We start from the raw sequence: 288,358 nt of genomic DNA, 5'->3' as shown, positions 1-288,358 counted from the left end.
TGAGACGGACGTCCCATTGGGCACAAAAGGTGGAGAGGGCTGTGGAGCAATAGGCTGGGGCATTATCCGTTTTTATTTGGCTCGGGCGACCCATAACAGCAAAACAGGCTAGCAAATGGTGAATAACTTTGGGAGTGGCTTCCCCACGCTTTGGCGCCCAGGTTTGCTACCCCCGATCCCCCACAACTCTTTAGAAGGAACTGTTGGCCAACTGACCGGCCACTCCGGATCACGAATCACCGATACGTCAGCTCCAGTGTCCACCAGCCCTGTAAAAGGAACATTATTTAAGAGAAGTGTTAACTGAGGTTTCGAGGGGCAGACTGACATTGTTAGAGCAACAAGTGGAGAGGACGTGTTGTGAGACGGCAACTGAGACAGCGTTGATCCAAAGCCGCCTCCGCCCCGGGCTTGATCCTCTGCGGCTGGCACCTGATAGGGGACTAAAATCAATTGTGCAATTGACCGTCCACACGGGAACGACTGCGGAAGATGGGTCCACACCTGAACCTTAATAACGCCGGTGTAATCGGCGTCAATGACCCCTGGGATGACAAAAAACCCCTGTTTCCCAGCATGTGAGCGAGGGAGAACCAGACCCACAAATCCAGCAGGGAGAGGTCCTGTCACCTGTGTAGGTATGGCGCAAACCTCCCCCGGCAACCGAATATCAGTGTCCTCCTGCATAATCAAATCAAGCCCTGCACTTCCGGCAGTCGCCGCCCTCTAGGAGTCTATGGATTTTAAGGCAGAGGAACAGTTTTCTGAGTGGGAAACACCCCCGTTTGGCCCTGGGTTCGGGGGGGACCTGTCATGTGGTTTCCCGACCCGCTACGACACTGATTAGCCCAGTGATAGCCCTTCCAACACTTGGGGCACTTCTTTGAGGGGCGAGTGTGCGCCGTCGAGGAGCGGCACTCCCACTGAAAGTGACCCTCCTTACCACAGCGGTAACAACGCTTCCCCTCCTTTCTGCTTTTTCGCAGGGCGGCAGCCAGAACTCCAGCTTTATGTGCTTGGGTTCCGAAGTTTTGGCACGCCCGCAGCGTGTCTGACAGCTCTAGAATTCCAGAGGCTTGTGCCGCCTGGAGAGCACGGTGGCAATCCTCGTTCGCATTTTCAACCGCCATTTTTAACAGGATCTCCTGAGCTGCCGCAGAGCTATCCACCTGTCGGAGGATAGCCTCCTGCAATCTGTTGGTAAAATCCATAAAGGACTCTGATGCACCCTGACGGATACTGGCAAAACTTTTAGTAGGCCTGCCTGAATCCGGGACCTTCCGGAAGGCATGCTGAGCGCAGGTGGAAATAATGGGGAAGACAGCCTGAGGGAGTTGAGACTGCATCTGAACGGTAGCAAACTGGCCCTCCCTGCCAAGTGCTCATAAAGACACCTTGCTCTCTATATACCTGGGCTTGGCGTTCTGCCATCTGCCGATACTCACTAAGCTAAATAACATACTGACTGGGTGTCAGCATCATGCGCAACAGCGCTTTCCAGTCTTCAGAGACCAGGGTGTACCCAGTACCGAGCCCTTCAATGAGACCACGTACATACGTGCTAGTCAGGCCGAACTCGCGAATCGCTTTCTTTACCTCTCGGATCACCGAGTAAGGGAAACTGACCCAGTTTGCAAGCTGGTTGCCCTGGCCATCATCCTGCCAGGTCACGGACAAACTGAGACCAGATCAGCCAGCTCCTCTGCTGTAAGATCTGAGCGAGTCTTCGCTTTGTGAACCATTTGTTGCACCAGCGAAAGCCCCTGAGCAGACGCGGATGACCCCCCCGGGGGGCCCCGGAGCATGGGGCCCCACGGGGGGAAGGGGATCACACACCAGCTCCAGTGGGGAAGACAGGGGAGGCGGTAGTAATTGAGGCACTGGGGGCGAAGCAGGGGGAGGGATGGCTGCAGGAGCAGACGGGGGTGGCGAGATCAGCAGCCCCTCTATTGGCGTGGGAGAGGGTCTTTCCGAGGCGACACACTGTATTGCATCGCGGCTGAGGTGCCAGGCATGTAAAGCCTGCACGGGCGCCAGAGGCTCTTTGTGCAATGTCTGGCCCAACCGCTCCCAGTCCGCTAGCTTAAGGATTCCGGCCTCAGGGTACCACGGGCATTGGGCACTCACCTCCTGTAGCAGGAGAGTGAGTTCTTGAGTGGGGCAGTCATGCTGAGCCTTACGCAGCAAATACTGTAGCTCACAGCGGTGTTGCACTTGCAAAGCAGAGAGGGAGCTTCCCATACTTACCACAATGAAAAATACTCACCGGGATCCGCGAAGCAGATGAGTGACACGTCTGAAACCCTTGCCGGGCGAGGTGAGTGCTGAGGGCCCCACGTTTGGGCACCAGTTGTTGCTGTTCAAATACAAGACAGGACAAGGCTTTAAGCAAGCAAGCAGGCTGGTCTGCTGATGGGCTGCTGCCTGTCAGCTTTCCACCCTCTCTTTTATTTCTCTCCCCCCTGCGCATTACATACTCCACCCGCAAAAGGAAACAACAAAGGAAATAATATGACTTTGATTAATATTCTTATTGACCAGCCTCTATCTACTACAGTTCTTGTTCTCAGGCCTTGAGCCCAGTCCAAGGAAGCTTCCCATGGTTCATGTCCTCTGGGCGACTTCCCATGGTCCATGTCCTTGGAAGGAGCAGTGTGAGCACGGCTCCTACACAACATTCAGGGTGTTCCCTGAATGTTTTCAGGTGCATGAACCCTGCATGAACCCTTCACAAACAAACTCACTCACCCCAAGATTAGTATTTGTACATTGTTTGTTCAGTGGGGAATCACCTTCTCTCCCTCTCAAACTCCCATCTGCGGTCCCCTGATTTGGACAAATAGGGAGGAACTGGTTGAGATTTGGAAAGAAGAAGGCAGTTTAGGTGAAAGTGATCATGAAATGGCAAAGTTCATGATTCTAAGGCAGGGGTGGGCAAGCTTTTTGGCCTGAGGGCCACATCGGGGTTGCGAAACTGTATGGAGGGCCAGGTAGGGAAGGCTGTGCTTCCCCAAACAGCCTGGCCCCTGCCCCCTATCCACCCCCTCCCACTTCTCTCCCCCTGACTGCCCCCCTCAGAACCTCCAACCCATCCAACCACCCCTTCCCCTTGTCCCCTAACCACCCCCCAGGACCCCACCCCCATCCAACCCCTCCCCACTCCCTGTTCCCTGACTGCCCTGACCCCTATCCACACCCCCACCCCCTGACAGCCCCCCCATGACTCCCACCCCCTATCCAACTGCCCTCTGCTCCTCGTCCCATGACTGCCCCCTCCCAGGGCCCTCTGTCCCTAACTTCCCCCCAGGATCCCACCCCCTTATCCAACCCTCCCTGCTCCCTGTCCCCTGATTGCCCAGACCCCTATCCACACCCCCGCCCCCTGACAGGCTCTCCAGGACTCCCACTCCCAACCCTCCCTGTTCCCCATCCCCTGACTGCCCCTGCAGAACCTCTGCCCCATCCAACTTCCCCCTGCTCCCTGACTGCCCCCTGGAATCCCACGCCCCCTTACCATGCTGCTCAGAGCAGCAGGAGCTTGCAGCCATGCTGCCCAGCTGGAGCCAGCTGCGCTCTCTGCGCTGCCTGGTAGGAGCGGAGGGCCAGAGCACTGCCTGCATGGCTGCAGGGGAGGGGGGGAAAGCAGAGGAGGGGCTGGGGTCTAGCCTCCCCGGCTAGTAGCTCAGGGGCCAGCCAGGATGGTCCACGGGCCGGATGTGGCTCGCTGGCCGTAGTTTGCCCACCTCTGTTCTAAGGAATGGTAGGAGGGAAAATACAACTCTAAAGATAATGGATTTCAAGAAGGCAGACTTTAGCAAACTCAGGGAGTTGGTAGGTAAGATCCCATGGAAAGCAAGTCTGAGGGGGAAAAACAGTTTAAGAGAGTTAGCAGTTTTTCAGAGAGACATTATTAAGGGGCATAAAAGCAAACTATCCCAATGCGTAGGAAAGATAGGAACTATGGCAAGAGACCACCCTGGCTTAACCAGGAGATCGTCAGTGATCTGAAACTCAAAAAAGAGTAGACAAAAAGTAGAAACAAGCTCAAATTACAAAGGATGAATATAAACAAATAACACAATTATGTAGGGTCAAAATTAGAAAGGCCAAGGCACAAAATGAGATTAAACTAGCTAGAGACATAAAGGGTAACAAGAAAACATTCTACAAATAGATTGGAAGCAAGAGGAACATCAAGGACAGAGTAGGCCCATTACTCAAAGGTGTGTAGGGGGGAACAATAATAGAAAATGTATAAATGGCCAAATTGCTAATGACATTTCGGTTTCAGTTTTCACCAAAAAGGTTAGTAGCGATACGACATCTACCTTCATAGATGCCAGTGAAAATGAGGTAGGATCAAAAGAGGCTAAAATAGGGAAAGCACAAGTTAAAAATTTGAAGACATCTAACTTGTCTAAGTAGTCACATGGGCCTGAAGAATGCATCCTAGAATATTCAGAGATTTACTGAGGAGACATCAGAGTCATTAGCAATTATCTTCAAAATGTCATGGAAGATGGGGGAGTGTCCAGAGGACAGGAAAAGGGCAAACATAGCACCAATCAATAAAAAACGGAATAAGAACAACCCAGGGAATTACAGACTGTCAAGGTTCCTTCCCCACTCTGAACTCTGGGGTACAGATGTGGGGACCCGTATGAAAGACCCCTAAGCTTATTTCTACCAACTTAGGTTAAAAACTTCCCCAAGGCACAAATTTTTTTTCCCTTGGAGTAGGGTATACTGCCACCACCAAGCACTTTAAACAAAGAACCAGGGAAAAGGACCACTTGAAATTCCTTTCCCCCCAGCTATCCCCCCAAGCCCTTACACCCCCTTTCCTGGGGAGGCTTGAGAATAAACAAGTTGAGCACAGACCAGCTTGGGTTTCTTAGGACCCTAAGAACCCAATCAGATTCTTAAAAAACAGAACTTTATTACAAGAACAAAACAAAGATAAAAGAAACACTCTGTAAGATTAGCGTGGAAGATAATCTCACAGGCAGTCAGATTCAAAACACAGAGAATCCCTCTAGGCAAAACCTTAAGTTACAAAAAGACACAAAACCAGGAATATACATTCCCTCCAGCACAGCGAATTTACAAGCCAAAACAAAGAAAACCTAATGCATTTTCTAGCTAGATTACTTACTAACTTTACAGGAGTTGGAGGGCTTGCATCCTTGCTCTATTCCGGCAAAGGTATACACACTGACAGACAAAAGCCTTTTTCCCCCCTTCAGATTTGAAAGTATCTTGTCCCCTCATTGGTCATTTTGGGTCAGGTGCCATCGAGGTTACCTTAGCTTCTTAACGCTTTACAGGTGAAAGGATTTTGCCTCTGGCCAGGAGGGATTTTATAGCACTGTATACAGAAAGGTGGTTACCTGTCCCTTTATATTTATGACAGAGACTAGTCATCTTAACCTCAGTGCCTATAAAGATAATGGAGCAAATAATTAAGCAATCAATTTGTAAACACATAGAAGATAATAAGGTGATAAATAACAGTCAGCATGGATTTGTCAAGGACAAATCATGGCAAACCAGCCTGATAGCTTTCTTTGACAGGGTAACAAGCCTTGAGGACGGGATGGGAGGAATAGTAGATGTGGTATATATTGACTTTAGCTAGGCTTTTGATACTCTCTCACATGACCTTCTCATAAAAAAACCTAGAGAAATACAACCAAGAAGGAGCTACTATAAGATGGGTGCAAAACTGGCTTGAAAACCATTCCCAGAGTAGTTAGTAGTAGTTCAAAGTCATGCTGGAAGGGCATAACGAATGGAGTCTTGCAGGGATCAGGTCTGGTTGTGTTCAATATCTTCATCAATGATTTAAATAATGGCATAGAGATACACTTATAAAGTTTTTGAACAATACCAAGCTGAGAGGGGTTGCACGTGCTTTGGAGAATAGGATTAAAATTCAAAATGATCTGGACAAATTGGAGAAATGGTCTGAAGTAAATAGGATGAAATTCAATATGGACAAATGCAAAGTACTCAGTTTAGGAAGGAACAATCAGTTACACACAAACAAAATGGGAAATGACTGTCTAGGAAGAAGTACTGCAGAAATGGATTTGATGGTCATGATGGATCACAAGCTAAATATGAGTGAACAGTATAACACTGTTGCAAAAAAAGCAAACATCATTCTGAGATGTATTAGCAGGAGTGTTGTAAGCAAGAGAGGAGAAGTAATTCTTCCGCTTTACTCCGTGCTGCTTTGGCCTCAACTGGAGTATTGTGGCCAGTTCTGGGCTCCACATTTCAGGAAAGATGTGGCCAAATAGGAGAAAATCCAGAGAAGAGCAACAAAAAATGATTAAATGTCTAGAAAAGGTGACCTAGGAGGGAAGATTGAAAAAATTGTGTTTGTTTAGTCTGGAAAAGAAAAGTCTGAGAGGGAAAATGATAGCAGTTTTCAAATACATAAAAGGTTACAAGGAGGAGGGAGAAAAATTATTCTCCTTGACCTTGGATGATAGGACAAGAAGCAATGGGCTTAAATTTCAGCAAGAATGGTTTAGGATGGACATTAGGAAAAATTTCCTAACTGTTAGAGTGGTTAAGCACTGGAACAAATTGCCTAGGGAGACTGTGGAATCTGCATCACTGGAGATTTTTAAGAGCAGATTAGATAAACACCTTTCAGGGATGGTCTAGATAATACTTAGTCCTGCCTTGAGTGCAGGGGACTGGACTAGATGACCTTTTGCAAGTCCTACAATTCTATGATTCTATGCTGATTTATATCAGTAGAGGATTCAGCTACAAAAATGGAAAGAAATTATTTACAAGGGGACATAATTATGAGTAATAAAGTGAAAAGGAAAAAGGGAAATTTAATATCAGAGAATAATGGTAGAAACTGTTAAATAGTTGAAAAGTCTCCCAAGAGAACCAGTGGAAACCCCATTGCTAGGGACCATGGAAACTAGCACAAACAAATCATTAGAAGATGCATTGTACAGAATAAACCTGCATTGACAGAGAGGGATGGAGTGGAGGTTAACGATAATCTAGGCATGGCCTAATATCTAAACAAATACTTTGCCTCAGTCTTTAATGAGGCTAATGAGGAGCTTAGGGATAATGGTAGGACGACAAATGGGAATGAGGATATGGAGGTAGATATTACCACATCCAAGGTAGAAGCTAAACGTGAACAGCTTAATGGGACTAAATTGGGGGACCCAGACAATCTTCATCCAAGAATATTAAAGGAACTGGCACATGAAGTTGCAAGCCCATAAGCGAAAATGTTTAATGAATCTGTATGGACTGGAGAATTGCTAACATAGTTCCTATTTTTAAGAAAAGAGAAAAAAAGTGATCCAGGTAACTACAGGCCAGTTAGTTTGACATCTGTAGTATGCAAGGTCTTGGAAAAAAATTTGAAGGAGAAAGTAGTTAAGGACATTGAGGTTAATGGTAATTGGGACAAAATACAACATGGTTTTAGAAAAGGTAGATCGTGTCAAACCAACCTGATCTCCTTCTTTGAGAAGGTAACAGATTTTTTAGACAAAGGAAACACAGTGGATCTAATTTACCTTGATTTCAGTAAGGCATTTGGTACAGTTCCACATGGGAAATCATTAGCTAAATTGGAAAAGATGGGAACAATATGAAAATTGAAAGGTGGATAAGGAACTGGTTAAAGGGGAGACTACAACGGGTCACACTGAAAGGTGAACTGTCAGACTGGAAGGAGGTTACTAGTGGAGTTCCTCAGGGATCGGTTTTGGGACCAATCTTATTTAATCTTTTTATTACTGACCTTGGCACAAAAAGTGGGAATGTGCTAATAAAGTTTGCGGATGACACAAAGATGGGAGGTATTGCCAATACAGAGAAGGACTGGGATATCATATGGGAAGATCTGGATGACCTTGTAAACTGGAGTAATAGTAATAGTATGAAATTTAATAGTGAAAAGTGCAAGGTCATGCATTTAGGGATTAATAACAAACTGGGGATGCATCACTTGGAAGTAACAGAGGAGGAGAAGGACCTCGGAGTATTGGTTGATCACAGGATGACTATGAGCCACCAATGTGATATGGCCGTGAAAAAAGCTAATGAGGTCTTGGGATGCATCAGGAGAGGTATTTCCAGTAGAGATAAGGAGGTGTTAATACCGTTATACAAGGCACTGGTGAGACCTCATCTGGAATATTGTGTGCAGTTCTGGTCTCCCATGTTTAAGAAAGATGAATTCAAACTGGAACAGGTACAGAGAAGGGCTACTAGGATGATTCAAGGAATGAAAAACCTGTCTTATGAAAGGAGACTCAAAGAGCTCGGCTTGTTTAGCCTAACTAAAAGAAGGCTGAGAGGAGATATGATTGCTCTCTATAAATATATCAGAAGGATAAATACCACGGAGGAAGATGAATTATTTAAGCTCAGTACCAATGTGGACACAAGCACAAATGGATATAAACTGGCCATCAGAAAGTTTAGACTTGAAATTAGATGAAGGTTTCTAACCATCAGAGGCATGAAGTTCTGGAACAGCCTTCCAAAGGAAGCAGTGGGGGCAAAAGACATATCTGGCTTCAAGACTAAGCTTGATAAATTTATGGAAGGGATGATATGATGGGATAGATCTTCAACTATTAACGGTAGGTATGCCCAATGGCCTGTGATGGGATGTTAGATGGGGTGGGATCTGAGTTACTACAGAGAATTCTTTCCTGGGTGTCTGACTGGTGAGTCTTGCCCACATGCTCAGGGTCTAGCTGATTGCCATATCTGGGGTCAGGAAGGAATTTTCCTCCAGGGCAGATTGGCAGAGGCCCTGGGGGGTTTTCGCCTTCCTCTGTAGTGTGGGGCATGGGTCACTTGTTGGAGGATTCTCTCCACCTCAAAGTCTTTAAACCATGATTTGAGGACTTCAATAGCTCAGACATATGTTAGGGGTTTGTTAGAGGAGTGGGTGGGTGAGATTCTGTGGCCTGCATTGTGCAGGTCAGACTAGACGATAATAATGGGCCCTTCTGACCTTAAAGTCTATGATTCCATGATTCTATGATCATCTAAAATATCTCTGTGTGCTTAATTTTTAGGATTATGAGATTCAGTTAGAAGAGTATTTTTAGGCTGTAAAATAAAAACACTGCATAAATGTTGCTTACTTGATGCCTATTTTATATTTCAAAATGTAAATACCACAGGAAATGTGCTCTGGCATTTACACAAACAATAATAGATGGTCATTTAAAATGTTATTTCGTAAAGCACTGTGCTGTTATTAAGTGCTATGTACCAGCATGCAACTTTCACCAGAATAGCAGGGCTAGTTTCTTGTACCCTGACATGCATTGGAAGGAGCATACTTTGAGACTAAGGCCCTGTCTACACTACACAGTTTTGTCGGCAAATGCCTTTGCCAACAAAACAGGGAAGGTATACACACTAGAAAGCTACTTTTGGTAGCAAAACTCTACTGTTTTGCCAACAAAATAAAACCACCTTGACGAGAGGCATAAACCTTTTTGCAGCAAAGTTAAAGTGACAAAGTGTCAATGTACACGCTGCCATTTGTTATGTCGACATAACCGGCCTCCCACAGTATCCCACAATGCTCACTGCTCTGTTCACTGTTTTGAACTTAACAGCCCTACATCTAGCAACTCAAGCATGTGGCCCTCCCCTTTCAAAGCTCTGGGAAACTTTCATATGGAGCTGCTGAGAATGCTTCTCCAGGCAGCTGAGGCTGTGGGAGAATTCGGAGGGAATCAGAACCATTAATGTGGAATGTTGCTCTTCCCGGCAGGCAGACAGAGCCAGCTGCTGCTGTGCCGGTGGGGTGGGTGGAGAGACTGCTCAAGCTGCTGCCTGAACTTAAAGAGACAGCATGTTGACACAGTCTCCCACAACACACACACTTCTCCAATACACACACTGTTTCTGTCTCTCCCCCCACACACACTCTCCCTGTCACACACTCTCCCCCCTGCACTCCCACTTCAGTTGAAAAGCAACTGGCAATCTAGAATGATGTGATTGAGAAACCTGCATCATGTGACGCTGCACCTGCCCCATGAGGCATTGCAAACCCTTGCCAAAGCATCCTGTGGCCAATTGCATAGTGGGATAGCTACCCACCGTGCCCTGCTTTCTGTGTCAATGCAAGAGCTGCTAGTGCGGATGCACTCTGCCCACACAAGGAGTATAGTGTGGACATGCAACAGTGGCTTAATTAAAGTGGCATAACTTTTGTCGACAAAACTCTGTAGTTCAGACATAGCAAACATAGCAACCATGACTATGCTGTCTATTCCTATGTGCTGTCTATTCCTACAGTCAAATACTTATATTTTACTTGTATTCTGGTAGGTAGCTGGAGTCTACATGCATAGTCTGTCTTCAAACATTTGCAATCCAGAAGACAAGCAATATACAAAAGCTAGGGAAAAGACTCACGCTAAATATATGTATACTTGTATTTACACTTCTGTACAATGGATAGTGTACATTACATACATTATTACATGGTATGCATTTTAAAAATACATGAACTGTAATTGAGTACCGTTCCTTCCCTCCCTTAGTAGCTGATCAGTTTCTTGTAGGTGTCATAGAAGGGGATCTTACACAGGGATTCAAAGGAGGAGTGAGTAGTGGCTTTACCTGTCAATTCAGGAGGGTGCTCCATGCATAGAAGATCAGATGGAAGAAGGTGCAAAGACAGTTGTAGTCAAAGGTAGCATTGTTGACAGAGCAGAAGGAGGGTGCCCTGAGCTGAGAGGATAAGTAGGGAGAAGAACTGGAGAGGCCTTAATGGTCAGGACAAGAAGCCTGAATTTTATACTGTACAGTAGTAAAGGAGGAATCAGTGGAGGGATTTAGAACAGGTATGGCATGGTCAAAATGTCATTAAATTTATCTTAGCAGCTGTGTTTTGAATGGCAATGTAGATGTTAAAGAAACCAGAGCAGTGATGCATGGCAACAACAAAGAAGATGAGCGCCTTAACAAGTCTTCCTTGTGTACACAGGAAGCAATGGTCTTTTTTTAAAGGCCACTTAGTCATGCCTGAAAAAACTATTAATTGCTCACAGATCATTTCTGTTGTTTGCCGTGGCTGTTGGGTTTCAGTTGTATTAATAATTAAATAAAAACTGTGTTAAGATAACTGCAAGGTTGCAAAGTCAAGTTCTCAAAAAGTTAGGAAATCCCAGAGTTAAGATTGCGCATGCAGTTTAACTCTCTCCTTTCTGCATATACATTATGATAGAGTTTTTAATTACATGACTGCATACTATTTTTCCCAGAGGATCCTGCTTTCTAGATTGAAAGTCTTCAAGAATTAAGAATAAACAAAACAATCTTTCTCTGGAAACGGATGAGTTACCATAACATTTGGGGCCAGATTGTGACTCAGTCTTCCCCTGCTGACACTGACCAACAGGTACTCGTATGAGTATCCCCTTTGACGTCAGTATTGTGAGTAAGGAGCTCTGAGCTCTAAGCTCGTTGAGGCAGGGACTTATTTTGTATGTTTGTAGAGTTCTTCATACAAAGGGGCCCAACCAGGCTGTGGCACTTACATGCTACCACCCTATAACTGTTAAATAGTAATAGTAGCCTCTAGGAATTATTACCACTGTCTACAGAAGCGAGGGTGACCAGATGTCCCAATTTTATAGGGACAGTCCTGATATTTGGGGCTTTTTCTTATATAGGCACCTACTACCCCCCACCCCCATACTATACATTTACAAAGTCTATGGAATAGTTCAAAGTCTGTGTTCTAAATGATAATTTGATCAATAGGAAAACAGGCTGTCACTGCTTCTCCTTAGAAGAAAACTTCTGCCTGTTCTTTGCTTGCCAAGTATTCTGGTTTTTATCAGTTTTTCCTGATTTGTTTTAAAAAAGCACTGTAAATTTAAAATGAAATTAACGTGCATGTTAAAAAAACATAAAAAACCTTCAGCTTCACTGAAAATAATTAGACATTTCAAAATACAGCTTGTCTTCCATAAAGGAGCATTGGCACTGTCATAAATATAAAGGGAAGGGTAAACCCCTTTGAAATCCCTCCTGGCCAGGAGAAAGCTCCTCTCACCTGTAAAGGGTTAAGAAGCTAAAGGTAACCTCGCTGGCACCTGACCAAAATGACCAATGAGGAGACAAGATACTTTCAAAAGCTGGGAGGAGGGAGAGAAACAAAGGGTCTGTGGGTCTGTCTATATGCTGGTCTTTGTCGGGGATAGACCAGGAATGGAGTCTTAGAACTTTTAGTAAGTAATCTAGCTAGGTACGTGTTAGATTATGATTTCTTTAAATGGCTGAGAAAAGAATTGTGCTGAATAGAATAACTATTTCTGTCTGTGTATCTTTTTTGTAACTTAAGGTTTTGCCTAGAGGGGTTCTCTATGTTTTTGAATCTAATTACCCTGTAAGATATCTACCATCCTGATTTTACAGGGGGGATTTCTTCATTTCTATTTACTTCTATTTTTATTAAAAGTCTTCTTGTAAGAAACTGAATGCTTTTTCATTGTTCTCAGATCCAAGGGTTTGGGTCTGTGGTCACCTATGCAAATTGGTGAGGCTTTTTATCCAACATTTCCCAGGAAAGGGGGGGTGCAAGTGTTGGGAGGATTGTTCATTGTTCTTAAGATCCAAGGGTCTGGGTCTGTAGTCACCTAGGCAAAGTGGTGAGGCTTTTTACCAAACCTTGTCCAGGAAGTGGGGTGCAAGGTTTTGGGAAGTATTTTGGGGGGAAGGACGCGTCCAAACAGCTCTTCCCCAGTAACCAGTATTAGTTTGGTGGTGGTAGCGGCCAGTCCAAGGACAACGGGTGGAATATTTTGTACCTTGGGGAAGTTTTGACCTAAGCTGGTAAAGATAAGCTTAGGAGGTTTTTCATGCAGGTCCCCACATCTGTACTCTAGAGTTCAGAGTGGGGGAGGAACCTTGACAGGCACTTAAGAGGAATAGGCAATTCTAACAATGCCAGCTATGAGCTGGATTCACTGAAAAGTGTAGATTTACAAATAAGTGGCTAACAAATAAGTCCCCAACTGTTGTCTCTCCCTTCTTATATAACTGCCATACGGTAGCCCGGCTGGACCACCAACCTGTGGCAGGCTGCAGCACGATAGGTATATCTGCCTCAGTTTCCCTTCTTCATAGTCCCCCGAAATAGTCAAAGAGTCTGAGTACAAACAGTTTATTACAAAATAAAGTCCCCCTGCACATAAACCATAAGAAATAAGTCCCAATGTCAAGTCCCATAGCAATAGTCCAGCACGGCCCCAGCATCCCTTGCTACATCCAGGCTCTTCAGCCTTCAGACATCTCCAGCTATGGTCCCCTGGCTCTGGAAGGACAGCTGTGTAGCCCTTCTACTAGCTTCCGAACTCTCATCCCTTTCTCACCTCCCAGCATTGGCTTTGGCTTCTGAAAATCATCAGATTAACCTCTCCACTAGCTTCCTGATAACTCCGTCCTCTTTCCATGAAGCGCCTGTGGAAAAATTTCTGTTCTTGGCAGCTTTTCTCAGAGACCTCCTCTAGTCTGTGGCAGCCCTATCTCACCAGAGATGGGGAGGTCGCTATGCTCCAGGTCTTAGTCTCACTTTCATTTTCATCCACCCCAGCTCTCTGTCTCTCAATGACTCTATCCTATTCACACGCTCCCTGATCTTTTATAGTCGAAAGACACATGCTGCCCCGCATCACCCTCTTAATTGGCCAGATCAGAGCAGCTTTCCTGCACAGGAGGTCTTGACCTGCTTCATTTACTGTGGCTAGCCACCTTGTGAATACTCTGTCTCACCAAGCTCTCCATCAATTTTCAAATCTCATCTGAAAACACTATGAAGATGCAATACAAAAAAAGGTCCCAAATCTTGCCCCTCTTGAAGTCAGTAGCAGCAGGAGTAGGCCCTAAAATTGTATTGTGTTTATCTACCTTGAAATGCAGTGCTCAACTGTGAACAACCTTACGCGCTCATGCAGGGGATCAGCGTGCACCCTTACTTCCCTGCCTGGGTTACTCATGTTGCCAACCGGTGCATAGAGAGGAGAGCAGCCTCTGTTAAAGGGCTGCTGCTCCCCTTTCCACACAGGTGAGGAGCAAATTAAGATCAGGTCAACTCAAATGGAGAAGTGAGCTGTGTGCAGACAAAATAAGAAAAAAGTAAGGGAGAAGTAGGGACCAAAATATGACTCAGAGTAACTCCCTGCTAATTAAATGCACAAGTGGTGGTTACAAAATCTCTATGGCAATGATCCCACAAACATTTGTGCACTTGCATAACTTTACTTACATGAATCGTCTGACTCCAGGGGCACTACTTATGTTAGTACAATTGTGCAGATATTTGTGTTCTTAGGGACCATGATTTGTACAAAACTGACACTTTAAATTTCTTACCTGTGAAGTTGCAGGGTTCTCATAACAGAATGGCATTTGTAAACATTCAGAAAATGACAAGTCCTCATCACAATTCCAGCCCCATATCTGGTAAGCTAAACTCTTCACCACTAGCACTTGTTCTCCAGATTCAGCCCATTCTTCTTCTCCATAATTACACAGCTTTTCTGGGGGAACCTAGCAATATTATTATTTCCGTAAGGATAAGGCATAGATTGAAAAATTGAAATAGTTTTGGAAACTCCAAAATAATTCACTGACATTGACTGCGTTGTGAGAATAATATATCCTCTTGTAAAGGTATCTGACAGAACCCTGGAAAAAGCATATGGAAGAAACCAGTTGTTAGCTCAGGCAAGGCCCCCATGCCTCAATTGAATACTGACAAATACATAGCTGGACTCAGTTTGGCTCACCTGTGTGTTAATATGGTTAAAATAGGTTTTAGAATTATAAGAATATATTTAGTGTTTAAACTGTATGGAATATTTGTAAATTACTGCATTCTTTAATCTCACTTATAACATTTGTATTCCATAGTACAAAGTTATATTTGAGTATTTGCATTGCAAACCTGTGTAATTGTGTTAACTAGTATGAAATGCTAGTCTCCAACAGAAAGTGTTCAGAAAAGCCCATCAACACCAGATGGACTACAGTGGAACGTTAAAGAGGACAAAAGACTTTGTTGTTTATTCTCCCCACAAGTTGTTTACGCCCTGCCCATCAAGATGTCTTGCTAGTGAATTCGTTTAATCTGCTGAGTTTGCAGCTCAAAGCAGAAGTGGGGAAGGGAATAAAAAAACATTAAAAAGATGGAACTAAATCTTTATACTTCTTGGACGCGGGTAGGGGAGGGGGAAGCAAGCATTACTAGTCATAAGTAAAAGATCTCCAGTGCTTAACCTGGATTAGCCCTAATGGACATAAAGAGCTTGATTATCACAACACTTCTATTATTTTTAGAAATTTAAGATTAGACCTCATTTGTGTGTATATATGTTTACCTGATTTAGTTATGTAAATAACTCTCATTTCTTTTATTCTTTTTATTTTATTTTATTTTATTCTAGTTTTATTCCTATTTTTCCTTTATTAGTTTCCTATTTTTAGACAGTTTATTATCAGATTGGCTACAAGCATTATCTTTGCTGTGAGAGCTGAAGTGCAATTGACCTAGGAGAAATGACTGGTCCTTTGAGACTGGGAGTAATCTGAATATTGCTGTGATCCGTGGTGTAAGAGATCATCTATCACAAAAGGTAAGATTACCAGTGTGGCAAAATAGATTAGATTTCCCAAGGGGACAATCTGTGACTCCATGTTTAGGCTGTTATAGTGCCTGAGGAGTTTAGACTTGATAATTGGTTGGTGAAATCAAAGTATAGAACTCACAACCAATCGGGGGTATGTTCCTGGGCCCTTACAGTCTGCCCTGAGGTTGGTACTCATTCTCTGGAGTCACTGCAGGACAGTTTGACGGGACGGTTGAAAGTTTATAGATTTTATGCTTCATAAAAATATACAACATGACAACATTGGTTCTTTTGTGCTTTTAGGATTAGTAGATTTTTATATTTTATTCATAGCATGTCCAAATGTGGTAGGCACTGACAACCAAATTTAAAAAATAAAAATAAAAGGTTGACACGGTTCCAGCTAGAAATTGCTTATCATCAAATTTTAGATGTGATGCAGTGGGAGTAACCAACAGTAGGGGCATAGGTTAAAGAGAGACCAAGAGCTACTGTAATAAGAACTGTAATAAGAACATTTATACTGTAGTGTGACAAGCTGTAACAAGGGACAGGCAATATGTATTCTTTATCAGTAGTAATTAAATGCAAATATTATGAAACAGCTCTTATATTTTGTTTGCATAGCCAAAACCAGTTGTCAAGTTCAAGACTGTTAAATATGCAAAATCTTTAAAGTACATATTTTAAACAAGTCCTTGCAAAACCTCTGATAAAGAAGTCACTCAACTTGCCTAGCCCTCTGGACATCATGTAATTGGCTAAACTGAACAAGATGATGTTATTCATAGGGGACCAAATGTTGCAAGATTTTGTTTCTACATTTGAAGCTGAGCTCAGTATTTGCTTGCTGTATGTTTTTAATACTGGATTTCTGCTAGTAGTTATATACTGCCAAAGTTTTGCACAAAACGGATGGTGGAGAAAAGTAATCCACTGCAAATGTCAGGTTTAACAGACAGTTTCCCAGCCCAGGGAATTTGAAGTGTCTTTTTATGGTGCCTTGAATAAGGAGCATATTATAGATACTTCTTTAAAATAGATTTTTAAATTGAAATGCCTATGTGACATTAGTGATTAATAAAGCAAGGGACCAGTAGCACTAGTTTGACTAAAGCATAATATGAGCAGGCACAATGCAAGTTTACCCACATAGATTTGTCAAAGCACCAGAGTCTCAATCTGACCTGCAGTAGGCGTGCTCATTCTAGTATTGGAGGCAGAAGGTGAATTGAGCCAATTTAGGAGATGGTTTTGTGATGCAGACTCATCTTGGGACTAAGATGAGAACCTCAGACGCAGTGACTGGTTAAAGATGAAAAGCTACTTCTTAGCGGAGAAGTTCATCTGTGTATTGTCAATAAGCCACAGGAGCATTCCACTTATGTAGATATTGAAATATATGATTGTGAGGGATTTTAGGGCATTTCTAGTTCCACAACTCGTATACAACGTAAGTCAGATCACATTTAATTTTGCTTAGGATGAAGAAAAATACCATGGCAAAAATATCAAATGTTAGTGTAGCAAATAATGAAAAGGCCTCTTTATTATTTATATAGTTCATAAAGACAGGTTTCAGAGTAACAGCCGTGTTAGTCTGTATTCGCAAAAAGAAAAGGAGTACTTGTGGCACCTTAGAGACTAACCAATTTATTTGAGCATGAGCTTTCGTGAGCTACAGCTCACTTCATCGGATGCATGCCGTGGAAACTGCAGCAGACTTTATTTATACACAGAGAATATGAAAAAATACCTCCTCCCACCCCACTGTCCTGCTGGTAATAGCTTATCTAAAGTGATCATCAGGTTGGGCCATTTCCAGCACAAATCCAGGTTTTCTCACCCTGCACACCCCCCACAAATTCACTCTCCTGCTGGTGATAGCCCATAAAAGTTCATAAAAGTGCACTTTAGAGAAATATAAAGAGTTTACAACCTAAGAAAGAATTGCAATTAAATTTAAAAAATTCTTGCAATTTAAATCTGAAAAAGGGGTTTGGGGAGGTATCTACAGTATGTTTCCTAAGCACTCATCAATTGACACTTTCCACTCCTCTTCCTCAGTCCCTGTCCCTCGCACACACCTGGATTTCCCGTATTTTGCTTCACTTTTTTTCTTTTAAGTGTTCTTTGAAATACATGGTAATAGCAGCTTCTCTACACAGCTCTCCCAAAGTACCTCATTCCTAATGTGTTCACTTCATACTGTTCTGGTGCTGGCTCAGTCCTGAGCATAGACTCATCTTTAGTTGTGCCCAGTGGTGTGGCTCTTTTGGGCGGGAGGTGCATAAATGGAAACTAGGATGAGAATCTTTTTCACTTGTCATATAAATCAGAATGGGATCCTGGGGCTGTCTGAGATGAAAGGTTAACTCACGGAACTACAGTGCTACCTAACCATCTACATAGGTGATCTAGCCATACTTGGGGCGGATTGTTCTGTGTGGCACCATCATGCCTTTAAGGGGCAGCCCTTCACTGGATGCTAGAGTTTCACCACCCAGTCAAGAGCTTTGGAATACCTTGTGAAGCTCCCGGGCACACAGGAGAGTGCACCTGCTGCTGTACCCTTATATAAAGTGTTGAATACCACATCACCCCACATTCTGGTTATGCTCCACCATGGAGTGGTGAAATTAATCCACAGTCCCACCTCCACCCTGCCCACTTTGGGATTCTGCGTACCCATGGGAGAGCTTGGTGGAGTAGCACATGTATTCCCAGAAGAGGGGACTGTCGTTATGCCTTGCCCTTATACGGGCTGCATAAGGTTGGGAAGACTCCTTGTGCCCTTCCTCCTGTCCCCACTGCACCCAGCCCATTTTTCATGCCTGAGAACTATTATGTATGATGTGCCTTTTCTGTCACTGCTGTCATTCTTGTATATCCAGTACTGTCTGGCAAATCAATTTCTAACTAAAATTGACTAGAAAGTAAATTAGGGCTTCTATTTACTTTAAGCAATGAATATCCAAAATGCTAAGCATCATTGCTATGCTTGACATGCTGAAACCAGCCTAGCTTTAGCCCAAAGAAGAGCCCACCACATAATCTGCTTGTGGTCTCTAGACAAAAGAGACAGATCAAAACATAGGTAAGAAGGGGCTACTCATATTGGAAATATAAAAATAACTGCCTCTAAGCTGGTTCAAAATCCATTCAGGGCACGGGAGGTCTGAACATGTTCCCTGTTTTCTTCCTAGTAGAATTGCTTCCTATTTTTTAAATGTTTGATGTAAGAGAAAAGTTGCAGATGTTCAGTGAATTACATTTTCTGTCTATCAATCGGGTTTACAAAAAGAGAGAATAAATTTACTCTTCTATTTTAACATGGGCATACCTTAGCACACTCGCCCATCTTTTAGTCACACATCACTGATTAAACCTCTTCCCTCACAGAAAAAGTCTAAAGATACCTGATCTTTGATTCCATTCAGTCTCAATTTTCCCCTTTTTATTAGGTTTTTTCAAGTATTTTGTATTGAATTTTACATATTTAAAGACCTAAAATATCTTTACACAGACAGTGAAATATTGAGATTCTATATAGTTTAAATAATTCATTAAACGTATTCTCCTGGAAGTGAAATTAAAGAATTGCTATGGGCATCTGAAAAGCACTTTTTTATTGTTTTTGTAAAAGATGCTTTGCCATTTCACTGGTAGCCTCTTACCAGTTAAGAGTCCAGTCCTGCATTCCAAGTGTGTTTGAAGTACAGAGGTCATGGGTCCAAAATGTCTTGGTGATTTCCAAGTTCTGGTCTCTGTGGAGACTAAAGTTCATATACAGAAGTAAAGAGAATATGTTCAATGAAAAGTCTTTATCTGGTATCAGCTGAAGCCTGATCAACCTGAATTCATGAAGATTCCTTGACAAAATATACATTGAAAATACTGATAGTACATAAAAATACACAAACAATGGCTTCTTAAAGGATTGTGCCCTGGTTTCTAAAAATGACTATCCATAATGAGAACCACAAACATGTTATGAAAGAGTGAATTAATCCATTGGTTTTAATTAGGAACCACTGTAAAGGATTGTAAAATGTCACAAAATACAACTAATCTGCTAAATATGTATTTCAGTGCATCCAGTAGATTAAGTTATTTAAAATCCACAGTGTGTCTCAACTTGTTATATTGAATTTGCTTTCAGTGCGGCACATAAAATGTATAATTTTTATTGTAAAATTGAGGTGCAAATACTTTAAATTTTAAAATATGGGCAATTCATCCACACAGATGTCTTTAATGCTGAAACTTATTAAAAAGATTGTGGCTTTGAATGTAACAGTATTTAAGGAGTCTGCCATTAGTGTGCACACATAAATCCTGGTTCTGTTAATAAGAGTTTAAAAAGAAAATTTCTGGGTAATGAGAATATGCTTTGCATAGTATTAAAAGCATGAAGGCAAAAGCACAGACATTTTAAAAGAGACAAGGTGGATGAGGTAATATGTATGACAGAAGTTGGTCCAATAAAAGATATTTCCTCATCCATCTTGTCTCTCTAATATCCTGGGACGAGCACAGCTTCAACAACACTGCAAAAAAGACTTCAAAGCTTCTAACAGGTTTTATAGTAACCTGGAATGTGCTTTGCAGACTGTCTTCCTGTTTTTTATTGCCTTTGACTGAATTTTCTTAATGATGCTGGAGGGACCAACAGCCTTGGAGAGAGATGTTCTATATTATCAGATACATCTCTGCAAGTAGCTTGCACTTGTTGATGTCAGTGTTCCTCATCTCTGCCTTGGAATGACACTATCGGGGAATGAGAATGTAGTACCTGTTCCATAGCCACTGAGAACTGCTCTACACATAACACGTAGGTCAATGTAATTATGCCGCTGAGGGGTGAGATAAGTTCCAAGAGAACTAGATCAAACCTCTCTAACGAGCTATTAAACCCATGTCAGCACAATGCACATGAACAGTTAGCCCACAACAGGCACAATCTAGTGCAGGGTAGATTCACACTCCAGCTTGCTATGGCCTAAGTGTCCATTTAGGCAAGCTAAGGGCTTGTCTACACTTGAAATGCCACTCTAGCGCTTCAGTGTAGACACTATCTACTCTGATGAAAGGGGTTCTCCCACTGGCAAAGACAATCTACCTCCTTGAGTGGTGGTAGTTAGGCCAATGAAAGAATTCTTCTGTTGACCTAGCACTGTCTACATGGGGACTTAGGTTGGTTTAACCAAGTCGCTCAGTGGTGTGGATTTTTCATACACCTGAGCAACGTAGCTGGGTCAATCTAAGTTTTTAGTGTAGAACAGCCCTCAGTTCAGTGGGTCTTTCTCTCTTATCACTACAGTGGAGGTCTGACAGATCTCAAAAAGTAGTTGTCAATAGGGAATCATTATCAAATGGAGATATTTCTAGTGTGGTTCTGCCAGGATTGGTTCTATGCCAGATACTGTTCAAAGTTTTATCAATCATCTGGAAGCCAATGTAAAATTGCTTCTGATCAGATTTGTGAATGACACAAAGATTAGCAGAATGAGAAGGAATGGTGGGGGCAGGGCAGTTACACAGAATGATTTGTTAACCAAGGCCCATTCAAACAAAATATGTTTTAATATAGCCAAATGCAAAGGTATATACCTAGGAACAAAGAACACCAGCCATACATACAGAATGAGGGACTGTATCCTGGAATGCAAAGGATTTAGAGGTCAGAGTGAACAAACAACTAAACATGAGCTCCCAGCGCAATGCTGTGGCAAAAATGGCTAGTGCAACCCTTGGACGTATAAACAGGGGAATAGTGAGTAGTGGCAGGGAGGTGATTTTACCTCTGTGTACAGCACTGGTGAGACCAATGCTGGAATACTGCCTCCATTTCTGGTGTCCACATTTTAAAAAGGATATAGAAAAATTGGAGACTGTGTGGAGAAGAGCCAGCAAAATGATTCAAGGATTGGAAAAAATGTCTTATAGTGAGATTTAAGGAGCTCAATCTGGTTAGTTTATCAAAAAGATTAAGAGGTGATTTGATTATGATGTATAAATTCTATGGTATAAAAATTTTGAGTACTAAAGGACTTTTTAACCGTGAGATGAGAGGCCTAACAAGAATCAATGACTGGAAATTAGTGCCAGACAAATTCAAATTAGAAATAAGGCACACATTTTTAACAGTGAGGGTGCTTCATAAGAAGCAGCAAAATAGAGCCAAGCCTGAGTGAGAGATCTAATTTTTCCATAACAATGTCCAAATTAACGAGTGCCTTCCCCCACCCCCTCCCCTCATTGAGTAATACCAGATATCCTTATACATTTTATCTAAGTAGATTTTTTTAACACAATAGCAGGATATGTAATCACACTTCCAAATTCTGAACATATTTGCTCACTTTGATATAATCACAAGTGAATTTAAAGGAAAATTCCACAACCTCAGTACTTTCTGTTCTTTTAAATGAGCCCCCAAACAGATGTTCCTATATATTGCCAAGGGAGTCTTTTGCTCCCATGTTTTGATCAGTAATGCCCTATCACCACCCTGGCACAGACTGCACTGAACAATTTATTCGTGCCAGCACAAATATTCTGGTTGACAATATGAAGTTCCCATTGCTGAGTCAGACCATGTACTTACATCCCACATTTTCTAACCATGAGAACCTCGGGGAGGAAAACTTCTCTTCTGTGTATTCCTTGTAACAGAGTCTTTTCGAGTGTGTATATGTGCTCATATGCTAGACATAATTTGGCCCATAATTTAACATTAAGGTTATAAGAAAAGCAGCCTGAAAACTTTTCAAGCAGGTGAAAAGTCATTGTTTTGTAGATCTGAGAAAAAAATCAAAATATTTGTGTCAATATTTTTTTTTCATTTCAGTAAAAAATTATATCAAAAACACAAGGAAAAAAATCAACCAGCCAGTCAAAAAAGACATAAAATAATGTTTTCACCTGTAGATCTTAGTTCATGTAACTTTTCTACCAGGTACGTTGGCAGCAAAAAGGGCTAGGTTCAAATACCTAATGGTTCCTCTTAAAATTAGCAAACATATCTGCTTGAGCCCCCAGAAACCTGATAGAAAATACTTCCCCTCTCACAAGTACTGAGTCCAAAAACAAGGAAACTTTTTATTTGGGGTGGGGTGGGGAAGGAACACAGCATTAATTTGGAAAGTCACAACAACAAACAGCAATATGTTTATATGAATAGTAAGTAAAACACCCACCCCTGCAGTATCTTGAGCAGTAGTCCTTTGCCTCAGTTTCTGCCAGTGTGAATTTAAGAACATAAGAATGACCATACTGGCTCAGACCAAAGGTCCATCCAACCCAGTATCCTGTCTACGGACAGTGGCCAATGCCAGGTGCCCCCGAGGGAATGAACCTAACAGGTAGCGATCAAGTGATCTCTCTCCTGCCATCCATCTCCACCCTCTGACAAACAGAGGCTAGGGTCACCATTCCTTACCCATCCTGGCTAATAGCCATTAATGGACTTAACCTCCATGAATTTATCTAGTTCTCTTTTAAACCCTGTTATAGTCCTAGCCTTCACAACTTCCTCAGGCAAGGAGTTCCACAGGTTGACTGTGCACTATGTGAAGAAGAACTTCCTTTTATTTGTTTTAAACCTGCTGCCCATTAATTTCATTTGGTGGCCCCTAGTTCTTATATTATGGAAACAAGTACATAACTTTTCCTTATTCACTTTCTCTACACCACTCATGATGTTATATACCTCTATCATATCCCCCCTTTGTCTACTCTTTTCCAAGCTGAAAAGTCCTAGCCTCTTTAATCTCTCCTCATATGGGACCTGTTCCAAATCCCTAATCATTTTAGTTGCCCTTTTCTGAACCTTTTTTAATGACAGTATATCTTTTTTAAGATGAGGGGACCACATCTATACGCAGTATTCAAGATGTGGGCGTACCATGGATTTATATAAGGGCAATAAGATATTCTCCCTCTTATTCTCTATCCCTTTTTTAATGATTCCTAACATCCTGTTTGCTTTTTTGACTGCCGCTGCACACTGCGTGGACGTCTTCAGAGAACTATCCATGATGACTCCAAGATCTTTCTCCTAATTAGTTGTAGCTAAATTAGCCCCCATCATATTGTATGTATAGTTGGGGTTATTTTTTCCAATGTGCATTACTTTACATTTATCCATATTAAATTTCATTTGCCATTTTGTTGCCCAATCACTTAGTTTTGTGAGATCTTTTTGAAGTTCTTCACAGTCTGCTTTGGTCTTAACTATCTTGAACAATTTAGTATCATCTGCAAACTTTTCCACCTCACTGTTTACCCCTTTCTCCAGATCATTTATAAATAAGTTGAATAGGATTGGTCCTAGGACTGACCCTTGGGGAGCACCACTAGTTACCCCTCTCCATTCTGAAAATTTACCATTTATTCCTACCCTTTGTTCCCTGTCTTTTAACCAGTTCTCAATCCATGAAAGGATCTTCCCTCTTATCTCATGACAACTTAATTTACGTAAGAGCCTTTGGTGAGGGACCTTGTCAAAGGCTTTCTGGAAATCTAAGTACACTATGTCCACTGGATCCCCCTTGTCCACATGTTTGTTGACCCCTTCAGAGAACTCTAATAGATTATTAAGACATGATTTCCCTTTACAGAAACCATGTTGACTTTTGCGCAACAATTTATGTTCTTCTATGTGTCTGACAATTTTATTCTTTACTATTGTTTCAACTAATTTGCCTGATATTGACGATAGACTTACCAGTCTGTAATTGCCGGGATCACCTCTAGAGCCTTTTTTAAATATTGCGTTACATTAGCTATCTTCCAGTCATTGGGTACAGAAGCTGATTTAAAGGACAGGTTACAAACCATAGTTAACAGTTCTGCAATTTCACATTTGAGTTCTTTCAGAACTCTTGGGTGAATGCCATCTGGTCCCGGTAACTTGTTAGTGTTAAATTTCTCAATTAATTCCAAAATCTCCTCTAGTGACACTTCGATCTGTGACAATTCCTCAGATTTGTCACCTACAAAAGACGGCTCAGGTTTGGCAATCTCCCTAACATCCTCAGCCGTGAAGACTGAAGTAAAGAATTCATTTATTTTCTCTGCAATGACTTTATCGTCTTTAAGTGCTCCTTTTGTATCTTGATTGTCCAGGGGCCCCACTGGTTGTTTAGCAGGATTCCTGCTTCTGATGTACTTAAAAAACATTTTGTTATTACCTTTTGAGTTTTTGCTTAGCTGTTCTTCAAACTCCTTTTTGGCTTTTTTGACACAGAACTTTAGACTCTTTTTTTGGCACTTTTTTTTGACACAGAACTTGTGGCACACCTTTACTATAGAAGGTAAGAGATGCTCACGTGGCAACAATACTAGTGGGATCAAAGTAGGAACTTACTATTGATACAGCAGAAGAGGTGCCTACTTCAGCTAATGTAGCCACCATAGCCACCCCACCTATCTGCACTGTTATTATTTGTACTACAGTAGTGCCTAGAGGCCTGAGTCAGGAGCCTCATTGTGCTAGACACTGTACACACAGAATGATTAAACAGTCTCTACCACAAAGTGTTTACATTCTAGGAACTGCTGTTACTAAGCCTGAGTCACCATTATGTTAATTCCATTTTATTCCAGGATAACACCATTGAAATCAATAGACGTATACAGGAGTTAACACCTCTTTTGAATTAGGCCCTCCAACTTCAGTTAAATAAATAAATTACACTAAGACAGTGGCACCTCTTTGGGATGACCTGACCTGCCTCACCTCATTTAAGATGAATACTGCAGGCATCCCAAACTCATGCTGATAGACCCTTCAAACTGCACCACTCATCAGCATCATAACTTTACGTAGACAGGTAGATGGGAGAGTCAAGGAGAGGATCCACAATAGCACAGAAGCTGCAGCAGTAGTTAAAGAAAGAGCTGAAGTTCACCTTCCTCATTGCCTGCAACTATACTTATGAGAGACTTTTCAGATGGTCTGAGTGAAAGGACACAGGTACAACTGTCACTTTATTTGGCAGGTTGGGAAGAGGAATTGTCACTACTGACACCATTGTGTGTAGGCAGAGATTTATTAGGCACATATACCAGGATTTTAGGAAAGAAGAAATAACCTCACCCATAAGTTTCTCCATTTAATCAAGTTGCAAACAACAACCCAACACTCTCCCATACAACTTCTTGGTTCTCTCTAGGATCTGGAGGACCAAGAATTTATGGTTTTGAATTAATTCCACATTATCCACTCCTGTGACAGGGCGAGGATCACCATCTTGGCACCTCCTGCTGGCCATGGTGGGAATTAGCTCTTGGTTGCTGATGCACCTTCCTCTACTGATGTCTCACTGCCGTCACTTCTGCTCTACCTCTAAGAGCCACGTTGCTCCCCGGACCGCAGCATCCTCTTCTGGGTCCGGCCCTCTGGCTGGGGGAACCAGCTGCCCCTAGTTCATCCACTTGCCACTGTGGCCTACTGCAGCCTTCGGTCTAGCCCCTCTCCTCAAGGGGTAAACTGCAGTCCAAATACTGGCCACCCCCCCTGTTGTAAGTGGTGGAAAATGGGGGGAGCAGGCAAACCCACTACTCCAGGCCCAACCCAGGACCCTATAGCTGGCAGTCACATGTTGCTCCTCCTCCAGCTCCCACCACCTATTTCCCTGAGCTATTTCCCCATAGTCCTAGCACCTTCCTATCCCTTTGTATCGGGGGCCTCAGGCTGGAACTCCCTATTGCTCCCTCGACCCTGCCTAGCACTTCTGATTAGCTGCTCCATCAAACCTTCTACTAATTGACTCTCTAAAAGCCCTCCTCCCATTGAATGGGTTTTGCACAGCCTCCCTGAGGGCTGCTTTAACCTTCCATCTACCTGTGTGGGTCAGCCGCCCCGCCACAACTCCTAATGGAGTTTCTAACTTCAATAGGGTCTTTTACTCATATGGAAAAAGATTTACAGGAGCACGTCTTTATGCTTGTAAAGATGTATCTAGCTTTCTAAGGTATAACAGCTAATCATTACAATTTCCTCAAAATCCCATTTATTTTGAAAGATCTCATTCACAAAATACAAACAAAAGCAAGGAAATATGTGAATGTCACCCATTACAGTGTTTCTCCACCCAAATCCTGTCTCCTGTTCTCCATTGTGAGTAGTATCTTTTTTTAAACTTTGATTCTCCAGTTCCTGATGTTTTGCCAGCACATGTGTTCACAAGGCAGTATGATGGTTGCAGTTAGGTGATAAAGACAATATACAGTCTGAAAAGCATTCTCCTTAAAAAGAAAAGAACAATAAGTGCACTGTGGTAAATCAGTGACAACTCATTAAACAGAAACATATTTTTTAATAGTAGAACCTTATTATAAAAGACAGTGAAATGAATTCACGGTTATGCAGCACTAATGAAATCAACAGCATTGCATGTGTATATACGAGAGCTGAATTTTCTTCTTAATGTCGTGTTTTTCCTGTAATGTTCGTGGTAAACAAAAATGTCCTTGCGTCTACATAATTCAACACCTGTGCCAATGTCTTCCATTGATTCATTGTTGTAGCATTAATAGTCAACTTGGTTCTGGTATTAATTTTGTAATCAAATCTGTATAATCCTTCTAAAATGTTTCTTATAAAGAACACTCAACATTTTGATTAGCTGGAATATTAAATTCAAAAGACTACTTTATTCAACTGCCCAATAAGCTCCATTTGCTTTGCCATTGCCAGAGCAGGCCTGCCTTGTATATTTCTTATGTGTGCTAGGCAATTTCCCATGACACTGTCAAGGCATTTCTCCTTTTCAGAGAGCCATGTGTATTCCTGATTCAAGGTGTTATGCTAGTCTTTATTTGAAAAGGGAGGCTGGCATTTGTTCACTATCTACCCTTATGTGCCATTAAGAACTGCACTGAAATCTGTTGACTCATTCATTTTGACATTAGCTGTAAACTGGTTTTCAATAGATACTCTTTCAAGGTTTATCTACAATAGAATTTTTTTCCAGAAAATGTCTTACCATTGATGTCTCCAGTGCAGCTTCATCCACCGTAGAAATGGTGGAAGCTTTAGTGTACGTAAGGTGCCAGTAGCCACCAGCATTTTAACCACCTCATTGTCTGAGCAGGTTTAGAGAATAGTGGGTTGGTTAAAATGCTGTTGTCTGATTGTGATGGGGTGGACTAGGCTCTGAGGTCCCCTGCTGGAGGCCTTGTGGCCCTGCCACACCCCACTCCAGAAAAGGGCAGTAGAGAGGTCCTCCAAGCTGCCTAGAGCGGCTGTGTGGGAAGCAGCCAATCAGGGCCCAGCAGGTCAGTATAAGAAGAGCTGCAGGGCCAGAACAAGTTCACTTCTTTGCTAGAGCTGGAGGAGAGTGAATGGTGTCTCAGGCTAGCTGCTGGGACCTCTCAAGGATGAGGTCCTGAGGTAAGGGTGAAGACTATAGGGGAACCAGTTCAGGGAATTATAGTGGCAACAGTTTATTTACAGGGATATTGGGAATGGCTGTTATCTATAGGGCTCCTGGGCTGGTACCTGGAGTAGAGGATGGGTCTGGGTGTCTTCTCCTCCCCCAGCCCCTGGGAAAGTGGCATGGACTTTGAGGCACCCTGGAAGGGAGGGGCTGAACTGTAGTGACCCAGCTGAAGTGGGGTTCAGAAAGGCCCTGAGGCTAAAGACACTGCCTCCAAGGAAGGAGTCCTTGGGCACTGCTCTATTCTGGAGCTGGGACAAACAGAAACATCACAGAGGGCAGTGAGAGAGGCCACTGTTGGATTTGTAGCCCAAAAGCGGTTTGCTTTGCTTTTATCTCACAAACTGTGTATGACTTGGCCAAAAGGCTGAGTCAATGAAGACCCACCACAAACAAAGGAAGAGAGTGCAGTCACATGCTTTTGTGAGAGGTGAGTGCAACCCTATTACACTGAGCTACACATAGCACTCCCATTATTCTTGCCAACCTTGGAGCTTACCCAGTGGTAAGAAAGATGAGGACAAAAGTGTAGCATGGCCACAGCCTCAGGTGTATTAAGGCCTCTTTCTGTGAACTGGTTGGACTTCTGTGTTTCTATGGTACTACATAGTTGCCAGCCTTTCAAAAAATGGACCTGGGGAAATTCTGCAAAAAGCTATGGTTTGGAGAGCTCCCAGTGTAGTAATGGTAGCTGCTGGGTAAGATTGGTGGAGAGGCTGGCAATGACTCACTATTTTGGTGTATCTGGGGAAAGCAGGAGTAAAGGGCCTGGGTTTAGCAAAGGGGAGGAGGGCCTTTGAATTAAGGGAATTTTGGAAACAGGGGGGCTTGGGGTGAGGAGGAAAATGGGTTGGGAGGGTGGAGGGTCATATGTGGGATAAACACCAAAATAGATACAAAAATGGTAATTAATAAAACTAAACTTATTTTAGATTGCGAGTATGCCTTTGCCTGTACTGAATTTTAGGAGATATTTACAATTCCTTTCAGACATGCTGTTTGGTGAATAATAGCTGTATTCATATAGTTTTGTCTGCTTAGTTCATTAAATTAAATGTTCATCCTAATAAGAGTCTAGGAAATCTCTGCTTAGTCCAAATAAGTGACAGACATGAAAAACTTCATGGAAATTAATTCTTGGCTGTAAAGCTGTACTTGTCACCTCTGGCTCTAATTAGCCAGACTCTGAAATGCAGCTGTGCTGCTGGCAAACAAGGTGCCAGCTTATGCCAAGGTCCCCATGCCTCACTTGAACCCAGACAAACACATAACTGGAATCAGTCTGGATCACTTGTGTGTTTAGTATTGGTAAAATAGGTACTAGAGTCATAAAAATGTGCTTAATGTTTAGGTTTTATTAAATGCTGGTAAATTGCTGCATTCATTAATCTCACTTAGAACATCTGTATCCCATATTATAAGGTAATATTTAGGCATTTGTATTATATGCCTCTGTAAGTCACCAGACAGGAGAGAGACATTAACTAGTGTGTAATATTGGTCTGCAACTGAAGATATGTCCTCCCTGACAAATAAGGCCTATCAACACCAGATGAACCATTGTGGAACATCAGAGAAGAAAAAACTTTGTTGCTTGCTCTCCCCCTCCCAACGAAGAGGAGATGTTAAAGTGAATTCCTCCTATTGCCTAAGTTTGCAACTTGGACTAGGAGGGGAAAAGGTCTAAAAAGCCCTGATAAGAAGGGCTATCTTTGCTGCTTGGACTCTAGGGGCAAGATTTCTAGACATAAGCAAGAGATCCCCAGCTGCTTAGCCTGGTTTAGCCCTAGAGGACATATAGAACTTGCTTATTATAGCAGCTTCTATTACCTTTTGAAACTTAAGACTAACTCTTTTGTGAGTCTGTTTACTTGCTTTGACCTTATCAATAAGTTTCATATTTCCTTTTCCTTGTTAATAATTCAAGGCAGCTGAGGGGAGAGCCCACCAAAGAGAAACAGAACAAGAGGCAGCACTCAGCGCCAGTGAAGAAGTTGAGGTGAGAGCCCACCAAAGATGCCTGGCACAATTAGTAACAGTCAAAGCCAATGAGGAAGCTAAGGAGAGGCCACACAGGAGGCAGATCAGAATTCTGGAACAGCAGAAGGAGTTTCCCCCAGCCAGTGAGTATACATCCCCACACAACACGGAGTGGGACAGTCTACCCAATTTATAAAAACTGACTGTATAGAATAGTTTCTCTCCACCTTTGAGAGACTCTGGGCTACACAATATCCCAGTAGATAAATTGATGCCTGTCCTCTTAACCAAATTAACTGGGAAAGTCAGACAAGTGTTTAATCCTATGGAGGAGAATGATAAGTTTCATATGAAGTTTAAAGAAAATATATTGAAAAGATTACCTCAGATCTATCAGAAGTATAGAACCCCCAGAATGTTTAAACATGAGTAACATTGTCAATGTGTATAAAATGTGTACTTTTATGCAAAAATGGATAATGTAGGTGGGTGCTGAAGGTGATCATGGAAAACTGTTTGAACTGATGGCCCAGGAGCAATTGTGATGGGTAGTTACAGGTGAGGTAAAAGCAACTATCTGTGATTTGACAAAATGCTCACAGCCTAGAGACTGCAGAAATGCTGATTAAATATGTTGCTTCAAAGGCCTATGAAGGGGTACAAATCCCAGGGGACAGGAAATCCCCATATCACTCAGGGTAAGAGGTGACTGGATATAAACGTAACTCCAAATTTGATTTAAAAAAACCCACAAGGGAGCCCAGGTTTTCAAGCCCCCTACCAAAAGTGAAGGTAAGTGGTCTGCCATCACTATAGAGCTCCCAGCCACATAAAACCAAATTGCTCAGGAGTTACGGGAACCCCATGATCCATACACCCTCCTGCCACAGTAAGTGCTACTCCCATTGCTTCAGAGGCAGCAGTAGTACAGGAGAAAATTGTAGTGACTTAGCCTTAGGAGGGTACTGAGCATTATAAATAAATTGTAAGTCTGGAGGGACACTGCACCCCAAATCACTTTGGTCAAGGAAAGCTTGGTAAGCGAGGAAGACAGGCTTATCTATATAATCTTTGGCCAAATTCCCTGTAAGTGTATCTGTGGCCACAGTTTACCTGGAGTGCAAGGATTTTAAGGGAGATGGTCTAAACATTAGAAATCTGCTTCCCACTGATATTTTAATAGTAATGATATTTTAGCCATGTCTAAGCAAGTTAATGCCACCATTTGTAGCCAGAAAGAGTATGAGTCAATGATTAGGATGACCATATTTTCCCAAAGGAAAAATGGGACATTGCACAGAGCTGCCTGCTCCCTGCCTCCTGCTCAAGGGCCAGCCCAAGCCCCACCTTACTGCTCACAGGGCTGGCCCAAGGACCCCTTTCTCCCTCCTGCATGTGGAACTGGCTGAGCCCCCACATGGGGCTGGCCTGGCCTGAGCCATCCTTCCCACACAGGCTGGCGTTGCCTCTCACCTCTGCTGCCCCCCACACCTTCCTCAATGCCCAGCTAGGGGTTGCACCCCACTTTTTTGGCAAAACTGTGCATTTGTCCTGTTTGTTCTTGCCAACTAAAGTTGGGATGGCCAAGACCAGGTTTAAAGGGAGTGTCCCAGCCAAAATGGGACTTACAGTCACCCTAAATCAATCTGACTTGTTTTGTCGGTGGACAGCAGGGAGGGCTGTGGTGGGGGGGGGGGGGGGAAATGCCCTCTATTCTTTAGCTGAAAGTAAGTTGGTCCCCAGAGGAGGTGTTATGATTTCATTGCTTTGCCAGTGCAACTCAAAAGGAGTTTATAGAGGCTCAACAGGCCAATCCTTCCCTGGACAAGGAGAGGAATGCAGTTCAGAATAATACTGCTGGGAAATACGAGCTGGGAAAGAAAGTAGGTGTGGTTCGTTTTGGGTTTTTTTGGGGGGGTTTGTTGTACAGGGAAGTTCCCACAGGGGGGAAAATAGGATCATGGGAGATGTTTGCAATCAGGTGCTTGTCTGATAAGTACAGGACAGAATTGCTGTGGGTAGTTCATGATTGCTCCTTTGCTGGACACTTGGGAATGGAGAGAACCTGTGAGAGGCTCCAACAAAACTTCTGTTGGCCCTGAATGTTTGATGCAATAAAAATGACTGTAAGTCTTTTATGTCAGAAGCATAAGAGGTTAAAGGAACCCTGCAGAGCTCCTGCACAGCCACTGCCCATCATTAAGGTGGTGATCGCCAGAATTTCTGTAGCTTGTGCGGGACCCACACCAAAACATTCCAGGAATGGAAAGAAATATATATTGGCTGTGATGGATTGTGCCACCAGGTACCCTGAACCACAGCTCCCTCTGATGTAGAAGCTGAAACTGTGGCTACAACCCTAATCACCATTTTTAGTAGCATGCCATGGAGAAAACTAATCTCAATGTGCAATTTGCACTAGGGTCTAATCAGTAGCTCCCAAAAAATTATGGGAGTTGTGTGAAGTGAGGCATATAAAAGCCTCCCCTTTTCATCCATAAACTAACCATCTGGTTGAAAGATTCAATGGGACAGGGAAGTCTATGCTGAGGAAGGATGTATGTTACCAGGGGAAAGTGACTGGGAGGTGTTGCTCCTTTATTATTTGCATACAGGAGTGTATCCCAAGAGTCTACAGGGATTGCCTTCTTTATGGGAGACAGGTGAGGTGACCCCTAGAATTAATCTGAGGCTCTTGGGAGTGCAGCATAGAGTCAGGATAGTCTGTAGGGGAGCATGTCACCTTCTTTTAAAAGAATTTAAAGGCTATGATGGACTTAATGCATCAGAACCTTGAAAGGAGTCGGGTGTCCCGGAGAGCTTGGTATGATAGGCTAGATCTTTTGATTATAGGCAGCTTGGTATTAGTGTTGATTCCAGTGAGAGCAAGATGCAAGACTGCTGAGGGTCCTTCAGAAGTGAGAGAAAGTGAATGAGGTCACTTACAATGCAGTGAAACCCTATGGCAGGGAAACAGTGCAAACTGTACATGTCAATAGATTGAAAGCTTACCAGAGAAGGGAGATGGTGAATGTGGTTTATTTTTTGTACTCATAAAGGGGCAGTAAATGTTCTCAATTCATTTGGGCAGAATGAGTAAGGAAGAGACTCCTTGGGAGAGCATTGAAATTTGGGAGGGTTTGAACCAAACCCAAAGGCAGGAAATGTATGCACCCTTGAACCACCACAGGCAAGCATTTTCCAATTTGCATGGCTTAACTGGCGAGTGCATTCCATTGAAACTACAGGGCCATGCCCTTCCCCTAGCAGAGTTTGCATTTCTTCTCTGGCATGGCATAGTCTGTTTCAGGATAAAGTAGAAAGCCTGCTAGATGTGAGGGTGATTACTAATCAAAAAGCCCTGGGCATCTCCTATTGTGGTGATACCTAAAACCTTGAGGTTTTTGTGTGGATTTTAGAAGGGTAAATGCCATCACCCAACCTGATCATTACCCCCAGACCCTAGATTTTGTTTGGGGCAGGGGGAAGAGGTGAAATTCATAAGTACTCTGGATTTGGCTCATGGGTATTGACATTCTCTTAAATGCTGATGCCCAGGAAAAGTCTGCTTTCATAGTGGAATCTGGCCTATTTAAACTTTTTGGATTAATTAATGCAGGGGCTACCTTTCAGAGACTCCTCAGTGAGGACCCTCACTAGGTCCTATGTAGATGACTTTGCTATTTTGAGCAACTCCTGGTAAGACCACTTGAATCATGTTTGGAGAAACCTCCATGTCAGGGTATCCAAATGCAAGATTGGGGTGGGGCACAGATACCTTATTTAGGACACCAGGTGAGCCATGGGTTTGTTCACCCTGACCTGGTAAAAGTAGAAGCCATTCACAGTTGGCCTGCCCCACAAACTAGGAATCAGGTCCAATCCTTTATCCGTTATTACCAGAGGTTTGTAAAGGGGATCAAAATGTAGCTGGACCCCTTTTTGGTAAGGTCTGATGGGTAAGCCAGACAAGGTAATATGGACTTGGAACCTGTCTCACAGGTTCCAAAGACAAGAGTCTGTCTAAAGAGTCAGTTTTAGTCCACCATGATTTCAGCAAACCGTTTGTGCTATGCACTGATGCTTCTAATATTGGTCTAGGTGCAATGCTAACACAGGATTGGGGGTGCAAGAGGCACCTCATTGCCTTTTTAAGTAAAACACTGATGTTCACTGAACAGAACTGTACTGTCTTCAAGAAATGTTAGGCCATAGTTAAGCCTTAAGTTACTTAATGGCTTAATTTGCTTAATAGAAAATCAAGGTTCTGATGGACACTCTTCACTAATATGGTTGCACCAAGGTAAAGGGACCCATTCCAGACTCTTACACTGGAGCCCAGATCTACAGGATTATGCCATGGAAATAATCCACATCAATGGGAAAGAAAATTTAGTAGAAGATGTCTCATCAAAAATGGGAGAACCAGGGAAGTATTCAAGCTCATCAGTGACATACCTTCCTACATCATTGTTGCATTGGGAATGTGGTGCTGGCAAAACAGGTGCCAGCTAATGCCAGGGTCTACATGCCTCATTTGAATACTATCAACACAACTGGAATTAGCCTGATTCACCTGTGTTAGTATTGGTCAAATAGGTAATAGATTTATAAAAATGTGCTTAGAGTTTAGGCTTTATTGAAAGCTTGTAGGTTGCTGAATGCATTAATCTCCCTTCTAATATCTGTATCCCATATAATAAGGTAATATTTGAGCATTTGTATTATGCTTCTGTAACTGTAGAAGTCACCAGACAGACATTAACTAGTGTGAAATACTGGTCTCCAGCAGAAAATGTTGTTGTTGCCTGGCCAACAAAGAAGGCCCACTGACACTAGACAAAGTATTTGCTGCTTGCTCTCCCCACACCCCTGAAGAGGAGACGTTCAAATAAATTCCTCACATCCTCTTGTTAAAGGGTATAAAGATATTCTTCTTGGATCTCAGAAGTAATGTGTAGTACCTGGTTTAACAAGAACACAAGAGGCTTTAGGCTCAACTTTTAACCCCTGTTTCTCTGCTTGTTTCATCAAGGAGACAAATCAGTTTTAAACCCACACAGAATTCTAGAAATTCTTATTCAAACTTATTGCAATTATCCATTCTAAAGTCTTCAGTTTCACTCTTTTTAGGTTTTTTAATTTTCATTAAAAACCAGATGAGAAGCACAGAAAGGTAAATAACTTGCAGCTTGTAGAGGGTTCCAAATAGCACTGCTATGAGTACCCCCATGGCCCCTCAGTCTGCCAACATTTTTATGACTGACTTAGAACAATGCTTCCTCAGTTCTCATCCCCTACTATCCCTACTCTACTTGTGCTACATTGATGACATCTTTATCCTCTGGACACATGGAAAAGAAGCCCTTGAGGAATTCCACCATAATTTCAACAATTTCCATCCAACCTTAGCCTGGACCAGTCTACCCAAGAGATCTACTTTCTGGACACTACAGTGCTAATAAGCAATGGCCACATAAACCACCCTATACCGAAAACCTACTGACAGCTATGCTTACCTACATGCCGCCACCTTTCATCCAGACCACACCACACGATCTATTGTCTACAGCCAAGCTCTAAGAGTCAACCGTATTTGCTCCAACCCCTCAGACACACACCTACAGGATCTCTATCAAGCGTTCTTACTACTACAATACTCACTGCTGAAGTGAAGAAACAGATTGATAGTCAGAGTACCTAGAAGTCACCTACTACAGGACAGGCCCAACAAAGAAAGTAAAACAAAGCCACTAGCTGTCACTTTCAGCCCCCAACTAAAACCTCTCCAGTACATCATCATGTACAACCTATCCTGAAGGACAATCTCTCACTCTCCCAGATTTTGGGAGACAGGCCAGTCCTCGCTTACAGACAGCCCCCCCCCCCAACCTGAAACAAATACTCACCAGTAACCACACAACAAAAACACTAACCCAGGAACCCTATCCTTGCAACAAAGCCCGTTGTCCACTCTGTCAACGTATCTGTTCAAGGGACCATCATAGGACCTAATCACATCAGCCACACCATGAGGTGCTCATTCACCTGCACATCTAACAACATAAGCCATCATGTGCCAGCAATGCCCCTCTGCCATGTACATTGGCCAAACCAGACACTCTCTACATAAAAGAATAGCTAGAAATCAGATGTCAAGAATTATAACATTCAAAAACCAGTAGAACACTTCATCCCTGGACACTCTTACAGACCTAAAAGTCGCAATTCTTCAACAAAAAAACTTCCAAAAACAAACTCCAGTGAGAAACTGCAGATTAATTTCAGTTCTGCTAACTGGACTCCATTAAATTAGATTTGAATAAAGACTGGGAGTGGATGAGTCATTACACTAACTAAAAACTATTTCCCCATGCTAATTTTCCCCCTACTATTACTCACACCTTTTCAACTGTTTGAAATGGGCCATCCTGATTATCACTAAAGTCTTCCTTCTCCTGCTGATAATAGCTCACCTTTTAATTGATTAGTCTTACTAGAGTTGGTATGGCAACCCCCATTTTTTTCAGTGTGTGTATATACACACACCCCTTCCTGCTGTATTTTCCACTGCATGCATCTGATGAAGTGGGTTTTAGCCCTCAGAAGCTTATGCCTAAATAAATTTATTAGTCTCTAAGGTAGCACAACTACTCATTCTTTTTGCTGATACAGACTAACATGGCTACCACTCTGAAACCGACACACTTCACAGAATCTCCAGTAGAATTATGCAATTGGGTGACTTTTTTACAAGTCAAAGCAGCAAGACCAGACAATTTAAGACCAATTAATACTATATAGACATAATGTTAGGGTGGAGAATACAGTATGAAAAAAGGAGACATGTACAGGGGAAGGAGGGTGTATCAAAGGGAGGGAAAAGGAAGAGGCATAATGGTCTAGAATTCTTTGCGCAGTCTCAACATATCTAGAAATGGGGTCCAAATGTCTTCAAACATATACCACAAACTTTTCTTTCTTTGGCTGCTAACTCTGATCTGAGCACTCCTCTATTCAGGGTCTGAACCTACACTTCCACTTTTGTAAAATCATGTGCTTGGTGATCATTGCAGCCCTTAAGAACCACAGTCTATGGCAAAGTTAAACTTAGCTTAGCAGGTAAATATCCTAGGATTTAATTTTCAGCAGAGGTTTGGCTGCTGAATTCCATTTTAACTCCCATGTCCACCTTTTTCAACGGGTGTCCCTTTTTTCTTTTTTACTGCACCAACAGAGAACAGGTTAAAACCATTTTTGTACAACCTCTGCAGTGTATGATATCTTTTGAAAAGAATTCTTTTGTTGTATCAAACATAGCTGGATATACAGAGCATTTTTAGCACAACATAATGTGATCTGCCATTGGGAGTCTTTTAAGGGCTGTGATAAATCCCCTCTCTGTATTTTCTCAAAGAACTCCTGACTAAGGGAGATCTTCTTCATTAACAAGATACAGAGTGGGTGTAGGCCTGGGGAAATGTATGTAACTTTTCTAAAGTTTCTAGGGGTTCTGGGGCCTCTGGCAGACCAAGGGTATCTCAGCTAAATTGACATGTTGTTACATGTCTTAGTTGTAATACTGCCACTCTGTGGAGGGTAGCAGATCAGTGCTATTTTAGCATTATAAAATGGAAAAGGCCCTTATCCTTGGTTGATTGAGAAATCCATCTGATCACTAGCCAGTTCTTCCAAATTATAGGTCTGTTCCCGATTTGCAAGTCTTGGTTGTCCCATATAGGCTCTTTTGCATTACGGTGAGGAGAAATGGCTACCTCTGAGCTACATAGCTATATGACATATGTAGGCTATCACTGTACACACCTTATTTTTCTCCATCAGACAAACAAATGATCCAAGGAGACCCGCAGGGGGAATTAAGTAGATAGAAGCTGAACAAGTATTAATGCACCGGAGTATAAAGATGTTAACATGCTGGAACCAGTTTGACAGGTGATACAATAAAACCGTAATAGCAATTTTGTAGTTCCTTTCAAAGAAAACATGTATTAGCTGGATAACATTTTGGTTACATCTAACCCACTTGAAGGTGAAGTCATTTGTTAATTCCTTCAATGCTATAAGCGTCTTCTGCAATGCTCATTTGCAAATGTTTAGTGTCAAAATGCAACCATCTAATGTAACCGCTTACTAATACTACTGTTATGTGAATAGTAAGATGTTTTATGCACCAACATGTAATCAAGGGACCTTAGTATAACTGGTTACTAATATAGAAGCCATTTGAGTATCAATTGGAGAATGAATTAGTAATCTGACACTGCTTAGGTGACTTCCTTAAACTCAAAGACAAGAACCACATCTCTATCTGAAGATTGGCATTGAGAGAATTATTAGTTGGCCTATAATTAATTTTAGAATGAAATTATTTGGTGCTCAAGAGCTTAAAACATCTTTCTTTCCCATAATCAGGAGAGAAGTGGCTGGGTTGGAGGCATTTGGGAAGAGACAAGAGTTAGTGGTGATGCTGGGTTTCCAGAGAGGCAGGAATGGGAGTGTGTTGATGGCAGCCTCAATGAGGAGCCAAATTGTAGTAGTAGCAACCTTTTCTCTTCCAGGAAAATAAAAGTGGTATGTCTACACTGCAATAAACCCACAACACCAAGTCTTGGAGCCCGGGTTAGTTGATGTTTGCACCCAGATTAGAATTTGGTGCTGCTTGGGGCAGTGGATTACCTACATCAATGGAAAAAGTTCTTCCATCGATGTAGGAAATATCTACACTACTGGCATTACAGCTGTGCTACTGTCGTTCCCATAGTATCGACATGCCCCGAGATGCCATACTACTTTGTAATAGCTCCTAAAGGTACACCTGCTCCCTTTCCTTTACACACCCACATGGTGGGTGCAAACCTGATCTGCTCATATTGCAATCACAGCTCTGTGTTGCTCCTCAAGCTAATCCCTATCTCCTCAGATCACAGATATGCCCCTGTGAACCTGCCCAGCCTAGTGCCGCCACCATTCAGATATTCAGTACTGTTACAAATGAGTGCAGCTGCAGTGCGTACAGAGAATTCCCTGTAGCTATTGTCAGCTTAGGGTTGGGGAGGGGCAGAATTAATGCTACATGGTGTGTCCCTTAACTCTGTACTACTTGAGTGTTCTTTGAGTAGTTGCGGACATGTATTCCACTCAGGTGTGTGAGCACCCAGCGCACCAGAGTCAGTGAATTTTTTCCCACAGTAGTACCTGTCAGGGTGGGGCATGCACCCTGTGCTCCCTTATGGCCCCTTTCCAGGCTATATGAAGGCAGACTTGGAACTCTCTAGTGCAGTTTCTCCTCATAGTTGGAGAGCTAGCATGAACCATTTGTCAAGAGTTTAGTAGCAGTTTGTATTCTGTACTTAGTTTTATTGTTTGTTTTTTACCATTTCTGTAGTTAATCAGTGGTGTTAGGCACTGCAGAGCATACAGCGCTCTATGAGATTAAAGCACTGACCATTGACCCCTCTGCCATTTACATTGGTCAAACTGGACAGTCTCTACGTAAAAGAATAAATGGACACAAATCAGATGTCAAGAATTATAACATTCATAAACCAGTCAGAGAACACTTCAATCTCTCTGGTCACGCAATCACAGACATGAAGGTCGCTATCTTACAACAAAAAAACTTCAAATCCAGACTCCAGCGAGAAACTGCTGAATTGGAATTCATTTGCAAATTGGATACTATTAATTTAGGCTTAAATAGAGACTGGGAGTGGCTAAGTCATTATGCAAGGTAGCCTATTTCCCCTTGTTTTTTCCTACCCCCCTCCCCCAGACGTGCTGGTTAAACTTGGATTTAAACTTGAGTGGTCAGTTTGGATGAGCTATTGCCAGCAGGAGAGTGAGTTTGTGTGTGTTCGTGGGGGAGCGGAGTGTGAGAGAACCTGGATTTGTGCTGGAAATGGCCCAACTTGATGATCACTTTAGATAAGCTATTACCAGCAGGACAGTAGGGTGGGAGGAGGTATTGTTTCATGGTCTCTGTGTATATATAATGTCTTCTGCAGTTTCCACGGTATGCATCCAATGAAGTGAGCTGTAGCTCACGAAAGCTCATGCTCAAATAAATTGGTTAGTCTCTAAGGTGCCACAAGTACTCCTTTTCTTTCTGCGAATACAAACTAACACGGCTGTTACTCTGATCCCTGAAGACAGACTCCTAAGTCCTACCACAAAAAAAGAAGACTGCACATCAAACAGAAGGAAGGGGAGAAATTCCACCTGCTTTTAGAGATTTAGGAAATCAATGAGTATTGCTAAAATTCCTTAGGTAATTGTTCTGCTTCCAAGGAAATCAGAATTTGAGTTCTCTTACCTCACTGAACGCACTGAGGTTCAGACCTATTCAAAAAATCAGAATCTTGGGCTTGCAGGAACTCTTGGCTGGAAAACACCAAAGTCATAAATGTAACAACATCCATTGCTACTGTTAAGATATTTTGATTCCAAATTTAAAAAAAAAAAAAAAACTTACACTAGAAATAGGAAAAAAAAAATAGAGCCTTAAAGATTAGGGAATATTCTCCTCAGAACCTAACTGAACTAAATTATAGGATTTAAATCTAACAACGTTGTAACTAAAACTGATTTGGCGCTCATTTCAACTGCATGCTTTCACCCTTAACTACCAGAATTACCTGGTGTGTAGTGATGAACTTTCTTCATTTGGGTTACTAAATTATCTGATTTATTGCTTAGAAGAGCTAACCACAAAAATATAACTTAAGTACAGCAGATGTTTATAGTAATGTCCATTTCAAACCAAAGATTTTAAGGAAATTAATTGTTGGATGGTTCGTTTTGTTTTGTTTCAACTCAGTTCCTTGACAGGACTGGAATGTGGGCTGTCTGATGTCATGGTCAGAGCAAGGGTGATCAGAGCTGGAGTCCAAGTCACAGGTCGGAGCCAGAATCCAAAGCTAGGGTTCAAACAAGAGTCAGGTCCAGCAACCAGTCAGGAAGACGCTAGTGGTTTGGACAACTTCTTGTGCTGCCTCCTGTCTTAAATAGTGTGGTCTGGCCAATCCTATTTCTTGTGGGCGGTGCCTCTAGAAGGGGTCAGAGTTCTGCTAGCTTCTCATTTCTCATAGTTCTGGGTGAGCTGCCCAGTGGTGGCTAGGGTGTGAGGGCTGCCTGTGAACCTGTTGGTCCTTACGTTCCCAGCTTTAAATGTTACTAAGAACTAACAACTTCATGAAATCACTGTTCTTTGCCCTGTGACTTATGCACTCAAACCTCTGCAGCTGTGCTGCCTTGAATGTGTGACAGAATTATCTGCTAGTGAGAGACGCATCCTTGGATCTATGTCCCTTGTAATACTACACTATGTGTGAAGTGAGAAAAGCTATCACTTCAGTCTTTTGTGTGTTATAAACTTTTTCACTAACTTTAATTGTGTTGTGTGTGTTTAACTACAGGGTTAACTAATATATTAATACCTTACACTCCATACTAGCCTCATTTCAATGTTGGTGTGGTAACTTAACTAGTTACTGTCTTACCTGTGTCCATTTTAAATACCAAAAGAGGGTACTTTGATATTTCTTTCCATGTTTGCCCATTGGTGTGTGGTATTACCTTTTAATAATATCTTTCTTTTGCCAAGTAACTCAAATATCAGTATCTCCTGTCAGTGTGCTATCGGCCTTATCAGCTTTCCAAGGATACTTCCTCTACTTGCTTAATTAACCTTAATTTTAATATCTTGGTTAATCAAACTGCTTTCTGAACTTTCACAGTTGTAAATTTTCTATTGACTCCACTAAATTAGAGTTAATCGTCTGTGTGTTGTACTGTTGTATTAGAATTAAGGGTATGATTTAGTCATGGGTATTTTTAGTAAAAGTACTAAAGGTCACAGGCAATAAACAAAAATTCATGGCCCATGACCTGTGCATGTCTTATACTAAAAATACCTGTGATTAAATCTTGGGGGAGTGGGGCAGCTGTGGGGAGTGTGGCAGGGCCCTGCTGGGGCAGGGTGCAGCGGGGGAGGACACCAGGGGCCAGCAGCACGGCTGCTCCGGCCACCCACCTGGGGACCACTGCCCAGGACCACCGGAGCAGTGGCTGGAGTGGCTGTCCTGGGGGCCACCTGAGCAGCTGGCACTGGATCCAGTGACCCTGGATTGGGTGGCCCTGGGGTCAGCCACACTGACCACTGCAGAAGTCGCGGAGGTCGCAGAAAGTCACAAAATCTGTGATCTCCATGACAGACATGGAGCCCTAATTATCACATTGGGTGTTTTTGGTACCTTGGAAATGTTACGAAAATACATACAAAGCTAGTTAGGTATGTACCGAAACACTGCTTTATTTCAAGCTGTAGTAGTCATATGGCTGTGAACTTGCCTCAAGAATCAAACTTAAACCAGATAATGCTTCTGTCTTACAAAAATAGTAAAAAAGTAATAAAGACTTTGCTAGGTTTTATTTAAGATAACACTACTTTTAATTATATTGTCCTATTCAACCTAGTTAGTTTCATCCTAAATCATTCTCTACTTTTAAAATTTTTGATTATCAAGTTGAATTATAGTAGTTACTTCAGTTTATACTTGCTTATAAGATACTATTTCTTTAAGTTTAGCAGTTGAATTATGTTAATGATATTTAGCTACTAGTTTGTCTTAATTAGAGTAAACAACCTATTGAGGCTGTTACTATCCTAAGTGTATGTCCACACTGGCAGAGTTACAGTGCCGGCAGTTACAGCACTGCTCAGAAAGCGCTGAAGGGGAAACCGCTATTGTGTGTTCACACTGTCAGCTGCCTGCGCAATAACATGTTCACACTTGCGGCACTTGCAGCGGTATTCGGAGTGGTGCACTCTGGGCAGCTATCCCACAGAGCATCTCTTCCACTTCTGCCACTAAGAGTTCTGGGAAGGTGGAGGGGAGCATGGGGCATCCTGGATCCTGTCCCAATGCCCTGTGATGCATTGCTTTGCATCCCAGCAAGCCCTGTGCTTCTGTCCGCATTCGGTGCCCTCTTTCAACGGTTTGTGTACTGCATACCCTGCCTCTTCAGTCTGCAGGAATGGATCCTGAACGGTTGACTAGTATGCTGCTCGCTCTGACCAACACGTCATGAGTGGCAATGGAGTTATTCCTTAAACTACAAAGGCAAGAGGAGTGCAATATTGAACTCACCATGCGTACTAGGTACAATACTAGATTGCTTGTGGCATTCACGGGGGTGCTGACCACAGTGGAATGCTGCTTTTGGGTTTGGGAAACAAGCACTGAGTGGTGAGATCACATTGTCATGCATGTCTGGGATGATGAGCAGTGGCTGCAGAACATTCATGGGACTGTGTGATGAGCTCGCCCCAGCCCTGCAGCACAAGAACACAAGAATGAGAGCTGCCCTGCTGTTGGAGAAGGGCATGGCGATTGCACTGTGGAAGCTGGCTACTCCAGACTGCTACCGATTGGTTGCTAACCAGATCGGAGTGGAAAAGTCGACCGTTGGACTCGTGTTGATGGAAGTGTGCAGGGCCATTAATCACATTCTGCTCTGAAAGACCATGACTCTGGGCAATGTGTGTGACATTGTGGATGGTTTTGCACAAATGGGCTTCCCTAACTGTGGAGGGGTGATAGATGGTACACATATTCCAATTCTGGCACCAGACCACCTAGTCACAGAGTACATTAATTGGAAGGGGTATTTCTCAATGGTTCTCCAGGCACTTGTGGATCACCGTGGTTGTTTCCTAGACATTAACGCAGGCTGGTCCGGAAAGGTGCATGACGCATGCATCCTTCAGAACACTGGCCTGTTCAGGAAGCCACAAGCAGGGACTTTCTTCCTGGACTAGAAGATCACCATAGGGGAAGTCGAAATGCCCATTGTGATCCTGGGAGACCCTGCATACCCCTTAATGGCATGGCTTATGAATCCATACATGGGGCACCTACACAACAGCAAGGAGCAGTTCAACAATAGACTGAGCAAGTGCAGAATAACTGTTTGAATGTGTGTTTGGCCATTTAAAGGCCCGCTGGTGCTGCCTATATGGGAAGATGGACCTTGCCGATGACAATATTCCTGTGTTATACGTTCATAATATTTGTGAAAGGAAGGGTGAAAGCTTCACTCAGGGCTGGACCACTGAGGCTTAGTGCCGGAGGCTGAATTTGAACAGGCAGAGACCAGGGCTATTAGAAGGGCATGTGGAAGTAGATAAAGGGAATTTGGATGCAGGCCTCTGAAATGAGCAGAACTCAGGCTAACTCTAGTTTTAATAACGCGAGATTTGTAGAAGCAGGGCTCACGTTGCAAACGGGTGGGAAGACAGCAGAGTAAGCTATGTTTTGAGAATAGAAGTGAGAAAATACAGGAATGGGCAGGACATAATATAAACAAACTGCAGTTGTTGATCATTACTGTATGTAACAAAAGGTATAAATGCTTGCCTTAATTGTTTATCTTTTTGAGATACCTGCCTAGGAGGGGGAACCCTGTGTCCTAGTGCGCTCTCTCTCCCTCTGTGCAAGTGCTTGAGAAAATAAAGTGTATCTGACTTGCTGCACCCAACCGAGAGAGTGAGAACTCTGTTTTTCTTTGACAATTTGGGGGCTCGTCCGGGATGTCAATGGCAGCTGCTGCGGACCCCATGTCTCCTACCTCTATTGTGGTGCCTTTTGAAATCTCTATTGGGGTATCAGAGGAGGACTGCCCGTGGAGGCAGTCTGTCCCTTTTGGGCTTACGCCATCTGAACTTATTGATTGTGCAGCAAGATCAGATGCAGAGCGATGCTGGAGAACTGTTTTGCCGTCCCCAATAAGGTTAATTTGATGTGGTGCTGGGGACTTAGTTTTGCCACCCCCAATAAGGTAAAGGCATAAGATTAATGCATTAGGTTAATGCACAGGTACTGAGGGGTTGTTACTGCCTAAAAGGTTGTATTAAGTCCGGACATAAAGTATTAAGGTTATTGTATATGAGATGCATCGTGGTGTGAAGACACGGGGGGGGTGCGTGCGGGCCAGGGTGAATGAGGGCCACCGGAAGCTGCCCTGAGCTCCCTGCAAAGCACAAGCTCATGACCAGGGATGTCTCTAATGCAAGCCCAGTGCCTGCACCTTAGTGGATCGGTAAAAGATCCAACCCAAGGTGGCTTTTCTCTGCATGGCATGACCGGCAAGGGGTGTACCTGGCTCTAGGATTGTGTGACTCCATCTCTCCTCATCCTCTCCTCCCCATTTGAACCACTGACTAGTCTAAGCACCTCACCGGAGGTAATTAGAGTATGCGGCATAGTCTTTCTGAGACTAGCCGATGCTCTTTGCTGAAGGGGGTTTAGGAGGGTCATGGACATCCTCAATAAATCTTTCCTGTGTGAGTGCCTGAGGAAAGAGTGAGAATTTTCTTAGCTCATGAGCTGACCGAGCGGACAAGGTGCCCTCCCTGGGAGCGTGTGAGACTTTATTTTATGAGCCACCAGCAGACAGGGTGCCTCCCCTGGTGTGTGTGATTGGAAAATGGGGGGGGGCAGTGTAAGTATTCCCCCTCACTCCAAAGGGTACCCTTGTGTACCACATGTATGTGTATTATGGTCCCAGAACCTGCAGGTATTTAGAAAATTGGAACTGTTACACGCGTGATAATCCATCTAAACAGTTCCCTCTAGAAGGTACCTTTGATTTAAATAAAATCACATACCTCAGGGGAACCCTTATATCACCAAAAGCCTCTGACACACAGTGGGAGCAATTTGTCGATAGCATCCGGATGCCTCCCTACCCAAACCTCTTCCTCAACCCCCTCGGCTCCTTTATATCCCCAGTTAGCTAAGGCTGAAAGCGAGGAGGGAAAGGAATGGGTTAATTTGAAAATTCAGCTTGGCCCAGAGATAAAAAGAGAGAGCTGCTCTGCAATAAGGGTCAAGAATCAACACAGACCATACCAAGCACAAAGAGAGAAACTGCTTTTATCCCCAGCTGGCTGTGAAATATATAGACAGAGGCTAGCAAAGGCAATACAAGTTACAGGCCTGAAATTATATTTGCAAAGCTTGGCTGCCCAGTGAGACCCAACAATCTGCCTTTACGACCCTGGAGCCAATGTGGTTTGGGGACACTGAAGAAGCCACAGTCAGATGGCTTGACTGGAATACCGAGCAAAGGGTCTCTGAAAGAGATGCCCCAGGGCATAAAAGAACAGCCCTCCCAAGAGCGGAAGCAAGTTGGAGATTGTCCAGAGATACGCTGTGCAATCTGTATACAGGATAATCTCCAGTCCACCTCCCCCACTTTCTCTGGATGTTATACACAGATGTGGCCTGTCCGGACATACGTGTGTATGAAAGTGGCTTGGGGCATTAATGTTTTTCTTCGCCTGAGTGATGCGGGAATGTTCCAACACACTCTGTTGTTTTATTATTTTATTAATTAAACTTTTTAAAAATTCAGTCATATGGTGTGTTTTTTTCATTTCCCCCCAACAATCCTGCAGCGTCAGCCTGATCACCTGACACAAGGGATAGATTGGTAACAAAAAAAAATCTGTCAGTTTTGGTGGAAAATTGAGTAAGGGGGAGCCCTGCAGAATGCACCCTATCTTTGTTTTGCCCTTGTTGTTTTTTGTTTGCTTTGCTTGGTCTTGTTGGTATTATATGTTAAGAATTGCATGATTTAAAGGTGTGCTCTCTCTCAGCCGCAGTAGGTCTAGGAACCAGAGAGGGGTTTAGCATTCCTCTCTCCACCCTGGTTTACGGGGAAGGGTGGCAGGTCGCAGCGGCCGTAGCAGGACTGGGCAATAGAGGAGTTGGGGGGGGGGGGGGGGAAGGGAAGAGATGTGTACCTGACAGCTGGAGAGAAAATTGAACAGTTAAATGCCAATTGGCTGTGCATTCTGTCCAGGTGGCAAGCCTCACGGGAGATGATTCGGGTGACCCTTGTGAGTGATATTAAGAAAAGAGACCAGGAAGGGTAGGGGCTAGTTGAGAAGCCCACCCTCCTTGCTAAATTGGTAGTGAAACAAGCCTGAGCCCATGGAAAGAAATGGTTCAACAAGAAAAAAAGTGTCGGGCCCAGAAAGCAGGCAGGTAACAGTGAAAGAAGTTGGGAAAAGAGTGAGTAGTTAAGAGGTGAAACCTTGTAGGAATGTGAAAAGAGAAAAGGTGTTATGAAAAGAAAATTCTTGGTTTCTTTGTAGCCATTCTGAAGGAGAAATGGGCCCTCTTCCAAGGGATGTCTGTAAATAATCCAGGCAAGAGGTTATTTAAGTGGAATCATTTCACTATGAATAAGTTAGTCAAATTTGCTAAAGAACACTCCTGGTGTGTACAATCTGTGTTTTGTAAGTTTGAGATGAATCAGTGGTATTTTTAAAGTTGCAAAACTGAGAATACTTTTGTCAGACACAGGAAACTAGTGTTTAATTTTGGTATTTAGCATTTAATCCTTAAGGTGACATAATGCTTTACAAGATTTAAAGAATTGTTTTTTAAAAAATCAAAGTTGTGGCTGTAGCAAGGCAGTCAAAGCCAGGAGAATGAAAAAAGATTTGAATTTGTTTTTGGGTAACAAAATAGCAGATCAAAGATCTGGTAAAGAGAGAGAAGGACAGTGCCCCTGACTGTGTGTGGTCGAGCTGTCACTTTATTGGGGGTGCATGGAGACTTTGTAAGCACAAAAGGAACAGTTCTACCTTTGTGTAGAAATTAATATGACTAGTATTGTGGAGGAAATGTGCATTTCCCCCAGAACATGTGCAGTGTATATTGTAGAAGGAGTAAAAGAAATGCAAACCTACCATGCTATTTAATTAAAATCATATTAGAACTCCAAAGGGAGCCACAATAGGTTGTGTTGTCTTTTTCCGATCTCTGTGTGCTTTGAAAGCAGGAGTTAAAAGTAAAAGGCAATCAAAATTCTGGTTAAAAACAACTGTCCCTTTTAAATAAGAGTCTTTAAGCTGTGCATAGCTTTGGATCCAGAAGCAAGCCAGAAATCATCTGTGTTAATGCAAATTATCTAACTGATAAGGTAGAAGTCACGGAAACCTGGGCTGCCTATGAAACAAATAAAGAAAATATGGGTAATTCCTCTGTTTTGCCTGCAATTAACAAGGGTATTTGTATAAAAAGGAAATATTTTAAACAATGACTGACTGCCCTGAAGCGGTAGATCTATGTTCTTTTTGTCTTTCAGAAAATCAGAGAAACTAATGCTAGCTGAAAAGCAATCCACATACCATGCATTTACTGGCACAATACGAATTATGTTCTGTGTTCTATGTCCTATCTTGTGGTGTTTGTTTTGTGGCCAGAATTGTTGTGTTTAATATTTTCATAGGAGAGTCTAGTTCAAAATCAAATAGAAGGGTTAAATCAAAATGTAGATATTTGTTTTATTCAATTTGGAATACAAAGTGTTTGGATAATATCAGGAAAATGTTTTTCTTACATAAGCAAATGTATTAGACTTTAGTAAATCACAAACTTCATTAACCAGATCTTTTAATTGAAAAAAATGTTAAATTTTGCACACCAACAGTCTTTATAAGCAAGGACGTGAAAGGTTAACCCACTCCCCATATTGCACATGGGATCCTTCTGGCTACCTCTGATTTCTAGCCAGAGGACTGGGGAGGGAGGAAAGCCATTGGACATCAGAGGTTGTACTGAGTGAACTCCTCAAAAGTGGATGTGCTTGTCCTGGCTTGTTGCTTCAAAGCTCTGTAATAGTCATTTTACTGGAAGGGTGTATGTGGCATACATTGAATAATAAGACTAAAGTACTGTATAATAGCTGTGTGTGTGTGTGTGTGTGTGTTGTTGGGAAAAGATATGAGTGGAGAGTTGGAAGTTTCCTTTTGTAGGTTAAAGAAGCCAAGAAGGGGAGAAAGAAAAAGAACAGAACAGTCCAAAGATAAGATGCTGGCCCCATTCAAGGACATGGCTGTCAGCCAAGTCTTAGCTGTGAGCAAAGAAGGGGGGTGGGGGGGCTTGAATGTGCCCAAGCAGCTGTAAAATCTGCAAAACTCTGCCAGGCATTAATGAAATGTTAGGTTTTTTTCTCACAGGTAAAAGAAGCGTTACCTAAAGACCCTAAAAAGAAAAGGAGTACTTGTGGCACCTTAGACTAAACAATTTATTTGAGCAACAGCTTTCGTGAGCTACAGCTCACTTGCATACGGATGCATCCGATGAAGTGAGCTGTAGCTCACGAAAACTGATGCTCAAATAAATTGGTTAGTCTTTAAGGTGCCACAAGTACTCCTTTTCTTTTTGCGAATACAGACTAACATGGCTGTTACTCTGAAACCTAAAGACCCTAGCAGCCGTGCCATTCATTGAAACCAGGAGACTGAGTCTACGTAAAGTCCATCAACGAAAGACTGCTCTGGCTTCACACTGGAAAGGCCCTTACCAAGTTCTGCTAACTACCAACACCTCTGTAAAGTGTCAAGGATTGACTGCCTGGACCCATGCTTCTCACTGCAAGAAAGCCCCTCAGCCTCGAGATAATTCCACTCCTACTATTGATCAGCCTGTCTCTCTTTCTGGTATTTTTCTTTTCCTCCTTCTGGACTGCAGGGGAAAAGGACAAGGTGATGTGCTGGTAACCTCTCCCTTGTCCACTGACAGAGCTAACCTGCATTCAGTATTTGCTACAGAAACCAAAGCGCTACAGGGTGATGTGCTAGTAACCTCTCCCCTGTATGATGCTGTGCCACGATTGCTTCAGGAAAGAAGAACAAAAATACTCGTTCCGCTGAAATTGCCAAAGTCCAGGAATTCCTGACTACAAAAGACATTAAGAACTGACCCTGGTGAAGAAACAAAGAATATACACTGGCAGGAAGAAACTTGAGGGACCCATGCTTGGGAATGTGGTATTGACTGGATTTTGGGATCTATTCTACAGGCTGTGCCCTGTGTTTTTTGGATAAGTACCTTCAGCATGTATTACCCTCCCTACTTTGGATTTTAAATGACAACAAATACCAAAGGCACCTTGTTGCCACTGCCCCGCCATTTCCTCCATTACACTATTACCCCTGTAACACATCCAAATACAGACAATGCTATATAGCTGATAAAAGCCAATGGCCAAGGCCTTCACACTGTAGTGATTTATTTAAATATTGTTTGAAAAAATTATTTGTAAGGTTCAGGATATTCCATATAAGCGAACAATTGAATGGGGAAAAAGACTGGTCAGAGGAGATAAAAGTATATGACATCCTTACAATTGAGTTTCAAGAATTTGAAATTAAGGTTTTATAATAGGGTTGACATAATGGCCATTCCAGAAGTCTGTAGTATATCCGGGAGAAGGGGTCCTTATTGTTTTGGTTACCCAATTAGTAAATCAGACTCATGCTCAGAGTGTTCTGCCACTGGAAATTTTACTTGTACTGAAATGATCCCAGTAACTAATAATTTAACCTGTACCATATTACAATATACCCCTTCCTATGCTATTTATGTTAATGCTTCTAGAAAGTACCTGAGAATATTTAAACAATAGATGTGGTATAATGCTATCCCCAAGAGAAATGTACTAGGACATCGAATAACAATAATTAATGCCACATTAGGGACTGTAAAGTTTACCCTGCCCCTATTCAGCTTTCAGATCGCTTTCATGTATCCAAATTGCTCAAAGGGGGCTGCTATTTGGCTAGCACAGCAAAGGACACAGGTCTCCTCTAGAAAGAAAAGAGATTTAGCTGGTTTCACCTATGGGATGGTGCAAATAGTGCAGCTGCAATCTGGAATATCTATAAAGGCCAACTACCTGGTTTGCCTAATCGATTTTTAGTCAGTGCTCCTGGAATGACACCTGACATTTGGATAGGGATAAGGAGTCAATGGACATTCTAGCCATTAGAACCCCCACAGTTTCAGTGTGTACATAAACTGAAGCCAGGGGAAGTTGTCACTGTTCATGACAATGTTTGTTGGGAGGGTATGGGACAAGGAACTACCCTGACAGGACACCTGCTCTTCAAGCTAATGATAGCTGTGTGCATGTTGAGGCCACCACGTTACAAGATATTCATTTTAATCTCACCACTGCTGCAGGCAATTGTAAAATTCTAGTCACAGGCCAATAAATAATATAATTAGCCCTTAGGTTTCAAATACCCTTCAATTGGATTGTCTTAGTACCTGATAGGTTCCAAAATTTGTTTTCACTCCTACCAGAGTTCAGAAAAATCTCTGAATTACAAGGGCAAATTCATATTCTTCAAAATGTATATCAAATTGAAAAGTATGCCTTTCATACCACTTATAGAGTGTCTACTTCATGTACTAAGCATGATGTGTTGTGCTTTCTGACTAAAACTGTATAATAACCCCATTATATTATCACTATGGAAATGCTATTGCTTGTATTGTTCTTGTTTAGCTTAGGGTTATGTTGGTTGGTTGTTGTAAGGGACACAATAATACTTTCCATGTCCATGCTAATCATGCATTGTCATTGTATCCGATCAAACCCCTAAGGTTAAAGTATTTAATGTAGAGTCAGAAATACAAGATTTAATGAGAATGGAAGTCTAAGATTGATAGTTGTGGTGAAAGCACAAAAAGGGGGGTGGGTGGAAGTAGATAAAGGGAATTTGGATGCAGGCCTCTGAAATGAGCAGAACTCAGGCTAACTCTAGTTTTAATAACGCGAGATTTGTAGAATCAGAGCTCACATCAGAAGCGGGTGGGAAGACAGCAGAGTAGAGTCAGTGTGACCCAGCCTAGAGAGAGCTATGTTTTGAGAATAGAAGTGAGAAAATACAGGAATGGGCAAGACATAATATAAACAAACTGCAGTTGTTGAGCATTACTGTATGTAACAAAAGGTATAAATGCTTGCCTTAATTGTTTATCTTTTGAGAGACCTGCCTAGGAGGGGGAACCCTGTGTCTTAGTGTGCTCTCTCTCCCTCTGTGCAAGTGCTTGAGAAAATAAAGTGTATCTGACTTGCTGCACCCAACCGAGAGAGTGAGAACTGTGTTTTTCTACGACAGGCACATGGGCCAAAAGGATCAGGGATGCCTTGAGGCAGCAATTTGAAGCTGAAAGCCACTTATATTTGTTGCTATGCTCGGGAGTGGAGTGCTTTTAATGCTAGGAGGTGATTGTGACTGGTGCAGATGATACAATATGAAGGTTTAAGATAATTGTCTGTTGCTTTAGAATCATAAAATAATAGGGTTGGAAGAGACCTCAGGAGGTCATCTAGTCCAATCCCCTGCTCAAAGCAGGACCAACACCAACTAAATCATCCCAGCCAGGGTTTGGCAAACCGGGCCTTAAAAACCTCTAAGGATGGAGATTCCACTATTTCCCTAGGTAACCCATTCCAGTGCTTCCCCACCCTCCTAGTGAAATAGTGTTTCCTAATATCCAACATAGACCTCCCCCACTGCAACTTGAGACCATTGCTTCTTGTTCTGTCATCTGCCACCACTGAGAACAGCCAAGCTCCATCCTCTTTGGAACCCCCCTTTAGGTAGTTGAAGGCTGCTATCAAATCCCCCCTCTCTCTTCTCTTCTGCAGACTAAATAAGCCCAGTTCCCTCAGCCTCTTCTCGTAAGTCATGTGCCCCAGCTCCCTAATCATTTTTGTTGCTCTCTGCTGGACTGTCTCCAGTTTGTCCACATCCTTTCTGTAGTGGGGGGCCCAAAACTGGACACAATACTCCAGATGTGGCCTCACCAGTGCCGAATAGAGGGGAATAATCACTTCCCTTGATCTGCTGGAAATGCTTCTACTAATACAGCTCAATATGCCATTGACCTTCTTGGCAACAAGGACACACTATTGACTTATATCCAGCTGCTTCTTCCACTGTAATCCCCAGGTCCTTTTTTGCAGAACTGCTGCTTAGCCAGTTGGTCCCCAGCCAGTAGCTGTGCATGGGATTCTTCCTTCCTAAGTGCAGGACTCTGCACTTGTCCTTGTTGAACCTCATCAGATTTCTTTTGGCCCAATCCTCCAATTTGTCTAGGTCACTCTGGACCCTACCCCTACCCTCCAGCTTTTCTACCTCTTCCCCCAGCTTAGTGTCATCTACGAACTTGCTGAGGGTGCAATCCATCCCATCATCCAGATCATTAATCAAGATGTTCATAGAATCATAGAATATCAGGGTTGGAAGGGACCCCAGAAGGTCATCTAGTCCAACCCCCTGCTCGAAGCAGGACCAATTCCCAGTTAAATCATCCCAGCCAGGGCTTTGTCAAGCCTGACCTTAAAAACCTCTAAGGAAGGAGATTCTACCACCTCCCTAGGTAACGCATTCCAGTGTTTCACCACCCTCTTAGTGAAAAAGTTTTTCCTAATATCCAATCTAAACCTCCCCCACTGCAACTTGAACAAAAATGTTGAACAAAACTGGCCCCAGGACCGACCCCCGGGAGCACTCCACTTGATACTGGCTGCCAACTAGACATCAAGTCATTGATCACTACCTGTTGAGCTCAACATTCTGTCCACCTTATAGTCCATTCATCCAATTCATACTTCTTTAACTTGCTGGCAAGAATACTGTGGGAGATGGTATCAAAAGCTTTCCTAAAGCCAAGATATATCATATCTACCGCTTTCCCCATATCCACAGAGCCCATTATCTCATCATAGAAGGCAATCGGGTTGGTCAGGCATGACTTGCCCATGGTGAATCCATGTTGACTGTTCCTGATCACTTTCCTCTCCTCCAAGTGCTTCAAAATGGATTCCTTGAGGACCTGCTCCATGATTTTGCTGGGGACTAAAGTGAGGCTGACCGGTCTGTAGTTCCACGGGTTCGTTCTTCCCTTTTTAAATATGGGTACTATATTTGTCTTTTTCTAATAGTCCGGGACCTCGCCAGATCGCCATGAATTTTCAAAGATAATGGCCAATGTCTCTGCAATCACATCAGCCAACTCCCTCAGCACCCTTGATTCATTAGAGCTGGATCCATGGACTTGTGCATGTCCAGCTTTTCTAAATAGTCCTTAACCTTTCACCACTGAGGGCTGCTCACCTCCTCCCCATACTGTGCTGCCCAGGGCAGCAGTCCGGGAGCAGCTGACCTTGTCTGTGAAGACGGAGGCAAAAAAAAGCATTGAGTACTTCAGCTTTTTCCACATCATAGAATCATAGAATATCAGGGTTGGAAGGGACCTCAGGAGCCAGTAAGCCGAGCAGGGATGGACATAAACTACCCAGTCAAGAAGTGCAGAGAAAAGGGGTAGGGCTGAAACCCCATCTCTCAAATGTATTTAGGCACTTAACTCCCATTGATATGGGCCTTTTGGCACCTGACTGACATGGTAGAGGGAGGTACAACCTGCTGCGTGGGCCATGCTGAGCCATGAATCTTCTCTTGGAGTTAGGTACCTAAGCTAGGTCACCTGTGCCTAGCAGACAAAACATAGACCTTTCTTCCAAAAACAAACAAACCACTTGTAGCCAATAGCCTGGTGATTAGGGCATTCAAGTTCAAGTCCCTGCTCCAAATCAGACAGAGCAGGGAATTAAAAATCCAGTCTTCTACATTTGAGGTGAGTGCCTTAACTATCAGGCTATTGAGGATGCTGGAACAGCCTTGCTCAATCTCTCCTGTTGGAGCTGTTCCACTTCATATAAATAATAAAATATTTTTTTGGACCGGGGACTTGAACTTAGTGCTGCCACATCTCAGGCAAGTACCCTAACCAACAGGCTGGGACATATACAGCCTCAGAAATTTCCAACCTGCTCATCATGGCTGCCTTTTATGACAGGTATCGGGCATGATCTGAGCACACCTATAGGATCAGGCCCCACTGGCAAGATAAGCAGGGGAATGCCTAGTTTGAGAATCCCATTTCAGGGCTGCTAGAGTTTTGGTTTCATCATTATCAGGGTTTTGAGAATATAAGTGACAACTAAAAGGTAGACTTAGGCGCCTACAGAGGCAGTTAAGTACTTCAGTATGTTTATAGATCTAGCCATTTGTGACCTCTGGGCTGGTCAAAAAATTTTCACCAAAACTGATTTTTGATGGAAAACTGTGTTTTTGGCCGAGTGACATTTTTCACAGAAAAAGTCTGTGGAAAACACCCAAACCAAAACAGTTGGAAATATTGCTGTGGTGCCTTATGGGAATTGTAGTTTGGTTGTGTGATGTTTCCATTCTCTTCTATGAGCTAGGACTACATTTCCTGTGATGCACCATGACCAGAGAGGTGAAACTGTGGCACATCCTGGGCAATGGGGCCTATAGAGGAGTGTGAAACTTTGAGAAACTCAAACGACAACTCCCATGAGAGCATTTCCAAACTGAAATATTTTAGTTTTCAACCAAAATATTTTAGTATTTGACTCTTCTGAGGAAATACCCACATTTTTTAACCAGCTCTCATGACCACCAGTCCACTGACATCCACAACTTCTCAGCTTCCTCTTTACTGCTCTGTTCTCTCTTCCATTAATTTAATTGACTCCTTCTTTAGCCATGTTCCTCATAGCTGTCTTTTACCCAAGTAAAAGTTAACTGGCCAAAACTGAGCTGTTGATGTTAGTCCCAAAGCTTTCTCTTCTCTCTATTTAGTCTATCATTGTTGAAACATCATCATCATCCTAGTTAGTCATGCCTGTAACCTGAGGATCATCTTTCACTTTCCTGTTCATCTAGCCCCAGATGTCCAGGGCTTATCCAAATCTTTTTGCTTCTTTTACCATAATATTTGCATGATCTGGCCTTTTCTAACTGCCACAATTTCATCCAGGCCTTTATCTCCTGTCTTAATCACTGCAGGTTTCAGATTAGCAACCGTGTTAGTCTGTATCCGTAAGAAGAAAAGAAAAGGAGTACTTGTGGCACCTTAGAGACTAACAAATTTATTAGAGCATAAGCTTTCGTGAGCTACAGCTCACTTCCTCGGATGCGTAGAATGGGTACAGATAAGTTGGAAGTTACCATACAAGTACTCCTTTTCTTTTGCGAATACAGACTAACACAGCTGCTACTCTGAAACCATACAAACTATGAGAGGCTAATTAGTTAAGATGAGCTATTATCGGCAGGAGAAAAAAACTTTTGTAGTGATCATCAAGATGGCCCATTTAGACAGTTGAGAAGAAGGTGCGAGGACACTTAACTTAAGGAAATAGATTCAATATGTGTAATGACCCAGCCACTCTCAGTCTCCATTCAAACCCAAGATAATGGTAGCTAGTTTGCATATTAATTTAAGCTCAGCAGTTTCTCATTGGAGTCTGTTTTTGAAGCTTTTCTGTTGCAAAATTGCCACCTTTAAATCTTTTACTGAGTGGCCACAGAGGTTGAAGTGTTCAGGAATCATAACATTCAAAAACCGGTAGGAGAACACTTCAACCTCTGTGGCCACATCCCTGAACTGTGGCCACTGGGAGCTGCAGGGGGCCATGCCTGCAGACAGTCAATGTCAGCAAAATGTCGCGTGGCCCACAATCAGATTATCCTGATGGGCCGCAGGTTGCCCACCACTGCATTATACCATCCCCTCCATACATTCATCAAGCTCAGTCTTGAAACCAGTTAGTTTTTTGCCCCCACTGTTCCCCTTGGAAGGCTGTTCCAGAACTTCACTCCTCTGATAGTTAGAAATCTTTATCTAATTTCAAGCCTTAATTTGTTGATAGTCAATATATATACATTTGTTCTTGTATCCACATTGAAGCTTAATTTCAATAACTCCTTTCCCTCCCTGCTATTTAGCCCTCTGATGTATTTCTGGAAAGCAATCATATCTCCCCTCAGCCTTCTTTTGGTTAGACCAAACAAGCCAAGCTCTTTGAGTCTCCTCTCATAAGGTAGAAAGAAAAGGAGTACTTGTGGCACCTTAGAGACTAACAAATTTATTTGAGCATGAGCTTTCGTGAGCTACAGATCGAATACAGACTAACACGGCTGCTACTCTGAAACTTCTCATAAGGTAGGTTTTTCATTCCTCGGATCATCCTAGTAGCCCTTCTCTGTACCTGTTCCAGTTTGAATTCACCTTTCTTAAACCTGGGAGACCTGAACTGCACACAGTATTCCAGATGAGGTCTCACCAGTGCCTTCTATAATGGTACTAGCACTTCCCTGTGTCTACTTGAAATAGCTCACCTGATGTATCCGAGCACTGGATTAGCCTTTTTTTCTTGGCCAGATCACATTGGTGGCTCATAGTCCTCCTGTGATCAACCAATACATGGAGGTCTTTCTCCTCCTCCGTTGCTTCCAACTGATAAGTCCCCAACTTATAGCAAAAATTCTTGCTGTTAGTCCCCAAGTGCACTTTGCACTATTACAGTTCATGCTATTTCTATTACTCCAGTTTTCAAGGTCGTCCAGGTTTATGATATTCCAGTCCTCCTTTGTATTGGCAGTACCTCCCAACTTTTTGTGCTAAGGTCATTAATACAAATAAGATTGGTCCCAGACCAATCCCTGAGGAACTCCACTAGTAACCTCCTTCCAGCCTGACAGTTCACTTTTCAATATGATCTGTTGTAGTCTCCCCTTTAACCAATTCCTTATTCACCCTTCAATTCTCATGTTAATCCCCATCTTCTCTAATGTAACTAATAATTTCCCACATGTAACTACATCAAATGCCTTACTGAAATTGAGGTAGATTAGATCTACTGCATTTCCTTTGTCTAAAAAATCAGTTATCTTCTCAAAGAAGGAAATCAGAATGGTCTGGCATGATCTACCTTTTGTAACCACATGTTATTTTACCCCAATTCCTGTTTACCTCTCTGTCCTTAACTACTTTCTCTTTCAAAATTTGTTCCAAGACCTTGCACATGATTGAGGTCAACCTAACAGGCTTGTAGTTTCCCAGATTACTTTTTTCCCTTTCTTAAAAATAGGAACTATATTAGCAATTCTCCAGTCATAGGTATGACTCCTGAATTTACAGATTCATTAAAAATCCTTGCTATTGGGCTTGCAATTTCATGTGCCAGTTCCTTTAATATTTTAGGGTGGAGATTATCCGGGCCCCCCAGTTTAGTCCCATTAAACTGTTTGAGTTTGACTTCTACCTCAGATGTGGTAATTTCTACCTCCATATCCTCGTTGCTATTAGTTACCTTGCCACTATCCCTAAACTCTTCATTAGCCTCATTAAAAACTGAGGCAAAGTATGTGTTTAGGTGTTGGGCCATGCTTTGATAATCCTTAATCTCCACCCCATCCTCAGTGGTCCCCCTTCTTTCCTTGTTTTCTTTATATTTATATGGCAATAGAACCTTTTACTGTTGGTTTTAATCTCCTTTGCAAGGTCCAACTCTGCTTGGCTTTTGGCAGTTCTCACTTTATCCTTACACTTTTTGACCTTCAAGAGGTAGCTTTCCTTGCTGATCTGCCCCATCTTACATTCCTTTTAGTCTTTCTGCTTTTTCTTAATCACCTATTTGAGATGCTTGCTCATCCAGCTTGGTCTGCAACCCTTCCCTATGATTTTTTTTCCCCATTGCTTGGGATGCAGGCTTGAGATAGCTTCTGTAATTTTAAAGACAAGTAATTCCAAGCCTTCTTTGTATTCAAATCCTTGAGTTTTTCAGTCCAGTCCACTTCCCTATCTAATTCCCTTAGTTTTTTTTAAGTTTGCTCTTTATTAAATCAAGGATCCTAGTTCATCTCTCTTTTGCACATATCTACCTAGAACAAAGTGTGTAATCATGCAAACATTATCAAGAAACTTTCTTCCTATATCCCTACTATATCCCTACAAAGATTCACACACTAATTTCAAACAAGCTTTCTCTTGCACTTATTAATGTCATGAAAGCTAAGGGCCTGGTACAAATCTTAAAACTATTTATTAAAATATAGGAAATATATTTGGCAGACGGAATTTCTGACTCACTACATATACCTCATTATCTCTAACTTTATACCACAAAATTTATGAGGAAACTGTTTTAATGGGAATGCAAAATCATAATATTAATTTACAATGTTTATTCTCAAGGATACCCAATTCATTACTGGAAATATTTTCAAAACAATCCTTGACATATATCCAGAAATGAAAGCCACTGTCAAAAAATGGTACCCACATACCCCAGGCAAAGAAGGCAAAATCATTTGGAAGCATACATCAAAGTACTTATTTTCATATATGGTTCAAGAAATGTATATTAATTTTTTTTATTCTATAAATTACATATGAAAATGTATGTGGAATAAATTATGACATATCAGAGAAATGCTGAGATAAAATACAACAGAATTAGTGGTTTTGTCCATCTCATTTATGGTCACAGGTCAGTGATATCATAAACAAGATCACAGGATTCCAATTTTAATTCAATCCAGTTGTTTCTCTTCTAGGATTCTATCCAGATAGTCCTCTGCTCTTCTGTAAAGAATGCTGCAATTATCTTATTCTCACAGTTTAAAATGTTATTGGCCATATACAAAAGAGAAATGTCACTTATTGATTAATGGATTTGCTGGATTTGGTGTACCATGGGAAAATTAACTCTTTGCTGGGCAGAACTATCGCAATTTACCAAACCATTTAAGCACACAATTAACTTTAAGCTCATGTTTAAGTCCATCCCTGTTCAGAAAGGCACATAAAGACATGCTTAAGTCTTATTGAATGGGACTTAAGCTTGAGCTTAAGCACTTTGCTACTCCAAGACCTGTGTAAGTACATGGACCCCTTTCTGTAATAATGTGTAGAAAGAAGTTCTTTAATCCAGGAAAGTCCAAAGCTTATGGGCCTGATACTCCTCCTCTCTATACTTTGTATGCCCATTTAAATGCACTACCAATTAGAATGTCAGTATTGGGCATTCATTTTGCACAGCTGTAAATGTCTGAGCAAGGTGTAAGATAGTATTATTATTATTTACTTATTTGTATTACCATAGCCCTTACGAGCTGTAATCATGGATCAGGACCCCATTGTGCTAGGTGCTGTACAAACACAGAACAAACAGTATAAGTATAAGACAACAGATGGCTACAGAAAGACAGGGATGTGACGTTGCACCCCATAATGCTTTATAGAAATATGCTTATGAGTGTAAATATGACATAACTGGAATATATTTTGTTAGATATGCTGTGTAGCATATCTTTGCAAAGGTTATGTTCTACTGCATGTATTAATCCTATCTGTATGCATGTATCATTTTTATATCTGAAGTTATGAGCATTGGCTCTATGCTTGTATTTAAAATGTTTGCTGTAGGAAGCACATAAGGCAGATTTGGTCAACATAGTGTGAAGGAGTTATTCAAGTAATTGGGAGTACACAGCTAACAATGGACCTTGAGAGACACCAGTTGACATCTGAGCTTTCCTGGGAATGTTCAAACTAATATGTCAACAATGGCGTAGGCCTGCAAAAAACTGAATCATTCATAGACATGTGACTTGCCCAGGTGACTGCAAAACTCCATCTTGTGGACGGGATTTTACACAGGAGAGAAGAGGGGGTTTCCATCCACAAGAGAGACTATATGAACCCCTGGAAACCCCTCCATTTTGTTTTCAGCTGGCTCAAGAGATAGTCTCTCCACCCCAAAGAGATGCCTGAAAGAAACTGGAACAAAGGACCGTAACTACAGGGGTGTGAGTGATTGCTGGACCCAGACTAGAGGAAGTCTAACCTGTAAAAGAAGCTTATTGGAACATCTCTGAGGGTGAGATTTACCTGCTTTAGTTTCTTACTGTATTAAGCTTAGACTTGCGTGTTTTATTTTATTTTGCTTGGTAATTTGCTTTGTTCTGTCTGTTGTTACTTGGAACCATTTAAATCCTACTTTTTATATTTAATAAAATCACTTTTTACTTATTAATTAACTCAGAGCATTAATACCTCGGGTAGTAAACAGCTGTTCATATCTCTCTATCAGTGTTATAAAGGGCGAACAATTTATGAGTTCACCCTGTATAATCATTATACAGAGTAAAACAGATTTATTTGGGGTTTGGATCCCATTGGGAACTGGGTATCTGAGTGTTGGAGACAGGAGCACTTATTAAGTTGTTTTCAGATAAGCCTGCAGCTTTTGGGGGATGTGGTTCAGACCTGAGTCTGTGTTTTTATCAGGCTAGCGTGTCTGGCACAACCTGGCAAGGTACTGAAGTCCCAAGCTGCCAAGGGAAATGGGCTTAGAAGTAGTCTCAGCAAATCAGGTGGCAGTCCCAAGGGGGTTTCTGTGACCCAACCCATCACAAGGGGAGTACATGGAAACAATGAGACAATATTGGTCAGTATGATAGCTAAATGACTCTATACACCAGCAGCCTAACTGTTATCAAATAGTTTTAGAGGCATTGTGGCAAAGAAAGGATTTGAAGGAGAACAATGAAATGGCTTTGCAGATGTTTATGGGAAGGTCTTCCCAAGCATGAGGGGCAGCATGGGAGAATGCATGAAGGTGCTTATTTGACAATGTAACAAGTGGGTGATGGAGGCTGACCATGGACCAACTGAGGCAGGCATCAATTTCTTGACACTGAATGAGAGATGATAGGTAGGATGGGGATTCACCATGAAGGACCTTGAAAGTAACAAGCAGCTTATGTTTGATGTGATAGAGAATACGGAGCCAGTGGAGGGATGCAAAGAGATGGGTGACATGGTCCAAATGATGGGCTACGAAAATGTTCTTTACAGCAGCATTCTGAATGGATATGAGCAGGGTAAGATGCATTTATTGGGGCCAGAGAAAAGGTTATTGCAGCAATAGAGAGATGAAATGATGAGATCCTGGATGACAGCTTTAGCTATGTGAATATGTAGGAATATTTTTTCTGTCTTAGAGATATTATACAGAAAAAATATGCACGACCTAGACATTGCCTGAATATGAGGCCCTAGAGAGAGCTCTAAGTCAAATACGATGCCCAAGTTATGGGCCTGAGTGACAGACAGCATAGTGGTGTTGATCACAGTGATTGAGAAAGGAAGTAGTGGGAAGGGCTTGGGGGAAGATTAAGAGCTTTGTTTTAGCCATATTGAACTTGACTAGATGTACTCTGCCCCTAACACTGTACATGTACAGTAGCTTATTAAGTTTGCTGCTGTTCTAAAGAGTCAGTACATTCCAGCTTATTAATTTAACTGTAGTAAATACATCTTTCCCTTCAAACATAAAAGTAAAACAAGTTTATTAAACAAAAGACAAAGGCTGAAGTGTTTCTAAGTAGAAGAAATAAAGGTAGAAAGGGTTACAAATAAAAATAAAAAAATACTTTTAATGGCTAAGACCTGACTTAACAAGCTATAGTCTTTGTTCAAGGTATTTCCTCATCAATCTTCCCTTTCCCAGCAATAGACGATGAGCTTTCTGCCTAGGTCCCCTTAGAGTACAACGTGCTGTTTTCCTTGTCTCTTCAGGTGAAGGATAACTTAGGGAGTTCACTCCCCCACTCTTTTTAGTTCAATAAACCTTTGAAAAGTATTCTTCTGAAATGTATCCACAGATAAAGTACCTTTTCCCTGCTGGGTGTGGATGCAATGCAGTCTGTTGTAGCCTCCGTGTTGCCTACTCCACTGCTGGTGATTTTTACAATGCAAATTACCTCTTCTTGCAACCTATGATACAAATGACTAGACCATTGAATTTGGCCACAGCTGATTTGCGGTGTTGGCCTCTTTCCTTTGCCAGGAGAAAAGCTGTTTATCACTTCCCCTGGCATGCCCGGGGACTTAAAGGCATAATATCAATGAGTATCCATAATTCCACATACAACACTGCCACAGATATTTCTCAATGATATTGTTGACCAGTGTGCTATTAGTTTTCAAATGATACCTCACAAGGTATATTTTGTACAAATATTATTGCAATAGTGGTTAAGGGGTGAATACTGGGGTGCCTAAGGTCACAAAGGGGAATTCAGAATCAGAGAGACCAGAGAGAGAGCAATGGTTGGCGAAGACCAAGTCAAGTGAGTGGCTCTTTTGGTGAGTGGGAGAGTTGAACGAGGACTGCAGGTCAAGTGAAGAGGTAAGGACAAGAAAATGTGCAGTTAAAGGGCCTAGTAGAGACATCAGCATGTAAACTGAAGTCACCAAGGATAAGTGTGGGAGATTGTGACAAGAAGAAGAAGAGAGAGCCTTGGTCTGAACCAGGGCAGGGACTGCAAGAGAAGGAGAGGCCTCTGTAAAAGAGGCTAGCTGCAGAGGTAGTGTCAGATGAAGGGATCCAGATCTAGAATCTATAACAACCAAGTACTGAAGGAAGTGAAGTATGAAGAAGTGGATGGTTGAGATCTTCTTAGAGATGGAATGGGCATTCCAGAGACAGCAAGAGAAAGAAAGGAGGGGTTCGAGGGGGATGGGAATAAGGTTAAGAGTGGTGGTCTGAGAGGGGTAGTGGTGATGGCAGGGACACATGTGGGAGGTGGTGATGGAGGGAAGGCCAGGATTGGGGAAAATCTCATCAGAGGTGAAGCGGAAGAGGAGGATGTGGACATGGTTTTTGGATTGGTGGGAGATCACTATGGAGAGGGAAAGAGGAGCAGGCATAACTGGTGGGAACTGTGGAGGGATGAGGGTAACAAGGATGGAGCAATTGAGCAAAAGGAATAGTGGGGGAAAAGGAGGAGGAAGGAAGAGGATGAATGCAATGATACAGAAGAATGGTTTGGTGAGAGCAATGGGTGAGTGGCAGAGGGACAAAGTTAAAAAAGTGATTTAAAAAATGCTGTGAAGGTAACTGTGAAGAAGTGTACCTCCTCTTTAGGGGACAGGCTGAAGACTAGGTCTAGGACAGCCTAGGGTGAAATCAAGGAGGCCCTGCCCTAGGGCTGGGCTATATAAACAGGAAAAGAAAGTTGAGCAAGAGAGAGGGAAAGTGAGGCAGGCTGCAATGAATGGTGGTTTCTTTCAGATTCCAGGAGACCAGCCTAACCAAACTCATAGACTATGAACTGGTCTACGCTACAAAGTTTTGTTGGCAAAAGGCAGCTTTTGCTGACAAAACAGGGGAGGTGTACACACTACAAAGCTACTTTTGGTAGCAAAACTACTCTTTTGCCCATAGGCGCTGACTCCGTGGGTGCTCCGGGGCTGAAGCACCCACAGGGAAAAATTAGTGCACCCACCAGCAGCCAGTGTAGACACTGCTGTTTGTTTTAGTGACAGAACTGGCTTCCACCAGTATCCCACAATGCCTGCCATGACCAGGACCGGCTCTAGGCACCAGCAAAGCAAGCATGTGCTTGGGGCAGCACATTTCCAGGGGCGGCAGCATTCCAGCCATCCTTTTTTTTTTTTTTTTTTTTCGGAAAAATCCACCAAAAAAAAAAAAAATACATGACAATCAAAAAAATCTCCAGTTGTGCGATAGGAGCGTGACATGAAAAATATCGTGCCATGTTGTGACATGGTCGCTCATAATGTGAAAGTGTGTAAATGTGTAAACGTTAATGGTTATTGATTAATTAAATCAGGAATCATGATTACTTGTGTGTACTGTGCCGCCCTATCGGCGCCATTTGCGCCAATTTCCGTGTTGCATCAGTGCCAGTGGTTATAGGGCTAAAATGCCTGGACAAAAACAAAAACAACTTTCTGGTGCTGCCTACCAGCAACAAAGAAAGAAACGGCAAAGAGAATTAGAAAAACTATCTCTTGCTTCAAATAGGTATTTTTAAAAAGTCGATAATCAAGGAGAAAGTTCTAAGCAATGCATTGAAAGTGATTCTTCATCAACTGATGAAGACCAATCGAACCAAAGATTATCTTTATCAACAGATAAAGATGAACAACAATCCGACCAAAGATTATCTTCGGTAACTGATAAAGACGAACAATCACAATCCATCCAAAGATTTACTTCTTCAGCTGAAGAGTCCAGAAATGAAGAACTGTTATCCAAGTCTAAAAATGAAGAACGATTATTGGAAGGTGGAGAGACTGACATAGGATCGGATCCAAGTAAATGGCTGACAATAATTACGAAGCAATGCTAATGATTATTGTGAAAAAAGGTTCTTCAAAACTAGATCCTACATTGGAATATCCATTTAATGAGTCAAATCGTCAATTTATGCCATCCAGTATGAAGAAAAAAATGAAAAACGGGGAACAAATTAATAGATTGTGGTTAGTGAATTCACAGACCAAAGGTGTAGTTTTTTGATTTTGGCTGTAGCTATAACTTCCATTGAAGAAAGATTTTATCAGTTGTATGGTCATTGTGAAACTTTTGAATTTTTATTTTTTGAAATATTAAAAATCAGTTTTCCAAATAAGACCTCATAAAACACTGCCAAGACCTACATTTAGCGCTCAGTACTGATAACGCTGCTGACACTGATGGAATAGAATTGTATGATGAATTAATAGCTTTATTTGAGCTAATAAGTCCTAAAACTTCTCCTCTGAAAGTATTAGAATTTATAGCAAGAAATAATTTTTTTTCACTCCAAACACTGTTATAGCATTACACATTCTTTTTCACATTACAAGTATCAGTGGCTTCTGGTGAGTGCAGTTTCTCAAAACTGAAATTGCTAAAAAATTATTTGAGGTCCACCATGTCTCAAAATCATTTGTCAGGACTCGCATTAATTTCAATTGAAAGTACCATTGCAAAAAATTTAGATTTCACTGAATTATTAAAAGACTATGCAAGTATAAAAACCAGAAAAATTCTCTTCATATAAATTCTTTTAATTTATGAGAAGCTGGGCACACCGGAAGACACTAATGTTTTTCATTACAGTGTATTTGTATTGAACCCAAATTGTTTTTAACTGTGATCTGTGATTTTGTTAAAATTAAATGAGTACACTAGTAGGAAATTGTTTTAGTTCACTAACTACACATTCTCTGTTTTCATTTATTTTAAAATTTTAAACAGTCAAAGAAAACCCCAAAACAAAACAAAAAAAATTGCAAAGTGCAAGCATGTGTAAAAGCCCAAAAAAAGGGGGGGAAGGTGGCCAAAAGATGTTTTGCTTGAGGTGGCAAAAAACCTACAGCTGGCCCTGGCCGTGACCGCTCTGCTCACTGTTTTGATCTCTGCTGCCCTGCAGGCATGCGCCCCTCCCCTTTCAAAGCTCCAGAGAAATATCTGACAGCAGAGCCTGCTGCTTCCTTTGGGGAGCAAAGAGGAAATCATTAACGTGGAATGGTCCTGTTCTGCCCTGCACTAGATACACAGGGGCAGACAGACTGCTGCTGCAGAGAGTGGGGGCTGGAGGATTGGGTCAGGGGGACTGTTGTCCTGCTTTGACAATCCTCAACAAGGAGAGCTCACAGAGCTGCTCAGGATGCTGCTCCCAGCAGCTGAGGAGGCTGTGGGAGAACTGGGAGGGAATCACAGAACCATAGGCAGGCAGAGCAGGCTGCTTCGGGAAAGACTGCTGAGCAGAGCCGGGGGCTGACTTTGGGGTGTTCCCCTCCCCCTGCCTCAGGATAGGTCAGTCAGACTGCTGTATCCCCTGCCCCACACACACCACTCTCCTCTCCCTCTCCCCACACAATTCAGTTGAAAAAGTGGCTGACAGTCTACTAGGAGGCCCCTGGAATGATGGGATTGAGAAACCTACATCATGTGATGCTGTACCTGTCCCATGAGGCACTGCAAACCCTTCCCAAAGCACCCTGCAGCCAGTTGCACAGTGGGATAGCTACCATAGTGCACTGCTCTCTGTGTTGATGCAAGAGTTGTTAGTGTGTATGCACTCTGCCAACACAAGGAACTAGTGTGGACATACAACAGCAGTTTTAAATAAAGTGCTTTAATTAAAGCAGCTTTGCTGACAAAGCATTGTAGTGTAGACAAGGTGTCATAAATATAAAGGGAAGGGTAAACCCCTTTGAAATCCCTCCTGGCCAGGGGAAAGCTCCTCTCACCTGTAAAGGGTTAAGAAGCTAAAGGTAACCTCGCTGGCACCTGACCAAAATGACCAATGAGGAGACAAGATACTTTCAAAAGCTGGGAGGAGGGAGAGAAACAAAGGGTCTGTGTCTGTCTGTATGCTGCTCTTGCCAGGGACAGAACAGGAATGGAGTCTTAGAACTTTTAGTAAGTAATCTAGCTAGGTATGTGTTAGATTATGATTTCTTTAAATGGCTGAGAAAAGAATTGTGCTGAATAGAGTAACTATTTCTGTCTGTGTATCTTTTTTGTAACTTAAGGTTTTGCCTAGAGGGGTTCTCTATGTTTTTGAATCTAATTACCCTGTAAGATATCTACCATCCTGATTTTACAGGGGGGATTTCTTTATTTCTATTTACTTCTATTTTTTATTAAAAGTCTTCTTGTAAAAAACTGAATGCTTTTTCATTGTTCTCAGATCCAAGGGTTTGGGTCTGTGGTCACCTATGCAAATTGGTGAGGCTTTTTATCCAACATTTCCCAGGAAAGGGGGGGTGCAAGTGTTGGGAGGATTGTTCATTGTTCTTAAGATCCAAGGGTCTGGGTCTGTAGTCACCTAGGCAAATTGGTGAGGCTTTTTACCAAACCTTGTCCAGGAAGTGGGGTGCAAGGTTTTGGGAAGTATTTTGGGGGGAAGGATGCGTCCAAACAGCTCTTCCCCAGTAACCAGTATTAGTTTGGTGGTGGTAGTGGCCAGTCCAAGGATAACGGGTGTAATATTTTGTACCTTGGGGAAGTTTTTGACCTAAGCTGGTAAAGATAAGCTTAGGAGGTTTTTCATGCAGGTCCCCACATCTGTACCCTAGAGTTCAGAGTGGGGGAGGAAACTTGACACAAGGCCTATGTGTTATGGACTTTAACCAGGGCGCTGAGGTGAGGACCTTATGAACTGTGTATTGTAGTTGCTCCTGTCCTGAAACCTTATTAAAAGAGGACATGCTATTTTGTTACTGTGTGTTGGCTTCTCCTGGCCCCAGGCTCTTAAAGTGTAACCCTTCTGCCCATCAGAGTTGGCAGCGACAAGGGCCAGGTTCAGTATCTAGGGGTTCCATTCCAATACACAATGCAAAACCGGCTCGAGCCCCCAACCAGTGACCTGGGACAAATATATACCACCCCTGCTGGGTGCCTCTAAGAGGCAATACTTCCCCTCTCGCAAGCACATAGTCTGAGTGTAGCAAAAGCCTTTTAATAACAGAGAGAAACAATGTGGCACTATGTGGGGAAACACTACCAACAGGATTCATAACACAACCCATGAGCAAAAAAAACCCAGCCCAAGCAATTTGGGGTGTGTCCTTTCCCTTTGGTTCTTGAGTCCAGCAACCCAAAGTCCCAAAAGTCCAACAACCCAAAAGTCTCTGTCCTTGGTCAGTGCAGCACCAGAGCTCAAAAGTTTATCTGCAGAGTTTTACCTCTCAACAGGGAGGGGGTTGGGGCACCTTACGTGGTCCAAAGCTGATTGCCCCACCTCTCTATGGGGCTCCGCTCCGCTCGCCATCCCATGAATCGCTCCTCTCTGCCAGCCGCGGCCCATGAGCTGCTCCAACCATCCCACAAACTGCTCCATTCCAGCAGCCACCCCACGAGCTGCTCTGCTCTGCCAGCTGTCCCACAAACTGCTCTGCAATATATCTTCAGGCTCCCCCACTACTTAACACAACACTCAGTGATTTTAGCTCTTTTGTGATCTCAGCCTGTAGTAGGGGAGCCTCAGTGCTGGTGCACCATTGGCCCAAAGTGAATTCAGCTTAACAGTCTGTAACTACTCTCCTAATAGAATCAAAATTAGCTCTGATATTCTACAGAGGAAAGAGGAGAAGATGCAATTAGCATGGCAAACAGACACCAGATATTAATACCTGTTCCTAACCTCTCAATTCACTGAGTTTTGGAACCCATATCCCTTGCCTAGCAAGTGCTCCTTAGTTGATGGCAAGTCCCTCCATCATAACAAAATGCCAAGTACAGTTCCACTGTCCTTGATTCACATAATCAGGATAATTACAATTTATTCTTCCTGCCCCAATAACAGAGAAACTGGGGATCCCACAGCAGCCAGTGACCATTTGGGCAGCTATGGGCTCATGCTAGGTGGGGTGGGTGTGCCTATGCAAACGAGATCAGCCCCTGAAGTTCTTTTCCACAACTTGCCACAACTCACCACCAGATGTCAGGGTGGAACTCATCCTGACTCTACTTACAAAAGGGAACCCATTACTGCCCCACTGGGGGAAATTAAGGAGGGGCACACCTGAAGTGCCACACAGGACTGCAAGGGAGTGCATGGGAACTGCTCACACCTTTACAGTAATGCATAGTGAAGGGTTAAAATCCATTGCTATTGTAATAACCTGGTATATGGATTTGTGTACGGGCCCAAAGTCCAGAGTTTGGTCAAGAGGACAGAGGCATAGCAATAGCTAAGAGAAAGCAGGATAACCTTGCTTTTGCTAAGATATGCCTGGTCAGCAAAACGCCAGTTGTTGGGGGCAATAATTGTGTCTTATTCAAAGTTTCAAATAGAACAAAGAAGCCCTGTTTCTGTTGTGTTAGTTTCTTCTGTAGGGAGATGTTCTTCCCACACATCCAACCTTGAGTTTATAAAAGGTTCAAGCATGTCAGTATAAGATATGGCCTCCTCCCACCTCCCTTTCCCAGGAACCAATGCCTGCCTTAAAACACAGATAAGCAACTTGAAAGACAATCTTTATTGCCATATACTTTCACTGTTTCTTTCTTTTACCCCTAGATATGTATCTGTTGGACAATCAAAGAAGCTACTTCATTCCTACGGACCCCAAATTGAATTCAACGTATAGTCTATACTAATACATTTATTAAAGTACTAATTAAATGCTAAATGTTAATTTGTTAACATTGAGACCATGGGCGGAGACATTATGGAACCTTTTGACCATTGGCTACTGTGCTATCATGTCTTGCAGCTAGACCTATCCCAGGGTGTGGAACTGCCTACCCCGTCACTTTCCCCACCCATGGAAAATCCATATATTCCATTGTAATCAATTGATTCACAGTGTCTCTGAGTCTAATAAGCGAGGTGACACTCCGTCAGTGCTGTATGTAATAAACTCCTATGCTTGACCTCTACACGGTGTGGATTTATGTCCTTCACATAGGTTCCCAAACTGTGAGTTACAACCCCAGATGAGGTTGTGTCATCAGCAGATGAGTTCAAGAGTCCAACGGGCCAGATATGGCTCTTGAGATGATGCCATGTGTCCTGAAATGTGTCCAGACCTTCTCCACAAACACTGCACCAGTAGGCCACCATTTTGATCTACAAAATGGTTGCCTCTACCCAGTGTGATCTTGCACATATGGTGCATGTGAGGTCACATTTTGTGGAGGCTGCCATTTTGTAGATCAAAACACTGGCCTCCTAGTGCAGTGTTTGTGGAGCAGGACCAGACACATTGGCTTTGCAGAGGTGGCTGTGCAGATGCCAATTTGGCCATTTGCACCATCTGGCTGTGCAGGCATCCAGCTCAAATACTCGAATGCAGAAGATACTTATCTATGGGCAGCAGCCTCATCAACAGAGCATCCTCTCTGCTTGAGCTGGTAGGAGCCTGTGATAGCCTTTTCTGAGATGGGAATCTGCAGTGGCTTGTAAGCTCTTTAAAGAAGGGCCCATATCTTCTTTTATGGCACCCCGAATACCCTGTTGGCACTGAAGGATAAGGAATCCCTGTAAGTTCCTGTCTCTGTCTCTGTGCTGCCCTGGCATCACCACACAGGGCCTTCCTAAGTCCTGACCTCATTGGCTTAACAGTGAATTCCTTTTTCTGATTTGTGATAAGAGGCTCAATGGACTCATTTTTACACAGAGTATCTGCTTCAGCCTCCAGCAGTGAGTCAAGTGATGTAGTTATGAATGAAAAACAGGAGTCCACGACATGCTCGCGCACATGATGAGGCTTTCATTGCTTGTGGCTTAACCAGTGTTTTGGTCAAGAATGATGAAAGGCCAAAATGTCCAAAGGAAGTTGTCCCTTCTTTCCCACATCACAGACATATTTGGGAAATGTAATGAATTGAATACTGGTCTGCAAAGAAAGAACACACAGATCCTTCAGCTGAGTGATCAAATCATAGGATTCATGAAGAAAATTGTTTTTGGAAGAATAATCTATGGAAGACAAACTGTACATCTTTGCAAGGTCCTGGCTGACAGTGAAATTATTCAGTCTCCTTGGGGCAGCAAATTTTTTGCTTGGGGTGGCAAAAAACCTAGAGCCAGCCTTGCCCACCACAAAATGTATACATTTAGCTCTTCTGTGTCTGCCACTGTTAAGAGCAGAGCAATCTTTTGCTTATCCTCTAGTTTATTTTATATACAGTTTAAATTTCTGTTTGAGCCTTTTCCAGGCGTCTTCAGCATTTCCCCTCATTCTCAGGGCTGGTGGGGGATTTACTCGCAGTTGCGCAGGGTCTGTAGCCACCATTTCAAGTTACCTCTCTCATTGGGTCTTCCAGAACTTCATGCCTTCCACTTCTGGGACCATGTAGTATTTTACTGATGAGCAGACAGGCTTCAAGATAAACCCTTTACTAGATATGGAAAGTATGTATACTGATAAGGTGACAAAACTTCCTACTGTTCTTTAGCTGTAACCTATGCTTGCCATGTTCTGGGGTTCTTTGTTTTTTCTGTCCTAGCATGCAGCACCTCTCAGAAAAACAGACTGCATAAAGTATGTACAAGAAGTGTGGCATCTCTACACTTCCTGGAGGACTTACTCTATAGCAGAAATATGAGAGAATTCTGCACAGGGAGTATTTAATATTGTCAAAGACAAAAATTCTCAAGTTATGTTAATTTCTATAGCTTTATAGTGTATGTAAAATAAAACACGGTGAGACGGAATAATGCTAATTATTCAACTTTCTTTTTATTTATTTTAATCTTATATCACGTATAATATTTTCTATTTCTGTTATGTATTTTATATATAAGTTGATTTATGACAAAATATAAGGATTACATTTTAGATTATGTTTAGACTCGTATTATGCGTGCAGATGTTTATATGTGTATACTGTTAGGATAAAGATATTCAGGCCTGTCTGCAAAGGCCTGTACTTTAAGAATTTAGGTGTATTCTTATCACTTGGCTAGTTCTAGAGGTATAAAAGAAGAATCAAAATCACTGTCTGCTGGTATAAGGGCCTTCTCTTACTGTGACAGTCAGAGGCCCTGTTCTTAGGCTAAGGCCTTTGGCTAAGCAGCAGAGGCAGCCATAAGCTAGGAAGCGAACAGTCACATCCTCACATTCCAAACTAGTCACATTGAAATAAGGTGCTATTGGGCTGTCAGGCACTATCAAGACAGGATTGTATTCCTATCACCTCCAGAGAAAGGGAAGTGCCTAGAAAATGTAAAAGGAAACTTAGTTTGATAGCATCCTGTCTGGCAAGAACTCACTTATCAATAGCTGGGATGTGAAATCCTCACTTCTGTATTGTTTTGTCATTATAGTTCCCACTTTGCTGTTGTTTGTCTGTATAATCTCTGTCTGGTTCTGTGATTGTTTCTGTCTGCTGTATAATTAATTTTGCTGGGTGTAAACTAATTAAGGTGTTGGGATATAATTGGGTACATAATCATGTTACAATATGTTAGGATTGGTTAGTTAAATTTCAAGAACATGATTGGTTAAGGTATAGCTAAGCAGAACTCAAGTTTTACTATATAGTCTGCAGTCAATCAGGAAGTAGGGGGGTGGGGGTGGGCATGCGGGTGAGGGAAATGGGAACAGGGAATGGGAGTAAGGAAGTTGGAATCATGTTTGGCTAAGGGCAGGAATGGGAACAGGGACACAGGTGTAAGGCTCTGTGGTGTCAGAGCTGGGAAGGAGGATACTAAGAAAGGAAACTGGAATCATGCTTGCTGGAAGTTCATCCCAATAAACATCGAATTGTTTGCACCTTTGGACTTCGGGTATTGTTGCTCTCTGTTCATGCGAGAAGGACCAGGGAAGTAAGTGGGTGAAGGAATAAGCCCCCTAACATATACTCATACATTCTCTTGCATTGTAATGGGTCCTTTCTGTGTAATAATTTCCCAGTATGGGTAGACTTCTCCTCATTGCTGTATTGAAATATAACAATTCTTAGAAAGTAAATTATTTTTAAAATGCAAATTACTCTACCTATGAAGTATAGACATTGTTTAATTTTTTTCACTCCATCCACTGGATTGAGGAAGAGTAAGTAAAAGAATAAATTTTTCCTTGAAGCAACTTTTATCACTTCGTTTTTACTCTGCATCTCACTACTTGTGCTCTGCCTAAGCCTATTTGCTGATTGTCCCCTTTGTCTACAGTGCTCGCTTCTTACTTTGTATCTTGTTTCTCTGCTTAGAGCTGCCTCATAGTTAATGTTTATTAAACCCCCTTCCTCTTGGTCAAAAATCTTTTAAAACCTCACCTGTTCTTTACAGACTATTACACACAAAATACCTATATTAAAATAATAATATTAAGGTTGCAGAGTCAAGCACTCAGAAGTTAGGAAATGCCCATGCATCCTTAATTCCGGCAACCTTAATTTAGCCCCATCGTGCATAGGCATTACGATACAATTGTAAGCAGAGGCTGTGCGAGCTCTCCTCTGACATTTAGTGGTGAGCTGTGGAAAAAGACTTCAGAAGCTGATCTCATCTGCATGGACACACCCATCCTGCCTCGGTGCTCAGCATGATGGGACTGCTTGCCCAAATGACCACTTGTGGCTGGTATTGGATCCCCAGTCTCCTTGTTATTGGGGCAGGAGTAATAAAGTGTTGCTATCCTTGTTGTGTGAACTGAGGGCGGCAGAACTGTACCTGGCATACCCCAATGGATGGACTCACCCTCAATTGAACAGCACTCGCTAAAGTGTTTCCTTACCACCCCCCTCTGCCTTCCACCCAGGGTGAGAGGTGAACTCTGCCAATGAACCTCTGAACTCTGGGGCTGCACTGGCCAAGGACAGCAACTGTGAGTGGGGTCAGAGAAGGAACAGGCACATTAAAGGGACTTTTGCGTTGCTGGACTTAAGACTCTGAGGGGGAAAGGACACTGCCCAACTTACTTGGGGGTGGGTCTTTTGCTCATGATTTGTGTTTATGAGCCGTAGTTGTGATGTTTTCCCAAATTAATACTGAGTAAATTCCCTCCTTGTAGTAAAAGTTTTTGCTACACTCAGACTCTGTGCTTGCAAGAGGGGAAGTATTGCCTCTTAGAGGCACTCAGGGGGTGGTGTGTAATTTTCCTAGGTCACTGGATGGGAGCTCAAGCCGGTTTTCTGTAGTATTGTTGACAAGGAACCCCTAGATACTGAACCCGGCCCTTGTTGCTGCTGGTTTCACGTGGCAGAAGGTGACACAATCTTTCATTACATGATCTCATACTATATTTTTCACAGGACTCCTGACTCATTCCATCTATGGTATGGCTGGTGCTCACGTAAGGAGCAGATCTTCAATATTTTGTTTCATTCTCATTATTTGGAGTGTGGCTCAAGACCTTATTTATTGTATACTATTCACGCCCTGCTCTGAAGACAAAATTACTAATTTCTTCTGAGTTTTTTTGTGGTCTCATCACTATAGTAATTGAGAGCTTCATAAATATTTATTCTCACAATGCCCTTGTGAGGTATAGGGTGGTGGTGGTATTATCCCCATTTTATGGATAGGGAACTGAGACACAGAAAGATTAAGTTAAAAGTTTCCACTACTTTTGGGTGCCCAATTTGAGACATCTAGGACCTGATTTTTCAGAGGACTTAGTATAATTTGGCACTTTATATGTTCAAAGCACAACTTCCATTGACTTGAAATTGCGGCAGTTAGTGCTCAGCACCTCTGCATATCTGATCCTAAACATAAAGCTGGACACCCAGAGAAAAAGGAACACACACCTAGTGACCACCCATGAAAAGTTTAGTTTAAGTTTCTTGCTTAGCATCACATAGTAACTCTTTGGCACAGACAGGGATAGAATCCAGTTCTCCTGGGCAACATTTAGTTGCCTGAACAATGACAGCATCCTTTCTGTTCCTCTAGTCCCTTCCTCGTTCACTATACACCATCCAATTTCTACAACAAATGAAGCTGGGAACCTACAGATGACAGCCTCCTTCAGGACATGAACTTGATTTAGCCCCAAAGCAGGTCCATTCTTTGCACTCAAAGGGCCAGATTTTGCCACCTTTATTCATAGTCACATTATGTAATACTTTACAACTTGAATAATTTCATTTGGAAAAATGAGTTTACTTATGGACTAATCTGCTATTCACTATAAGTAAGGTATCTCATTCTGGCCCTATATGTTTACCCAGAGGCATGTGCTCCTGAAATCCCCTTCTAACAAAGGCTTCAGTCACAAAAGGAAGCTTATTACTCTATCATTCTAATTATTTCTCAGTTTGTATAGGTTTCTGATACAGGCATTCTTGGACTTTTTTAGAACTTGCTGTGGTGTACCAAAATAAGATAGAATTCCTTTAAATAGTTTGTGAGCCCTTTTAATGGCACTCACAGTGTTCTGTAAGCCAACAGAGCAACAGTGTGTCTATGTAGCTAGTCGTTGCTTATTATAAACATAGTTATTTGGACCCCATCAAACTTTCATGTTGTGTAAGGAGCAAAACACACAACACTTGCAAATGCACCAAGGGAACTCAATACTGAAATGTTCCCTATAGAAATGTTTCAGACTAGATTTCTCCCTTTGTTAACTGGGAAGAAATGTGGAGATTAAGATACTTGTGAGATCATTTTGCTGCTTCTCTAGGTCTGAACCTTTGTAGAGATCTGAAACTTGTCACTGAAAGAACATTACACTTACAAATTTCAAGACCACTACAAGCACTTCTTTTAAAGAACCTTTAGGAAAAAATATGACAGGAATATCTCAAACTTTCAGAATCCAAGAAGGGCCAAGCTACTTAGATAACATAGCGGGACCACCCTTTGTTTCCTTAGGAAATGTTCTCACTCAGGAAGTCTGGAGTTAATTGATTTGAATAAAAAAGTGGACAGGCATAGCCTTCCAGCCTGGATGTTGCTCATTTTGTGAGATTATGAAGTTTTGTTGATGTTCAAGTGGTAGCTATATAGGAAAATATTAACACTGATTCTTCTGTTTGTTTTTTTTAAAGTCATTACTCATGTATTATTTCTCATGAGTCACAAATATATGAATTAAAGTGACCTTTTGATTCATATGAACTTTTTCATTTATTATCCTACACAGTGATATTTTGTGTCACATAAAATAGGCCCAAGAGAATAAGAAACTGTTTTTGCAAGGCATGTTTGATAGGGACTTGAATGCAGTGGTGTTCATTCTCTGCCAAATCACAACATGTGGGCAGGATTTTCCAGCTGCTTTTTGACTTCAAGGGAATTCCATTCAGTATGTAGTTGTATGTGGAGCGCCTGTAGGATTGGGTCCTCTGTTACTTTCATGGTCTCTGCATTTAGTTCTTCAGTTTGCATTTTTTTTTGTACAGATTTGTGAGTGAACAAAAGAACTAACTTCTTCATTGGTGCCAAGTTATTAATTGTATCTCACCCTTAGGGCTAGATCCACAAAGGGATTTAGGTGTCGAAATGCCACTTTAGGTGGCTAAATCTAAACTTTAGATTCTTAAAAATTCTTCTCAGCTGCCGCCTAACCCAGTATGCATGGGGCACGCACACAGTTGCTGCTGAGCAGCTCAGTGCCTGGGTCCTGGAGGGATCCTCAAACTCTGTATTTCCTCACCTCTCTTTCCTGCAGGACCTAATTTGATAGGCAATCTTGGAAGCCTACAGGATGTGGAGGAAGGGTCTGTCCCCTATAGCCCAGTGATAAGACCGCTTCCCAGGGAGGTGGGAGACCCAGGTTTAAGTCCCCACTGTGTCTCATTGGGAGCAAGACCTTTTCTCACCTCATAGATGAGAGCCCAAACCACTGAGCTATAGGGTAGTCTGGGGTGAGTGTCTCTTAATCTCACCCGCTGGAGTGGTTCAACTTTGTATAAATACTTAAATATTCATTAAGCCAAAGAGAGGCTATAGCTCTGAGGTTAAGACATGCTCCTAGGTAGTAGGAGACCTGCATTCAAGCCCCTTCTCCCTATTAGGCAGAATGGAAACTTGAACTTGGTCTTCCATATCCTAGTTAAGTGCACTAACCAGTGGCTATAGGTAGTACCAAAAACAAGGGTGTGGCAGCAGCACCTTGACTATTTGTCACAAGAAAGGCCTGACTTGGCTTGCACACCCAACTCCAGCAGAGGGTTTGTGTGTGTGTGACCCTCAAGTGGAGATGGGCACCTTTCTCTGGCCTGGAGTTACGCATGGGGCTTAGGCCACTGGATAGCTTAGGTGGCTCCCTCCTCAGCATGCTGGCTTTTGTGAATCCCTTTCTTAGGTGCCTAGCAGTCCCCTTGCATTTTATAGAGAGCCTGGGTACCCAGTTCAGGGCTGTGGATTCCACTAGGCAACAGGGAACCTAAACATTAGGGCTGCCACACAGTCTAACCCCCCTTTAATTCCAGCCCTTAGTGCTCAGGAAAGTACATGTAGCTTCTACAAGACACACTGCAGTGCAGATGAGGGTTGTGAGTGAGATTTTTCAAAAGCTCCTCAGTGACTGTGGAACAAAAGCCACATGAAAAGTCAATGGAACTTGTGCGTCTACATCCTTTATGTGCTTCTGAAAATCCCACTGTGTGTAAACTCTCCCACACAGTTCTGACGCTTAAGCATAAAATCCCAACAGGAAGCACGTTGTTTGGCTACTGGAGCACACACTGGGGACAAGACCAAATTTGTTATTCAAGTTTATAAAATGACAACAGTATTGGGCACTAACACTAGATTATCTGAGGGGGGGGCACCCCAAATATGTTGTCACTGTGTCGTGATTCCAGATTAGAAAATTAGGCACTTCTTTTAAAGAACAGGAGGTCGCTCAGCATTATCATATGTAATCGTGAAATAAGCAGCTGAAGCTGAGTAGGATTTGTGCTGGTCACTTTTAAGAGTGACATACTGTTTGTTTAGAAAAAAGCCTGTTCCTTCAGTTATTATATATAAAAGGGCCTGGAAGGTTATGTTTGAAGAAGAGAAAAAATTGTGCTTGTTTTTCATCTTAAAAATAGAACATCAGCTCTAGTCTCCTTTGATTTTTTGCTTGACTCGGAGAAGGGTGCTGAGAACTTGTAAGCTTTAACTAAAGGAATAAGAGTGCAGGAATACATAGAGGACTTTACTCCTGGGTGTTTTATTTAAATAGGTGTTAACCAACATGAAAATGAAAATGCCTACCCCAATTCTGTCTGCTTTGAACAGCCGAAGCAGCTCATAGCCAGCAGAGGACTGCCCTGGAGTGGCATACCTCAACTGCACTCAACTGGACGGCTAGCCAATGTGGTGGTCCCTGTAGAACTGCTACAGACAGTGTAATTTAAAGGAGTCCCTTGGCTGATTGATATTATGTCCTGGGTCTTTTCAGCTCCTGGCCAGGACCCACCTTTCCCCCATGGTCTTCTTAACTACACTAAGGGCAAACTCAGCGCAGCTGCGAATCAGGCCAATACAATTTTAATTGGACCAAATAAAAATCACTTCCCCTTTCAGTTAACCAGGTTTCACTTGGATTATTTCGCCAATTTCATAAACTTTGTTTGCCAGTCACCCATAAATCTTCCATAGTGTGCAAGACCTGGATTTCTAATGTGAAAAAACAAGCAGGGGACGGGGGGACGGGACTCACACTTTATGAAGAGAAAAAATAATTCAAACACTTATAGGGCTTTTTGTAAATGAAAAAGAAGCAATTTCCTTTGCAGGACACTTCTTGTGGTGCAAACCAACCTTAGATAAGGTGACTCTAAGACACTAGGGAGAAGGGGAGAAAGAAAGTGAGAGGCTATTCTAGAACAGTGGTTCCCAACTTTTTCTGTGTTATGATTATGATTTAATTATTCTCAGGTGCACCATCATATCGTCTCCAAATAAACTTGTCCTCTTATTGCCTTGGTTTAAGCTATTTACTACCCTTACCATTCACAGTCTGCAGGGAGGGGTGTAGCTCAGGATGTAGGCAGGGGAAAGCTAGCGTGCAGAGATGGGGTAGCTTAGGGTGCAGCGAGGAGCTGTGTCTGAGGAGGTGCTGCTGATGCGGGGCCCGGCCATGTGCTCAGTTTCTAGTTGGCACAGTGGGGGCAGCTACACTTCTTGTGTCCATGTGCGTGCTGGGCTGGACTGGACTGGACCATGCCTTCCTACATGGCCACCAGTGGTTTGCGGGCACCAAGGACCTCATTAGTTCTGGCCTCACTCTCCACCAGTCCAGCTCCCACCTCACCGCAGTTCTGCCCCAGCCTCCACCTCATACCAATTCTGCCCCCCAGTTCTCCCACCCCCACCTCATACCAATTCTGCCTCCATACCTATGCCCCACCAGTTCTGTTCCACCAGTTCCCACACCTTCACCAGATCTTCCTCCAAACTCCCTCACCTCACACCCAGCTCCCAGCCCCCCAGTTCAGCTCCCCCCATCCCCACCTCTGCTTCTCCTGAGGCTCTTCTCCCCTCCTAACCCTGGGGGGCTTCAGCAGGGTCCCTGCGCCCCTTTCAGGCTCTTTCCCCAGTCAACAGCTGCAGGAGGGAGGGGGAGGGGCAGAGGAGGCAACCCGTTGCTTACAAGAGGGTGAGTGGGGAGGAAAGGGAGATTGAGCCCCAGTTGGTTGCTCTGCATCTGGAGGAGGCAGGGCAGTAAGGCAGATGGCCAATCAGAAGGTGACTTTCACCCTTCTTTCCCTCTCTCCCGTCCCAACTCCACACTTAGTTTTTCAAAAAATTCCATGTTCAGGCCAGATGGCACACCCGTGTGCCAAAGCACACTAGTCAGGAAATACAGTTCTACGATGAGTTAGCCGATTTCCAGTTGATTTAGATAATTTTCATGACACAATCCCTATCATCAATTTCCTAATGATTGGTGAATGACTATGACATGAGCATTTAGTGTGATGAAACCTCCAGGAATATGTCCAACCAAAATTGGCAACCCTACTCACAGATCTTCTGCTATTTACAGTATCACTTGTACCTGCTGCAGTAAATTGACTCTGAACCCAGTTTAGATGTTAGTTTTGCCTCTTAAAGCTCTCTCATAACCTTGAGATCTGAGACTATGTCTACACTACAAGTGCTACAGTAGCACTGCTTTAGTGTGGACACTTCCTGCAGTGATTGAAGGGTTTTTTCCATTGTTGTAGTAAATCCACCACCACAAGAGGTAGCTAGGTCAATGGATGTTTTAGGTGCAGTCCCTGAGGGCCTAGGGAACTTTCGCTAGCTCACTGGACCTGGTTAAGTGTTTCATGAGCCCTGCTTCTGCACATTGTCCCAAGAACTGTGAATCTTTACTGGTGAATAAAAAATGAACAGGAATGATAACACTGAACAAAAAGACACACAACATTTAGGTATAGTGAATTTTATTTTATTTGGGCTTCTAATATGATCACATTATTTATTTATTTTATACACACCACAACACTTTGCAGACATATAAGAAGACAGATCTCTGCCTATAATAGGGAAGTATAAAACCCACACAGGCCAGCAAATTAGCCCACCTTACTGCACTAGAGTGTTTGTCAGGCTCAATTCAGCATCAGATCCAGCTGTAGAGGAGTTGGGTGGTTGCCACAAGGGAAATAGTTCACAGCAGTAGCACTGGGAGAATGAGAGGTCAAGAAACCTGTGTTTTCTCCTAAGGAGACGACCTACGTGGAAGTCCTTTTCCGGGTGAATAACTGAAATTGCAAACCTGTAGGTGTGAGATGATATTGTTTTATTTCAGTGAACAGACTGAAACTGCAAAATCTCAAGTGGGTCAGAAGACATTTTGTATTGCTACCTGCCTTTTAATACTGATTAAAGACATTGAAAGGGGTGGAACTCCAGAGGAACTTGGCTGGAGGGTGAGTACCCCACTACATGAAATGAAGGACAATGAGAGTCTCTGGGATAGTGAGTGACAGCAATATCACCAGAGGGTGCTCTGGGATGATAAGACCAATACATTGCCCCAGAGAGACTGGTCTAAATACAGAGAAGGATGCGGTATGATGCAATATAAAAACAAAGTGACCGAGTAACTAAAGGAGACTGAAATATTAGTTGAAATGTGTTTTTAGGTTAATTTTTAATCTGAAATGTTCAATAAAGTATTATGTGGTGTAGTAAGAACAGTAGTGATTGGTTATTGGTGGAATGCTAACAGAAAGAAGTACTTTTTAGGAGAGATAGCAAGTAGGAGAGTGAAGTTGCTAATTGTGCTAGACTCAGAGGAGCGAAGCATAAGTGCCTTCTTGAACTGCGGCCATTGACTTCAATAGGGCTACTCAGATACTTAAAGTTATGCATATTAGTAAGTATCTGCTCAATTGTGGCCATAGAATCTGCAGGGGAGAAGGGGAAGAAATGGGTACTAAGATGTATGTGGAAGGAGGAGATGAAAGTATCAGGGAATTTTTCTAAACACTGAAGTTGCATAGAAGTGCAACTCTGAGTGTAGACCAGGCCTGAAAGGTGGGCAGAGTTGATCCTGCAATGCAGTAGAGGGATGCAATAAGAGAGGTGATGTTGGCAGGCTCTGATGGAGACAAACTAAACACCACAAGGGGTTAACCTACCCTAAAGAGGGTTTGCTGGTATAGCTATACCTGCGAAACCTCTTTGTATAAATGTATCTCATACATGCAAAAGAGGTTTTTTTGTTTTGTTTGCTGGCACGTCTTATAAAGGTTCACTGAATAAAATACGATTGTACTATGATTCTTGTGAGTCACTGGTTTACAGGAAAAACACAAGCAGTGTTAATATTAGTCAAGAGACACTAACATCATATAGGATAGACAAGTTGTCACAAATATAAAGGGAAGGGTAACCACCTTTCTGTTTACAGTGCTATAAAATCCCTCCTGGCCAGAGGCAAAACCCTTTCACCTGTAAAGGGTTAAGAAGCAAAGATAACCTCACTGGCACCTGACCCAAAATGACCACTGAGGGGACAAGATACTTTCAAATCTGGAGGGGGGGGAGAACAAAGGGTTTGTCTATGTGCATGATGTTTTGCCGGGAACAGATCAGGAATGCAGCCTTACAACTCCTGTTAAGTTAGAAAGTAATCTATCTAGAAATGCGTTAGATTTCCTTTTGTTTAATGGCTGGTAAAATAAGCTGTGCTGGATGGAATGTATATTCTTGTTTTTGTGTCTTTTTGTAACTTAAGGTTTTACCTAGAGGGATTCTCTATGTTTTGAATCTGATTACCCTGTAAGGTATTTACCATCCTGATTTTACAGAGGTGATTCTTTTACCTTTTCTTTAATTAAAATTCTTCTTTTAAGACCCTGATTGCTTTTTCATTGTTCTTAAGAACAAGGGTTTGGGTCTGTGTTCACCTACACAAATTGGTGAGGATTCTTATCAAGCCTTCCCTAGGAAATGGGGTGTAGAGCTTGGGGGGGATATTTTGGGGGAAGACGTCTCCAACTGGGCTCTTTCCCTGTTCTTTGTTTAACACGCTTGGTGGTGGCAGCATAGGGTTCAAGGACAAGGCAAAGTTTGTACCTTGAGGAAGTTTTTAACCTAAGCTGGTAAGAATAAGCTTAGGTGGTTTTCTTGCAGGTCCCCACATCTGTACCCTAGAGTTCAGAGTGGGGAAGGAACCTTAATGCAAGCACATATTTATAATTTTTATGCAAATGAATGAGTAAATGAATTTTTTTTAACTCCAAAGGCAATTATTATATATCCCCAAGGTGTCTGACAGCAGTGCTAACAAGTCCAAAGGTATTTTGTTATATTACTTTCTAAAATACGGGAAAATCCAACGTGTTAATGCTTCAACCAAGACTGTTAGGGTTATTTAAATCAACAAAGGCAATCTACAAAATAAGAGTTTATCAGCTCAACCCAAGCATTCACAGGGCTGATTATGGTTTGCTATGGTTTCACTCTTCTGAACAATATTATCTCAACCTGTTGCTCTACTGCAACTAATGTCTGTGATCTTTTTCAAATAACTTGTTAAAAGTTGCTTTATTTATTAATGGTAGAGAGAAACTTTGTGCTCTTGTATTGAAAATGGCATCAGCTTGTAACCTACAAATACTGACTGCTGTTGGGCAGCTGTACCTATAATAGGAGGTTGTTTCCAGCCAGTAAGGACTCAGCAAGACAGCTGGACATGTACCTCTACTCCTGCTACGTGCTGGTTTTATTTGTGGTGCGTGTGTTTTAAATGATATTAATAGTGGATCATTTATGTTGAGGAATTTTAGAGATGGGGAAAATAGCATATTAGGGTTGAGGGGATGGGGATGGATAAAGATGAGGCATCCATGCTGATTACTAAATCTATCAGCTGCTTTCAATACAGTTGTCTTGAAGTGGTGCCTGCAGACCCTGGCAGAAGCAGACCGGGCTGCTTTTCACTGGCTTCATTCTTTTTTCTCAGACAGATCTCAACTGGCAGTTGTTAGCAACTACTACTCTTCCTGAAGTGCTCTCAAATATGGCATTGTGCCAGATGCTATTTCTGTTGCCCTGCCTTTTCAGTATGCCTAAGGGGCCAGTAGGAGGGTTAGTAAGGAGGCATCAGACTGGTGTTCTCAGTATGCTGACAGCCTCGCTGAGTCTGAGGCATGGATGAGAGAAAGCTGGCTGAAGCTCCACCTGAGGTGATGAAGGTGGGTTGGGGGAAGCTGCTGGAGGAGATAGCAGAGGTAATAACTGGTGGGTTCCCTGTGAGGGAGTAATTTTACCATTAATAAGTAGGGTTCACAATTTAGAAACCCCAGCTGCTGGTCAATATTCCATATTACAGTAGTAATCCAATCAGTTTTTTATCATCTGCACCCAGCTAGGAAGTTGAGACCTTTCCTTTTGGACGCATACCATGCTTCTGTTATCCATTCTTTTTTTACCTGGAGATTAAACTAGTGCCAGGCAGTCTACATGGGGCTACAACTTAAACCATTCAGACTGAAGCTGGTGCAGAATACAGTAGCACATTTACTAAGCGGTGCATTTTGCTAGGAGCATATAACATTTGTGCTCCAGGATCTGCACTGGCTGCCTATTGGTTTCCATGTGGAATTTAGGTTTGGCTATAACCTGTAAAGCCCCAACTGGTCTGATATTTGAAGTCTAGCTCTAAATTCTGCAGCTTTGATCGATCTCATAACAATACGTTGAGGTTTAATTTTCACAAAACTTTGAAGATGCAAAGTTCCATAGTAGTGCAAGGTATCATTATTGATGATCATGTTTGTCAAGGTTCCTTCCCCACTCTTTATATTTATGACAGGCCCCCCAAATCACATATAGGGTGAAACACCGGCTGTGATTTCTTCCTGGAGCTCCAGGAGAAAACAGAGTTAATAAGACACATGCACCTCTAAATATACTACCAAGTGAATAAAGACTAACAATATTTTCCACATCTCAAGGACGATTTTAACCAGTTGATTCTGGGAAACTTTCAAGGGAGAGTGCATCAGCCACTTTTTTAAAAGCTCCTGAGATTTGTTGGATGTCGAAATCAAAATCTTGGAGAGCTAAACTCCACCGAATAAGGTTTTTGTTATTTCCCGAGGTGGTATGAAGCCATTGTAGTGCAGCATGGTCGATTTGCAGGTGGAAACGCCATCCCCAAACGTATGGGCGTAGCTTTTCCAGAGCGTAGACAATGGCGTAACATTCTTTTTCACTGACTGACCAGTTGCTTTCCCTCTCAGACAGCTTCTTGATGAGAAACACGACAGGATGAAATTCTTGATCGGGTCCTTCCTGCATTATAACTGCTCCCACACCATGCTCGGACGCATGTGGTTACTAGGAATGGTTTGTCAAAGTCTGGAGCCCTTAGCACGGGGTCAGACATGAGTGTCGCTTTAAGATGGTTAAAGGCCTTCTGACACTCTTCGGTCCACAGAATAGCATTTGGCTGTTTCTTTTTGGTTAGGTCTATCAGTGGGGCGGCGATTTGGCTGTATTGCAGTACAAATTGCCTGTAATATCCGGCCAAGCCTAAGAAGGATTGGACCTGTTTCTTTGACTTTGGGACAGGCCACTTTTGGATAGCATCCACTTTGGCCTGTAGGGGGTTGATAGTTCCTTGACCCACCTGGTGTCCAAGGTAAGTCACTCTGTTTAGGCCTATTTGACACTTCTTAGCCTTAACAGTTAATCCTGCCTCCCTCATGCGCCTGAAGACTTTTTGTAGATAATCCAGGTGTTCTGCCCAGGAATCCAAAAATATGGCCACATCGTCAAGGTAGGTGACTGCATATTCTCCTAATCCCACTAAGAGACCATCTACAAGTCTTTGGAAGGTGGCGGGTGCATTCCGCAGCCTGAAAGGGAGCACATTAAATTCATACAGCCCGACATGTGTGGTGAAGGCTGACCTTTCCTTGGCGGATTCATCTAGCGGTACCTGCCAGTACCCCTTGGTTAAGTCCAAGGTAGAGATGAACTGGGCCCGACCCAGTTTCTCCAATAGTTCATCTGTGCGTGGCATTGGATAGTTGTCTGGGCGAATTACAGCATTTAGCTTATGGTAGTCATGCAAAAACGTATCTCCCCATCTGGTTTGGGAACTAGAACCACTGGAGATGCCCATGCACTTCCAGAGGAGCGGATTAAACTAATCTGTAACATATCCTGGATCTCCCTTTCTATAGCAGTTTTAGCTTGAGAAGACACCCGGTAAGGTTGGACTTTAATTGGGTGAGCATTACCTGTGTCAATGGAGTGGTATGCCCGTTCAGTCAGTCCTGGGGTGACTGAGAATGTCGGCATGTAGCTAGTGCACAGCTCCTTGATCTGCTGTCGCTGCATAGGCCCAAGGGTCATGGAGAGGTTCACCTCTTCCATACCACCAGCACTTTTCCTTTTGTAGTAGACACCTTCAGGCCACTCAGCATCATCTCCTCCCTGGACTGTAAACTGACAAACCTTTAATTCTCTGGAATAAAAGGGCTTTAGAGAATTAATATGGTACAACTTAGGCTTTCATTTGGAGGTGGGGAATGCTATGAGATAATTAACAGCTCCCGGGCACTCCTGGACCGTCAATGGCCCTTCCCACAATGCTTCCATTTTATGGGCCTGGAGCGCCTTTAAGACCATGACCTGGTCCCCTACTTTGAAGGAACACTCTCTGGCATGTTTATCACACCAGGCTTTTTACTCTTTAGCAAGGGCTAAAGAGGTTCAGAGAGTGTTTTGTAGGTTGGTTACAAAGTCCAGAATGTTAGTTCCTGGAGAAGGTGTAAACCCCTCTCATTGCTGCTTCACCAACTTTAATGGCCGCTTAACCTCACGGCCATATACAAGTTCAAATGGTGAAAACCCTAAACTGGGATGTGGTACAGCTCTGTAGGCAAAGAGCAACTGCTGCAACACTAGATCCCAATCACTGGAGTACTCATTTACGAATTTACATATCATGGCCCCCAAAGTTCCATTAAATTTCTCCACCAGGCCATTTGTTTGATGATGGTAAGGGGTGGCAACCAAGTGATTCACCCCAGGAGCTTCCCAAAGGCTTTCCATAGTTCCTGCCAGGAAATTAGTTCCTGCGTCTGTGAGGATGTCTGAGGGCCAATCTACCCTAGCAAAAATGTCTCCTAGTGCTTGGCACACACTTTTAGCCCTGGTGTTGCTTAGAGCTACTGCTTCCAGCCATCGGATGGCAAAATCCATGAGAGTCAGTATGTACTGCTTTCCTCTGGGTATCTTTTTCAGAGAAGGACCCAGAATATCCACAGCTACTTGCTGAAATGGAACCTCAGTGATGGGGAGTGGCTCGAGAGGGGCTTTGACCTGGTCTTGGGGTTTTCCCACTCTTTGGCACACCTCACAAGACCGGACATAGGTAGAAACATCCTTGCCCATTCCCTCCCAGTGGAATGACCTCCCCAAACGGTCTTTGGTCCTGTTCACCCCAGCATGGCTACTAGGATGATCGTGGGCTAAGCTCAAGAGCTTTACCCGGTACTTAGTTGGAACTACCAACTGTCTCTGAGGATGCCAGTCTTCCTGGTGTCCCCCAGAAAGAGTTTCCTTGTATAAAAGTCCTCTTTCTACAACAAACCTGGATCGATTAGAAGAGCTGAGAGGCGGTGGGTTGCTCCGTGCCGCCGTCCAAGCTCTCTGGAGGCTTTCATCTGCTTCCTGTTCGGTCTGGAACTGTTCCCTTGATGCTGGAGACATCAGTTCCTCATTGGATTGGGGACATAGGCTTGGTCCCTCTGGAAGCGATATAGGGGATGGAGCTGTTTCTGTTGACTGTGAACTGCTCTCCGCTGGTGCACTATGTTGGGATTCAGGCTCCGGCTGAGCCTCTTGTGTAGGGTTATCGGCTGCTGCCAGTTCAGGTTCAGTGGGGCCCTCTGGTGTTGAGGTTGCAAGTCCTGGATTCAGTGCTGGCACGGGGTCTGGTGTTGGTTGTTTGGCTGGTTCCGGTTCTGGGACTGGTTCCGTCTGGGTCTCTGGGACTGGATCCAGTACCGCTGTTGCAGACATTGGCCTGGGGTCCGGGTCCATCACCTCTGCCTGGGTCCTGATAGAAGTTTCCGGAACAGAGTTAGGCCTCACGGCTTGTTTAGCCTGGCTGCGGGTGACCATTCCCACCCTCTTGGCCTGCTTCACATGATTGGCCAAGTCTTCCCCCAACAGCATGGGGATGGGATAATCATCATAGACTGCAAAAGTCCACGTTCCTGACCAGCCCTTGTACTGGACGGGAAACTGGGCTGTAGGCAAGTCAAAAGAGTTTGACTTGAAGGGTTGAATCATCACTTGGATCTCTGGGTTGATTAAATTGAGGTCCACTAAGGAAGCATGGATAGCCGACACTTGTGCTCAGTGTCCCTCCACGCAGTGACCTTCTTCCCGCCCACACTCACAGTTTCCCTCTGCTCTGAGGGTGTCTGGGAGGCATCTGGGCCTGAGGACCTCGGGTGTGATTCTGGTGCAATGAACTGTAATCTGTTGGGGTTCTTGGGGCAGTTGGCCTTTACATGTCCTGGCTCATTACATTTCAAACATCGTCCAGCTGACAGGTCACTGGGGCGAGGCGGGTTGCTGGAGAATGTTGTGGCAGGACAATAAGGTGTCTGGAGTGTTCCTTGGTGTGTAGTTGGGGCCTTAGGCTGTCCCCAGTAGTAGGGTGAGGTCAGAAGTTGTCCCTTCTGGTCCCTGCTACAACTGCCACCAGTATTGTTCCTTTCCTCCCTCCACCCATTTTGTTCCGGTTTGCCTCTTCTGATATTCACCCCAAGTGCTACTAGGTTTTTTCTTTTCTGCTACCTCCACCCATTTGGCTCCAATCTCCCCCACCTCAATTACAGTTGTGGACTTCCCATCTAGGATGTATCTTTCTATTTCCTCAGGAACACCCTCTAAGAACTGCTCCGTTTTCACTAGGAAGGGCAACTCTTCTGGAGATTTAACACTTGCTCCTGATATCCAGGCATCCCAATGTTTCACAATGTGGTAGGCATGTTGGGTAAATGACACGTCTGGTTTCCACCTTAGGGCTCTGAACCACCAATGGGAATGCTTGGGTGTTAGCCCCATTCTGACTCTCGACTTGGTTTTAAACAGTTCATACTTGTTCATGTGTTCCTTAGGCATTTCAGCCACCACCTCAGCTAAGGGTCCACTGAGCTGCGGCCTCAGCTCTACCATGTATTTGTCTGTAGAGATACTGTACCCAAGGCAGGCCCTTTTGAAGTTTTCTAAGAAGGCCTCAGTATCATTGCCTGCCTTGTAGGTGGGGAACCTCCCGGTTGTGAAGCAGTACCTGGAGAAGGATTGCTAGGGTTTGTTAGTATATTCTGCTGAGCCTTTGCCTTCTCCATCTCCAGTGCATGCTTCCTCTCTTTTTCCCTTTTCCTCCAATTCTTTTCCCCTTGCCTCCATAGCTCTCCTGTGGGCAGGCTCTTGGGTTTTTTCTGCCTCTTTCGCTGCCTCCAGTTCTCTCCTGTGGGCAGCCTCCCTTTCCTCCTCAGCATGCTTCCATTCTTTTTCCTTTACCTCCATAGCTTTCCTGTGGGCAGCCTCTTTGGCTTTTTCTGCCTTGGATTCTGTCATCTTAGCCTCTCTGTTTTTAACTAACTTTACACCAGAGAGTTAAAAAAACCCAAAAAACTGGCTTGTAAAATTTTTGTGCTGTAATGTGATACCTATGTTCTCTGATAACTATTCTCAGCCTACAGAAAAATCCTTTGTCTCCAAGCAAATAGACAGAAAACCCTCTAGTTGCTCTTAGCTAAAAAAAAAAAAACAACCTCTTCAGTCTGTGAAAAACTTGTGAATTTCCCTGCAGGAGGTTAACTACCCTGCCTTCAGGTAGAGAAAACTCCAGCTCAAAAAGAATGATCCCTTTTGTTATGCCTGCTGCTCTGGCCCCCAAGCAGAGACAGAAAAACTCTAATTGCTTTCAGGTTGAAACCTGCTTTCAAGCAGCCCAAAGAAAAAAAAATGTCCTTTTAAAATCCTACTGTGCTTCTGGTTCAAAATGATCCCCCAAAAATCTCAAATTAATCCCACTGCTCTGCCACCATGTCAAGGTTCCTTCCCCACTTTGAACTCTAGGGTACAGATGTGGGGACCTGCATGAAAGACCCCCTAAGCTTATTCTTACCAGCTTAAGTTAAAAACTTCCTCAAGGTACAAACTTTGCCTTCTCCTTGAATCTTATACTCGCACCACCAAGCGTGTTAAACAAAGAACAGGGAAAGAGCCCACTTGGAGACGTCTTCCCCCAAAATATCCCCCCAAGCCCTACACCCCCTTTCCTAGGGAAGGCTTGATAAGAATCCTCACCAATTTGTATAGGTGAACACAGACCCAAACCCTTGGATCGTAAGAACAATGAAAAAGCAATCAGGGTCTTAAAAGAAGAATTTTAATTAAAGAAAAGGTAAAAGAATCACCTCTGTAAAATCAGGATGGTAAATACCTTACAGGGTAATCAGATTCAAAACACAGAGAAACCCTCTAGGCAAACCCTTAAGTTACAAAAAGACACAAAAACAAGAATATACATTCCATTCAGCACAGCTATTTTATCAGCCATTAAACAAAAGGATATCTAACGCATTTCTAGCTAGATTACTTTCTAACTTATCAGGAGTTGCAAGGCTGCATTCCTGATCTGTTCCCGGCAAAAGCATCACACAGACAGACCCTTTGTCCCTCCCCCCACCCCGGCCCCGCTCCAGCTTTGGAAGTAATTTGTCTCCTCATTGATCATTTTGATCAGGTGCCAGTGAGGTTATCCTAGCTTCTTAACCCTTTACAGGTGAAAAGGTTTTGCCTCTTGCCAGGAGGGATTTTATAGTTCTGTATTCAGAAAGGTGGTTACCCTTCCCTTTATACTTATGACAATGTTGAATGATAAATGTTTTAGGTACTCTTCAAATAAAATGGAAGCAAAATTAATAACTATGGAAATAAATTCTGAGAGAATAGTAAAACTGCTTTCCAAATATGTTGCATATGAGTGTGCTGTTGCTTTCTCATGGAAACATAATTTATTTGATATATGTTATTACTAGCATGTCTTTAAATATAAAACTTTACTCAAAGAAGATAAGTACAGTTAACAAGGAATTAGATTGGTAGATGCTAGTTTGAAAGCTCAAAATGCGCTATGGGAAAATATTTTTTATTATCACAGATGCCTTTGCAATGACTGCAGGGGAAATTAAATGATATTTGTTGACATCAAAAGGGCTATAATTAACACCTAGAAGTGCTAAAGAAAATTATATAAGTACTCATTTTCTTCTATTGCATCAGATACCTAGGACTTTTTCTGGTAAATAACTTTTGCATTTCCCCTGGTAACTCATGCATACAGTCATTAAAAATAGCTTACTAAATAGCATGGCATCCCAGGAACCCCAGGTGACACAGGAGGAGAGCAGCCACCTCTTCCAGGGTTATCATCATCTTCCTCCCCGGATGAGGTGGTGGCAGGCACCTCAGGGGCCCCAGCCTTAGAGGACTGCAGGGTTTTGCAGCAATTGTTGTGGTGGGTAGTCCAGAGCCTGGGGATCCAGGTGGTGGAAGTGGTAGAGAACACCAATCCAATGGTGGACATCCTCACCCCCTCTAGGCCTGACCACATTGCCCTGCCTTTAATTAAAACAAACCTTTTGGCAGACCCCAGCCTCGTTCCCCCTATGGCTAAGCAAAATGAGAGATGCTATTTTGTAGCCATGAGAAGAAGCTCCTATTTTGTAGCCATGAGAAGAAGCTCCTGGCTACAAGTCATTGGTCTGCCCTATGAGGTCCAACAGATCATTCAAGGCCTCCCCTTTGAGGGTTCAGCTCTTTTTTCGGAAAAGACCGATAAGAAAGTTCATAGTCTAAAGGACTCGAGATCTACCCTCAAATCGCTGGGCCTCCAGACTCAGCAGAAGCACTTCAGGCCACAGCCTCCTCCACGTTTCTACCAGTCACAGAACTTACAGGATGGTTCCCAGAGGAGAAACAGGAGTGGCAGGAAGAGACCACACTAGCCCTCAGGCCAAGGTTCTGGCCATCCCAAGTCATTTTTGAGCAAGAAGCAGGCCTTTTTAAGGTGTGCTTGAGGACACACCAATGCCACAACTGGATCCTTACCTTACCTTCTTGTCCTAACTATCCCCTTTCTACCCTGCACGGTCCCGTATTACATTGGGCTGCTGGGTGCTCCTCACGGTAGAATTGGGATATTCCATCCAATTCTCAGCCCTCCCCGCCCTTCCACCCCCCTTCCCCATCCCTCTTCAGGGATCCTTCTTATCCAGAAGGTGCACTTGCTCCTATCGCTGGGGGCAGTGGAAGAGGTTCATCAGAAGCTGAAGGGCCAGGGCTTCTATTCCCAGTATTTCTTAATACCAAAAGCCAAAGGCAGCCTCAGGCCCATCTTAGACCTGCGTGATCTCAACAGGTTCATGAAGAAACTGAAATTCCGTATGGTCTCTTTGGCCTCCATTATCCCTTCCATGGATCCAGGGGATTGGTATGCCGCACTGGACTTGAAGGATGCGTACTTTCATATAGCGATCACACCATCTCACAGAAGGTACCTCAGGTTTGTGGTCAACCACACCCATTACCAGTTCACAGTCCTCCTGTTCAGCCTGTCAGCGGTGCCTTGACTGTTTACCAGGTGCACGGCAGTCATGACCACATTTCTGCACATGTGGCTCACGGGCCACTCCAAAGTTCAAGGGGAGGCACAAGTCGACTTCATAAGAATGACATTCGATGAACAGGGCCTTCTCCTGAATGTGGCAAAATCAATGCTCTGGTGGAATCCCTGGTTCAGTGGATAGAATTTATAGGGGCAGTACTGGACTCAACACAGGCCTGGGCATACCTCCTAGAATTGAGATTCTGAGCCCTAGACAATATCATTCAAAGTCTCAGATAATTCCCTACCACTCCAGCAAGGAATTGCCTGAAACTCCTGGGACATATGGCCCTTCGTACCTATGTGCTGCAACACGCTAAGCTCAGACTCTGGCCACTCCAATCGTGGTTAGCCTCGGTGTATTGGCTGGTTCAGGACAATTTGGATAGGGTCATCACTCTACCTCGCCTGGTCCTCGACTCCCTCCTGTGGTGGCTTGATCTGCAGGTAGTGTGTGCAGGAGTCCCCTTCACCAAACCTCAGTCATCCCTCTCACTAGTGATGCATGCTTCAGCCTTGGGATGGCATGCACATCTGGGAGACCTCAGGACTCAGTCTCTGGTCTCAGGCAGAACTCGTGCTCCACATCAATGTCAAAGAACTGAGAGTGGTCCTTCTAGCATGTCAGACCTTCCAAGCTCATCTGGAAGGGAAACGTGTATCGGTAATGACAGACAATACTACCGCAATGTTTTACATAAACAAATGGGGGTGCATGAGCCTCTCCCCTTTGCCAAGAAGCCCTCAATCTGTGGGACTTGTGTAGCTCATTTGATACACCTGGAAGCATTGTACCTACTTGGAGTACAGAACGAGTTGGTGGACTCTCTCAGCAGGTCGTTCCATGGCCATGAGTGGCCTCTGTGCCCGAATGCCGTGAACTTTATCTTCCAACAGTGGAGGTTTCCCCAAATAGACCTGTTCACCACACGACACAACAGGAAGTGCCAGCAGTTATGCTCCTTCCTGAATCACAGGCCGTCTCCATCGCGGACATGTTCCTCCTTCCTTGGGGGGGATCACGTCCTCTACGCATTTCCTCCTATCCCTGTCATTCACAAGATGTTCCTCAAAGTTCAGAGGGTCGAGGCCTCAGTGATATTGACAGCTCCAGCCTGTCCCCATCAACACTGGTACACATCTCTCTTGGAAATGTCAGTGGAAGCCCCAATCACCTTGCCATTCGTCCTGGGCTTGATAACTCAGGATCATAGTGTTCTCCAGCACCTGCACCTTGAGTCGTTGCACCTCATTGCATGGAAGCTCCATGACTGAACCTGATGGAGCTCCTTTCTTTGGACCCGGTCAGACAAGTCCTCCTGGGCAGTAGGAAGCCCTTCGCCAGGGCTACGTAGCTGGCCAAATGGAAGAGATTTTTGATCTGGTCAGCGCAACACCACCCGTCTCCGACACTCATGTCCATACCTTTTATACTGGACGACCTTTTCCACCTTAACCAGCAGGGACTGTCCATGTCATTAATAAAGGTCCACTCGACCGCCATTTCTGCCTTCCATCCAGGCACAGAGGGCTGGTTAGTCTTTGCCAACCCTATGGTCACCCATTTCCTGAAAGGTCTCGATAGGTTGTACCCACACATCTGACAGCCAGTCCCAGCCTGGGATCTGAATCTGGTCCTCTCCAGACTAATGGGACCACCATTTGAACCACTGGTGACATGTTCTCTATTGTACCTCTCATACAAGGTGGCATTTATGGTAGTGATAATGTCAGCCAGGAGGGTGTCTGAGCTCAAGGCCTTAACATCAGAGCCCCCTTACGCGGTGTTCTGTAAGGACAAGGTTCAACTCAGGCCATATCCAGCTTTCCTCTCTAAAGTTGTTTCCCAATTTCACATCAACCAGGAGGACATCCTCCTCCCAGTTTTTTATCCTAAGCCACACTCAAGCGGCAGGGAACAGAGGCTTTACTCATTGGACATTTGCAGGGCATTAGCCTTTTACGTTGAGCAAATGACACCATTCCATAAGTCAATTCAACTGTTTGTTGCCATAGCAGACAGGATGAAGAGGCTTCCAGTCTCCTCACAACCTGGCAGAAGTGCCTGCCCCTTCACTCACAGCACACTCTACCATGGCGCAGGCTTTGTCAGCAGTGTTCCAGGGGCAGGCTCCGACCCAGGAAATATGCAGAGCGGTGATGTGGTTCTCGATACTTACTTTTACATCACATTACGCAATCACCCAACAGGCCAGAGACGGTGCAGCCTTAGGTCGAGTGGTGCTCCAATCAGCAAATATTTGAACTCTGACCCCGCCTCCACATCCTAAAGATTGCCAAATCGTTGTGGCAGACCTCCTCTTCAATTCCACCTACTTCTAAGAAGGCGGAAAAGAAGCATTGCATTCCTGGTTTTGAATATCTGTAAACACACCCTCCATCGGCATCACTGGTCATGTCCGCTGTTAATGAAAAGGACAGGCAGGACTGAGTCAGTGGTATGCCAAGAGACTGGACTTATTTGGCAGACAGATTTATTCGATGGCCAGCCTGCAATTTCGGATGTCTAACCACCAGGACCTGTTAGGCAGATTCAATTTTAATCTGAGGGAGTCCCTTAACAAATTCAAGGAGGCCCTCCCACAGGACCAAGCCCAGGAGTTTGCCACTTTAGTGGACAAAGGCACAGCGATGGCAAGGGTACCCTTCAAATGGCCTGGGATGCTACTGACTCAGTGGCCAGGGTGGTTGACTCCGTGGTGGCCATGAGGTACAACTCCTGGTTGCAGTCCTTTGGGTTATCCCAGGAGATGCAGGCCACTATACTGGACCTCCCGTTTGAGGGGGTGGGGCTCTTCTCTGAGTTCACAGTCTGAAGACTCCATGGCCTTAAAGACTCCCGTGCCACCTTCCTCTCCTTGGGCCTTCATACTCCTCAGCAGGCAAGGAAGAAGTTCTGCCCTCCACATCCACAGTCTAGGTATTTGGGGACTCCATGGCTGAGCACCTACAGGAGACAGGATAGAGACAAGGCATATAAACTGTGACACTCATCTTCCCATTTGCCTGCTCAGCATGGCCCTTCCAGGAACCAAGGAGGCCAGAAGCAGTCATTTTGAGGGTGCGCTTGAGGACAACGTCCCTGTCACTTCCCAGATCCACTCCTCCCATTCTTTCCTTGACTGCCTCCGCCCCTTCCGGTCGGCCTGATCTCAGCTGACTTCAAACCGTTGGGTGCTCAAAGTAATATCCTCAGGTTTACACCGGGCAGTTTGTGGCCGATTGTCCCTCTCTACTACTCCCCTTCCCCGTTGCTCTTCAGAGACTCTTCTCACAAGCAACTCCTCGTCCAACAGGTTGAGAACATCTTGCGCGTGGGGGTGGTGGAGGAGGACCCTCAAGACATGAAAGGAAAGGGGTTCTACTCCCGCTACTTCCTAATCCAGGAATCAAAAGGGGGTCTCAGACCCATTTTGGACCTGTATCATCTCAACAAGTCCCTCAAAATGTTGAAGTTTCTCATGGTCTCCCTGGCCTCCATCATCCCCTCACTGGATCTGGGAGACTGATATGCTGCACTCGACTTGAAGGATGCGTGTTTCCATTTTCGCAGGTGTCATAAATATAAAGGGAAGGGTAACCACCTTTTTGTATACAGAACTATAAAATCCCTCCTGGCCAGAGGCAAAACCCTTTCACCTGTAAAGAGTTAAGAAGCTAGGATAACCTTGCTGGCACCTGACCAAAATGACCAATGAGGAGACAAGTTACTTTCAAAGCAGGAGCGGGGGGGAGGGTGGGGTGGGACAAAGGGTCTGTCTGTCTGTGTGATGCTTTTGCTAAGACCAGTTCAGGAATGCTCTTCAGAACTCTTGTTAAATTAGTAAGCAATCTAGCTAGAAATGCATTAGATTTTCTTTTGTTTAATGGCTGGTAAAATAGCTGTGCTGAATGGAATGTATATTCTTGTTTTTGTGTCTTTTTGTAACTTAAGGGTTTGCCTAGAGAGATTCTCTATGTTTTCAATCTGATTACCCTGTAAGGTATTTACCATCCTGATTTTACAGAGGTTATTCTTTTACTTTTTCTTTAATTAAAATTTTTCTTTTAAGACCCTGATTGCTTTTCATTGTTCTTAAGATCCAAGGGTTTGGGTCTGTGTTCACCTGTGCAAATTGGTGAGGATTTTTATCAAGCCTTCCCCAGGAAAAGGGGTGTAGGCCTTGGGGGGATATTTTGGGAGGAAGATGTCTCCAAGTGGGCTCTTTCCCTGTTCTTTGTTTAACACACTTAGTGGTGGCAGCACAGGGTTCAAGGACAAGGCAAAGTTTGTACCTTGAGGAAGTTTTTAACCTAAGCTGGTAAGAATAAGCTTAGGGGGTCTTTCATGCAGGTCCCCACATCTGTACCCTAGAGTTCAGAGTGGGGAAGGAACCTTGACAGCAGGGCATAGGCACTTCCTTTGTTTTACACTGGGCAAGCATGATTTCCAATGCACAACATTTCCATTCGGTCTCTTGTCAGCCCCAAAAGCATTCACGAAGTTCATAGCATCAGTGGCTGCTTAACTGAGGTGCCGGGGTATTCAAATTTACCCCTGCCTCAACAACTGGCTAATAAAGGGTTGGTCCTGGGATCAGGTGCGGCAGCATCTCAATCTGGTTTGTTCCACCTGTCATGACCTGTGGCTGTTAATAAATGAGAAAAAGTCTACCTTAATCCCAGTACAATGCATAGAATTCATTGGAGAGATCCTCGACTCTACTCAAGCTAGAGTCTTCCTCTCCAAGGCTCAGTTCCAAGCTATGGCAGACCTCATATCATGCATGCAAACCCACCCTCTTACCACTGCTCATATGTGCCTCTCCTAGAGGTGAGGAACTCCCCAGGTGGATCTGTTTGCATCCAGAAAGAACAGGAAATGTCACGTTTTCTGCTCAATTCAGGGATCGACAGAGGCTCCCTGTCAGACACTTTTCTGTTCCTGTGGTCAGGGACTCTGTTCTACACCTTCCCTCCAGTGCTGCCGATTCAGAGCCCTCATGAAAATAAAATAGGACAGGGCAGAGGTAATCCTCATAGCACTGGTGTGGCCGTGCCACGCTGCTGGACCTCTCAGTGGCTGCTCTGTTACAGCTGCACTCAGGCTGGACCTGCTGTCCCAAAACCATGGCAGTCTTCTGCATCCAAACCTGGCAGTGCTGCACCTGACTACTTGGCTGCTGCATGGTTAAATGTGGAGGAGCAGGAGTCCTCAGCTGCTGTCCAGCAGGTCCTGTTGGTCAGCAGAAAGCCCTTCACCAAAACAACCTATCTGGCCAAACGGAAGTGGTTTGCTTGTTGGACCTTGGATAAAGGTATTCAGCCCAAGTGGGCCTTGCTGCAGTTGATCCTGGACTATTTGCATCCCAAGCTCCAAGACCTGTGCCTTTCATCTATCAAGATCCACTTGGCTGCTATTTCAGCCTTCCATCCACTGCTCGAGGGTCAGTCCATTTTCACCCAGGACATGACTGCCAGGTTCCTCCAGGGCCTAGAGAGCCTCTACCTGCATGTCAGGGACCCCATTCTAGCATGGGACCTGAATCTTGTTCTGTCACAGCTCACAGGACCCCCCTTTGAGCCTCTGGCTTCCTGCTCTCTCCTCCTGTCCTGGAAGGTCGTGTTCCTAGTTGTGATAACGTCCACCCACTGGGTCTCTGAGATTAGGGTGCTTACCTTGGAACTACCCTATACGGTCTTCTACAAAGACAAAGTCCAGCTGCAGCGCATCCAGCTTTCCCGCCCAAGGGAAATGGCCCCAGATGTGTAGACTAGCCCTTAGAAGAGTTTCCATTCAAGATAGACAAGGGATAGAGGCACATGGCCGGGAGAGGGCAGACTCCTCTACACTTCCATTTGCAGCATAGGGGGCTCTGAAAGGTGTGAAGTGACTCATTCTCCTCAATGAGATGTTCTCAGCTGAATGAGAACACCCCAAGGAGATGAATACAAACTGAAACAATAGCTCAGACCTGCAAACTGCTCCATTCATTTTACTGGATGTTCCCTTCCCCCTCCTTGAGCACTTTAGAGAGCCTGTGATAGATGTGAAATATACCCATTCTCAGCTCCCCACTCAAAGGAGCAGGATTTCTCCAGATCCTAGCTTATATGAGGGATAGTGATGGCGGCCTCAGACCCTCCCAAAAGCATGAGAGAAGATAGGGAGGGGGTGTTCAACTCCAGGCAAGGGGACCCCCAAATCCTGGTTCACACATGGGGAGCTGCAGGAAGATTTTAGACACCCAGAGGGGCAAGGTGTCAGATGTGCAGTGCAGGAAGGGGTATTCAGAGCCCCCTAGATCTGAGTGTGTACACTCACAGGAGGGGAGAATTTGGAGAGGACAGGTACCCCTCTCCCTAGTCTTCCTAAGCCCTGCCACTCAATCCATGTTCCCCTTCCCAGTATCCCACCCCTTCACTCCCCCAAGTCTCCATTCACCTCTTTCACCTCTTCTGCCACCAGTCCCTATTTATCCACCTCCTCATAATCCCACTTCAGCCCCCAAACCCTCTCCTCCTATTTCCCCATATTTCCACGCTCTAATTACCTCTCCCTGGAAGCATTCACATGTCTAATTTCCCCCCAAAGATTTTGGGCTACACTAGCAGTACTGTGGGGTGCAGGAGGGTTGGGATGCACTGAAAATATTGCAAACAAATTGTGTTGGGGAAGAACCCAAGCAGGAGCTATTAGTGACCAATGTTTTGACCCCAAAGTCTGAGGGGGGATTGTTTATGGGATTTATTACCACCAGAACAGTACGTGTATTTCTCTGAAGTGACCAATGTCTCAAATAAGGGGAACAGGAAGAGGTTTCCAATGTGCCTGCAATGTATCACTGTATCAGACGGCATTCAGTGCAAGCTGCTCAATTTTTGTGAAGATAGTCATGAATCTGCAAAAGGCATTCATTGTACTGTAACGACCTATCTAGAGAAACACCAGCTTAGTGTTAATTGCATTAATGTGAACTATGCCAACACAATTCGGTGTAGCAGTTGTTCTGTACTGAAAATGACCGCATTTCGAAGGCAAACTGCCCTGCACACATAGCCCACGTTACTTGCAAAAATGTGTAAGCAGAGTTTGGATGAGCTCTCCCCTGACCTCTAGTGGTGAGCTATGGAAAGACTTCAGAAGCTGATCTTGTTTGCATAGACACACCCATCCTGCCTAGGTGCTCAGCATGGTGGGATTGCTTGCCCAAATGATCACTTGTGGCTGGTGTTGGATCCCCAGTCTCCTTGTTTGTTGGGGTACGAGTAATAAAGTGTTATCCTTGTTGTGTGATCTGAGGGCAGCAGAACTGTACCTGGCATACCCCAACGGAGGGACTCACCCTCAACAGAGCAGCATGTGCTAGGTAGGGGACATGGGTTCCAAAGCCCAATGAATGGGGAGAGGTGTTTGGTGGTGTGGGTGTTGTTTAAGGGTCCCAGATACCATTTAACCCTTCCTCTCTTCATGATATAATAAAAGATCTAATTTAGACTCAATATAGAGTCTTGTTACATGCTGCAGAGCTGAAATTACTGATACCTAGGTCTAATACTTACTTTGGGACAGTGTTTCTATTGCAAGAGACTGGACAGTGTGCATTAGCAGTAAGGCTCCCCCACTAACAGCTGAAATTACAGAGAGCTGTGTTAAGTGTGTGGGGGGGTCCTCAAGACATCTTGGAGAGTGAGCAACTGGTGGAGAGGCCTGGCAAGTGGCCAGCAGAGTAGCTGGTGGAGGGGGCCAGAGCAGAGCCCTGCAGAGTCAGGCCAATTGGCTGTTGGAGTGATGAGCTAGTGCCTGACCAGTGCAGTGTGTAAGCTGCCTTCTTACTCCCCCTCCCACCTAGGGTGGGAGGTAAATTCTGCAGATGAATCTCTAAACTCTGGGGCTGCACTGGCGAAAGACAGCAACTGTGAGTGGGGTCAGAGAAGGGACAGGTATGTTAAAGGGATTTTTGCATTGCTGGACTTTAAGACCCTGAGGGAAAAAGGACACTCCTTTCATTTATTACAAAGCCAAACAACTGATGGGAAAACTACAACAAGAAGCAAAGGTAATGCATGACTTCATGAAGTTTTAGGACTATATGCTTTTGTACATTGATAAATGGTTTAATTTCTCTACTGACACTCAGTGATGAAGCTGAAACCCATGTGTCTCTGCAAGAAGCTTAGTTTCTCAGAGCTTGAGGATGTAACAGATGCATTCAAAATGAGGGAAATCCTAACATGGACCAGTTCTAGAAGGAATACTGCACCAGTCAGTCATCAAGAAATGACATTTCTAAATCTATCAGTGAACATGGATGTATATGTTTCAGAAGTGTGGAAAAGAAAACTTTTAAATCTTGCTCTAAATGATGTAATTTGTATTTAATGTACTGGAATCAAATGCACTTGTAGAGAGAATTTTTTTATGAATGAGGAATAAATGGTCTCATACAGATGGTTCCATACAGATGCAACATAGATTTAATTAAAAGCCAGCTCAAAGTTTACATAACTTTGTAGGATAACTGGAAGTGTTTCTTCATTTCTGTACAAGATGGGTATTTCTTCCTGCTTTTTGCAGCACTCAGAAACTACCACTTGTGAATGTAGCAGAGTACTGCTTATTACTGATAGTATCTGGAAGAGGGGTGGGGCATGGGTGCTAAGAAAACACTTATTTTTGAAATACAATGTTGGCAACCCTAGTTCCAAGTGTCTCTCCCCTGCTGGGGTAGTCCTTGACAAAAAGGGGGGAACTTAACTCAAATCAACTGAGTTCATATGAGTAGGTGAGATGGAAATGCCACGCTCTCAGGGTGTATCTGCAGCATGTCTTCCCTTCCCTCAGGGAGGGACCTTCGTGCAGTTGTTGTAGGGAGAGATCCTGCTTTCCCTCAGCTCTTTTCTCAGGAGCTGCAGGTTTGTTATACCAATAAAATAAAAACCAGCAGGATCTTAAAGGGGAAAAGACAAAATGCCACGTTTGTTTTGAATATAGAAAGAATCATAGCTATAACATTCCATTCAATTTCATATTTATTCACACATTCATTCATACGCACACACAGGTTCTGCTAGGTTGTTATTATAGTTGCCAGCCTTAGAGTTGCTCATGCCAAGCCACTGGCCAGGTGGCCTGGACATGAGGAGGGAGCAGGGCCTTGTCAGATGCTCATCTGATGCTCCTGGAAGTTGGTTTGCAGAATCAGACCCCAAAGTCCATTTTTATAGGAATTTCTTCCTATGCCAGTCTATGGGAATTGCTTCATCATGCTGTTGCTGAATCAATCAGCAGATGGCACATTCCTGACAGCTCCATGCTGCCAGATGTTCTTGTTCTTTGGTTCTCCCATACTTGAGGCTGTTGGGTGGATTCCAATCTGTTTGTCTCCACTCTGCGCATTCTTTGGCCGATCAATACTGAACTCCTAGGCTGGCACTTCCGTGATCATTCATTTATTATTCACACCAAGCATCCATCCACATACATCCTCTCTATTTTAATCACAATTGTTAAAGCGTTAACTACAATAAAAGGGCAGGGAGTCTCTGTGTGCTGTTTCTGTTAAAGTATTGCTTTGAGAACAGACTCGGTTTTAGGATGTATTGACAATTAGCAGCTTGCAAATTTCACAGAGAGAGGGAGAAACAGTAAAAATAAGAGACCAAGAGACCTCTTAATTAGTAATTCCCCATAATTTAAATTCCAGGGTATCAAACTCATTTGTGATTTTAATACAGAACTTGTTTAATATGATCCAACATAAAAGGTTTGCCTCCAAGTGAGCTGTTGTGCTCCTTTTTGACTTCTTGTCTGGTCTGTGCCTCTGTTGTAGGGTTGGTGGGGCAGGACAGGCTGAGCCTAGAGCAGCACATTAATCCCTGGTTGCCCAGTGTGGGGTTTATATAACCCCATCACAGAATCCCAGAAAGAAGGTTAAAGAAATCAAGGCACAAGGTGTGAGCCAAGTTTTTTCTAGTGGGAATAGTGAGAAAAGGGTAGAATTTGATTACATCAAAGAGGAAAAAGCTATAGGGCCTAGCAGAAGACTGAGTAAGGGGGGAGAGGAACTGGAGATGATACAGAGGCTGAGGATTTGGGAGACATGAAAAATAATAGTGTGAGAAAGAAGTTTAGTGGGATCAAGAAGAGAAGTTGAGTTTGGAGGAGACTGAGTTACAGGTGGTGGTGGGATAGCCAAAAAGAGAGGTTTGAAAGGTATTTGAAGATGTGAGACTGGGCAAAGCAGGAGAAGTCAAGGATAGAGTGGTAGATTTGGGCATCATTCACATAACTGTGGTAGAGGAAGCCAGTAGAACATTTGTGGATGGCAAGTTTAGAGAATGAGGAGGAAGGGACTGAGGAGTAGAAGCATGAGGAACACCAACAGATGGAATGAAAGGGAGAGGATGAACCACCAAAAGAGATGAAGGAATGATCAGCAAGGTTGGAGGTGAACCAGGAAAGCGAACTGATTAAAAGAGTGGGGGGGAAAAATCAAGGGAAAGAGAATGAGAAGCTCCACTGAAAGTAGCTGAGAAATGGTAACAAAAATGATAGAAGAATCTTTAAGACTTAGCTATGAGAGAATATTTAGTACCTTTTTATAATAGGTTTTTTTTTAAGAGGGAAAAGCCTTTATACAATGGATAAAACAAATGCTTTGAGGCTTTTGCTGAGTCAACGATCTGTTTAGTTAGTGGTCCTATGACACTGATACATTTCAGCACTCTATGAATGGTACCATATGGAAGTTTATATCTTTTCAGAAAGGATGTCAGAACTAGTCTGTACCTTTTGAGAATACTGCATAATGAGAGATTTTTTTAAAAAAGACTCTTGGCAGATTAGTGTGATACAGAATGTATTTTGGTCAAAGTGTTGAAAATTACACATCTTCCTGTGGTCTAGTGTTGTAAAGGAGTCAAACCCTGTGAAATATACTTAGTATCAGTTCCAAAACAATCAAAGCAATTTCTGTTGATATTTAATTTAACCCCATGTTAATTATTGCTTCTGTGTATCATATGCTTGGGTCATGCCAGGTTTACTTTTTCCTATTTACTTTAAAGGCAGCTCTAGCTCTTCTGTAGCTTCTGATTCTGTCTGTCAGCTTCTCAAATGTCATTCCTCTTGACAGGTAAGAGTTTCTCAGTCTCTCTGGGATTACTCTGGTTTACTATTACAGTATAGTCTCCTACCATAGTCTGAATTATCACTTTAATTTTTAATCCTATCAGGAAAATCCCAAGACAGTGACTATCTTCAATAAGATTTTTTTTAATGTGACCTGACTGACCTTATTAGCTCCATGTTAAGACCTTTACCTTGGCAGATGGAAGTGCCTAGCCCCATTATATATCTTATTAGCTGCTATCAACATAGTATGTGACTGGAAGACACACATTCTTTTCTAATCTACAATTTGTCTCCCAGGAATTTATGTTTTCTTTCATGAGAAATACCCTCATATATCTCAAATGAGACATCAAACCCTTTGTACTGCTCTTCTTCCAAAGAACTTTTCTTATTCTCCATCAGAAAGCTGCATAAATAAAAGCCTTGGTATCCTCCTGTCAAAACACTGCCTAGCTTCTTCCAGTCTTAGGTATTTCTTATTTGGGACCGTTCTGCTCTGTGCAATCAAAACATAATTTTCCAAAATTATAATCAAGAGCGCTAAGTTTAGTTTCATTTTTCACTTTTGTTTTCAAAATCTCTGCCTTCATGACAAATAGTAACCTGAACAAACAGTTGTAAATCTTCTCAACCATTACCACTAACGCCAAAATATTTACTTGTAATATATCTCAATAAGATCTGACAGAAATATAGCATTTGTTTTGACCTAGCATCTGTTCTTTGTGTAATGTATAGGCTTGTTCAAATGTATCTTTACAGTGGACTCCATTCATATGCCAAAGTAACTACAGCCAATCTGTACTAATTGAAGTGCTTAATATGTTTTTTTTAGCCAAAGAACATAATCTAATTCCTCATCTTCAGTCCATCATTTTGAAAGTTAACATTTTCACTCTTTACAAACTGTTTATTTTACTCATGGTTGTATGTACTGCAGTTTATTACAGCATATTGTTTCTATGGTTCACTAGGCAGGTAACTTGTAGCAAGCTATTAGTCTCACCTGTTGGCTGTTGTATCCACTCAGAATTCTGCATATATTTTAACACATTTTAAAATGAAATTTTAGACCACACCTGTGAATGCAAGTCAGGAAAATGTACACACAAATAACTAGCAAGGTATCTGTTAGGCCATTTGTGTGAACACCTATTATATGTATTATGGCAAAATACCTTGTTCACCTCAGTAGGCTCAGTCCTTTTTAGCCTTGGAGACTCAGGTTTGGGGCAAGGCAAATCCTTATAGGTGGCACAGGGTCCTGCTACTCCTCTCCTCTCCTCAGTTAGTCCCTTGTGCTTGTTTTCCTTCCCTCCTGGGAAGGTCTGGTGTCTTGCTGCAAACAGCCTACTAGCAACCTCCCTACTCCCCCTCACTCACTCTCTCCCTCCTACCACCCAGGAGAGGGTTTAAAAAGGTCCCAAGTAGTTGGAGTCAGCTGAACCTAATTGGTTCTCTAGCAACCCCTTTTCAGCTGAACCTTATTGCCACCTGGTTCTGTCTCCTCAGTGGATAGGGAGGGGCCTTTTAATCCCTTGGGACTAATTACTACCCCCCCCCCTTTTGTAGCTGTTTGTCCTGGGTTTACCACAGTATTCAATTATAGTACAAGATCTTACAAGATTATCTTTCACTCCTGTTGATATATTTCTGAAAATTGCCTCGGAATATCTTGCTTTGAAAACCTTCCTAGTAGGGTTGGGAGGGGAGGAGAAAAAGGGGAGTAAAAATATAATGGTTTTCAGTCCAGCAACCACTTTGATCTTCCTTCAAGGTCTATACAAGGTTTTTTGTGGATTCTGTATCTCAAGATTTTAGGAATCTGCCTAATGACATTCTATCATTGTTAAGCATTTTGAAATAGGGACATTTCATCCCACCCTGCCACATTTGTTGTACAAAGATGTTCTTGACTTCCTCATTTGAGGTGGCCAGAGCTTCTGTAGATCACTGTGCTTCCCTGGTTTATTTCAGCTGGGGTATTGTCTTTGCCTGTGATAGCTAGCTTATGCTTTAGTGTGTGTTGTTAATGGAACTTCTTGTCTTGAATGAGTTCTGTACAAATGATGTCAATCAACTGTTTCTTATTTTCAGTAACCATCAAGGCAACTTTCTGGTGGAGGTGGCTGTTGGGGGTAAGCAACTGATGCATGCTGCTTGCTTTTGTAGCCTTGCTTCAGCTTGGATCCTTTGTTGAAGTCTTTGTACCTGTCAAAGACCAGGTATACTCACCTGCTAGTAGCTTGTGTTCAGTGTAGACTCCAAAACTGGTCACAAAGCCCTTGAAAATACTACTTGCTGATCAGCATACTACCCAAAGATCTGCAGAACTGTCAATGTCTGTGCAGGTGCCTTCTTGTGAAGTATGTCTAGCTGACACACCTTTCTGCAGCTCTTTTGGTTAGGCTTAGCCTTGGCAATCCTTGGTTTCAAGCACAAACCGAGAGAGCCACACAGATGTAATGGTGCGTGGTGTGTGTTTGGTTTAGAAGCTGTTAATGTCTATAATTGTCCAGTGTTTGAAAATTAATTCTCCTGAATGAATATGTACATTTTAAGTGAGCATGCTCTGAGACTACAAGAAAAATATGTCTCGGTTTGTGGGGAGGAAGGGGTGCACTAGCAGGCTATACTGCTAATACGGACGCTGATACAGATATAACATGTGTACCTCCTAGCTAATCATGTTCCATACAAAAATATTAGTGTGAAGTTTTCATTAAAAATCAGTGAAAGTGGTTTCATTGTCACCTGGCTCATGAAGCAGGAGGGGTGGTAATAACTGTTCATACTTCAAAATCAACAGTGGCAAGGTGTCATCAGGCAGTTTCTTTCAATTTAGGGTCTTGACATTCAGAATCCACAAGACCTAAAGATGAGGCATTTAAAAACAGCCACTTTCACTTCTTGGTCTGCACAAATAGTAACAAGGACAAAATGGGAAAGGTACTACAGACATTTTGAAATAGGAATTTCTATTAACATTAGAATTGTCCCCAATTTTAATCCCTCAACTCAAACACCCCAGAGCTTTTGAGGAGGAAGGGGAGTTGTCATCTAATGCAGACCCAGATCAGAAGTTCATAATTTTGGCCACTATGTGTAGTAGGCTAAACTGAAACCCTGAATCTGAATGTCATTGAACTTTGCAGGAGAGGGGATTTTAAATGGCCAGCCATGAAACTGTGGCTGTGACCAGCAATGGAAGTGCCAAGTTTTCTCTCCTGCCTGTGTATGAAGAACAAGTTGGTGCCCATACTAGACTAAAAAAATTGTGGCCTGGAAGGAAAAGTACAGAGACTGTGGAGCATCAGAGAGGCTAAGGAATTCTGGACAATTAGAATTGGGAAGCATCATGGCTCCTTAAGCACCTATCTATAATATGCAGGCAGAACAAGCTACATTGAGTGACACATGCTGGCAGTCTTATGCTGCCAATTTTAAAACATTCTTGGAATTTCTAAAAATTATAGCTGACAACTTCCTAACACAGGTGTTGCATCCTATTTCTATATTACACCTCATCTTGACAGATAAAGATGAATTTATCACAGATGTAAATATCAGTGGTTGTTTAGATGCAAGTGATTATGACTCGATTACATCTGTTAAATGCAAGCAAAATAAAGTCCAGACCAATAATATATACTTTGTTTTAAAAGAGCCAGTTTCACAAAGCAGAAAGCAATTGAGCCAAATCAGATGGGAGAAAAAATTTAAAGAGATCACTTCCTCCTGATTGGGAAAGACCTCCAGCCTCACTGATTGACTGGGATGCACAATTTAAACCAGAAAGAGGCACAGAAAGTTGTATGACACCTAGGTGAATACTTGGCAGACTGTTATTATGGACTCTGCCTTCCCACACATTCCTGGTTGCTGCTCTCCTAATCCCAGACCTCCATCAGTTCTTGGTTCCTGCTTTCCTGTCTGACTCTAAGTCCCTGCTCCTATGCTTTACCCCTGATGCTGACTCCAGGTTCAACCCCTAACTTGACTCCTGACTGTCTCTGGCTCTGACGCTGGCTCTGGTTCCAGGCTCCTGATACTGACCATTAGGGCTGGACACCCATGTCCCATGCCTTACAGCTTGCTCAGACCACTACCAACTCCTGAATGGGTCCAACCAAGGATGAACCTGGTGGAGTTCCCCACGCCCCAGATGGGCATTGGCATTGCACAAGCAGGTGATCTGCCTCCAAGCAGACAACAGAGCATTGAAAGTGCCGAACACATAGCTGGCCACTGAGAATCAGGCATTGTGGAAGGAAGTCCCTCAACTCCAGGCAGAGAACCCTGTGCCTATCTGGCTGCTCTGTCACCTGAGCTGGAAACTGCTGTCCTTCTGCCAGAGTGCTTCAATGGAAGCCACTCTAAATTCCCAGGCTTCATGAATCAGTGCTGCCTCATGTTATTGCTTCAACCACAGGAGTATGCTTCCAACCATGCCAAGATAGTCTTAGTAATCTTCCTGCAGCTAGAGGTTTGGTCTGGGCCTCTCCCCTGTTGGAAGCCAACAGTCCAGTTCTATCCAACTGGGATGCCTTCCAGCAGGTGATATCAACCATCTTCAGTTACTCCAATCCCACCCTTTCTGCTGAGGGCATCCTGCAGAAACACCAGCAGGTTTGGGGCACAGCTGCTTTCTATGTAGCTCACTTCAACCATCTTGTATGATACAAGGAATGGAATGGGGGGCTTGTGGGATGAGGTCAAGGATGAACTGGCCCAAATCAAGACCTCGGTGGGTCTGGACACCTTTAGAAAATTTGTTATCCATATTATTAATCGTCTTCACGAGCAATGGTAAGAAAAAAGAGGGGCATCACAACCATGCCCCCCCCCACTATTGGATTCTTCCCCACCGGTTGACCCAATGCAGATAGACCTGACCTGCTAGCAACTCAAGCCTGAAAGTGAGAGAGTGATAGTGACTCCTTAACCTGTGTTACTACTGTGGTAAAGCAGGCCACACTAGGGAACCCAGTCTGACAGAATGCGGAAAATGAGCCAGCCCAGGTTTGGTGAAGAGGGATAGCCTGGGCATCCTAACACTGTTTCCCTGAAACCCAAACTGAGGTCCTGAGATGAACACAGTACTGCTTCCTTCGACTGGCACTGCACCTACAAGTAGCAGTCGAGGCGTTACAAATCCTGTGCATTCCTAACAATTCTCTCTCCACAGGAGGCCCTCGTTGACTTGGGTGCAGCAGACAACTTTTATCAATGCAGAAGCAGCCCAGGAACTACAGATTCCTCTGTAGCCTACGTCCCTTCCAGACCTGGTAGAGGAGATCAACATGTCCCTCTTATCCTCCAGACCAGTGGCTATGGAAACTGTTCCTCTCAAGGGCATCAAGAAACCTTACAGTTCAGTGCCATTCACTCCCCACACTTTCCTCTGACCCTGTGTATCTCGTGGCTGGCCCTCCACAATCCCTTTATCAGCAGGCATGAACTACAAGTTGAATTTTTCTCAGAAACTAGCCACATTTCACACCTATCTTCAGAAGAAGTGCACTCAGGGACTTATTCATAAGAGCATTTCACCTGCCGGGGCTCCAGTCCTCTTTTTGTTAAAAAATAAAAAAAAAAAAGGATGGAAGTTCTGACTATGTGTGGTCTGTCGGGCCCTGAATCAGGTCACTGTTACAAACCAGTACCCATTAACATAGATCCCTGAGCTAATGGACAATGTGAGCTCCACCCAGATAGACACAAATCTAGACCTCTGAGGGAGTATAACCTCATACATGTTAGAGCTAGGGACGAATAGAAGACCACCTTTCAAACACATTACGGTAACCTCAAATAATTCTTGATGCCCTGTGGTTTGACAAATGTGCCTACTAGAAAAATTTCCCTTTGGTCATTCCCCCATAGGGTTCCTAAGGTTCATCCTATCTCCCCTTGGTATCAAAGTGGACCAATACAAGGTAAAGGCAATCCTTGATTGGTCAGTGCCATGGCACAGTTGTGAACTACATAGTTTTCTGGGATTTGTGAACTTCTATTGTGGTTCATCTCAAAGCTTTTTGAGTGGCTTGCCCCTCACGCTGCTCTGCTCCTCAAACACCACCATGTTCTTCTGGTCTCCTGAGGCCCAGTAGACCTTTGAGCAAGTAAAACGCATGTTTACCAGCACTCTCATATTGGTCCACCCTGACTCCAAGCAGGCTTTCAACATTGAAGTGGACCCTTCAACTTGGCAATCAGAGCAGTGCTCTCCCAAAGATATAGTCCTCAACAACTGCTACATCTTTGTGCCTTTTTATTCCAGGAAACTCTCACTCATCGAACAAAACTATGAAATTTTGGACAAAACTCTGGGCAACTGAGGGTGGCAACACTATTTAGAAGGGGTCCAGTAACCCATCCAGGTATACAGAACCTTGAATATCTGCATATGGCCAAAGCCCTCAACCAGTGATTAGTTCAATGGGCCTTATTCTTTTCATGCTTGATTGATTGACAAGAAGGAAGCTATAAGTAAGGAACCCCACAATGTCCCTCAATGTCCAAGATGGAGTAATGTAAGTAAAGAGGTGTAATAATATTCCTCTGGGCCTCTGAGGACTACATCCCTACAACTATGTCATGACACCCTTCTGACAGGATATTTTGGCCACTTTAAAACTCAGAGCCTAGTCTCTCATGTCTTCTGGAGGTGTCTCATCGGGCCACAGTGCAGGCCTATGTGACTGTATGCGCCTGCTCCAAGTTGCCATACAATAAACCCCTCAGACTCATGCAACCCCTTGAGATTTCATCTGCCCCCTGGACAATTACCACCTTAGATCTTGTAACAGAGCTACCCTAGTCCAGTGAGTCTGACCATTCTGACAGTTGTGAACCACTTCACAAATATGACACATTTCATTCCCTGAATTGACCTATCATCCTCCCAGGAAAATGCCTGGCTTTGAGTGAACAAAGTCATCTGCTTCCATGGCCTCCTGGAGCACATTGTCTCCAACCATGGTGCACAATTTAGCTCCCGCTTCTGGCAAGAAGCTCTCCAGATTTTGGGCATCTGCTCCTCCCTCTCCTCTGCCTACCACCCTCAGACACATGTTCAAGTAGAGAGAACCAACCAAAATCCTGGAGCAAAATCTTCAGTGCTACATAAACTTCCACCAGCATGACTGCTCCTTGATGTTTCCTCAGGCAGAATTCGCAAACAATAGTGCAGAACTTGCTGCTAAGGGACAGAGCCTCCCTCCTTTCCACTCCCCCCATCACAAACTATGAGGTTCCACACTCAGTCCTACCTGGGGCTACTCACAACTTCTCATAACCCAGCAGCCCAGTACTGGATACAACAGATACGTCAAACACAAGATGACCTAAAAGTTCACCTGGAGGATGCCAAGAAGAGCTACAAACAATATGCGGAACTTCAACACCAGAAGAGTCCTGGCCCTTTTGGTAATCCAGAAGGCATGTCTCCAATGAAACGCCTACATGTGAACAGGCCTTCTTGTGAATTGGACTCTCAGTTCTTTGGCTTCTACCAAGTTCACTGAAAAGTTTAACCCATTCACCTATGAACTTGATTTACCCCGTTGTCTTTCAATGCACTCAATTTTCTATACATCACTCCTGAAGCCCCACATTCAGGACCGATTTCCCCACTGCTCCCAATCACCCCACTAACACATTTAAGACCATGATGAGTATATTGTCCATGCGATCCTTGATACTAGAACCAGACAGGGTCGACTCTGGTATCTTCTGCTTTAGGAATGCTGCCTGGCTCTCTTCTCCTCCTGCTCCTTGTGTGGCTGGGCTCGAGCTGCGGCGCATACCCTGTGGTGAACCACGGTCAGTCTGTCGCCCTATCGCCAGCACCCAGGAGTTAGAGGTATGTGTATCCCCATCTCCGAGTGCTGGGAATGGGGTTGCAACCCCATCCTCCTCACTGCATCCCTCCCAGCCCCAACCCCCCCCATACCCCCATCCTCCCGTCATTGAATCCCTCCCTGTCCCATCCTGTCCTGCCCCCCACACCTACCCATCCCAGCTCTGTACCCTTTACAGTGCTCTCCCACCCATCCTCTCCATCTCCCAGAGCTGCCACCCCCATGTTCCTCACCTCTCATAGCCCTGCACCCCTTTCGCCTCCATACACTGCTGCACTCCCATTATGTCCCTATACACCCCTGTGCCCCCAACATCTTCATGCACCTGTAGTCTTCTGCCTCCCCCTGCATCCCCACCACTCCAAACACCCCCCATACTCCCTCCTCTCACCTTCACTGCCCCCTCTCACCCCCACCCTGCTCTCATCTTTGACCTCTTTCCCTCCCCATCCTCTCTCCTCCACCCCCACCCCCATCTTTTTTCCTCCAGCCCACGCTCCTCCCTTCCCAGCTACGTGATTTAGGCAGACCCTGGAAAAGTGTATGAAAAGGTGTCTCTGTGTAGACAAGTGTGTGCATGCATGCATTGTATGTGTGTAAGAGACTGTGTGTCTTTGTGTAGGGGTGTGTATGTATTGCCGCACGTGTGTATACCTGTGTGAGTAAAATTAGCCTATTGTAACTTCCTGACATCCTGCACATATCTCCCAGATTCCTCAAGCATCCTTTTGACTGCCTGTGATGCTGGCAGATCAGGTGCCAGCTCATGCCAAAGCCCCAGGCCTCACTAAATGCTTGCTGTGACATGCCCCAGGGTACAATATGAACTGATGGACAGCCATGTCCCCTCAATTCTCCAACCTGGGGTGCCTTTTAAACTGCTTTGTTGTGACTTTTAATAATCCTCATCTCTGCCTTTCTACAATAAATGTGTTTGTTTCCAGAAGCTCTAGTTTTACAAAGAAGAACACAATCATGCATCACCACAAACTGTGTCTTACAAAATCAGCTATTTTGGCTGCTAGTGCATGCTATCCAGCAATGCACTCCAAAGACACAAATAGCAGAATCAAGCACTGACTTCAATGTAGCCTGTCTCAGTGCAGGAAATATATTGGGCTTGTGGCAGTTTGGAAAATTTTCCCTCCTGACAATCAGAAGGATCTTCTGAAGTAGAATCTAAAACCTACATTGAAAAGAATTATTAACATTATTTTGGGATTGGAATACGTGCAATGCTTTGGAATGAAATTGTTCCAGCTGCTTCAACTGTACTTCCGAAGCTTATGTGAAGTTCCCTGTAAATTGCTTCCAAAAGAGTCAGTCTTTTCTTTCTTCTGATATTTTGCTGCCTCCTGAACTTAGTGCATCAGATTTATAGTGTGCAGAGGTTCCCTTCACACATCTCATTATGGGTGTTGTCTTTCTCTGCAGCAACCTCTGTTTATAACTTAGCCGTTTGCTCAACTCTCTTTGCATTCCTAGGACTTACAACTGACTGCAATATTAGTTCTTGTTGCCAGGGCACTTTGTAAAACACTTGACTCTCTTTTAATGTGCATCTATTTTTGGAGCCGTGCAATGAACAGGCTTTCTTCTTGATAGTTTATTTTGCTGAGACATTTATTCGGAAGATATTAGTCCCACAAGGGTTTCCACAGCTGCCCAGTTTGTTCATTCAACAACTTGTAATAGACCAAATATGGCCAAGAGCAGATGCTCACAGCTGACATGAGAGCTAATCTTATACTACTACAAAAAGGGGTCATTACTGATGGCATAGCTTTAAACTTGCAGAGTCTGATTCTCCTTTGCCTTGAACTTGGCGTAGTTGTTTGCACCTGTGGAAAGTGAGATCAAATTGGCTGTAAAACATGACCTCTGGGAGGGAGTGGAGAATTCTGACTCAGAAGCATTTTACACCCACTTTGAGTACATAGGGATGTTGTCGCTCTAGGTCTAGCCCAGTAGAGGCAACACAGTACACAGTCAAGCTCATACAGTGTACTAAGGTCCCACTGTCTATAGTCTCAGATCTTTCCTGCTCATGTGGATACTGTGAGGTCTGAAATGGAGCTGGCCCTTGCTCTCTGGGTAGAGGCTTTTGGAGCAGAAAGTCCCAAAATTTCTGGTCTCTACTGCATGTATGCAGTTACTTAACCAGCATGGTGTTGCTCAGGGGTGCAATGAGGGGCTGGGAGTGTGGAGAGACACAGATGTCCCAATCCCACCTCCACCACAGCTGGAAATTTGGCCTGGCCGCCCCACTCTGTAATGGAGAAGTGTCAGGGTCAAATTTGAGTGGCACTAAAACCCCATATACCTGCTTCTCCTTCCTCCCCCTACCATCTAGGCAGTCCACTGTCCATGGACATTGGGAACCCTCTATGCCCAGGAGGGCAGGAAGATTAGATCCAGGCTTTTGTGCTTCCTGAGGAAGTAGAGACACAGAAAGAAGATGGGGTCTGGGACTCCCAGAACTACCTGGCCCATGGGTGGGGATGGTGCTTTTAGCCTGATGGCCTCTCCGGGTCAGAGCTGGGGGCTGGGTGTAGGGGGAGGAGAGTGGGATAGGAGGTGAGGGTGTGTAGAGCTGGGTGCAGAGGGGACAATGCGGGACTGGGTGGTAAGACAGCATGAAAGAGGTCAGGAGTGGGTGTGGGGGAGGCAGCGGGGGAGGCAGCAGGGGAGACCTCATGGGTGGGTGCAGGGGCAGGAAGGGGATGGAGAGTGTGGAGCTGAGCACAACGTGAGACTGCTGGGGGGAGAGCTTGGGGCTGGGTGCAGCACAGGGGAGAGAGAGCTCTAGGCCCCTTTCATAAGAAAATGCGGTTGCACCCCTGGTGTCCTCGTTTGTATGCAGGCAACTTCAAGGGTTAAAAATATGGTGCACAATGTATGCTGCCAGTTATGCTAGTCTGATGCATGTAAGAAAGACTTCCCTAATGGGGACCTCTCTACCTCAGCTGTTACCTGTTGAATTAAAGGGAGTTTTCCTGTTAGGAATCTTATTAGGACTGCTGCCTGCACACCAGAAGGGATTATGTTTAAGTCATAACTGAAGCTGGGTGCATGTCACACAGCAAGACAAACCCCCCACAATAGGGACTACGTCTGACAAGTCTGCTGTGTCTGGCCTCCAGAAGGAATGCACACCAGCCACAATTATGAACACACTGATCTCTTCAAGGAACACCCCAATCACTGGGGCCCAGATTCCCAAAGGTTTTTAGGTGCCTAACACCCTTGAAATTGATGGGAGCTAGGTGCCTAAATACCATTTGAAGATCTGGGCCTGAATGTTCAAATATGAAGTAAAAGTAGTGTAACATTTACTACGAGTCGCAGGAGCAGGAGGTGATTATAGTGGGGTTGCTGGTGGGTGAAAGTACTAAACAGTCTTCAGGTGTTGTACAAATGGCACAAGAAGACTCCTCTAGGCTGTGACACTGGCATCCACAACATGCAACGTAGCGGGCCACCTTTTACTATCTTCTCCCAGTCCTTCCTGCCACTTACTCTTTTCTACCCTCCTCTCCTCTGTACCTCACTCAATTGAAATACACACAGGGCAAATATTTAAAGATCTCATTTAAGTGGAAGACATCCTCCCTCCAACACCAACCTGCCTTTCCTACACACAATGTGCCTGCCCCACAGCACGCAACCTTTCCTCTGCAGCTGAGAGGAGGCCCTGTGTCTGGTACAGCTCCCTCAGCTTCTTGCTTCAGGTGGATTGGCAGTGACAGCAGGGGAAATTTATAAGATGCAGACATTATGAAAACCTTTTAAAGAAAAAACACTGGGATCTTTGCTACTCCTAAGATTAATTTTCCTCCATGAGAGAGTATGTGAGGGGAGGGGGAAAGGACTGGGTCAGTGGAAAAGGGCTGCAAGCTCCAGTGGGTTTTTCCATGGAATAATTTATCCTGCATTACCTAATTGGAAAACTAAGAGAGGCTAATTTATGGCCCTTGGAGCCATTGGTACACAAGTGGGGGAGAGTAGCCATAAAACTTGAGTGAAGCCACTCAAGGGGAGGAGAGGCATTATTCTTGTGTGAGGCAGAGGCAAACATAGTGCTTCCAGAAGTGCTGGAATGAACCCGTGTCAACATCAGAAGATATACTCCGAAGGTAAGGCTGTTCCCAAAGCTGGCCTCCAGGCAACAGCTGGAATGCAGGGTGGAAGAAGGTTGGACTCAGCCTACGCAAACAGACTGCCAGCAGCATTATTAGGCCCTCTTATTCTGAAGCAGCGTAACTCTGTGTGAGTGTGAGAGTTGCCCCCACCGACCACCCTGTGCAGATCTACAGAGGTTAAGAATTATTACAGCCCCTTCTCCACTGGGCTATCTCACTTTAACTCAAGCTGTAGCAATTTATGCTTTGAACCAGGGACCTCCAGACCTAAAGTTCCAGTATGTTGGCCAAGATGGGAGCTGTCACAGGAGCCTCTGAGATGACATTATGCCTGTCTACTGTTATGAAGTGCTGGAGAGAAGTTCCTTCCAGCGTCCCCATTAATGTACCCATGAAAGGGCAACCATTGTTTATATATATTGTCAAGTAAAGTGTAACCCTTAATACACAATGCACTCTAGATCTTGGAGGCAATGAGTTCGTCTGAACTTCTTGGAGCTATGGGCGAGTGTGCAAGACTACTAAAGGAATAAACATCACAATAAATCATACAGTGAAACTCAATTTGAAAGTTAAATTGGCTCATTTTCCTCTAAACAGATTGTACTTGGGTATCTGAGTCAATTTTGGAAGCAAATAGCTCATACTCTATCCTATTATGAATGTGGTAATATACCCAGAGGATGCCATATGTTACTGTAATGACAGTTCCTCTAGTCCCTGACCACCTAGAAGAAAATATTTAAATATGGCATTAGTTCTGGATAAGGCACTATCTTCTAAGACCTTGAAATCCAAGTCTCTCATTAGTTTTGCAATGTCTGGGAGATCTACTTCCCATAAGAAAGCCTTTCTTAAATCATTGGCCAGTTTCTCTTGAATGATGGTTAATATGTGCAGGATACATAAATCATGTTAGTTAGGTGCTGCTATGAGATAGTAAAGGGATGGTGCAATTTGACAACTAGTCAGTTTCAAAATATGAGTTACAAGTATTTTCAGATACTACCTCTGCTCTTAATTCCCCAGGCCAATTTTTCTGTGGTTTTATAATCACATTCTCCTATTAAAAATGTCTTTCGCACTCCTGTTGTTGTGTGAAAGACCGACACAAACAATATGGGTAGTTAACTAACAAGGACCCTGATCTTGTAATGTGAAGTTGATGGGCCTCTGCACAGACTCAGGGGTTCACCTGCATCATTCTGCAGGATCAGTGCTTAACTACTATATACAAAGTTCTGTCACATGTACAGAGGAAACAAACTGGAACAACAAAGAGTTTTTCTCAATTTTCTAAATTACTAAGTTGACGGTGTCCTTGTAAGGTACTAACTAGATTTTGGAGGTCAAGATAACTAAGTTAAAATCTGAACCAGATCACAAGTAAAATGTATTTGGTGGGAATCAACCTTGTACTCAGTGGGCATGTGTTCATGTCCCAAAACCGCAGAATAATTTTGAAACTGTACTTTACATATTTTGAATAGCCCTTGTGGGAGAGTATCTGGTCTGTGGAATGCTACGTCCTCCAGCACAGTCCAGGAGCAAAGCCTTTGTCAATACCTACTCTTCTTATATATATAATACACTAGTTCACTGGTTGCTTGAGGCTTTGCAGGTTGCAGTTATATTCATTTCTTGTCCATTTGAAGTAATGGACTGGAGACCTGATTAGATATATAAATAATATATTGGAATCAGCATGGTAGGAATTAGGAGTGCTGTTAATTTTAAGCACTTTTTTTAAATCTATTTTCCTTTTTCTTGTCTTCACTCTCTCCTCTTGCTCTCCCTGTCTGTCCTCTGAGACTCAGCTGCAGCCAAAGAGTAACACTAGGAGTGGGCCCACTTTGGTTTGGTCTGGGGATGGGAACAGGACTAAAGGGAAGACGCATCAAATCCCTAAATGGCCCCAAGGGCGTTACCTGGGAAAGAGGTTGGGGGTTGTATCTGTCTTTTCAGAGGTGCACCTTCGGCACAGAGGAACTTAGTTAGTGTGTGACTCCTGGAGGGGTGTGCTGCTGGGCACTCAGGGGCCTCAGAGCTGGCATGGAATGGCCCTGGCTTCCTGTGGATTCTAGAGGAACTGAGGAGTTTAGGGCAATCTGACCTCCAATTAATTTCCCTCTGCAACTAGTTCTGCTTCCAAATCACTTCAGTGGGGCATTTTTTGCTATGCTATTCATTTAAAAAAATAAATACAGGGGATCACGATTGAATTCAGCTACTCCTTGTGGACTTCCTGAGATCAGCAGAAGGGGAGAAATCCCATCAAGCCACTGGGAGTTCACCACCCCCTCTGAGTCTTAGGCATGTCAATACGGGCTCTCCCAAAGCCCCAAGGAGCTTGTTAGCCCCCTCATAATTTTGGGGAACTGATGAGTGTATGCTGGATCCTTGGGGGCCTGATAAACCAATTTTGACTAAAACTGACTTTTGGTTCATGGGGTATAGGAACCCCCTGATGCTAGGGAATGGAGGGGACCTGGAAAACAAGCTAATGCTATGTCTACACTGCACACTGCTGGCAGTGACGTGTGGGGCAGGTGTAGTTATGCACTGCAGTGAAAAGCAGGCTGTGTCCACACTGCGGTGTGTAACTACACACGTCAGTGAAATGCTCCGGCAGTGGTGAGGCAGTGGGAGGGACACTACACTATTAAACAAAGCAGTGTAGATGGGGAAGGCACTGCTTGGGCGTGTGGAAAGTCATGTAGAGCAGTGGTTCTCAAAGCCGGTCTGCCATTTGTTCAGGGAAAGCCCCTGGTGGGCCGGACCGGTTTGTTTACTTGCCGCATCCGCAGGTTTGGCTGATCGCAGCTCCCACTGGCTGCAGTTCGCCGCTCCAGGCCAATGGAGTTTGCAGGAAGAGGCGCTGGCCAAGAGACATGCTGGCCACCCTTCCTGCAGCCTAAGGTTCTGCAGTGTTTACTCTAGTCCTCTAAGCAGTGCCTCGCCATCTACACTGCTATCTATAGCTCTGCTGGGGTGTGGGGAAGGGGCAGTGATGTACACTGCACACCGCTGTACGGGGTGTGTAGTGTAGACATCCCTAAGACTCATAAGGGGGATTGGTTGGGCGCCCAATGAGCATCCTAATGTTCACAAGAGGTGTGATGCCCTGATGAACCTTCTAAGAATTGCAGTGTGGGGGCTGGGGGACCCCTGACAAACTACATAAGGGACAGAGGGACTGGACTACTTGGACTCACAGGGAGTCCTGAGAAGAGGGTGGAAAAGGTTATGGGGCCATGGGGAAGTGGTTCAGGGAATTAAAGCAGCACTGGTGAGAAATTAAGAGGCAGTAGGAGGATGCTAGCTACAGGGTCCTTGGGCTGGGACGTGGAGTAGTGAGTGGGCCTGGGTCTCCCCTGCTCATCACTGGGGAAGTGGCTAAGTTATAGAACTGTTTCCCCAGAAGGTGAAAATATGAACAGTGATATGGCTGGAGGGCTGAGTCATGAAGAGGATGCTCCAGTACTTGGACTCAGGCGGGTCTGCAGGCAGTGACAATGACGAGCAAGGCAACACCAGGAGAGGGTGCACCAGCTAGCAGCACTAATCCCTGTGACAGCCAGCTGGGGGCTCTGCAGTGGTGAGTGAACCCTGTGACAGTGTAGACATACCCAAAATGGCTTTCAGATAGTTCCATTCATGCTCAGCTCCTGCCAATTGGTGCCCAAGACAGATCAGGCTGAGCCCTAATTCATATCCCACTTCCCAGAAACATTTGCATAGCTATCCTCAATGTACTATGATCAGTGTGGCACCCTAAGAACACCCCGCAAGAAAGGAGAGAGTCCAAGTAGGCCTATGTGGTTGGGAGTGTTGATATCTCCACGAGTACTCAATTCCTACTATTGTCCTGATTCCTCACCTGCTCTTCCCCATCTTGTACTTTATTTTAAAATAAAAACACTGGGATACTGATGCAGTAAGTGTTTACTGAAAGTGCCGGAGTACAGTCTAGTAGTTAAAATAAGCAATGGCACAGGAGCAGAAATAGCAATAAGTGGATACCATGATCACAGTACGCAGTTCAGCATATCTAAAGGGAACAAGGCAAGGCATTAACATGGGCTTCAATATGACTTTGGATAGTATTTTGAAAGGCACTTAAGAGAGTTAGGTGTCCAATTCCTATTAAAATTCACTGGGATCTGGGTATTTGACTCCCTTGAAAATCCCAGACCTTATCAATAATGAGCTGTGTAAATCTCCAGTTAACAAACTCACCAAGCTTAGCTCTGACCTTCATACAAAGCATACTCTTATCCTAGATAATTTACAGCAAAATGCCAGGCATTTAAAATAGCAATAGAAAACTTGGAGAGCCTCTCACAGCAGAGCTCGGCATTCCAACAGCATTTCCATGAATATTAATATTCACGGCAAGATTGTACAGGCCATTCAGTTTTTTCAGAGCTTGGGCAAGATCCCCTAGGTCAATAATGGGTCCCTTAAGGAGAGCATTCCAAAGTATAGTACTGTACAGTAATGTACCAAACACAGGTTACTGTAGTAGATTAATGTACTGCAAAGGACATTATGGGGATTTCCAATCACAGGTTATAAAACCTGTGGCTAAATTATCTCAAGGAGCAGCTGCATGGGCCTCTCTGAGCTCTCACGGCATACTGCCATGTAACACAAAGTGACCATTTTACTTCCCTTTGCTTGGATGATACACAGTAAATCTGCACCATATTGGATTAAAGAAAAGTAGCAGCCCTGATATTGGAATTTCCCTCCCTACATGAGGATGTGAGTCACCGGTCATTACTGCATTGCTTTCCAACCAGCAGAAAAGTCTATAGGTTCTTTAGGCTGGATTCACAAGTAGGGATGTAAGTGTGGCATAGCTACATGTTGATGTACCTAACTTTGAGATGCCCGGCCGCCTAGTGGAATTCACAGCCCCAAGTTAGGTGCCCCGGCTACCCACACAATGCATGGGGAGAGTTAGGTGCCTAAAAAGGGGATTCACAAAAGACAGCAAGTTGAGCAGGGAGCCACCTAAGCTAGCCAATAGGAAATGTCAAGCAAAGGGGTGTGGCTTAAGGCCAGCTCTTCAACGGTAGTTAGGTATATAACTCTGGCCAGAAGTAGGCCCCTATCTCCACTTGGAATTCATAGCCATGACCCCTCTCCTGGAATTGGATGCCTAAACCAGGTCAGCCCTATGTCAAGAAAAACTAAGGAGGAAGTGGTGATGCCCCCTTTTACCCATAGCCCAATAATTAGGCCACTTCCCTGAGATGTGGGAGACCTAGGTTAAAATCCTTCCTCTAGCAATTATGGAGCAGGGAGTGGGGCACAGGTCTCTCACATCCAGGTGAGTGCCCTAGTCCTTGGGCTACTGAGCATTTTGTGGGATGGACACACCAGCCATCCCCCCAAGAATTCTGACCGGCTTGCCCCTAGGTATTTCTTGTGTGAGAACACCTACCAGATCAGGTCCCACAGGCAAGATAGGAAGTGGGTTGCCTAGTCTGAGAATAATTCCCTAGACAGAGACATGTGCAAGAGCTCTTAGCAGTCCATTAACCTCTGGGGTGAAATCAGGACTTGGGCAGCTGTGTGTATGCCTGTGGATGGAAACTTAGGTATCTATGGGGATTTAGGTGCTTACAGAGTTAGGGGACATCTGGGCAGGGGATTTAAGAATGTCAGTGGTGCCTGAATATTGGATTTAGACACCTAAGTACCTTTGTGGCTCTAGCCCTAATCCCTTAATTAGCTAGTGTTGTGTCTCACTGAAACAATTGGGAGTTATAGGGAAGGAAGGACTGGTAGGTCCTCTCCATTCATCTCTTTTGCTGCCGGTTTTCTGTGGGAGCCAGACTCCTTGACTGACTAGTCATATCTACTCCTCCTCCTGGGATAGAATGCCACTTGCTGATGGTAATAGACGGGGGTGGAGTTGCAGAGTCATTACAAGTTGATATCCCTGGGCAACTGATATCAATAAAAGTGAAGTCAATGCAATTGTAGAGGCTGTAAGTCATTGATGAATGTCTCATTACTTTTTGGTAGCCACATGCTGCAATAGTCACAGGTGATTGATAGGGTCCTACCTAGGCATTTCCAGTGTAAAGCTGCTCCATTCCCTCCAGTTTATGACAGGATGGACTCTGAATCCTAAAGATTCATGTTCACAACTGAAATGAACCAAAACATAAGGGTAGCTGGATTATGGGCTGCAATCTGATGACATATTGTCCTACTGGTTTAGGAGCTGCCCACAGAAACCGCAGACTGCTAGGAGTACTATTAAGAAAGAGGGTTATACAAAAGTCAAAACTTCTTGGGAAATACTTAGTTTAAGAGTTGTGATGGGGCAAGGCCAGATGGCTATAGAAAAGTAGTGGGAGATAGATATATTAGCTCCAAGTTAAACAAATCCCTGGTACCAGGATAAGTGAAATGGCAGCTGCTCCAGCTCAATTAAGACACCTGGGGCCAATTAAGAACTTTCCAGAAGGCAGGGAGAAGGCTAGGTTAATTGGGACACCTGAAGCCCATCAGGGGCTGGTCAAAAGCCTCCCAGTTAGTCAGGTGGGTGTGCATGTCGGGAGTTGTGGGAGGAAGTTGTGCTGTTGGAGATGCTGAGTAGTACACACCATATCAGGCACAAGGAAGGAGGCCCTGAGGTAAGGGTGAAGTGGAGCTTGAGGAAGTGAGGGCTGCTGTGGGGGAAGTAGCCCAGGAATTGTACATGTCATGTTTCTAAAAGGTCAGCTACCATAGCTGATACTATTAGGGTCCCTGAGCTGGAGCCCGGAGTAGAGGGTGGGCCCAGACAACAGAGACTGTGCAAGGAAAGATAACTTCTTCTCACCTCCCTCGCTGGCTTATGATGAAAGTGGCTGAGTAGACTGTGACCCTTGTCTCTAGAGAGAGAAGGGTTATGTGGAGGGTCACAGTGAGCCTCTGAGGCTAGCGAAATCTGCCAGGAAATGCAGGACCCACGGAGGCAAGGACAGAGCTCTGTCACAGAGTGTACAGTATTTCTAAGCTCTCTGGCTTAAGAATGTTTGTTTGCAGAAGAAATTAAATGAGTAACATTGTTTTCTCAAACTTGTTACTACTTGCAAAAAGAAAAGGAGTACTTGTGGCACCTTAGAGACTAACCAATTTATTTAGTCTCTTAGATGCCACAAGTACTCCTTTTTGCAAATACAGACTAGCAAGGCTGTTACTCTGAAACTTGTTACTACTTGTCTTTCTCAGATTCCCCTCTTGGCACTCAGCTCTGGCTTTGAAACTGCTGCCAGACTCTGCAATATATGATAAAACATGCCTCTTTTATTTGTTATGAAATATACTTTAAGAGATTGCAATATATCTGTTAGCATCCAGAGGTGTTCCCAAAATACCTGCATCGCAAGCAAATACAATACATTGTGATGCCTTTTTCTGAATGATCTCTGCTCATTCATCCCAGGATAGATCATTGCTTGCTAATCAGTTTATCTGATGCTGAAACATCATTCTTGGAACTATGGGACTCTATGTGAAAGGACTTTTAGGGGCACTTGTTACTTTTGCCCCATGACAGTAGGTGGCAACAATGTTCCTTTTGCTGGCTAATGGGAACCTCTTAAAGATACCACCTGTCCTATGCATGAGACCCTAAGTTGAACTATGCCATGGCTACTATGGCAAGCAGGTTGTTTGCAGCATGGAGCTGCTCTGCTTGTTCTCCTCCCCTCCACTTTGCAGTTTTTTGCACTTCACTTAACCATGAAAAATGTTTTTTTCAGAAATGCCATTTTACATTCAGAGGACTAGCTTCACAAACGGGATTTAAGCACCTAGCCATCCCTTTAGGATATAAGTGTATCAAAAGTCAAATGGGCAAACAAGGCCCAAAATTCTATCTCAGGTGAAAATACAGGCCTGAATCCTACCTTATCACTAGCACTCCTAACAGGGGACATGATCGCGGTCTTCAAGTACTTAAAAGGCTGCCATAAAAAAGATGGAGGAAAGTTGTTCTGTCTTGCCACAGAGGGCAGAGCAAGAGGCAATGGGTTCAAACTACAGCATAGCAGATTTATATTAAATCTCAGGAACAACTTCCTAACTGTAAGAACAGTAAGACAATGGAACAGACTGCCTGGGGAGGTTGTGGAAGCTCCTTTGCTAGAAGTTTTCAAAAGGCAGCTGGATAGCCATCTGTCTTGGATGGTTTAGATACACCAATACACCAATACACTAATCCTGCATCTTGGCAGGGGGTTAGACTAAATGACTCTTGCAGTCCCTTCTAACCCTATGATTCTATGAACTATGTATTCCTCACCTATCTTTCCTGTGGATCCTGATTCAGAAGCTCAGAGCATACCTAATCTGTACAAAAGACAACCAGCGGTAAGCAGAGTGGGAATTTTAGGAACTGACTGGCAGTTCTCTCCTTCAGAATATCCACTGGCCTGGTGTCTAGGGCACTCACTTGAGATGCAGAAGATCTAGGTTCAAGTCCCTGCTCCAAATCCTCCTCTTAGTCCCTTCTTCTTGACCTTTTCTGTGTTTGTCTCATGTCAGTCCCTGTTGCCAAGCTATTTTCTTCCTATTCAAATCCTTCCTAAACACTCACTGCTTCTGTGTTTTCCACAAGAAGTGAGTTAATTTAGACATACCAACAAAGAGTGTAATGAAGTCATTGAGACATGCACTGATCTTATTTGTATTACCCTTAGACTTCCACTTGCTCTGTCATGTCTATTTATTTGATCTATAGAGCACCTACTATGTACCGTACCTTTATTTTACCTTTCTGTTTCTGATAACTAGTGATAAACTTCTATTTATGTGTGTTAAACCAAACACTTACCTATGGCTGGGTGGGGGGAATTTTCAGGCATGTCATAGCTAAAGGAACAGCCATTTTTCATTCATTTAAATCTTTATTTCTATAAAATATGCTCATTCTTCAATCATGGAGGCACCATTTGGCTTCTGAATGACATTGGGTCAGACTATGAATGCCTCACTCCCACTGCTGAGCCACACAAATCAATTGGGATGACTTGTATGAATTACCAGTGGGAACGCAGATTTCACAATCTGTCCCATTAAATTTCAGTCCTTATTGCAAGTAACTTTGAGGCAGTTGCCTTGAGAAACCCCGGTTTCACTAACTAAACCTGCTTTAAAGAAAACAAACTTTTCTCCTCCATCTTTGGGCTGATTGCTTCAACTTACTACAAAAGAATTAAAAATAGTCTCTCTGAAATTTAATGCCTCTGCAAATAAATGCATTGTCAACTGCTATGCTCATGCTTTGAGGCAAGTGAAGGGCACCTTCACATAGAGTAATTATCTGTTGTTTGCGTGGTTTTATCTCTTTCCATTATTTTAAGGCCCTCAGTGAAAGCAGCAGTGTGGAAAGTCTGAACATGCCAAATTGTGATAATAGAGAAATTTCCTTTAATGTCTACATGGGAAAGTTATCCCGGTATACCGAAAGTATGAATTTGAGCTATTATAATTATACTGGTAAAAAAAAATCATGCAGATACTTTAAAGTAGGTTTTTTTTCAGTTTAGCTTGTGTCACTTGCAGAGGAGCTTCTGCTAAACCAAAGAGCACCACCATTTTTATACTGAATGAGAGTATGGAGGGGCGGGGGGATGTATTGGTGGGTGTTATACCTCCACAACTATATCAGTAGAACTGGTAAAGCTTTCCTGTGCAGATAAGATCTAAATGACATCGGTTTGGTTTGGATGATAATTCTATACCTTCTACAAAATGACTTGTTTTGCACACAGGTGTCACTAATAGCCAAGACCCTAAGACAGAAGGTGATTTTAAATTGTGCTTTCTAAACTACACAGCTGTGACCTTCTAAGGGCCTCATTTTGCAACCCCACACTCACGCTAGTAGTCCCTAACTACTCATTAACAGAAGAGAGAGAAATTGCAAGTTCTATTAAAAACCAAGAGCAGATGATATTTTAGTTCAGGAACATTAATATCCTTTCTTTAATTTTCATTCAGTGTTCTTAGCCATTTTTGACCTGTCAAGACAATTTAGCACTCAAGGCAAGCTGTGAAAGGGGGAAGACCACAGTACATTTCTTTTTGTTTAGATAAGACCTGTTAAAGGTATTCTCCAGTGGAGCAACAAAAGGATTAGAGTTGGATGAACGATTTCAGAAAAAAAAAAGTGCTGTTTTCCTTATAGACTTGTAACAGACTGGCTACCCCTTTAAGAGGAGTTGGGCTAACCTAGTAGTTAACTCCCAGCTGATCCTGATCTGGACTGAGTTGCAATACTACATAGACTACACAGAGAGAGGGGAGAAGTCCTTTAGGAGAAGAAGGAGAAAGGAGGTGGGCTGGTGCCTCTCTCTGAGAAGGATCTGGTGAAGGAAGATTGAAGAGGGGGCTTTAGGGGTGGAGTTAGTCCCTGCAATGTGTCATGGAAAAGGGGCAAGGTACAGTGAGACAGTCCTGTGTCTTGGCATTCCAGGGGGAACAAGGAGCTGGGAGGACCTAGAGAGAAGTCTGTGAGGCCTGGGAACCAGAGGAGAGGCTGTATTAAGAGGATACTGGGAAACAGCACAGTTGGAGACAAGGAGTCTCCCACAGAAGCAGCAGCCCATCTAAAGGAGCGGACCTAGCTGCTAACACAGGGTCCCTGGGCTGGAAGCCAGCACAGCAGATGGGGCTGAGTTCTCCTACCGGCCCCCAGGAAGGAGTATTAGAGACTGAACACAAGGACTGTTGATCCCAGGGTGAGGCTGAGGAAAGAGCCCAGAATATGGGTTAAGGAGTGGCCTGGAAGGGGTGAAAGGATCTCTTGTTGGGACTTTAGTCAGACTTTTGTTATCCCAGAAGGGAATAGAACCGGAAATAGGTGACTTGGCTGGAGGGCCAGGCCACAGAAGATGTTGCCAGACTAGGCCATCACAGGGCCAAAAATGTGGGCAACAGGGAGGCTGAAGACGAAGGCCCCTCTAATGCCATACTTTGATACCAGGGAGTGCTATGGCGGTGAGTAAAACCACTTACAAGGCTGTATTGCAGAACATAGAGGCACTCACACTCTGTGGCTGGCCAGATATTTTGCAATTCATGAACCAGCCCTTGAGTGCGACCTTTCATCCAAATGGCTTCTGGGGTAAAAATGTGAGGGCAAGAAAGGAAGCTAGGGGAGGTATTTTATTATGTTGTATCATTCTATGTTGTCTCATATGACCTCACTGGCCTCCTTGTGCTATTAACAGCTATTTCAGAAGTTCTGTGTCCAAATATCATTGCCATGGCAACAGATTATTTAAAAACATAAAATAAACAATTCAAAAATGTAATCAAAGATACAAAAAATCAAAGGCCCAAATGCTGTATTTGCTGTACACTAATGTCAATATCCACCCTGGATTTACTTGTGTAATGAATCTAGTAAAAGAGCATATAATAAGAAAATTTACTTTTAAAAGAACGCTGCCAAGTTTCAGTCTCAAAGGATAATCCCTTAAAATTATTTTAAAAATTTAATTAAATAAAAATCTGGCCTCAGGACAATGAAGAAATATCTGTACTCAGGAAAGAGTACTATTGCTGAATGAGGCAGGTATCCTGTGGAAAAATCATATGTGATTGTATAATTAAAGGTTGTATCATCATGCAGATGCACATATATAGATGTGTGTGAGTGTGTATATAAACCAAATGCTTCTGTTATCCATATTATTGCCTAAGCCTTTTTGAAGCCTACTAAGCCATTGACTTCAATGTTATCTTGAAGCAATGAATTTCACAGGCTAATGATGTGTTGTATAAAAAATATATTGTTTTAACAATATTAACTGTACTGCCTTACAATTTCATTGACTGTCCTTTTATTCTTGTGTTATGAAAGGGGTAAAAAGAAACACCTAGTTTACTTTCTCCATATCAGTCACTATTTTTTATCCATCTACCCTGGCCCCTTCTTATACATCTCCTCTCTAAAATAAAGTCTCAGTCTTTTCCATCTCACTTCACAGTTCTATGTCTGTAATAATTTTCATCACGTATCTCCGAACCTGTTCTGTTTCCACTGTTTTGATGTGGGGGGTGACTATAACACAACACAATAATCTAGACGAGGGCGTCCCATTGATTTATATAATGCCATTATAATATTTTTCAGTGTTGTCTGCCCCTTTCTTAATATAATCTAACATTTTATTTACTTTTATGATTGCTACTACACATTGAGCAGAGATTTAATTGATTGGTCTGAAGTAACACCATGGTCGTATTCCTGAGTGATTGCAGTTAATTTAGAATCCATCAATGTATATCACTAATTCATATTATTCCCTCCAATGTGCATTACGCTGCATTTGCCAGCACTGAATTTTTTATACTTTTTTTTTCTATCCATTCACTTTGCTTTGTTAGGTCCCTCTGAAGCTCCAGCAGGTTTCTCTAACCTGAGTAATGCAAATGATTTTGTATCACTTGCAAATTTAACCACCATCAGATCCTTAATAAAGCATCTGAAAATTATATATTTTGATATCAATTACAGGACCATAAACCACACATTTAAGATACAATGTGTAAATATTAAACAATAATTCAAAGAGAATCACAAAGGCAATTAATACCTTTCCTATTACTCTCAAAACCCCCATCAATTCTCCTTTTATTCTTACTCAATAGCTTAACATTTTTATCAGGAAAAGTCTTGGAGAACAGTAGTGCCTTGCAATGACATCATGTTCATACCAGAACAAAGTGAAAGAGGAAGTTAATTCCATACGGGAGGGTCACTCATTGACAAGTCACTGCCTGCAGGCTGTCAGGGGTGAATCTTGAGTGCCTTGGACAATCTCCATTGTATGTGAACACATGGAGAAAGAGAGGAAATGTGTGATACCCAGGACCAAAATCATTTAAGGCTGATAGGTCTATGATTTATATGCCTTCTTTGGTCTCTTTCATTAACAAACTTCAGTCGTCTTGTATAACTGGCGTGGCTTGCTCACAAATATTTATCATAGAATCAGAATATCAGGGTTGGAAAGGATCTCAGAAGGTCATCTAGTCCAACCCCCTGCTCAAAGCAGGACCAATCCCCAACTAAATCATCCCAGCCAGGGCTTTGTCAAGCCTGACCTTAAAAACTTCTAAGGAAGGATATTCCACCACCTCCCTTGGTAAGGCATTCCAATGCTTCACCACCCTCGTAGTGAAAAAGTTTTTCCTAATATCCAACGTAAACCTCCCCCACTGCAACTTGAGACCATTACTCCTCATTCTGTCATCTACTACCACTGAGAACAGTCTAGATCCATCCTTTTTGGAACCCCCTTTCAGGTAGTTGAAAGCAGCTATCAAATCCCCCCTCATTCCTCTCTTCCGCAGACTAAACAATCCCAGTTCCCTCAGCCTCTCCTCATAAGTCATGTCTTCCAGTCCCCTAATCATTTTTGTTGCCCTCCGCTGGACTCTTTCCAATTTTTCCACATCCTTCTTGTAGTGTGGGGCCCAAGACTGGACACAGTACTCCAGATGAGGCCTCACCAATGTCGAATAGAGGGGAACGATCACGTCCCTTGATCTTCTGGCAATGGCCCTACTTATACATCCCAAAATGCCATTGGCCTTCTTGGCAACAAGGGCACACTGTTGACTCATATCCAGCTTCTCGTCCACTGTAACCCCTAGGTCCTTCTCTGCAGAACTGCTGCCTAGCCATTCGGTCCCTAGTCTGTAGCGGTGCATGGGATTCTTCCGTCCTAAGTGCAGGACTCTGCATTTGTCCTTGTTGAAGCTCATCAGATTTCTTTTGGCCCAATCTTCTAATTTGTCTAGGGCCCTCTGTATCCTATCCCTACCCTCCAGCATATAAACTGGGAGGAGAGGTAGAGTGTCATCTGCAAACTTGCTGAGGGTGCAATCCACACCATCCTCCAGATCATTTATGAAGATATTGAACAAAACCGGGTCAAGGACCGACCCTTGGGGCACTCCACTTGATACCAGCTGCCAACAAGACATGGAGCCACTGATCTCTACCCGTTGAGCCCGACAATCTAGCCAGCTTTCTATCCACCTTATAGTCCATTCATTGAGCTCATACTTCTTTAACTTGCTGGCAAGAATACTGTGGGAGACTGTGTCAAAAGCTTTGCTAAAGTCAAGGAACAACACATCCACTGCTTTCCCCTCATCCACAGAGCCAGTTATCTTGACATAGAAGGCAATTAGATGAGTCAGGCATGACTTGCCCTTCGTGAATCCATGATGAATGTTCCTGATCACTTTCCTCTCCTCTAAGTGCTTCAGAATTGATTCCTTGAGGACCTGCTCCATGATTTTTCCAGGGACTGAGGTGAAGCTGACTGGCCTGTAGTTCCCAGGATCCTCCTTCTTCTCTTTTTTAAAGATGGGCACTACATTAGCCTTTTTCCAGTCGTCCGGTACCTCCCCCGATCGCCATGTGTTTTCAAAGATAATGGCCAATGGCTCTGGAATCACATCTGCCAACTTCTTTAGCACTCTCGGATGCAGCGCATCCGGCCCCATGGACTTGTGCTCGTCCAGCTTTTCTAAATCGTCCCGAACCACTTCTTTCTCCACAGAGGGCTGGTCACCTCCTCCCCATGCTGTGCTACCCAGTGCAGTAGGCTGGGAGCTGGCCTTGTTCGTGAAGGCAGAGGCAAAAAAAGCATTAAGTACATTAGCTTTTTCCACATCCTCTGTCACTAGGTTGCCTCCCTCATTTAGTAAGGGGCCCACACTTTCCTTGATTTTCTTCTTATTGCTAACATACCTGAAGAAACCCTTCTTGTTACTCTTAACATCTCTTGCTAGCTGCAACTCCAGGTGTGATTTGGCCTTCCTAATTTCACTCCTGCATGCCCGAGCAATATTTTTATACTCTTCCCTGGTCATTTGTCCAATCTTCCACTTCTTGTAAGCTTTTTTTTTTGTGTTTAAGATCAGCAACGATTTCACTGTTAAGCCAAGCTGGTCGCCTGCCATATTTACTATTCTTTCTACACATCGGGATGGTTTGTCCCTGTAATCTCAATAAGGATTCTTTAAAATACAGCCTAATTTAACATATTGCTTTTGTATTCCTCCTCAATTTTTCTCTCTATGAGTGGGGAAAAAATACAGGTTGCTTTCATTTAGCTGCATGGTTCAATAAACCCAAGCTGGTGTGAGAATTTATTAGTTTTGGGTCTTGCACAAGAATCCAAAGAACTGGCTACTGCACTGTCCTACCCCAAAATAGGAAGAAAGGCCCATATTCTCTGCAGGGTGCAGCAGAAATGCAGCAAGGGTGGGAGGAAAAGGGCATGAAACCACTTGTGCTTCCTTAATTTTTTTTTCAAGCCAGGGCAGCCTTGGGAGCTGCTCTAAAATATGCCAGATGGTAAAGGCTCCAAATCCCAGCTGTGTATTTCCCATCTGGGGATAGCCATGGTGCTATCCTGGACACGCCCTCTCACCAGCCTAAAACATATTTTAATCTGGGGATTGATGGCAGAGGTGTGATGTAGATTATGCCAGCTCTCTGACTGCTGGGGACTTCACAGTCCTGAGGGAATCCCTATTGGGAAAGATGTGGCCATTTTCCATTTCTAGTGATGTACCAGAGTGGGTCACACAACAGGACACAAACGTGATAATTTTTAATTATGCAAGGCTGCTTTCAGTTAAATCAGTTTTTCCATTTTTGCTGTTTTGCTTTGTTTCTTTTTTTAAAACCATCTCTACTCACAAGCCTTTTCCTTATGTGATATGGCACCATCCCAAAACCACTTTCATCTGTATTCATTCTTCTAAACATCATAATGGCTGTGTCAACTTCCTTTAATTGTTCCATTTAAGTAGGATTTCTTAGTCCCCTTTTAATAACTCTTCTAATTCTAAAAAGGCTTCCAATGTGCTTTTGGTTTATATGTTAATACAGTCAGATAACAGATACAGGTGGAGAGAATGTATTTATGCATTTTGGACACAGACAGCCTTAAAGATCAAGAAAAATAAATTAGTAAAAGAAACTCTGAACTATTATTGTAACTTGTCTGGTTTGCTCAGAATCTCTGAGGATTCTGTCCGTTCAAGCAGATGATTTACAGTGACGTCTCAGGAAAAGGAAGAGGAAACATGAGAACACTGATGTGTAGCTGCAAATAAAACAATGATGTAAAGAAACCACCAGCATTGCCAAAGCTTTCACTAATAGCTAGCATTTATGAAGCACTAAATGCTAAGTAACCCTGAGGAAGAGCTAGGTATCATCCCCATTTTATAAAGAGAGAATAATATACAGAAGACCAAATTCACTGCTGGCATGAGTGGCTGTAGCACCCTTCAGCCATGATGCTAACAGTGAATTTAGCCCAGAGAGATTAAGTGATTTGACCAAGGCTATGGAAGGAAGAAACAAAGCTAAAATTCTGCAGCGTATAGCTTCCAGGCCTCTAGACGCTGCTGCCTTTTTGTGAGGATTTCACATCATATTTACATAGTAGTATTTAGTTTTCATTAAGGAATCAGCCAAGAAAGGGACAGACCATATTCAACTGAAGCATTACCCAGGTGGAATATATGATGAATACTCAGACTCAACCAAATTGAGAAGTAACTGAGGTATCATAAGGGAATGGTGAGTTCCATTTAGGATATTCCTTTAAAATGTTTCCACAGCTGGTTTACTTAGAGGGCAGGAGACGAGCAAAGACAACCAACAGAATGTCCCCAATATGCCAATCAGGGAAAATTGTTTGCTAGGAATTGCCACACTGGCTCCGACCTGTCTATCTCGTTCTGCATCGTCTCTCTCACAGTAGGCAGAACCAGATGCTTCAGAGGGAGGTGCATAAAACCCCACAGAAGGTAGATGTGGGATTATAGGCCCCCTTTAAAGGTCCCATCCTAATCCCACTTTAGACCCTGAAGCAGGAAGTTTTATAATTAAGACTACGATTTAGTCACGGATTCTATGACTTCCAAAGACCTCCGTGACTTCAGCCAGCCCCACCTGGGAACTGCAGGTTCACCTCCCACAGCTCCAGCTGCCGCAGGTGGCAGGGGGGACCTGCAATGCTCCTCGACACCACTGGCAACAGGGGGATCCCTGCAGCTCCTGCCACCATGGGCGGCAGGAGGGACCCCCACTGCTCTTCACCACCCCAGGCAGCACAGGGACACCTGCAGTTCTCAGCCTCTGGGTGGCAAGAGGGACCCCCAGAGCTCCCTGCCTCCAGGAGGCAGAGGGAACCCCCAGAGTTCGAAGCCCCCAGTGGAGGGGGACCCTGGAGCTCCCACCCCACCCACAGCTGCCCAGGTTCCCCAGGTCAGGGATAGGTCACGGCTTCCGTGAATTTTTCATTATTGCCCGTGACCTGTCCCTGAGTTTTACTAAAAATATCCATGACAAAATCTTAGCCTTATTTATAATTATGCATTATGTGAAAAAAATTCTGGGCAGTAGTATTGTGTAATGTTTTCCAACACCAAGGATAAGCATGCTGTTTAGAGTGCTACAAAGAGGTATAACTCAATACAAAGAAACAACACTGAGAGAAAATTTAGGCTAAATATCAGGAAGAGTTTCCCTGATATTGAGATGTAGTCAGCTGTGGAAATATCTTTCGAGCAAGTGGTGGGCAGCCCCCTCACTTGGATATTCTAAAAGGAGACTGGACTAATCACTATACACATTGTATTCTATTCAGGTACTCATATTCATGCCCTTCAGTATGGTGCCTGAGAGCCTTCCACAATTAGGAAGTCAGACAAAGGACTAATGTCTTGTATGTGTGTGACAAGGTGTACCTGGTCTTTGTTGCACCCTATAGGAGCACCCATGGTCTTCCTACATCCCACCCCAGAAAGCAGTCATGTGGGAGGAAAGGAGCAGCACAGGGCTGTCCTCCTGGTCCAGGCCTGACTAGAAAGGCCTGTCTGGACCAGCCATTTTGGAAACTACAGAGACCTGATCCTCCAAGGGCTAGAAGGGTTAGCAACAGCCAATTGGAAAGGAGCTGCGGGGCAGTGTTTGACAGGGATCAGAGGAGCAGGAAAGGGTGTTCCTCTCTGGTTAAAGGAGCCCAACAACCAGTCAGGGTCTATTTCTGGCTGCACTTGCATAGCTGGGTTTGCGGGGAGACAGACCTGAGAACTTTAGCCCTGAGCTAAAGATGAAGTTAAAGGGGTTGGAGGAAGAAGCCCAGGAAAGTAGCAACAAATTAAATGGAGTAGTATATGACTGCTGGCTAGCGTCCCTGCATTGGAACCCAGAGTAATGGGTGGACTCAGGTTTCCCCACCAACACTGGCATGACCCTGACAACGGGGGACAAACCTAAGTTAAGCCCCAAGAAGGGCTTGTCTGGAACACAGAGCAAAGAGCAGGATTTAAAGGGGCCAGAGCCGGGGCTGAAGACATTGGTGAGGGAAGATAGACTGTTGGCTGGATTCTTTGCTACCCTGGAAGGGGTTCTCTCTGACTGTGTGACCTGGTTGGAGAGGTGAGCCACTGAAGACTCAACAAATGAGGCTGACAATCTACAGAGGTGCCAGGAATGGGAAAAGTACTGGAGGACCATACTCAACTGCAAGGTGGGACTCAGAAGGTGAATGTCCCCTTTACGACGTGGTTCCTCTCTAGTCTCCCCCTTTACCTCACAGGAAAACTGTATGTATTGCAAGTGTTTGGTATTTGTTTCAAATAAATTTGCTGTGTGTTCTTGGGGAAGGCAAGTTTGAAGGAGTGTGACAGAACACTCCTTCCTGTTTTTTATACGGAATAGGCTGAACGATCTAAGAAGTCTCTGGTTTCTTTGATGTGCTGTTTTTGATTAATATATTATGGGTTAGACCTGGGTGCATGTCTGAATCCATCCAAAATAGTCATGTTCCAGTTTGCAAAGCAGAGCTTGACCTTTGCAATGTACATTCTTTATACAATGCTGAAGGAGCAGTGTAAACATTTTTAATGTAAAATGAAAGTATCCCACTGAATACTGTGAAATTCAGTATTTAAATAAAAAAATGGAGGTGTCTAGTAGCTGAGTGCTAGCAGCTTCCTCAGCTGCACTACCATAAAAGCACTACCATAAAAGCCTAAGCACAGGCTACTCTCTCTCCCTCACAGAGCTTGCAGGAGGGAGAAGTAAGCCATGTGGGTGCTATGGGAGCTGGAGGGGCTAGATTGCAGGAGTGGGTTCAAGTGGGGTTGGTCTTTAGTACATGTGGAGGAGGTAAGGGGATTTGGGGCAGGTGCCATTGATTTGCATGGTTTGGATCAGTTCCCAGATCAGGGCCAGGCACTTTAAGAAACCGTCAGTATCCAAACCCTTATGAGCAGGCACTGGTGGCCAGGTGGGGTAAAGAGCCAGGAGCTACCCCAGAGTGGACTGTGCCAGAGTGGCAGGCAGGTTGGGACTGCATCCCACTCTGAACAAGAGAGTTGGGAGGAGCAGGAGCTAGGTTGTAGGGTTGAAAATGGTTGAATCAGGTGGCATGGTGTGCACCGGGAGATAGTACCATAATCTGCCTCAATAATAGATGCAGCCTAAAAAAGCCAATCAAATCTTAATGAGCTTGACTCATCTAAAGTCTGTTTTTATTAGCTTTTTCACATCTCCCAATTAAAAATGTACTACAAAATTTGGAACAAATTTTATACTCACTCATAGAATGCCATCTGAGGTGAAGAGTAGTTGCTGTGTATCTGAGGACAGAATTTGACTCTAAAGTGGAAAATCTAAAAAAAAAATAAAAAACGTTTTGTCACTTAGAGTAAAATCCACTGAAGCTGTTGTAGGATAACCCATTAGAAACCTGTTAGTATAGAAAAATACTTGCTCATAATGAGCTCTATATCTCACACTCATATGAACTTGACACTGAATGCTACAGTAATGGAGCTGGAGCTTTATGTTTGGATGAGCCTCAGCTGACCAGACATGCTTTTAAAAGGCAATGGAGACAATGTATCTGAGAGTACTTAGTCTGTGAAACAGCACAGATATAGTACACTTTACTTAGGTTAAATCCACCCAGAGGATGATAATTTCAGGTGTGAAAATGTGTGCAATAACAAAGCCAATTAAATAATATATGATTTCCCCCCCACCCCCTTATTGTGTTGTATCGACATGCCTATGGCTGCAGGCAAATGACTGACTAAATGTAAAAGAGGCCGTTCACACACTCAGTGCTAAAAGCAGCAATCAAAGTTGTACTATATTAAATATTTCTTAATACGCCCTGGAAAGTATCGGATAAGATCTCACGTTTCTGGGAGAGAAGAAACTGTCTTATTTTGTCTCATTCTATTGTCTCATTCTATTCCACATACATAAACTTGTATACTTCCCTCATCAGCATCATGTCTGAGTACCTTCCAGTAGTATATTAAGTGATGTAACTAACATCTATCATGTGTGGTTCATTCTCTCTCATCTTTGCCCATGAGGAGAACTATGTGAGCTGTGGAGTGTTTTGCTTTTCATGTACATGCTGCTCCGTGTTGGAGAAGGCACGATGGAGTGTGCCTTGCTCTTGGAGCAGAAGGTGATGGGTTTTGTGGTGGTCTGTAGTTCCTAGGAGAACTTATTCCACAGTCTTGGAGCGGCCCTGAGAAAGTGTTATATCCCCCACAGACAAGCTTTATTTTTGTGGTAGGAAGTTCGATTGTGCCTGTGGAGTTGTTCACCATGGTCCTTATCGCCAGCAGTGGATTAGGGATTTGTGGTGCCCTGGGCCAGAGCAAGCGGGGGCCCTTCCCCACCCATTCTGCCTGCAGTCTCCCCTGTCTCCCCTAGCCCCTTCCCCCTGCGTACCTGCCAGGGAGCGGGGTTGGGATGCAGGGGCTTGCCCCGCTCTGCCTGTCCGGCGCTCCTGCAGTGGAGCAGGGTTGGGGCACGGGGGGCTTCCCCTGCTCCCCAGCAGGAGTGCCAAGTGGGTCAGCGTGCAGGACCCCCCAGTTGGCCGGAGCCCCTAATATGCCACTGCTTATCCCAGAGTTGTAGGGGATCTTCCAGATGTGCTGGTCTCAAATCATTGAACACCTCTGAGGGTAAGAACCAAGTCCTTAAACTTGACTCAATAGTCCATGGGAAGCCATTGTAGAGGGTAGAAGACAGGTTGCATTTGTTTCTGTGCATTATATATACTCCTGCATTATACACAGACTTTATACAGTATTTGCCAACAGCAAAGTGGCACGTCCACTATAATCAGATGTACAGTTTAGTCACCTATTTTACTGAATAGCTGTAGCTAATATAAAACCAACTAAGCAATAACTGCTAGAGATAAAACCATCGTGCTGCCAGACACACGCTTACGTGATGTCAGAATGCAAGATTAACAGAAAAAAGCCACATTAGAAGGTCTTAGTATCCTCCAGAGAGAAGAGACACAGCATCTCCAGAGGGCTGGGAGAGAGAGCTAGGACTTCACAGGAGCCCCATGTTGGCTGGCACCCACCACAAAATTTCTCCATGGGAGTGTCCCTTTAAGAGAAAAAGGGGATAAGTGACTAGGCGGCTAGGTAATGGTCTAGAGCCACCAGCACCTTTGCAGCTGCTGACTGCAATGCCATCAGACTATACTCCTTATAATTGGTCAGTGGACTTTCTGCCCTCTTGCTCCTGCCCCTGCTCTCCAGACAACATCAGAGTAGAGAAAAATCTCAGGGCTCCAGTGGCCTCCTGACCTTACATGGGTTCTTTTCCTTGTGAGAGGCAGGGGATCTGATATAAGGAGGATGATGGAGACCATGTATATTTAAAGGGGAGAAAAGACCTAATAATACTAAGTAGAGGGGCAACTGGGCATTGCCTGTATGGAGGCTGAGGGATGGGAGACAAGCAATACATTCATATAAAAACAATGAAGCACATTGCCCTGCTTTACTGGCACATAAAAGAAGGGAAGGATTAATGGAGTGCCAGGTCATGGTTTGATTGGGAATTCTTGATTTGAAACCATCATGTTGTTCCCTTTAGTAGTCCATGTCACTGATAGTAACTTCCTCCCTTCCCTATTATTATTCATAAAACTCCCTTGTTGCGTCTTGTCTTTTTAATGAGGCCTGGATTCAGCAAGCTATTTAATTATGTGAGTAATACCACTGAAGGCAATGCTACTACTCACATACTTAGAGTTAGACACATGCTAAAGTGTCTTGCAGAATTGAGTCCTTAAATTGCAAGCTCTTTAAGGCAGGACCTCTCTTACTGTGTATTTGTGTAATGTCTGGGACAATGGGGCCCTGGTTTCTGTAGGGGCCTCTAACCACTGTTTTAATATAAACAGTAGTTGTGGTGATAAGCTTTTGGGGCATAAGCGAAGAATATCTGCTATCTGTGTGTATATAGTGCCTGACTCACTGGGCCTGATTCTAAATGGGACTACTAGGGGATCCGGCTTAACTTCTGGCCCTTGCTATAGCTGTTGAACAGGTAGTGTGTGAGCTTCCCTAGTGCTGCTCTGCATCTATTGGCTGGGGGTGGGGAGGGCAGGATGCTCAAGCATGGTCACTACACATATGTGTACACATCTGCTGGGAATGAGTCTTACACCCTAGGGCAGGGGTCAGCAACCTTCGGCACGCAGCCCATCAGGGTAATCCGCTGGCAAGTCATGAGACATTTTGTTTATGTTGACCATCCACAGGCACGCCACCCTCCCCCCTCCCGGCCCCCATAGCTCCCAGTGGCCCAGGTTCGCTGTTCCCAGCCAGTGGGAGCTGTGGGAAGCGGCAGCCAGCATGTCCCTGTGGCCTGTGCCGCTTCCCACAGCCCACATTGGCCAGGAAAGGTGAGCTGTGGCCACTGGGAGCTGCAGGCAGCAGTGCCTGTGGATGGTCAACATAAACAAAATGTCTCGTGGTTCGCCAGTGGATTACCCTGATGGGCCACGTGCCGAAGGTTGCCAACCCCTGCCTGAGGTTGACAGACTGTGCTAGCAAGACTCCGGCTAGCATGCTAAAAATAGCTGTGTAGACGTTGCATTGATGTTGGGCTCATGCTCTGAAGCCCGCTCCCTCCCTTATCTTGAGCCTGAGCTAGAGCATCCACGTTGCGATGTTTAGCGTGCTAGCATGAACCCTGCTACCACAAATCTGTCGACGTGGGATGTGAGACTTGCTCCCAACAGGTGTGTAGACACATACCCTATGGGGCCTGGAGCTTGGCAGGCAGCAATGGGCAGCTTCCCTCCCTAGTGCTCCCCAGCACTTGGCAGCCGATATGGTGGTGCGGCTGCTATGGGTGGGATAGAGAAGAGAGAGGAGGCTCCCTTTGCCCTCTCCCCCTTTGCACCTTAACTTAGCCCTGATCTTATATGGATAGAAATCCCTTTAACTTTCATAACAACAGGTGTAGCTGAGTCATTTTGTCCATCTACAGCAGAAATCTGATGGATCCCTTCTCACATACTAAAGCTGGGAACTGCAGCTGTTGGCGTCTTGATCATTGGGATACTTGACAGTAACTACACTGCCTACACAAGGCTGTGTAATACAATTTCTCATTAAGTATATAGGTCAATCTTTTCTGTATGGGGTGGATTAAAATGAGGAGTCCTAGAGGAATCAAAGAGTGGAATAGATCCACAAATATTAGGGTCTTTAGCAAAGTATGAGGTCCCTGATGAATGGACTCTTCAGTCTGTTCTTAGCACAGACACAATCCTTTCTTTCCTCCCTCCCAGGCAGACTCATGAATCTCTCCTCTTTATCTCATTCACTTCCAAGCCCTGGAGCGAGCCTGACCTTGGTGGTTCTGTTTTTGCTTTTTTCAGGTCAACATTCTCTTTTTGGGGAGTTGAGAGGAACAATAATTGTGGCTGATTGCCACCCTTCCTTTTTCTGCTGCCAGTGTGTTATTGGAGCATGGGTATTGCATGACATTGCATGCTCTGGTGTCGCACTGGGAATGTGGCCCACCACCACAAATTCAGCCCAGGCTTTCTTGTCCAGATACTACAAGGTCACCAGTCAGATCTTGACTCTCGTGGAGCAGCTACTCCCCACACCAGGCACCTCCTTGCCTTGTTTCCATCTTCTGTCTCTGTTTCTTCCTTCTAATCTAAGTACAAATGAGTCACAAACCATGACACACACTGAGGACTTCAAAATGACTCAACTTCCTGGAGATCTTCATGCTCTGAACATAATTGATAAGAATGCTTTGGCTTGGCTTGACAAGATTGCATATACCAAATAAAATAATAATGAGTTCAAGGTGATTTTTTATGTAACAATGCTGAAAAGTTGTGCATTCATGAAGGAACTGTGTGTGTGCGCTTTACTGATTTGCCTGATGCAGCCTGGCCCTCTTCCTTCTCACGCTGCCCTTTTCTTCTTGCCCACATTCTGTGTTTCTGCCTAGTTTAATTTCACTTAACATCTTCCTAGCCCAGACTAAGCAGCATTCTCCACCACCACATGATTCTGCTGTGCCAACTTCATTGTAATTAGCAGATTCCCTATGCTTTTATCTTGCTGTGTTTGTGTGTTAGGTTAATTTAGCCTTAATTGTTTTACCTCAGACAAATCACACTAAAACCTGTATCTCATCAAAATGTAATACAAAGTAGAGTTCAAAACCAAACAAGAGTCTGGCTCTGAATTCTACTGTCCCCAACTTAATTCCATGATCTGAATGCAAAATTGAAGAAGTTTGCCCAATTCATGAAAAATAGACAATCCTGTGTAAATATTGTAATTCTGCTATTTTTTATTTTATTTATTTATTTATTTTTAATGTATAGGATGACCAGTTTAAATAGAGGCATCTCTCCTAGGATGGGGGTAAAGAGTACATTCTGGAGGAATTTAGCATCTGGGAGTGGGGAGAAGATGACTGATCACCCTGCTCATTTTCAAGTGGGAGGGAGGGACAAAGTGGCATGTTAAAGAAATAAGGATTTACCCTTCCATACCCCACACACACACACACACACACACACACTGCAGTGCAATGTGAGGAAAGCTAACATTGCTTATAACTTTTCCATTAAAGAACATTAACCTGGCACATTGCAAAGGCACAATATTCATTTTAAAAATAAGTATCTCTTGGAAGAGAATCTGTTTAGTGTTTAATTTAAAGTGGTGGGCAACTTATATGTGTGCAGGGGAGGTAATCATCATAAAAGAGTTTGACCAGCCTCCCTCAAAGTACCTCAGTAACAATATTATTGATTTTTGAAATCTGGGGTTGGATCTGCAATGTAGCTGCAGGGTTTAATGTTGGAAGACTGAAATGTTTAATGGTAGTAAATTGAATACTCAGAAAGAGCCGTACATCCTGGACACTCTTTATCTGAGAGAAACAGATGCAAACTACATAATATAAAAGGTAGATAACTAAAATGAAAAAGTTGAATTACAACCATGACTAGTAATTAGAGATGATAGGAGAAGGAGGAAAGGGAGAGCTGCATTGAATTATACCACTTTTATTTTATTGGTGACTGTGACGCTCTGTACCTCGGGGGAACACCCTACACAACCATGTTCATCCTTGTAAAATGATTGTGTGGTATGCAATGCAAAGTTTGTCATGTTGGGTGTCTTCAGAAGGCTCATAATGCACTGAGCATGGTTGTTATAGTGATGTTATAGTAATTGTTACAGTAATGTTATAGTAAGGTTATAATTTCACATATATAGTTATGAGGCTGAAAATGTATCCTCATGGCTTAAAGCAAGCCTATACAAAAACTCTCCAAGAACAGAGAGGCAGTTCACACCTCATCAAGGCATGAATGGGACAAACCCAGCCCAGCCTCACAGGAACAATAGACGCTGGCTTATGCAGCAACAAAAAAATCTGTTAGCCCGTCAAGGGAGTCACCCTCTTCCTTTGGGCAGTTTGGGACTGCGATGTGGTAATGCACACCTGACTCTGACGGTGGGGAGCAAAGCCAGGAGGAAAGAAAGAACATGGTAAAAGGGAGAGACATTTTGTCATGTTCTCTCTCTTCCACCTACATCTACAGACACCACCACCACCAAGCGACTGAACTGCTGAACAAAGGGGAGAGTCTGGCTGAAGAGCCAGCCTGTGGTGAGAAGCATCTAAGTTGTAAGGACACTGAAAGTGTTAAAATGAGTTTAGAATGTGTTTTGCTTTTATTTCATTTGACCAAATCTGACGTGTTATGCTTTGATTTATAATCACTTAAATCTACCTTTACAGTTAATAAATCTGTTTGTTTGTTCTACCTGAAGCAGTGTGTTTGGTTTGCAGTGTGTCAGAGGCTCCCGTTGGGATAACAAGCCTGGTATATATCAATTTTTTTGTTAAATTGGTGAACTTATATAAGCTTGCAGCGTCCAGCGGTCATAACTGGACACTGCAAGACTGAGGTTCCCAGGGCTGTGTGTGGGACCAGAGATATTGGCTAATGTCATTTGCTTGCAAGTAGCTGGAAGTAGCTTACATGCCAGAGGCTGTGCATGAACAGCCCAGGAGTGGGGGTTCTCACAGCAGAGCAGGGTAAGGCTGGCTCCCCAAGTCAAGGATTGGGGTGACCTAGCAGATCACCGGTCCAGATAACACCAGAGGGGAACATCACAGTGACTAAATTTGGGAAATTGAGCAGCCCTCATTGGGTAGGAGAGTAGACCTTAAAAGAGCTTTTTGGCTTACTAAAGGCTTTTGTTAAATGGAAAATCTCCATTGGCAGGGAGTGATCTTGGTTTAGACAATGTGGAGAAGAGAGTGCGTTTCAGAGCCCTCTGATGTGTAATTTGTACTACATTTCAACTGTAGAACCCAGTTGAATCATAGGATAGACTTGCTTTGATCATTGGCAGACTCTGCATCTAAATCTATAAATGTCATGGAAGGTAAGTTAATTGCTGGCTTTTTGCATGAAATTGTATTAACAGCTTTCTATTTGAGCAAGAAATTTTGGAGAAATTAAGGCAACATACATACCCAGATGGAAGGACAACTCACCTCTCCTTGATCATATGTGCCACAGACACCCATTTTTCAGACACATGAAGCCCAGTGGAAAAAGAGTGTGAGGTACATGACACTTACAGTTCTTCTCATGCAGCTATTATTGACATTCCTGGCTGCATGACCTTCTTCAAAGCTGCTATGTATAGTCACGTGCCAAAGGAAGAACACCTGGAAGTGAAACTTTCTGACAATTGTTGAGCAATCACAAGAATGAGATATAGGCCCTGATCCTGCAGTGAGCTCTATGTGAGCAGTGTATTGGCCTGGCCTTGGTGAGCCATTATGTACATGAAGGTTATGCTTCATCTACTTCTGCTCTTGCTTTTGTTTCACTTCATCTCTTCTTTCTCCTTGTCTGATACGCTGGTGGTTTGACAATGACATATCTGGATATCAGTTTTCCTTCCCCACATCTCGATTACATATTTCTCTCTGCCACCTTTACTCCCACAGTTTAACTTTGCTGTTCTCTGAGTCATTGTCTCCAACAGCTGTGTTATAACAAATGTGATTATTACCAATGAAGAGCAAGATTGATTTATTAGAATTGCAGTTGTGTTCCGTGAAGTATGTGCAGGGCTTCACACATAACTTCCAGTCACTAAGGGGATGGATCGGGTCCAGTATATGTATTTTTGGTACTCTTTTTTTTTTTTTTTTTTTCTTCTTTTTTCCACAGTCACTCTTAATGCCACAAGGTAAAACAGATGCATCTGGTCAAATGAAGAGATGCTGTAAAAGAAACATAATCTATTTCTCTTGGTTGTAAAATGTCATTTAATTTTTGTTTAAAAACAATGTGGATTGTAGTAATCATCCAGTTGGAGCACAGGCTCACTGAAGTCTCTTCTGGCAGTTTGACAATCCTCTGCCAAATTTACTACTCCCCACTGATAGAGCCTAGTTGCCGCAAGGCTGCTGTTGGCCTTGATGAAAACAAGTTCATCTTCTATTCTGAGTTTCAAACTTGACCTTGGTGGGCTTACTAAATTAACCACTGTACTAAACACACAATATGTAGCACAAAGGCCAAATATCTAAAAAATGTCCCAGCTTTTCTCTTTCATTCTCCTCTAAGCCATTAATTTCCTCTTTGGCACAGTTATTGTAAAATACTCTGTGGTGTGGCTAAAATCCATGATCAACAAGCTTTCAGCAAAGCACACACAAACAAACAGAAAATCCAGTGTTCTGTATCAAAAATACTTATACAACCATAGAACATCCTTCCCGACCAGTCTTGGGTTCAGACATACCAGTACCTACCTGCAGGGGAATGGCATGTGTCCACTGGCATTGTCTTCCCAGGCAGGGGGTGAATTGTGGGGAGGTAGGGAGGAAAGAAATGTGCCTCTGTTCACACAATATGTTCTGCCAAAATGAGTTCCTATTCACTATGATTGTGCATGGTTGCTTGGATCCACTGGGCTAGTTGAGCTTGGTTCCCCCTTGATGGGTCTTCAGTATGCCTGGGGACTCTGCTAAACTCCTACACTTGGGGGAGAAAATGGAGTGGGGGGAGAGGGAAATGCCCACTGGTGGCACCAAAACAGGCCATTAGTCTCAGTAAATTGTGCAGATCTGTGTTTTGTTTTTGTTTGTTTTGTTTTTTAATTGAAGGAACAAAAGAGTTAACACTGACATTTAAATCACCAGCAGTGGGCATCTGAGTTAACATCTCACTGAAATGAATGGGGCAGTTCACACTCCTCAGGGCAATATACCAAGTGCTCTGTAGACCATTAGACATTGCTGCAGGGGTTAAACTCAGTGTGCTTTCTCCCAGCCCTCTGCCCCTGGGTTTTCTTCACCATCATAAGTTAGACTTTTTTTTAGGAAAGCTGAGATATTGGAGAAAAAGACAGCACTGTCAGAGAGATTCTGGCATGCCATACCACCGTCTACTGGCTTAATCCAAGTCCAGGGCTGGACTGGTGTGTGTCCGGGATCTTTCATTTCCCATCCTCAAGGACCTGTGCAAGGAAGCAGTGAAGAAGCTACTGTGCAGGAGTCTTCATTCCCATATCTGTTACCCCTTGGAATGAGGTGAGGAAGGCAGTGGGGCAGCCAGGGAAAAGGAGAGGTTAGGAATCACTAGCAGGAGTAAGAGTACCAAGTTGGCTGTGAGTTAGTGGAAGGAGAAAGGCTGAAGTAGTAGTGAAGAAGAGAGGGGAAAGGGTTTACAGACAGGAAGAGGATAGGGCTCATGGGTGAATGATCCAGCATGGCCCTTCTGGGTGAGGAAGTAATGGACAGTGGCTATTCATATGAAGGCAGCAATGGGGATAGATGAGGAAAGGGGGGAGAATGAGTAGGGATTAGTACATGAGGCAGAAGAAGGCAATAGAAAGAGAAACAGAGGGCACAGTTTATCTGTGGAGATCAGAGTGACAGCAGCCGTGGAAGGGAGATGGGGGTTTCCAGGGAAGGTATGAGGGAAACAGCAGGGCATGGGAGAGGAAGGGAGCTAGAAACTGCAAAGGAGGCCAGGCCATGACCCTGCTTTCCTTCTGCACCAGCCAGGAGTGCTGAGCCAGGACATGTGGAGAAAAGGCTGCTGCAGCTTCTGCTCTGCGATATGCTCAGCCCCCACTCCCAGAGATATTCTGTGTGACAGTGTGAGTCAGACCAATTTGGCCTCCAGGGCCTTACTAATAGGGTGGAGCACCTCTACCTCCTCTCAGCATGGACTCTGGCTGTTCACTGGCTTAACTCCAGTGATCTCAGAGGAGCTGTTCCCCACTTACACTGTGTAAATTAGACCAGAATCAGGCCTTTGGTCTCTAAGGAGCACTGGTACTGAGAAAATCATGCCACAGCTGCCATCAGCAGAGGCGCTCAAGCTGAACTCCCTTTGATTTAAGTCTGACTCCAGTGTTCTCTGTCAGGGGCCCTCAACTTTGGAACAAGCTCCCTCAGGTCTAAATTAACTCTGATTTCTCTCTCTCTCTCTCTCTCTCTTTTTCTTTTCCTTTTTTTTAAGAGCACTGTAAGGTGAATCCATTTGTGTGGGCTGCTGCAGATCATGGGTTGTAAAGTGTGTGTGTGTGAACTGAGCAAGGTTGCATTTGTGGGGAGAGAAGAGTTCTGCTGGTTTTTAATTTTGTTTTTTTCCCCTCTTGTGTAGCCTATGAATGAGGCACCTGGAGTGGCCCTTTTTATGTGTGTACCAATCTGAATGAAAAATTCCATAATTTGGTTTAGTATTTCATCGTGGTAAATGGTCACTGAGCCAGCATAGATATGCCTCATGACAAACTGTTGTAGCTAAGGCGGAAGTCAACAAGACTGGATGAGTAACTGAGGGCAGAATTTGCCATAACGTCTATAGCAGCCAGTTACTTGCATCATTGCTGCATGTCACAAGCCTAACCTATGGATGAACCAGAGTAGGGTACACTTGCTGTTTTGTCTTCTCAGGCAAAAAGGATGACTACAAAAAGCCTAAAATCCCCAGGAGCTTCAGTCATGTGTTATTATTGGAGCAGATCAGAGCCTTGGCTTGCATGAGTTTAAGCTTCCCCTTTAAACAATGCCTTCTGTCTCAGGACAAAGCGTTTAATCATTTGCTATGGGAATGCTAGAAATAACTGTTCTCTGTGACTCACTCATAAAAGTGGCTTTCACCTGTTAACCCTCCAGAAGGTCTCTTCCTCTCCTCACCCCACCAGCTGACAACATGGGCTGGATTCTTGAAAGAGATAATGGGTAGACAGTACTTGGTTGAATTCTAATCAATAAAAAGCCCTTTTTACGATCTCTGTTTTCAGAAGACTATCAGTAAGGAGATAAAAGAAAAGGAGTACTTGTGGCACCTTAGAGACTAACCAATTTATTTGAGCATAAGCTTTCGTGAGCTCACGAAAGCTTATGCTCAAATAAATTGGTTAGTCTCTAAGGTGCCACAAGTACTCCTTTTCTTTTTGCGAATACAGACTAACACGGCTGTTACTCTGAAACCTGTCAGTAAGGAGATAAGTGTTCTATTTATATTTTAGTCTAGGCATTTTTATTGTGCATTTCACTTTGGTGAGTCCCTCATTGCATTAAAGATCCATCCAATTACCTCAAAAAGGTGGAGCTTGCACCATTTTCCCTTTAAACTGTCTCCTTACAGAGGTAGGAACTAGTGGCTGATTCCATCTGCATCAAGTATCTCTGCATGTGTGTCTTTGTTTAACCAGTACTTTATGGTGTCATTTAGCATCTGTCTGCTCAAGATGCAGTTCTGCAAGGCACTGAGCACCTATGTAGGGCCATCCTTAGGATTTATAGGGCCCTAAGCAGTATTATTAAACTGCTACCCCTATACCTGATGGCAGCCCAGGCTCACATGTGTATTTTAGATAAGGGTAGTCTTTTGAAGGGTTTATTTAAAAAACTATATGTCTGAATATCCAAGCATTAAAACTAAAGATGAAAATTCTAAATATCTAAAACTCTGTGCAAGGATTTTTTAGAGATGTGGTTTTATAATCTTCAGAAAAACACTAATGAAATATTTTTTAAAACAAATTTTAAACTAAGGTCCTGTAGATTAACATGTTCTGAGTAAATATTACAGTAACGTACAATTGTTTTTTGTCATAAATTCAGAAAATTGACAGTATATACCTGGGGATTGGCAAATTCCTGTTAAATGGCTTCATTACCACTTGAATGGCTCTTAACAGTTTCAGTGTTGTGCTAATAGGTCTGGCAGGCTGGAAGGTGTTTTCACTTTTACATAATAGATCCCCTCCGGAGGAAGACTCACCAGGCTGCAGCAGCCACCTGTGGTGGGAGCCTGCAGGAAGGGTCAGAACAGGGATAAGAGGAAGCGGGAGGGTGGACGCTAAGACTAAGGGGTGCCCCAAACTTTCGGGTGCCTTACGCAGCCGTGTATGCTGCGTATGCCTAAGGATGGCCCTGCAGCTGTATTTATCATTGAAATCACATGGGAGCTGTAGGCACTCAGCACTTTGGAGGACGTACCCAGTATCAGGCCTTAAGTGGCTGATCCTACTAAGAATGGCTTTACTGGGTCAGACCAAAGGTCCATCTAGCCCAGTATCCTGTCTTCCAACAGTGGCCAGTGCCAGGTGCCCCAGAGGGAATGAACAGAACAGGTAATCATCAAGTGATCCATCCCCTGTCGCTCATTCCCAGCTTCTGGCAACAGAGGCTACGGACACCATTCCTGCCCATCCTGGCTAATAGCCATTGATGGACCTATCCTCCATGAATTTATCTAGTTCTTTTTTGAACCCTGTTATGGTCTTGGCCTTCACAACATCCTCTGGCAAGGAGTTCCACAGGTTGACTGTGTGTTGTGTGAAGAAATACTTCCTTTTGTTTGTTTAAAACCTGCTGCCTATTAATTTCATTTGGTGACCCCTAGTTCTTGTGTTATGAGAAGTAATAAACAACACTTCCTTGTCTACTTTCTCTACACCGGTCATAGTTTTATAGACCTCAATCATATCTCTCCTTAGCCGTCTCTTTTCCAAGCTGAAAAGTCCCAATCTTATTAATCTCTCCTCATACAGAAGCCATTCCATACCCCTCATAATTTTTGTTGCCCTTTTCTGAACCTTTTCCAATTCCAATATATCTTTTTTGAGATGAGACGACCACATCTGCACATAGTATTCAAGATGTGGGCGTACCTTGGATTTATATAGAGGAGGCATGATATCCTGTGGTGTTACTCATATTTGTAATCTTTATTCATGCAGATAGTCCACTGATACTCTACTGGTGAGAATTAGGGTTGTAGCATGGGTCCCATAGCACTTTCTCTCATCCACACTTTGTATATTATGTAATACAAAGAGTATTATTGTAAGTGCCTTCGATCCAAGGATCTGCTTTTCAAATATTAATGAATTATTTCTTAGGGAAACTGAGTCAGTATTAAGGATGATCTCAGGTTCACACATATTACCCATGGCTGAGTTTTTAGAATGATCCACTCCTTTTCTTAGCTACTAGATTATCCATTCTGATATAATACAGGTCAATGTTGCATTATATGCACATAGAACAGTGTTGGGCAACCTGTGGCCCACAGGCTGCATGCAGCCCGTCAGGGTAATCCACTGGCAGGCTGCGAGACAGTTTGTTTACACTGACCGTCCGCAGGCATGACCGCCCGTAGCTCCCAGTGGCCGCAGTTCACCCTTCCCGGCCAGTGGGAGCTGTGGGAAGCGGCACGGGCCGCAGGGATATGCTGGGGCCATGGTCAATGTTAACCAGCTGTCTCGCGGCCTGCCAGCGGATTACCCTGATGGGCCGCAGGTTTCCCACCACTGACATAGAACCTCCACTGACATCAATGAATGTTCTGCCTGAAAAATATAAAGACTGCTGGTGGGAGATGAAACTTTTTGCCCTCTGACCAACCTGATGATCACTTTAGATAAGCTATTACCAGCAGGACAGTGGGGTGGGAGGAGGTATTGTTTCATATTCTCTGTGTGTATATAAAGTCTGCTGCAGTTTCCACGGTATGCATCCGATGAAGTGAGCTGTAGCTCACGAAAGCTCATGCTCAAATAAATTGGTTAGTCTCTAAGGTGCCACAAGTACTCCTTTTCTTTTTGCGAATACAGACTAACACGGCTGTTACTCTGAAATTTATTTACAGAACACTGAGACGGGGTGCTGGAATAATTTATATAATGGGGGTGCTGAAAACCACTGAACTGTAAATCTGGTATATGATGGAAACCACTTCAAGTCAGGGGGTACGGCAGCACCTATGCACTAAGACTTTAATTACTGTGGGTAATGTGAAAATAAGGGTCCTCAGCTGATGTGAATTGCCTGATAATATACACCAGCTGAGGATCTGGCCCAGATAAATTTGAAACACTGTCTCTTTACAGTAGTTCTGAAGATCCTTTCTTAATAGCTAAAATTCACATAGATATTATCAGGAGAGAATTAATCATTAGTATTTATTCATTAAAATAACAAAATACCTACTGCATTATCCTTTTCATAGGTCTGATCTTGTGTCATTTCTTTTCAGATAAACATCTAGAGACTTTCATTATAAATAGATAATGACTGATCACAAGGGAATCTTGCCTATGTACATTTCTATGTGTGAGAAAAATATTTTATCTTAAAGATTTAACCGGTTAACTGAATCATTAACTGCAGCGCTGGCTGCTTTCATACAAGCTGAAAAGAGTCTGCCTAGTTCTGCTTCTAGTTTAATCATTGAGGTTTGGATTGATCTGCCAAAACATAACTTGTGAAATGCTCTCACACGCCAATCTGAGTTCAATAGGAACAAGAAGGAACTTCTTAGGTAACAGAGTGTCTATTTGGTTTGAAAATGCTTTTTGTTTCTATTCCACCGCCCCCAAAATCTGAGGCCAAAGAAAAGGAAGGGACTGGGTAAACGTGTGCGCTATAAACAAACAAATCCCCAAAAGATTATTTTAAACAATTGCTAATATTTCAAAGGATAGGATTTTCTTTAGGAACAATGCACAAAGGAAAAAAGGAAATTGAACTAACTTTTGAAATTCCACACTATTTTATGTCTGGTTACTTATTTATTTACCTTGCATCATAAGATGTTGTAATGTAAGAAAACACACTGGCATTGTGACAAGTTCGGACCCAGTTCGTGAAGTGAGCTGTAGCTCACAAAAGCTTATGCTCAAATAAATTGGTTAGTCTCTAAGGTGCCACAAGTACTCCTTTTCTTTTTACTAACCAATGTACAGTGGAAATCTCAGTTTAAATGTTGGTACTGTTTCATTTGTATAGTAATTTTACTTTGAATGTAAACACCTTTCATCCAAGGAGCTCAAAGCACTTTACAAACCTTAATTAAGCAAGTTTCACAACACCCTTGTATAATCTACCTCTTTCACTCATTTTATAAACTCAAGCACAGCAAGATTTAGCCCCATTTTTTCAAACAGATTCACTGATTTTCAGGTGTCACCTATTAGGTATCCAAACACTGAAGCATCAAGAATCACTGTGTCCTTTGTGAAAATGTTAGCCTAAGTGGTTTGCCAAGATTATGTGTAGCATATCAGTGATGGAAATGGGAACAGAGCACAGCAGTCCTACTCTCTTGTAATGTGCTCTAGCCACAAGCCCAGGATATCTTTCCAAAATAACACTGGTGGCTGAGAAAGAGGGTAGGTTGAATATTTGGCAGAAAGTTGCAAAGGAAATGGGGAAAAATGATAAAAAATAGAAAAATTGTAGTGGAAAGATTAAGTACAGGCAGCCTGCAGACCTACCAATATAGGTGTAATGCCGACAGACCTCAGTTGTCAGCGGGCAGGAGACCTCTGGAGCTTAGTGCGTGAGCCTCTACGGCATGAGCTAAAAGCCACCGGCTGTTAGCTAAGGCTGTGGATCAGACTTATCTCTTATTTTTTCTCTCTCTAAGTGATTAGGTGCCACTAGATTGGACAGAACACCACACCCAGAAGGTGTGTGGGTTACGTAGGCAGAAGCTAATTTTGACTAGTTTCAATCCTAATGCAGCTAAACAACTGGAGGGAAATGGTCACGTGTGCCTAAGGTTTATAAGAAAAATCACAGGTTTGTTGAGGAAACTGCAACTTTCAACGAACAACACAACCTTTTCGCAATTCCACTCACTCACGTTTGACCTGGCTGGCAGTTGGGGCAGTGGTGAGGGTGGATTAGGATGACCTCAGGGACTTTGTTTTCTGCAGTTGCCCAGCCACACCAGAGGACAGGTTTGAGGAGGGCCTGGTGAGTGGGGCCGCATAGAAGCTGGGCCCCCATGAGACCTCCAGTGTCTCTAAGCTGGGGCTGGCTCTAGAGCACAGGAGCTGGGGGGCTCCACCCTGCCTGGGGGATTGGATGTATTCAGGCTGGTGGCACAGAAAGTGAGTTCACAAAAAGCAGATCTTTTCCCATGACAGAAGCAAGCAGGGAACAGGCAACAGAATACTGGCATAGCATGTCATGACTTTATTTAGGGCACGTCTACACTGACAAAGTTACAGTGCTGGCAGTTACAGCACCACTCAGAGAGCGCAGAAGGAAAACCGCTGTTGTGTGTTCACACTGACAGCTGCCTGTGCAATAGTGTGTTCACACTTGCAGCACTATTCAGAGCAGTGCACTCTGGGCAGCTATCCCACAGAGCACCTCTTTCTTTTTTGCCTCTAAGACTTGTGGGAAGATGGAGGGGGGTCGCAGGGCATCCTGGGTCCTGTCCCAATGACCCGTGATGCATTGCTTCGCATCCCAGCAAGCCCTGTGTTTCTGTCCGCATTTGGTGCCATCTTTCAATGGTTTGTGTACTGCGCACCCTGCCTCTTTCGGGCTGCAGGAATGGATCCCGAACTCCTGACCAGTATGCTGCTCACTCTGACCAACACATCACAAGTGGCAATGGAGTTATTCCTTAAACTACAAAGGCAAGAGGAGTGCGACATTGATCTCACCACATGTAGTATCTATGACACGAGATTGCTTGTGGCATTCACGGAGGTGCTGACCACAGTGGAACGCCGCTTTGGGGCTCAGGAAACAAGCACTGAGTGATGGGATCACATTGTGATGCATGTCTGGGATGACGAGCAGTGGCTGCAGAACTTTCGGATGAGGAAAGTCACATTCATGGGACTGCGTGAGCTCACCCCAGCCCTGCAGTGCAAGGACATGAGAATGAGAGTTGCCCTGTCACTGGAGAAGCGTGTGGCGATTTCACTGTGGAAGCTGGCTACTCCTGACTACTACCAATTGGTCGCTAACCAGTTCAGAGTGGGAAAGTCGACCGTTGGAGTCTCGTTAATGGAAGTGTGCATAGTCCTTAATCGCATCTTGCTCTGAAAGACCATGACTCTGGGCAACATGTGTGACATTGCGGATGGCTTTGCACAAATGGGCTTTCCTAACTGTGGAGGGGTGATAGATGGCACGCACATTCCAATTCTGGCACCAGACCACCTAGCCACCGAGTATATTAATCGCAATGGGTATTTCTCAATGGTTCTCCAGGTGCTTGTGGATCACTGTGGACGTTTCATGGACATTAACGCAGGCTGGTCCGGAAAGGTGCATGACGCTTGCATCTTTCGGAACACTGGTCTGTTCAAGAAGCTGCAAGCAGGGACTTTCTTCCCGGACCAGAAGATCACCATAGAGGAAGTTGAAATGCCCATTGTGATCCTGGGAGACCGCGCCTACCCCTTAATGCAGTGGTCCCCAACCTTTTCCAGAAGACTGTAGCAGGCACCAAACACCCTGCCGCCGCAAAGATGCAGCAGCAGGAAGAAGCATCGTCTTTGAAATGCCGCCGAGAAACAGCAATGCTTCTCAGCGGCATTTCGGCGGTGGGGTGTCCTGCAGGGGCACAAAAAAGCCCCGGCGGGTGCCATGGCGCCTGTGGGCACCGCGCTGGGGACCCCTGCCTCAATGTCATGGCTTATGAAGCCATACACGGGGCAACTTGACAGCAACAAGGAGCAGTTCAACAACAGGCTGAGCAAGTGCAGAATAACTGTTGAGTGTGCATTTGGCCGTTTAAAAATGTTAGCGATGCCTGTATGGGGAGCTGGACATGGCCAATGACAATATGTCTATGCTTATAGCCGTGTTCTGTATGCTCCATAATATTTGTGAAGGGAAGGGTGATAGCTTCACTCACGACTGGACCGCAGAGGCTCAGCGCCTGGAGGCTGAGTTTGAACAGCTAGAGACCAGGGCTATTAGAGGGGCACAGCGCAAGGTCATAAGAATCAGGGGTGCCTTGAGGCGACAATTTGAGGCGGAAAGCCACTAATATTCGTTACTATGCTCGGGATTACAGTGCTTTGAATGCTAGGAGGTGATTGGTGCACATGATGCAAGGAGGGGGCTTAACATAATTGTATGTTCCTTTGCAGTGCTCTTTTTGCTTTCTCTTAATAGAATAAAGATTATTTTCAAACCAAGACAATTATTTTATTAAAAGACAACAACCGAAGGAGAGAGTCAAACAAAAAAATTCATCATCAGGGAGGGGGATGGGAGAAGGGAAGGTCTCAAGAGGAGGAGGGTCCCCGGACGGCTAAAGATTTGTGTATGTCCAGGGATCATACCCATCCTTTTTCTTTGGCGTACAATGCAGTGGGTGCTGTACTTCAGCAGGGCCAAACTACAGAGGGATGGGTGTTGAGTGCAGTCGGTAGTGGGAGTCCACAGGCCTGGACTGTGAGGAGGGAGGAGTGCAATGCTGCAGGTAGAGACTGGAGCCAGGAGGTTGATAAGAGTGTGTAGGGGGTGCATGGGAAAGAGTTTTGCGACAGCGGCTGCAGAGGAGAGTGGGCATGGAGCTGCTCGGTTTGAAGAGCTAGTATCGCCTGGAGCATGTCCACTTGGCGCTCCATAACCATTAAGAGCTGCTCCGTGGCTTCATTCTGGTGCACTGCGTTCTTTGGTCCCTCTTCTCGCTGTCCCGCCCCTCCTTCAATTCCTATTTCTCAGCAGCGGAGTGCATCGTAACCTCACGGAGAAAGTCCTCCTTAGTTCTTCTTGGCTGCTTTCTAACACTGCGCAGCTGCTCAGCTGGTGATAACAAAGGGGGAGGCTGGGCTCCCAAGGTCATCTCTGTGAATTTTAAATGCAGCATTATACAGAAGCAGTATTGTTTGCAACACAGATAACACTGATTCCGTGCTTTAAAACACAGCCAGTACTCACACACCTGGCTGACCCCAGGCAAGCACACATGAGCCACAAGACCCCCAAAATGGTGAGTAACTACAGGGGCAGGGTAAATCAGTGTTCCTGGACCCTACTATACACTGGACACGTGGCTTTTGGGGAGAGTCAGCACTGGGGAGAGGGAGTGGGGGGGCTGATAATCATTCCTGTCCCCACACTTTCCTCAGGATGTGATCGTTATGGAAGGGATCTCGCTGCTGAAGGTAAGCAGGGAATCAAGGGATGGTTTTCTCCAAGCCTACGGCTTCCACCCTGGCCCCTATGAGGCTTGCCTGTGTGCAGCAATGGTCCCCCTCACCAATGATGGCACAGGGGCGCAGGAAAGTTATCATTAATCGGGCAAGAAACAAAGCAGCTCTACTGAACAACCTGCGGCAGTGGATTGCCCAGTATCTCTACAAGAGTTTCCTAGAGGTCTCTGCAGGAGATTCCTGTGAAGTGAGGGAGTCTATCAACAGCCTGTTCTGCCACTCAGACTGGGCATGCAGTGGGAGACAAGCCTGCTTTCTGCAATCCAAGAACATCTATGTAAAGTCAACTTTTTCAAATACAAGTTCACCAGCTTTCAAATAAATAAATAAAAGTTGTCCTTGCATAGAAATCTGTCATATTGGCTGTTTAACCTCTTTGCATAACCTTCTTGGGTAGGATGTTCTGCAGTTGGGGAACAACAAAATGCCCCTAGACCCCTTTTCTCCCCTGTGGAAGATTAATGTATTCAGTACATATGTCACATTTCATATACTGCACAGATATAAAACAAACCTGAGATATACTTTACAGTTTTCAGAGTAACAGCCGTGTTAGTCTGTATTCACAAAAAGAAAAGGAGTACTTGTGGCACCTTAGAGACTAACCAATTTATTTGAGCATGAGCTTTTGTGAGCTACAGCTCACTTCATCGGATGCATACCGTGGAAACTGCAGCAGACGTTATATACACACAGAGATCATGAAACAATACCTCCTCCCACCCCACTGTCCTGCTGGTAATAGCTTATCTAAAGTGATCATCAAGTTGGGCCATTTCCAGCACAAATCCAGGTTTTCTCACCCTCCACCCCCACACACACAAACTCACTCTCCTGCTGGTAATAGCCCATCCAAAGTGACAACTCTCTTCACAATGTGCATGATAATCAAGGTGGGCCATTTCCTGTACAGAGCTGTACCACACCCCAGTTTAGGGTTTTCCCCATTTGAACTTGTATATGGCCGTGAGGTTAAGGGGCCATTGCAGTTGGTGAAGCAGCAATGGGAGGGATTTACACCTTCTCCAGGAACTAACATTCTGGACTTTGTAACCAACCTACAAAACACCCTCCGAACCTCTTTAGCCCTTGCTAAAGAAAACTTACAGGATGCTCAAAAAAGAGCAAAAAGCCTGGTATGAGAAACATGCCAGAGAGCGTTCCTTCAAAGTAGGGGACCAGGTCATGGTCTTAAAGGCGCTCCAGGCCCATAAAATGGAAGCATCATGGGAAGGGCCATTCACGGTCCAGGAGCACCTGGGAGCTGTTAATTATCTCATAGCATTCCCCACCTCCAACCGAAAGCCTAAGGTGTACCATATTAATTCTCTAAAGCCCTTTTATTCCAGAGAATTAAAGGTTTGTCAGTTTACAGCCCAGGGAGGAGACGACGCTGAGTGGCCCAAAGGTGTTTACTACGAAGGGAAATGTGGTGGTGGTGTGGAAGAGGTGAACCTCTCCATGACCCTTGGGCATATGCAGCGACAGCAGATCCAGGAGCTGTGCACAAGCTACGCGCCAACGTTCTCAGCCACCCCAGGACTGACTGAACGGGCATACCACTCCATTGACACAGGTAATGCTCACCCAATTAGGGTCCACCCGTACCGGGTGTCTCCTCAAGCTAAAACTGCTATAGAACGGGAGATCCAGGATATGTTACAGATGGGTGTAATCCGCCCCTCTGAAAGTGCATGGGCATCTCCAGTGGTTCTAGTTCCCAAACCAGATGGGGAAATACGTTTTTGCGTGGACTACCGTAAGCTAAATGCTGTAACTCGCCCAGACAACTATCCAATGCCACGCACAGAGGAACTATTAGAGAAACTGGGATGGGCCCAGTTCATCTCTACCTTGGACTTAACGAAGGGGTACTGGCAGGTACCGCTAGATGAATCCACCAAGGAAAGGTCAGCCTTCACCACACATCTCGGGCTGTATGAATTTAATGTACTCCCTTTTGGGCTGCGAAATGTACCCGCCACTTTCCAAAGACTTGTAGATGGTCTCCTAGCGGGATTAGGAGAATATGCAGTCGCCTACCTTGACGATGTGGCCATATTTTCGGATTCCTGGGCAGACCACCTGGAACATCTACAAAAAGTCCTTGAGCGCATAAGGGAGGCAGGACTAACTGTTAAGGCTAAGAAGTGTCAAATAGGCCTAAACAGAGTGACTTACCTTGGACACCAGGTGGGTCAAGGAACTATCAGCCTCCTACAGGCCAAAGTGGATGCTATCCAAAAGTGGCCTGTCCCAAAGTCAAAGAAACAGGTTCAATCCTTCTTAGGCTTGGCCGGTTATTACAGACGATTTGTACCGCACTACAGCCAAATCACCGCCCCACTGACAGACCTAACCAAAAAGAAACAGCCAAATGCTGTTCAGTGGACCGAAAAGTGTCAGGAGGCCTTTAACAAGCTGAAAGCGACACTCATGTCTGACCCTGTACTAAGGGCCCCAGACTTTGACAAACCGTTCCTAGTAACCACAGATGCATCCGAGCGTGGTGTGGGAGAAGTTTTAATGCAGAAAGGACCTGATCAAGAATTCCACCCTGTAGTGTTTCTCAGCAAAAAACTGTCTGAGAGGGAAAGCAACTGGTCAGTCACTGAAAAAGAATGTTAACGCCATTGTCTACGCTCTGGAAAAGCTATGCCCATATGTTTGGGGACGGCGTTTCCACCTGCAAACCGACCATGCTGCACTGAAGTGGCTTCACACCGTCAAGGAAACTAACAAAAAACTTCTTCGGTGGAGTTTAGCTCTCCAAGATTTTGATTTCGACATCCAACACATCTCAGGAGCTTTTAACAAAGTGGCTGATGCACTCTCCCGTGAAAGTTTCCCAGAATCAACTGGTTAAAATCGTCCTTGAGATGTGGAAAATATTGTTAGTCTTTATGTACTTGCTAGTATATTTAGAGATGCATGTGTCTTATTAACTCTGTTTTTCCTAGAGCTCCAGGAAGAAATCCCAGCCAGTGTTTCACCCTAGCTGAGATTTGGGGGGGCGTGTCATAAATATAAAGGGAAGGGTAAACCCCTTTGAAATCCCTCCTGGCCAGGGGAAAGCTCCTCTCACCTGTAAAGGGTTAAGAAGCTAAAGGTAACCTCGCTGGCACCTGACCAAAATGACCAATGAGGAGACAAGATACTTTCAAAAGCTGGGAGGAGGGAGAGAAACAAAGGGTCTGTGTGTCTGTCTATATGCTGCTTTCTGCCGGGGATAGACCAGGAATGGAGTCTTAGAACTTTTAGTAAGTAATCTAGCTAGGTATGTGTTAGATTATGATTTCTTTAAATGGCTGAGAAAAGAATTGTGCTGAATAGAATAACTATTTCTGTCTGTGTATCTTTTTTGTAACTTAAGGTTTTGCCTAGAGGGGTTCTCTATGTTTTTGAATCTAATTACCCTGTAAGATATCTACCATCCTGATTTTACAGGGGGGATTTCTTTATTTCTATTTACTTCTATTTTTATTAAAAGTCTTCTTGTAAGAAAACTGAATGCTTTTTCATTGTTCTCAGATCCAAGGGTTTGGGTCTGTGGTCACCTATGCAAATTGGTGAGGCTTTTTATCCAACATTTCCCAGGAAAGGGGGGGTGCAAGTGTTGGGAGGATTGTTCATTGTTCTTAAGATCCAAGGATCTGGGTCTATAGTCACCTGGGCAAATTGGTGAGGCTTTTTACCAAACCTTGTTCAGGAAGTGGGGTGCAAGGTTTTGGGAAGTATTTTGGGGGGAAAGACGCGTCCAAACAGTTCTTCCCCAGTAACCAGTATTAGTTTGGTGGTGGTAGCGGCCAATCCAAGGACAAAGGGTGGAATATTTTGTACCTTGGGGAAGTTTTGACCTAAGCTGGTAAAGATAAGCTTAGGAGGTTTTTCATGCAGGTCCCCACATCTGTACCCTAGAGTTCAGAGTGGGGGAGGAACCTTGATTTGTGCAGGAAATGGCCCACCTTGATTATCATGCACACTGTGAAGAAAGTTGTCACTTTGGATGGGCTATTACCAGCAGGAGAGTGAGTTTGTGTGTGGGGGGGGTGGAGGGTGAGAAAACCTGGATTTGTGCTGGAAATGGCCCAACTTGATGATCACTTTAGATAAGCTATTACCAGCAGGACAGTGGGGTGGGAGGAGGTATTGTTTCATGATCTCTGTGTGTATATAATGTCTGCTGCAGTTTCCACGGTATGCATCCGATGAAGTGAGCTGTAGCTCACGAAAGCTCATGCTCAAATAAATTGGTTAGTCTCTAAGGTGCCACAAGTACTCCTTTTCTTTATACTTTACAGTGTAAATATTACTAAAATGGCCAAGTCAGGATATTTTAAATATATGGTGGATCTATTTTAAAATGCATTTTAAAGTACAATAAAATATTTGGAGGACAGTCTTGCAGCACGTAGAGTTGGTAGGAAAACTTTCAGTGATATGGGGAAAATGTTCACGACATTCCCCACACTTCCTCCTCTCACCCCTTAATTTTTGATCCGGTCTATTGTATGCTGTCATAATTCAGACTAAAGGCAGGGGAGTTCTACGTGCATGGGGACTGCAAGATTCTGTCTCTTGAATATGATTGTAGCCAACTGAAACAACTGTGAGAGTGGTGTGACACCCTCTTTCTCACCCACATACCTTAATAGGTTAACAAGAATTAACCCCCATCCCAGAAAACATTCAAAGAAAAGCATGAAATACACTTTGTAAAGCAGAATCTGAATATCCTGCTAGTACAAATGCAGAATTCCCAGTTAGTTGCTTGGGAAGAAAAACATGCACTGTTTACATGTGTAATTGTCATAAGTAAATCCCAGACTGTGTGTGTTTGTACAGGAACAGATATTAGGAAGTCTGTAAGGCCAAATCCAGGAGAATTTATGGCATATGGCCTTTTAAGCTGTAGAAGATGACTAGCACAGAGTGAGGCTTACATCTACAGGAAAGCTGGCATGCCACTGAGGCCACAAAAAAAAACACTGACCAGCTATACAGTGGGGAGAGCAAAAGCTGTTATGGGGAAAGAGAGCTGCATATTATAAATGTCATTGGCCTTTGAGCTAAAGCATTATCTGATCTCTTGTGCTGATCTAAAAGAGAAGAATTCTAAAAATTCAGTCAGTTCAGCCTATGCTTTTGACCTAGTGAATCGCAAAGTAGATCAAGGGAAAAGCGTAACTACTTTGCTACAATATCATCTGTGTAAGGAGGACTTCTATTTGCCATAACAAAGTATTGCTCATTTACACCTCTTCTTTCAGGGACCTCTCTGACCCCAAAATGTATTGAAGCACTAATGAGATTTAGATGCCTAGGTTGACATTCACTTCTGGGTAGACTGCATATTTTAAGGGCTTAAGTGGGAGAAATAGATACTGATGCCAGTCACCAAACATCTGGGTTTTATAAAAACAATCAGTTATTAAACAGCTAAAAAACAGCTCTTACATATGAACCAGAAGCCATATGGACCAGAAACCATTTTAGAATGATTTTTTGTGTGTGTTTTAATTACTAAATCAGTTTGTTCTGTTTTGATATAACTTTAAAACCAATATTTTATCTCAGAAAAAATTCCTTGTGACTAACCAACTCCTAAAAATATAGAGAAGGAAAAAGACTGTACTACTTTAAAGGTCCAACCTAGCTTTCACCAAAAACCAATAAATAGATCCTCTCCACTGTAGCTATTCCTTGCATCTTGTCAAAATTTGCATGTTGAATTCTTTGGGACAGGACTGTCTCTTAATACATGTTTTCACAATGGCTAGCGCAATGTGGCTTTTCGGCACTACTGCAATACGAATAAATAATAATATTAAATATCAAAACATTTAAAGGAAGAATTTGCTGATAAAAATCATCATTTCAAGATGCTGCTTTTTCTGCCATTGTGACTATAGCAAAAACTGTAATAGATCAAAGAGTGTTTCAAATGGCGGACCCAATACTGCTCTCTAATGATCAGGTAATTGTGTGCTATTCCTAACAGGTAGCTAACCCTGTCTTTCAGAGTAACAGCCGTGTTAGTCTGTATTCACAAAAAGAAAAGGGAGTACTTGTGGCACCTTAGCGACTAACCAATTTATTTGAGCATGAGCTTTCGTGAGCTATATCCGATGAAGTGAGCTGTAGCTCACGAAAGCTTATGCTCAAATAAATTGGTTAGTCTCTAAGGTGCCACAAGTCCTCCTTTTCTTTTAACCCTGTCTTGTAGCTCCACCTAATGTGTAGAAATAGGTTTTGCTGTGAGGAGATGAATATAGATAAACTTGGAAGGATTAGACTTTTAATGGTAAGTGTGAGTAGATGTCGACTTCACTGTATACACACAAACCAACAAAATACTTCCATTAATAATTGAATTTTACAGACAAAGTAAGAAAAATGCTGCTTGTGAACTGGACTTTGATTTTTAAGGATATTTATTTTGTATATTTTGACATGTGATGTTACCAATGTGTGTGTTAATGGTTATAAAGCTCTACTTTTTGAATCTCAACGTCTCCTTAAATTACTACTGTCTAACATACTATTGTCCAACATTCCTGCAACAATGAAAATTTAAATCAATAATAAAAAATACTTGAAGTGCATAACTTTGCAGGAGACTTACAGAAATAGAAATTGAATTCTGAAGAGTATCCATATAGAGATGGCTGAAAAGCAGAGTAATATCATCCTAAGAGGATATAACACTGTCCCATTTCAGTAAATCTATAGCAGGAAGCCAGGTAAGAAGGAATATAAGCAAGTTCTACATAGATGCTCACAGGGCAGCAGAGAGAGATACAGACAGCTTTTAGGGATAACTTTTTCATATCCTAATAAATTTCCTTGTTCTGTGTTAGAAAAAAGTAGTTCTTTGCCGTAGTTACATCCATGCCATCCTGAAGCCTCCTTGAACCCAAAGACTTTGTGGGGAATAAGTCATTATTAAGGCTACGTTTTAGTAAAAGTCATGGACAAGTCACAGGCAATAAACAAAAATTCAAGGTCTGTGACCTGTCCATGACTTATATTATAAATACTCCAAACAAAATCTGGTGGGGGGGGGCACTGTTGGCGGAGGAGATGCCCCTGGGGGACTGCTGCCTGGGGCCGCCGAGCAGCGGCTGCTCTGGCTGCCTGGGGATCACTGCTGGGGGCCACCGACAGTGACCGCTCTAGCTGCCCGGGGACCGCTGCCAGTGTGGCTGACCCTGGGGACCACCTGAGCAGTGGCTGGCTGCAGGGCCACCCCAGTGGCTGGTGTGGCTATCCCCGGGGCCACCTGAGCAGCTGGCCCTTGACCTCACTGGCCACTGCAGAAATCATGGAGGTCGCAGAGAGTGATGGAATCCATGACTTCCGCAACCTCGGTGACAAAGATGGAGCCCTAGTCATTATTAAGTTATCATTATTGGTATTAAAGTAATGCCCCAGCCAAGTTTGAGGTAAAATTGTTAGACATTGCACAGGCATACAGTAAAAAATAGTTTGTGCTGCAAAGAGTTAATAGTCTTAGGGCTTAGTTTACACATGTAGCACTTAGTGAAGATGCTACCTACACCGATGGGAGAGCTTCTCCTGTCGGCACAGGTACTCCACCTCCCCATGAGGCAGTAGCTATGTCAACAGCAGGATTCCTCCCAGCAACACAGAGCTGTGTGTACCGGGAATTAGCTCAGTATAACGATGTCCCTTGGGAGTGGGGATGTAGTTATACTGACATAAATTTGTAGTAGAGACCAGGGGGCTTAATTCAAGAAAGGACATAACAGATTAATTAAACAACCAAATGAGGTGGGGGACAGGAATGCGAGCAAATAGAATGTGTAGGTCTGATAACCACAGCAGCAGCAATAATCTCAGTTTACAACCTGCGCATGAATATACTTGTTATAATGTAATGAGATTACAAGTAGTCAGTGCCCAAAAGACCAGGTAAATGGTGTGAATATCTAGACCAACTACTAATTTTGGGCTAACCCCTACAGCATGTTCTAATTTTCACCTTAGTGTCTAGATGGACTTCAAAGAAAAAAATATTTTTAGAAAACAAATGTGTCAGTAAGAGGGTGAGTGGCTAATAGAAATGTGCGTATATTTGAATACACTATATTTTGAGCTCTAAAGAATGTTTTCAGTAGTTTTCATTGGTACACGTCAGCTGTATTCAAAATAAATACCAATATATTTTTGTCAAACAGAATAGAAGATAATCAGAGAATTGTTGATGCTGACTTTAGGGAGGTGTTCAAATTGATTAACAATAAAATTATCCATTTTTTATTAACTTGTAAATAAAGTGAAAATAGTTCCCTGTTCTTTCTCTGTAGATGTTGAATATTTCAGAATGGAAAACAAGTTTCCTATTGTATTCACACTCCTGCAATTTACATGCACACACATCATCACTGTGATCTATGCTAGAGTACAAAAGACTGAGCTGCCTTTAAAGAGTTGCTGAATTGTACCTTTCCCAGATCTCTCAGCTGCTTTATCCCCCTGACCAAAGGTTTGTGTTTATTACAGTGACAGGCAAATCAACTACATATAATAAATCACAGCACTATGGAGTTAGCTGCAATTATTCCTCATTTTTGAGCCCTCTGAGGAGCTGCAGGAATGTCTACACACTCTGACCACTTTTACAGACCTTAATATAGTCAGTATTATGAAAAACTGTTTTTTCATTCTCATTTATCAGGATTTTTAAACGCTTGAAGACAGCGCTTCATCTGATAGATAGCAGAGTGCACAGTCAGTTTCTAATTATTATTTTTTTCCAAGTCATGGCACTTTGCACGACATGTTGTGCTGGTTCTAAGCAGCAGCTTTGGCGTCTTTTGAGGATTGTTTAATATTCAATGAGTGCATATTATTAAAATCAGTGCATGATCACTGCCCAACGAGACATCACTGCATGGGGGTTTTTTTGTTGTTGTTTTAGGGGTTTTTTTGCAGTCCCTGGTGAGAAATTGGTTTAATTTTAGATAAGGGAGTTTAGAACCATTTGATTTTATTTCTTTCCTAGTGTCACAGTACAACTGGCATTTTGAACACAACCAAATTAATTTCCAGAAGCTGCAGAGAATTAAACCAATGATCAGAGGTCAGATTTTGTTTCTGCCCACATTTCACCAAGCCCTGGTTATCTAGAGTGATGAACTCAACAGGATAGTTCAAGGAAATCTGCTGATGCTAATACATAAATACATCTAATCATTAAGCCTCAGAGCCCAGCCATATGAGTAATTCACTGTCAGCAGACCCAATCATAATCTAAATCGATCAAGTTCTCGCTGCCCAAGATCAAGCCCTGCAATGTTCAGACACATGTTTTGGGTATTCCAAGTTGGCAAGTGTACTGGTGAAATTCATTAAGGGTATCAAGAATAGACACTAGTTAAGAAATCCAAACACTGATTTTAAGTCCACTTGCTCTTGGAATAAAAGGTATCTAATGTACATATCTAGGGCCATATGACCCTCATCACCATAAGTAACAAAACCATTTATTTTCCTTTCCCTCTCTTCCCATGGGGTAGAGACTTGGAGTGTGGGGGAGAGAGAGATTTACTGCAGGAAAGCTAGCTTGATGCAATGAGATTTGCATTTGGTTCTTAACCATTGAGTGTAGCGGTCAGTTGTGTAGTGTAGGTTTATTGATAAGACTTATGTCTCCTGGACCCATGAGTCTTCCCATATTGCTCACCAGTTTCATGGCTCCAGGAAACGCTGCTGTTGTGGGAGTTCATGGACATAGAGGGAGAGGTGATGTCTTAGCTAGCTCAAGTAATTTTCCCAGAAGGACTTTGAATATAATGATAGATTAGATTGTGTATTTACTGGAGAGCTAGTGCAGAGAGTGGAGCTAGGTGTTACTTAGACAAGCTCCTGTATTTTGCACTAGTTGGAGATTTTTTTTCAGAGTGGAGTTTCACTTTTAGCCAAGAGCTGTAATAACTGAGCCTGGAGGTTTTATGTGTGTGGATCATCCTGGCTAGATGAGCAGTCGTCTGAGCAGCAGCAGATGGAAATGGACCGTTTTTGCATAGCAGGTTATTTGGACATACAGTAGCACTGAGGAGTCCTACAGGACTACACACTGACTTAGCATTTGTGCGCAGATGCCCTCAATAGCAGAAAATGTGATGGAGGAATTGAGTACCTTGAAATGCTTTACTCTTGTTTCTACCAGTGTCACCTCCGTTTTGTTTGTGTTCAGCTTCAGCCAGATGCTTTTCATCCCGGTGCTGATCTCAGCCAAGTGCTGTAAGAGCTGGGAGAACTTGTTTTTTTTCCATTGGAAGTAAAGGTGATGTAAAGCTGGCTCTTGTCTGCATGCTGCTGTATTTCAGCCTATTGTGATGGATCTGCAAAGCAGGTGACTGCAACTCCCAATAGCCTCTTCCTCTGGCCAGGCAAGGCGAATGGTCCTGAGCTCAGCAATGTCCAGGTTCTGTTTGGGAGTGGGAGCCACATAGCAGCAGGGAGCTGGAGGGAAGCCCAGAAACTATATGCAGAAGCCATGTGTGGAACAGGCTGTGACAGCTGGACACTACAGCTGGGTGCAGGTCTGTGTGGGACATATGAGGGCGTGGCAGTGGCTGGGCAGGGAGCCAGCGCGGAGGGGCCAATGAGAGAGAGACTGAGCTTGGAAACATGATAGCACCCATCTGCTGCAAAAGAGACTGGACTGGAGAGGGCACCCCAGGCACTAGGCCTGAAGAGCCCTGACTGTCTATTGGACGGCCCCAGGGACCCAAACAAGAACCGCTATTGCTCACTTTGAACTGTAGCTGTTTAAGCCTCGGTATCTAGGGTATCTGTAACCTTTCCCTTTCCTGACAGCCCTAGTAAAATACCCTTTTCCTTAGCCAAGTGTCTGTCTGAATGTTTATTGAGATCCACCAGGTGGACTAGGACCTACAAACCTAGCTGCTGAAGGACCTAGAGTGCTTGCCTCCAAGCTGCAGTACACCTGGCATGCTACTGGCATCCTACGAGTTTGGTGCAGTAGGTGACCACAATAATGTGACTCCATCTTCCAGTGACTTCACACAGATGTTGAATAAGATAAGGGATAAGGTTTGGCCCCGGGGTGCTCCACAGCTGAGGGCTCTGGAGGAGCGTGACAGAGCAGTTGTCCATCTAGGTGTAATCTGAGAGGAAGGAACTGAGCCATTTCAGAGCATTTCTGTTCACCTTTGCATACCCTTTAGAATAAAGTGTCGAATGCTGCAGAGCTGTCCAAGATGAGCAAAGGTCTACTTCCCTAATCAGTGGGCTGGACAAGAATACGTCAGCCTACAGAACTAGTGCAGTCTCTTCACCATGTGCTGGCCTGAACAAAGGTTACTGGCAGCTGACTTGGGAGACTTTTGCCATTCTTGATTAGTTTGTTTAGGATAGGGAGGTTAGACTGTGGGTAGTAGTTTACAAGGTCACTAACATTGACAGATCGCTTTAGTAATGATTGGACTACTGTATATATTAGCGTGGGAGACAGAAGATGTCCCCCTCCCCCTTTTCCAATCTCTGTTAATAGGAGTCCCAGATTTTGCCTACCAGCCAGGAAGGGAAGGGGTCAGAGTCACAGATGGTGGCCTTGACTGCTCCTAGTGCTTGCATGATTGCCTCTTGTTTGAATGGGATGGAGGCTTAGAAGCACTGTCTTCTCGTGTGCTCAGCTTATTGTTCCTGGTGTCCTGTGAAGCCATCCCTAGCGTGAGAAATCTTCTCTGAATATAAAATGACAGTCCCTCACTAAATTCTGGCAGAGTGTAGAGACAGTTTTGGCTTATGAAACAATTTAGGATGGGATTTACAAAGGAGACAATGGAAGCTGGATACCTAAGAGTAGGATTCACAAATGTATTTAGGCACATAATTCTCAATGAAATCTATAATATGCTTCTTTGAAAATCTCAGCTTGACAGTAAAGTAGTGGCTAAATTGATATTTTCAGTAGCCCATACTTTTTCTAGATCTACGTGACTCTAGCTAAGACATTCATAAAAATGATGCTACAGCAAATCTGAAGATTGGACCAAAATCTAATGTCATTCATACCAGCGTAAGTCCATTGAAATCAATGAAGTGGCCCTGTGAAGGGAATAGCAGAAAGTGACCCAGTGTGTTTTTTTTATCTTGTGCAATATTTTTAAAAAAGCAGATTCAAGTTAAGTGACTATTTTTAAGTTTAACTGCAACCAACAGATGGCAGTCCAGAGTCAATTATAAGTAGTACAAACTCAAAAGGAACGTTTCAGGAACGTTGTAACCAGGAACATTATATCCAGTATTTGCATCCAGGGATTTTTTCAGTGCAGCTGTCAAGAAGAAAAATCTAACAGAAAAAATTACACTACAGGTTCCATTTACCTTTACAACTAGCCTCTCTCCTCGGATGACCACCAAGCCTATATTTTTAAGGAAATTCTACAAGCCCCAAGATCATCAGGTACAGCTGAGCTCCACTCATGGCTGAAAAGAACAACCCAGAAAGAAGAGTTGACGGAGAAAACTCCTAAATTCCCTTGAGTTGGATGAACCCGAAGACTTCTGTGTTTGGACGCAGGTTTGAGATTTAGCTAAAATATGATCAAATACATTATGGAATAATTGTAATCATGAGAATACATGTATTGGAAATAGCATATAACTGGCAAGAGAGGACTGACTGCATGCACAAACAACTTGCCCTCATTTTCTGCAGTCCAAGGAGGGGCTGTCAGAGTTCAGATCTCTTCTTGGCTCGCCACTTCTCAATGCAACCAGCCTCCCACTGCAACTCATACAACAGGAATGGGCTCCCAGAGAGTAAAACTTCTGAGTTGGATTTATGGGGCAATGGTATTAAGGACTTGAACCTGCAGTATTCAGACTTATTCTGATACAAACCTGTTCCAAATTTGAGTCAAATTCTTTTGATGGCCCATCCACCCAGCCCTACTGAAGACCCTATTTCTCTGGGTGCCTACAATAAACATATTTGAAAGCTGAAAAGTCCCATTGAATGTTTATAATGATTTAGCTGAGGAGACACAATATATAACTGTATGCAAGAGGCTAGTAATTTTGTCCCACACTAATACAGACGTTCATCAGTGTTGCTTGCCAGTCTGTAATTTTAGTGGTCATTTTCCACATTGTTATTGCTTTGAAAGCCTATATAAAGCAGGATAAATAGCTGTTCTCACAGCCAAACTGGTTGCAACCCATTTTACATTGTCTGTAAGAACACATTTCCTTACCATTTAACTACCTCAAATTGCTAGGCTGGGTAATGTAAGGCATGACTAATTACCAATATTGTGTGTAAAAGTCTCATGAACATCTATACTGCAAAACATTTTACCATTATGCTGTTAAAATATAATGCTTAGAGGATTGTGAAATGCCTCACTCATTTATCACACTACTATATGTTAGCTACAGGTTGCAGGATTTTGCAATTACCCCGCCCTGTGACTGACACTGAACATAAAGTCAGCACCATGGCCATACTTTATATGCAAGGTGACCCAACCTGAGGGTATTTTATTGACTTCAGGCCTGTTCCTCCTTCTGTTGACTTTAATGGGAGCACATTAGTGCTTTCAGCTGGGTGTACTCGAAGGGTATTGTAATAGTGACACATGATAAGGTAGACTGTAATACTTTCACATCAGATCATCTTTAAAGGAAAAGATGTTTCTTCCTAGACCAGATCAGCATTCTGTTCCAAAGAAGGTATAGTTTATGGCTGCTGAGAGTTTCAGTCTGCTAGAGTTATACGCTATCAACGTGTAAAGAGATTCACTGATCATGGACACTTTTATAAGTAAAATTTGGAAACAAATTTGAGCTGAACACTGTCTCTTTAAAAAGTCCTATAGGCTGCATGCATGCCATCTGGAGCGTTTGTTTTTTGTTAAATCTCACTAACTTTATAGCACTGGACTGGGTCAGTACTTGGATGGGAGACTTCACAGGAAAATCTAGGGTGCTGCAAGAGAAACTTATTAACTCTGGTATCCAGGTCAAGGTTTAACTTGAGACATGACACAAAACCAGGGCCTCATGAGTCACACTGGCTGCAATTTCTTGGTAGAATTCAGGATGGTGGTTTAAAGTCCTAAATGCTTTAGGGTCAGGGAGACTGTCTTGGTCCTCTGGCATTTGCTTCCTCCCTTTGGCCTCACAGCCCGGAGCTGCTAGCCTTCTGGACATACTGGAAAGCTTTGCTTTTCTCTTGGTTACTTGCAGGGTAGGTAGTTACGAGGAGGAGCTTTTGTTATCCTTATGGTCATTTTGCCATTTGGATGTTTATAAGAGCTAACTGAGCAGCTGTACCTTCTGTGATTTTTGAATTTTCTGACGTTGTGGAACAGTGGCCCAAGCTTGGGATGGGGGCTTCCATTTATAAATGGAAATAAATAAATAATGTAGGCAATTACATTGTGCCTACCGAACACACCCTGTAACTTCAACTGAAGAACATGTTCTTTTCACATAGCACTGCTGCCATGTTCCATCCCAGAATGGCTCCATGTCACTGGTAATAAAGTGAGGTAATCATTAGGGACTGGGTAGTGGCATTACCAGCCATGGCTATTTTAGGGAGGGAAGATACAGAAGGACAACAACAGCAGCAGCTCCTTCAAGCACTCTGCCTACGGAGGCAGGAAGGATGATTCTTTGGGCATTATAGGTATGCATGCAAATGTGGCAATTGCTGTGTTCTTTTTAAGGCTGTGAAGTAGTGGGATAAACTCATGCCCATTCCAGTCACACTTCTTTTGAAGTGTGTAGCAATTCTGGTAGGGCTAGGAGTCCCTCACTCAGGGAAGGTAGGCACCAGAATTCTTGCTGCCTCTTTGCAGGTGCACATGTATGGGAAGTAGAGAATAAGTTCTTACTATACCCTCTTTCCAACTGTGGGCATCTATTCAAAAGCAGCCAGAATCCACCACTAACTATATAGATTGTTTGTAGTTCTGTAAAGCACCGTCAGGCTTGTGAAATTCAAACAGCAAATTAAGAATAAACAATAAATCTCCTATTCATGTGGTATTCCGGATGCATAGAACATGCCTTGTTGGCAGCCAGAAGTGCCTGCCAGGAACTCCATGTCTTGTCTTTGACTGCTCAGATATACTCTGACTAATGTACAAGTGTCAACAGGCATTAAGAAGAAATGGGTATGTGCTACCAGTGCTTCAGTGCTGTCACACAGGGAAGACCTGCGAAAGAGATGGCATTCAGAGAATTATGCCATATATATGTATCTCAACATATGGTTGCTTGACATGTACACCCAAGGACCACTGACCAGCTTGTGAGAGGGCACTAGGCCATCTGAACAGGTGGTCAGGAGCAGTGGCACACAAAGATGCTCCTCACGTGTGCTTGCTGAAGGTACGATTTCCTGCTAGACCATCGGGAGCTTATGCACAGTTAAGGGGATGTGCAGTCATTAATCCAGCTCTGAGCTGTATTAACTTTAAAAATAGCTTGTGTGGCAGCATCAAGATGTTTTGACCCATTTAAATTCAGCAGAGCAGTGTATAAGGATCAGAGATGTCTGGTACAGCTACGTGCCTGTGGATCTTAGAAGCCCCCACTGAATCCACCTAAGGAGCTTCTACACTCTGCAGAATAAGGTAGCAACGCACAGGTTTTTTAGGCCTTACCTAAAGGCAGTCCCTGAAATTCCACAGTGCAGTGGGAAAAGATAAGGGTAAGATGTAGTTAGTATAAATTAGTATAATTGAGTCCTTAACAAGAATAAATCCTTTGAGGCTAACAGGGAACTCCTCAGCATCTGAGGTGTCACATTATGGAAGATTCAGGTAAAGAAGTTAATGTATTGCTGACTATATAATAAACCTAAATCCAGATTCTCAGCTGGCATAAATTCATGTAGTTTCTTTGAAGTCAGTGGAGCTGCTCAGACTTACACCCTTCTTATTTGTATTACAGTAGCTCCTAAAGGCAGCTGAGGAGCTGGTCATTAAATTAACAACAAAGATTATGTGAGGCAGTGTGGGAGGGAATCTATGAAAGCAGTTTCAATACAAAAGACCCATTCAGTCCCTTTTGCTGTACTCACTAGGCTCCAATACTTTGCAGAGGGAGTGCTGGTCCAATGATATGACAGCATCAAACAGTGAGTATTTCCAAAGGAACTTCAGTGGGTGCCATCCTGAAGAGTGGTGCCAAATACAGCAACATCCACTTATGTTCCTAAAAGCATCCTGGCGTTTGAAGATCTGTCTGCATAATAAGCACCCTTGAACCAATTACTTCTCAGTTTCAGTCAGAGGAATACTTTTCTAAGGACTGGTTTCAGAGTGGTAGCCGTGTTAGTCTGAATAAGGACTGGGACTGGTTGGGTCATTACAAAACCTAAACCTAATTTCCCCCGACTGTTACTCTCACTTTCTTGTCAACTGTTTGAAATGGGCCACTCTCATTACAACTACAAAAGTTATTTTTCCTCCCTTGGTATCCTATTGGTAATTGAATTGTCCCATTAGACTGACCTCACACTTGGTAAGGCAACTCCCATCTGTTCATGTATTTTATACCTGCTCCTGTATTTTCCACTCCATGCATCTGATGAATTGGGTTCTAGCCCACGAAAGCTTATGTCCAAATAAATGTGTTTGTCTCTAATGTGCGACAAGGACTCCTCGTTTTTTTCTAAGGGCTGTTTTTGGTGGAACTGATTTTGAAGTCAAACCACTAGAGGGCATATGCACTCTGTGAAGCAATTCCTTGTTAGCGAATATACAAGCTCTGAGATTCCTACAAGGTGCATTTCTGTGACTAGTCAATGAAAATGAAATAGCTTTGGCTTTACTCACACACTCTTTGTTTTCTGTGCGCATTAGGCCCATTGATATTCGCTCACATGAGTGCTCATGGAAAGTGAATTTTAAGTTTGCATGTTCATGTATCTGCATGGAAAGTCCTGTATCTTATATAGGATAAGGCAGTGCTTAACACCATAGCTGGAGGAGAGGAGTCACAAATTCCCACAACAGAGTTCTAGCACAGAAACAGTTACTGAAGCAGACAAAAATCTGATCATATCCCTTGCAGGTAGGATCATGTACACATGTACAATTACTTTGTGTCAGCAAAAAATCATATTTTTAAAGCCATACAAGACCACTGTGATCATCTAGTTTGATAACCTATATAACACAGGACATAGGACTTTACTGAATTAATACCTGCCCCAAATCCTATAGCTGTGGCTGAACTAGAGCATACCCTTCAAAAAAAAAAAAAGACATCCAGTCTTGATTTTAAAATTGCCAGTGAGAGGGAATCCACCTCAGCCCTTGGTAAATTATTCCAATGGTTAATTATCCTCACTGTTAAAATTTGTGGCTTCACTGTAAGTCATGTTTTCCAATACTTGATCATTCTCTTGGCCCTTCTCGGAGCCCTCTCTAATTTTTCAACTTCCTTTTCAGAGTCTGGACACAGTATTCCAGCGGTAGTTTCAGCAGTGCCAAAGACTAAAGTAATATAATCTTCCTACTCCTACTTAATATTCTGCTAGTCACACATCAGTGGATCGCATTTTTGCCCTTTTGGCCACAGCATTGCACTGGGAGCTCATATTCAGTGGATGACCCACCATGACCCCAAGTCCTTCTCAGAGTCACCGCTTCCCAGGATACAGTTCCCCCCATCCTGTAAGTATGGCCTATATTCTTTGTTCCTAGATGAATGACCTTACATTTGGCCACATTGAAATGCATGTTTGATTGTGCCCAGCTTACCAAGTGATGCAGATTGTTCTGTATCAGTGACCTATCGTCTTCATTATTTACCACTCCCCCACTCCTTTTGTCATCTGAAAACTTGATCAGTAAAGATTTTATTTTCTTCGGGGGTCATTGATGAAAAAATTAAGTAGTGCAGGGCCACGACCCATTCCCTGCAGAATCCCACTGGAAACACATCTGCTTGTTGATGATTCCCCATTTACAAGTACATTGAGACCTATTTATTAGCCAGTTTTAATTAATTTAACATGATATGTTGATTTTGCCTCATTCTAGTTTCTTAATCAAAATATCGTGTCTTACTCTGTCAAATGCCTTACAGAAGTTAAGTATATTACTTAGATTACTTATATTACATCAACACTATTACTTTTGTTCAAACCACCAAATGACAATTTAAATCCAGTGCCCATGCTATAATTCATCTGTGATGAGATAAAGAAGGGGGAGAGAGTTCTCTCACCAGAGCCCTGACAGAGAAAGTTAAACAAGCTTGGAGTAGGTTATAAAAGCACCTTTTGCAGCTGGGATCACACATATAATTACTGGGTGAGAATGTGAAAAGAGAATCAAACCAACTGGTTGGCATCCATCCAGTTCATCTCTTTGTAGTATAACTTGTCCATGAATGAGGCTTTTGGGCAAGGCTTGGGTCACCCAGAAAGAGTTGACACTTTTCTAAAATTCCCTAATTTTGCTGTCCATCCCTAACTACTGCCTCTCCCTTATAACCAGATGACTTCTTCAAGCCCATCCTGGGTATGAGTTACTCATCCAGTCTGGAAACAGGAATAATGCCATGTAATTTATATAACGCATTAGAACTATTGCAGTTATTCTCCAGTGTGGCGCTCAGCACAGCATGAACCTACAGGGATTTGATGAGTAGGTGGCTCATATTGCTGGTCACATCTGATTTTACAATGTTGAAGGCCTCCTATCCCAAAATTAGATCTGATACACTGCATCTGCCTAGTATGTGAAGCCAAGAGTAAAGTTAATATAAATTCCAATGTACCCATCCCTGCATTGCACCAGAGTCCCTGCATGAACTGAACAAGGTATCTTCTTGCTGTGCCACTGTAGGCATTAAAGCTGATACGCTCTGTTATTTGTAGCATACACATAGATCAGTGTTTCCCAAACTTGCGATGCAGCTTGTTCAGGGAAAGCCCCTGGCAGGCCGGGCCAGTTTGTTTACCTGCCGCGTCTGCAGGTTCGGCCGATCGCGGCTCCCACTGGCCGCGGTTCGCTGTGCCTAGCCAATGGGGGCTGCGGGAAGCGGCATGGGCCGAGGGATGTACTGTCCGCCGCTTCCAGCAGCCCCCATTGGCCGGGCACAGCGACAGACACAGCAGGTAGACAAACCGGCCCAGCCCGCCAGGGTGTTTCCCAAGTGGCATCCGAAGTTTGGGAAACACTGACATAGATGAATTAGCTCAGGATTTCCTGGCTACCGTGACTGCCATGGGATTTTAAGTGGTTAGAGGCGCAACTGATTACAGCCAGTTATGCTCTGGGTCTACTATTTTAAGTTGACACTGGAGAACCGTAACATGGGCAGTTATACCAATGACATGGACAAATTGTTGACCTCTGAGGTTAACTCATGCCTGTCTTGTCAGGATGAAGAATTGTTTTGATGATATGCCCTTAGATTAAAGGGACCAGAGAGGTTCCAGAAGATTGTGGAGGAACCTATTGTTGTTCCATTCTACTGATGCTTTGTTAGGATTTTAATTTTGTTTGTCTAGTGAGCTAGTCAGTCATTGATATAGTAGTCTCCCGCCTTCCTCTGACTTTGCGTCATTCTCACATGTCATCTTGATTTACAAATGTACAATTGCAATTGAAGTGACAGAGTAGATGGCTAGAGCACCAGTGACAAAAGGCTAGTACTGAAGCAGATTGTTTGTGGTATAGAGTTTTTAAGCTCCTATTGCCTACAGTGAGGTCTTCCCTACTTCTGTCTTCAAGTCCTTGCTTCCATTGAGCATTTAGGGGGAGTACAGGATAGCTGCTCTAATAATCTCAGCAGGATCTTTGTTGGGAGTGCCCAGGAAGGGCCACTGCCTCCCAGTCCCAAAACCAATGCTTAGATATCAAGATAATAGGTATCTTGTAATTATCTTTTTTAAAAAATCACCCTGTCTCAGATGAAGTATGTGCTTACTTAGTCCCCAGAATTAGAGTTGGACCAGGGAAACCCTCCTGGCTTTCACTGTAATTGCTGTCTCTAGAGAATTCAAGAGTTTGAGATGTCCTGTAAACCGCTAACACAGTAAATAGTAGGACCTCAGTTGGTGAGGGCAGTAGGTAGGGTGCTATATAAGAATCTGAGTTTAGGTTCCCAAACTGCTTGTGAACTTGGATTGTGGTTCAGAAACAAAATAGAATTCTGAGTCCACCTTGATTTTTGGTTGGGTTCAGGGGTCAATGAATATTTAAATTGGCAGCCTTGACACAGATCCTCAAAGGAGGCTTTAAAAAGGCGGTGGGGATGATGAAAATCCTTGCAGAATCCTACTAGGGGAAGAGTGATCTTCCCCAGTGATCTAGTTATTTAAGCAGGAACACAAGACAGGCACTGACTGTTTGAGAGAGAGCTCTCCTCAGATGCTTTCAGCATAAAGTTATATGGCAGGCAGTCAGCCATGACTTTCACTAACTATTAAGCACAATGATGACACAGAAGTGCACTAACTGGAGTATCACATGACTACCATAAAGCCAAACACATGCATAAAAATAAGTGGCCAGTCAGACCCATGCATTTAAAGAAATTTGATAACGTCTCAAAGTATAAAGGTGAGCAGGGAGGCAAATCGAAACACCTAAAAATCATGCTCTGATGGGATTGGAAATCTGAACCAGATGCCAAGTTCAAAACGCAAAGGACTTTGAATGTGGGTTTTGGTTCATGCCCATCTTTATACTTAACACACGTTTTTACCATTTATATTTCAGTCTAGGAACCCTCCTTCTCTAAGAGATAAACTTTTGGCCGACATGCAGTATGATATAACATGCTCTGCTGCTATTCTTTGCTGGCAAGTGATATTCTGTATAACACAAGCAGCTACAGCATACGGTCTGCAATACTAGTGGTACGACCCAATAAGTATGATCTGACAGCTCTCCAAATTACTTGTGGAACTAAAGGAGGATTTGGTCTCTCAAACAAGCCCATTTCATTTAACAAGAATTGCTGCTGAAGTCACAGTAGCCCTAAACAGCCATATCTCCTGTGCCACCTCATATCACATCTCAAATCTGAGCAAGATAATGCATTGCAAATTGCTTTGATTTCCATATGAAGCTTTTGTGAAAGAAATAAAACTATTCTCTTATCCAGAAAGTTGATGTTCACTACTAATAGCAGTTATCTACTCCTGCCATCCTTCCTGCACTGCAATAAAAACATCAGTCACACTAAGTACTTGTAGCAATTATTTGTAATAGGTAAATTCATTCTAATAACTTGAGAAACTGTTTGGTTTCATTATTCCCATCATTTCATTGATCATATCATGAACTCCTAAGGAGAAACTGAAATATCAAATAGAAGACATGGCTGATAACTGAATAAGGAAAAAACCTAAATACTTTAGTTTAAATGGTAGTGTAACTCTCCAAGGAGAGGGGAAGCCGTTTCCCAAAACTACGTTAGCTGCTGCACCCACGCACAATTGGTGAAGCTCTGTGATGACAGGCCATGCATCCACACTAGACAGGAAGGTGTTAAAAAGTAGCTGTGGGTTCAGGCGGCCCTGTCCCTCCATATCTGTGAAGTATACCAGATTTGGAGAGGAGCCTTAAAAGGAGATGCTGCTACAGCTGCTGGCCCCTGCAGTGACATTTTCAAAGATAGACGGGAAGGAAGTGAATGTGAGGTTCACTGAATACTCATGGGAAGGAGGAGCATCTGGCAGGATTTACTGGAAGGTGACAGTGAAGGATGGAGCAAAGACCACACTGGGAACAGTATTTCCTACCTACTGTCAGGATCCAGAGCAAAGGGAGGCAGGAGTTTGGGAGCCAGGAACTGGAGTCAGAGTCAGGAGTCAAGCCAAGGGTCAGACCCAGAGACAGTCAGGTATCAGGGTCAGTGCTCAAGTTCCACATGTTCATCAGGAGTGAATTCAAGTCAGAGCCAAGGTCAATACCAGGACTTCGGAAGCAGTACAGTCATAGCAACTGGCTAGGAATATACATTGTTGCCTGGTCTCTTCCTTGTGTGCTCCATCAGTTTATAGAGGATCAAGTAGCCAATCAGGGAGCACTAAGACAACTGCCAGTCGGATCACTCAAGGTAGAACTTCCTGTCGTGTTCAACCTCTAGGGATTGTTTTGGGTCTCAGGGAGCAGCCAGGTTACAGCTGTTGCTGGGTGTTAGGATGGGGCTGTTGGGTGTCTGGTAGCCTTACAGACCTGTGTTCAAGTCTCACTGTCCCTTATACCTATTATCAGATTTCACAGGATAATTCCTATTTTGATAGGTTCGTCTTGCATCATCCAAGTCAAGACCTGAGAAAGCTGTGTGCATGTGCAAGTTATGCAATGACTTGTTGCCTGGAAGGGATATGGTAGCTGTTTACACCCTTCATATTTTGATAAACTTCAAGCAGGAAAAGGAGCTATTTGGAGTGATCCAAGGAGTTATCAACAGAAGGAATTGGACGAAATTTTAAACAGATAAGTTGAATACCCGGAAAATTAATTTAATTTTATTAAATGATGGAAGTCTATTAAGGGAAGCTGTAGACGCCTTGATGAAGACAACATTTATAGCTACACTGAAGAACTAGGTAGTATATTGTAATGACAATCATGCACAGACAGAAGAATAGAAATAAAGGAGTGAATGGGTCTTTTCCAGCTCTAACTTCTATGTTCTTATTCACCACACTAACACAGACATCATATCATATACCATTTTTTCCCAAATGTGAGGCTTTGGTGGGGCTGGACTGTTTTAAAGCAATTTACCACATTATTTTCAAATTTTAGTAAAGGGCAAGTCCATTTTGGGTATCTGATTGCAACTTAGGGCTACAGAGAAATATTTTTGTGTAGTTCAAGCCCTGTCTGGTCTGAGTTAATTTTAAAATGCTATTTTCCATTTTTAGTCTGTTTAATCCCTCTCCCACTAACCATTGGAGGAAAGTTCTTGCATTGTTAGGGGGGGTTCTCAAGCTATCTGTCCCAAGTAGGAAGGCACATTCATATAATAAAAAATGTTTCATGTGAATTTAATACTTGTGTGAAGAGTCCATTGAGAGCCCTGGAGAGTACAGACATGATCCAGTGCCTATGGAAGTTGATTAATGGGAAGGGGGTGTCCTTTCATTGAAATCATGGGCTTTGGTCATGCCCTAAAAGCCTATGTCTCTCACACATGTGCTTAACTACACAGTGAACAGTCCTGCTGAAGTTAATGGAACTGCTCGCGGTACATGAAGTAAAGCACATGTGTAAACCTTTATGGGACTGTGGCTGTGATGATTTTTCAGGTATACAGGACTGAGAGTCATATTTTTATCCCTTTTGTTGGAGGCAATCGCTTGTGCTTAACTGGGTGTCAGCTCCCTGTTACCCACCCAAACAATTGCTTCTGGGCTATGCCAGTCCTTACTTTGTCTTGCAGGTTAACAATGGGTGTACCTAATCCTAAAACCCCTTTGAACCCAGGTCTGCAAGGCCATCCAGCCCCTTATTCACCAAACACTCAGAGTGATACCAGGTCGGCTGTCTGAAAGGGAACAGTGTGCACACCAGCTTGAGTGATTCAACTCAGGATCAGCCCCTTGTATAATACCCCAGAGCTGAGATATATTTTATAATGAAAACAACAATAAGTTTATTAATAAAGGTACAAGATTAAAAAAATAGTGAGAAAGGGTAATGGAAATAGAGGTTACATGTAAAACAAAATCATAACATGATTTCTAGAGTCTAAATTTAACTTAAACTTCTTTAGACAGAAGGTTAGCCTGTTATCTCCCCCAAATGTCCTTTGCAACATTTCAACCAAGCCTCGTTGAAGTTCCTTTTTCATGAATGTAATTGTACTGCCTGATTACTTCCTATGTACAGGATGAAGAGTTGGCTTCTTGCCACCTACTTATATCCCCAAAGTGCATTGTCTGTCCTCAGGGAGTTTAAAACAAAACAAAACAAAATCCCACCACTAACAAAAACCCTTTGCTTCTTTTCTGGTGTGCTGCCTCTTCCCTGGTGATTTCACATCTCCCTGTTGACTTAGTATGTAGATGTGCAGCCATTGTTTTAGCTTACAATGTTTAATTTACATGCCAACAGATAGGTGAATAAACATCTCTTGTCTGACAAAAAAAAAAAACAACACAATTGCTTGTCAACTCTGCCTTAATACAGACTATAAAACAGTAGCAGCCGTGTTAGTCTGTATTCGCAAAAAGAAAAGGAGGACTAGTGGCACCTTAGAAACTAAACAATTTATTTGAGCATAAGCTTTCGTGAGCTACAGCTCACTTCATAGCTCACGAGAGCTTATGCTCAAATAAATTGGTTAGTCTCTAAGGTGCCACTAGTACTCCTTTTCTATTCAGTCAGGTAACAAAACAGAGAATCCGACCCTACATATACTAGTGAGGCACTAGACAAAAGTGAACCTGTTCTAGAGAGTTTGACTTCTTCCTCATTTCCTGTTCACTGGTATAAATGCTAAGCATCTCACTGTCTTACCACAAAAAGAAAAGGAGGACTTGTGGCACCTTAGAGACTAACCAATTTATTAGAGCATAAGCTTTCGTGAGCTACAGCTCACTTCCTCAGATGCATATCGTGGAAACTGCAGCAGGCTTTATATATACACAGAGAATATGAAACAATACCTATTGTTCTTAATGAATGAATGATGAGCAGAAAAGGTTTCTAGCCAGCTAACAGTCAGCTTCGTTCATGCTAATTGTTTGAGGGGATTGAAAATTACTTAGCAACCACTTCAGTAAATGATGGGGAAAACACAACAGAGCAGTTTCATAACTATAATGAAGCAAACATCATTAAAGCCTCTCTGCTGATCATACTTCCTGGTTCTGTGTGAGTGGCCTGAACAAACAATACATGCACTGCATTAATAATGCATCCCAAAAAAACACTGACTTTCTCCTGCTTTGTGGAATGAGTTGGCAGACACCTCTGACTCCTCTGGAAAACATTAGCATTCTGCACTGAAAAATATTTGAACATTAATTGTTTTTAAACAGAAGGGTAAAATATCTAGGTAAATAAAATTGTAGGGATAACTCAGAGTCTGTTTATTGAAAATGATAAATAATAGGGACCAAATGCTCACCAGGCACAAAACAGTGTAGCTCTACTGAAATCAATGGAGTTACACCAAATAACACCAGCTGTGGATCTATCCCTAAGCTGCTTTTCTTATAAGTAACGAGGGTATTTGCCTTTTAAAAGTATAAGGAAAGTTTAAAGTGATATGATAAAGATGTCTTCAGAATTTTTAAAATATTTTTCAAACACTGTTTATAATGTTAAGAAGCTTCAGTCTGAAATCAGATGGATTAATACAATTATTTGTTTAGCATCATATGCACACACTGGCTTTGTTTTTAGAGGGTTGCTCACGATGGTCAAACTCTGGGCTGCGTTTGTATGTGTGCCAGTAAACCACTGAGTCAGTTGCTTTGACAAAAGACCATGACACATTTTTTTTTAAAGGTAAATTCATTAAAGAATTTCCTAAATTTAATTTAACTATCATGTGGAGTCCAGAGAGAACAATTAAAACATCTCGGTTATATACAAGAAGACTATGATATTATCACAGTATAGCTTTTAAGAAGAAAAATTATCCAGAAATAGCACCCATTAAACAGTAGTTATAAGTCTGTCATTGAACATAGGCACTCAGATACCACAGTGGGGGGCAGTGAATGACAACCTTGGTGGGTAAATAGGTTAAAACTCAGCAATAAAAAGAGACGATAAAACTAACGTGCATAGTATATTCTATTATTCAGACATTTAGTTAATGACAATATTGACATGTAAAAACGCACCTTACACATTTCAACACCTTTAACTCTGACCTTCAAGAAATACTGTACTTACTATTGATAGATATTTGGCTGTGTGTGTTCCCTCTGTATGCTGGCCCACTCTGCACAAGTAGCTGGCACAGCAGACCTTGAGCAAACTGCCCAATGACCACAAGATCAGCTATGATGGGAAGGCACTTGGTCAGGTTTATTGTCAACGAAGCACCCGGATCAATGTTTACAGTTATACAAGCACATGTGTGCCCGTGACAATGGATGCAGCTCAGCGAATGACGGGACTTTCCATTCCCGCCTCAGTTGGCCAAAGAAACTCCCTCTGAGATACCTCTTTACATACCAATACAAACAAGTTATGTATTGCCCCTGTGACGTATCTAAGTGCCATCCTCTAACATATTTGGGTGCCACCCATTGCCTTGTACCTGCTGGTTTAATCAAAACATCTCTATCCATCATGCTGTCATCCTGACCTTATCTTTAAGATGGGTCAGCGTGTTCCTGTTATCTTTGGGGAATGTGCTAGGATCAGGGTGTTCTGGTATCATCCTTCTGGAATGTGTTTGAATGTATATTCTTGTACCTAGCACTACTTAGGAATGTGTGTTTCTGCAGTATCAGCCCTGTTCTTGCCAGATTCTGTGAGCAGGGCCTGCCTCTTGCTCACAATTTAACTTTGCTTTATAGTAGCAAAGCTTTGACCACTACTTTAGCCCAAGCCTCGGGCCTCATACCAGGCCTCTTATACAGGGGCTTCTGTTTCATGCCCTCTTCCTACTACACTTACAAACTCTTTCAACATATACATCACCATGCAAAATATATAATCCATGATGTGTATGTTTAGAACTTGCAAGTATGGACCATGGTTCATAGTTACGATTGTTTTCAGAATGTGAAAGGTGAATTTTCATGTTAGTGTTGTCATTAGATGATTGTGTGAACTATACTGATATTAGCCTATGTATGTAAACTACTTTAACTGGTCACTTCCATTCTTAACTGCTCAGGGCTTTTTTAACTGTAATGTTCTTGTCGTGTATTTTGTATAAAGGTATGTCTACACTGCCAAAAAAAGGTTTGTTCTTTGCTCTGGTTAGCTAACCTTCATTAACTGCCTCTGATTTAAACAGAAGTGAAGATATGGCAACTCAACTTTTTGCTTGTGTTAGCAATTCAAGTTGAACCCCAGGTTCCCCTATTGACTTTAATTCAATCTGCTTGCCTGAGCTGCTGTGTCTTCACTGCTATTTTAATCCAAGTTAACTAATGTTGGTTAGCTAGTTAAAATTAAGAACACAACTCTTTTTTTTTCCAGCCTAGACATACCCTAAAGGATCTGTTATGTGCTGCAGAGGTTAGGAAATCTCCCTGTGTGATGTCCATTTTGAACTTGTGCAAGTGGATCAGCTTGTTGAGTGTCTTTAAATCCAGAACAGCCCTGTCCTCCCCTGATTTATTTGGAACCAGGAATAATATGAAATATAAGCCCCGATATCAGTCCTAGTCCAGGACTGGCTCTATTGCCCTGATTTGGAAAAGGTGGCAGATGGGTTAGGGTTAGGGTTAGATAGGGTTGGATATTTTGATGCAGCTGTGGCATGGGGGGGAATGAGGGCTGCCTAGAGTGTGAAAATATTGTAAAATCTCTTTGCTATTATTAACAGAAGAGAGCAGGGACAGTACAAATAACTACTGCTCTGGTGGAAAAGTGGCCTTTTCTGAGGCTCTAAGGGCTGCCAAAACCACTTCATAGTCTTTGTGGAGAACTGATTCCACCCTTCTGTCAGTGAAAACTTTGGGTAGGAACTGGAAGTCCCCTTCAGTGGAGAGGGCAGTGTCCTTGGTAAGAGTTCACAAGGCTGTGTCCATTTTAGGTAAAGCAACCAAAAACAGCTTTGACTGGTGGATGTCATAGAATTTTTTTCTCTTTTGCCTCCTCATCCTCGACCCCTTTTTAAATCTTTTTGGCTGAATGCTCAGGGGAGGCACCCAAGAACAGCAACTGCCTTATTCAGAATAGATTCAAATTGTTCAGGGAACAATAGTTCCAGAGGATCCTCTAGGATTTCTTTGCTTTGTCTGTGTTTATGACTCTTACTCCATTTAGAGGGAGGACTAGCAGGAGAGAGGGCCAATGATTTGGAATCATAAGAGTGGAGAGGATGCTCTTCTGCTTTTCTGATGAAGGACTCTAAGATGGCCACAGAGAAAGTGGGCCAGGAGCTCCAGCCACCAAAATAGCTGCTGTGACCCCACTACAGAACCAAGAGGGGATGAGATGGGAAATTAATTTCTCTGTTCTTGGTACTTCTGAGGAAGAGGGGGTGTCCTGATCACAACACACCCACTTGGCAATATATATAGACCTCCTCATGCGGTGATTGGAGCCCTAGGCTGTTACCACGTGATGGTTTTGTTGACTGTAGTGCCTGAGACCTCCTTGGTTCATGCTCCTGAGGTGAGACACCAGTGATGGTTCCCAGTCCATGTCAATGGCTTCGGATTGGGCCCCTGTGTCCTGGGCATTTTGTTCAGCACCTTGTCTTTCTGGGCCCCTTGTTTGTCTGCAGGTCCTGCTGCACTGTCCAATTGAGGCAGGCTGGCTGCCTGCTTTCTAATTATGATTGCACCAAACCTGGGGGAGCAAAAGGAATGCTTTTCCCCTCCAATGCACTCAGCTAAGGGCACTGAGTGCAGGATACAGAGCCTGCTCTTCATAGGAGTAGTTCGACTTCTATATTTTGGGGGGCGGCTCCAGTCATGCCAACAGGGCTATGTGGAGGGGAGAGGCAAATTCTATGGCTGCCCACAGGGTGTCATTTCAGATTTGGGGGCGGGGTACAACTTTAACCGTGACTCCAGGGGCTACTTAGGCAACTGAAATCTCTAATATTTTTGCAGATAATAATTTAGAAATATCTGATAGGCGCATTGTATCTAATTCCTATATCAAGAAAGAAAATTAAATAAATATTAGACCCACTCAGCTCTAATACTAACATGTTCTGACATCTTGTGGCAAGTCACTTACGGGACACTGGTTAGGTTTACAATTGTAATGTGTATTCTTTCTCAGATACTCTTACTAAAGTCAGAAGGGACCACTGTGATCATCTAGTCTGACCTCCTGCACATTGCTGGCCACAGAACCTCCTCCATTCACTCCTGTCATAGACCCCTAACCTCTGGCTGAGTTACTGAAGTCCTCAAATCGTGGTTTAAAGACTTCAAATTACAGAGAATTTACCCTTTACACTAGTTTAAACCTGCAAGTGACCCCATGCCCCATGCTGTAGAAGAAGGTGAAAACTCCCCGTGGTCTCTGCCAATCTGACCTGGGAGAAAATTCCTTCCTGACCCCACACATGATGATCAGTTAGACCCTGAGCATGTGGGCAAGACCCACGAGGCAGATACTTGGGAAATAATTTTCTGTAGTAACTCAGAGCTCTCCCCATCTAGTGTGCCATCTCCAGCCATTGGAGATTTTTGCGACAGGCAGTCCTGTCATACCATCCCCTCCATAAACTTATCAAGCTCAGTCTTGAAGCCAGTTAGGTTTTTTGTCCCCACTGCTCCCCTTGGGAGACTGCTCCAGAACTTCATTCCTCTGATGGTTAGAAACCTTTGATTAATTTCAAGCCTAAATTTGTTGATGGCCAATTTATATGTATTTATTCTGGAATCCACGTTGGTTCTTAGCTTAAATAACTCCTCTCCCTCCCTGATATTTATCCCTCTGATATATTTATACAGAGCAATCATATCTCCTCTCAGCCTTCTATTGGTTAGACTAAACAAGCCAAGCTCTTTGCATCTCCTCTCATAAGATACGTTTTCCATTCCCCGAATCATCCTAGTAGGCCTTTTCTGCACCTGTTCCAGTTTGAATTCATCTTTCTTAAACTGATTTTTTCTGATTTCTTAGCCTGACAGGTCACCTTTCATTATGACCTGTAGTAGTCTTCCCTTTAACCAGTTCCTTATCCACCTTTCAGTTCTCATATTAATTTCCATCTCCTTCAATTTAGCTAATAGTTTCTCATGTGGAACTGTATCAAATGCCTTTCTGACGTCCAGGTAGATTAGATCTACTGCCAGGTTTCAGAGTAGCGGCCGTGTTAGTCTGTATTCGCAAAAAGAAAAGGAGTACTAGTGGCACCTTAAAGACTTCTATGCATCCGATGAAGTGAACTGTAGCTCACGAAAGCTTATGCTCAAATAAATTGGTTAGTCTCCAAGGTGCCACAAGTACTCCTTTTCTTTTTAGATCTACTGCATTTCTTTTGTCTAAAAAATCAGTTATCCTCCCAAAGAAAGATATTAGTAACTTTGTTATTACCTCTTGAATATAAAAATTGGAAAAATTTTAGAAAAATCGACAATTACTTTCTATCATTTAGGCTACTTACTTTTTGCAGTTCACCAAGCTTGGAACTGATCATCTAACTTTAGGAAACATCCTAAGAGCCCTTTCTTATCTTAATCCCCTGTTAATCACAAGCAGCAGCACCTCTCTTGTCTCATCTGCAGAACTCAGGTATATTGCACACTAAGGCTGCCTGCCTGCCTGAGGTTTGCAGTTTGGGGAGCAATGCCTTCCCTTGCTCCCTCCCAAACTTGGCCAATGTTGCCCTTACCCTTCTCCTTCACTTTTTCAGCCACTGTCATGGTTAATTTGGGGGTGAGGGGGAGAAGGAGCTTGGCAAATGTCCCCACGGTAGCCTGGAGCTCCCTGAGGAAAATTGTAATGGCCCTTCAAAAGCCAATAATCCCAGACTAAAAAAGTGGAGATCTTAGGGGGGGAAAGGACTGCTGGGGGGGGGATTACTCAGGTTATGGACACTCTACAGAGGATGTGACTCTGCCTGCTGCAGCTTTGGAGGCAAAGAAAATCCTGGAGAGGCTCTTCAGTGGGAGGAGTTAGCTGGGGAGTCAGCCCAACCAAAAATACAGCTGACTGTGTCTCCCATAGTATGTAGACTGGAGAACCCCATTACTACTGAATTTGCGGACACATCCCCGAAAGCGAGAACTGTACATTTCAGCACAAAATGTTGCCAGAGATATTAAGTTATTTTAAAAGGTGATTAGTTGACTTATCTCACAGTGGCATTGTGAGGATTAACTATTTAATGCTAAGTATGATTCCTGAAAGTCTAAAGTCCTCTGCACAAAGAAAAGGTGTAGCATAGAGAGTGAAAGCCTAAGCTTGTCTCCTGCCAATTTGTTTTAGTTCTAATCGGGAGAGAACACCCCTCAGGAGTGAAAAGGTAGATCAGGCTTCATTCCCTTTCAGTCCTCAGTTTCTCCTGAAATCACTAAAAAAGGGCACTCATTATGTTAGTGTTTTTTGGGGGTGGAATATGGACACCTGTCCAATAGGAATTGTTCTGAGACTATTTTTGTCAGGGTAGGCCAAAAATCAAGCAGATGTTAATGACTTGTAGTAACTACTGACCTGGATCTACAAGTGAGGCGTTCCATATCCCATTTACCTACCCTCCTGAGCTCTCTGGACTCAGTCTAGGAGAACTGGCTGTCTCACTGAAGATTAATAAACTGACTGCATAATGATGACGCACAGTGCTCACATTAATCCTACCCAGATATTTAGAACGCCAATTAATTGATGGCCCAGCACCTAGAAAGAACCAATAAACTATGTGAAAGCAAAGACTAACCTCTAATTCTAATCTTGTATATGGAATTATGATATGCAAAATGCTCGTTTATGGGTTTAACAGCTTTTGTTGATGATCCCTAATTTGGATAGGTTGTCTGGAACCTTTCTATGATGAGATTCCAGAATAAGCGATGCCAGAGTTGATTATAATTGATGGGGTGGATTTGGAAAATGGTCATAGGTTAAAACCTATTTCAACCATAAAAGCATAGCTGCAAATAGATGGATGATGCCAAAACTTAATAATTTGAAAACTTCCTAATATCCAATATAGATAAACTAGGAGGCTAATCATATCATGGAATGCAAATGTGGCAAATTCTTATTCTCACACACTATAGACATCTCTCTCCAGCATCCCTGGATTTCAGGGGCAGCCCTAATTTCCCTCCGGTTCTTCTCTATGTTGCATTGCCCATTAGCCAACGACTGGAATTTATAGTATGAGAGGTGCACTAACATTGTATTAGAGCAGCAATGGTGTTTTCCTTTTTCAGATGCAAAAGTTGCTTGGAAAAATTAAATCTACAAAGCCAAACCATGAAATGTTGCCTTTCTGTTGATTTTTTTTAACAAGACTGTCCCCCTTGTTTGTCGTTGTTATTCCCTTTTAACATTCTCTAAATGAAAACAAAAGTTGTCAGAGTGAAAGGAGAAGCTGTATAGATCAATGGATAAATGCTATCTGCTGAAGTAAAAGCACATTTTGCATTAGCATCACTTAGACTGCACCATGGGGAGAGCTCAGGCAAGTGTATCAAGCAAAAAGTATTGAGAAATACACACAAAAATAAGCTTGTATGAAAAGGGAATATAGGGGTTTTATTCTTTATTTATTAAGAGTGTGTAGTGCCAGCTGTCATCTGAACACCTTTTAAAGTGACAGCATCCAATTTAGGGCAAAATTGTTGTTTGCTCTGTGCACTTTGTATGCATGGTAAGGAATGGGTGGGCAGGAGCAGGGAATAGGCAGATCCTTGGCCTTATACCCTACAATGTGCTAGCCAGCAGCGTTGAGCTATCAGGGATGGGGAAGTAAACTGCTACTGATGCAAACCGGTAGCAAATTATTTTCCACCTGGAGCAAGGAGGTTAGTCTTTAAGATTCACCCAGTTCATTGTCTTGTCTGCTCCTGGGACAGCACAGCTATATGCTGTCCTTTATTCATGGCAAATTGTAAAGATACATTCAAACCCTTACTGTAGACTATCATAGTGTCGCTTGTGCATTGAGGGGTTGTTTCTTTGTTTTCAGTTCTGAGGTTAGTCCTGTTCTTTCCCCTGCATTTTTGCAGGAGGACTGTGATTTTTCCCAGTCTGCCAATGGTTTGTCTCTGTCATTTGTGTAACAAGAACCAGGACAGCTCTCTTCCATGGGGAGCTAAACACTTGGTTTAGTCCATGCTGGTCATTCTTCTCTAGACATTTGGGCTTAGGCTGGAGCCCGGACTCTAGTAAGTATCCTGTGAGATGGGAGGGTCCTAGAGCCCGGGCTCCAGCCTAAGCCTGAAAGCCACACCACAGTTGAATAGCCCATTAGCCTAAGCCCTGTGAGCCCGAGTCAGCTGCCATGGGCCAGCTGTTGGGTTTTAATTGCAGTGTAGACTTTCCCAAAGTGTCTCACATGATGTGAACCATTTTCTTAATTTCTTCCTAGTGGATCCTATTTTGGGATAAATAGAGGTGAATAACTTTTTCTAATTGTTGAGAGCCAGAATAATCATTAGTTATTAATCATTCAAGGCATATCTGTTCTACATGTCCCTTACAGCACCTCCTTTCACAGTAGGCAAACAAATAGCTTAATTTTTACAAATATTACTAATAAAATACCTCTTCCCCCTGCCCTTTATTTTTGGAATAAATATTGCTTGTCAGGCCAGGGATGGTATCTTCCTATATATTTGTTCAGAATGCATAAGAGCCTTTGGACTGCACCACAACAATAAAACAAATCAGTCTACAGTCAATGCTCAGTAAATAAGGCATGCATATACTTTTATTTGCATATAGAAATTCAGTGGTTGTCTGTGTAAATGGGTGATTGAGTATGCAAATACTCATTTTTGTACACGGCTAATTGATTTCCATATGGAAATACAGGTTTGCTTCCATAAAAGTTTATAGAAAGATGTTTGTACCTCTTTTGTGGGGAACCTCATAAAAGATTTTATCATTATGACTCCCAGTCTTTAGAAAACATGTCCTCATTTTCTTTCTGTCAGAGACTGTCCCTGACTTTCATGACTACTATTCCTCTGGGTACAAGAAGCATTTGCTTTTTGATCCTGTGTGACATTGGACATGTCTGTAAATCTGCCTATTGTTACCTCCACAACAATGCCCATGCACAGCACTGCCTTGATTCCAGTTCTACAGAAATACTTCAATTCCTTTTGAACTATTGCATATCTCTGCTTTATATCCTATCCTAGTCCCTGCTCTACAGACTAATGTTCACAGTGCTGCAGCTGCCCATTATCTGATATGTAACAAGCAGCAGGACAAAGAGGTCCAGTGGGACTCCTCACCCACCCACCCACCCTCACAGATGCTGGACCCCAGTGGTGTCAGCAGCATGATTTCAGTCATCTGAACTCAGATCCTCTGCTTGTGTATGTGGGCATAGTCCCATTGGCTTTGTTGGATCTTTAGCACTTTACAGCATCTGATGATTCGACAATATTTTCTGCCTGCTAACTGGCAGGTTACGCCAGTCTTCCCTCTGCCTTCATTGAATCATAGAATATCAGGGTTGGAAGGGACATTGGGATGGTTTGTCCCTGTAACCTCAATAAGGATTCTTTAAAATACAGCCAGCTCTCCTGGACTCCTTTCCCCCTCATGTTATTTTCCCAGGGGATCCTGCCTATGAGTTCCCTGAGGTTGTCAAAGTCTGCTTTTCTGAAGTCCAAGGTCCGTATCCTGCTGCTCTCTTTCCCTTCTTGTGTCAGGATCCTGAACTTGATGATCTCATGGTCACTGCCTCCCAGGTTCCCATCCACTTTTGCTTCCCCTACAAATTCTTCCTGGTTTGTGAGCAGCAGGTCAAGAAGAGCTTTGCCCCTAGTTGGTTCCTCCAGCACTTGCACCAGGAAATTGTCCCCTACACTTTCCAAAAACTTCCTGGATTGTCTATGCACCGCTGTATTGCTCTCCCACAGATACCAGGGTGATTGAAGTTTCCCATGAGAACCAGGGCCTGTGATCTAGTAACTTCCGTTAGTTGCTGGAAGAAAGCCTCGTCCACCTCATCCCCCTGGTCCGGTGGTGTATAGCAGACTCCCACCACGACATCAACCTTGTTGCTCACATTTCTAAACTTAATCCAGAGACTCTCAGGTTTTTCTGCAGTTTCATACCAGATCTCTGAGCAGTCATACTGCTCTTACATAAAATGCAACTCCCCCACCTTTTCTGCCCTGCCTGTCCTTCCTGAACAGTTTATATCCATCCATGACAGTACCCCAGTCATGTGAGTTATCCCACCAAGTCTCCGTTATTCCAGTCACATCATAATTCCTTGACTGTGCCAGGACTTCCAGTTCTTCCTGCTTGTTTCCCAGGCTTCTTGCGTTTGTGTATAGGCACTTGAGATAACTTGCTGTTTGTCCTGCTTTCTTAGTATGAGGCAGGAGCCCTCCCCTCTCGTGCTCTCCTGCTCATGCTTCCTCCCGGTATCCCATGTCCCCACTTACCTCAGGGCTTTGATCTCCTTCCCACAGTGAACCTAGTTTAAAGCCCTCTTCACTAGGTTAGCCAGCCTGCTTGCGAAGATGCTCTTCCCTCTCTTCGTTAGGTGGAGCCTGTCTCTGCCTAGCACTCCTCCTTCTTGGAACACCATCCCAGGGTCAAAGAATCCAAAGCCTTCTCTCCAACACCACCTGTGTAGCCATTCGTTGACTTCCATGATTCAATGGTCTTTACCCAGGCCTTTTCCTTCCACGGGGAGGATGGACGAGAACACCACTTGCTCCTCAAACTCCTTTATCCTTCTTCCCAGAGCCATTTTCCCTGACATCTAAACCTCCCTCCATCCTTCCCTTTCTCCTCTCCTATTTCCTCCCTGCTTCTTGTCCTCATCCTCCTCCTTTTCCGCTAACCACCTGCTACAGCTACTCACATCTACCTGTCATCCCCCCTCAATCCTTCCCCTGCCTTTGTAATATTGAATAGATAACTACATTTTAAAAGTAGAGCCAGCAAGACAGGTATCTATCATAATCCTATTTATTTATTATGCTTGTATGCTATTATTTGTATTACAGTAGTGGTTAGAGGCCCTACATGAGATCAGGCTTTCATTGGGCAAGGTACCGTACAAACAGAGCATAGGAGACAGTTCCTGCCCCCAAAAGCTTACAATCTAAATAGACAAGATAAACAAAGGATGGAAAGGAAAATGGAGGCTCAGAGAAGTGAAGTGACTTGCCTCTGGTGGCAGATCTATGAATCGAACCTAGGCCTCCTGACTCCTAGTCCAGTGCCCTATCCCCTAGAAGATAGGCTTTCTCTTGAAGGTATGTGGTACCCTTTTCCCACACCCCACCACTTTCAGCTGTATTGCCTGGTAGCAACATTTAATCTATTGTTTTTGTCATAGCATTATTATTTATAAACCTCTCTATTGACTTAGTTTCGTCTATCCATCTCCAGTGGACGTGGTTTCATGACTCCAGACCCACTCTCTTCTCTTATCTAGCACTTGCTTCTACTTTGTCTCTTCCTACAACCTCACTTTCCTCTGTAGTTCTTATCTGGAAGACCCTTCCTGTGACTTTCCACCTCAGTGATTCTCTAGGTCTTGTCCAGTCCTTAAGACAGACCTTTTCTTCCTTGCCTTATGATTAGCTTTAATTTATTCACTACCAAACCTCTCTATGCCCTTGTTTTCTGTAATTTGTATAGCACATTGTGCATTCTTGTATTTCCTCCTATGAGGCATTTTGAGGTAAAATTGGTGTGCAAGTTGCTATATAAAATAAAGCTTTATTGCAATGTGCAATGCAGTCATTGCCCCCTAGCTTTACTGTTAGATGAAGAACTGTATAAGCTTCTCGTCCACTGTAACCCCTCAGTCCTTTTCTGCAGAACTGCTGCCTAGCCATTTGGTTCCTAGTCTGTAGCGGTGCATGAGATTCTTCAGTCCTAAGTGCAGGACTCTGCACTTGTCCTTGTTGAACCTCATCAGATTTCTTTTGGCCCAATCCTCCAATTTGTCTAGGTCCCTCTGTATCCTATCCCTACCCTCCAGCGTATCTACCACTCCTCCCAGTTTCGTGTCATCTGCAAACTTGCTGAGGGTGCAATCCATGCCATCCTCCCTATCTTTAATGAAGATATTGAACAAAACTGGCCCCAGGACTGATGAAGAACTGTATAAGCCCTGGGTGACACCTGGCAGGAATTCAAGGAGGGGACACAGTGATGATTTTTGAAGGTTTGCCAAGGTATACAATTTGTGGAATACTTTTGTGTCAGTCACAGTTGGCAGCATGTAGGCTGCTGCCAAAAGCTAACAATTGTCTTCCTTCCTGAAGTATTACTGTTTTAACTCTGCCACACAATGCTATTTTCAGCTTCTTGACAAGATGATTATAATGTAAAGCTGTGCTGCGTGACCAACATACTAGGTGTTCACTGTTCTAATTCCACTTCTATTGCTTTTGGAATGAAGGAATGACATGGGGAGGAATCAGAGTTAGGAGAATTTCAAAGACCAGGTCAGACTGGATTGTTGGTTTTGCTTGCTTGGGGTAGGTACTTTTTAGTTCTAATCTGTTATCTACTCTGGCATTCAAGCAATTTCCGCTGAGAACAGTAATACTAACCCATAATTTAATGCGATCGGATATGGATTTTTCAAAGTGGATTTAGTGCTTGTGAAAGATGCTGATTGACAGTGCTGGACACTGAAGTTATCTATCCAGAGAATTGATACTGCATGGGCCAAAGCAAGCTCCTCAACACTTCCCTTGGAGCTCACCTCATTAACTGATCTGCAGGAACCACCTCCGGGTGTAGTTCAGTCTCCATTCCCATTCAGCCCTTAGCCTCTCTGCCAAGTCTTTAAAAAAGTTGAGAAGTAATGACAATGACAGTAATTTTGTTTGTGATTTCAGTCAGAATTTGAGTAAGACCAACAACCACTATTCCTGTGGCAGATACACTTATAGACACCCAAGGAAAAGGAGCTTGATGTCATGTATGCATAGCTATTATGAATGAACCCAGCTTTTTTCTAAATCTGGGGTCTACTTATTGTACTTAAGTAGATATGATACCCTTTGAGGTTGTCAGGGTTCCTTCCCCACTCTGAACTCTAGGGTAGAGATGTGGGGACCTGCATGAAAGACCCCCTAAGCTTATTCTTACCAGCTTAGGTTAAAAACTTCCCCAAGGTACAAACTTTGCCTTGTCCTTGAACAGTATGCTGCCACCACCAAGCGTTTTAAACCGAATTTTAATTAAAGAAAAGGTAAAAGAATCACCTCTGTAAAATCAGGATGGAAAATACTTTACAGGGTATTCAGATTCAAAACACAGAGGATCCCCCTCTGGGCAAAACCTTAAAGTTACAGAAAACAGGAATAAACCTCCCTCTTAACACAGGGAAAATTCACATAAAACAAAAGATAAACTAATCCGCCTTGCCTGGCTTACCTAAACTGGTTGCAATATTGGAGACTTGGATTAGGATCGGTTGGAGAAGATGGATTTCTGTCTGGCCTCTCTCAGTCCCAAGAGAGAACAAATGTAAACAAACAGCACAAACAAAACCCTTCCCCCACCCTCCCAAGATTTGAAAGTATCTTGTCTCCTTATTGGTCCTTTGGGTCAGGTGCCAGCCAGGTTAGCTGCGCTTCTTAACCCTTTACAGGTAACAGGATGTTGCCTCTGGCCAGGAGGGATTTTATAGCACTGTATACAGAAAGGTGGTTACTCTTCCCTTTATATTTATGACAGAAGTCTATGTAGGAAAGGTGCTACAGAAGAGCTAAGTATTATTATTGCAAAGAGCATTGAAAAAGATTCAGAATTTCCTAAGTCTGTGTCCTCAGTGTCTCTGTCCTCTTCCTGATTCATTTCCCCAATGATGTCTTCAGGCACTGCTTGTTTATAAAGTTTAAGTTATCCAGTCAGACAACTGCAATCATCCCATATGACTTTGGTGCCAACTACACAGCTCAAAGTACAATTTCAAAATATCAAATATGCAAAAGAATATTCACTACAGTTTGTGAATGATCCACAGATGCAAATATATTTCCTATATTCATAGATTTTTAAGACCAAAAGGTATCATTATGATCATGTAGTCTGAATTTCCTGTATAACACAAGCCATAGACTTTCACCCAGCAATTCCTGCATCCAGACCAGTAACTTTTGCTAAAGCTAGAACGTACTTAAAATTATACACCAAACAATTATGAATGATAAACACATTTGTAAAAATAACTAGTTCAGAAACAATTTTGCAAACAGGAAACACTTGTAAATAATTTGGCAGAGTTGGCCCAAGGATTTTGACCATCTCTTGTTGTGGAATAGGCTCTAGTACTATTATTTGGGACTTTGAAAATTAAACAGGACCCAGCACTAGAAAATATACTGTAGGGAAAACCTTCTCCATCAGCAAGGAAGTGAACTCTAATATCTAAAAAGACTTTCCCATCTCACACTGTAGCACTAATCACACAGCCCAAGATCAATACTTGCAACTCTATGGCACAAAAGAAGTGGGTCAAAAATATTTTCTTCTCAAAAGCAATAGCATTCACTAAATTACACCCAAAAGGACTGTGCCAGACAGCAAACCAGCTTATTCATCTGGAATATCTATCACAAACCTCAGATGCAAGCTCATTCAGATGCATTGTGTTCTTATCTTACTTTATTAAAAAGATCAATAAAATCGGAGATCCCTTGGAAAGGCCTGTGAGAGCCAGGCAGAAACTCATCACACCTAATAGAATTTGGGCCATTTAATTCACCACCGGTGAATCAGATCCATGCCATACCTGACTAGGGAAGGCAAGAATACACTGTTTAAAGTCCTTGCTAACTGACATTATCAAGTCCTCCTTCAACAAAAGCTCCGTTGTCCTTCATGTGCATGCAGTAAAGTTGCCAATCTTGAAAAAGTCTACACTTGCCACAAATGTCCTTATAAAGTACCTCCTCATTTTCAAAATACTCTTGCCCCTTGTACTAAGCGGCTAGCCCATATTCTGGATCTATCTGGGTTGTTCTCTTAGGAGGAGACAGTGATGATAGTCAGGTATTTCTTTGCTATCCCTTCCTGGACACAGTAGGAACAAACAGGAGGCAGGTTCTTTGCTCACAATTTCCAGCCAGTGCTCTTCCCAGAAGAAGTTCACTCTCTTGGCTTCTTCCCAGTGTCACATTCAGACCTCTTCTCTTGCTGTCTGTTCTCTTTCTCCCTGCTTTCTGGTTTCTTTCAGACACACTCAGCTATAACTGTTCGCAGTCAGTTCCCAGGGAAACCCCCACTTATTCTCCCGGAGTTGGGGCTTGACTTCACATACAGCGCAGCTACCCTGCTGTAGCACTTCAGTGAAGACACTACTATGCCAACAGGACAGCTTCTCCCGTCAGCACAGAATCATAGAATATCAGGGTTGGAAGGGACCTCAGGAGGTAACCTAGTCCAATCCCCTGCTCAAAGCAGGACCAATCCCCAATTTTTGCCCCGATCACTAAATGGCCCCCTCAAGGATTGAACCCACGTCCCTGGGTTTAGTAGGCCAATGCTCAAACCACTGAGCTATCCATAGTTAATCCACCTTTCCGAGAGGCGATAGCTGTGTTGACAGGAGAAGCTCTCCTGTAGACATAGCGATGTCTATGCAGGGGGATTACATCGGCATAACCACATTCCTCAGGGAGATAGATTTTTCACACCCCTGAGTGACATAGTTATACTGATATATGTCTGTAATGTAGACCTGGCCTTAGTTGTTGCTCAGGCCTCCCCATGTGGCCCAGTGCCTTGGGTGGTAAGCATCTATGGCTGCAGCTATTTTAATTTTAATTACAAAAGAGTTTAATTGCTTCTTCCATTTAACTTGTCTGAAGGCTAATAACTTCGCTAGCATGCCCATTAGCTTCAGTGAGATCTGTGATTGCTTGTAGATGAAAGATGTGTTTGATGGCAGTTAACACCTTCCAACATAACAATACCCTTCCTGGACAAAATCAAGGAGGAGATAACAATCAAACTGCAACAACACCTACTCTCCAACTTCTCCTTCAGGTTGACCCACAAAGAAGGGAAAAGCAGGGGTCAAGATGGTAAGAAAATAAAAGGATTAAAAACCCCCTCAAAAATCCATTAGGAAAACAAAAGAAATAATGAGATTATTCATCTTTATGGACGTACTCAATGTTTTTAAAGTATTGTGCAAACCTATAGTAATAGGTGTCTTAAAAATATGTCCATTAATTTCTTTAAAGTCTTTATGTATAGAGTAGTGGGGGAATGCTGAATTATCTTAAAGGTGATGTTTTCTCTTATCAACTCAGATGTAGATTACAATGCTCTCCAGCATGTCCCAGTGGCTGACCACTGACAGTATGCCTACACTGAAATTAGACACCCGTGCCAGCTAACTTTGGGGGGAGGGATAACTCAGAGGTTTGAGCATTAGCCTGCTAAACCCAGGGTTGTGAGTTCAATCCTGAAGGGGCGCACTTAGGGATTTGGGGCTTGGTAATGCTTTGAGCAGGGGGTTGGACTAGATGATCTCCTGAGGTCCCTTCCAACCGTATGATTCTATGACTTGGGCTCAGGATAAAGGACTGTGATGTGCAGTCTCAGGCTGGAGCCCAGACTCTAAAACCCTGCAAAGTAGGAGGGTCCCAAGCTCAGGCAGCCTGAAAGTCTACACCGCAATTAAACAGCCCTTTAGCCTGAGCCTGAGTCAGCTGGCATGGGCCAGCCCTGGCTCTCTAATTGCAATGTAAACATATCCACAGTTTAAACATATCCATATCCACAATATAAACATATCCATATCCATTACAATCTACATACCACACAGACTATGCTGACAGCTTGTGCCACACGCTCTCAAAGAAACTGCGAAATCACCTGATCAACATCCTCTACAGCAAACAGGGAAAGATTAAGAATGAGCTCTCAAAAATGGATACTCTCATAAAAAACCAACCTTCCACACAAACTTCCTCGTGGCTGGATTTTACTAAAACTAGACAAGCGATTTACAACGCACACTTTGCTTCTCTACAAAAGAAAAAGAACACTAAACTTTCTAAACTACTACATGCTACAAGGGGCCACAGCAATGGTTCCCTCAACCCACCCAGCAATATTGTTAACCTATCCAACTAACCTCTCAGCCAGCAGAAGCAGCTGTCCTATCTCGGGGCCTCTCCTTCTGCCCCTCCACCCCCACGAACATGATACAGTTCTGTGGTGACCTAGAATCCTATTTTCGACGTCTCCGACTCAAGGAATATTTCCAAATTACCTCTGAACAACATACTAATCCACAGAGGCCTCCCTACCAACACTACAAAAAGAAGGATTCTAGGTGGACTCCTCCTGAAGGTCGAAACAGCAGACTGGACTTCTATATAGAGTGCTTCCGCCGACGTGCATGGACTGAAATTGTGGAAAAGCAGCATCACTTGCCCTATAACCTCAGCCGTGCGGAACACAATGCCATCCACAGCCTCAAAAACAACTCTGACATCATAATCAAAAAGGCTGACAAAGGAGGTGCTGTTGTCATCATGAATAGGTCGGAATATGAACAAGAGGCTGCTCGGCAGCTCTCCAAGACCACTTTCTACAAGCCATTACCCTATGATCCCACGGAGAGTTACCAAAAGCAACTACAGCATTTGCTCAAGAAACTTCCTGAAAAAGCACAAGATCAAATCCGCACAGACACACCCCTGGAATCCCGACCTGGGATATTCTATCTACTACCCAAGATCCATAAACCTGGAAATCCTGGGCGCCCCATCATCTCAGGCATTGGCACCCTGACAGCAGGATTGTCTGGCTAGGTAGACTCCCTCCTCAGGCCCTACGCTACCAGCACTCCCAGCTACCTTCGAGACACCACTGACTTCCTGAGGAAACTTCAATCCATCGGTGATCTTCCTGATAACACCATCCTGGCCACTATGGATGTAGAAGCCTTCTACACCAACATTCCACACAAAGATGGACTACAAGCCATCAAGAACACTATCCCCGATAATGTCACGGCTAACCTGGTGGCTGAACTTTGTGACTTTGTCCTTACCCATAACTATTTTACATTTGGGGACAATGTATACCTTCAGATCAGCGGCACTGCTATGGGTACCCGCATGGCCCCACAGTATGCCAACATTTTTATGGCTGATTTAGAACAACGCTTCCTCAGCTCTCGTCCCCTAAAGCCCCTACTCTACTTGCGCTATATTGATGACATCTTCATCATCTGGACCCATGGAAAAGAAGCCCTTGAGGAATTCCACCATGATTTCAACAATTTCCATCCCACCGTCAACCTCAGCCTGGTCCAGTCCGCACAAGAGATCCACTTCCTGGACACTACAGTGCTAATAAACAATGGTCACATAAACACCACCCTATACCAGAAACCTACTGACCGCTATTCCTACCTACATGCCTCCAGCTTTCACCCTGACCACACCACACGATCCATCGTCTACAGCCAAGCTCTGCGATACAACCGCATTTGCTCCAACCCCTCAGACAGAGACAAACACCTACAAGATCTCTATCAAGCTTTCTTACAACTACAATACCCACCTGCTGAAGTGAAGAAACAGATTGATAGAGCCAAAAGAGTTCCCAGAAATCACGTACTACAGGATAGGCCTAACAAAGAAAATAACAGAACGCTGCTAGCCGTCACCTTCAGCCCCCAACTAAAGCCCCTCCAACGCATTATTAAGGATCTACAACCTATCCTGAAGGATGACCCAACACTCTCCACAAATCTTGGGAGACAGGCCAGTCCTTGCCTACAGACAGCCCCGCAACCTGAAGCAAATACTCACCAACAACCACATACCACACAACAGAACCACTAACCCAGGAACCTATCCTTGCAACAAAGCCCGTTGCCAACTGTGCCCACATATCTATTCAGGGTACACCATCACAGGGCCTAATAACATCAGCCACACTATCAGAGGCTTGTTCACCTGCACATCCACCAATGTGATATATGCCATCATGTGCCAGCAATGCCCCTCTGCCATTTACATTGGTCAAACTGGACAGTCTCTATGTAAAAGAATAAATGGACACAAATCAGATGTCAAGAATTATAACATTCATAAACCAGTCGGAGAACACTTCAATCTCTCTGGTCACGCAATCACCGACATGAAGGTCACTATCTTACAACAAAAAAACTTCAAATCCAGACTCCAGCGAGAAACTGCTGAATTGGAATTCATTTGCAAATTGGATACTATTAATTTAGGCTTAAATAGAGACTGGGAGTGGCTAAGTCATTATGCAAGGTAGCCTATTTCCCCTTGCTTTTTCCTACCCCCCTCCCCCCCAGACGTTCTGGTTAAACTTGGATTTAAACTTGGAGAGTTGTCAGTTTGGATGAGCTATTGCCAGCAGGAGAGTGAGTTTATGTGTGTGTTCCCCCGGGGCGGGGGCGGGGTGAGAAAGCCTAGATCTGTGCTGGAAATGACCCACCTTGATTACCATGCACATTGTAGGGAGAGTGGTCACTTTGGATGAGCTATTACCAGCAGGAGAGTGAGTTTGTGTGTGTATGGGGGAGGGGGTGTGTGAGAAAACCTGGATTTATGCTGGAAATGGCCCACCTTGATTATCATGCACATTGTAGGGAGAGTTTCAGAGTAACAGCCGTGTTAGTCTGTATTCGCAAAAAGAAAAGGAGGACTTGTGGCACCTTAGAGACTAACCAATTTATTAGAGCATAAGCTTTCGTGAGCTACAGCTCACTTCCTGGATTTATGCAGGAAATGGCCCCCCTTGATTATCATGCACATTTTGAAGAGAGTGGTCACTTTGGATGGGCTATTACCAGCAGGAGAGTGAGTTTGTGGGGGGGTGGGGCGGAGGGTGAGAAAACCTGGATTTGTGCTGGAAATGGCCCAACTTGATGATCACTTTAGATAAGCTATTACCAGCAGGACAGTGGGGTGGGAGGAGGTATTGTTTCATGGTCTCTGTGTGTATATAATGTCTACTGCAGTTTCCACGGTATGCATCCGATGAAGTGAGCTGTAGCTCACGAAAGCTCATGCTCAAATAAATTGGTTAGTCTCTAAGGTGCCACAAGTACTCCTTTTCTTTTTGCAAAGACAGACTAACACGGCTGTCACTCTGAAACATATCCACAGCGATATTTCATTCACAGAGGAGCCTGAAAACCTTGACAGATGCAGTGTTTATTCTATGATGTAGCTGTCTGAGAGAGAGATTGGATTACAAGAAAGGAGTGCTTGAAATCCCTATGGCACCCCTCCCCCACCCCATCTTCTTATGCAAATCCAGACAATATAATCATCTGAGTCACTGCTTGGAGGAGGTGAGTTTATATCCTTAATAAGGATAGCACATGATAAACAACCCCTACTCAGATGCTGAATGATATCACAAAACCCCCCGACTAAAGCAATTTTTAATGTATTTGGTACATTTCTAAGGGAATCTATTGAAAGACAAAAACTTAATGGGAAAGGAAAAAATCTATCCCAAGAATTACAAGAATTAAATTAATACAAGAATTAAACCCAGTCACATGGTTTAGGTTTGTTTGTAATTTATCACCTTTGCTTAGGATTTCATGTCAGTTGCTTGAGGGCAAGGACTGTTTCTGCTACTGTATGGCAGTGAGCACATTGTTGGCGTTCAATAACTATAACTAATTGTAATGATAGATGATAACGTTTTAAACCAGGTGCATCTGCTAGTCAATAAACATTGAACTGCCAGGTAGTTGACAGCTGACATCATATGCAGCACGTTGAGATACTTGCCTTCTACTTCCATTGAATCATAGAATATCGCCTTCTACTTCCATTGCATATCAGGGTTGGAAGGGACCACAGCACCAATCCCCAATTTTTACCCCAGATCCCTAAATGGCCCCCTCAGGGATTGAACTCACACAAGCCTGGGTTTAGCTGGCCAATGCTCAAACCACTGAGCTATCCCTCCCCCCGCTTTTATTGGCTGCTTTTCATTTTTTGGTTTTGTTTTGTTTTGTTTGTTGCTGTTACAGCTGTACTGGCCCTGTTGTAAGTAGTTAATGCCTCAGGCAGAAAGCAGATTTTCCATTTGCATCAGTGGGTAAATGAATGCAGCCAACAGGATGTTCAGTGACTCAGGGAACTTGTTTTCAGTTGAAATCAATACCAGTATGAAATAAAAAAACACCTGAAAGGGAAAAGCTATCCTTTGACAGAATATTTTCACATGTCCTGACAGTTTTAAAGGCATTTCAAAAGTGTAAACCAGTGACTCACAAAGTGTCCCTGGGAGGGAGAAGGTTACAACTTTTGACGTGACTTTTAAACTAGTCTGTAGTTTCCTAACAATGGGAGAGAAAAATAATGTAAATGTCATTTGTAATACTTTAGACACATCAGATAAATCTCTGCCACCTTTCCCATTGGAATGGTAACAGCTACAACAGATTTAGGGGCAGATTATGGCACAGAGATACATACAGTATAATGCAGTTGTGACACATTAAACACTGAATTTAATAGCAGTGTAAAATAAAAGGCATTTAATATCATCATAAATAACACAAGGGATACTGTCCCCTTATATTTACACTACCATTATTGTTTATATTACATTAGTGCCTAGGAGTTCCCACTGAGACTGGAGTCCCATTGTGCTAGGCGCTGTACAAACACATAATGCGAAACAATCCCTACCCTGAAGAGCTTCAAATTGAAATAAATCAGACAAATACAACATGGGAGGGAAATGGGTGACAGAAGAGAGAAGGGACTTGCCCAAAGTCATACAGCACATCAGACTCTGGAACAGGTCTTATGGGAAATCCAGTGCCCTATTCACTATCCCACATTGTCTCCCATAAGGTTTCATAGATTCATAGATATTAAGGTCAGAAGGGACCATTATGATCATCTAGTCTGACCTCCTGCACAACGCAGGCCACAGAATCTCACCCACCCACTCCTGCGAAAAACCTCTCACCTATGTCTGAGCTAGTGAAGTCCTCATATCATGGTTTAAAGACTTCAAGGAGCAGAGAATCCTCCAGCAAGTGACCCGTGCCTCATGCTACAGAGGAAGGCAAAAAACCTTCCAGGGCCTCTTCCAATCTGCCCTGGAGGAAAATTCCTTCCCGATCCCAAATATGGCGATCAGCTAAACCCTGAGCATATGGGCAAGATTCACCAGTGTCAAGGTTCCTCCCCCACTCTGAACTCTAGGGTACAGATGTGGGGACCTGCATGAAAAACCTCCTAAGCTTATCTTTACCAGCTTAGGTCAAAACTTCCCCAAGGTACAAAATATTACACCTTGGACAGGCCGCTACCACCACCAAACTAATACTGGTTACTGGGGAAGAGCTGTTTGGACGCGTCCTTCCCCCCAAAATACTTCCCAAAACCTTGCACCCCACTTCCTGGACAAGGTTTGGTAAAAAGCCTCACCAATTTGTCTAGGTGACTACAGACCCAGACCCTTGGATCTTAAGAACAATGATCAAGCATTCAGTGTTTTACAAGAAGACTTTTAATAAAAAATAGAAGTAAATAGAAATAAAGAAATCCCCCCTGTAAAATCAGGATGGTATATATCTTACAGGGTAATTAGATTCAAAAACATAGAGAACCCCTCTATGCAAAACCTTAAGTTACAAAAAAGATACACAGACAGAAATAGTTATTCTATTCAGCACAATTCTTTTCTCAGCCATTTAAAGAAATCATAATCTAACACATACCTAGCTAGATTACTTACTAAAAGTTCTAAGACTCCATTCCTGTTCTGTCCCCGGCCAAGACGACTACAGACAGACAGACAAACCCTTTGTTTCTCTCCCTCCTCCCAGCTTTTGAAAGTATCTTGTCTCCTCATTGGTCATTTTGGTCAGGTGCCAGCGAGGTTACCTTTAGCTTCTTAACCCTTTACAGGTGAGAGGAGCTTCCCCTGGCCAGGAGGGATTTCAAAGGGGTTTACCCTTCCCTTTATATTTATGACACGCCCCCCAAATCTCAGCTAGGGTGAAACACTGGCTGGGATTTCTTCCTGGAGCTCTAGGAAAACAGAGTTAATAAGACACATGCATCTCTAAATATACTACCAAGTACATAAAGACTAACAATATTTTCCACATCTCAAGGACGATTTTAACCAGTTGATTCTGGGAAACTTTCACGGGAGAGGGCATCAGCCACTTTGTTAGAAGCTCCTGAGATGTGTTAGATGTCGAAATCAAAATCTTGGAGAGCTAAACTCCACCGAAGAAGTTTTCTGTTAGTTTCTTTGACGGTGTGAAGCCACTTTAGTGCAGCATGGTCGGTTTGCAGGTGGAAACGCCATCCCCAAACATATGGGCGTAGCTTTTCCAGAGCGTAGACAATGGCATAACATTCTTTTTCAGTGACTGACCAGTTGCTTTCCCTCTCAGACAGTTTTTTGCTGAGAAACACTACAGGGTGGAATTCTTGATCAGGTCCTTTCTGCATTAAAACTGCTCCCACACCACGCTCGGATGCATCTGTGGTTACTAGGAACGGTTTGTCAAAGTCTGGGGCCCTTAGTACAGGGTCAGACATGAGTGTCGCTTTAAGCTTGTTAAAGGCCTTCTGACACTTTCCGGTCCACTGAACAGCATTTGGCTGTTTCTTTTTGGTTAGGTCTGTCAGTGGGGCAGCGATTTGGCTGTAGTGCGGTACAAATCGTCTGTAATAACCGGCCAAGCCTAAGAAGGATTGAACCTGTTTCTTTGACCTTGGGACAGGCCACTTTTGGATAGCATCCACTTTGGCCTGTAGGGGGCTGATAGTTCCTTGACCCACCTGGTGTCCAAGGTAAGTCACTCTGTTTAGGCCTATTTGACACTTCTTAGCCTTAACAGTTAGTCCTGCCTCCCTTATGCGCTCAAGGACTTTTTGTAGATGTTCCAGGTGGTCTGCCCAGGAATCCGAAAATATGGCCACATCGTCAAGGTAGGCGACTGCATATTCTCCTAATCCCGCTAGGAGACTATCTACAAGTCTTTGGAAAGTGGCGGGTGCATTTCGCAGCCCGAAAGGGAGTACATTAAATTCATACAGCCCGAGATGTGTGATGAAGGCTGACCTTTCCTTGGCAGATTCATCTAGCGGTACCTGCCAGTACCCCTTGGTTAAGTCCAAGGTAGAGATGAACTGGGCCCGTCCCAGTTTCTCTAATAGTTCATCAGTGCGTGGCATTGGACAGTTGTCTGGGCGAGTTACAGCATTTAGCTTACGGTAGTCCACGCAAAAACGTATTTCCCCATCTGGTTTGGGAACTAGAACCACTGGAGATGCCCATGCACTTTCAGAGGGGCGGATTACACCCATCTGTAACATATCCTGGATCTCCCGTTCTATAGCAGTTTTAGCTTGAGGAGACACCCGGTAAGGTTGGACCCTAATTGGGTGAGCATTACCTGTGTCAATGGAGTGGTATGCCCGTTCAGTCAGTCCTGGGGTGGCTGAGAACGTTGGCGCGTAGCTAGTGCACAGCTCCTGGATCTGCTGTCGCTGCATACGCCCAAGGGTCATGGAGAGGTTCACCTCTTCCACACCACCAGCACATTTCCCTTCGTAGTAGACACCTTCAGGCCACTCAGCGTCGTCTCCTCCCTGGGCTGTAAACTGACAAACCTTTAATTCTCTGGAATAAAAGGGCTTTAGAGAATTAATATGATACACCTTAGGCTTTCGGTTGGAGGTGGGGAATGCTATGAGATAATTAACAGCTCCCAGGCGCTCCTGGACCACGAATGGCCCTTCCCACGATGCTTCCATTTTATGGGCCTGGAGCGCCTTTAAGACCATGACCTGGTCTCCTACTTTGAAGGAACGCTCTCTGGCATGTTTATCATACCAGGCTTTTTGCTCTTTTTGAGCATCCTGTAAGTTTTCTCTAGCAAGGGATAAAGAGGTTCGGAGGGTGGTTTGTAGGTTGGTTACAAAGTCCAGAATGTTAGTTCCTGGAGAAGGTGTAAATCCCTCCCATTGCTGCTTCACCAACTGCAATGGCCCCTTAACCTCACGGCCATATACAAGTTCAAATGGAGAAAACCCTAAACTGGGATGTGGTACAGCTCTGTAGGCAAAGAGCAACTGCTGCAATACTAGGTCCCAATCATTGGAGTGCTCATTTACGAATTTACGTATCATGGCCCCCAAAGTTCCATTAAACTTCTCCACCATGCCATTTGTTTGATGATGGTAAGGAGTGGCAACCAAGTGATTTACCCCATGAGCTTCCCAAAGGTTTTTCATAGTTCCTGCCAGGAAATTAGTCCCTGCATCTGTGAGGATGTCGGAGGGCCAACCTACCCTGGCAAAAATGTCTGCTAGTGCCTGGCACACACTTTTAGCCCTGGTGTTGCTTAGAGCTACTGCTTCCGGCCATCGGGTGGCAAAATGCATGAAAGTCAGTATGTACTGCTTTCCTCTGGGTGTCTTTTTCGGAAAAGGACCCAGAATATCCACAGCTACTCGCTGAAATGGAACTTCAATGATGGGGAGTGGCTGGAGAGGAGCTTTGACCTGGTCTTGGGGTTTTCCCACTCTTTGGCACACCTCACAAGACTGGACATAGGTAGAAACATCCTTGCCCATTCCCTCCCAGTGGAATGACCCCCCCAAACGGTCTTTGGTCCTGTTCACCCCAGCATGGCCACTAGGGTGATCATGGGCTAAGCTCAAGAGCTTGGCCCGGTATTTAGTTGGAACTACCAACTGTCTCTGAGGATGCCAGTCTTCCTGGTGTCCCCCAGAAAGAGTTTCCTTGTATAAAAGTCCTCTTTCTACAACAAACCTGGATCGATTAGAAGAGCTGAGAGGCGGTGGGTTGCTCCGTGCCGCCGTCCAAGCTCTCTGGAGGCTTTCATCTGCTTCTTGTTCGGTCTGGAACTGTTCCCTTGATGCTGGAGACATCAGTTCCTCATGGGATTGTGGACCTAGGCTTGGTCCCTCTGGAAGCGATATAGGGGATGGAGCTGTTTCTGTTGACTGTGAACCGCTCTCCGCTGGTGTACTATGTTGGGATTCAGGCTCCGGCTGAGCCTCTTGTGTAGGGTTATCGGCTGCTGCCAGTTCAGGTTCGGTGGGGCCCTCTGGTGTTGAGGTTGCAAGTACTGGATTCAGTGCTGACACGGGGTCTGGTGTTGGTTGTTCGGCTGGTTCCGGTTCTGGGACTGGTTCCGTCTGGGTCTCTGGGACTGGATCCACTACTGCTGTTGCAGACATTGGCCTGGGGTCCAGGTCCATCACCTCTGACTGGGTCCTGATAGAAGTTTCCGGAACAGAGCTAGGCCTCACGGCTTGTTTAGCCTGGTTGCGGGTGACCATTCCCACCCTCTTGGCCTGCTTCACATGATTGGCCAAGTCTTCCCCCAACAGCATGGGGATGGGATAATCATCATAGACTGCAAAAGTCCACATTCCTGACCAGCCCTTGTACTGGACAGGCAACTTGGCTGTAGGCAAATTGAAAGAGTTGGACTTGAAGGGTTGAATCGTCACTTGGATCTCTGGGTTGATTAAATTGGGGTCCACTAAGGAAGCATGGATAGCTGACACTTGTGCTCCGGTGTCCCTCCACGCGGTGACCTTCTTCCCACCCACACTCACAGTTTCCCTCCGCTCCAAGGGTATCTGGGAGGTATCTGGGCCTGTGGACCTCTGGTGTGATTCCGGTGCAATGAACTGTAATCTGTTGGGGTTCTTGGGGCAGTTGGCCTTTACATGCCCCAGCTCGTTACACTTAAAACATTGTCCAGCTGACGGGTCACTGGGGCGAGGAGGGTTGCTGGAGAACGGGGTGGTGGGACGATAAGGGGTCTGGAGGGTTCTTTGGGAGGTAGGTGGGGCTTTGGGCGGCCCCCGGTAATAGGGTGTGGTCTGGGGTGGTCCCTTCTGGTCTCCGCTCCAACTGCGACCAGTTTTCTTCTTCTCTGCCACCTCCACCCATCTGGCTCCAATCTCTCCTGCCTCAATTACAGTTTTGGGTTTCCCATCTAGGATGTATCTTTCTATTTCCTCAGGAACACCCTCTAAGAATTGTTCCATTTGCATTAGGAAGGGCAAATTTACTGGAGATTCAACACTTGCTCCTGATATCCAGGCATCCCAATGTTTTACAATGTGGTAGGCATGTCGGGTAAATGACACGTCTGGTTTCCACCTTAGGGCTCTGAACCTCCGACGAGACTGCTCGGGTGTTATCCCCATTCTGACTCTCGCCTTGGATTTAAACAGTTCATACTTGTTCATGTGTTCTTTAGGCATTTCAGCTGCCACCTCAGCTAAGGGTCCACTGAGCTGCGGCCTCAGCTCTACCATGTATTGGTCAGTAGAGATGTTGTACCCAAGGCAGGCCCTTTCGAAGTTTTCTAAGAAGGCCTCAGTATCATCACCTGCCTTGTAGGTGGGGAACTTTCTGGGATGGGAAGTGGTACCTGGAGAAGGATTGCTAGGGTTTGTTGGTATATTCTGCTGGGCCTTTATCCTCTCCATCTCCTCCACATGCTTCCTCTCTTTTTCCCTCTCCTCCTCCACATGCTTCCTTGCCTCCATTTCCCTCTTGTGGGCAGCCTCTTGGTGTTGTTCTGCCTCCCTTTCTTGTTCCTTCTTCAGCTGCATGAGTTCTATCTGTCTTTCATGTTCCCTTTGTTTTTCCTCAGCCTGAAATTTGGCTAATTCCAGCTGTAGTCGAGCTGAGGATTTGGCCATTCTAACCTCTCTGTTTTTAACTAACTTTACACCCGAGGTTTAGAAATAAACAAACAAAACTTGGCTGTAAAATTTTGCTGTGCTGGAATAGAATACCTATTCTCTGATAGTGATTGTCAGCCTACAGAAAAAGACAATTCCCTTGTCTCTGCTCTGGGCCCAAATTAAAGCAAAAACCCTCCAACTACTTGGAAACCTGCTTACCCAGCCCAAAGAAGAAAAAAATTTCTTTTCAAACCTGTGCTCCTTGTAAAACAAAACAAAAAAATCAAAATCCTAAAAAAACCCTGCCACTTTTGTCTCCAGGCAAATGGGTAGAGCACACACCCCCTATTTACTTTTAGGAAGAAAAGAAAAAAAAAAACCTCTGGGTTGGAAGACTGTGAATTTCCCTGCAGGAGTTAAGTACCCTGCCTCCAGGCAAGAAAACCTGCAATTCACAAGATAATCCCCTTTTGTCTCTGCTTGGCCACAAAGCAGAGAGAAACCAAGCTGCTTTCAGTTTCAAAGCTGCCTTCTGGACTTCCTAAAAATTCCTTTTTAAAATCTGTATTTCTAGTTCAAAAAATCTCAACTGGATCTCAAAATGATTTCAGGTTAATCCCACCGCTACCACCATGTCAAGGTTCCTCCCCCACTCTGAACTCTAGGGTACAGATGTGGGGACCTGCATGAAAAACCTCCTAAGCTTATCTTTACCAGCTTAGGTCAAAACTTCCCCAAGGTACAAAATATTACACCTTGGACAGGCCGCTACCACCACCAAACTAATACTGGTTACTGGGGAAGAGCTGTTTGGACGCGTCCTTCCCCCCAAAATACTTCCCAAAACCTTGCACCCCACTTCCTGGACAAGATTTGGTAAAAAGCCTCACCAATTTGTCTAGGTGACTACAGACCCAGACCCTTGGATCTTAAGAACAATGATCAAGCATTCAGTGTTTTACAAGAAGACTTTTAATAAAAAATAGAAGTAAATAGAAATAAAGAAATCCCCCCTGTAAAATCAGGATGGTATATATCTTACAGGGTAATTAGATTCAAAAACATAGAGAACCCCTCTATGCAAAACCTTAAGTTACAAAAAAGATACACAGACAGAAATAGTTATTCTATTCAGCACAATTCTTTTCTCAGCCATTTAAAGAAATCATAATCTAACACATACCTAGCTAGATTACTTACTAAAAGTTCTAAGACTCCATTCCTGTTCTGTCCCCGGCCAAGACGACTACAGACAGACACACAAACCCTTTGTTTCTCTCCCTCCTCCCAGCTTTTGAAAGTATCTTGTCTCCTCATTGGTCATTTTGGTCAGGTGCCAGCGAGGTTACCTTTAGCTTCTTAACCCTTTACAGGTGAGAGGAGCTTCCCCTGGCCAGGAGGGATTTCAAAGGGGTTTACCCTTCCCTTTATATTTATGACAACCAGCCAGATACTATAGAAAATTCTTTCCTGGGTAACTCAGATCCCACCCCATCTAACATCTAATTTTATAGAAACCTGCATTTTAAATTGACATGAAGATACTCCAGACTTTGACACTCCAGTGTCAAAAAGCGGCGCTGGGGGTGGGGTGGGGGGGGAGATAGAATTTATTTTCCAGCTTGATGCAATGCATTTGGGGCTCTGCAAATGGCCCACAGCTACCTAACCTAGTCTAGACTAAATCTAACTTACCAAAATAAAGCAGACAAGTGTCTTTAACCAGAGGACACCATTACAGGCTACTCAAATTATAGCATTTTCCAATTACACAATATATGAGGCCTGAGTATGTTCTCACTTGCCCCGGGGTAAATCCACAGTAACTTCATTACAATGTGTATGATAATCAAGGTGGGCCATTTCCAGCACAAATCCAGGGTTTAACAAGAACGTCTGCGGGGGGGTAGGAAAAAACAAGGGGAAATAGGTTACCTTGCATAATGACTTAGCCCCTCCGAGTCTCTATTCAAGCCTAAGTTAATTGTATCCAATTTGCAAATGGATTCCAATTCAACAGTTTCTCGCTGGAGTCTGGATTTGAAGTTTTTTTGTTGTAATATAGCAACTTTCATGTCTGTAATCGCGTGACCAGAGAGATTGAAGTGTTCTCCGACTGGTTTATGAATGTTATAATTCTTGACGTCTGATTTGTGTCCATTTATTCTTTTACATAGAGACTGTCCAGTTTGACCAATGTACATGGCAGAGGGGCATTGCTGGCACATGATGGCACATATCACATTGGTGGATGTGCAGGTGAACGAGCCTCTGATAGTGTGGCTGATGTTATTAGGCCCTGTGATGGTGTACCCTGAATAGATATGTGGGCACAGTTGGCAACGGGCTTTGTTGCAAGGATAGGTTGCTGGGTTAGTGGTTCTGTTGTGTGATATGTGGTTGCTGGTGAGTATTTGCTTCAGGTTGCGGGGCTGTCTGTAGGCAAAGCCTGGCCTGTCTCCCAAGATTTGTGAGAGTGTTGGGTCATCCTTCAGGATAGGTTGTAGATCCTTAATAATGCGTTGGAGGGGCTTTAGTTGGGGGCTGAAGGTGACGGCTAGCGGCGTTCTGTTATTTTCTTTGTTAGGCCTGTCCTGTAGTAGGTGACTTCTGGGAACTACAACCTATCCTGAAGGATGACCCAACACTCTCACAAATCTTGGGAGACAGGCCAAAAAAAACACACCCTGGCATGAAGAAGCATAGGCAGAGAGAGACAGAAACAATGTGCATGACCTAAATCTGCTCCTGTGTGCCAGACCTCCTTTTCCCCCCAAATACTAAGAAATCATATAAAGCCAGAGGGGGGGTAATACTTTCATGTATGTGCAGAATATTTCGTCACATTTATTTTTAAAGGAAATTCACTGCATGAATCTGTTCTAACAGATATATCTGGTAAAAGAATGTATAAGAGGTATTTGAACACCACAAGCTTCCTGGTAACAATATCACAAAGTAAAAAATAGCATTCATTCCACAGGCTCCCAGCATGCATTGCTGGGTCTGTTTCATATGTCTGTAATGTGGAACGTTATCCAGGAGAAATGATTTTCAGGGAACCCTAATCTCTAAATCCGAACCAGTATTTCCTCACTGAACAGACCAAGCTTAATGCACAAAATCACCTCCTCTTGCGTTCTTTTCTGCAAGGATGCAACCAGCAGATGGTGGCATTTTCACGGCATGAGGTACTATTAAGACATTTGGAATTGGCAAGTAATTAATATTAATCACATGCTTGGTAATATGTGGTGCAATTTCCACACTAAAAGATAGTGGTGATTAAAAGGGAACTGTGAATGTAAACCAACTGTCCATCTGCACTTTCAACAATAGTTAGCAATTTAACGACAGCAGTGAGCAGTATTTAAGTGAGCGGTATTTTTCAGCCGCTGGAACTGGGAATAAACAGAAATGGCTCAGGGAATTGGTAATGGGATACAGAGGAGAGTATTTTGTCTCTGGGTCACCAGTTCACATCTGGCTCAAGTTCCTAATAACACTGGCTCAGATAATCTCCTCCACTAACCTGCGTGGAAGGCATCCAACTCAGGAAGCACTTCCCCTTGGAATGCACAAACAAAGTGCAGAAGTAGAGGTGGGGGGAGGAGCGCTGCATCCACAGTATCGTTTCCGCTCACTGGAACCCCATCCATGGTGCCCACCTATGGATGCATCACAAGACTAGGCTCTGCATGATTTTATAGAACAGGGGAGTCAGGCTGGCAACTAGCTGTTCTTTTTGGCATTAACATAAGAATGGCCATACTATGTCAAACCAATGGTCTATCTAACCCAGTATCCTGTCTTCCAACAGTGGCGAGTGCCAGGTGCTTCAGAGGGAGTGACCTGAACAGGGCACTTTATTGAGTGATCCAGCCCCTGTCGTCCAGTCCCAGGTTCTGGCAGTCAGAGGTTTACGGACACCTGGAACATGGGGTTATGTCCCTGACCATCTTGGTTAATAGTCATTGATGGACCTATTGTCCATGAAGTTATCTAATTTTGTTGAACCCAGTTATACTTCTGGCCTTCTCCACATCCCCTGGCAACCAGTTCCACAGATTGGCTGTACATTCTGTGAAGAAGTACTTCCTTCTGTTTGTTTTCAACCTGCTGCCTAATTTCATTAGGTAAGCCCTGGTTTTTGTCTTATGTGAAGGGATAAATAACACTTGCTTATTCACTTTTTCCAGACCATTCATGATTTTATAGACCTCTATCATATCAGCCCCAGTTGTGTCTTTTCTAAGATGAACAGTCTCTGTCTTTTTAATCCCTCCTCATATGGAAGCTTTTCCATACCCCTAAACAGTTTTGTTGCCCTTCTCTATACTTTTTCCAGTTCTAATATATCAGGGATTAGCAACTTTTGGCATGCAGCACACCAGGGTAAGCCCCCTGGCGGGCCAGGCCGGTTTGTTTACCTGCCACATCTGCAGGTTCGACAGATTGCAGCTCCCACTGGCAGCGGTTTGCTGCTCCAGGCCAATGGAGGCTGTGGGAAGTGGCGTGGGCTGAGGGATGTGCCGTGTGCCAAAGATTGCCGATCCCTGTAATATATCATCATTGAGATGGTGCTCAGAACTGCAAGCAGCATTCAAGATGTGAATGTACCATGGATTTATATAGTGGCATTATATTTACTGTCCTATCTATCCCTTTCCTAATGATTCCTGACATTCTGTTAGCTTTTTTTGACTGCTGCCACACATTGAACAGGTATTTTCAGAGAACTATCCACAATGACTCCCAAGTTCTGTTTCTTGAGTGTTAACAGCTAATTTAGACCCCATCATTTTGTACGTATAGTTGGAATTATATTTAACAATGTGCATTATTTTGCACTTTGCTGGTTTCTGGCCCCATAGATATCTGTGCAGATATCCCATTAGCAATTAACTCCTTAAGCCACTGAGGGCTAGTTTAACTGATGCTCAGTCCCTACTACAGTTTCTACTGCAAAGCTGAATGGACTCAGCCAGTGGTAGCATGGCTTCAGACAGGAGAGATGGAGTAACAATGTGGAGAGACACATCCATGCAGATGCCTTTTGCAGGGGTGACAGAAGTTCCTTCCTCCCGGATCTGCAAGAAACTGTGTCCTCTTGTCTGCTCCATGCCCACAAATCTCCTCCCCTTTCCTCAGGAAACTTTGTTGTGAATCCCAGAAACCTCACTCTTTGTTTTGCTTCCTATCTCCCACAGCGGGATGAGATAATCCAGTTTCAAGTTAATACTAGCAGATAGTTTGGCAGTAGTCCATGTGAAAGGAATTTCAGGTCTCTCAGACTAGTTCCAGGTGGGCACATCTCTCACACACACTAAATTGACATGCATCCTTGCAATCCTGGCACTGAATAGGTAGTACCGATCAGCTGCTTTCTCACCCTGTAGCAATATAGGGAGTGGAAGAAGGGAGGGATCAGTAAGGAAAGCTACCTTATTGAGGTCAGAATATGTAGGGATAAAGTGAGACAGGCTAAAAGTCAAGTAGAGTTGGACCTTGCAAAGGGAATTAAAACCAATAGTAAAAGGTTCTATAGTCATATAAATAGGAAGAAAACAAAGAAAGAAGTGGGACCGCTAAAAACTGAGGATGGAGTGGAGGTCAAGGATAATCTAGGCATGGCCCAATATCTAAACAAATACTTTGCCTCAGTCTTTAATAAGACTAAAGAGGATCTTAGGGATAATGGTAGCATGATAAATGGGAATGAGGATATGGAGGTAGACATCACCATATCTGAGGTAGAAGCGAAACTCAAACAGCTTAATGGGACTAAATCGGGGGGCCCAGATAATCTTCATCCAAGAATATTAAAAGAATTGGCACAAGAAATTGCAAGCCCATTAGCAAAAATTTTTAATGAATCTGTAAACTCAGGGGTTGTACCGTATGATTGGAGAATTGCTAACATAGTTCCTATTTTTAAGAAAGGGAAAAAAAGTGATCCAAGTAATTATAGGCCTGTTAGTTTGACATCTGTAGTATGCAAGGTCTTGGAAAAAATTTTGAAGGAGAAGGTAGTTAAGGACATTGAAGTCAATGGTAAATGGGACAAAATACAACATGGTTTTACAAAAGGTAGATCGTGCCAAACCAACCTGATCTCCTTCTTTGAGAGAGTAACAGATTTTTTAGATAAAGGAAACGCAGTGGATCTAATCTACTTAGATTTTAGTAAGGCGTTTGATACTGTGCCACATGGGGAATTATTAGTTAAATTGGATAAGATGGGCATCAATAGGAAAATTGAAAGGTGGATAGGGAATTGGTTAAAGGGGAGACTACAACAGGTCCTACTGAAAGGTGAACTGTCAGGCTGGAGGGAGGTTACCAGTGGAGTTCCTCAAGGATCAGTTTTGGGACCAATCTTATTTAATCTTTTTATTACTGACCTGGGCACAAAAAGTGGGAGTGTGCTAATAAAGTTTGCAGATGATACAAAGCTGGGAGGTATTGCTAATTTAGAGAAGGACAGGGATACCCTACAGGAGGATCTGGATGACCTTGTAAACTGGAGTAATAGGAATAGGATGAAATTTAATAGTGAGAAGTGTAAGGTCATGCATTTAGGGATTAATAACAAGAATTTTAGTTATAAGCTAGGGACGCATCAACTAGAAGTAACGGAGGAGGAAAAGGACCTTGGAGTATTGGTTGATCATAGGATGACTATGAGCTGCCAATGTGATATGGCTGTGAAAAAAGCTAATGTCGTCTTGGGATGCATCAGGAGAGGTATTTCCAGTAGGGATAAGGAGGTTTTAGTACCGTTATATAAGGCACTGGTGAGACCTCACCTGGAATACTGCGTGCAGTTCTGGTCTCCCATGTTTAGGAAGGATGAATTCAAACTGGAACAGGTACAGAGAAGGGCTACTAGGATGATCCGAGGAATGGAAAACTTGTCTTATGAAAGGAGACTCAGGGAGCTTGGCTTGTTTAGCCTAACTAAAAGAAGGTTGAGGGGAGATATGATTGCTCTCTATAAATATATCAGAGGGATAAATACCAGAGAGGGAGAGGAATTATTTAAACTCAGTACCAATGTGGACACAAGAACAAATGGATATAAACTGGCCACTAGGAAATTTAGATTAGAAATTAGACGAAGGTTTCTAACCATCAGAGGAGTGAAGTTTTGGAATAGCCTTCCGAGGGAAGTAGTGGGGGCAAAAGATCTATCTTGCTTTAAGATTAAACTCGATAAGTTTATGGAGGAGATGGTATGATGGGATAACATGGTTTTGGTAATTAAATATTCATGGTAAATAGGCCCAATGGACTGTGATGGGTTTTTAGATGGGGTAAGATCCAAGTTACCCGGGAAAGAATTTTCTGTAGTATCTGGCTGATGAATCTTGCCCATATGCTCAGGGTTTAGCTGATCGCCATATTTGGGGTCGGGAAGGAATTTTCCTCCAGGGCAGATTGGAAGGCCCTGGAGGTTTTTCGCCTTCCTCTGTAGCATGGGGCACGGGTCACTTGCTGGAGGATTCTCTGCTCCTTGAGGTCTTCAAACTACAATTTGAGGACTTCAATAGCACAGATATAGGTGTGAGGTCTTTTTTAGGAGTGGTGGGTGAAATTCTGTGGCCTGCGTTGTGCAGGAGGTCGGACTAGATGATCATAATGGTCCCTTCTGACCTAGATATCTATGAATCTATGAATCTATGAATAGTCCCTCCAGAAAAGGGATCTGGTTGTGGTACATCAATAGGTTGCTGCCAGGAAGTTAAGACTCACTCTGCCTGTGTTGTGCCTGCTCAGTTATGAAGTGGGTAATTTCAGTATCCAGGGTTATGAGACAGGAAACTTTCAAGAGCAGATAATTCACCTAAAATACTTAACTGGCGTTTAACTGAAAAACAGTCTTTCCTATCTAATTGCATTTATGAATATAATGTTGTTCTTGTTATGGGGAAGGGATAGCTCAGTGGTTTGAGCATTGGCCTGCTAAACCCAGGGTTGTGAGTTCAATCCTTGAGGGGGCCATTTAGGGATCTGGGGCAAATTGGTCCTGCTTTAAGCAGGGGGTTGGACTAGATGACCTCCTGAGGTCCCTTCCAACCCTGATATTCTATGATTCTATGTGCTAAAGGGTCAATTTCATTCTCTGGTACCTTCTATAGCTATATGCTAATAATGTTCAGTCACTAGGTGGCGCCATGTATATGAGACCTTAAGCTTACAATGGCAGTTTCTGGGAGGGCATTAAAACATCTTTCGTGAACACATCTGATCATAGAATCACAGAATCATAGATCGCTCTCTGTGAAAGAAGCTCTGTAGCCAGTCCATATGTGGTACTGAAGCCTGACCTGCTAGTAGCAGTTCAGCAACCTACCATTATTAGGTGTATGTGACATGGTGTCAGAAGTAAAGATAGCATGAGTAAACAGAGACAGCATGAGTGCTAAAAGTAATTATCATAAAAACCCTGAGGCTAAAAGGAAGTCCCAGGCTACCTACAAAATCTTTCAGACTAAATGCATGAGCTATGAAATTTTCTACATCTTAAGAGATGAGTGTCCAGCTAAAGGTGATATATTAAAAAAAATGCACACAATATAAAAAATGTGTAGCTGTTTGCCACACTAAGGCAGTTAGTAGACCATGTACAAAGTGTATGTGACAGAAAGTAGGAACAAAGTGATGGAGGTGAACTTTGATTTTACAAATATCTATGGGGAAGCCTATCATAGACCAGACCAGCAAGGACCAGCTGTTGGCTTGCTCCTTCCCTAAATTCACTGCTAGGCAACCAATGAGCACAGCTGCTCTGCCTTGGAACTGACAGAGTGGCCACAACCCCTAACTGGCTGCTGGTTTATCAGCCCTGCTTATAAACCTGGCCCTCACAGCAGATCAGTGACTGCTCAATATATACCACATTTGCAGCTGCATTTGCCTCTGCTCCAGTCCCTGCTCCTTGTCATCTCTCCACAGCCAGCCTCTCTCCCAGGCAGCTAGCTACGCTGCACAGATCAGCGACCAGGAGTGGCTCTGTTCTGTAACCGCCCAGGCCTGGTTGCCAGGGAGAGCTGCCAAACGTGGAGGGGGAGTCAGCGCAGTGGGAGGACAGAGCCCTCTTCTTCCCCCCCCCCCCCCCCGTTCAGGTAACGTGAGGCGAGGAAGGGGGGAGAGAGCACGAGGGCCCCGGGTTGGGGGCACGGAGGAGACACATGGGGAGGTCACATGTCCTCCACTTTAGCTTGTGTCCCCCCAATATGGGGAGGCACCAGTCATCTATGCATGTTGGTAATCTTCAGTGACCCCAACCACACCCAAACTGCCCAATTTAGGTGTATTCTTATCACTTGGCTAGTTAGAGGTATAAAAGAAAGAATCAAAATCACTGTCTGCCAGTGTAAGGTCCTTCTCTTACTGTGACAGTCTGAGGCCCTGTTCTTAGGCTAAGGCCTTTGGCTAAGCAGCAGAGGCCGCCATAAGCTAGGAAGCGACCGGTCACATCCTCACATTCCAAACTAGTCACATTGAAATAAGGTGCTATTGGGCTGTCAGGCACTATCAGGACAGGATTGTATTCCTATCACCTCCAGAGAAAGGGAAGTGCCTAGAAAATGTAAAAGGAAACTTAGTTTGATAGCATCCTGTCTGGCAAGAACTCACTTATCAATAGCTGGGATGTGAAATCCTCACTTCTGTATTGTTTTGTCATTATAGTTCCCACTTTGCTGTTGTTTGTCTGTATAATCTCTGTCTGGTTCTGTGATTGTTTCTGTCTGCCGTATAATTAATTTTGCTGGGTGTAAACTAATTATTGTGGTGGGATATAATTGTTTAGCTAATCATGTTACAATATGTTAGGATTGGTTAGTTAAATTTCAGTAGAATGATTGGTTAAGGTATGGCTAAGAATATTACTATATAAATTAGGGGCAAACAGGAAGTAAGTTGGGATTCGAAAATAAGGAAAAAGGAACTTGTATTTAAGCTTGCTGGAAGTTCACCCCAATAAACATCGAATTGTTTGCACCTTCGGACTTCGGGTATTGTTGCTCTCTGTTCATGCGAGAAGGACCAGGGAAGTGGGAGAGTGAAGGAATAAGCTCTCTAACAACCGTTATGGCCAAAAACCATGCCCCACAAGTAGTAGAACAGGCAGAAATCCGCCCCTTGTCCCTGAAGGACCGGGAGGCAGTACTGGGCCGTTTGGGAAAGGTACCCCGGGATGATTGGGATCAGTTTGTGCTGTGGCTAGTGGAGGTGGGCAGGGAGATGGAGGGTCTAACTCGTGAGGACCAGGTGATCTTATGGCGTAGTCTTTTGGGACGAGGTGCCTTGGGAATTGATGTGGCAGGAGTGGCACATCCATTTCTAATCCCCGGACAGGTGGCAAAACACTTGTTTGGGGTGTACTCTCATACTGCGGGAATGAATAAGGTGAAGCGAATCCCTAGGGAAACAGGGCGGGATACACTTAATCGCATACAGGCATGGCCACGGTGCTGGGTGGATCCCCTGGATGGTCCATGGGTGATGCCACAGGCAGGGGCACCGGGACCTGGTGGGGGTGTGGAGCAGGGTAGGGGTGTGGAATTGCTGGAGAAATGGTTGGAGCTGAGCAATCCGCCGTTCGTGGGGCATTTAAGGTTGCAGCACCTTGAACTTGCTCCCAATCAGCTACCCCAGTTTCTGGAACAGGCAGATGTGTGGAGGCAGATGCATCAGGGGGAAGAGCCAGTCCATGCTATTCCTGCGGGGGATCAATACAAGGTGGAAAGGAGTGGGTCAGCCTGGAGAGGAGGAGGTAGAGGGAGAGTTCGTGGCTTTGGGAAGGTAGTCAGGGACGAGCGGGCAGCTATAGAGCAACAGATCCAGAGACTGCAGGCTAAACTGACTACCCACGATCTTACCAGATCAGGGGGAAAGTGGTCCTGGAGGCCAAGGGACTGGGACTGCCTGAAATGCCAGACACACAATTTTGCATGGAGACAGGAATGTGTTCGGTGCCAGGACCCCCGGTCCCCCCATGAATCAATGGGAGGGACAGAGGTGGGTGCTGCAACTTAGGGGTGCCCTGGGAGGCATCCTGTCCATGTTCTCAGTTTAGGACGGGATGCATCTGGTCGCCCCACGCTCCAGGGGGCAATCGAAGGGAGTCCCATGAGGGATTTTTTGATCGACACTGGAGCAGCCATCAGTTTAACCACATGGGGGCAGGGGAGACCCTCAGAAGGGACTGTGACAATTGTAGGGGCAACAGGAGGGGAGACACAGTTAACCCTGAGGCGGGGACAAATCAAAGGAATCTGGGGGGAAGGGGAGATTATGTGGGGTTGTAATGATATGCTTAATCTGTTGGGGGCAGGAGATTTACACAAACTGGGACTTGTACTGGATTTAGCCAATTGGGTGTGTTTACTGGGGCAAACGCAGGACGGTCAGGGCTATACCATTCCCATGGGGATAGCCACTATGACCATTAAAGCGGCACATGCCCTCCCACCACCCTGGCTGGGTGGGAACACATCCCTGTGTGGGCGAAGGATAACCTGGATTGTGGTAAGGGCAGCATGGAGGTACTGATGGAGGGAGGGGACCCTCCCCCACAGAAACAGTACCCTATTCCTCGGGAGGCATTGGCAGAGATGGGGGCAACTATTGGGGAGTTGGAACAGAGGGGACTGATTCGGGCAGTTGCATCCCCTTGTAATGCTGCTGTATGGTCCGTGAGGAAGCCAAATGGTACCTGGCGCCTCACTGTGGATTACAGGGCACTAAATGCTCTGGCCAATTCGCCAGCCTCAGTGGTGGCAGCGTACCCTGAAATGTTGGCCCGTATTGGACCCCAATTCCGAATTTTCACTGTTTTGGACATAGCAATGGGTTTTGGTCTCTGCCACTAGCTACCTCGTGTCAGTATAAAACTGCATTCACATGGGAGGGCAGACAATTCTGCTGGACAGTCCTACCCCAGGGATATAGGGACTCCCCTGCAATTTTTCACAGATACATGAGACAGGCTCTGGAGGGGGTGGATTCAGCAAGGTGCATACAGTATGTAGACGACCTGTTGCTAATGTCAGGGACAGAGGAAGAAGACAGGGAACTAACTGAGCAGGTCCTGCAAGCTTTGGCAAGAGTAGGATTGAAGGTCAATGGGAAAAAGGCTCAGACGGGACAGACAAGAGTGGCCTACTTAGGAGTGGAAGTGTCTCAGATGGGAAGGGAAATCGATAAGGGACGGGTGCAACTGATCCAGTCCCTGCCACTGCCTACGGATGTTAAAAGCTTGCAAAGTTTTCTGGGTCTAACTGGATTTTGCAGGGATTTTGTGGCCAATTATGCAGAAATAGCCCAGCCTCTATTTGACCTAACCCGAGCCTCAACTTGGGAATGGTCAGAAGAGTGTACTGAGGCAGTGAGAGTGCTAAAGGAAAACCTGGCCAGTGCTCCAGTGCTGGCCTCCCCAGATGGGGAGAAATTCTTTTATCTGTATCCTTTGGTATCGGACACTACCATTGGTTGTGCATTAACACAGGAGCATGGAGCAAAGGACCGACCTGTGGCCTTTGCCTCTCGACTTTTGAGTGCTGTGGAATTGAAGTATGGATGGTGTGAAAAGGTGCTGTTGTGCTCCTACTGGGGGGTAGGGAAATTTAAATACCTTACGGGAATGCAGAAAGTAATAGTCCGATCTCATCATGACCCCCTGCGGCTGTTAAACATGCACACTATCTTACAGGGACAAGTGAGTGGGCAGCGTATTGCTAAATGGTTGCTGGCTCTACAGGCAGAAAACATTAAAGCAGAGGTGTTAAAGGAACCCATAGTCTGGGTAGCTGGATTACATCTGGCTGGCACCCCACACCAATGTGAAGCCAGCCCGGGTAAAACCCAACATCAGGTGTTTCGGGCGGCTAACCCCAATCAGGTAAAGGAGGGGACACTGGTATGGTTTTTGGATGGAAGTTGTAGGTATCAAGGGGGACGGAAAACTGCAGGCTTAGCTGTTGTGGGAATCAGAGGAAATGAGACAGTCAGCACCATTGGTTTCTCACTAGAAGCAAAGTCAGCTCAGGAGGCAGAACTGGCAGCCTTGCTAACAGCTTTAAATGAAGTGGATCCCAAATTTGAGCCAGAATGTTGGGTGGTGGTAGATTCAGATTATGTATTTCGTGGTGCCACATTAATGCTGAGATGGTGGGCAGATAATCATGTCAGGGCAACAGACGGCTCCACAATCAAGCATGCTACCTGGTGGAAGCGAGCGGAGGAGCTGAGTCACTGTTTTACACGGATCAATGTGGTAAAGGTAAAGGCACACAAGAAAACAGGACCCCTAAGCAAAGGGAATAATCTGGCCGATGTAAAGGCCAAGCGGGCTGCGACAGAGGCACCCCCATGGCCCTGGGAGCCAGAAGAGAGTGTGCCTGTCACAGTGTTAACAAGAAGCGGGGTGGATACAGATCGGGGAGGGCGAATTCGAGAGTTGCAGGAATCTGACCCAGGACTGGAAGGCATCATGAAACTTGGGGACAGGCATGTGCCAAAGGTGGAACTAATGGAAGGGATTTGGTGTGTCCTAACAACTGAGGGACCAGTCATGCTGTGTCCTCAGGGAAGTCGGACGGCTTTCTGAAGCTGGGTGCATGGGAGCTTGGCAGGGGGACACCCCGGGTTTGAGGAGGCACTGGGAACTTTAAAAAGGTTGTGCTGGTGGCCAGGAATGGCAGCTGATTTAAAATCACATCTGGAACGTTGTTTGGACTGTGCCAGGCACAGCCCACCTCACAAGGTGCTAAGGGGAGAATTAATGAGACAAGCCCCAAGGGGACCATGGGAAAGGATACAGATTGATTACACAGGACCCCTACCACCAGATCACAGGAAAAACCGATTCATGTTGGTGGTAGTGGATGCTTTCAGCCGGTGGGTGGAAGCTTTCCCCACAAAGTATCAAACTGCCCGGGTAACTGCTGCAATACTGGTAAATGAGGTATTCACTCGCTGGGGGGTCCCGAAGGTGATTGACTCAGACCAAGGAGCTGCTTTTCGGTCAGATCTGTTAGGGGAGCTATCAGCCCTCACTGGAATCACACAGTTGTTCCATATTGCTGATCACCCCCAGGCTGCGGCGCAGGGGGAACGCATGAACCGCACCATTAAAAGTGAGCTAAGAAAGGGAGTGGAAATCGGAGGAAAAAACTGGTCACAGTTATTGCCCTTTGTCTTAATGAGAATAAGGACCCGAGAATCAAAGGGCACAGGATTTTCTCCATATGAAGCTCTCATGGGAAGGCCTATGGAACAGTGGGAAAATCTACTTACCCCAGTACCTGGGGAAGTCACTACACACGGCTTAACACAAGAATGGATTTTAACTTTAATTGACCATGTAAAACAAGTACAGCAGGCGGTGGCCTGGCGAGACGAGCAAGGAGCAGCAAGAGTCAAAGCATGGTACGACCTGCCTGGGGAGCGTAATCTACCCATGGTGGGAGATCTAGTGATGTACAAGATTCCAGGTCAGCACCATCCATTCCCAGCTCCTAAATGGAAGGGCCCCTATCTTGTCCTTGACCAATTAGGGCCCAGTCTGCTATTACTGAGTATAGAGAATGGAGGACGGGAGTGGGTTCACTGCACGCAAATAAAAAGGTACAAACAGGGGATTGGGAGAGGGGACGTGTAAATTTTGTTATGTGTGTATTACAGGTTAATTCAAAAAGGAGAAAAGGATGAAAATTCCCTGGCCCTGGATGGAACAATTACTAGTGCTAATCACAATTGTCACATTTACAAATTCTATTCAGATCCCACGATGTGAAGTGTCAAAAGGAGGAAACACATGGACGGCTACACATGCAACCTGTGGTAATAAAGCTAATGAAGACTATGAGAATCTCCCCATAGAAAGATGTACCACTAATACTCCAACAGGAATTTGGCAGTGTCGGTATATGGTTTATGGATTAGATGGGGGAATCCCAACCAGGTGGAGAATATCAAATTTATCAGGAAATATCGCATGGTACTCCCTGGGTGCTGCCATGATTAACGATAGTGGAAAACACAGTTACCCAGCTATGTGGTTTGTTACAGAGGGTCCAAAGAATGTAACCCTCTGGTCTCCTGGATCAAATGAACCCTCTTGGGAAAATAGGGCCCCACATTTAGGGTGTGATGTTACCATATGTAACCACAATGGTACTTCCATGGAAGATAATCCCCGAAGGTGTGATTGTTATGTACATATTACATTAGGCGTAAAATCCCCTTTGGGACGCTGGGTGTACGATGAGTTAACCATTTTACAGAATGTAACCCTACAGGTGATATGGATGCCAAGTTGGAAGAATCCAAATTTAAAGTGGCCACAGCCTGGAGCCAAGAATATTCCCCGACGAGCAAATGTCTGGGAGCCATTATGGGAGCAGGTGCAGCCAGCACTTTTTAACGTGTCCTTTCACTCTATTACATGGGTGGTACGCCCCAAGGAATGGTGGGTGGATCAAATCCATCCTGATTGTAGTATGTACATAAAAGGATTGAAACAACAATTCAATGCATGGGTGAGGGGACACACCTGGAATCGTTGTCGGAAAAGGGGATTGTGGGCAGCTGGGAACACTATGCTGGGTACATGGAATCTGGGGGACAAGTGGGTAACCAAATAATTAGTAAGCCAAAATGTGAAATTTCAACAACAAATTAATGAATCAATGGCACAGCAACTATCAGCAGTTGCCACAGGGTGGAGGACAGCAGTAGAGGTAAACTTGCATTTCACTCATTGGGCAGGGGACCTGGTGACATGGGTAGAGGAGGGCTTCAGAAGACTAACATGGGGAGAAGTGTGCGTAGGTATTCAAAATGCTCAGTTAATAATGTTAATGGATATTATGAGAGATGCTTGGTCAGAACAATGGCCTTCAGTATTAAATCAGGAGGCTAGCCCATATTTATCCACAATTGCAAAAACATACCCATCTACCTGGAAAATAACATCCCCGACCTGTGGGGACAGTTCTTATGTAATTGTTACTATGATATCATGGGAAGGAGATGCAAATAAGGTGGTTCCCTTGAACCCTATGGGAGTAAGTAGGGAAGGGGGAGCATATTGGGAGCCACTAGGGAATAGGTGGGGGGATGGAATGGGGTAAATTGGACTGTCATCACATTAAGCAGTTGTATATCCAGAGGAGGAATATGGATGTGTCCCTCTCCTATGACTATGGAGAAGCAGGATCAATGGCCTATTGCAAAGGGGGGGCATTTAGGGGTAATGTATATGGGGTACGGTGTATTCTGTTGGGAATGTATGCAATCCTGCAATATAACACTAGGAGGCAAAATCCTTCCAGTGTATGACAAAATTATGAACTTCTATACACTGCCACCTGGACTATGGTGCACCAATGGATCAGTGGACCTAATCGTGGTAAACAATCGAACCAGCACCTACTACTCCATACCGTACCAAGTAGTTGAATTGGTTTGGACAATACCAAATTTCACTGTGGATATTCAATGGACACACAATATGGACAAAAGTAGATTACAAGAGCAACTTGTAGTTTACTTGTAGTTTACTTTACACTTTGTAGTGTAAAGATTACAAGAGCAACTTGCTGCAAGCGCCAACAGTTGGACACACTTACAATACACTCTACAGGATGGCGCTGACAAAATTTTAACCTTATCGAAGGAGGAGAAGCAGTGTTTTTGGTGGTGGCCAGGATGTTGGACCATACTGCAGTGGTCAGGACTCTCGGTGTTGCTGTGGATTATCATAGCAGTTTCCACGATATGCATCTGATGAAGTGAGCTGTAGCTCACGAAAGCTTATGCTCTAATAAATTGGTTAGTCTCTAAGGTGCCACAAGTACTCCTTTTCTCATAGCAGCTGGTGTATTGTTAACTCTATCTGTGTTATGTTGCATATGGAAACGATCAAGGGGGGCACAACCCCCTAGAGAACAGCCACTAATTATAACCTATAAGTAATGTAGTAAGCCCCCCCACGTGTACTAGACAACCCGGACCCAACCTTCTCGGGCCCACTATAATGGGAAGTCTGGAACACTAATTGGAATAGGTGAAGTATGCCCGTACAAGAGAAGGTGCAGGGCATGGTACTACACAAGGGGCAGTGGGACAGATGGAGCATCGACACCTTCCACCTTGATGCCTGGCCCTATCAGGAAATGTGTCGCCATATGTCCTATGCTTTTCCAGGGATACCTGGGCAGGAGGATCCCAAAAAAAGAAAAAAAAAGGGTGGAGTGTTAGGATATAGATATTCAGGCCTGTCTGTAAAGGCCTGTACTTTAAGAATTTAGGTGTATTCTTATCACTTGGCTAGTCAGAGGTATAAAAGAAAGAATCAAAATCACTGTCTGCCAGTGTAAGGTCCTTCTCTTACTGTGACAGTCTGAGGCCCTGTGCTTAGGCTAAGGCCTTTGGCTAAGCAACAGAGGCAGCCATAAGCTAGGAAGCGAACAGTCACATCCTCACATTCCAAACTAGTCACATTGAAATAAGGTGCTATTGGGCTGTCAGGCACTATCAGGACAGGATTGTATTCCTATCACCTCCAGAGAAAGGGAAGTGCCTAGAAAATGTAAAAGGAAACTTAGTTTGATAGCATCCTGTCTGGCAAGAACTCACTTATCAATAGCTGGGATGTGAAATCCTCACTTCTGTATTGTTTTGTCATTATAGTTCCCACTTTGCTGTTGTTTGTCTGTATAATCTCTGTCTGGTTCTGTGATTGTTTCTGTCTGCCGTATAATTAATTTTGCTGGGTGTAATCTAATTATTGTGGTGGGATATAATTGGTTAGCTAATCATGTTACAATATGTTAGGAATTGGTTAGTTAAATTTCAGTAGAATGATTGGTTAAGGTATAGCTAAGAATATTACTATATAAATTAGGGGCAAACAGGAAGTAAGTTGGGATTCGAAAATAAGGAAAAAGGAACTTGTATTTAAGCTTGCTGGAAGTTCACCCCAATAAACATCGAATTGTTTGCACCTTCGGACTTCGGGTATTGTTGCTCTCTGTTCATGCGAGAAGGACCAGGGAAGTGGGAGAGTGAAGGAATAAGCTCTCTAACAACCGTTATGGCCAAAAACACTACGGATAAAATCCTGGTTCTATAAACTGCAACTGACTTCACTGGGGCCAGGATTTCACCCTCCAAATTGCATAGTATCACTGTAGTGTTTCAGGCCATTACTGTAGAGTATTAAAGCAGTTGCAACAATGCTAATACTGCATTTTAGATAATCTCTGAAACTTCATTTAGCTTCTGGCTGGACCAGCTGCCCTTATTCTCACAAAAACATAATATCCTTTCAGTGCACCAAGTGACAATGTCCTTTTTAGCAATGGTTGAAAGTCACCTTTCCTAGACTTTGCCACATGACCCCGCATACCAAAGCACAGGGGGCAGAAGAGGAGATTTTACATTGTTTATCATGTCATTGAAATCATGGCAATAAGTGGTGATGCTGGGGCAGGTGTAGATTTTTTCAAATATTGCTTCTCAGATGTTCGCCACCTTTCCCCCCTACAAATTTCCACCCACACACTTTCCACAGAATATAATAATTTGTAGAGAGTGGGTAGCCAGAGAGTAGTGGGGGTGGTATGGTGTCAGGATAATGAGACCGGCTTGTGCTATTTCATGATGTACAATAACTGTTCTCAGGAAAAAAGACTTGCCTAAAACAAATGGCATGAAGCATGAATTCAGGTAAAAAAAATAACTTCTTGAACAGTTGAAAATTCATTTCATTTCCAGATACTATTTTAATTATTCTTCTCTTTGAAACCAAATGAAGGAACTACATCAACTTGTAAATTTCATACTGCAGACAGACCGCCCACCTGACCTTATTTTGCTTTATGACAAACTAGTGGGGGTGAAATCTTAGCACCATTCAAGAGAATGTGAGTTTTGTCATTGTCTTCAGTTGGTCCAGGATTTCACCACTGATCTTTATAACTATAAAAGTTTGGTATGGATGTTCAGCTAAACCTCTCAAGTCTTCACAACAGGATTAGCAATGAGATGGTCAGAAATTCCTGTTGGCTGAATGCAAATTACAATAAGAACAACCTCTCTCATGGTATTTTGACAGTTCCACTTGTGGTCCAGTCTGGAACAGGGAAGCAATCAGGCATGAAGATGGAAAGAACTGGGGAAGTAAGTTATCCAGACCTCACAAATGACTTGATTTCAAATTGTTCAAGTTCTAGGTGAAAGTTCAGGTTGGCCCTTAGTTTATAACAATCAATTGATCCATCTGTCAAGGGCTTTTAACTGTTAAGAACATAAGAATGGCCACACTGGGTCAGACCAAAGGTCCCTGTAGCCCAGTATCGTGTCTTCTGACAGTGGCCAATGACAGGTTCTTCAGAGGGGATGAAGAAAACAGGTAATCACCAAGTGATCCATCCCGTCGCCCATTCCCAGCTTCTGTTTAAACACACACAAACACACATGTGCGTGTGCACATACACACACTCACACTCAAAGTGTAGATCTTGAGTTGATTAAGATGCACATTATCACGACACAGTGGGCCAGATCCTCAACTGATGTAAATCAGTATAGTTCCTTTGAAGTAATTGGATAATTTAAATCAACTGAGGATCTGGCCTGTTTTGCTTCCTCAGGTCTGTGTGAAAGCAGAGATATAAATGCATTACACCTTGTTCCAAGCAAGTTGAACTGTTACATACTGTAGACATTCTCTATTGGTAGACTGTTTTTAATTGTGTGCTTTGAATTTCACGCTTCTGCAGGGACAATCATGTCTCTGCGTTTCTACCTATGTGCCTTGTCCTGTTACCTGCCCTTAAAATAGCACATTAAAGGCAGTAAAAATCTATTTTGCCTGAATGAACTCAAGGTGTAATTTAAAAAATGTGAACTTGCATTAGCTGTGCAGTGAGTCATCCCATGAATTGTACCCTGAATAAATGTGAGCTGCATCTGTTGAAATGGAATCTGTGGGCTTGCTTTTAATGGGCCGAATGTCTCCAAGGACAGCCTGGTGGGAGGAAGTGATCCAGCTGTTTGGGCTGCAAATCTTTTGTCCTCAAAAGTGCAATTGTGCAAGCAACTGAAACAAAGTTTCTGTTCTCACAGAAACAGGCAGACACCCTCCTTGAAATGGATGTAAAACAGACTTTTTCTGGTTGTTAGCATAAAAGTTTCCAGTGGGTAGGATCAGATACTAAGAGTACTACTAAAATCATTCCTGATACGGATTAATATATTAGCCTTCCTGCTATTGGCATTATTATTTTATTGCAATAGTGTCCAAAGTCTATCAGGATTTTTCTTCAATGAACTAAGCACTACAGTAACACGTGTGAAGACAGCATAGGTGCTGGAACTAAGAGTGTGGGGGGTGCTGCAGCACCCCCTGACTTGAAGTGGTTTCCATTACATACAGGGTTTACAGTTTGATTCAATGTACAAGTTGTTCCAGCACGCCTGGAAGACGGTCCCTATCTCGTAGTGTTCAGAATTTAAAGATAACAAACAGCATAAGGGGAACAGGGCTACAACACACAAGCAAAGGGCCGATTCTCACAGTTGCTCACTTAGAGTAGAACCTATATTTTTGGATAGTTCCATTGATTCTAGAGTATTTGAGGAGTAAGATACTACTTAGTATAAGCAAGGATATCAGAATCTAGCCCAAAATGATCATTGTAATAAAAGGCAGGATGGTAGAATGCAAGTCTTTATTGACTGGCCCGTTACCTTGATGCGTGGCAGGTAACAAAAGATTAATACCTGTACCACATGGCTCCCTTGACTCCACTGGCTACAATTATATCATCCCCTTTACCTGAAAATCAAATGCAAACTTATAACATGCACAAGCAGTGATTTCTTCGATGGAAGGCGGGATACAACCTGAAAATGAAAGGATAATTCTGGCTGGTTAGCTGTTAATAATAAGTACTGTCCCCGAACCCTGATGGCTCTGATCCCAGAGGTACTGTTACTTCTCAGAGCAGTTTATTCTGCACTGGCCTGCTAAGCTAAGTGAATCCATCACCCATAGACTACATTTTCAGCTCCTCGTGTTTTTGATTGTTGCTGTCAGGGAAGGCATGGGTTACTCTTGTCAGCACCTACGCATTGTCAGTAATACTGTGACATAGTAGGGTGCAATCCAGACCAGTGAGGGGCTGTCACCCCTGCCCTGCAACTTTGAGTGCCTTACAATATCTTGCTGGTAGTAGATCCCACCTTGGCTGTTCACAAACAGACTTTCAGTCTGCAAGTCACACCCTGAATTTGTGCAACTGCAGCCTTCCAGCCACACACAGGTTACATCCTGGCTCTCACCAGCCTTTGTTATACTGCAGGATGACCTCAACACACTCACAGTCCTGGATTTCCCCCCAGAAATGTATGTCTTGTGCTGCCCAGCCCTCAGATGGACAGTCAAAATATATTAAGTCTATTATTCCTTTAAGGGAACAACATACACCAGCTTGCCACCTTAAATGGAGCTGTCCAGACACTTTAATTTAAACACACTGGCTTAGATAAAACAATAAAACAAATTTATTAATTTACAAAGAGATAGATATTAAGTGAGCACAAGCAATAAGGCATAAAAGTCAGAAATGGTCACAAGAAAATACAGATAAAGACTCTGTATAGTGCCAGTTTAACAAACTGTATTAGATTCAAAGCAGAGATTCTCAGCACATTCTTCCCACAGCATCACTGACCAAACTATCAGGTCAGGGCCCCTCCCCCAGAGACCAACAGTTGCGTCTTTTGTCTTTTTAGGTGCAACGAGTGAGATAGAGAAAAGGTGAGGGTCTCTTGGGGTGTTTGCCCCTCCTTTTAAAAGTTTCAGTTCCCCTTTGAAAAGTATCTCCAGCTGAAAATCAAGAGATGCGGGGGGGAGGGGAGTGTCTAGTGGAGGAAGGAGACCTCATGCTGGTTCTTTGCTAAGATGCAGATCTTTGTCCCTGCCCCTTTCTTGCCAAAAAATGTCCTCTTGATAGGTGAATGCCCATCAGCTTTGTTGACACCTGGCTGTGGCATCAGCTTTCCCTTTGTCTTTGAGAAACTGGTTTAGCCACTCCCCAGCCTTATCTGGGAAACAAACTTCTATCATTATTTCAGTTTATGTTCATAACTTTATATGTAATGTTGCTACATGCAGTTTACCGTGATATTACTGATCAGCAAGTTATGAGTTTTCAAATGGTACCTCACAAGGCATGCAGTGTACAAAGATTAATATGATAGCATGTATAGTGTGAACACAGGGGTGCATTCCATCACAAACATTCTGGATGTCTTGAAGAAAGAGAGTCAGTGTCCTCCTTCATTTTAATTGCCTGTCTTCTATTCCTCGTGTGGGACTAACCCTCTGGGGGGTTGTGGCATATGGCCTTGATGTCTTTGGGATAGCCATTGTTGCCTTGGTGGGTTGTCTGCCACTTTGTTTGAAATCATTCCCTCCTATTTGCACTGAAGGCATGCTTGTCATAGTCATTCCTTTTGTTCTAGTGTCCTGGCATCTAACACTTTTTTTTTTTTTTAACTAATCCAGGATTAAGTTGTTTGGCTCAAGAAGATTGCTAGATGATGGCACTAAGGCTTTTGTCCCTCTGTCTGTGAGTCTCTAAATTAGTGATTTTAGTAAAACGTTGAGACGTGTGGAGATATTCTGAAAGTGCTAACTATGGGTCCCTTGAATCCACCAGGTGTTTTTGTTTTAATCAGGTTTTTTCCTATTTGTATTGACTTTTGTGCTAACATTTGACTGTCTTAGTAAGCACTTAATGTGGTGCAGCTGAACTGAATAATTGCCAAAAGGATAATTGTGGGTCATTATCTATTAGCCGTTTTGGAATACCATGTAAGCAAAGTACAATTTACAGTTTTATTACATTGCTACTTGATGTGTTGTGCAACAGCTCAGTTTAAAAACAAAAAAAATTTTAGTAGCCTACTTAAAAGATGCAATCCTTGTCACTTAATTCAACTATATCTCTGACAACCTTGGATCAAGGGAAATCAGGACTTGTGTTTTCAGTGATTCTTCTGTAGTCTTTATATCGTATTTCGTACAAGTATCACACTTGGATATTTTATCTCCAGTGGCAGTAATTCAGGCCTGGCTGGAATGGATGACTCAAGCTCTGTTTCTCTGTACATTTCACAAGACCTGGAAGGGCACTGTGGATTATGCTTAGTAGTTCTATCCTCATGCTGTCTGGCATTATGACACAATGTCCTCTTCAGAGAATCTAGAGAAATATTGACTAGATGAAATCACCTGCAAGGTGGGTGCCACTGTTCAGAGCAACTGCACCTATATTCCCTCCTCTGTGGTCCAGCAAGGGCACCAATTCTAGGTTCCCAGCTCCTCAGCTTTCATCTCTTTTGGGCAGAGATCTGCATCGCTCTCCCTCCTGACTCGGATATTTCCAGGAGGCAAAGTCTCCTGCCTACATTGATTCCCCCAGCAAGCCAGACTGACTAAAACCAAAACCTAAATGCATGCCAATAAGCTTACCAGAGATCACGCCCTGCTCCAAAAAGGGCTCTTATAGGTGTTTCGTCCTTAAACCCCCCACCCAGGGTTTTTCTGTGGTCACAAGTTTGTAACAGCTTCAGTTAAGAACAAGCATGCCCATGAATCCATACATCTTTCTTTTATACAGTTTGAGTCTTCGATCTTCTGATTCAGGGAATAGATAACCAGCAGGGTTCTCCCCTCAGGGCATAGCTTCAGAAGGTTGGGTGCAGAGGTGGGAATTTGCATTCACCTCCCTTCAGGTATTTCCTAGGAAGCCAAACCCACTTAATTTTGTTAGTCCCAAAAGTTCCTTCTTGTCTGGCACATTGTTTAAAATAGTCCTAACCCTTCCCAGGGTTTTCACTGGCCATGTGTTCCCACTAATGAAGTTGCATATAATCCCACAATAATACATGAATTTTGCATATACAATACAATGGACCCCAAAGCTACTTAAACTTAATATAATAAGATCTCCTAAAGATATTGCAGGTAATTTTCATATCTGACACAGCAGGTGCTGTGTCACTCCTGGGCCTGGTACTAGTCAATATTTTCAATAACAACTTGGATGATGGAGTGGAGAATACACTTATAAAATTTGCAGATGACACCAAGCTGGGAGGAGTTGCAAGCACTTTGGAGGACAGGATTAGAATTCAGAATGATCTTGATAAATTGGAGAATTGCTCTGAAATCAATAAGATGAAATTCAATAAAGAGAAATGCAAAGTATTACACTTAGGAAGAAAAAAATTCAAATGCACAAATACAAAAAGGGAAATAAATAGCAAGGCAGTAATACCACAGAAAAGGATCTAGGGGTTTCAGTGGATCATAAATTGAATATGAATCAGCAGCACAATGCCCTGGCCAAAATGTGCAAATGGTGAAAAAAAGGAAAATGTCGTTCTGGGATGTATTAAGAAGAGTGTCATATGTAAGACACAGGAGGTAATTGTTCCACTCTGTTTTGCACTGCTGAGGCTCTAGCTGAAGTACTGTGCCCACTTTAAGAAAGGTGTGAACAAATTGGAGAGAGTCCAGGGGGAAGCAACAAAAATAGTAAGAGGTTTGGAAAACATGACCCATGAGGAAAGGTTGAAAGAACTGGGCATTTTCAGTCTAGAAAAGAGAAGGCTGAGGGAGAACCTGATAAGTCTTCAGAATGTAAAAGGTTGTGATAAAGAGGACAATGATTAATTGTTCTTCATGTTCACCTGTCACGCTGTCTGGAGTGCATCACAACTGTGAGTGCCTCCTTCCAGGTAGACTGTCAGAAAACAGGGCAGGTACTACAAGCTGGTGGTGTGTTCTGTAATTATATTTCACCAAACCAGTAACAAATGTGAACTACTGGATCACTATACCAGTCTTACCATGGAGTCACAGGCTGTCCCCTTAGACTCTCCAGCCTATCTTGCCACCCAGACAAACTGGACTATGTGATAAAAGGTCACTTAACTCAAAAATCACACCACATCAGGTTGCTCCCAGTCCCAAGAGAGCAGTCAGTCACTTACCCCGGATCAATTGGTACACCAGATCTTATACCAAAGAGAACACTGGTAGCCAATTCTATAGTAAACTAACTAAAGATGTATTAGCTAAGAAAAGGAAATGAGAGTTACTGAGAGGTTAAAGCAGGTAAAATACATGTACAGGTGAATCACAGTTTGTAATTCCAAATGGTGGCAGTGATGTAATAAACTGCCAGTTTCCCAAAAGTCTTTTCAGGGTACCCAGATTGTCTCTGGGGATCTCTGCTTTGCATCTGGTACACTTCCCTGAAAGAGTCCAAACAGTCCAGAGATGAAGGATCTTTCCCTGAATCCATAGTTATAACTTTTTCTGACAGAAAACAAGCTGACAGTGTCTGTATTCACAAGGGCTTTTCCTTTGATGACAGTGAGTGAGGAATGCACTTTGAGTCTCTGACCTCCGGTCATCACACACAATGGCTATTTGGTCTGAAATTAGCACTTTTTCTGACAAAGTCCTTTATTAGCATTCCACAAGTCTTCTTTGATGGGTTATTTAGTTACAGGGGTTTGCACAATGGAGATGTTTGCTGCTCCATTATAACAGGATACAGATAAAAGAAAACAATCCAAGTAACGTCCCATTAGTTTTATGACATCTAAACACCAAATACATTCTTTTACCTTCAACAATCATTTTGATCTATACTAATACACAAATGAATTGGTCTGAATACACTCTGGCATGATCTGGTTTGCCAGAGTCACACCATCAAGGGTAGGACAAGAAGCAATCAGCTTAATTTTCAGCAAGGGAGATTTAGGTTACATATTAAGAAAAACTTTCGAACTAAGCACTGGAACAGGTTACCTAGCAAGGTTGTGGAATTCCTGTAATTGGAGGTTTTTAAGAACAGATTAGACAAACATCTGTTAGGGATGGTCTAGGGATACTTAATCCTGTATCAGCCTGAGGGGGCAGGGAGAGGAGGGAGGGATAGCTCAGTGGTTTGAGCATTGGCCTGCTAAACCCAGGGTTGTGAGTTCAATCTTTGAGGGGGCCATTTAGGGATCTGGGGCAAAAATTGGGGATTGGTCCTGCTTTGAGCAGGGGGTTGGACTAGATGACCTCCTGAGGTTCCTTCCAACCCTGATAGTCTATGATTCTATAAGGGGTTATAGACTAAATGAACTCCTGAGATCCTTTTCCGACCAACATTTCTATTATTCTAATCTCATCAATATTGTAACCGTTTTATCTCTATAGACCCAATAAGTTTTTATGATTGGAAGTGTTTGGGGGGCTTTCTGTTGACCATCAGTTAGAATTATTCACTCAAGTCTTTATAAAATTGAGTCATTTAAGTCTCTCATGTGAGTTTGTCAAACCTTGTTTTGGCAAGTGGGTAAACTTGATTCCAATTTACTTCAAATGCCTCTTCCAGCAGCTCCTTGCTTTCCCTATTTGTCTGCATTCTTGAAAGCATGTCTGTCATAAGAAGCCCTGCTCGTTTCCAGCTGCTGTATTAGTTCCTTGCAGCTGTTGATAGCCAGCACAAGTTAGAGCAGTCAGAAGGTAGCTCTAATTTATATCAGGGGACTGGTCTGGCAAATAGCTCACTGACGATTCGGGGAGCACTAAGGTGGCTTAAAGGCAGCTTTGCACCATTCTCTTCTGCGTTTGGCTAAGTATTCAGGCATAGAAGAGGACTAGTTCCACAAAATCTAGAGATAGAAGAGACATGTAAGGTCTTCCTTCTAGTATAGAATTGTCCCCAGTTGTATATTTTCTAGTGCTTTATCCCATACACCAGTGGTTCTCAAACTTTTGTACTGGTGACCCCTTTCACATAGCAAGCCTCTGACTGTGACCCCCCTTACAAATTAAAAACACTTTTAAATATATTTAACACCATTATAAATGTTGGAGGCAAAGCGGGGTTTGGAGTGGAGGTTGACAGCTCACGACCCCCCGCCCCCTGCCCAGGTAATAACCTCGCGACCTCCCAAGGGATCCCAACCCCCAGTTTGAGAACCCCTGCCATACACAGTTATAAATGATTTCAGCAAAAGGGTGTCCACCACTTCTTGTGGGAGACATTCCATGGTGTAATAACAGTGTTAAGACTAAACAGAGCAAAGGAAAAAATTACAATTTTTGTAAAAAGGGAAATTCTCTAATCAGTTTCTAGTTATATTTCTTTGGGTGACTCCAAACAATTCTTATCACTTTGTGGCCCTTCAGTTACTGCATGTATCTTATGCAGTGTGGTTCCACCTTGCAGTCAACTTTGGTGCTGGTAGTACCCTTCCCAGACCGAAAGAAGAGCTCTGTATGGCTTGAAACTTGTCTCTCTCACCCACAGAAGTTGGTCCAATGAAAATTATTACCTCACTACCTTGTTTCTTTATCTATCTTAGATATTTCTAGGACAGCATAGCATCTGAGCATTGAAACATCATAGACTTGTAGATAGCCTGGATAAATAATTACTAAGAGGAAGGTAGGGGTACAATTGCTATGTACATTAAGGTCCAAATGTTCACTGATTAGGAATGGTTCAGTTTATTGATGTCCAACCTGAGATGCCTAAGACTTGATGTTCAGAGTTGCTACACACTGTTAGGGGGCTTATTCCTTCACCCACTTACTTCCCTGGTCCTTCTCACATGAACAGAGAGCAACAATACCCGAAGTCCAAAGGTGCAAACAATTCGATGTTTATTGGGGTGAACTTCCAGCAAGCATGATTCCAGTTTCCTTCCTTAGTATCCTCCTTCCCAGCTCTGACACCACAGAGCCTTACACCTGTGTCCCTGTTCCCATTCCTGCCCTTAGCCAAACATGATTCCAACTTCCCTGTTCCCATCTCCCCCTTTAGCAAAACATGATTCCAATTTTCTTACCCCCATTCCCTGTTCCCATCTCACACACCCACATGCCCACCCCCACCCACCCCCACACCCCAGTCACTTCCTCATTGACTACAGATTATATAGTAAAACTTAAGTTCTGCTTAGCTATACCTTAACCAATCATTTTCCTGAAATTTAACTAACCAATCCTAACATATTGTAACATGATTATGTAACCAATTATATCCCACCACCTCAATTAGTTTACACCTAGCAAAATTAATTATACAGCAGACAGAAACAATCACAGAACCAGACAGAGATTATACAGACAAACAACAGGAAAGTGGGAACTACAATGACAAAACAATACAGAAGTGAGGATTTCACATCCCAGCTATTGATAAGTGAGTTCTTGCCAGACAGGATGCTATCAAACTAAGTTTCCTTTTACATTTTCTAGGCACTTCCCTTTCTCTGGAGGTGATAGGAATACAATCCTGTCCTGATAGTGCCTAACAGCCCAATAGCACCTTATTTCAATGTGACTAGTTTGGAATGTGAGGATGTGACCGGTCGCTTCCCAGCTTATGGCTGCCTCTGCTGCTTAGCCAAAGGCCTTAGCCTAAGAACAGGGCCTCAGACTGTCACAGTAAGAGAAGGCCCTTACACCAGCAGACAGTGATTTTGATTCTTTCTTTTATACCTCTATCACTAGCCAAGTGATAAGAATACACCTAAATTCTTAGAGTACAGGCCTTTGCAGACAGGCCTGAATATCTATATCCTAACACTCCACCCCTTTTTTTTTCTTTTTCTTTTGGGATCCTCCTGCCCAGGTATCCCTGGAAAAGCATAGGACATATGGCGACACATTTCCTGATAGGGCCAGGCATCAAGGTGGAAGGTGTCAATATTCCATTTGTCCCACTGCCCCTTGTGTAGTATTGTGCCCTGCACCTTCTCTCATACGGGCATACCACACCTATTCCAATTACTGTTCCAGACTTCCCATTAGAGTGGGCCTGAGAAGGTTGGGTCCGGGTTGTCTAGTACACTGCAGGGTTTGGAGGGCTTATTACATTCCTAATAGGTTATCTCCCTATGCAACGTAACACAAGTACAGTTAACAATACAAAATCCACAGCAACACCGAGTCCTGACCACTGCAGTATGGTCCAACATCCGAGACACCCCCAAAATACTGCCTCTCCTCCTTCGATGGGGTCACGATCTTGTGTCCAGTTGCTGGCAGTTGCAACAAGCTGCTCCTTCAAGTTTTGTATGCTTTTGTCCATATCACAAGTCCATTGAATGTTCACAGAGAAATGGGATATTGTCCAAACCAGCTTGACCACTTGGTATGGAATCAGGCAGTAAGCCCTGGCTTATTCACAGCAATAAGATTCACAGATCCATTTGTGCACCAAAGTCCATATAGCAGCATGTAGATGGGTGTAGTTTGGTTATGGGCTGGTGTAATTGTGTCCCCAGTAATATGTACATTCCCAGCAAAACACCTTATACACAGTACACCCAATTGTCCACCCCTTGCATAGGCCATTGATCCTGCTCCTCTATAGTCATAGGAGAGGGGCACATCCAAACATCTTCTATTGATTTACACTATTTTACACACACCTCCATTAATTCCCAGTGAGCTCCTCCCCTTTTCATTATTTCCATAGGGCTTGTGGGGGCCACCTTAGTTGCCATTCCATTTCCAGGTACCACGGTAGCTATTACACTGGTGCTGGCCTCCTAGTTGAGAATTTGCATTCCCATACACATCTTCCCCCCCCAAGGCCAGCCTTTGGAAGCCATCCCCCACCCACATCATGAGGTTTTCTGTTCATTAAAACACAACAATGCTAGCAACAAGACAAACACCACAGACAAACAACACAAAACATAGATCCATGGTATTCTGGGTTATTTTTCCCGCTGGCGCCAGCTTGCTTGTAGAGTGTCTGAAAAACAAAAGAAACAATTTCCACCCCCCTGGTGGGGACAGATTATTGCTTAATAATAATACCACTTTCTTTTACAAATGTCCTTGCTACTTGCAGGAAAAACAGAAGAATTACCTCCAGACTGTCCTTATTTTGTTCTATAGTCAGGCTAGTGAATTACCCCACTCACTTGTCATTTATGAAATTCATGAGATGGTGTACCTCAGTTTCCCCTCTTGTACAACAGACCAAGTTTGCAATAGTTTCTCTGCTGTACCAAGCTTTAAGTTTATTCTCAGGTAATAGCTGAGACACAGCTTCAGATTTTAGCACTGTACACACACACACACACACACACACACCCCTTAAGGTTAACCTGTCCCCCTTATTTTCAGGCTTGACTTGTTTTTTTCACCTCCCTTTCCTGAAGGGCCATAATCTGAGTCTTCTAGTAGCTTGTTTGCTGACTGGATGTATTCATTATTTGCAGCTCCTTTGTGCCCATCAGCTAGGTAATTTGCATTTACACACAGAGGCTTACTAGCTTGCTTTTGGATCCAAAGCTGTTAGCAGCTCAGACACTGTCTTAAAAGGGAAGCATTTTACTTCCACCAGAGTTCTGATCACTTTCCACTTTCATCTCCTGCTTCAAAACACAGCGATCTGAAAAAGAAAGCACAACCTATTGTGGCTCCTTTTGGAGCCCTATTAGGATTTTAATGAAGTACCATGTTTTATTTGCATTTCTTTTACTCCTTTTCCAATATACACTGCACATGTCCTGGGAAAATGCAAATTCCTTCCATATAGTTTAACCTCCATAACATCATATTAGCCAAATTAATTTTACACAAGGTATAACTGCCTCCCCCATGCCTACAGAGTTTTCATGCAGAACCCACCAAAGCAACAATCTGATCCCCCAGAGCCATCCCAAGGCTCAGTGTTCCCATCATTCCTCCCCTTTTCCTTTTCTTTTACCTGTGCACACATACACAAAATTCTGTTTTGCCTAACATCCCTTGCACTGTAATTACTCTTTTTACATAACTGTACCCCGATTACACTTCCATCTTGTACAACTAGACACAAGCAGGGGCAGCCAAGTTAAGTTCCAAAAGAAACCTCTTCCATCCTTTAGTGATTTTGATTACATTACCCAATAGTCAAATAATTTTGCTCGGATTCTCTCTCTGCCTGCTGCCTGCAGCAGTCCCCTATAGACCATTTCTGTGGGAAAAGGGCCCATTTTCCCTCAGAATAGCCATAAAGGCTTCTGGGGACAGAAGCGTAGTGGTGATAGTAGCCACTCTACCTGACCCCCTTGGATAATTTAATTACCAAGCTTCCATTCAATGTGACTGCACAGAGTTGCACATACAGATACATGTATATAACTGGGTTTTATCATTAAACAAAAACTTCCTTCTTGACATCTCACATAAGTATCCAAAGTACCCTCCATTAAAACTTCAGAAAAACAAAAGAGTGTGGAAAGGCAGGTTGCACTTCGAAACTTTTATTTTATTTTTTTTTCCTCCACTCCCCCAGGACCAAGTCTCAGATCCAGTCTCTAAAGGTGGTCTGTTAACTCTGCTTTTGACCTTAAACCCTTTTGTGCCAAATCATCTTTCACTACCCCTAACTAATTTACAACCCTTCAGCAGCCCTTGCTGAAGCAGCACCAAACTTGAAAGATTACTGGCAGCTTCCCATAATGCTGCCCTTACTTCAAACCTCTCAAGCAGACTGAAGTGCCTCTTTTCCCTGTGAGGCATTCAGTCCCCATGGGCAGGGACCTTCTTCCCCTACCCATATACCAAGGAGGGTGGGCTGCTCAGCCACCCCCCATACCTCTGGGTCCCCTAACACTTCCTCCATTTCCTTTTTAATCTTATCCCAGGTTGACCCCTGTACCTGGTATGGGCCCTGGTCCTCCCTTATCCATTTATCCAAAAAATCCTTTACCCTGGCTTGCCAGAACCCGCAACTACCATCACGAGAGTTCGCGATACCCCCTCCAAGCAGCTGCGCGGACTGTTGGGGAGGGGGACTTACAGGCTGCCACTCACCTATCCAATGCGATGCATCCGAGTCACCGGCACCAAGATGTTAGGGGGCTTATTCCTTCACCCACTTACTTCCCTGGTCCTTCTCGCATGAACAGAGAGCAACAATACCCGAAGTCCAAAGGTGCAAACAATTCGATGTTTATTGGGGTGAACTTCCAGCAAGCATGATTCCAGTTTCCTTCCTTAGTATCCTCCTTCCCAGCTCTGACACCACAGAGCCTTACACCTGTGTCCCTGTTCCCATTCCTGCCCTTAGCCAAACATGATTCCAACTTCCCTGTTCCCATTTCCCCCTTTAGCAAAACATGATTCCAATTTTCTTACCCCCATTCCCTGTTCCCATCTCCCCCTTTAGCAAAACATGATTCCAATTTTCTTACCCCCATTCCCTGTTCCCATCTCACACACCCACATGCCCACCCCCACCCACCCCCACACCCCAGTCACTTCCTCATTGACTACAGATTATATAGTAAAACTTAAGTTCTGCTTAGCTATACCTTAACCAATCATTTTCCTGAAATTTAACTAACCAATCCTAACATATTGTAACATGATTATGTAACCAATTATATCCCACCACCTCAATTAGTTTACACCTAGCAAAATTAATTATACAGCAGACAGGAACAATCACAGAACCAGACAGAGATTATACAGACAAACAACAGCAAAGTGGGAACTATAATGACAAAACAATACAGAAGTGAGGATTTCACATCCCAGCTATTGATAAGTGAGTTCTTGCCAGACAGGATGCTATCAAACAAGTCCTCCTTTTCTTTTTATCAAACTAAGTTTCCTTTTACATTTTCTAGGCACTTCCCTTTCTCTGGAGGTGATAGGAATACAATCCTGTCCTGATAGTGCCTAACAGCCCAATAGCACCTTATTTCAATGTGACTAGTTTGGAATGTGAGGATGTGACCATTCGCTTCCCAGCTTATGGCTGCCTCTGCTGCTTAGCCAAAGGCCTTAGCCTAAGAACAGGGCCTCAGACTGTCACAGTAAGAGAAGGCCCTTACACCAGCAGACAGTGATTTTGATTCTTTCTTTTATACCTCTATCACTAGCCAAGTGATAAGAATACACCTAAATTCTTAGAGTACAGGCCTTTGCAGACAGGCCTGAATATCTATATCCTAACACACACCAAAACTTCAACTGAAGTCAATAGGAGCTAGAAATGTTCATTACTTCTGAAAGCTAGGCCTCTGCTATCTCAAGTTGAATGCCCATGAATTCAGGCACCCAAATTTAGTGGACATATTTGAGCATTTAAACTGAGTTCTGTTGCTCTTTCACGATGGATCAAGTCCCCTAATCATTTGTGTTGCTCTCCTTTGAATTGCTTCTAATCTTCTAAAGAGATATGGCATATATGACAGCAATGAGTTCAACAATTAGTTGACATTAATTGGAGAGGACAAAAAAGTAATTTTCTGGGTGGGACTAAATCTGGCCCTCAGGTGCAGAAGCACAATTCCCATTTGAATATGGAAACTGGGAAGGAATATTTGTGGTGTCTGGAGGAAGGAAATGGGAAATGAGTGGAATAGGTATGTTCAGCCCCTCAATGCAATTTACTGAGGATGATAATATTTGTCTTCTGTGTCCTAAGGATTAAAAGTTATTTTCTTACATTCCAGAATTTTTCCCTGGGATACTTCCTATCTGATATCCCGTTAGAATCTAAATTGCATCTGAGAAGTATAATGGAAGAATTTGAAAACAAAGCTCAATTTGGGTCTCCTTTTTGATTTCTAGCTCAAACTCCCATAATATTATTTGTTAGTGACATTTCATAGCACCTTACCTCATTTGTGACTGCAAGCCAAGGCATACTGTGCATGATGTGAATAACTGAAAAGAGAAATCATGCATAATGAGACATACATAGCTGTGCAAGTATAAATACCTTGAAATGGCTTGAAAAAGAGGGCTGAGGGAGAGATTCTCTGTGATACAAATTTTTAGACAGATTCTCGAAAAAGCCATTTTTGGAATGATTTTGATGACTTAATTTAGTCACTCAGAGCTTCAAATACACTGTTAAAAGCTGCCTTCATGTGTCAAACCACTTACAGACTTTTTATGTGATACAGAGATTTATGCGAGAGGAATATACAAACAGAAGATTTTCCTGACAAAATTGCATGGGCAAAGTTAATTTAATTTTACAAATTAAAACCCAGACAACTGCTAAGCAAGAGGTGGGAGAAATTTCAACTGTCAGCCACAGACATTACAGTAACCTTAGTGTACTCAGACCAAAAGAAGGGAAATGGTTTCACCAGGGCTTTGTTTTCTAAATGTAGTCTGCAAGCCACCTGAAGGTCAGTCATCTCTTCTTCTATATTCCCCTGTCCACCATCTATCTCACTTGAGCTGGCAAACAAGGTATCCTTCAATTGGCCAATAGAAACAAAAGCTGCTATTAAGATGATGGAAAACAGAAAGAAGAGGTAACACTAGGTCATCCTGGGTTATGGAAAATCATTTTTCTTAAGTTGCAGCACATGCTTCCTGTGTCTGGGATGTTGGGTTTTTTTGTTTTTTTTTTCATTAGAGATCAGTAGAACAGAAATATTTTTTGAAGTATTGAATTGTCTTGTAATATCTGCTTTCAACCTCTCTACCACATTGATTTTGGCGCAATATGTAAAAGGCATAAGTCAACACAAAGAAAAGGAATGCTGGAGACTTTGTATGCAAGCCCTGATCTCCTCCTCCCCATCTATGCCACTAATATTCTGAACATACGTGCAGGCTTATGTTATGTTCTTTCCAAGTGCCATACTATAACACAAAAACTGCAGTAATATGGGCCATTGCTAATAAGTGCTTTTGAAATTCTGTGACTAGCACCAACAATATTAGTAGCAAAATGTCCTCTAAAAATAACTGGGTGAGGTCATGTTGCAAATGTATTTAACTTGCATCTGAAAATGTGAAACATCTTGTACCATACGCAGATGCTCTTCTCTTACCATTCAACAAATGAAGGCAGTGGTGCTGGAACAGTTTTTATAGTGGGGGTGGTAACAGCCATTGAACAAAACTGTAAACCCTCTATATAATGGAATCGACCTTAAGTCAGGGGGTCCTGCTGCACCCCCAGCACCCCTAGTTCCTGAACCCCTGAATGAAGGATCCTACCTGGATCCTTTGGATCCTAATTGGTGGCTGAAAAAGGAAATTGCTTATATTTCTTTCTCTTTCTTCTTTAAACTTTGAAGCTACTTAAGCATCTTAAACAGCTCCACTGCCTGCTCTGGGCAATAGCTCCAAGAAGTCAAAGCAGCTATTCTTAATACTTTCAGCAATTGTAGAGCATACTTTTTTTGTAGAGCATACATTTACATACTAGGTAAATAACTTCTCTGTTAACTGTACTGATGATTTGTCAAGTAGAGTCTCCACTAACTCAAAAAATACTTTGGAAATCAATGTGTCTAGCCCAGACCTTTTCCAAGTAAAGCACCCTCATGATTCAAAACCAACAGAAATTAGCCGTGGTAAAATCCCATACTGTACTGCCCTCTGTATCGAAGTATAGTACAGCACTGACATTTCAGGTGGACAATAGCAACATATTGGAGAACTAGGGGGAAGGATGGCTTCAGATAACAGACCGTGGGAGCAGCCCATCTGGGGTGTTAAAGTGTTTTTCCCCTAGGTCTGCAGGCTATATTTATACCTCTTCCATGGGGCCTTAAACCTGGTCCTGATGAGGGAATCATTGGTAAAAAGAATCCTATTGTTTAAATCTGTATTGTACTCGTATGAACTTTCATCTTCCTGTCCCAGCTTCCTCTTCTTTCTCAAACAGCAACATAATAATCCGGTGTTTACGATTTCAGTTTATTGCCTTGAAATTATGGTTGGGGTGCAAATGCATTATTATTATTACTTCAGTGCAGGATCAATAAGTGGGCAGAAGATGTGCTGCTTCCGTTGAAGAAAAATCCCTTCTATCAGGGTCTGATCCTGAAAGGCAATGAGTACCCCACAGCTTCCACTGGAGACTGATGCTCAGCACCTCACACTACAAGGCCCAAAATTACAACTATCTTGGTAATTAAAGACAGGGAGAACAATGATGAAGCACATGAAAGTCAAGTGAATTTCCATGTGTTTGATATATTTAAAAAAATTCCCTTACATGAAAATCTGATTCACCAAGATTTGCAATTTGCCAACTTATTTTATTTTCATGTTCATGTATAAAGCTGGTGCAATTTTCCTCTGTCCCAGTAAATAGGTCTGACACTGCTGATATTCCTTGAACACATGACTCTTTGTGATATATTAATGTACAGTTTATATTGCTGCAGTTTTTCTTAGACCAAATTAGAAACAAACAGGGCAAATTAATTGCTGGTGTAACTGAAGGGCAACCAGATGCATAAGGGGTGCACTTGATTCACTGCTGTATATTTAGTCTGAAAACCACCACTCCTGGCATTTTCTATGAACATAGGCAGATATATACATGCAAACAAATAGTTCCAGAAGCAACTGCTTGCACGATGCAGATGATAATGCTATTGCTTTGTGCCCTATCATTATGTATGCACTGCACAGTGGCTTGGATTAAAGGGTTAAAGCAAAAGACCTCCCTCTCCTCCCTGTGTGGAAAGACAATTAAAATGCATCTGATATTCACAGACAGTTGGACAGCAGCTGAGGTTTCATTTAGAATCCCACATATGGCCAGAAGAAGCGTACACCTCAATGTTTCCGGGACCTGCAGGCTGCCAGAACAGATGGTAGAAATCATCATCCACAGACAGTCATCAGGGAAACCTCAGGCCACATGCTTGAATTTTTCTCAATGAATTGCATACAAGTGAGGCATTTGATCTATATGACTGCAGCTGCTCAGGGAAGAGGGAGGCCTCTGATTGGAGGGGCTCTTTCACAGGTTATTAATAGGTCATGCTGTAACATTAACAGACCGGAAACATCCTGTCTCCTGGGGGGTTAAAACAAAAGCGAGAGAGGTTCCTCATAATTCAAACACAGTTCAGTGCTTACAGATTACGGCACATAATCTTCTTGGCAACAGCACAGGCTCCCAGAGACATTATGCTATCTGATTTCGTTCATTCTTCTAGCTGTTTCCATTAGAAATGCAGTACAATACTTGATACAGTAAATGCCCTACACAAATCTCAGAGGAAGAAGACAGTAGCTTCCCAACAGTTTCCAGAATAAAATCTGGACACAAGAGTAATTCTGACAGCTGTGCTCCCTCATTCAAATGTTCCTAACTTCTTTGTTCCATTCATAACATGTTATGCTCCACTGTGTTCATTGATCCTGCAGTCTGCATGAATTGCCAAGCCAGTTCTGTGAGCAATGACGCTACTGCTCTCTCTCACGCTTGAAAACCAGAGACTTTACTTGGGTGATAAGTGGAGGTATCAAGGCTGAAATTGGGAGTGGGGGACACAGAGTCTAGAAGCTAGTGTTTGCCAGGTTTGGTGCTTTTAAAAATTATAAGAAACCCATGACCACATTGCAACACATAGCCACTCTAGGGTGACCAGCAGCCCGGTTTTCGACCAGCACACCGGGTTGAAAAGGGTCCCTAGCGGCTCCAGTCGGCATTGCTGACCGGGCCATTAAAAGTCCAGTCGGCAGTGTTGAGGCTCTAAGGCAGGCTAGTACCTACCTGTCCTGGCTCCGTGCTCCGCACTCCACACCGGAAGCAGCCAGTAGGTCCAGCTCCTAGGCGGGGTGGCCCCGAGCACCGCCTTTGCACTCCCATTGGCTGGGAACCATGGCCAATGGGAGCTGTAGGGGCGGTGCCTGCAGGTGAGAGCAGCACATAGAGCTGCCTGCCACGCCTCTGCCTAGGAACCTGACCTGCTGGCCATTTCTGGGGCACAGCGTGGAGTCAGAACAGGCAGGAAGCCTGCCTTGCCCCCCACCCACACCCCGCTGCACCACTGACTGTGAGACACTGGAGGTAAGCCTGCGGCCCAATCCTGAGCCCCAACCCCCTGCCCCAGCCTTGAACCTCCCCCAAACCCAGAGTTCCCTCCTGCACCCCAAACCCCTCATCCCCAGCCCCACCCCAGAGTCAGCACCCCCAGACGGAGCCCTCCCCCCTCCCCCCCGCACCTCAACCCCCTGCCCCAGCCCAGAGCCCCTGCCCACACCCTGAACCCCTCTGCCTCACCCCATAACCTAGAGCCCCCTCCGGCACACCAAACCCCTCATCCCTGGCCCCACCCCAGAGCCCGCACACTCAGCCAGAACCCTCATCCCCTTCCATACCCTAATCCCCTCCCCTAGACTGGAGCCCCCCCCCACACCCTGAACCCCTCATTTCTGGCCCCATCTTGGAGCCTTCACCCCTCAGTTAGAGCCCTCATCCCCTCCCACAGCCCAATCCCATGTCCCAGCCCAGTGAAAGTGAGTGAGGGTGGGGGACAGTGAGCCACCAAGGGAGGGGGAATGTAGCAAGCAGTGTGCAGGGCCTCAGGGAAGAGGCAAGGCAGGGGTAGGGCCTCAGGGAAGGGGCGGGACTAGGGTGTTCAGTTTTGTGTGATTAGAAAGTTGGCAACCCTAAGCCACTCACATATTCATGGAGGTAGATGGAAACTCTTCAAATCACAGGCCCTACCATCTAAGCTAAAGAAGGCTCTCCAGTCACAGGTAGCACTATAGGAGCTATGATTCGCAGCCAAGAGATTTTAATTTCATCCAGCAGAGACCAGTGGTGCACGTGTATATACCCATCTGCCTAATTTATCTTCACTGAGAGTTCCTTGGCTATTTGAATGTTATAGGCCATAAAAGGTTAAGTGATAGATTTAAATGGTACACAATTCAACACATTTCATAGCTAGGAGCTACTCATTTCTTAATTGTTTATACATTGTAAATATAATGTGAGCATTACCAGGACCTGAAGCATCAGACACTTCCAACTTAGATATGATGTACAATCTTACTTATGCTACATGAAAATCCTCCATAATCCACAGATGCCTTCCAGAAAGCAAATTTCCCTTTTCTTTTAGGTCCCTTCTATGTCATTTTGATTCTGTCTCTCTCACTACAAAGCTCTCACTCAAGTTCTAGGCTGCTTTGCCTTTCCACTGCTGCAGGCCCTTCCACATTCCGTTGCTAAGACAAGCCAAACCCTTCTGCAGGCAGGCCCTAGGTCTAAGTCCCCGCTGATGTCACTCTTTCAGATCATCCAGGCCTCACCATCACAATTCACGGCTTACCAGACTGATGCTCAAACAGCTATATCTCACCCACTGCCTGTCCAAGAGTCCTTCACTGTGCCTCGGTCTTGGGTTATCACTTCCTGAATGACATGCAGTATTACTTCGTTCATCTACCAGTGGCTAAACAGACTGATGGGAGCAAAAATAAACTGAGGCAGAAGGAAAACCCTACAATATTAGATTTCTTGTTTAGTATTCTAGATAGCAAGGTTTTCAACTCTGTCAAAGTGGGGAGTAAAACTACCCATGCCACTGGGCTGAGCTGGTTTAGATGTAACTTTCATCCCGAAACATTGCTTCCCTTTCTCCCACAGAATATTGCAATTTTATTTAAACCCCCTTTGTCAGTAAAATAGGGCAGCAAGTTCTGGGGGTCCTTAAAAATGTTCTGACACTATTGTGTGAAAGATCCCTTCCAAAAATCACGTAGAACCACATTCTGGTATGGGAGTAAATAGGTGGGAAGGGAGTGGCCTGTGTCACAAATCAGACATCTGTTGCAAAGTTAGACACAGCCATCCCAGTTTGCATTTTCCTACAGAACAAGAACAGCTTCTGCTAAACCTGTAATAAGCCTATATAAGGGATAAATTTAAGTATCTATAAAAACAACAAGGAGTCCAGTGGCACCTTAAAGACTTAACAGATTTATTTGGGCATAAGGTTGTGTGGGTAAAAAAACCCATTTCTTCAGATGCATCTGTGGGCTTTTTACCCATGAAAGCTTATGCCCAAATAAATCTGTTAGTCTTTAAGGTGCTACCGGACTCCTCATTGTTTTTGTGGATACAGACTAACACGGCTACTCCTCCGATACTTGGAGTATCTATGCCACAGCCCTGTCTAGGGGGCAGTGTGGCATTGCACCCCTCCTCAGGATTAACACTGAAGACATTGTACCTAAGACAGGCACAGTCTTCTCTAGGGCTTCTCTGACTTGATGGGGTTGCACAGTCTGTTCCATCCATTAGACGAGAACACGTAGCTCCCTCTGGTATGCCTGCCTCACCCCATGGGCAAGTGCAGAGAAGGACAGGGCCTGTTGTGACTCCTCCTCACTGCACCTTGGCACCTTGCTTCTCAGGAGGCTATTGTGGGAGTCCTTGTGCAGTCACATAGTGGGGAAAGGGAACTTTTGGCTTCAGCCTGCTCAAAATTTGCTGCTAAATATGCTTCCTTCACAAATTGAACGTCACCAATTCATTCTTTGTACAGGAATTATCAAGCATAGGGATGAACTCTAATATGGGAGAGAAATCCATTTGTATAGAAAACATAAATCTTTACCATCTGGATTTCAGTTAGAGAGGTGCTGGGAAAATTGCTCAAATTTCAGGGCCAACCCTAGGTGATTTGGTGCCCCAAATCTGGGCTATTTGGGGCTTTGTAGAACTAAAACAAGGGGTGGTTTGGATTCACTTTCACACCTTCCGAATTGTGCAACTTTGTGACATTTTATGCAAATTACTTGAGCCAGTTTGCATATTAGCAACTAATTTGCATGCAGCCATAACCTCCAGCTTTAAAATATTGTCTGATTTAGTGTTTGTGCATCCCAGGTGAATGAATCCCTCAGTTTATCCAGGGGCAGAAGCAGGGGAAGCATCCCACACACACTGCCCTGACAGCAGGCTTCACCCCTAAAGGAAAGAGACACTCCTTTAGGGCAATAGCAGTAATTCTGCCTCCCTGACCTAAGAAGTTCTTGGCCTATCTGCTGGGTCTGCCAATGGGTGCAAAGCAGGAAGGCAGTTTGTGATGTGGGAGCTGGAACTGAGATTGTTACAGACCTGGCTGAGTGCCCAAGTGGATGTTGTTGTAACTGGAACCCAACCTTTGGGTTCCACGTGCTTCCAACCTTGGCAATCTCCAGACGTTGTCTCTAGCTCTGGGCCTCTAAAGCATAGTGTTGCATAGGCGACTGGTAACTGCTGGTGAGGGCGAGGAGATACAATTTAAAGCAGCATGCAGCGTGGTTCAGGGCAGGTACTCAAGAGACAAAGGAGTTTTGATTTCTAGAGCTACTTTTAATGTCATGTTTTATGACACTATGTATAGCAGAAGATCATTTGAAAAGAAAGCTACAGAAGAAGCAGCTCTGGATTGCATTGCTATATTATATCAATTTGAAGAACAGAGATATTTGCAAACCAAGCATTTGATATGATCTTGTCCCCCACTGCCTCCCCTGCCCCATTGCCCTGAGCTCCCTTCTGCAGCCTCACATGTACCCCAAGCAGGCTTTACTGTAGAGCTGTAGTAACTGTGGCTGCTGCCAGCCTGATCTCTCTTCCCTCCTCTGGGTGCTACCTCGTGGGGCTCAGCAGGAGCACTCACTGCTGATGCCTTTCCCAGGCACGTACTCCTCAGCTGCACGCAGCCTGCCTCCCACCCTTGCAGAAATCAGGGGGAGGGATGTGATTTCCCACCTCCAACTCCTCCCTTCTCCAATGCTGTGTTGAAGAATGTTCTCTTAAAAATAACCTGAAAGACAACTTTTAGAAAGGGAAAACTCTCAAATAATGGGCATTCCTGCACTGAACCACTGCACTGAACCACAAAGGAATTGTCCTACACAAGGATCGCTAGTGGCAATACCGCTCACAATACTGCTTAATTTTCCCAATTGCTAAAATTCACACAATGGAACACAAATACATGACATACATGTTCCAAATTCCAACACTTGATGTCCTTTCAAATGCTCTTATTATCAGCTTGCATATAGCAGACCTCAGCTCTTACTGACTGGAGCTTGTGCTGACTTGTCCTAATTTAAGTAAGTTTTCAAGTCTCTTTTTCCTCTTGGCATTTACTTAAAAGAATCTGTAGTAGTAACAATAAGTATTCTAATCAGTAGGGCAGATTAGTAGAACGCAAACGAGAGATACTTTTGTATCTAAGGATGCAAGGTGAAGCATGTGTAAGCAGTGTCAGGATGAGCTCCACCCTGACATCTGGTGGTGAGGTGTGGCAAGTTGTGGAAAAGAACTTCAGGGGCCGATCTCATTTGCATAGGCACACCCACCACGCCTAGAATGAGACCATAGCTGCCCAAATGGTCACTTTGGCTGCTGTGGGATCCCCAGTGTCTCTGTTATTGGGGCAGGAAGAATAAATTGTTATTACCCTGATTATGGGAACTGTGCTTGGAACTGTACGTGGCCTTTTGTTACGATGGAGGGATTCACCATCATCTAAGTAGCACTCGCTAGGCAAGGGTCATGGGTTCCAAAACTGTGTGAATGGAGAGAGGCTGGGGATAAGTATTAATACTTGGTGGCATGGGCCCCTTGGTGAGGGCCTTACATGCTGATTGCACTTCCTCCTCTCTCCACTGTGGAATATCAGAGCTAATTTTGATTTCATTAGAAGTCTAGTTATAGGCTGCTGAGCTCACTTTGGGCTGACAGTGCACCAGCACTGGGGCTCCCCTACTACAAGCTGAATTCACCTAAGAGCTGAAATCACTGAGTGTTGTGTTAAGTAGTGGGGGAGCCTGAAGATATATTGTGGAGCAGTTTGCGGGACGGCTGGTGATGCAGTTCGACACGGCGCAGTGTGTGGATGGCAGGAGCTGCTTGTGGGCCGTGGAGCTGAGTGAAGGAGTTCGTGGGGCGGCTGGCGGAGCGGAGCGCAGCTGAGCGAAGGAGTTCGTGGGGCGGCTGGTGGAGCGGAGTGCAGCTGCGCGAAGGAGTTTTGTGGGGCGGCTGGCGGAGCGAAGCGGAGCGCCGCTATGGAGCTATGGGGCGGTCAGCTTCAGATCACGTAAGGTGCCTCTTACCCCCGTCCCATTTCCACCCAGGTTGGGAGGTAAAGCTCCGCCGATAAGCTTTCGAACTCTGGGGCTGCCCTGACCAGGGACAGAGACTTTTGGGGCATTGGACTTTTGGGGTTGCTGGACTCAAGAACCAAAGGGAAAAGGGCATGCCCCAATTTGCCTGGGGTGGGGTTGTTTTTGCTCATGGGTTGTGTTATGAATCCGGTTGGTGGTGTTTCCCCAACATAATGCCACATTGTTTCTCTCTGTTATTAAAAGACTTTTGCTACACTCAGACTATGTGCTTGCGAGAGGGGAAGTATTGCCTCTTGGAGGCGCCCAGCGGGGGTGGTATATATTTGTCCCAGGTCACTGGGTGGGGGCTCGAGCCGGTTTGCATTGTGTTATTGGAATGGAACCCCTAGATATTGAACCCGGCCCTTGTTGCTGCCAACTCTGACGGGCAGAAGGGTTACACATGCAAAGTTCAACCATCACAAAACATGACTCTAAAGAAAATGTCCCACCTTAATAGCTAGATTTAAAAAAACCCTCTTTCCTTTAACATGGGAATTCCTTTTATCCTAACAAGAGCTATATTCAGTACTAAGTCTAGACATTTTCTGGTTTACTACAGAGATTATTTTCATATGATCTGCTGTCAAAAGAACCCTTTGTGTTCTACCAACTGATGAGAAAGTGTTAAAAACAGTGCAAAGAATGGGAATTGAGTAAGTACTAGACTGGAATCCCCTGTTTATCTATAGGTACAGCAGAAGCAGCAGCTTCTGCATACTATCCCACCAACCCAGATATTGCTGTACTGGGTCAGATCAAGGGTGGCCAAGTTTGATACCCTATCTGACAGCATTTAATACCAAATGCTTCGGGGGAAGGTGTAAACTCCACAATGGACAGTTATGCAACAACATGCTTATGGGCATTCCTATAATATATATATAAAACCAACAGTTAGTTATTAGCTTTTATCCTAGAGCAGGGGTGGGCAAACTTTCTGGCCCGAGGGCCACATCGGGGTTACGAAACTATATGGAGGGCCAGGTAGGGAAGGCTGTGCCTCCCCAAACAGCCTGGCCCCCGCCCCCTATCTGCCCCCTCCCACTTCCCACCCCCTAACTGCCCCCCACAGAATCCCCGACCCATCCAAACCTCACTGCTCCTTGTCCCCTGACCACCCCCTCTGGGACCCCCACCCCTAAATGCCCCCCCAGAACCTCACCCCCTATCCAATCCCCTCTTCTCCCTGTCCCCTGACTGCCCCGATCCCTATCCACATCCCTGACCCCTGACAGGCCCCTTGGGAATCCTATGCCTATCCACCCCCCCATTCCCTGTCCCCTGACCTCCCCCCCAAAACCTCTGCCCCATCCAACCACCCCCTGCTCCCTGTCCCCTGACTGACCCCCCCCCCAGAACCCTCCAGAACCTCTGATCCATACAACCGTCCCTGCTCCATGTCCCCTGACTGCTTCAACCCCTAGCCACACCCCCACCCTCTGACAGGCCCCCCAGGACTCCCACGCCTATCCAGCCCCCCTCCCCCGTTCCCTGTCCCCTGATTGCCCCCCAGGACTCCCCACCCCCTTACCATGCCGGAGCCAGTCATGCCGCCGTGCTGCCTGGCAGGAGTGGCGAGCCAGACTGCTGACAGCGTGACACGCTGAGGCTGCAAGGGAGGGGACAGCAGCGGGGGGGCCAGGGGCTAGGCTGGGAGCTCAGGGGCCAGGCAGGACGGTCCTGCAGGCCGGATGTGGCCCATGAGCTGTAGTTTGCCCACCTCTGTCTTACAGCATGCATCCCTGTACTTTTTTATTCTAGGTCAGTTGTTTTCAAACTTTTTTTTTCCGCAGACCCCTTGAAAATTGCTGAGGGTCTCTGCAGACCACTTAATGATCTTTCCAAATGGTGTTTGTACTGTTAGCTAACTATTGTAAAGCACTTTAGATAAAAGCACTATATAAAAAAAACCTTAATAATAATTAATGTTTTTTTGTTCTACAAATAAAAGCACACAACTCATATTTTAATATCAGTAGTCTTACCTGTCTAGTGCAATAGGTGTACCCTCTACCACCACGGGGCAGCCCAGAGCTGGGGCTGGGAAGGAGGGGCTGTCTCTCCCTCTCTCCCCTGCCACAGCAGCCCCCGAGCGTGGGCTGGGAAGCAGTGCTGTCTCTCCCCGGCAACCACAGCCCTGGAGCTGGGGAAAGTCACGTCTTTCTATGGCCGCCACAGCCCTGCGTGTCCCAAATTCCCCCCACCCCCACTTCTCAGCCCACTTCCCCCTCCCACCTACCACCTATTCCCCCCCAAGGCCACCAGCTCACCTTACATGTGCATCTTCTCCAGGGTCCAGGCACCTAATTAGTGGAGCCACACCTGCGCGGCTCCACTAATTAGGTAGGTGGCCCTTCATTCTTTCATGTGTGGCACGCACCTTCAAAGGAACTATCCACGGATCACCTGAATGGAGCTCGCAGACCACTGGTGGTCCACGGACCACAGTTTGAGAACCTCTGTTCTAGGTCATTTAACTAGGTATATGCTGATTAAAGTGTTTAAAAAATGATCTATGTGAATAAACTTTGCCTCAATAAAATCCAGTGACAGGAAGTTCCAGAGGTTAATTATGTGTTGTGTAAGATGTATATCCTCACATCAGTTTTAGACTTGTTGCCTTTTTATTAAGATTAGGTATCTCCTTGTTCTTGTATTCTGACTGAATGAGATCAAGAATGCCTGATTGATCTCCACATCAGTCATTATTTTATACATTCTATTATGTCACCTCACATCTCTCTAAATTAGTCCTTGTCTTCTTAATCTATCCTTACATGAAAGTATTTCCATGATTAATCATTTTGTTGCCTTTCTGTATAACACAGGCTACAGAACTTCCTCAAAACTATTCTTGGAAAAGAACTTCTAGAAAACTATCCAATCTTGATTTAAAAATGGTCAGTGATGGAGAACATAAGAACAGCCATACAGGGTCAGACTAATGGTCCGCCTAGCCCAGTCTTCCAACAGTAACCCAGTTCCAGATGCTTCAGAGGGAAGAAGGCAATTATCAAGTGATCCATTCCCTGTTGTCCAGTCCCAGCTTCTGGCAGTCAGAGGTTTAGAGACACCCAGTGCATTGGGTTGCATCTCTGACCTTCTTGGCACTAGCCATTGATGGACCTATCCTCTATGAATTTTGGCCCTCCCAGCATCCCCTGGCAACAAGTTCCACAGGCTGACTGTGTGTTGTGTGAAGAAGTACTTCCTCGTGTTTAATAGGTAGTAGGTTTAAAAACATGTTATGTGAAGGGGTAAAAACACTTCCTTATGTGCTTTCTCCACACCATTCACAATTTCATAGACCTCTATCATATCTTCCCTTAGTCATCACTTTTCTAAGATGAACAGTCCCAGTCTTTTTAATCTCTCCTCATATGGAAGCTGTTCCATAGCCTCTAATACTTTTAGTTGCCATTCGCTGTACTTTTTCCAATTCTATGTCTTTTTTGACATGGGGTGACCAGAACTTCATACATTATTCAAGGTGTGGGCTATGGGTTGCTATAGAGGCAGTATGATATTTTCTGTCTTATTATCTATCCCTTTCCTAATAGTGCCTAACATTCAGTTCGCCTTTTTTGACTGCCGCTGCACACTGAGTGGATGTTTTCAGGGACCTAACCACAATGACTCCAAAAATCTCTTTCTTGAGTGGTAACAACTAATTTAGACCCCATCATTTTGTATGTAAAGTTGGGATCATGTTTTCCCATGTGCATTACTTTGCATTTATCAACAACTGAATTTCATCTGCCATTTTGTTACATGCTGGCACCTGCCTCTGCTCAAGTCCACAAACAGCTCAGAGACCTTTTTGCTGATAAAACACCCAGTGCAGTTTATTTACAATGTGGGTCCCACCATAGGCTCTGAGTTTTCTTTTTCCCTGGGGATGCTCCACCCCACTCCTCCCCAAGGTCCCACCCTCACTCCCCCCCTCCTTCCCAGGGCCCTTCCCTCACTCCGCCTCTTCCGACCCCACTCCAACCCCTCCCCCAAGGCCCCGCCAACTTGCTGCTCTCTGCCCTCCCATAATTGCCTACCCCAGCCACCAAAAAGCTGACTGGCGGCAGCCACCCAAACAGCTGTGGCTGGTGGGTGCTGAGCACCCACAATTTTTTTCAGTGGGTGTTCCAGCCCTGGATTCGGTGCCTATAGTTCCCACCACCCTTGTACACTACAATCTTACTCCTACAATCTTAGGGAACCCTCAGCTTCTGAGGCAAAAAGGGAAGAGCAATCTCTCTCTCCCTCTCTCTGTCTGCTTCTGTCTTCCCTACTTCAGTCCTGTGCCTTTTTGCATCCTCTGCCTAATGGCTTAATTAGCCTTCCAAATCTCCTCTGCCCATGAGTTAGGAACAGCTCTTTTCAACAAGGTCTGTTGTGCAATAATTAATTGGAGTGGCAGTGACCAAGTGCTGTTGCCCAGTGCTCTGTCACAGGCCCCTTTGTCACTCTCTGCCAGCTGCTTTGCCTCTCTCCAGTGTGAAAACTGACCTCTTATTCCTATCTTTTAACCCATTACAGATCCATGAGAGGACCTTCCCTGTCTTCCCATGACTACTTATTTTGCTTAAGAGCCTTTGGTGTGGGGCCTTGTCAAAGGCTTTCTGAACGTCCAAGTACACTGTATTAACTGCATCACCCTTGTCCACATGGTTGTTGACCCCCCTCAGAGAATTCTAATAGATTGATAAGGCATGATTTTCTTTTACAAAAACTGTCTTGACTGTTCCCCAACATGCCATGTTCATCTATGTGTCTGATATTTTGTTCTTTACTATAGTTTCAACCAATGCACCTGGTGCTGAAGTTAGCTTAGCCCCCTGTAATTGCCAGGATTGGAGAATCCACCATGATCCTTGCTAAATTGTTCTAATGGTTAATTACCCTCACAATCAAAATTGTACACCATTTTTCCAGTCTGAGTTTGTCTCACTTCAGCTTCCAGCCATTGAATCTACCTTTCTCTGCTAGATTGAATAGACCATTATTGAACATTTGTTCCCCTGTAGATACTAATAGACTAATCGTGTCATCCCTTAACCTTCTTTTCATTAACCTTAATAGATTGAGCTCTTTGAGTCTATCACTCTAAGACATGCTTTCTAATTCTTTAATCATTCTCGTGGGTCTCCTCTGAATCCTCTCCAATTTATCAACATCCTTCTTGAACTGTGGACCCCAGAACTGGACCCAGTATTACAACAGTGGTCACACCAGTACCAAAAAGAGAGGTAAAATAACTTCTATTCTACTCAAGATTCCCCTGTTTATGCATTCCAGGATCGCATTAGCTTTTTTGGCTACAGTGTTACATTGAGGGCTCATGTCACCTGATTATCCACCATGACCCCCCAAATCTTTTTCAGTCACTGCTTCCCAGGATAGAGTCCCCCATCCCATAACTATGTCCTACATTCTTGGTTCCTAGATGTTTGCATTTAGATGTATTAAAATGCATATTGTTTACTTGCATCTATGCTTATATCTCATGTCCACCTTGACCTAACCAGTCTCCCACCTTCTATAGCACACCTTATTGTCCACATCAGTTGCATCAGGATGTCTTATAGACTGTCCATTCTCTATCATGAGAAGGGTTATCTTGTAAACTAGGAAACAGGCAGGGAGTAAGAATATCCAGATATGTTCCCTGCCTTGCTGTGAGATTACACAGTTCTCTGAGAAACCAAGACAAGGCTGCAATATTGTGAAGGAGTGTATGCTGTGCATTTGAAAAACGAAGGAAATATTATGGGGCATGTGCTCCTCCTGTGAGATTAACATGATGGCAAGATCCTTAAGCAGAGATATGATCAGCACATTCACTTTTGGTCATTATACTGAAGAAACAGGACAAGGATTCAGCAAAAATATGCTTGTTTGCAGGTACATTCCCTGCTTGAGCACAGTTATTGACAAGACAATGAAGTATGCAAGGCTGAGAGAGAGAGTACATTAGATCAAAATAATGAAAGAAACTGTCTCAGGCTAAGGTTATATTATTTTCCTACATTGTCTCTGTAGTTCAACAAATCCTTGGAGTATCAGAAAGAAGGAGGCTGAGCAAGGTGGAGGGAGGATATAAAAGGTATAGCATTGATTCAGTGACTCAGTGCTCAACCACATAAAGGCACTGATTGCCAAACACAACCCTCTGCCTGCTGAGAACATTAACATATTGAAAGCTTTAAGGAAAGTGAAGGTAAATTTAAAAGCATGCAAGAGAAAGGCAAATACTTGGAAAACAGGAAGGACAGAGAATGGCAAACACAGCAAAGGAAGCAACAGAGATAAAGGCAAATATAATATGCAGCAAGAGTAATGGACATAGAAAGGCAAATACACAGAAAAAATAGTGACTAAAAGAAAGGCTGCATCATAAATCTTTCTGGAGTTTTTGAATCACATGAAGGAGGAACTTGTGCATAAGGCTATTTTTGAAACAAAGCCAAAAAGAGATTAAAACCCGCTGCTTTGATGAATAATACAACAAAGAATACCTATGTGAGAATTCCAGTTTTCATTTTTTAAAAAGTCTAACCTTCATGGTTGAGAAAAAGCTTGAAAATGTGAACCACAAAGGATCAAAAACTATAAGACAAATATCCCTCCCACACAAAATGTATTATTTTATAAAATCTCTCTCTTTTTGGGGGTGGTGGGGGGAACCTGACACAATCTTTGAATGCTTACAGTTGGCAATACTGTTTTGTTAGAGTTTACATCCACTTCACATGGGTGCAAAAGACTATACAAGGTGCAAGGTGGTGGTGAATCAGGTCCATGGTTTTCACTTTTATAAATATAATGATTCAGCTATTAACTACCCCAAAGGTAAGATAAGGAAAATAGGAAAATTTTCATTCTTTTCAAATGTTGTTGCATGCCAGCAAGGCTGTACTAGATCATCGTCAAAACACAGCAGCATGGTTTACTCAAGGAAGTTTTGAAACTCACAATTTACTACCAATCCAAAATTTGAAAAATACATAATCAACAAGTGCAACCTCTGGAATAAATCCTAGTAAGAAGGGTTTTCCCATCTGACTACAAGATAAGATAATTGTGTGTGTTCAAAGCACAGTATCTACCTGATATACTCATGTTTCTGAAAGCAAATTGGTGTGTATGGGGTCTTTGAGGCAGAGAGAGAGAATCTACAGCTGCAATCACCTTTTACAAAACCTTTTAAAATCATGCTGTGCTTCTGGTTCAAAATGATCTCTGGTTCAAAATGATCCCACCGCTCTGCCACCATGTTAAGGGCAACAAGAATGAGCTTGGCCTGATCTGCCTTCAGCTAGAGGATGACCTGTGGGATGATCAGGATTGGGGAAAAAGTGTACCAAGGGCTGACTGTCTGCTGAGATGGAAAGCTTTGGGTACGACCCCTCAAGAGCAGAACAGATGATATTTCCTGTTGTCCCTCGTGGCAAACAGGTCGATCAGCAGAATTCCCCAATCTGCGAAGATGATTTGGAGAACACTTGTCTTCAGGGACCTCTCATAGTTCAGGGAAAAATTCCTGCTGAGATAGTCCAAGAAGTGATTCTGGACCCCGGGCAAGTGATCAGCTATTGGAGTGATTCTCGCTTTGATGCAGAACTGCCACAACTTGGTTTTCTCTTGGCAGAGCATCCTAGAGTGTACTCCCCCTTGCCTGTTCACATAATACATTGTGGTGGTATTGTCAGAAAGCCAGTGAGTCCAGAAAACCATGACCCCATGCATTGTAGGTGGCCGAAGCTCCAGCACACTGATATACAGTGAGGAGTCCTGCTCTGACCACAGACCTTGAGCTTTCAGCAACCCCAGATGTGCTCCCCTGCTGATCAGGGAGGCATCAGTGACAGATCTCACTGATAAGCACCAGATGAAGGGAATGCCCTGACAAGCATTCTCCAGAAGCATCTGCCATTGCAAGAAGTGAAGAGTCGGACAGTAAACTGTCATGAGCCACGTTTGAAGGAGGCAAAGATGCAATCTTGCAAACTGGATCATCTGCATATAAGTGGACATCTAGCCCAATAGCTGAGCTGTCATGGAAGCTGAAACTGTAGACAGAGGCAAAGGTGGCTGTCAAGGTTCCTCCCCCACTCTGAACTCTAGGGTACAGATGTGGGGACCTGCATGAAAACCTCCTAAGCGTACTTTTAGCAGCTTAGGTTAAAACTTCCCCAAGGTACAAATTAATTTTATCTTTTGTCCTTGGAATATCCACTGCCACCACCAAACTCTAACTGGGTTTACTGGGAAATGTAGTTTGGACACGTCTTTCCCCAAAAAATCCTCCCAACCCTTCCACCCCACTTCCTGGGAAAGGTTTGGTAAAAATCCTCACCAATTTGCATAGGTGACCACAGACCCAAACCCTTGGATCTAAGAACAATGAAAAAGCATTCAGTTTTCTTACAAGAAGACTTTTAATAGAAATAGAAGTAAATAGAGGTAAAGGAATCACCCCTGTAAAATCAGGATGGTAGATACCTTACAGGGTAATTAGATTCAAAACATAGAGAATCCCTCTAGGCAAAACCTTAAGTTACAAAAAAGACACACAGACAGAAATAGTCATTCTATTCAGCACAATTCTTTTCTCAGCCATTTAAAGAAATCATAATCTAACACCTACCTAGCTAGATTACTTACTAAAAGTTCTAAGACTCCATTCCTATTCTATCCCCGGCAAAAGCAGCATACCAACAGACACACAGACCCTTTGTTTTTCTCCCTCCTCCCAGCTTTTGAAAGTATCTTGTCTCCTCATTGGTCATTTTGGTCAGGTGCCAGCGAGGTTACCTTTAGCTTCTTAACCCTTTACAGGTGAGAGGATTTTTCCTCTGGCCAGGAGGGATTTTAAAGGGTTTTACCCTTCCCTTTATATTTATGACAGTGGCAAATCACCTGAAAATAGTTGGTTGGCAAAAACATTCTCTTACTCGTAGAGTCTATTAGTGCCCCAATGAACTTGATTTTCTGAGTGGAAACCAAAGTTGACTTTATGATGTTTCGGATGAGACCAAGACAGAGGAACAAGCACCGTATAATGTCGATGTGGGAAAGGACTTCCTCTCTGGACCTGCCCCTCAGTAAGCAGTCATCCAGGTATGGGAAGATGTGAATTCCTTTCATCCTGAGGTACACTGTCACCGCGACCATGCATTTGCAAAAAACCTGAGAGGCAGAAGAGAGACTGAAGGGAAGTGCTGTGGCGCAGTCATGATGAACCAAAGGAATTGTATGTGGCTAGGCAAAATTACCATTATGAAAGTCCAAGGCAATAAACCACTTGTTCTGAGACAACGCGGGGAGGATAGTCAATAGAGTGACCATTCGGAATCTCGTGTATCTGATATTTGTGAGTCTTTGAAGGTTGAGAATGGGTCTTACCCCTCTCTTGGATTTGGGCACCAGAAAGCACCGGGAATAGAAGGCCTGACCCAAGTGTTCTGGCAGAACTTCCCCCACCACTCCCAAATCCAGCAGAAAGCGGACCTGCTGTAGGAGCAGTATCTCGTGAGAGGAGTCCCTGAAGAGGGATGTGCAGGGATGGACAGGAATTGGATGGCAAGCCCAACCTCATGATGCTTAGGACCCAGCTGACAGAGGTGATCGAGCCCCAAGCACTGTAAAAGCAAGCCATCCTGTCCCCAAATGGAGAGGATGGGGAGAAGAAAGCAATGACTGGAACAGTGCTCCAGACCAAGGAATGAAAATGGGTGCTATGGGGACACCAGGGGAAAGCGTGTCAACTGGCCAAATCCCAGACCCAAATGCTTACTCCTGTGGGACCTATACCCCTTGCTGAGGTAGTCCCACTGTTGTCGGGGAGGGAAAGGCTGCCCAAATGCATTCTGCAGACAATACTGCTGCTTCTGCTGAATAGTAAATATGGCAGGCGACCAGCTTGGCTTAATGGTGAAATCCTAGTGGATCTTAAACATAAAAAAGAAGCTTACAAGAAGTGGAAGGTTGGACATATGACCAGGGAAGAGTATAAAAATATTGCTCGGGCATGTAGGAATGATATCAGGAGGGCCAAATCGCACCTGGAGCTGCAGCTAGCAAGAGATGTCAAGAGTAACAAGAAGGGTTTCTTCAGGTATGTTGGCAACAAGAAGAAAGCCAAGGAAAGTGTGGGCCCCTTACTGAATGAGGGAGGCAACCTAGTGACAGAGGATGTGGAAAAAGCTAATGTACTCAATGCTTTTTTTGCCTCTGTCTTCACTAACAAGGTCAGCTCCCAGACTGCTGCACTGGGCATCACAAAATGGGGAAGAGATGGCCAGCCCTCTGTGGAGATAGAGGTGGTTAGGGACTATTTAGAAAAGCTGGACGTGCACAAGTCCATGGGGCCGGACGAGTTGCATCCGAGAGTGCTGAAGGAATTGGCGGCTGTGATTGCAGAGCCATTGGCCATTATCTTTGAAAACTCGTGGCGAACGGGGGAAGTCCCGGATGACTGGAAAAAGGCTAATGTAGTGCCAATCTTTAAAAAAGGGAAGAAGGAGGATCCAGGGAACTACAGGCCAGTCAGCCTCACCTCAGTCCCTGGAAAAATCATGGAGCAGGTCCTCAAAGAATCAATCCTGAAGCACTTGCATGAGAGGAAAGTGATCAGGAACAGCCAGCATGGATTCACCAAGGGAAGGTCATGCCTGACTAATCTAATTGCCTTTTATGATGAGATTACTGGTTCTGTGGATGAAGGGAAAGCAGTGGATGTATTGTATCTTGACTTTAGCAAAGCTTTTGACACAGTCTCCCACAGTATTCTTGTCAGCAAGTTAAGGAAGTATGGGCTGGATGAATGCACTATAAGGTGGGTAGAAAGCTGGCTAGATTGTCGGGCTCAATGGGTAGTGATCAATGGCTCCAGGTCTAGTTGGCAGCCGGTATCAAGTGGAGTGCCCCAAGGGTCGGTCCTGGGGCCGGTTTTGTTCAATATCTTCATAAATGATCTGGAGGATGGTGTGGATTGCACTCTCAGCAAATTTGCGGATGATACTAAACTGGGAGGAGTGGTAGATACGCTGGAGGGGAGGGATAGGATACAGAAGGACCTAGACAAATTGGAGGATTGGGCCAAAAGAAATCTGATGAGGTTCAATAAGGATAAGTGCAGGGTCCTGCACTTAGGATGGAAGAATCCAATGCACCGCTACAGACTAGGGACTGAATGGCTAGGCAGCAGTTCTGCGGAAAAGGACCTAGGGGTGACAGTGGACGAGAAGCTGGATATGAGTCAGCAGTGTGCCCTTGTTGCCAAGAAGGCCAATGGCATTTTGGGATGTATAAGTAGGGGCATAGCGAGCAGATCGAGGGACGTGATCGTTCCCCTCTATTCGACATTGGTGAGGCCTCATCTGGAGTACTGTGTCCAGTTTTGGGCCCCACACTACAAGAAGGATGTGGATAAATTGGAGAGAGTCCAGCGAAGGGCAACAAAAATGATTAGGGGTCTAGAACACATGACTTATGAGGAGAGGCTGAGGGAGCTGGGATTGTTTAGTCTGCAGAAGAGAAGAATGAGGGGGGATTTGATAGCTGCTTTCAACTACCTGAAAGGGGGTTCCAAAGAGGATGGCTCTAGACTGTTCTCAATGGTACCAGATGACAGAACAAGGAGTAATGGTCTCAAGTTGCAGTGGGGGAGGTTTAGATTGGATATTAGGAAAAACTTTTTCACTAAGAGGGTGGTGAAACACTGGAATGCGTTACCTAGGGAGGTGGTAGAATCTCCTTCCTTAGAGGTTTTTAAGGTCAGGCTTGACAAAGCCCTGGCTGGGATGATTTAACTGGGAATTGGTCCTGCTTCGAGCAGGGGGTTGGACTAGATGACCTTCAGGGGTCCCTTCCAACCCTGATATTCTATGATTCTATGATTCTATGATTCTGTCACTGTTGACCACCACATCAGTGCCTCTGCACATCCGGTGTATACACCTCCCCAAGGATCATGGGGTAGCGCTAGAATCTTTGAAGGAGTGCAGAGTCTCATCCGTCTTGTCTGAATAAAGGACTTGGCAATCAAAAGGCAAATCCTCTATGGCATGTTTCACATTGGAAGCACTCCCTGAATTCTGCCGCCAGGATGCCCTTCTCATGGTCACTGCCAAGGCCATGACTCTGGCTGAAGAATCCACAACGTCCAGTGCAGAGTTCACTGAAGCCTTAGCCACCATGCAGCCTTCAGTAACAAATGCCCCAAACTCCTCCCTCGAGGCTTCAAGCAGGTGGTCTATAAAATTAGATGTAGCCATCCAGTTCACAAAGTCACACTCGGACAGCAGTGCCTGCTGGTTAGCAGTGCACATCTGTAAGGAAGACGAGGTATAAATCTTCTTACCCATCAAGTCCATCCATTTAGAGTGCTTATCCTTGGGAGCGGACTTCAATCTGCCCTGCCAGGCTCTATCATTCACTGCAGTTATGACCAGGGAGTTTGGGGATGGATGTGAGTAAAACCCCTCAAACTCCTACACAGACATGAAGCAGAGTTTCTCCAAGCATTTTGTGGTAGGCAGCACCGTTGTGCTCCAGAGAAACTTAGCAAGCTCTATGAACGCATCATTAATAGGGAGGGTGACTTACTCAGGGACAAACTACTGCAGGATGTCCAGCAATTTATGGGTATTCTCCTGTAGGACCTCTGCTTGAATACCCAGGGAAGCGGCCGTGTGCTGGAAAAGGTCCTGGTACACCTTGAAATCATCCGGTACAAAAGGCAAGGAAGAGACGGCAGAATGAAGATGAAGCAGATAACTATGCCAGAGCCAAATCCTGCTCCAGGACTGACTGACTTGGATGCGGGGGACTCTGGAGGCTTCATAAGGGGAAGGTTCACTGGTGCCTGGGTCTGCAGCAGATTGATGATCATTGCCACAGTCTTGCTCAGTGATCTCAGTTTAGGGTGAGATGAGGATTGGGATCTCCATGACTGAGGAATATCCTACAGATTCCATGGAAGCCACTAGTATGGATAGGGTATTGGTGACCAGTAGGTGCCAGGCCATGGGTCCCCGTCCTGACCATGAGATGAGCGCCAATCCTGGTACCCATAGTGCTCCATGAGCAGCCCCTGATGCAGGTCAGGTGATGGAGAAGAGGAGGAGGAAGATCCCAACCTGGACGCTGTGGACTCCCGGGCTTCAGGGGATAAAAGTGAAGCCAGCTCTGAGGGCGCGAGCACTTTGTTTGACTCGTCCATAGCTCAAAATGAAGACAGAACTGGCACCAACAGTGGGAGTGGAACCGCTGGTACCGACTATGCCTCTGTTTTATTGGTGCCAAAAGTGGTGTTGGCCCCAAAGTCGGCAGCAGTACCAAGGTGACTGATGGTGCTGAAGTGGAGGTCACTGAGTGCTGCCATGGTAAGATCAGCTGTGCTGGCAGCAGGAGTGCCAAAGAATTTTCCAGTGCCAAAGAGGCAACTTATGCCAAGCCTGGCATCAGCTCCGCTTCCACTGACTGTCTCTGACCTCCCTGTGTGGTGCTGGAGATCAGCTGATGGGACTTGCTCCATCCCGCACACCAGCATTCACACCATGCCGGTCTGCACTACTTCTGGAGGAGGCAGATGAGTTCCCATGTGATCTGGAGTAACCATGATTGGTCTTATGAGACCTTTTACCTTGGCACACTCCAGGCAGAGTGACTCCTCCATCTCTTCAGAGAGGCCCCAGCTCCAGGACATGAAATGGCAGCATTCTCAGAACCCGAGGTGACCTTTGACCCAATGTAGGCCTTGGTGCTGAAGCAGGCTGCATGGCCTGTTTGAGCAGGTACTGCTTTAGACAAAGATCCCTTGCCACCTGGGTCCATTTCGTGAACGATTTGCAAATTGAACACTGCTCCTTGACATGTACTTCGCCTAAGCACAGTGAGCACTGTGTGTGGGGATCACTCCCCCACACAATGGATAGTGTTTAAAGCCCAGTGAGGGCATCACCAGGGAAATATTTAAACTAAAGTTAACAAACACTAAATCTAACTAGCACTATAATAAGAGTACTACTTAGCTATAGACACCTAGGGGAAAAAATCACTAAGAAATAGAGAGATTGTATGAGGTTAGAAACTACACAGAGCTCCGACTCCAGCCACAGGCAGTAAGAAGGAACTGAAGGGGTCGGGGCCTCATATAGTCAGGGAGGGGTTATGGCCAAAATGCTCAAACACTGCCTCTCTACATGTACTGCTAGGCAAAATTCTCTGGCTAGGATACACTGGGCACGTACACATCTAAGTGGAATACATTCTTTGTGTTCTACTCAAAGAAGCACAGAGTAAAGCCAGCAAATTTGTAAACCTGTGCCCAAATTATTGCCTGGAAAATGTTCTTGACAATTATACGCATCCAGCAGTTTTGCTGATCCTTTCAAAATTATAATAAACTGCTAAATGTCCATTCAAAGAGTCAGGCTTTGGCATGGAGTTTTCCCAGTGTCAATGATTAGTAGTTAGGGGTCTTAGCCAAAAGCTCCCTGGGAGTCTTTCCACTGAGTTAAGGGGCTTTGGATCAGGCCCTAGGTGTCCTGTCACTAATGTACTCCTGCCTCTTCACTCTGATCTACTGAAGGCTCACAAACAAAATCAATCTGCTTTTGATATTCTATAAGCCTTTGAGTGAGCTCCATTAAAGACAGAGATGGGAACAGACACCTACTAAATATATCGTCCATATATCAAGGCATCCAATACTTAGTAAAACACCATATTATTATAAATCACTGCCATGTAAAAAACTGGATTTCATCAATTATTATAAAACAAAAAAGGTGCCTTGGTCACTGCATATTTTTCTAGACACTACACTGGGACACACGCTGCTACCCAAAATGATGCAAATTTTCCTTAGCATATGTGCAACGTACCTCAGGTGGCACATGACCAGGAATCATCACTGGATTTGGTCTGCTGGTTGGATCATTAGCTTCCCCGGCCTGGGCAGGGTACTGACAGGGAATGCAATGTGAACTCTGATCCATGCAATTAACACTGCTCAATGGGGAGAGCCTAGCAAGTCCCTTTCCCTCTTCCCCTGGTTAAAGATGAAGCCATAAAGAGAATGAATTATAATATAATTCAGTCCATGTATTATACTGCAGTGTTTGATGAATGCAAGATGCACTTATTTCTTGCTATGGAATACTTAGCACAAATCCAGCTGGCTTAAAGTGTTGGTGATTTCCCTTTAGCACACCTGGCAGAGCCACTGCCTAGAAAATACAGTAAGATCATCATGGTCATTTTGAGCCTCTGCTCTGGTAACAACGGGCAGGTCTCAGGAAGTCTAGTCAGAGGATGGGGAATCTTACAAGTTTGCTGAATGAACTTGGAGCATCTAGCTGATAGCATTTCAAACTACTGCACCAGCAAAAATTTCTATAAACTTTGGGTGACCATCCATCCTGTTTTGGCCGGGACAGTCCCGTTTTTAAGCCCTGTCCTGACTTTTTTGGCAAAAGTGGGTATTTGTCCCATTTGCTCTTGCTGACTTGATCAGTTGGCAAGAGCAAGTGGTACAAATGCCCATTTTTGTCAAAAAATGGGGCGCAATGTGGAGGAACATGTGGGAGGGCAAGGGGCGACGCCAGTCTCATTGCGGGGGGCAGGCAGGGTTTGGGCAAGCAGGGACCCCAGCCTTGTGCGGGGAGGGGGAGCAAGGCTCAGGTGAGCAGAGATCCCAGATTTGAGCAGGAGGGCAGGCAGGGCTTGGGCGAGCAGGGACCTCAGCCTTGCGGTGGGGAGCAGGCGGGGCTCAGGCCAGCCCTGCATGGTGTCCTGTTTTCCCTTTGGGAAATATGGTCACCCTATATAAACTGGAAACTAATTACTGTCCACTTTCAAATACTTTTAATGGCTAAATAATTCAGAGCATGTGGCATAGTTTTAACACTGCACAACTGAAACAGAAGTGAAAAGGACATATCCAATCCGAGCTAGTCTTCAGTAATAGAGATTGAAAAATAAGAGGCCTAATTCTCCCAAATAACAGAAGGGTTCCACTCCTTCAGCGTCTGTCATGCAGCCAAATGTGGGTTACAATGTCCAACTTTCCCTAAACAGGCAACATAGGAAATCAATTCAGAAATCATAATTACTATATGTTATATAGCCAGTGTTCTAGTGAAATCAAATATGCATCTGAGTAAAGGCAAAAAGGCCATGGATTATCTTTTAACACCAAAACGGGGTGTTAATCAGGTCTGCTATGTCTGGCACACACAGAGAGTTAATTAGGCTCAGCAGCAATGATCATAATGGAAAGGCTGAGGGGGGAGGGTTCACCTCAGCGGGGAAGAGAAGTCAATTCTCTTTCAAGATGATTTTCCCCCTCCGCTGGCTAGGGGCATTGAGTGGTTGAGAGTTCATTTTCCTTTGAAGCATGAGGTACTGGTCACTGCTGGTGATATGATTTCAGACTCTTAGGTTTCATTTCATTTCTTTACCGCCTGGTATCTATAGCTGTGCATTGAGTGCAACATGGATGTAAAAAGTCACCAAATCAGAATGGTAGAATTTTTCACCCCCACTTTCTGCAGGTGTAAATGACTGCACCAGGGAAACTGCTAGGGAGAATCATGCCCTAGATACTTCATTAGTCTGATTTCTGTGGCTATTCCTATATTCATTCTCACTGTAGATACTTGCCGACTACGGGCCCGAACCTCCTCTTGTGTCTGTGGCTATGTCTACACTGCAGTTAGAGTTGGGACTGCAGCAGGTGTAGACACACCTGAGCTATCTTTAATCTAGCTTGCTCAGGTACCAATAGCAGTGAAGCTGTGACACATGGGCTGTGCAAACCCACCTGGACCCTTAAGCCTACTCAGGTACCTAGCCTGCACTGAAGGCTCTACTGCCACAACTTCACTGCTATTGGACTTGCGCTAGCGAGATTTAAAGGTCGCGCATGTATGTCTGTGTGCTGCAATCACGCCTAAGTTGCAGTATAGACATACTGCATGTCTAAGGGCCAGCCATAAATGGTGTGAAGAGTGCAAATACTTCACTAGACTTGAGCTACTGGCAGTACTAGCATTGCAAAAAGGAAAGGTCAGAGAGGATCTGGGCCCACTGCTGTCGGCACCAGCCGGCATGGCTAATCCAGCACACTCCACCCTTTTAAAGTGGACCTCCCTCTATGGCATGCATTTGCCCATTATCCCCAGAGGCACTCTGGCCAAGTCAGAACTACTCTGGGGTTTGTGCCGCAGCCCACCTCCTCCCCACTTCTCCAGGAACAGCCAACAGCTAAAAGCAACAATCAGCCTTTCCATGTTTAGGGCCAATGTCAGCCCTGTGAAATCTTGTTGAACTTAACATGGTTGCACTCAATACTGAGGTCCAAATATGGCCTTACATTTCCACTATATCCTCAATCTTATCCCTACATATCACTTTGCCCTGGATTTAGCTCTCAGCCCTTTAATTTCTCTCTGGTTGTATGACAGATATAAAAACAGCAACACAAATAACATTTAAATAATAAGACTGCTGTGAAAGGAAAAGATAAAAGCCAGGAAATTCTGAATTGAAGACACCGTGCTGTTCTGAACTCAAGCCATCGGAAATAAAGAGATTAGATGGATAAGCTTTAAAATATAAAATAAGAATCTGTTTTAGAACTCCCTGACCTTTGTCAGTTTGTATCTCAATCTTACCATGATATAAATGGAAAGATTTACATTTAATTTCGTCATTGGTATTTTTGAGGGGGAGGAAGGGATAGGTCCTTAAAGAAATATACCTTATGGGACTGCTATTAAATTTTACATAGATTCATAGAATCTAAGGTTAGAATTTTACCAGAGGGCATGTGTGCACACATACACACAGTTAAAGGGATTGCTATATTTATTAAATTTGTTTTATGGCTCAAAATAGTCAAGTTGTTAGAGCCTGTGGATAAATATGAATTTGTATATGCTTTTGGCCTCATTTCCCCCTTTATTAAACCAGTTTTATACCAGTATTCTATTGAAGTCAATGCAGTTACATTGGCATAAAACTTTTATAAAGGACTAAAGAAACAGGCCCTCTAAGAGTATGAATCATGGGCTAGATTCATCTTGTACCATCATTTCCATCAGTCCTGAGTGCCTCTTTGTTCCAGTGGCAATGAGAACCAAAGATGCATGGCAATAGTGAAACAGGCCCTCTTGTTACGAAATCTTATTTACACTAAATGACCCCGCCCTAAAATGCATGTTCGCAGCTCATTGGTTTATGTCTAGTTGACCTATGGCCTAATCTTGAAATCTTTACTCAGGTAAAACGCACTTTGCCTGAAGAAGGTTTATAGAATTATTTCTTTACAGATTATTGACCTGATAGCTCATAACAGTTGGTGTTATCCCAGCTTTCTCACATCTAGAATAAATCAGTTTGCAACGTAGTCATGCACTGAACATTTCATCTTCAGTGAAAACATTCTTTTTAGCTAAAATACCCACTGTCATAAGTTTACATTTGAGACTAATGGCCTACAAATTTCCTGATTAAAAACTGTTCTTTAGCACAGGAAAATGAAAAAAAATATATCAAAAGTAATACAAAGTGTTTGGGGGGAGAAGGGGATTTAAGCTACTCCTGAGCTGAGAATTTGCCACACCACAAGAGACACACAGCACTTTGCATGATCAGACCAATCAAAGTAATTTCGCTTTGGAATGAATTTATGATCCAGTTATAAGTCCCCGAAGAAAACATATTTAAAATGGAAACACTGTAGCAATACAATTGGCTGCTTTTCCCTTCCTGGAGTCTCATAATAGTGTTATGAACCTGATATTAAAAGAACAGTATGTCAACAATGCACTGGAGGCAATGGAAGCTATCAGTCTGTAATGTGCAGCGGGTTTAAGCAGCTTAATAGATGGCAAAATTCACATTGATTAATGACTCGGGAAGTACTCAGTGAATTGGAAATTTCAAGGAATTACAATCCGATTAAAATTCCATTTTAGAAATGGAGGGATATAGGATGCTAATCGGTCTAAACAACAGATTATTAGTGCTGGGTATTTGTAATGGTCTGGGCTATTCTGACAAAAAACCTAAACTAATTTTTTATATTTAGAAGAACTGGAACATGTCAGAGTAAACCTACTCCATCCAGAATGCTTGACATTCATTGTCTGGCATTTGTACTGCGGGAACCCAGTCACCATACAGTCAATTCTCGTGACAAACAGTAAACTACCAGATCACAGAGGCCTCTGCAATAAAGTAAACCATTTTGGCTAGAACTACATCAGATTTTAAAACTATGGTGATTTGGGAACAAACAGAAAGATGACTTTGAGGACCTGCAGTAAGGAAGGACCGGTAAGTGGAATGAAGGTCCTACTTAAAGCAGTTATTGTAAAAAAAGGACCCAATTCATCACTACATTACAGTCCGATTGGGTCAGCTCCATCAGAATAAAGACGCTCTAAAGCCAGCTAACTGGCCATTGCGAAATCCCCCTGACATAACAGGCCACCACCTTGCAGATGTCACCCTGTAGGGATAGTGTTAGGGCAGTTCCCAGGGACATTTGTGTGTGGCCAGAGTACTCCCACACTCCAGCTATTCCTGGCTGACACAATGGCCCCTAAACCTGTAAGCAACCCTATGCAAGTTTTGAGCAGCCTTACATCTGCCTAATCTTTATCAGGGGCAAGACAGTCTCTGACTGACCCAGGAGAGGGGAGGTCCAAACATGTCAAAGAGAGGGGAGGTCCAAACATATCAAAGCCACCCAGGGTGCTGGAACTAGGAGTGCTGAGAGTGCGGCAGCACCCCTGGCTTGAAGTGGTTTCCATCCTATGGGGTTTACAGTTTGGTTCAATTGCTTTCAGCACTCTAACTATAGAAATGGTTCCAATGCCACTGAAACCACCTTTGACCCTCCTCCACCACAAGCCCTGTGGTGAGAGCACCTCTGGAGCAGGAATGAATTGGTCCCAGATTACCACCCCAGACTTCTGATTTTTATGTGGTTGGTTTATCAGTGATTTTTTCTGTACCTTTTCCAATTTCAATATATCTGTTTTGAGATGGGGCATCTTACATCTGCACACAGTATTCAAGATGTGGGCGCACCATGGATTTATATAGAGGCAGTATGATATTTTCTGTCTTATTATCTATCCCTTCTCTCTTTTTTCCAGTGAAAAACAGGTAAAAAATAGAAAAGGAAAAAAAAAAGAGGAAAAGCATTGCAAATTCCAAAACTGAAAGTAGAACACAAACATTTTTCAATATCCAAAGCTTCCCCAGGGATCCACCAGCACTTGCATCACCATAGAGAAGTAGCCCTTTCTGTTGATATACTCTGTGGTAAGGTGGTCTGGTGCTAAAGCAGGGATATGCGTGCCATCTATCGCTTCACCGCAGCTTGGGCAGCCCATTGCTGCAGTACCATCCATTATGTCCTGCATATTACCCAGAATCACAGTCCTGCACAGCATAGCAGGAGGTGATTAATGGCTCTGTACACTTGCATGACAACCACCAATGTGATGTACTTCCTGACTCCAAATTGATTCCCGACTGACTGGAAGTAATCTGGCATTGCAAGTTTCCACAGTACAATCGCCACTTGCTTCTCAACTTGCTCTCATTTTGGTGTGTGTCACCCCTCACCCTGCTCTGTATGCCCAGAAAGAGCAAAGAAGTTCTCCCACAATTCACTGTGAAAGAATTCATAGTGTAGCTCAACTTACTGCAGTGCTAAAAACCATGTGACGTCTCCCCAGAAGTCTTAGCACCACACACGAATTAATACAGACCCAATGTGGACACAGCAACTTGAGTGCTATTTCAGTGTGGCATTGGTGATCTTCCTGAAAACACCATCCTAGCCACTATGGATATAGAAACCCTCTACACCAACATTCCACACAAGGATGGACTACAAGCCATCAGGAACAGTATCCCCAACAATGGCACGGCAAACCTGGTGGCTGAACTTTATGACTTTGTCCTCACCCATAACTATTTCACATTTGGGGACAATGTATACCTTCAAATCAGTGGCACTGCTATGGGTACCCGCATGGCCCCACAGTATGCCAACATTTTTATGGCTGACTTAGAACAACACTTCCTCAGCTCTTGTCCCCTAATGCCCCTACTCTACTTGCGCTACATTGATGACATCTTCATCATCTGGACCCATGGAAAAGAAGCCCTTGAGGAATTCCACCATGATTTCAACAATTTCCATCCCACCATCAACCTCAGCCTGGACCAGTCCACACAAGAAATCCACTTCCTGGACACTATGGTGCTAATAAGCGATGGTCACATAAACACCACCCTATATCGGAAACCTACTGACTGCTATGCTTACCTACATGCCTCCAGCTTTCATCCAGACCACACCACACGATCCATTGTCTACAGCCAAGCTCTACGATACAACCACACTTGCTCCAACCCCTCAGACAGAGACAAACACCTACAAGATCTCTATCAAGCATTCTTACAACTACAATACCACCTGCTGAAGTGAACAAACAGATTGACAGAGCCAGAAGAGTACCCAGAAGTTACCTACTACAGGACAGGCCCAACAAAGAAAATAACAGAATGCCACTAGCCATCACCTTCAGCCCCCAACTAAAACCTCCCCAACGCATCATCAAGGATCTACAACCTATCCTGAAGGATGACCCATCACTCTCACAGATCTTGGGAGACAGGCCAGTCCTTGCTTACAGACAGCCCCCCAACCTGAAGCAAATACTCACCAGCAATCACATACCACACAACAGAACCACTAACCCAGCAACCTATCCTTGCAACAAAGCCCGTTGCCAGCTGTGTCCACATATCTATTCAGGGGACACCATCATAGGGCCTAATCACATCAGCCACACTATCAGAGGCTCGTTCACCTGCACATCTGCCAATGTGATATATGCCCTCATGTGCCAGCAATGCCCCTCTGCCATGTACATTGGCCAAACTGGACAGTCTCTACGTAAAAGAATAAATGGACACAAATCAGATGTCAAGAATTATAACATTCAAAAACCAGAGGTCGGAGAACACTTCAATAACTCTGGTCACTCGATTACAGACCTAAAATTGGCAATTCTTCAACAAAAAAAACTTCAAAAACAGACTCCAACGAGAGACTGCTGAATTGGAATTAATTTGCAAACTGGACACCATTAACTTTTGCTTGAATAAAGACTGGGAGTAGATGTGTCATTACACAAAGTAAAACTATTTCCCCATGTTTATTCCCACCCCCACTGTTCCTCACACGTTCTTGTCAACTGCTGGAAATGGCCCACCTTGATTATCACTACAAAAGGTTTGGTTTTTTTGTTTTTCTCCACCCCTCTTCTCCTGCTCGTAATAGTTCACCTTACCTGATCACTCTCATTACAGTGTGTATGGCAACACCCATTGTTTCATGTTCTCTGTGTATATAAAATCTCCCCACTGTATTTGCTACTGCATGCCTCCGATGAAGTGAGCTGTAGGTCATGAAAGCTTATGCTCAAATAAATTTGTTAGTCTCTAAGGTGCCACAAGTACTCCTTTTCTTTTTGCTAGGTAACTCAAGAGAAGAAATTCCCATTTAGCTACCTCAAGTTCACTCCGCAGTGAAGAAACATTGACAGAAGAGGGAGTCCACTTTGGATGTCATGATATCCTATACTTAGTCCAGAGGACTGGACTAGAAGACCTCTCGAGGTCCCTTCCAGTGCTATGAGTCTATAAGATACCAGGGACTCTTGCAAAATATGCTACTTGAGAAGAACATAGTGAACACATAAAAACATCAGACCTATATTGTTTTTTGTTGTTGCTTGCACAGCAACATTAGGACAGAGCTGTCAGCTGAAGAGAGATCTGCGTAATGAAGACACAAAGTAACTTTAGTTCTGCGGAAAACACATTGGTTTCAGGGGGGATTGTTTTGTTTTTTGCTTGCATTGAGTCACATGTGCACACCTGTTTCTCTCCCCAACCCCCTGGAGTTTCACTTCAAGATATAGGTCCTAATGAACCCAAAACACAAAGTAATGCTCAGGTGAATCTGCCCCATGGTACCTGGGTTCATGTTGAAACCTTGAGTTTCCTGTGGCTTTCAAATTAATAATCTTGGGTTCAGTCTAGTGGCATAAAGGGGCTAGAAACCAACTGAATCTCTCCTCTGGGGATTACATAATGGAGTTATCAGTAGCACAGGCCAGTGGAACTTCCCTACACCACCCTGCATCCCCAGTCTCAGCCTGGGGATCTCCCCGGGTTGTGACAAGGAAGGGGAGAGGCAGAAAGACGAGAGGATGTAGCTGAAGCACATTGCACTCTAGCTATCTAAGGGTGACAGGTGATCCCTAAGCGACCTTTATATCCAGGGCATAAATTAGAGCAGACTTAGGGGCTGTTATGTTGCATGGCAGAGGCCTCTACTGGCTCCTGGCAGTCCCAGAATCTGGCAAGGGAAAAGGTGGCTTAAAGGCACCTTCCTTCCCTGCCACTGTCTGGACTGCTTTGATGTCATCCCTGCCACAGTCCAGAATTGGGGCTTTTGCCTTTCTGGAGCCCTTTCGTTAAAACAAAAATTTTACAAAAGGAATTGCTCTATTACAGCTGGGCAGAGAAAGGTAATTCCATTTTGCACAGCATTTCAATATCCTGAAATTTGGTTTTGCACCAGTTTGTAATGGACACCAAAAATTTTGAAGTTCTCTACGAAAGGGACTGGAACCTCAGCTCTGGGGCAGTCTACATCGCAGGCTGCAAAGGAGCCACAAGCCTGGAAGCCAGGACTTCCAGACTCCCCAATGTGGGTTGCCTAGGAGTCAGGCTGGAAAGCTGATAGGAAACCAGACTGGGTTCTGTCAGAACTTTGTCAAAAATCAAACCATGCCTGCAAAACATTTAAATTTTGACAAATCAGCATTCTCCCACAGAAAAGCATTCTGCTGGAGAATTTCTAACCACCTCTTTTTATCTCATATCTGTCTTACAGTTCTCTACTGCTACCCGTCACCATGGTATCTGAGCACCTCCTATGTAAAACAGCAGTAACAAAGTCCCTAGATGTCTTCATGGAGTCTCTAGCACTTTTCCTTTTTGGTTTCAGAGTAACAGCCGTGTTAGTCTGTATTCGCAAAAAGAAAAGGAGTACTTGTGGCACCTTAGAGACTAACCAATTTATTTGAGCATGAGCTTTCGTGAGCTACAGCTCACTTCATCAGATGTTTATATATATATATATATATGTTTATATATAAAGTCTGCTGCAGTTTCCACGGCATGCATCTGATGAAGTAAGCTGTAGCTCACGAAAGCTCATGCTCAAATAAATTGGTTAGTCTCTAAGGTGCCACAAGTACTCCTTTTCTTTTTCCTTTTTGGGGGTCAAAACTCTATTTGGGATAGAGTCTCATTTAGCGTCTCCAAAGTTTACTAACTTAAGGAAACACTCATTTAGGAAAACATGACATTTGTGTCATTACATGTAAACCTCTGTAAAGTGAGAACCACAGGAGTTTCCTTGAAAGAGGAGAAGATTTAAGGCAGTCCTCATTACCTTCTCAATGAAACTGGCTTTAGCTGAGCTTTGGTATTTATATCACGGTGTTAACAGCTTCACATTTCAGCTATCCCAAAACATTTTTTGTATAGTTCCTAGGAATGTATTAACCTGGTCTTCTTTTTGCTTCATTATTTGTAAGATTGGCTTGCCTTGGCATGGCTGCTACATACAAGAACAAAAATCTGTGACATTTCAAAAAGAGCTGTGCAAAGCAACCACTAAAATTTAAATTGTTTAATTGGATCCAACATCTGTTATCAACTGAAGTACTGAGCGTTGATCCAAATTTGGAGCTATTTTGGCAAATTAAACATTTTCTAAAGATTCATCAAGATAACCACTAACTAAGGAAATTTGATTTGTAAACAGATGGATGAAATCTGTGAGTAACTCTTTATTTGCATATATTTGATTTTATCGCCCTCATTTCTAAATGGAACATCCTTATAAATAAACATGTTAGATCCTGAAAAAAGAGGACATTGTTAAATATTTCTGGATACTTCTACATAGCATTATAAATGATTAAGTATAATTTTTCCATTTGTAACTCTAGACCAGTGGTGGGCAATCTGCGTCCCAAGGGCTGCACGCAGCCTGTCAGGGTAATCTGATGGCGGGCTGCCAGACAGTTTGTTTACATTTGCACGGCCGCCTGCAGCTCCCAGTGGCTGCAGTTCACTGTTCCTGGCAAATGGGAGCTGAGGGAAACGGCAGCCAGCGGTGTACATGTGTAAAGTAAAGGACTGGTCCATAAAACTTGTCAGATGTGCCTTTGTATACAATTCACACTTTGGGCTCTGGTCCTTTAACTAAGTGACACCTTACATTCACTTTAGTCCCATCAGAGAGCTCAGAAGCACATTAGAATTGTGTCAGCTACAGATTTACATGTCGTTGTAAGTCAGCCATTGGTAAATAGGTACTGGATCACAAAGTTCTGTTTCAAAGAGAAATATGTTATAGCAGGATTACTGTGAAAGCTTGGGTCTAGTGTACAGTGCTCAATGTCACTAGATGGTAGAGCCATTGTACTTTGGTTTAGTGAAAATATAACCTCTTGTAGTGATTTGGGGTTATTTTATTTGTGATATTACCGTTTTCTATGATGTTCACCTAAAATGGTTTGGATTTTAATTAATCTCTTTGTCCAATTAACAGTTGGCATGACTTGAAGCATAAGTAAACCAAAATAAACTTTCTGCACAGTTCTGAATGTGAAAGAGGACTCAGGAAGGGGATTGAAAGGTGACACAGAGAACTGAGAAAGCTTTTAAGAAACAGGGGGTTAGACATGAGCTGCATTGTACCCCTGTTTTGACTTTAAGGAATTCAGAGATGATCTTTTTCCAAGACTCAGACTGGAACTCTTGGTATGGAATCTGTTTCCGCCAGGGGAAATTATGACATCTGTACAAGACCTGAGGCACGCCAAGGTAAAATATCTAGATCTGGAGGAACTCAAGAAGGTTTGTGGAAAGCTAACTGCAAAGTTACCTGCACAACTAGTTGTGGAATTCTAATTTACAGCACCTTTCCCCCTAATTGCCAACAGACTGCTGTAAAACCCAGAACAACTAGAGCACAGAGCATTCCAGCACTCCTCCTCCTTTGTCCAGCACAGTCCTGCGCAGCCCCAGCTGGCCAGAATGGGGTAGGAGTCATTGCACCATCTCTGTGCCACACTGTATATAGTTTTAGTTACTTTTAAAAGTTATATTCTTACATCCTAGAAAACAAGGCAGCAGTTTAAAATATTCACATGTAAGAGCCAGAAAGTAAAGACGGGGTTAATAGTGATCCAATTCCTATGCAAGCAACTGGATTTGCAGTTATAGTAACTGGAACATCAAACAAGGAAGGAATTATGCAAGGAATTAGTCACTCGTAACAAACAGCATGCCATGAATACCTACAGGCTCTGTATATCCAGAGATTTGTTGAAGATGTACTGCTGTCAGTAAAACATACTATCCTGATTTCAGGGGTGCTGAGTATCCACAATTTCCCTTGACTTCAGTTGAAGCTCTGGGTGCTGATCACCTCAGAAAATCAAGACAAGTTTTCAGTGCAGTAGATTGTCATATTTCCTCCTATTGTCTGGTAAAGATTCTGTTCCCCTACTAAGGGCCCTTTATACTGCTCTAGGGGCATAAAGGGGTGAAACAACTCCTGAAGAATAGCCCTAGGATAAGCATAGCACAGACAGGGTGTAGGCAATCCTATGTGCTCCACCTGGCAGAGCTGGGAAGGGGCAGTTTTCTCCTACCCACTGGGCCATGCTGTCTCCTCATTACTTTGCAAGCCACACCCAATAGCTTTTAAAATGTATTAATCAGTTACAAGACCAAAGAGGGATTTATACAGGCCTATGCAGTCTTCACTTCTACCTCACTGCTTCAAATCTAGCTCAAGTTGGTAGAGCCGTGTGAATACCTCAAAACATTTTCCTTCAGTTTTCTCAGATTTCATTCAGATTTCTTAATAAATTCAGTTCAGCCAGACTCACTCTGCTTTTGTGTTCATTCCTCACAAGCAGTCAAGCCATACTGTTTATGGCCACAAGTGTTTGGAAAATGTAAATTTGAACATTGCATGTGTAAGTCATTGCAGAAACTGACTATTAAAGGCAAGAATGTGACCTGCCCTTAGAATGCCGGACAGGAAGGCTGAGGGGCTGTAAGATCCTGCCTGACTCCCCTGTGTGAGTCACATACATCTCGGGTCACAGTGAAAGGACTAAAGCAGCTTCCACAGAGCCCATGCACTCCATCCTGCACAGGTGGGTGGGGCCAAGTCTCCTGCCCTCTCCCCACACCACCAGTGCTCCAGCAAGCAGAGCTGAGCCAGCAGAGATGGGGAAGAACTCTGTTACAAATAAAGACCGCTGACTCACCCTGTGAATCAGTTTAGCCCTCTGAAAGATGGGTAAACCCCACAGGGATGCAGAAAGGGTTAATTAATGAATTTGTAAAGACCTTTTATATACTTGGGTGAAAGTTGCTTTGGAGGTATAAAGTCGTATTTTTAAAATTTTCTTACATCTCATGTTCTTCATGTCTATAGCTACTTTCCCCTCAAGTTACTTGCAGCTGGAAATGAAAGACAGGCACCCCTCCATTTCATTATCTATTTTACACCTTTTGAAGGGTCAACTCACCGCTGGCACCTCCTTGTGGCCAGGTGTGGTATAGCAGCTCTCTCTCATCAGGGGGTCTGTCTCTTAGCTGCGGCTGCTCCACTTCTGCAGTGGCCATGCAGCCAGGTTACTTCAAAATCTCAGCCATTCTAGGATAGTTCATGAACAAAAAGCAAGGGGAATTAATGTAAATAAACCAAATTAATAAGCAATAATGGGGAGTAACTCCCTCTCAGGGTGCATCAGGATCTGGCCCTCCCTTCCCAAAGAGAGGGGCCTTCAGGCAGTGGGTGTCTGGGAAGCTCCTGCCTTCTGTCACCGCTTCCCTCAGGAGTTGTGGGTTGAAGGTCTAGTCTCATCCCTGGTCCGCCCAGAAGTAAACTGTTCTGCTCCCCTTTTAAGCTTATCCTCTGGCCTGTACATGCCTTGCAGGTGTGCCAGGGGCCTACCTGGCTGATTCCAGAGCAGCTCCTTAACCCCTTGGTGTCCAGAGTAGATTTGTATACCCCATCATATACCTTTGCTGAGGTCTCTGTAATCCTTCTTTCAATTTGGGCTCAACTTGATCAAAAGAACTGAAAGCTGGATGGAGAATGAAAGTGGATAGGTTTACTACAAGATAGCAAGACACACAATTTGGCTGCCTATAGAAGAGGTGAAAGCTTTCTGGAAGTCGGAGTCAATGTGTGACTTCCATGCGTCCAAGTAGGGAACTCGGCTTTGCTTCTTTCTTCTGTGGCTTCTGAGAGTTCAGCTACAATAACATTATCTCAGAACACAGAACAACACTTTGAGAAGGAAATAATGGGCTGGTTAGGTTATATGCAATATGCAGAAGATGAAACATTATGCAAAAGAAAGATACATGTTTGTGCTTAATCACATAATTCTCTATGGAGATTTTAGTGTTTTGGCAGAGTTTCTTGCAACTACTATTTCTGCTTCTCTGCCTGTGAATTTTGAAAAGTGGGTTCCTGTTTTGGTTAAAAAAAAATTGTTTAGAAATTATTTTGAGTATCGTACACATTTAGGGATGAATACGCTCACCAAAAGCAGTCTTTGAATTCATCTAATCACAGACAATGTCCTAAACTCTTCACAATCCCGTTTCAGGCCAAGATATGCAACAGAAAAGGCCAGAGTGGCACTGATGGACAGATGTCCATTCTCATATTACTGGATCTCTCTGCAGCATTTGATACAATAGATCAGGGGTGCCCAACCACCAGAGCATTTCATAAGGCCCATGACCTGTTTCAACACAATATACCAATGGCCAATTCATTAGCAGTTGTCATCCTGTTTACATCATTCTAGTTTATACAAGTATGTAAATAGACAATACTGTACATAGAAACAATCTAAATACATATGAAACAAGCTGAACTTAAAATATGAATCAATACAGATGACATTAAATCTTATTAAAGTATGTTAGAATCTGTTTGGCCCACACAAGGTTGTGCTTAGGTTATGTGGCACTCCTGTATAATAAGGTTGGGCATCACTGCTATAGATCATAAGCTACTGCTATCCCACATGAGAAAGGGGCCCTATTAAAATGGTTTGAATCCTTCTTCACTAGCTGCATTGAGAAGGTAGTCCTGCCACCAGACTCTTCACTTTCAGAGTTCCACATGGTCTGTTTCTCTCCCTGGTCCTATTCGATTTTTACATACAGCCAGTAGAAGAAATGGGAAAGTTTCATGGAGACAACTGCCAACAATATGCAGATAATACACATCTCTATCTTTCCTTCACAAGCTAGGACATCACAATAGAGACCTAACTAGCCCAGGGCCTGTCAGAGACTACCACATCACAGAGGAAGAGCTGGTTCAAGCAAAGTCCTAGCAAGATGGACATTATGCTGTATGGCAGAGGGAGACAGTCTGGACAGCTTGCAGCCATGGTGCAGTCGAGCATGCGCACCCACAAAGCATCAAAATCTAAAGCTATAATATCAACATCTAATAACCTTCTTGAACCCAAGACAATTGACAGTAGAGTAGTTATAGAAAAAAATTATCTACCTGGAAACTAGAACAGAAGTAATCATGGTAACAGGAATGCCAGCTGCCTTCCTGCAAATGGGAGAGAAGGTTGGATTTCAAACAAAGGGGCAAAAGTGTGTGAAGGAGGATTCAAACCGTTCCAGTGGAACCAGGCTCATCAAGGGTCCATAAAGCCCCCTCTTTTTTTGTTTTGTTTTTTTACTTCTCACTGTCTTCTTCTGTCCTGGGGCTCTAGTCTTGTCCATTTAGTGCTCCAAATGGTATATTCGGGGCGCTGTTTAATGCTTTGTAGATTTCAATGCCATCCACACCAAAACAAGGGATGATATGGCAGAGGTTATTTTAGAGAAGCTGAAAAAAAGATATGGCTGATTGCAGGGGACAAAGCTATGACAATGAAGCTAGCATGACAATGAAGCTAGCTAGATAACATATACAAAGGTGTTCAAATTGAATTAATCAGGTAAATCAGTACATGTCTTTTCTCCCATGTGCTGCCCACTCACTGAATCTTGTTGGAGAAGCTGTTGCATTGGTTGTTCCCCAAGCTGTTCTATTGTTTGCATTTGTTCAAAGATTTTATGACCTGTTTTCTGCTTCTACTAGTTGTTGGGATCTGTTGAAAAAGCATATTAGCATGACATTAAAATGCCAAAGCACAACAATATGGTCAGCTAGAGCAGAGGCAATCCATCCACCATTAAATCAGGTTGAGGGTGTTCTTAACACTAGAGACGAGATCAAGGCTTCACACAATCTTATCCCAGAACTCCATTGAAAGCTTGCAATTAAATATTTGAGAGTTTTTGTTTCTTGTTTTGGCTGAGATGGGGCATACTATCTTATTAAAAATTAACATTGTGAGCAAAAAATTGCAGGGACATTCAAATGACTCATGGTTTAATTGGTGGCCTTTAAGACTCTTTATCAGAATTACGGTCTTCTAGGTTCATTGCAGGTAAACCTGACAGTCTGAAATATTAAGAATATCCATGCAATTGAAAGAGGAACAATTTTGAAGGAGGAAAGTAATGCCAGGAGAATTTGCAAAGGACAAAAGGTCATCAGATCCTGAAAAAGTTTTTGAATTTGAGGTTTTCAACCCCATATTAGACACAATATTAACACAATTGGGTGATGGGATTCATAAGTACAATGGAGTCAAAGAAAGGTCTGCTTTTTTGATGGGTGAGAAACTGAGAAGTCTCAGCTATGAAACCTAAAAAGGTGTGTTCAAATCTTAGCAAGCAGCTTACCTTGTGGATTTAAACTCAGAGTTTTCAGAACAAGACCGAGCTCTTCACCAGGTTTTGTAAGCGAATCTTTAAGGTTGACTTGGAAACAAAGGTAACCAATGATTTCCTTAGCTACATTCACAAAGGGTCTTAGAATGGGAGTTTCTCTAACACAGAAACAGCACTGCATATTCATTGCTGTCTTCCTGTAACTGTGGCTACGTGTGAAAGGATTTTCAGCAAGCTAAAATTAATCAAGACCGATCTAAGAACATCTGTGGATGGGAAAGCTTAATCAATCTGGCAGTTATTTCTATAGAGAACTTGGAAGCAAGGCAGATAGACTGGGATGAGCTAATTAATTAGATTGTTTCAGAAAAGACTAGGAAGGTCCCTTTGTCCTTCTTACTGGTGATTTGAAAATTTTCTGTGGACAGGGGAGGGAGGACTTTGGTCTTAAAACTAAGCCTGGAACATCCTTGCACAGCACCGCAAGTGGCTGGCAACCTGCCACAGTAACAGCTGTTCCATTCTTAGCCAGGGTCATATAACAAAACCACCCCCTCTTGGTCATTTCTAGAGAAGAAACAGAAGACCAAGACAAACTTAGACATCCAAAATGATATTTACATACGTTACTTCATGTGCTAACAGAAGTAACATATGCTCACCCAGCCCGTGAAAAACACTAGGAACAGAGAACAGCCTGTGTGTGGTGAATTCTCTCCTTCAGTCAAACAATCTACTGGAGAAGGAACTGTTTTAAGGGCAAGAAGTAGCCTTGTGATGATTAGGCCATCAAGGGTCAGAGACAGCAGTTGTTGATAGATGTCCAATAAGAACAGTCTAATCCATTCATATATCAGGAGGTTCAGCTTGTCTACTATGATCTCCATCCTTGATGTGTCAATTGGTGTGTTTTATTAATTGGCTGCATTAGCTCCTAGCTCTTAATTATTGGTTGGTAAAATGTTTTAGTTGCCAAAGAGAAGGAGATGTAACCTAATCACAGCAGGGAGTGAATATTGTCTGTCACATGACAAGGGTATTAATATAACTATCTTGTTCTAGGTTAGGTGTGACACTCTGTGCTCCAAAGAGACACTCTGCACCCCATATTCACTATGGTGATATTATTATGGTGTTTTGTACAAAGTATGCCTTGTGAGGTATCATTCTAAAAGTCTTAATCTGTTAAACGTTAATATCCTGTTAAATTGTAGTTGCTATCGTTGTATATAAAGTTATAAAGCTTTGCTATGTATGTGCTACTGTAATATGTTGTGAGGTGGGGAACATCCACAAGCAGCCTTTCGGGTACAGCAATAAAAAGGCCAAACACGTTGATGGCCTATTGAGGAAATACATACAGTCACAAGGATTACCCCAGGAACTGGGTACAACAGAAATGTCTCAGAGGTAGCACTACACAGTGGGAACTGTTTGACCCCGGTCACAGGAACAGATCTTTCCAGCAAGTTGGAAAAAGATATAAAAACGGGGAGTGACATCATGATGGTTGGAAGTAACAGCAGTGTGCAAACTACACTTGCTGGGAAAGTTCACCAAAATGTGAACCAGAATACACTGAGGATTTCACAAAGCCTTCCCTGGAGGAAACTCTTAAAAGCCAGCTCCTTTGCTGATAGCAGCCTTTCCCAACACACTACTTACTTCCTCATACGGCAATAGATAGACTTTCATTCACTGGCACGGAGAACATGAGCATTATTTTCATTTCATATTATGTAAAAACAAACAGGGACAAAATGCTGCTCCATTCTACTCCCTTTTGTACTGCTCCTGCAACATAAATGGGGAATACTCCAGACATAACCTCTTTGCTGAGAGCACATGTGGCATAGGGGACTACTCAGCAGGCATCGAGCTGGCATACATCCTACATCACCCTCCCTGCAGTTCTGGGTGCAGGGGACATGTCAGGGGTAGAAAACTAGAATGTGGCCACAGCACATTGTGCTCTGGCTATGCTCAACTGGTAGATGGTCCTGCAAAGATCACTGCCAGCTGTCATAAAATATAGTCACTTATACCTGCACCAGGGTTAGGGCAGAAAATCAGGGAGATATATCCCCATTGGTATTATTTACAAATAATTCAACTTTGTTTCATTCTTCTAAGGGTATGTCTACACTACGAAATTAGGTCGAATTTATAGAAGTCGGTTTTTTTGAAATCGGTTTTATATATTCGAGTGTGTGTGTCCCCACAGAAAATGCTCTAAGTGCATTAAGTGCATTAACTCGGCGGAGCGCTTCCACAGTACCGAGGCAAGCGTCGACTTCTGGAGCGTTGCACTGTGGGTAGCTATCCCACAGTTCCCGCAGTCTCCGCTGCCCATTGGAATTCTGGGTTGATATCCCAATGCCTGATGGGGCTAAAACATTGTCGCGGGTGGTTCTGGGTACATATCGTCAGGACCCCGTTCCCACCCTCCCTCCCCCCGTGAAAGCAAGGGCAGACAATCATTTCACGCCTTTTTTGTCTGCTGCCAGCCAAAGATGTAAAGGATCGATGGAGTGGGTCAGAACAAGAAATAGACCAGATTTGTTTTGGACTCATTTTCCTCCTCCCCTGTCTAGATCACACTGCAGTCAGTCACAGAGAAGGCGCAGCGAGGTTAATCTAGCCATGTATCAATCAGAGGCCAGGCTAACCTCCTTGTTCCAATAAGAACGATAACTTTGGTGCACCATTTCTTATTGGAACCCTCCGTGCAGTCCTGCCTGAAATACTCCTTGATGTACAGGCACACCCTTTGTTGATTTTAGCTCCCTGAAGCCAACCCTGTAAGCCGTGTCGTCAGTCACCCCTCCCTCCGTCAGAGCAACGGCAGACAATCGTTCCGCGCCTTCTTTCTGTGCGGACGCCATACCAAGGCAAGCATGGAGGCCGCTGAGCTCATTTTGGCAATTAGGAGCACATCAACCACCACACGCATTATCCAGCAGTATATGCAGCACCAGAACATGGCAACGCGATACCGGGCGAGGAGGCGACGTCAGCGCGGTCCCGTGAGTGATCAGGACATGGACACAGATTTCTCTGAAAGCATGGGCCCTGCCAATGCATGCATCATGGTGCTAATGGGGCAGGTTCATGCTGTGGAACGCCAATTCTGGGCTCGAGAAACAAGCACAGACTGGTGGGACCGCATAGTGTTGCAGGTCTGGGATGATTCCCAGTGGCTGCGAAACTTTCGCATGCGTAAGGGCACTTTCATGGAACTTTGTGACTTGCTTTCCCCTGCCCTGAAGCGCATGAATACCAGGATGAGAGCAGCCCTCACAGTTGAGAAGCGAGTGGCGATAGCCCTGTGGAAGCTTGCAACGCCAGACAGCTACCGGTCAGTTGGGAATCAATTTGGAGTGGGCAAATCTACTGTGGGGGCTGCTGTGATGCAAGTAGCTCATGCAATCAAAGATCTGCTGATATCAAGGGTAGTGACCCTGGGAAATGTGCAGGTCATAGTGGATGGCTTTGCTGCAATGGGATTCCCTAACTGTGGTGGGGCTATAGACGGAACCCATATCCCTATCTTGGCACCAGAGCACCAAGCCGGCGAGTACATAAACCGCAAGGGGTACTTTTCGATAGTGCTGCAAGCTCTGGTGGATCACAAGGGACGTTTCACCAACATCAACGTGGGATGGCCGGGAAAGGTGCATGACGCTCGCATCTTCAGGAACTCTGGTCTGTTTCAAAAGCTGCAGGAAGGGACTTTCTTCCCAGACCAGAAAATAACTGTTGGGGATGTTGAAATGCCTATATGTATCCTTGGGGACCCAGCCTACCCCTTAATGCCCTGGCTCATGAAGCCGTACACAGGCAGCCTGGACAGTAGTCAGGAGCTGTTCAACTACAGGCTGAGCAAGTGCAGAATGGTAGTAGAATGTGCATTTGGACGTTTAAAGGCGCGCTGGCGCAGTTTACTGACTCGCTTAGACCTCAGCGAAACCAATATTCCCACTGTTATTATTGCTTGCTGTGTGCTCCACAATATCTGTGAGAGTAAGGGGGAGACGTTTATGGCGGGGTTGGAGATTGAGGCAAATCGCCTGGCTGCTGGTTACGCGCAGCCAGACACCAGGGCGGTTAGAAGAGCTCAGGAGGGCGCGGCACGCATCAGAGAAGCTTTGAAAACCAGTTTCATGACTGGCCAGGCTACAGTATGAAAGTTCTGTTTGTTTCTCCCTGATGAAACCCCCCGCCCCTTGGTTCACTCTACTTCCCTGTAAGCTAACCACCCTCCCCTCCTCCCTTTAATCACCACTTGCAGAGGCAATAAAGTCATTGCTGCTTCACAGTCATGCATTCGTTATTCATTCATCACACAAATAGGGGGATGACTACCAAGGTATCCCAGGAGGGGTGGTGGAGGAGGGAAGGAAAATGCCACACAGCACATTAAGCACAGCACTTTAAAAGTTTACAACTTTAAAATTTATTGAGTGAAAGCCTTCTTTTTTTTGGGCAATCCTCTGTTGTGGAGTTGCTGGTTGGCCGGAGGCCCCCCCACCGCGTTCTTGGGCGTCTGGGTGTGGAGGCTATGGAACTTGGGGAGGAGGGCGGTTGGTTACAGAGGGGCAGCAGTGGCAGTCTGTGCTCCAGCTGCCTTTGCTGCAGCTCAACCATATACTGGAGCATTCTGGTTTGGTCCTGCAGCAGCCTCAGCATTGAATCCTGCCTTCTCTCATCACGCTGCCGCCACATTTGAGCTTCAGCCCTGTCTTCTGCCCGCCACTTACTCTCTTCAGCCCGCCACTTACTCTCTTCAGCCCTCCACCTCTCCTCCCGGTCATTTTGTGCTTTCCTGCACTCTGACATTATTTGCCTCCACGCATTCGTCTGTGCTCTGTCAGTGTGGGAGGACAGCATTAGCTCGGAGAACATTTCATCTCGAGTGCGTTTTTTTTTCTTTCTAAGCTTCACTAGCCTCTGGGAAGGAGAAGATCCTGTGATCATTGAAACACATCCAGCTGGTGGAGAAAAAAAAAGGGACAGCGGTATTTAAAAAGACACATTTTATAAAACAGTCGCTACACTCTTTCAGGGTAAACCTTGCTGTTAACATTACATACATAGCACATGTGCTTTCGTTACAAGGTCGCATTTTGCCTCCTCCCACCGCGTGACTACCCCCTCAACCCTCCCCCCTCCCCGTGGCTAACAGCGGGGAACATTTCTGTTCAGCCACAGGCAAACAGCACAGCAGGAATGTGTCCCTGAAGAAAAGCACCCTATTTCAACCAGGTGACCATGAATTATATCTCACTCTCCTGAGGATAACACAGAGAGAGAAAGAACGGATTTTGGTTGAATGCCAGCAAACATACACTGCAATGCTTTGTTCTACAGTGATTCCCGAGTATGTGTTACTGGCCTGGAGTGATAAAAGTGTCCTACCATGAAGGACGAAATAAGGCTGCCCTCCCCAGAAACCTTTTGCAAAGGCTTTAGGACTACATCTAGGAGAACCGCAAATGCCAGGGCAAAGTAATCCTTTCACATGCTTGCTTTTAAACCATGTATAGCATTTTAAAAGGTACACTCACCAGAGGTCCCTTCTCCGCCTGCTGGGTCCAGGAGGCAGCCTTGGGTGGGTTCGGGGGGTACTGGCTCCAGGTCTAGGGTGAGAAACAGTTCCTGGCTGTCGGGAAAACCGGTTTCTCCGCTTGCTTGCTGTGAGCAATCTACAACCTCCTCCTCCTCCTCATCTTCTTCGTCCCCAAAACCTGCTTCCATATTGCCTCCATCTCCATTGAAGGAGTCAAACAACACGGCTGGGGTAGTGGTGGCTGAACCCCCTAAAATGGCATGCAGCTCATCATAGAAGCGGCATGTTTGGGGCTCTGACCCAGAGCGGCTGTTCGCCTCTCTGGTTTTCTGGTAGGCTTGCCTCAACTCCTTCAGTTTCACGCGGCACTGCTTCGGGTCCCTGTTATGGCCTCTGTCCTTCATGCCCTGGGAGATTTTGACAAAGGTTTTGGCATTTCGAAAACTGGAACGGAGTTCTGATAGCACGGATTCCTCTCCCCAAACAGCGATCAGATCCCGTACCTCCCGTTCGGTCCATGCTGGAGCTCTTTTGCGATTCTGGGACTCCATCATGGTCACCTGTGCTGATGAGCTCTGCATGGTCACCTGCAGCTTGCCACGCTGGCCAAACAGGAAATGAGATTCAAAAGTTCGCGGTTCTTTTCCTGTCTACCTGGCCAGTGCATCTGAGTTGAGAGTGCTGTCCAGAGCGGTCAGAATGGAGCACTCTGGGATAGCTCCCGGAGGCCAATAACATCGAATTGTGTCCACAGTACCCCAAATTCGAGCTGGGAACGTCGATTTAAGCGCTAATCCACTTGTCAGGGGTGGAGTAAGGAAATCGATTTTAAGAGCCCTTTAAGTCGAAATAAAGGGCTTCACTGTGTGGACGGGTGCAGGTTTAAATCGATTTAACGCTGCTAAATTCGACCTAAAGTCCTAGTGTAGACCAGGGCTAACTATTTTTAAAGATGATGAAAGAACACCAAGAGAAGAAACAGACTTTGGATGTGCTACAATGTACAAATAGCATAGTACTTCGAGCTCAACCATCTCCATTATGCTGTTACATGGCAGAAGAAAGGAACAAGGTACCAGGTAGCAAGAAATGTGAATTTTCCGTCTTTAAATGATAGTCTTTGTCCTTTTCCCCACATTACTTCTTAATCTGACATGGTAGTTACTACTTTCTCTGTTAGCACCATCTTCAATCACTGTACACTAGTTATTATATCAAATAAAATTGTCCACAATTTAAGACCAAAACTTTTCTGTTTTCACTCTTGTTAGGAAGTTAGTGCCAGTAATGGTTTATTTACACAGCTTATCTGCCTCAGTGATCTTTTTTCAGTTTTGATTGAAGTGAAAACTTGTATAACTGGGAATTCTACTCCCTCAACTTTGTATCCTTTGCTGAGAGAACTCAGTAGCTATCACAGCCATTCCAAAGCAGATCTCATTACAGATAATGTTAACTGTTCTTAAGTGAAGCCTGGTGATTTTCTTACGTTATTTAGTTGAAACTGCAGAAAACTTTTGCTGCATCTTATGGGTTTTTTAAATCTCCATTCCTTTAATGATAAAAATGGATTCCCCACCCCCACCCCACCCCATCATAGATGCTGGCCTTGACATTGTGTTGCTGCCTGTTGTATGCCAGTGGTAAAACCCCATACACACCAAGCTGATCTAAAGAATCCATTTGCACATCGCAGCAAGGGGATAAATAAGGCACTTTATGTTGTCAACAATATTCCTTGGAATTTGGAGGTCTGTCTTGTCTGTCTACCCTATGGTGCCTTCCGATAACCTAAAAAGAGATCTTGTGACCCAAAAATATGATATTTCATTCTGAGGGCAGCTATAGACAGGAGGATAGATGAGTGCCTCAAATGCCACATTGGGTCATGGACTTTTTGACTGTGGGACAAGTCAGACTCCTGTACGCTGAAAGCTACAGGGTGGATTAAAATCAATGACTTTAAAAAAAATAAAAATCAGGTTTTTTTTATTTAAATTGAA

At 43.8% G+C, this 288,358-nt stretch overlaps 1 protein-coding gene across 5 annotated transcripts; it reads left to right on the top strand.

The window, feature by feature from the left end:
• Positions 1-100,039: 100,039 nt before the first annotated feature.
• Positions 100,040-223,662, top strand: LOC311517189 (uncharacterized protein). 5 transcript variants are annotated; one of them, XR_014710627.1, is made up of 4 exons: positions 100,040-100,298; positions 105,473-105,513; positions 171,770-171,994; positions 176,587-176,792. XR_014710627.1 is itself a non-coding variant. In XM_084621802.1 (2 exons), the coding sequence occupies exon 2, from the start codon at positions 221,523-221,525 to the stop codon at positions 222,459-222,461; it is 939 nt and encodes a 312-aa protein (XP_084477928.1). In that variant the 5' UTR covers positions 100,040-100,298; positions 221,500-221,522; the 3' UTR covers positions 222,462-223,662. The 5 variants fall into 5 exon arrangements, 1 of the variants encoding a protein (XP_084477928.1); XR_014710628.1 differs by lacking the exons at positions 171,770-171,994; positions 176,587-176,792 and adding an exon at positions 111,122-111,210; XR_014710630.1 differs by lacking the exons at positions 171,770-171,994; positions 176,587-176,792 and adding an exon at positions 108,564-108,933.
• The last annotated feature ends 64,696 nt before the right edge of the window (positions 223,663-288,358 follow it).

The sequence above is a fragment of the Lepidochelys olivacea genome (genome assembly GCF_965140295.1).
Source record: "Lepidochelys olivacea isolate rLepOli2 genome assembly, chromosome: 1".
NCBI lineage: Eukaryota > Metazoa > Chordata > Testudines > Cheloniidae > Lepidochelys > Lepidochelys olivacea.
The sequence above is the reverse complement of the archived record's forward strand: the minus strand, read 5'-3'. Positions and strand labels throughout refer to the sequence as shown.

What these genes read in the sequence shown, in the direction of transcription:
- LOC311517189 (XM_084621802.1), top strand. Translation starts at nt 221,523, where the DNA reads ATGAAAATTCCCTGGCCCTGGATGGAACAATTACTAGTGCTAATCACA.